General features: G+C 39.8%; 3 protein-coding genes, 1 long non-coding RNA gene and 1 pseudogene across 9 annotated transcripts; 3 read left to right on the top strand and 2 right to left on the bottom strand.

The window, feature by feature from the left end:
• Positions 1–13,281: 13,281 nt before the first annotated feature.
• On the bottom strand, positions 13,282–150,294 carry JMJD1C (jumonji domain containing 1C). 4 transcript variants are annotated; one of them, XM_063307581.1, is made up of 26 exons: positions 150,279–150,294; positions 103,594–103,758; positions 71,871–71,984; positions 53,610–53,715; positions 48,220–48,344; positions 46,979–47,122; positions 46,684–46,870; positions 44,939–46,608; positions 43,335–43,507; positions 40,913–43,071; positions 38,881–39,082; positions 36,983–37,197; positions 35,481–35,633; positions 35,201–35,290; positions 31,462–31,589; positions 31,039–31,252; positions 28,377–28,591; positions 26,019–26,297; positions 23,696–23,864; positions 22,701–22,791; positions 22,474–22,604; positions 19,447–19,569; positions 18,879–19,018; positions 17,059–17,235; positions 14,535–14,666; positions 13,282–14,192 (listed from the first exon to the last, which is right to left on the bottom strand). In XM_063307581.1, exons 4-26 carry the CDS (start codon positions 53,614–53,616, stop codon positions 14,103–14,105), a joined length of 7,014 nt encoding a protein of 2,337 aa, XP_063163651.1. In that variant the 5' UTR covers positions 53,617–53,715; positions 71,871–71,984; positions 103,594–103,758; positions 150,279–150,294; the 3' UTR covers positions 13,282–14,102. The 4 variants fall into 4 exon arrangements, with proteins under 4 accessions (XP_063163651.1, XP_063163650.1, XP_063163649.1 ...); XM_063307580.1 differs by lacking the exon at positions 150,279–150,294 and adding an exon at positions 149,006–149,074; XM_063307579.1 differs by lacking the exon at positions 150,279–150,294 and adding an exon at positions 134,805–135,169.
• Positions 65,060–68,781, top strand: LOC134500337 (uncharacterized). Its single transcript, XR_010068238.1, has 3 exons — positions 65,060–65,227; positions 65,569–65,653; positions 67,608–68,781. It is a non-coding gene; the product is annotated as an uncharacterized LOC134500337 (long non-coding RNA).
• A 154-nt stretch (positions 150,295–150,448) lies between the features above and the next one.
• Positions 150,449–215,875, top strand: REEP3 (receptor accessory protein 3). Its single transcript, XM_063307578.1, has 8 exons — positions 150,449–150,621; positions 168,861–168,933; positions 199,894–199,970; positions 200,250–200,370; positions 200,555–200,668; positions 209,695–209,845; positions 210,644–210,792; positions 212,411–215,875. The coding sequence occupies exons 1-8, from the start codon at positions 150,590–150,592 to the stop codon at positions 212,465–212,467; spliced, it is 774 nt and encodes a 257-aa protein (XP_063163648.1). The 5' UTR covers positions 150,449–150,589; the 3' UTR covers positions 212,468–215,875.
• On the bottom strand, positions 160,641–164,822 carry LOC134499762 (G2/mitotic-specific cyclin-B1-like; annotated as a pseudogene).
• A 9,606-nt stretch (positions 215,876–225,481) lies between the features above and the next one.
• Positions 225,482–247,213, top strand: LOC134500333 (solute carrier family 22 member 15-like). 3 transcript variants are annotated; one of them, XM_063307575.1, is made up of 12 exons: positions 225,484–225,682; positions 228,831–228,977; positions 231,087–231,219; positions 233,032–233,196; positions 234,587–234,716; positions 235,780–236,001; positions 238,058–238,198; positions 239,110–239,198; positions 241,161–241,269; positions 243,537–243,609; positions 244,544–244,707; positions 245,553–247,213. In XM_063307575.1, exons 1-12 carry the CDS (start codon positions 225,599–225,601, stop codon positions 245,554–245,556), a joined length of 1,461 nt encoding a protein of 486 aa, XP_063163645.1. In that variant the 5' UTR covers positions 225,484–225,598; the 3' UTR covers positions 245,557–247,213. The 3 variants fall into 3 exon arrangements, with proteins under 3 accessions (XP_063163646.1, XP_063163645.1, XP_063163647.1); XM_063307576.1 differs by lacking the exon at positions 245,553–247,213 and having other exon boundaries at positions 225,482–225,682; positions 235,780–235,992; positions 244,544–245,070; XM_063307577.1 differs by lacking the exon at positions 244,544–244,707.
• The last annotated feature ends 7,113 nt before the right edge of the window (positions 247,214–254,326 follow it).

The following is a 254,326-nucleotide window of genomic DNA, read 5'->3' as shown; positions in this document are numbered from 1 at the left end:
CATAATGCAGCTTTTGAACCCCAAAGCCCATTGTTTTACTGTTCAATCATTTGCTCTAAGTTAACTTGCCTTAATTAGTCTAATTTTTCTAGAATTAATTAATGTCTTTATAGGTCTAATATTTCTGTTGAAATAGGAGGATTGGGTTCTTCTCTTCACGTTGGAGGCTTTGGTTAGTTTTTGCAGACTAGATACATTTGCATCTGCTGGTTGCAGAACTAGCTGAGCTTCTGCTAAAAATAATTGAGCTTTGCCATTAGCAGACTCAGGCCAGTTTCTAGATTAGTAAATCCTTTTGTTCTTTCAGGCTGCTTGCTTAGGACTGAGTTTGCAAGATGCCCAAGTTGGAGCTTGCTGTCTGCTTAATTAGGTCTAACTTGGTAGACCCTTTAAGTGGGTCAGAGTGTGCAGAAACCTTAATTAGCTCTGAGTTTGGAAGCTGCTGAGCCAGCACTGAGTTGGCTGTCCCCTAAGGTCTGAGTTTATAGGGTGCTCAGGTGGGTCTGAGCTTGCTGTCTCCTTACTCCAATCTGAGATTGCAAAAAATTTAATTAGGTCTGAGTTTGCAGAGAAGTCTTTCTGTTCAGTTTGAAATAAAATTACATTCTTTCCACGGTTTAATTTTAACTGTGGATTCCATTCCAGATCCCTGGAATCCTTTTCCTCCTCTCACTCCATCTACATAACAGCTCTTGCTTCAGAGACAGTTTCTTTTAAACCTTAGTTTTGGGAGCCCATGAGGCTCCTCAATCATCCGTGGGCGTCCCCTTCTGTCTCCTTCTCCCTCTGCCTGGCCTTTCCCAGTGTTACTGTACCTGCATCTACATTTGGCAGGGGTGGTGATGATGGTATAGAAATCATTTCTGGCACCTAAGCAGGGAGCTTTAGCTTTATTAAATAAAGATATTAAAAATAATCCTAAAAATTCAGTAACAAGCATAAATAAAAGTACATATAGAAGCAGAAATGCAAATCTGTAATATCAGGGCACAAAACACTACGTGCAAATCAGGGATAGAAAAGCTGGAGTCTCTGAACAAATGGGTTACCCCCATTTCATCAGAACCTTCTCCTACAGGAAGGCATGTTTAATGTTATTGAAGACTTTCACCTGATCCAACTGGGTTGGCTGGTTTCGCCATTCACTCTTGCTAATATTCTAGACCTCCCACTGGAGAACACAAATTGCTAATGTGGCTGGTGACACCACCAATGTGTGTCTCCGTGACAATAAGTTCAACCATCTTGTCCAGGCAAGCATTCAGTGTGGATGCCTGGAGCTGGTAATCACAGCTGGTCAAATAGTGGATTGCCTGGTATAACTGGCACATAAGTTTCCCCTTTGGGAAGATCAAATAACTAGACATTTACATGCTACATGCTTTGCTGGTTTGTCCCCATCCCCATGATGTCTCCCATATGCATTCCCTTCTGCCTCTGACCATGGTCTGAGAGCCACTTTGAGTTCTCCAGCCCTTTTGCTGCTTCCACACCAGAGATGACTGCCTCTCACAAATGCTCTGCTATTTCAGCCCAGAAGGGCTGTCCACTCTCACTATCAATATAAAGCCCAACCTGGGACACCTGGAGAACCAAAGCCTTGTCCCCTACAGATTCAGCACCAGATGGAAACAATATTACTGGAACTCTCACAAAGCATAAGGGATTTGCATGTCCTTAAAGTATGTCCTTCAGCCTACCATAGTTTAAGGGCTGATAAGCCATCACCCATACTGAATGAAAGGTAGTCATGCCCCAAATTAAAAATCTCCCCTGTGACCGTCTGGAAGATGGCATTACTTGGGATAGATTGATGGAGCAGATAGGCTTTCAGGAAGGTAACAAGCTGGTGCAATGACAGCATGATCTCTAGAAGTTTAAATGGTCTTCACAGAAGGTTGCTCATGCCTGCCACCCCTCCTTCAAGTGACCCCCCCCCCCATATCATGAAGCTGACCACCCAGACTCAACTCCAGAACACTATTATTTCTTATGGGAAACAGCTCAGCAAATATGAGACTGGTGTTTTGGTACCTGAAAAACAAACAGCTATGGTTGGGCAACAGGATCAAAGCATGGAAGAGGACTGCAAGTCTCACCTAGAATTTTTGCAGGGAAACAAAATGAAAACAAATCACAGGAAAAAAACAAATCCACAGTCCTCTTTGAAGAAAGCCATCAAGAATGTATTCAACTCTCCCAAATGGAGAAAACTATGCCCAGGAAAAGCAAGTACCATTAGTATCAAGTACCATTATTAAGACAGTTAATATGAGGTTGCTTCCTTCCGCCTTTCTCCCCAAGCACATCTGCAAAATGTGGGTGGTGACACCACCAATGTGTGTCTCTGTGACAACAAGGAGATGTCCTCTTCTCCTAGTACAATGTACCTAATTGCCTGACCTTCTAACGCATTTTCTATAAATGAATCTCATTTTTGTTAAAAACCTGCTCTGCTATTCCTTGCCCAAGTTAGATTCCCATGCTCAGGAATGCTGACGTACACACACAGAACGTTTCAGCCTCCAACAGTTCCCTCCATTAAGTTTCTGATAGTTCTCAGGAGTACAATATTCCCACAGCCCCAAATGTTGAGGAGGTGATTGCTAGTTTTCTGAAACAGACTTTGGATATAGACTCTGAATCTCGTGAAGCAGGTGTGAGCTATAACTAAAGTATCTGATTTGTCTGCTGTTCCTAAGGATTCCAGAGAAATCTGGTTAATCAGGCACAAACTAATTTTCTCTGTATAGATTTAATAGAAATAAGAAACATAATTTAAACTCAAAACATGGAGATACGTTAAAATTATGGGGGTAGGTAACTATATACGGTACTTGGCCTATAGAGATGCACCATCTAGATGTTTCTGGAAGTATAGTCAAGATAAAATATGAGATTTGAGGTGGGGGGAAGAAAAGTAAGGTTACAACCACTCGTATAGCAACCATTCAAACTTACGATGGTGCTGACTGAGGGGGACTTATTACCATTCCTTGGAGTTCCAGCCCTCGCAATGTCTCCATGGTCACGTGATTGTGATCTGGGCATTTGGCACCTCGCTCATGATTATTATAGTAAGCCACAGTCACGTGATTCTGATTTCTGACATTTCCTGCTGGCTTCCCACAAGCAAAGTTAATGGGGAAGCCAGCAGGAAGTCAGAAGTCGCAGTCATGTGAGGGCCTCACTTAATGATGCCAACCAGGCCTGCCCGAACTGCCATTGCTAAGTGACGTGGTCAGGTGAGGTCATGCTTTAAAACCACATTGGTTAATGATGGCAATTCCAGTCCCAGTTGCCGTTGTAAACCAAGGACTACCTGTGATGGGTTTTCCAGGCTGGGTGAAATAAGATGTTCCAAGGTAGCCTGCCTGCCAGCCTCTCATGCCAGACAAAGAATGCAAAAGGTGAAAGGTCCCCTGTGCAAGCACCGAGTCATGTCTGACCCTTTGGGGGGATGCCGCTTTCGCAACGTTTTCTTGGCAGACTATAGAGCGGGGTGGTTTGCCATTGCCTTCCCCAGTCGTCACCTTCCCCAGAAAGCTGGGTGCTCATTTTACCGAACTTGGAAGGATGGAAGGCTGAGTTGACCTGAGAATCCAAACAAAAAGACAAAGAATACACATTTCTAATTTCATCCTCATTTCAGAAACTTTATCTTTCACAGGGAGAAATACATTTTCATGTAGGCACAGAGAGATAACTCTAATGGACTGTGAGAATAACCTTGGGACCCTCCCTGACCCACGTGGTGCCTCTTGAGCACTACCTCCCCCACCCAGCAGCAGCCACCTGGGACTTGCTTCCCCACTGACTTTGGTTGTGGGAAGCCAACAGGAAGTTGCCTCACCTAACAACCATGGGATTCAGTTAACAATGGCAACCGGAACTGCAGGCTTTGCATTGCTAAGTGATGTTGTTGCGCTTTACAACCGCATTGCTTAGCGACAAAAATTCCAGTCCCAATTGTTGTCGTAAATCAAGGACTACCTGTAGTCTTTAAGATTAAAGAGGCTCCTTACTGCAAGATATCAGATTAAAGAGCTTCTTCACATTGACTCAATTACTGATGTTTTGTTATCTACAGTTTGGGACTCCAGTAAATAATTTATGAGAGGACTGTTTATCTCTCTGGCATCAAACAGAAAGACGCACAAAAACAAAACAAATAGTGAGCAAATTGAAGCAATTAAGATGCAAGCATAATCCAGTCTTGGATCTAGAATGAAAGACTGATTTGTAACCAACTGGATTTAATGGAGGTAAGTGAAAATTACAAGTTGAAGTTTGCTAAACAAATATTTTTAAAAAGGCAGTAAGCCAGACAAATTGTTGTTTTACCAACTGCAAAAAGAGCAAGATAAAAGAATTATTACTTCTGTTTGGAACAGAAGCAGACACATCTCAACAACAGAGGAGGTAGTGGAACAATGTGTTAATTGCCAGTCTATATAGTAAACAAACATCTAATGTGGAAAAAACTGAATATTTAAATACAAAATTGTTCACAAAATTAACAGACCAATAAAATTAATAATTTGGTAACAAAAGATGAAACCAAAGAAGCAATACAGAAACTAAAACAGAATACATCTCTAGGGCTGAGAGTATTTTGCAGTGTATTATAAGACTTTTCAAGAAATGTTGGTTAAACCATTAACCCAGGAAATGAATGAGATCCAACAATGTTAAGTACTTCCTTTGTCATGGAAATAAGCTTTTATTTCTTTCATTTGCAAAGAGGGAAATGATCCAACTCATCCAGAGTCATATAGACCTATTTCTTTATTAAATGTAGACTACAAGCTTTGCAGTGGAGGTGAAGAATCGATTTAAGGGACTGGACTTAGTAGATAGGGTCCCGGAAGAACTCTGGACAGAAGTTGGCAGCATTGTTCAGGAGGCGGCAACAAAATACATCCCAAAGAAAGAGAAAACCAAGAAGGCAAAATGGCTGTCTGCTGAGACACTAGAAGTAGCCCAAGAAAGAAGGAAAGCAAAAGGCAACAGTGATAGGGGGAGATATGCCCAATTAAATGCAAAATTCCAGAGGTTAGCCAGAAGAGATAAGGAATTATTTTTAAACAAGCAATGCGCGGAAGTGGAAGAAGACAATAGAATAGGAAGGACAAGAGACCTCTTCCAGAAAATTAGAAACATTGGAGGTAAATTCCAGGCAAAAATGGGTATGATCAAAAACAAAGATGGCAAGGACCTAACAGAAGAAGAAGAGATCAAGAAAAGGTGGCAGGAATATACAGAAAACCTGTATAGGAAGGATAACAATATCGGGGATAGCTTTGACGGTGTGGTCGGTGAGCTAGAGCCAGACATCCTGAAGAGTGAGGTTGAGTGGGCCTTAAGAAGCATTGCTAATAACAAGGCAACAGGAGACGATGGCATTGCAGCTGAACTGTTCAAAATCTTGCAAGATGATGCTGTCAAGGTAATGCATGCTAGGAAAGGTTTCCCTTGACGTAAAGTCCAGTCGTGTCCGACTCTAGGGGGCGGTGCTCATCTCCGTTTCAAAGCCTTGGAGCCGGCGTTGTCATAGACACTTCCGGGTCATGTGGCCAGTATGACTCACGGAACGCCGTTACCTTCCCGCAGAAGCGGTACCAATTAATCTACTCACATTTGCATGTTTTCGAACTGCTTGGTGTGCAGAAGCTGGGACGAGCAACGGGAGCTCACCCCGCCGCGTGGTTTCGAACCGCCGACCTTCCGATCGACAGCTCAGCGGTTTAACCCGCAGCGCCACCGCGTCCCAATGCATGCTACATGCCAGCAAATTTGGAAAACACAAGAATGGCCATCAGACTGGAAAAAATCAACTTATATCCCCATACCAAAAAAGGGAAACACGAAAGAATGTTCAAACTATCGAACAGTGGCACTCATTTCACATGCCAGTAAGGTAATGCTCAAGATCCTGCAAGGTAGACTTCAGCAGTTCATGGAGCGAGAATTGCCAGATGTACAAGCTGGGTTTAGAAAAGGCAGAGGAACTAGAGACCAAATTGCCAATATCCGCTGGATAATGGAAAAAGCCAGGGAGTTTCAGAAAAACATCTATTTCTGTTTTATTGACTATTCTAAAGCCTTTGACTGTGTGGACCATAACAAATTGTGGCAAGTTCTTAGTGGTATGGGGATACCAAATCATCTTGTATGCCTCCTGAAGAATCTGTATAACGACCAAGTAGCAACAGTAAGAACAGACCACGGAACAACGGACTGGTTTAAGATTGGGAAAGGAGTACGGCAGGGCTGTATACTCTCACCCTACCTATTCAACTTGTATGCAGAACACATCATGCGACAAGCTGGGCTTGAGGAATCCAAGGCTGGGCTTAAAATCTCTGGAAGAAACATTAACAATCTCAGATATGCAGATGATACCACTTTGATGGCTGAAAGTGAAGAGGAACTGAGGAGCCTTATGATGAAGGTGAAAGAAGAAAGTGCAAAAGCTGGTTTGCAGCTAAACCTCAAAAAAACCAAGATTATGGCAACCAGCTTGATTGATAACTGGCAAATAGAGGGAGAAAATGTAGAAGCAGTGAAAGACTTTGTATTCCTAGGTGCGAAGATTACTGCAGATGCTGACTGCAGTCAGGAAATCAGAAGACGCTTAATCCTTGGGAGAAGAGCAATGACAAATCTCGATAAAATAGTTAAGAGCAGAGACATCACACTGACAACAAAGGCCCGCATAGTTAAAGCAATGGTGTTCCCTGTAGTAACATATGGCTGCGAGAGCTGGACCATAAGGAAGGCTGAGCGAAGGAAGATCGATGCTTTTGAACTGTGGTGTTGGAGGAAAATTCTGAGAGTGCCTTGGACTGCAAGAAGATCCAACCAGTCCATCCTCCAGGAAATAAAGCCAGACTGCTCACTTGAGGGAATGATATTAAAGGCAAAACTGAAATACTTTGGCCACATAATGAGAAGACAGGACACCCTGGAGAAGATGCTGATGCTAGGTAGAGTGGAGGGCAAAAGGAAGAGGGGCCGACCAAGGGCAAGATGGATGGATGATATTCTAGAGGTGACGGACTCGTCCCTGGGGGAGCTGGGGGTGTTGACGACCGACAGGAAGCTCTGGCGTGGGCTGGTCCATGAAGTCACGAAGAGTCGGAAGCGACTAAACGAATAAACAACAACAAGCTTTTTACAGCAATACAAAGAGGGAAAAAAAGCCTTTTAACCAAGCTAATACATCCCAATCAGACTGGATTTGTCTGAAAGAGATACATGACAGATAGCATCAGGGTTATTTGAACACTACTGGCAATATAATTCAGAAATAGAAGTGACTATGACTTTTCTTGATGTGGAGAAAGCTTTTGATAACTTGGATGGCCTTTCTCACTTATGAATCTGAAAAAGGTGAACAGTGGGCCAAACATCTTTACACGGATACAGCATATTAATAAAGAATCAGAAGCCAAGGCTCTACATAACACTCAAGTGTACTATAATGAAGGGAACAAGAAAAGGGTAAGATAGTAAAATTTCAGGAATTAAATTGGCAAATGATGAACACAATCCTATATGCTGGTGATGTTGCACCTAAAGTTACTCATCCAAAGAACTGATAATGGAATATGCACAGCATTACGGTTCAGTACAAGACTCAAATGCAGACATGGAACTTACCTGAAGATAACCAGCACTTGCAACAAACAGCAGGGGTATAACTGCTAAAAGGTTAAATACCTTGGAATTTACTTAACAAAAACAAAACAATTAACATTATTTGAAAACAACAGATTTTGAAAAATACAAAGTGTCATGACCTCGTTGCAAGGTACAAAGAGCCTCACAACGTAGATCATGATCATCAAGGAATAGAGGAAGAAGATAATTAAACCAGGGGTTAAACCAAGCACCCAAAGCACCCACACCCATGGACCCATATACAGCTGAAAAGAAGGACATCGGATGAACAGAGATAAGCCGCACCTGGTGCCCTGGAGGACACACCAGAATCGAGAGGACAAGAGAAGACACCGGGAAAACGCCCATGCAGCAATCAAGGATCCCATCAAGAGGGATTGGAACAATAGAGGGTGGAGGAGCCCGGGGTCATACAAGAGGGTATAAAATGGGCACCTCCACACTACACCCCCCGTTCCCGTTTTTCGTTCTGTCAGCTACCATTCCAATAAACCGGAAATCCTTAATACCCATTAAGTGAGTTCGTGTCTTATTGCGAAGCGAGCCTGACCCTGACACAAAGGCAGATACCTTAAAATGGAGAATGCTAAAGCGCTGTCTTGGCTAGAAAGCATTGCAGCTGTAAAAAGGAACATTCTGCCAAGACTCAACAGTTTCAAGTGATTCCAGTAAAAATAAAAGATGGTATTAAAGAACCAGTAATTAACTTGATATGGTCTGATAAAAGATCAAGGATCAATTTTCAGATATTACAAGATTTAAAAGAATAAGACTGTCTGGCAGTACCAAACTTTAAACTGCACTACGAAGCTAGTTATCGAACTTGGATTGCAGATTGGGTTACATCATTTTATGGCTGAATTACCTCTGTTGGCCGAGTAGGATTCCCAGGTAATTTACACACATTAAAGGTAATGTTTTGGAATGGCCAGGTCAAAGTCCTGGTCTTAATTCTATAGAAATGTTACGGAAGGACTGATGCAGGCAGGCCATGCAAGGAAGCCTAGCAACATCCGAGTTGATCAACAGTTATCAGAACTGTGGAGTCCTTGGTGCTCTCTGACCTTGAGTGTTTGCTTGCAGACATTTCATTACCTGACTAGGTAATGTCATCAGTGCTAGCACTGACTAGCACATGACTAGCACTGACGATGTTCTGCAAGCGAGCAACCAAGCTCAGAGAGCACCAAGGACTCCACAGTTCAACCCTGAGCTAAAGAGATGCTCTTCTATGGAGAGTTACTGGAAATCTTTAATTGCACTTATTGCTGCCCAAGGGGGACACACCAGTTACTGAAAGCAAAGGTTCACCTACTTTTGCCACACACAAATACGTAGCTCTTGATCATTTTCCTCAATAAATACATGGACAAGTATATTGTTTTTTACTTATTTGCTTAATTTGGTTCTCTTGATCTAGTTTTAGGACTTGTGTGGAGAACAGATCACGTGTTAAGTCATGTTTATGCAAAAATATTGAAAATTCAAAAGGGTTCCCAAACTTTTAGGCATCCTGTATGCCTGGCTTGGCACAGAAATAGAGATTTATAAGAGATAATTTAATTAATATGCAGTGTATTAAAAATATGGGGATAAACGTAGAAAATGAATTAGCCCAGATCTGTCACCTCTTAGTTAATAAACATCTATTTTCATGGAGACAAAAATATACAGAAATTTGATCTGTGGAGAAATAATAAATTGCACAGATGGCAAGATTTAATTATTAACAGGACAAAGATGACACCTGAGACTCTTTCTTTGCCCAACTCACCAAAGGGTTGTTGTTGTGGCAAAAACAGGTGGCAGAAGTATTAGGTACGTTTGCTGCCTTGAGTTAGATATAAAAAAAGGTGGGATTAAAAAAAAATCTAAACATCATGAGTTCTAAAGGAATTACACAAACAAGGTGGAACATGCAAGAGATTTCACTGAATTTGCAAACTTTCCTACACAAAACTTGGAGCACTTGCTGGACCATATATATACTAGTTATTGGTGAGAGATGACTCAGAAACTGAACAAGGTAAAGATTATATGACTGAATGGATGCAGAACTTAGAAAAACTGGTATCTAACAATAGGAAAACCGGTACTAATGTTTCACTGATGGCATATTACTTCGGTGTTGCTAAATTTTTCCAATTGCTAAAAATGGCAAGGTACTTTATTCAAGGTATTGGAAATATAATAATCATGGATCATTTTTCCATATTTAGTAGCAATGTTGTGAAGTCAAATAACTTTGGAAAATGATTTACAATTGAATGAAACAAATTCTAAAAAATTCCCTGCCCAACCTGCCATCATTCTATTAAACAATACTAAAACACAAAGTACACCAAACTGGTTTTGTACATACGGACAGCTGCTGGGATACTGTAAGTTACTCACCGGAACGTACACGTAACTCCGGTAGAAGAATGAAAAACTAAGTTGGGGGAGGATGCCTTGATGTGTGTTTTCTAACTTTAAAAAATTAGCTAACTATAAAAAAGGAAAGAAATAAAGAGACACCTATGCTTATATATGCTTAAAAGATTTTGAGGAAAAAATTTGAAAAGCAAAATAAATAAAATAGCATCCTAGTAGCTCTCCACTTTACCCCCCCCCCACCCCTCCTTTCCCCTCAGTGACTAATTGCTGCTCGGATATTTTTATAGTTTACTTTGGAGATTGTTACTAATTTCTGTTTGGATTGTTTTAATTATTATTTTTAATCAGTTTTTCTTCAAAACCATGAAGAAGCAGTGTCTGAGCTTGCCTTGCTGTGCGATATGTTGGATATAAGGGAACCATTCCTGCTTGAGTTTGGTTAGACTTCTGCTGTGAATGCATGCTGTGATGTTTAAACCAGGTATCTGAAAAACAAAACTAATCTAGACTTCAATATAGAAATAATTTTTGGACTGTAATTCTATCCATGTGCTAGTACCACATCCAAACTTTGGGTTTCTCTTAGCATAGTTCTAACATTTAAGCTGAACAACTGTACCAAACACATGATCCTTAATGGGTTGCTGTCCACATGGAGGGAGGTATGCAGTGGGGGACCTTGGGGCTCTGTCTTGGGCCCAGTGCTCTTCAACATCTTTATAAATGACTTAGATGAGGGCATAGAAGGCATGCTCATCAAATTTGCAGATGACAGAAAGCTGGGGGGAAGAGCTAACACCCCTGAAGACAGGTTCAAGATTCAAAAGGATCTGTCCTAACAGTGAGACACACACTGAGACAAGTAGTAGTTCTCTAGTGTTTATTACTGCTACACAAACAGAATCCTAACAAACTGAATAAGCGTGGGGAAAACCCAGACATATAAACCCCAAAAGCTAAGGCAGGCCTGATCTGTGTCTCTTTGAATGGCTGCTTAATTCCTCAGTACTACGCATGCGTTTTCCCCCCTGGATAGAGGCCCCCTCCTGCTCACCGTCATTACTCATGACAGGATCTTGATAAACTTGAACGCTGGGTCCTATCCAACAAAGTATTAATGTTGATAAATGTAAGGTTCTGCACTTAGGCAGGAAAAACCAGATGCACAGCTACAAGATAGGTAGCACCTACCTTAGCAATAGTACTTGCAAGGAAGATCTGGGGGCCTTGGTAGACCACAGATTAAAGGCTGAGCCAGCAATGTGCTGCAGCTGCCAAAAAAGTCAATACAGTTCTGCTGCATTAATAGTGGTATAATGTCAAGGTGAAATTGTCCACGATGGCAAATCCACACCTGAAATCAAACACAGGATAACTTTAGGCCGCACTGCAATGGTCAGCTTGAATAAGATCTGGAAGAGCAAAGATATCACCCTAAATACAAAAGGCAGACTAGTCAGAGCAATAGTCTTTCCCATAATGATGTACGGGTGCGTGACTTGGACTAAGAATGGACTGAAGAATTGATGCATTTGAATTGTGGTGCTGGTGTAGATTGTTACGGTTACCATGGACAGCTAGAATAACCCACAGAGAAGTGCTGGACCATATAAAACCAGATGCATCATTAGAAGCCAAAACTGTAAGACTACGGCTGACTTACTTTGGCCATGTCATACGTGCAAGCTCACTAAAGAAGTTGGTGATGCCAGGAATTATTAGTGGAACAAGAAGGGGCAGGCCAAGAATACGCTGGCTCAACACCATCAAAACAGATGCCAAGATGAACATCCAGCAATTAAAAGAAGCCGTGCTTGATGGGGCTGCATGGATAGCTCACGTCAAGTCGCCAAGAGCCAGACACGACTGAATGCTTAAAATGAACATCAGGATCATGGGAAATGATAGTACTGCTCTGTGCTGCACTGGCCAGACCACACCTGGAAGACTGTGTCCAGTTCTAGTTGCCACAATACAAAAAGGATGCTGAGAACTGGAAAGAGAGTAAAGAAGAATGACAAGGATGGTAAGGAGCTTGGAGGCTAAATCCCAGAAAGAGTGGTTAAAAGAGCTTAGTATGTTTATCTTTATCTTAAAGAGGAAAAGGCTAAGGGGAGACATGATAGCAGTCTTCTGATGCATGAAGGGATGTCACAGGGAAGAGGGTGAGAGATCCAAAATAGAACTAAGGAGGGATTTCCTGACTGTGACAGCTATTAAGCAATGGAACAGCCTGCTTCTGGAAGCTGGGGGTGCTCCATCACTGGAGGTTTTCAAGAAAAACTGGACAGCCACTTGTTCAGAACAGTATGAGGATTCCTGTACTGGGCAGGGGGTTGGACTAGAAGACCTTCAAGGTCCATCCAACCCTATGATTCTATCAGCCTTGGATGGTCTGTTAAATAAGGATAAATTTCTTATTGACTAGATAGAAATTACTATAATTTTTCAATTTGATTTATAATTCATACTATGCAGATTACTAGCATTGATTATGTGGATTTTTATTAACATGATTTTATAAAGGATTTGTAATTTAAAAATTAGATAAAGTATTTATGTAGACCTAAATTAATATTACAATGAAAATTTGTACTCAATTTACAACTGAGAGCTAGGGTAGAACATATTTAAGTGTTTAGATAACTAGTTTAGATTTATATTCCAATTATATTACATACATTTTGTTTATTCAGAATATTGTAACCATCCAAACACAATCTCTAGTTTACATACATTTAATTCAGCCAGAATGGAAATATTTGACCTCTGTTGCTAACAAAACAGAAGTATACAAAGAATAAGATTTAACTCCTATTTCCTAGTCCAAGGGTTTGAATGTGTCTTTTAGATGTCTGGTTTTAAGCTAGTATTTTTCCTATAGCCAGAGCTGCGATGAAAGAGAATTTATTTTATTTATTTATCATATTTTTACCACTGCCCATCTCCCCCACACAGTACATAACAAGAAATACTTTAATTATGTTTATTCTTCATTAGATAAACTTGCTTTGGTTTAGCCAGTTGAACGGTGCTCTACCACCTTCACAGGAACTCTACAGAGGGCAAAAAGATTGACGTTAACTAAACAACGAACTTGGGTTTACAAGAGTCATCATTACACATATCAACCTGCAGCCGCTGTGCATGAATGATCCAGACATGCACATCTTTAACAAATGTGCCACAGAACATGAAAAACACACAGTGAGACAATGCTTGATAAAGTCCTTTTAATGGAAAATGTAAAACCCCTTTCAACTTTTGATGTACAAAGCATGTTTAACACTTGCACTTTTAACAAATTAAAGCAAGCCAATGTTTTAAAAAAATACATTATTGAATGTATATATGTATATATTTACATAGCATATTAAGTTTTATATTTAGCTTTAAAAGTTCACATAAATTTTACCAAAATGAGACGAATTTTAAATAAATTACACATTTTTGAAAATGTTTAATTGTACACTGAATAGCTTCAATAAAATACTGAAGTGTCTGTAGTATCTAGTTCATATATTTTTTATGATACAAAGTTTACAGTTATTTGGCAGTAATTTTCAGATCATGACATGACTGCTGTGCGGATTCAGCAATATCTCAAATGCAGGCAATAGCTGGTGTTTGTATCCTCCTCTCACAGTAACTGTCTCAATGCAGTGAAAAATATCCAAGTTATTTTAACCAAACTGTACAAATCACATTTACATTTCATCAACAATAGAGCATAGAATTCTGTAGTTTTTTCCAAAAATAAATACATCTTAAACTTTTGACAGCTTGAAAAATTCCTTTACACTATAATACATAACAGCACAGTGCTGCTTAGAGTTTTCCATTTCTAAAAAGCTCAAGTTAAATCAAAAGAACTGTAAGGAGAGCCTGTTTTGTTGCAGTGTCAGTAGCAAGTAAATATAACAAACATATTTTCTTGGCACTGATGGTTCGTGCAGCTTATATTGGTGAAAAGACTCTTTATCGTAAAGAAAAATATGATAGGTTATGTTCTTCTGAGCCCAAAGGGGGGAGGCATACATTTAATTTTCTTCCGTATCTTCAATTTCATGTTCATGAATTTTCAAAGCTCTCACCATTTCCTTAACTGCATGACATAATATATTTTTTATCTGTAAGAAAATCAAGGAAGAAATGAATATTTGAAGAAAGACAGTGAAGGAAGCACACCAGGCCGGTTCATACAAAATCCTGAACCCCTTCTGCGCGTAACAGTGACCTTCTCAAGCACAGAATAATATTTACAACCCTGGCTTCAGCTCTCTCTTTACGGGCCAATAGGGCTGCCTCCCTAGAAACAGAAGGGGAAGGATATGCATGTTCTAGGTATGCACCCTTAATTTAAATACAAGCAATATGTAGGCAAGACCGCTGTCATCACAGATTCAAAGTCAGCATTAGAGAAGAATGACGTTTCACCAGAAACTGAATTATGGCAAGCATTCATCTGTTACCTGCAGCTTATCATCATAGTTGATTTCTTCCTTTGAGAGCCTAAGTTCTTGTGTTAAATGAAATGATTGTGCAATATGTTCTGGAGATACGAAGTCTTCCGTTACTTGAATACAGCTATGAAAATTTTGCACCTGAGCAAAAACAAAAACAACCAATTATTACTGGACAGCTTAAAGAAGTTGACTGAAAAGGAAATGAAACAGAACTTTCTGGCACAAAATGTATAGATAAATTTATGCCTCAGTAAATCTGTTACATGCTGCAATTTATGCCCATTTTTCTTCAGCAAACAGCCTAACAGAGAGATTTCTTTGTTCAACAAACTGCAATAAAATTTAACTGACAGAGCCAAACAAAGCATCTTGCAATATAATAAAAAATAGATTTTAAAGCAGTATAATGATTAAATGCAAGCCACACAGGAAATACACAGCAGTAAAGACAGCAGCTTTAAAAACAGCCCAATTGAGACTGGCAGTGATGGATCATAGTTTCTATCTTTAAAGATACGTTTATTAAAAAAAGAAAAGAAATCCAGACTTTATATTTCTGTAATATAAGAGGACTCAGAAAGAAAAGGGTTCAGTGCTATACCAGGTGAAAGCACAGTGTCAGAGAAAACTTCCACATTTCTGTGCAGGCTACAGTGCTGCCAGAGAGGCTAAATCCTGTGGAAAAAAGCTCCACAAAGATGGAGCCTTTTCCGAAGAGACCATATCTACTGTGTGACACTGATGATGCCATCTGGTATTCACAAGATTGACACATACTCCCCAGAATAATGATTATAAGTTATTTACGATGATTTTAGCTGGGAGAATGAAGATGGTTTTACAGGACTTTATTCATTAAGATCAGTGTGGGTTTCTACCCATAAGAGAGCTGAGGGATGATATTAGAAATGTACTGGATATTTTGGAATACTTGGAACAACATAATGAAAAACAAGCAGCATTGATTTTTCTTGATGTAAAAAACGCCTTTGACAATTTGAATCGAACTTTCTTGTCTAACATTTCGGAGGATATGACTTTAGTGAGAATTTTATCAAATGGGTAAAATCAATTTATACTTCAAAAAAGGCACAGATAATTGTAAATGGTGAATTAACAAAACCTTGTGGGATACAGAAGGGGGCTAGACAATGATGTCCCTTGTCACCACTGCTATTTATTTTAGCTTTGGTAGTATTGAATTGAGATATATGGTGAGATGAGAGAATTGCTGGAGTGAAGATTAAAAGAGAAACTTCTAAATTGTGGGCATTTGCGGATGACCTGGTGATAATCTTGGAAGATCCTCTGGAAGGAACAGAAATATTAATGGAAAAACTTTGGGGTATTAGCTGGCTTTAAAATTAACAAACAAAAGATGAAGATGTTAACAAAGACTATGAACACTGAAAAACAAAAGGAATTGATGGAAAAAACTGGTTTTAAGATTGAGAAAAAAATGATCTACTTGGGTATCACTATAATATAAATTGTAGGTTATATGAGAATAATTATATTAAGATATGGTATGAAATCAAGAAGGGCATGTTAAAATGGGAGAAAATTACAATTGTCATTGTTGGGGAGAATTTCTGTGATAAAAATGAAAGTTTTGCCAAGAATGATGTTTCTGTTTCAAACAACACCTATTTTGACAACTGATGTACCATTTAAACAATGGCAGAGTGATATATCTAAGTTTGTATGGCAAGGGAAAAAAACCAAAGGTTAAATATAAAATACTTCAAAATGTAAGAAAGCTAGAAATTTCTGGGTTCAAATACATATAATGATATAAAACATTTTAAAGATCAACATTCAACTGAAGCAAGCACTTTTCTTCCTGAGATTAATGGACAGTCAATTAGAAAAGCGCCATGGAAGATTATTTTTATATATGATTACAGCTGCGAGACTATTATATGCACAAAAATGGAAAGATTCTGAAATATCGACAATGGAGGAATGGCTGGTGAAGAAAGAACTAGCAGAGATGGCAAAATTAACTTGACTAATTAGAGGAAGATCAACAACTACATTTATCTGTGACTAGAAACCTCTCATGGACTTTTTGCTGAAAAAAGAGAAAAATGAACTTGTGGTTTACAAGTTTGAAGATTAAGAAGTATAGTTTATGGAAAGAAGGAAATTATGATGTAACCTTAGAGAGAGAGGGTAAAATATAAATGCATTTATAACCTTTTTCCCTTCAGACAAGAGGCTTAACAGAACCACCATTTAATTTGCTCCCTAGTTGAGGGTTACATCTAAGAAGGCAAACAAGAAAATACTTTATTTGTTTGCAGATATGTTTTTTAAACGTCTTAGCCTAAAGCCCCAACATTTTAAATAACCTTTGGGAAAATGCCTAATGCATTGACATATTCTTCCAGAACTATTTTACTTGTCAACTACAAAACAACCAAAACAAAACCTCCTTGATTTTTGGCTAAGATCAAGTGTAGTACCTCTTGTCAGTTATGTCTTAGAACAGGTACAAATTAAAGTAACATATTACACGTAACATTACCTGGTGCAGGGCTCCTGCTGGTAAAATAACAGCATCACCAAGGAACTGAACGAGAGTACATGTTTTTACTCCATATTCTTCAAACAGTCTTTGGCGGAGTTTTTTGTTTACATACCAACTCTGATCGCGTATTGGATCATGCTCTGGTAATACATCTAAACCTTGTTCCTTTGCGACCTGTAATAAATACATTTGTAATACATGATTTGAAAAAAGGAACCACCTGTGATGATTAAGGAATGAGTGTAAATAAATAGAAATCAGTGACAACTCTGATTTCAAGATACTGTAGATATACCTTCTTTTTTGCTATCCATGTTTGTGGTACCAATTTGAATGTTGTTGCACAAAGGGAGTGCCAGGCATGTTTTAATTCTGCCTCAGTTCTCCTCAAACCCCATCTCTGGTGTTCTTATCACAGTGTAGTGTTAATTAGTTAATCAACAGAAGAATTAATGTTCTAATACACTGGCAACCAGCACAAGCACCATGAATCAGGTCGCACCCCTGATCAATTTCAGAACTCACAAGAGTACTTCTGTGTTGCAGGGCAATCTTCTCCCCGCCTGTAAAATTTGGACTGGAATGCACAGGAAAAAGCCTGCTTCCCAACCCATTACTTTTCTTGTGTGGGGTAAACTTCACTAATAAATAGAATAGAGTGAAATGTTTAAATAAGAATTCTCTTCTTTTACCATTAACTAGCATCCTTTTCTGTAAACGTGAGTTTCAATGGTCCAAATGCTCTTTTTCCCTATGTCTGTGATAAGATTGTCATAGATTTTCTTTTCTGATGTTCAATTAAAACCTGCTTCTTCATGATTTGTTTCTTGTTCCGAAACAACACTGCAAGTATGCCTCATCCTCTACATGGCAACCCTTCAGGTACTTCATGACAGCCATCATGTCTTCCTCTAGTCTTTTCTTCTTCTAGGCTTAACAGATCCAAAGCTTCCAACTATCCCTCCTATATTTTCCTTCCTGGTTACTCTATCATCTCAGTTGCTCTCTTCTGGGTAAGTACCATTTCCAAGTCCCCTTCTTAAAGTGTGATATCTAGAACTAGATATAATTTTCCTAATTTATGTGATCCACATAAAGAGGAAGGACAGTGGGTACCGGTTTGCTTCCGGGTCCAATTCAAGGTGTTGGTTACCACCTTTAAAGCCCTACATGGCATGGGACTGGGTTACCTGAGGGACCGCCTCACCCCCATTACATTGACCCGTCCCACCTGGTCAGGCAGAAAGGGCATGTTGCAGACCCTGTCCACAAAGGAGTGTTGATTGGCAGGGTCCAGGAGGAGGGCCTTCTCTGCCATAGTTCCCGCCCTTTGGAATAAGCTACCCCCAGAGGTGAGGCAAGCCCCTACCTTCCCGGCCTTTCGGAAGGAGCTTAAGATGTGGCTGTGACACCTTGCTCGGGATGGAAGAGGGGACGGTTTGTCACGGGGGTGGCTGGTGCCATAATACGGCCCTGGAGAATTTTAACATCTTATCATCTTGAGTTTTAGCTGTTTACTTTATCTATTTTATAATATTTATATATTTTCAGAGTTTTGTTATATTGTATATTTATATTTTATAATGTTCTTAATTGATATGAACTGCTGTTGTTTTAATGTATTGTAAGCTGCCCAAAGTTGTGTTTGAGATGGGCGGTGGAAAAGTGTGCTACATACATACATACATACATACAGTCTGTTTCATCTAAGAATGTCTAGAAATTGGGCTTTAGCATAAAGCACACACATTGTACTTAGGTCTGAAACTACGACTATTTAGTTCTAGTAATACAACAGATAACTGAGTAAAACTAACCTTTTGTAGAAACTCCTTTATCTTGTCAGCATCCGTGCTGGCATAAACATGCCACAAAGCACCTGGCAATTCACTCGAGTCCTTCAGTCGTTTTCTTAGCAGGTCATCCAAATCTTCTTCTTCAAACTTCCTTAATACCCCTGTGAGTTGACAAATGGAGTTACTTTCTAGAGATGGACAAGTCGTGCTCTATAGCTAACGCTGTATTACAAACACCATCCTTCTGCTGAACTTTAACCAAGAGAGGATGGAGAGCATCAAACTCTTCCCGGATTAAAAATTATTAACCAACACATAAAGCATAGACTTAAATATTTGAAGAGGGTGAAAAGTATATAAATTACCTTTCAATGCCTTTTAGCTTCAGATTTTGCTAACTTTTCCCTATGAGCTTTTCTTAGGATTCAAACCATTATTATAAAAAAATATACTGACAAGTGGAAGAATCTCATGAAAACTAGGGGCTTTTGAAGTATTATGCTGGGCTGATTTATGCTAAATTTACAGATTCTATTGCACACATTCATAGCAGTAATATTATGTACACATTCAGAGATTTTATTTTTACCTGATTTTGAAGGGACCCCATTCCCTTTTGCTATGCCAACACTGACAAGGATGTTCACAACATCAGATACTTCAATATGAAGATTTGTCGTTCCTATATCATGGTCTTTTGCAGCAGCTACACCTTTTACAAAAATAAGGTATAACTCTATCAAAGCACATTCTTAATCTTTATTATACATCTATGATAGATTTGCAATGGCAAACCACTTCCGAAGAACCTTGCCAAGAAAACTGCAGGGACTTGTCCAGGCAGTCTCTGAGAATCAGACACAATTGAATGGATTAAGAAAAAAAATTAAAGCCAGAAAATGCTAAATATGTCAAATATTTGTATCACATACAATCTAGATATAAATAAAAAGCTTAAAATAACTTCAAAAGCAATCAAATAATAGTGGCAATCACCAAGATCAGTACAATACTTCAGTCGTAAGTGGGACAAAAGTACCTTCAAGGCCTTCATCTTTTTTCAGACACATAAAATGCTTTTTTATGAAATTTATCTTTTTTTAATAAAACCAACTTTTATATAAAGTACTTTTAGGACCCAAAAGATGCAGGAAGGAAGTAAAATGGAAATAGGTGGCCAAAAAAAATTATAGTGAAAGGAGCAGTGAACTTGAAAGGACATGGAATACAGAATATTTCTTAGATAACTCAGAGAATCAATCATGTGACACCCTCAATGAAAGACCAATCATATAATCCATCTCCAGTTAACTGAACATTTGTACTTGCCTGATGACGATTGGTTTATTGTCAAAATGTGCATTTTTGTGCATAATTTACAGTTGTGCTGTACAATAAAAACATATTTTTGTGACTGAAAAAATGACATGTGAAGCAGGATCGAATAAGAGTAATCAGTAACAAACATTCAATTCATTATTAGGCAGAGAAAGTACAGAATAATTTTGATGGAAATTATTTGATGGAAATTAAAAAAGGTTTTGAATGGGATGAAAGTTGCTCAACAAAAGTTGCTCAACAAAGAGCTTCCCAAAAAAAACGGAATAAAAAATAAAGGTGCTGTAGAGTTTGGGACTGAATTGAACTCCAGGATTAAAAGCAACATAACAATAATCAAAATAGCTTATATACTGATCATCAGGAGTAGATATCAAAGTCTAACATCCTCAAATCCTGTCTCTCACAACTAAGTTTTTACTTCTTTGGGGAGGAGGTAGTCTTATATACAAGGGCAAGTAAAGTAGTTCTGTAAGAGAGATGCCAGCATTCAGAAGGCCCTGCTTAGGGGTCCCTGAAGATGGAAGAGTTTCTGAGAGAGAACCATCTTCAAAGATGATAACCAACATCTTGAATTGCATCTGGAAGTTGACCAGCAGCCAGTGCAGTAGAATGTAGAGGTATTACATGGACAATGCTAGAAGCTCCCATTACCACCTTGGCCACTACATACTGAACCAGTTTAAGCTTCCGGATAGTCTTCAGCCGAAGCCCTGTACAGAGTAAATTGCAATAGTCCAACTGTCAGGTGACAAAGGCTTGAGTGTGTGAAAAGCTTCCTTTTCCAAGCTGCACCAGTTACAGTTTTATGAAGGGTGTCCTGGCTATGGCCTCCAACTACTGCTTAAACAAAAGCTGAGTTGAACCCCCAAATTGTTAGCTACCTTTGTCCATGAGAATACAGTCCCATCCAGAACCAAAGATGGTATCTCTCTGGCATCAGAAGAATTTTGTACCCGGAGCCATTTCAATATGCTAGGATAAGTCTAAGTCTGTTCCTCCAATCCAAACCCTAATAGCCTCCACTGCATCAGCTTAGCAGCCTGAGGTGGCAAAATACACCTGGGTATTGCCTGCATGTTGATATCTCACTCCATGCCACCATATGACCTGCTCCAGGGACCTCATGTAGATGTTAGATAAAAGGGAGGAAAGTGCCAAGTCCTCTGCTCTCTTGTAATGGTTTTATTGACCCCTCTCCACCCACCAACTGGAATTGGCCACTTGGGAAGGAGAACTACTACAACACGGTGATCCCCAGTTCTAACGCCTACAGCCAGTTCAATAGGGTTCACTGCACAGAAAACTCTGTCTGCTTCCTTAGGACTCATTGACTCAAACTGACCCCAGATAACTACACAAGATGTTGTCTCCGTCAGCAAAACTGGACCTGCCAAGCTAGTGTCCAACTCCATACAGATGCGAACATTATCCTCCAGGTGCTTAGAAAATTCCTCACAGTGATCCAGCAGCAGTTCTCTCAGACCCGATTTCCCTAAAAGGGAATGGGTCACTTTAAATAAAGCTGTTGGGTATCTGTGGGTGCAATAAGAATGGAAAAATAAGCCCACTTTGCCACTTTAATTACTGTTGGGTAGGCTTGATTATGAATTCTTACCCACATTCAGTTGCATTCATTTTTTGTTTTATGCCAACATTTATCCAGGCATCTCATCTCCCAGAGCTCTTTGGTAAACTAGTGAAATCCTGTGAACTGTGCATAGGAAGAAGCCACTCAGGTGAATCCTGTCAAGGCCTGCCAACAATCTTAGATTTCACTGGTTGCCTAAGACCCTCACAGAACTGCCCATGAGAGCTTCAGGAAACTCCAAGCACCTTTTGACACCCTTCTAGGTTCATCAGATGCCTAATGTGAGCCAACCAAATGAGTCACTGTGGCCAAAGAGAGGACCAAGGAGACCAATATTGTGAATGGTATTGGAGTAAACTACTTCTAGCTAGATTTCATTTTTCTTTTTTCTTATACCTCTTCTGTGGTTTGCATAACACTGTTTCCTCTGAAAAGGAATTGCATAATGGGTATTGTGTATGCATCTGTATATGTATGTATGCATGATGTATGTATATGCCTTTCTTATTCTTTCAATCTGCTAGTGCTTCCTTTTGTTGGAGTTTTGATCCCTTCTTCATATCTATCACAATTTATCTTAACTTTGGCAGTGGCCCTCTCAACCACTCAGGTTTTGTCAAGACTCCAATATATTTATTAGGAAAATTCAATCCATCTTAACACAAATGTTATTGGCAGTTTACTTACCATATGCACTGCATAATCTAGGCCCTAGATCTGGGTGTACAAAAAATCCTGGCAAGTATGAAGCCAAATTAAGTTTTCCATCTGGGTTGCAATATTCAGGCAGTGGTAAACTTTTTAATACATCTTCATATCTGATGAAACAACGATGGAAACAAGAAAAATATTTGAGAGGAGTATTTCAGAGAAAGAAAGAGACAGACACAGACACACTTCAAATAAATAAATACCTTGCAGGCATCATAGTCTTGAAATCGTCCCCTGAAGGCAAATCTTTCAGCTTCAGTACAATGGTTTCTCCATTTTTAATTTTTTGCCGCTCTGAAAATACATAGGTAAGTGAATGGGGTGAGCTGCAAAAATACTTGGAATATTGGATGGTATTTAACTGTATTCCTCTTCTGGAACCATTCAAACTCCTCCATGCCCTCACACTACCCTCCTTCAAAGGGTTCTATTCCACCCTCTGAAACGAACTGAACGCTGCAGACAAGAAAACGGCCTTTCACCCCTGAAAGCCTCTGCTGAATCCAAGAGCCTTCCATGAGTGGAGGAGCCAATCTGACTATACCCCATGAACCTTAACAACATACACAAGATGAAACATTTAAAAATTCTTCTAAGACAAAAGGCGGCTAATATTAATAACAGTTCAAAGTTTTGTTAATATTTATAATTCGTATTTCCTAATTGTGCAAATGCCAATGTGGCTTTGTTTCATATTTACATTATGACGCATCATACATTTACAGTTGTGCAAATCATGCAGAATGAGAGCAATTTTCATATATTTATTTTGTCAATGACTGCCTCATTGCTAAAATTTGTGTATTAGTTTATATGTGGCATAAGGGACTTCAACTCAAACAATAAGAATTTCCGTTTCTTTACTGGCAGCTCATTTATTTATTTTCCAAATTTAATTACTGCCCATCCCCCCCAATCTTGATTCTTTGCAAAGACTGCAGCATACAAGTTCGCTGTTTTTTTTCCAAATTATATACAAGAATATATCACAGCCAAACTATTAGTAAGGCATTTTCTGTATTTGTATGATTAATGACTCCAGCAAGATATTATTTACATAATCAAATCTTATGTCTAAAATTCTTTAATTAAGTAAAAGAATGAATTGTGATGTTTCCAATTATATTACATATACACACACATATTTGCATACATTTATTTGAAGGTATGAAATGAAACAAAACAAAACAGAACATACTTGAAACTTCTTCAAAACCATCCCAGAATTCCTTGACACTGCCACTTGCAGTAATGCTATCTTTGCAATTCAGAAGATCAGCTTTGAGATCACCAAAATCTGAACTAATAAAATCTGCCTTCCACAAGCTGGCATTCAGCTTTTTGTGTATTCCAGAGACTAATACAAACTGCAAAGCAAAATATAAAAACAGCAATAAGCAGGAGTATTTCGATAAAAATTGGGATATATAAAATTAGTTTTGAAAGAATTCATAACTTGAAAGAACTACCTTGGTTGAGGCAGGATACAAGTAAGCAAGCAAATAAATAAGAACCCTAAGCAGTGCGCTGCTGGACCGGACCCCTGTCCCATTTAGGCCAGCAGTCTGTTCTCACAGTGGCCAGCCAGCTGCATAAGGAAGCTCACTAGTTCTCCAGCAGATGGCCTTCACATCAAGATTAACAGATATTGATCCCCACGACTTCCTCAAATTGGTCCAACCTTCTGAAGCCAGCCAAGCTGGTAACCAGCACATCTCCTGGTAGTGAATTCCAAAATTTAATAATTTTGCGTTGTGTAAAGAAATATTTCCTTTTGTCAGTTCTGATTCTTCCAGGATTCAGTTTCATTGGGTAACTTCTGGTTCTAGTATTTTGGGAAGGACAAAATAGCTTCTTCTTGTCCACTTTATCTACTCCATTCATAATTTTGTAGACCTCAATTCTGTCACCTCCTTTCTAGACTAAAAAGCTCCAAATGCCACCTAACCTTTCCTCAAAGGAACCTGCTTCTCTAGCTCCACTATATCCTTTTTAAGGTGTGGCAACCAGAACGGCACACAATATTCTAGATCAGTGTTTTTCTGATGGGGAATGCTGACTGGGGAATTCTGGGAGTTTAAGTCCACACATCTTAAAGTTGCCAAGTTTGAAAAACACTGTTCTACGTGTAGTTGCATCATTGATTTATCTAAGGCATTATGATATTGGCACCTCTATTTTCAATACTGTTTATTATTATCCCTAACATGCTGCTGGCCTTTTTTTACAGTGGATGCACACTGTGTTAATACTGAACTGTTTTCCATTAGTCCAGTATCTTTTTCCTCTTTAATCACTGCTAGCTCTGATCCTGCTAGTTTGTATGAGTAGTTAATAAATGTAATTATTAGTAGCATTAAATTTAACAAATAAATAAATTTTATTAATTTTATCTGGTATGAACCAATTCATATGAATTTTTACATACGAACCAATATGTACATATATTTTGTTATAGAGGTAAATCTGAATAATAAAAGTAACTGTGGTCATTTTAAGTAATCCATGATTATTCACGTTTGACAAGGCTATTATGCTCTGAACTTAAGTTCAGGATTTGAATTTTTGTTCTGAATGTTACCTTTTGCATTACTAGAATGTTGTTACCTATAGTAGCTTGTGACTATTTTCAAACAACCTCTCTATCTCCTGCCTATTGAGTTATTATACTCATTATGTTAAGCTGAAACACTGATCTGGAAGCTACATCTTGATCACAAAATTTAGTTAGTTATATTTATATGGCTGCTCATCTCACAAATGGGCGGCGATATAAGTATGACAAAATAAATAGTGATTCTGGGTGGCGTACATAGTTAAAAACAATATATACAAACTATTATTATTATTATTATTATTATTATTAAAAAAACTTAAGATTACAAAAGGCATAAGCTAAAAATTTTATGTATATGTGTATGTGTATCTATGGTAAAGACAAGGTGTTAATTACACTGGAGCCATCTCAATATTTCACCAGTCCTCTGAGGTCCCCAGGTCTTGAGGAACTTCTGAAAAGTTAGAGGGGATGAAGCCAGCCTCACTTCGGGAGGAAGAATATTTCTTAAAGGGGGGGCCACAGGAGAAAAGGCCTGCTGCCTAGGACCCACCAAGTGTAGCTCCCTAATCAAAGGGACCTGCAGCCGTCCTTTCTGCTGGATCTGGTAGGACAGGCAGATGTAATCAGAGAGAAGCAGTCCTTCAAATAACCCGGTCCCATGCCATGTAGGGCTTTAAAGGTCAAAACCAGCACCTTGACACTGTACAGTTCTGCAATTCTTTCCTTTCTCCATTTGGTCTAGAATATTTCCTAAATTATGCCATGAGGCAAACCTAACATGGATTTGGAACTAACATCAGGTAATGGAACTTTTTGGCCATATTTGGCTGTAGGGTTGCTCCCACTGACAAATTTATTAATAACCCTTTAAAGCATAAAAAATAAATAAATAAATAGTTTAAAAGAAAGAAAAACGTTGCCCTTGTCAGCTGCTTTTTAGAAACAACATTTTAATATGTACCTTTCCTTGTTTCCAACACTCTTTGAAGAGTTTCCAGTTGTTGCTGTTTTCATGATCACTGAGCCACAAAACATGCTTATCACAAATCCATGAATGTGGAACATCATTGAACAATGTGTTGTAATCATCTGAAATGTTTTTTCTGTTGTTCTTTGGCTCATCCTTCATTTCAGATTTTACATTTATCTTTGATGTTCTATTTGGTGGTATCTTGTTTTCTACAACTGAAGCAATTATGTCATCAAGAATGTTTGGCATACTCCTTCCACTTTTGCTACTCTATTGGAAAAATAAAATGAGGACTTAAGCAGTCTTTATTTTTTCTTTACCCGACCTACAAAAACGTATTATGCTAGTTACACTAAACAAGTTTAACTGTAATATTGCATTATTTTCTTTATTAAGTTGCTGATTACTTAATGTGCCCAAATCCTTCTGGCTGCTATACACTGTGTGCACAATTATTAGGCAAGTGAGTATTTTGACCATATCATAATTTTTATGCATATTTTCCACCTCCAAGCTGTGTAAACCTGAATGCTCATTGGACATAGGCATATCAGGTGATGTGTATTTGCATAATTATTAGGCAGCTTCTTTTCCTCAGGCAAAATGGGCCAAAAAAGAGATTTAACTGACTCTGAAAAGTCAAAAATTGTAAAAAGTCTTTCAGAGGGATGCAGCACTCTTGAAATTGCTAAGATATTGGGGCGTGACCACAGAACCATCAAATGTTTTGTTGCAAATAGTCAACAGGGTCGCAAGAAACGTGTTGAGAAAAAAAGATGCAAATTAACTGCCAAAGATTTGAGAAGAATCAAACGTGAAGCTACCAGGAACCCATTATCCGCCAGTGCTGTCATATTCCAGAACTGCAACCTACCTGGAGTGCCCAGAAGTACAAGGTGTTCAGTGCTCAGAGACATGGTCAAGGTATGGAAGGCTGAAACTCGACCACCACTGAACAAGACACATAAGTTGAAACGGCAAGACCGGGCCAAGAAATATCTGAAGACAGATTTTTCAAAGGTTTTATGGACTGATGAGATGAGAGTGACTCTTGACTGACCAGATGGATGGGCCCGTGGCTGGATCAGTAATGGGCACAGAGCTCCACTTTAACTCAGACGCCAGCAAGGTGGAGGTGGGGCACTGGTATGGGCTGGTATGATTAAAGATGAGCTACTTGGACCTTTTTGGGTTGAAGATGGACTCAAAATCAACTCCCAAACCTACTGCCAGTTTTTAGAAGACACTTTCTTCAGGCAGTGGTACAGGAAAAAGTCTGCATCTTTCAAGAAGACCATGATGTTTATGCAGGACAATGCTCCATCGCATGCATTGAAGTACTCCACTGCGTGGCTAGCCAGTAAAGGCCTCAAAGATGAAAGAATAATGACATGGCCCCCTTCCTCACCTGACCTAACCCTATTGAGACCTTGTGGGCCCTTCTCAAACGGGAGATTCACAGTGAAGGAAAACAGTACACCTCTCTGAACAGTGTCTGGGAGGCTGTGGTTGCTGCTGCACAAAAAGTTGATCGTCAACAGATCAAGAAACTGACAGACTCCACGAATGGAAGGCTTATGACTGTTATTGCAGAGAAGGGTGGCTATATTGGTCACTGATTTTTTGTTTGAAATGTCAGAAATGTTTATTTGTAAATTTTGAGTTGTTTGTTTATTATTCTCACTTTAACAGATGAAAATGAACGAGTGAGATGGGGGAATTTTCGTTTTTCATTTAGTTGCATAATAATTCTGCACACTAATAGTTGCCCAATAATTGTGCACACATAGATATGCTCCTAAGAAAGCCAAAACCTCACTTTTACTTCCTTCAATATTCAGGTTTGAGGTTAATTAACATTTTGGATTGACGGAGAGCACTGTAGTTGTTCAATAATGAAATTCATCCTCAAAAATACAACTTGCCTAATAATTGTGCATGCAGTATATATCTATTAAAAGCCACTGAATCCATTTCAGTTTGGTAAATTAACCACATAATCATAATGCAAGCACGAATCTTTAGAATTCTGTTTGTAAGTCTGAACAATATCTAAATTAGTACATTCCTGCTGTTTTCCCAAGGAAATCTGGGATGAGAGAATAACACAACTAACTCAATAAATTTAAATAATTTCTTGAATGTGTATTTTTTGAACTGTAGACCTCTGTTGTTGCATGACCAAATGCTTTTAATTTAGATAAGCATTTCAAAAATAGGTTTTTCGAAAAGCAATACTCTTGAACTTATTTCTCTACTACTCACGTTAATTTACTGACATCTAAGCTATGAAATAGGCCCTCTCTATATTAGTACATCTAGAGCACAGCATTTGGACAACACACTCACTGCTGTTCCTGTTGAATAAACTGGAGCAAAAGCAATGCCAGCATCTGTGGAGCCTAGGCGCAATTTGCCAGCTGTAGTCGTCAACAAGTCTCGTAATGTTGAGCCCTGCTCATTATTTTGAGACAAAGGAGTTGACACCTTGAAGTTAAGAGATTCTGAATTGTCTTGCTCTTGTTCTTCCTTTGTATGCTTTCCAAGAGGATAATCTTTGTTTTCTAAAACCAATAGAGAGAGTGAGCAAGTTACATAATTATGTAATGGTAAAGAACAGGAATACTAGCAGATTGTATTTCATGATGAAGTGCATGACACTTTTAATTGTATTGCTTTAGTCATATAACATCAGAGATTGAACTAGAAGCTTCAAAATGCAATCAGTACTATTTAAGTTACATCATAAGAGAAGCACTAATGCATTGCACAAGCATGTACCTTTTCTATCTCATACAAGAAATTGCTTGTTTCAGTTTTAGGTCCATAGAAGAAGACATCAACACAAAATACTAAAAAAAAAAAAAAAGCCCATAATTTTGTATGTTATGGCATAATGGAAGCCACTATCAATGAGCCACAGGCCTTATTCAGACATAAAAGGCAACAATAGCTTTCTCCTAAATAGCACCAGGTGCATTTGCTGGATTTTTCAACAGATATTACTACCACTGATCACGGTATCCTTCTGGAGCACCTGGAAGGATTGGGCTTTTTTTTTTTTAACAGTGGTTCAGGTTCTTTGCATTGGACCATATCCAGAAGGGTTGGTGAATTACAGTTGCATCTTGTCCCTCATGCTGTTCAACATATATATAAAACTACTTGGGGGGGAATTACTCAGAGTTTTGCTTCTTATCATTCAACCCCAACATTGCTTAAATTTGGTAGGCTGGAGGAGGGGAAAAAACCTGAAATTAAGTTAGGAAAGACAGAAATGCTAGGGATTGAGGTTTAGCCTATGTTGAAAGGGGTTGTACTGCCATGAAAAAGCAGTTTGGGAGTGCCTCTTGATCATCATCTGCCATTGGATTTGCAAATGGTATCTGTGGCTAAGAGTGTTTTTGTAGAATTATGTCTGGTGTCACAATTGGCTCAATGATCTAGAACAAGCTATGTCTTGGCTTGACCCTATCTTAACAACTACCCTAAGCTCTAAAGGGGGATACTCTTCAAAAGCATCCAGAAGTTGCAATTGGTACAAATTGTAACAACTACATTGCTAATTGATGTAAGGCACATAACCTATAATTTCTGTATTACACGGTATCAACACTGCTTGCCAATTGCTTACCAGGCACAGAGAATGCCTCTCCCTTGTAATGAACCTGTTTAGCTGCCAAAACCTTCAGAAGAGGTCCTTCAGGAAAAAGCCCAGCTTTCAAGAGCTTTCTCTTCTGTTGCTCCTATGCTATGCTATGCTATGCGCTATAGTATACAGGTAGTACTTGAGTGACAGTGGCAATTGGGACCAGGATTGCTGTGGCTAAGCAATGTGGTCATAAACTGTGATGTAACATGGTTGTATCCCTTAGCGATGACAATCCTGGCAGTCCTTGTTACTGTCACAACCCCAAGAGGCATGGGTTGTTAAGCGGGAAGTGGTAGGAGTCCCAGGTAAGGAGTGTGGGGTGCCTTGGGGGTGCCACAAGGGGGTAGGGGGTTGCTGTGGCAGGAAGGCAGGGGGATGGACTGTGCGGCAGGGCAGGAGTACAGGAAGGCTGGGGGGACTTACCAGAGTGACTTGCAAACTTCCCTGCTGGTTTTCCCAGTGATTTTACTTGTGGGAAGCCAGCAGGGAAGGTTGCAAATGGCGATCACGTGACAACCGCGGGATGCTGGAACTGTCGTATGTGTGAGCCGGTTGCCAAGTGCCCGAATTGCAATCACATAACCACGGAGGTGCTGGGATGGCTGGAACTTTGAGGACTAGTCACAAGTATCACTTGTTCAGTGCCTTTGCAACTTTGAACAGTTGCTGAATGAATGGTTGGTAAGTGAGGATTACCTGTATACTATATATACTACATACTATACTATAAACCAGGGTTTCTCAACCAGAGTTCCATGGAACCCTAGGGTTCCATGAGAGATCACTAGAGGTTCCCTGGGAGATCATGATTTATTTTAAAAATTATTTCAAATTTCACATTAAAGAGGTAAGTTTCATTCTTTATTTTTAGTTTAAGAACACCGTTAATGAATATATACAGGTCTACACATGGAATGAATATAGTAATTTTGTAATGTAATGTCTGGTCTATATTTGAACCTGAATGTGCAGGGGTTCCCCGAGGCCTGAAAAATATTTCAAGGGTTCCTTCAGGGTCAAAAGGTTGAGAAACTGCTATAACCTATACTATATTATGTACTATGCTATACTATACTACTATACTATACAATATACTATACTATACTTCCTAGTATATAGTTTCAACCTCTAAGTCTTTAGTAAATCTGTAGAGATAAATCTCTTTTGCCAGGCTTTAAGTAACTTTAGTGTTAACTGTTAATTTATATTTTTTAACTTTTACATTCTGCTTTCGTTTTATAAATTTTGTTAGCTATCTTGAACATTCAACAGAGTAGCAAGGTAGAGCGTCAATCAATCAGCTGAGTTTGGCATTGTCAAAGAAAGATGTTGCTTTCTAATCAACGTGCCATTATTTACCTTTTTTTTCTTCTCTAGCCTTTTGCTCTGCTAGATCTGCCAACCAATGCAATGGGGATTGTGATTCAGGAGGGTTTAAGTTGCTCTCCGAACTTACGTCACTTCCTGGACTTGTATTGCCATTTGCTTCGGATTTTTGAGATGGCTTCTGCTGTTGTAACTCAGGTATGCACAGAGAAATTTTATTACCATGATTAAGGACATTCTGTAAAATCTGTAGAGCACAATAATTTAATCAAATTGTTTGCACTTTTTAAAAAGGATTATTTTAAGATACTAACAGAGCTGAAGAGATGATAAAACAAGTTTCAAATGTATTACACTGGATTACTATTTAACAACAATGTATGCTTGTGCCTCTATATGCCATATAATATTATGAAAATATAAATATTACACTTGACCAGTAAATTATGACCTTACCTGAGATACTCCATTCACTGGGAGAAACTTGCCAATTTGTATGTTCTGTTTGCTGCCACATTGACAATGGGATTTAATCTCATGTTTCTCTCTAAGAGTATGCATTGCTTCAACAAGTTCTGTTAAAACTATAAGATATGGAGAAAATAATGAATTGTTACGACATGCTTGTGACATATACATATGTATGCATATGTATGTGTACAGTCTTGAGCTATAAAAGCTGGTATTTTATGTACCTTCATTTTCTTACACTAAGGAAAATGAAGTTGAAAGTTTCCAAAACAGTTTTACCTTTGGTCATATACTTGTTTAAAGATAGTGCACAATCTTGAGGTAAGCTATGCTCAATGCAACCATGTCACAGATTAACAAGTCATGGACCTCAATGTTTTCTAGTATGTGGTCAGATATCACATTTGAATAACCTAAGCAACAGTTCATGTGCATGTGCCTTCATGGGGAATGATGGAAAAGGGTAAAGTATATGAAGTGACCAAAAACAATTGTACTGCTATTCCATGCTTTTGTTCTATATATTTTCCTAGATCTAGTTTTTGGCAACATAGAAAGTAGTTGCATATTTTATATAGCAAAGACAACTGCTACTTGTATAAAAGGTTAATGTAAATAAATAAGCACATTAAAAATACAGTAAATGAAGTTCAAATGCCATTAAAATGGCATTAAACTAAATACCAACAAATAAAAGCCAGACATCTTTTATAAGTTAAAAGTTATGTTAAATAGTTAAAATAAAATTACCTTAAATATTTGATTTACACTAAAAAATTCAGAATAAAAAAAAACTATCTCTACATATATACAAAGAATGTTGGGTACTTGGGGCTCTCTGAGCTTGGTTGTTTTCTTGCATCATCAGTGGGAGGAAGAGTAGGGTTTGCTGGCATAGCTAACTTCTATATATAGACAGCCAGCAAACTCCATTTTCCCGCCCACTGATGAAGTTACTTAGCCTGGTTATGAAATGTCTGCAAGAAAACACCAGGCTCAGAGAGCATCAAGAACCCAACAGTCTGACACTGAGCTGTGCAAGGTGAAAGGTCCCCTGTGCAAGAACCGAGTCATGTCTGACCCTTTGGGTCATAACCAGAGGACTACATGTACAGCAGTTAGGGTGGGGGGCAACTCCAAGGAGGAAGAAAGGGAGGAAGGCCTGCTGGGGGGGGGGGTAGGTGGCAGCAGGTAGCTTTTGCGACGTTTTCTTGACAGACTATAGAGCGGGGTGGTTTGCCATTGCCTTCCCCAGTCATCACCTTAGCAAAGAAGTTAATTCTAATCTTTATCTGCACCCCTTTCAGTTTAACCTCAACTTAAACTTCATTGTGCTTGTGGATGACCTCTGATGGGAGCACGACGGGAGTGGGATGGGGGAAGTGAGTCCACCCTTGTTCTTGTTAACCTCTGAGTGGGTTTTGCTATCACTGATCATGGTATCCTTCTGGAGGGGCTTCAGGAGTTGGGAATGGGGGCATGGTGTAATGTTGGTTCTCCTCCTTCCTCCAGGGTCAGTTCCAGTCAGGGTGAACAAGGGAGAGATCTAGCCCAGAGCCTCTGCTTTGTGGGGTGCCTCAGAGCTTGGTGCTCTACCCATCCCTGTTTAATATCTACGTGAAATTGCTGGGTGAGGTCATCTGCTGGCATGAGTATGCTGATGATACCCAGTTTACAAGGAAAACTGTGGGGATCTGCATGAGTTAGGCAGGCTTTGGCTTAACCCTAGCAAAACTGAGTGGCTCTGGTTTTAAGACCCCCTGCATCCAAGGATTTGTCATCTCTTCTTCTGGATGGGATTGCACTGCCCCAAACAGAATAGGTGCACAAACTGAGGGTCCTCCTATTCGAAGAATAGGTGGCAGCCATGGCTAGGAGGGCTTTTGCACAACTTCACCTTGTGTGCCAACTGTGCCCTTTTCTGGACCGGGAGGCTTTTGTCATGGCCATTCACATCTTAGTCACCTCCCATGCATATTACTACAATGTGTCCTACATAGGGCTGCCCTTGAAGAGCAACTGGAAGCGGCAGCTGGTGCAGAACAGAGCAGTACAGCTAGTCCTTGGGTTACAATCATTCAAACTTACAACAGCATTGAAAAAATGGACTTACAACGATTGCAGCATCCCCAGGGTCACATGATCAAAATTCAGGTGCTTGGAGACGGCCCTCATTTACGACAGTCGCAGCACCCCGTGGTCATTCTCCTGGCCTGCATGAACTGCCTCCGCTTCAACTCCACGCACTCGCCTACCTCTCCCCATCTCTGCCCTTTTGTCTGCCCTGCACAGGCCGAAATGAAGATGCGCTGTATTCCACCGCCAGCTACCCGCTGCTGCCAACCCCCGCCCCAGCAGACCTTCCTCCCTTTCTTCCTCCTTGGAGTTGCCTCCCCTCCCCTCTGCTGGGCTTGCTGAAGCCAGCTGGCCTCAAACCCACGGTGCAGGGGCTGCCAGCGCTGGGCTCAGAGGCGGCGGCGAGGGGCAGATAGGCAACAGTGAGGGAATACAGTGGCATCTTCATCTCAGCCGTGCTGTGGATCTAATGGAATCTGTAGAAACAACTGGGCTGAGGTGGTCCTGCTGTGCCATGAAGGGCTTTATAGGTGACAACCAGCACCTTGAATTGCACTCAGAAGCACAGTGACAACTAGTGCAGCAGAGCAGAGGTATAACATACACACACCGAGATGCATTCATAACTGCTGTACAGGTAGTCCTCTGGTTATGACACTAAGTTGGACTGGAATTTCCACTGCTAAACAAAGCAGTCCTTAAGCTTAAGCGAAACATCACATGTCAAATGTAATATTGTAGCACCCAGGAAGCAGATGGTTTTGATTGCTGCCCCCGAGATAAGTTTGTCCTTAGCCTGCCAGTCCTTTGGAAGGTGCTTAAGGCACAGTTATGTTCCCAAATATGGGAGTAAGAGTGTTAGCGAGAGCCTGTGATGTACTATGCTGTTTTCCTTGGTTTGGTCTCTCAGCTGCTGCACGTATTGTGTTTTATGCTATATTTTTGCATTGTTTTTATCTGCTGTAAGCCTCTCAGAAGTGCTATGTGAGAGGGATGGATACATAAATTGAAAAAATAAAATAAAAATAAACAAAATAAATACTTCAAACCTTATTACTATTTAAAGTATGAACGAATGACAATATATTCATTTATTAAGGCTGTGCAATGCGTTTGAAAGAGGCTCTTCAGAAGCCATGGCAGCATGAACACAGCAACTCTTCCAGGCTGCCTGAGTGTGCATATAGGCATGGATAGTCACTTTGATTTGCTTAGTGAAGATGTGGCTACTTTAATATTTCAAGGATGAGTGCTTCTAATTCATTTTTATAGTAATAGTGTCAGAGGTTTGGTCCCAGAAGCCATAAAAACCCCTTCTGGTCCTCCTCCTCTGTCATGGGTTGTAAAGGAGGGAGGGGGAGGATTGCTATGTGAGAAATGGAGACATCACGGACTGACGCAGTCAATAAATAATATTCTTCTGTAAATCTAATAAAAGCATATCAGGGACTGGTAAAAGGCATTTACTTGTGTAAAACCATACTGTGAATTGGCTTCCAGCTTAAGAGAAAGCTTACTAGGGTTAATAACTCTCATGTTATTAGTGAGTTTACTATATAAATTCTAAGAGACATATAAACTAAAAAATAATTCAGCAAGCCTGTATAAGGAAACAAAAGGAACAAAGTGTATACCCTTGTGATCTTACCAGATCCAGGAATAATTTGGGTTGGCATTAAATGTTTATGATCGTGAGGTTGTCCTTTCACACATTTCATCCATGCATATAGTTCTTTATCTGTGAACATTTTAAAAGAAACATCCTGAGGTCAATGAAATTTGCTTATCAGGAGAAAAGTGGAATCACACAAATAGCAATTCTAATATGCATACAATTCTTGTCTTGTGAATAGAAAGAATTGAAAAGGTGAAACAAGTAATTCTTGAATGTTTAACTTTATCTTGGCTTTTTACAAAAGTGGACTGACCTCTAGAACTCTTCCTTTCCTTAGCCTTATAGCAATCTAGACAGACCACAAATCCACACTTTTGGCAGACCCAGTGGATGTTAAACAGGGTGGCCTCGCATGCATCACACATTTCACGGACTCCTCTGACTGCTCTCTTCCAAGCAATTTTGGCTGAAACACAGAGTAAACAGCATACCAAGTACTGAAATTTGAAGACAAACATCTGTAAACTAAAAGAAGAAATGAAAATGCAGCCAAGACCAGCCATTATTTCCTTTTAAGCGATTTTTAAAAAGCCTCTGGCAACTGTAATCAATTTTTTAATTGTCATCACATATAACTATTATCTAAGCCATTCTTTGTTTCAAATTCTGTGACTACACCGTTGCTGTGCATCAAAGAAGGTAATTTCTAGGATTTAGAATCTTTTTCTTTTTCTAGATAAAAGTGCTTATAAAAACAAAGTGAATTATTATTAGAAAAGGGGAAACAGACCCTGTTAGGAGAAGTTGTGGGCTTAAGATCACTTGGTTTCACAAAATCATGACAAATGAGTATTCCTTCTTACAGAATGTGTGGGTTTTAAATGTAACCAGATGCAAAATTGTCTTTACTTTGGAGAAATATTTTATTTCACCCATGTAAACTCAGTAGGTGAAACAGTTCGGTCCACACAAGAGATTTTCCACATAGTTTATGGTAATTGCTATGATAATTATTCTGAACAAAATAAAACTGATTCTCTTGCAAAATGGCTTTTAATCAAAAAGTGAATACTTAAACGAAGACACTGGCCTACTAGCTACAATGCCAAAAAAATGCAACAAAGGTATTAAAATGTTTTTATGTATGTTTTATGTCTCATTACTTTCTTGACCACCACGTAACTTACTTATTTTAAAAATTTAAGGTTACTGTACCAAACACAGGATTGCTGCAGTACTGCCCCTACTTAGAGTTAATACTGCTTTTGTCTCCTTGCTCTAAGTTTTTAAGCTTGACTTAAAATATACATATAAACCAATCTTTGTTGTTTTCTTTTTTAGAATGCAGACATCCATCCATCTGAATATTCATGCTTATTTAAATTCATTTTGTTTTATGCTTTCATTCTCTTCAGATATGCTTAAGGGGAAAGCTTCACCCTCCATAACAGATTTTGGGACAATCAGGAGGAAGAGAGAGAAGTTGTTCTATCATTTTGAAACACAACTGTACATTGCCTCAAATGCATCACTTAATATTACAGATAACAAATTTAACAGATTTTTTTTAAAAGACCAAACAGAACTTTTAAAAATGAGAGTATGTATTAATTAAATTGCACAAGCATGTATTGTGATGTTTGCCTCAGTATCTCCTTACATCTACACATTGCACTCACCAGTACAGTGAAATAACATCTCAATGCTACATAAAGATTTCTGAGGAAGGATATAAAATCTGAGATAGCTAAAAACAAGTGTATTAAGATATGAAAAGTGCTATGCCATCAAGTAATAAAAACTGAATAACCTTACCATCCTTTTTGACCCAGGACATAGCTGTTTTCTCAGATGTCACTAACTGACAAAATTTGTCACCTATATGTTCTAAGATGTATTTGCAAGTTTCTAAGTCCATTTCATCATCATCATAACTCTCATGTGTCCATAAATTCATAGCTTCATCATCATACTGATCAGGAGAAGAAAAGCCATCAATCCTAACTACTCCATTTTTGCTAAAAGAAAGCCTAAGGAACAAAATAAAGTATTTAGAAACCAACAAACACTTTAATTTTATTAAGATATTAATGGGTGTCAATTATAATCATCCAATATTCTAGGTAATGCAAAAGACAATGCAAGAATACGTGGGTACACTATCCCTATGAACTGCTTTATGAAGACAAAAAAAAGAGGAGGTGCTGTTAGAAACTAAGGGGAAGAAGTCAGAATAATCTGCAATGTTTCAAAATTTTAAATTTAACAACTCTTTGCAGCCAGGTTTTTAGTAATTTTTTCTATTTTTGAAACAGTTAGCTTTCCAAACCCTTGGGGCAGGAAACCATTGTTTTGGTTTATGTTCTGTTACAAATAATGGGAAGTACTAAAGAGACAGGTTACAGAAGCAATATGGTGTAGTGGTCAAGGGACTGGACTGGGGGAAGGGAAACCCAGGTTTTAGTTCTCCTTTACACAAGGAAGGCAGCAAGGTTATCTTAGGTCAGTCACTCCTCAGCCCAAATCAGTGTCCAGCTTTGAGACAAGCTGGCTGGAAAAGAGAACCCCTTGTCACAACCTGCACTCACAGCTTTGCTATGCAATCTGATGTGAGTGCAGTGCAAAATGAGCCTGCATCTGTGGGACAAACCCTAGAACAACATTTGTGCAGAGAACAGCAACAAAGACAGTGAGGTGCTTGGAAGCTTAAAAGAACCAGCTGTGTTTAGCTTAAAGAAGAGAAGGCTAAGCAGTCTTCCAATACTTGAAGGGCTGTCAGAGAGAGGAGGGTATGGATTTAGTCTCCAAAGCACCCAACGGAAAGACAAGAACCAGTGGGTAGAAGTTTTACAGACAGAGATCCAAACTCAAAATAAGGAGGACTTTCCTGGCCATGGCTATTAGGAGCAATGGAACAGTTTTAACATGAAAGTAAGCATATTTTTAAAACTTTAAAAGGGCTCCCCCCCCCAAAATAGGTCAAAAGTAACATCCTGTTCACCTCCATGAAAAAATAGGGAGGAAAAAAAGGATAGCCCCATAAACAAATGCTCTCATTCCTGTATTACCGTTAAGAAGATGGGAGAATGTTAGACTTGACTTATCCTAATTATGCTGCAAGCAAAAATCAATGTAGAAAAATCATTAATAAAGATAACATAGGCTTATTACCCAGTGACACTGAACACTGAGCAATTTCTCCCTTGGACGTTGGGCTTTTTTGGATCCTTAGGAAGTTATAAACCAGCAAATGCCACATGATTTCTAACTACTGTCACTTGTTTCCCCCCCCCCCCAGTACTTTTCTATATAGCCAAGCATCTTTCTACAGTCACTATCCATAACTTTGTCTGTTAAGTGTATTGGCTAGAAGGGTCTGTTTGTTCCAGGGAAGGCTGAGGACCAGTTCCCAGAAAGTTGTGGGGTGGTGGTGAAAGACTGCATTTGGCTTGTTCTCCCTTTTTTCCCTCCATTCTTTTTTTTTTGTTGATATCTTGCCCTTTAAACTGTATGAGCAAAGACAGTTTTGCTTATATAAGCTATTTTGGGAGCCTTCAGCTGAAGAACAGGATAACCATGATTAAAACAAGCAAAAATCCAAAAGAGGATGATTCCTAATTTAAAACAGCTTTCTAGATCGTGAACATTATTATAAGGATGTACCCCAAACTGCAGCTCCTAGGAAAATGTGGGCATTCTGACATACAACTTACCGGCGAAAGTAGTAGAATCGACAAAATACTGGTGAATGAGCTGACTCTTCCCCTTTCTTACTTCTAATCAGCCTACATTCTCTGCATTTTTGCAAATTGGGCCCTATTTCATAGCAAGAATCATCCTGCAAAAAGGATTCTCCAGTTTGCTTCAGCTTCTTTACTTTACGCCAGTCCTTTAATACTGAACGAGGTATGCCAGCTGCAAGAAGAAGTATTTTTAAAGTTATGGTAAAGACACTATAACCAATATACGAATTATAATCAATATACAAACAGAACCACAAATGGCAGACCAAGTAAACCTGATTATTCCATCAAAATAAATTTAGTGAAACAACTTTTACTTGTTAATTTTCTATTTTTGTTGATTTGCCCCATAATCTATGAGAGAAGTTAAAAATAATTCAGCTCATTATGTTGAATGTAAAAAGCTAAATATCTCCAAACATATATTTCCCATAATTCTGTCTCAGTATGGTATGCAGCAAAAAGCTACTGTATGCAAAAGAATAAATCTCAACTTCATATACACAAAGAAGAAAAGTGGAAGGAAGGAAGGGGGAGAGAGAAAAAGATTACACATACTTTTGCTTAGCCTTCTTTAGACAATAATATTTATGGCTTGCATACATATATTTTACTCTTTAAAACCATTATTTCTTAGAAATAGTGTACAGCCGAACACACAATTCTATGACAGTTTACATTTTTCAAGTCTGTAACTGTCACTACTACAGGAGGAGGTATACATTCTTTAAAACACACTTCTTCAAGAATTTAATGCAGCAATCCAGTTAATGCAGCAATCTGTCTCTCTCTCCACACAATCATCCTCTGGCACACCTGTATTTGTATTTTGTATGAATAATTCATGATTGCACTATTATTCAGTGCTGTCTATGATTGTGTCAGTATCTTATTATGGATATATATCCAACCTTTCTACCAATGGGTGCTATTCACTTTAGAGAGCTGCTGTGTTCTAGGAATTAGCATAAAAGTTAAGTGCTAGTTTATGCATAGTTTTCCCATGCAATTATATATCTCACAGAAAGTATATGGAAAAAAATTAGTTAAGTTTCATTAATCTCTTTACAGTCATTAAAGACTCTTTAACTGTATTAGCAGCATGGTTTGAAATTCTTACAGACTGTGCAACATTAACCATCTTGTCAAAGGAAGTGGAAGTGTGTCATTCATATATTAGATCCTATTAGTGCTGCTGGAAGGAAAATATATAAAGAAAGACATATCTATGGCTGCAAAACAGTACAAGACCTAGACTTTAGATTGGTAAGGCAGTAAAAAGGAAGGTAAGGACATGAGCTGCTACAGGTAGATGCAAGATTTGGTTGCAATTTTAAAAATCCTTCAGTGTCAACAGTACCACTGACCTCGATGTTATTACTTCTGAACCAAAGTTTCAAGTGACTATATACTGACTTCATGTGAATATATGGAAGTTAAATAGTTCAGCTCAGTTACAATGCGAAGCCACAATACAGCTCTGTGTAAAGGAACTCCTTGTGTACCCCTCCTCAGTCGTGTATAGTGCATATAGAACCAAAGTTATAGCTAAACCTCATTAATCACTGTCTGCTAAGTTCAGTGTTACACCTGATCAGGAAGGGACTTAGAGCATGCAGTAAGAAGAAAGCACGCCTTTGGTTTGGTGATAGGTCTCAGCCAACCCAATGCCTTACAAAGGACATTAATACAGGTTCTAAATATATTTGTGTCTCTACTATGTTGTCTATTTTAATTCTTTTAGATAGTATAAATCTTGACACTACTCTACCATTTGAGAGAAATCTGGGCTGAAAGCACATGGAGAGAAAATGGCAAATGTTGAGCGTCCAAACACAACAGAGTTCCATGTTTATTCCTGTGACAAAAAGAAACACCACCTACTTATGAAGGGCCCCAGAACTCATCTTCTCTTGGTACAGAATTTTGGATGTATTTATTTTAAATGATGGAGGACGTAGCCTGGACCAGTTTTCCAACTTTTATGCAAGTAGGTACTTACTGTTATTGTTGCCACTCTGCAACTTCAGTTTGTTTTTTTCTTTGGCACCCCTGCTGAGAAGCCCGTTGGGTTTTACTTCTTCCTCCGGGTCTTTTTTCTTTTGCAAATCATTCTGTTTCTTTTTGTAGGTGGGCTTAGGCTGCCGCTTTGTCCTCTGCTCTGACTTGCTCTCACTCCCATCGGAATCTTCACTTTCAGAGCCGGATTCATACATTCTTTTTGTTTTTCTCCTTGCATGTTTCTCTTCTTTCACAAGCTTTTCCCCTGCCAATTTATTATCTACATTGTTTTGCAAATCATTTGATGTAGAAGCAATTAAGTTAACTGTACATGGTTTAATCATTTCTGATACACAGTTTTCTGAACTCTCCTTTTTATTAGTGATTTTGTCTTCTTCTGAATGTCTTGTGAGCCAAGCTTTTTTCAATTTTGTGTGATAGTTTGCTTGATTTGTCTGGGAAATTTGCCCACCACCCAGAGTATATGCTTTATTGACTGTACTCGAGTTGACAGCACTATCCACGGAAACAGAGGCTGGATATATTAGATTTTTCACAGTATGAGATTCAGTATCATTGGTACTGTTAATTTTAAACTGAGCTGCAGCCAATGCTGCCTTGTGCTTTTTCAAGTGAACAAAATCTGATGGTCCAGAGAATCCAGTGCTCACCTGAAGACTACTTTCTGTTTTGCTGCAAGCCAGTGTAACAGAAGCTGTTGTGCTGACACCACATTCCTCCATGTGTGCCACATCCTTATTTATGGGCCTAGAGGCAGTACTCTCTATGAATGTACAGGGTAACCCTGCTTTTGGCAAACAATCAGTCACTTGTGAACTGCCCGTACCTGGAACATCAGAAGCAGTCACAGATGCAATCACATCCGTTATGGCACTGCATAACACAGTTGTAGTTGGCATGATGGAACTGGGAACACTGCCTTGGGAAGAAGCTGGAAAATTCTTTTCATAGCAGGTATGACTCACGTCTGAATTCATTTTTGACACAACTATTCTTCCAGTCTCTTTGGCTTCCACTGATTTAAGGCAATCTGTTTGATTTATTCCTTTTAATCTTTCAGTAACTTGTTCTTTGGGAGCTGACTGAACTACTGATGCTGTATCATACTTTGAACTTGAAGGTGGACGTACAATGACAGAAGCTGTGGCAGAAGGTGATTTCCCACGAGTTCTTTCAATATGCCACTCTATTTTTTCGTTATTTGGAGAACTATTATTTTTCCACATAGCTGAAAGTTTCTGATTGGTAACACTCTTATAAACATTTTGTGTTTCCTTTGGCTCAGGTACTAAAGTTGGTGGCTTCTGTAATTCATGGATTTTGTTACCTGTATTGACTGGCTGCACTGGAGTTAAAGTGGGAGGAGAAAGACTACTGTAACTTCCTTCTTTTCTCTCCAAGGTGGGATGGACAGGAGGGTGAAACACAGGAGCTCTGTGTAAAGCAGGCATTGTCCGGAGTGAACCGGAGGATGAAACTGTTAACTGAGTGGGGCTTCCGCTGTCACTTCTAAAGGAACTTACTGAATGGGACATCATTTGCTGTGAAAGCTGATCTGTTATCTTGCCCACTGAGCTTTCAGTTTCTGGCTGGTGCTTAATCAAAGGTGGAGGTTTTGAAAGAGATGATGTGAAAGAAGCGAGTGACTGAGCAGCAGCTGTTGTTGATGGACAAGTACTCTGCTTATCAGCACATGTACCTGAAATTTCCTTTGACAAGTATGTTCGTGGAGGTTCATTCACCACACTATTAGATAAGGTGGTAAAGTAATTACTTTGTGGCAAGCTCTGTGGTACTGAATGCTTCATTTTATAGAGTTCTGAATCTTTGTCAGGTTTTACTCCATGGCTTTTTGGGCTAGAAGATGATAAAGGCATTATTCTGGAATAAGTCTCCCTTTCATTTTCAAGGGCCTTCATTTTAGCTGTAAAAGGGGCAACCTCAATACTTTCCTGCAGTATTCGCCTGTGTTCTTCTTTATACTTGCTTAGTCTCTCCCCTGTCTCTTGAAATGATCTTTGCAGAGGATCCACAAAGTGTCTTTGCAAGTGGCCTTCTTTTGCAGCCTGTGATCTACTGTGTTCTAGATCTGATTTTGCTGAATGCACAGATTCAAAAATTCCCTTTCTCTCTGGTTCACTGTACAGAAATATAAAAAATGCACTGCATTATTTTTGTTTCAGATTAACAAAATACAGCAAATAATTTGTCCTTCAAATTTTAACATAAAATATACAGCACCAATAATTTCCTCAATGTTTACTTAGATGTTTTATTGGTCAGACATGATGCACAGGCACAACTGGTTTTGAAGCAAAACCCTGTTACTTATATAGCCTCATTTTTTTTTTTTCAGAATCACCTTACCTCTCCATTTATAGATTTTAAAAATGTAAGCTTACTCTTTATGACGATCCACTATGCCTTTTGACAAGGGAGGACTAGAGTGAGATGTCAATTTGAGTGGCCGATGTGGCTCTGCACTAGACGGTCTTACAGGTATGTGACTTAGTAATCCAAGACCATCAGAAGAGGTCACAGGGGTGGGCTGATGTAACCAAGGACTAGGAGTATTCTGGAAAAAAAATCATAGTTACCAGTGGGATATAATTACAACTTTCTCTAAGCAAAGCTCCAGGATAACCAAGTGTTGTTTTTATAATGGCTGAGACAAAAAAGATATAATTACATTCCAGAACTGCATATTAATAATTAAAATATATATACTAAAACAAGTGGTCTATTTAAAATGAAGGGTAACATCTTAAACACCCAAACATAGCCAGGAGAAAAATAAGTCCAATTGCCTTTAAATATACTGTTGTTCCAACACTTACCTTCCCTTTTTAGAATGCCATTCTTTCAAATTTTCTTATGTGACATAAAAAGACATAAAATACAATATAAAGCAGTTTAAGCAGCAACAGAATCTTCAACTGATGGTGACTTGGGGCCAGTCACTCGCTCTCAGCCCAACCTACCTCACAGGGTAGTGTTATTGAGGGGAAAAATAGGAGGAACGGGTCCTATAAATGTCACCTTGAACTCTCATTCAAAAGACAGAATAGACATTTGATAAACAAATAAAAACAAGTATGAAAGCAGAAAGCTACTTCAGAATGAGTGGGAGTGTAAATATGCCTACAACTCGTTAAATCAAAACTGTCTTTTCCTGGGTTGTACAACAGCTGCAGAGGGCAGCCCTATGATCCTAGGAAAAGGCATGGCTGCTTTGAGCAGCTGCAGACATCTGCTACATTCATGCCTCCATGCACCACGATGCACCTTTTCTGTCTTCAGATGCGACGGGCTGCACAACCCTAATTTCTACTACATGGTGAAAGGAATGTTTCTTATCCCCACTGGCAATATTTCTATGTTTTTCTTGAGAAAGCACATTGATCACCGTATCGTGTGAGCATTAACAGGAACTGACACAAACAATTTACCATGATTTCAAATTCCACGTCACTAGATGGAAGCGATGGCTTTGGTCAAGGTTAAAAAGGTGGTATAGTAGTTTACATTAACCAGCCAAAGCAATTTAACATGCCTAATATAGCATATCTAATCTATCACTGTAAAAACCCTTTTATATTATTTTCTTTAAAAAATCCAGTATTATTTTTTAAAATGGAATTGTTTAAAGGTAATGACAAACAGAACTGATATTTTTTAAACATCACAAATACTTTCTAATTTACAGCTTTTTCCTTTTAAAAAATGAATTTAAAATGTAATTCAAAAACTACTGGTCCTCTTTACATCAACACCACACCACTCTATTAACATACATGAGCACTAAGGTAGTATAATGATATGTAATTGTCTATATCCAGAAGCAAAACCCAGTTACTTAACAGCAATTATTTAAATTTATTAGTTAGGCAAGTTACTCGCATGCCCTTCCATTTAAAAAAGGTTTGGCCACATAAAATACTATATCCAGAATAACCACCCATTATCTCCCCAATATATTGCTATTTTGGGATTGAGCAAGACTTACTCTTCTCAAAGAAGTCTCAGTATTAACAGAAGGTTCCGAATGGACCCATTTAGACGACGGTATCCCAAGTCCCGAATAAGCATGTGCTCCATTTGGATACTGCCAAATAATTGGATAAAGTCCTAAATGATTATACGAAGTAGATGGGTGAGTTTGCCCAAGAAGATGTGGTGACTGGTGCTGTAGCAGTTGTTGCTGTTGCTGATGTGCTAATGCTAAATGACTTAAACTGCTCGCATGAGCAGTCTCTAGTTGTGGATGGCCTCCCAACAAAGAGGCTGTAGGCACTCCTGGTAAAACCACAGGGAGTAGATGTTGGTGAACAGAATGATGAGACGCATTACTAAGAGGATGAGTGTTAATAGCAGACAATGGAGTTTGGTTTGAGGATTCAGCTAACAGATGGGATGTACCTGTTAATGCAGAATGATGAGTGCTTGGATTTAAACAAGTTCTATGGGAAGTGGAATGAGGTGGGTAATTATGCTGATGTAAATATGGTGGCATATGGTTAGTTCCTGTTTCTTGACCAAGAAGAACGGGATCTCTGTAAATTGTGAAATGTTCCTTTTTGTCAATGATAAGAGGGCTTTTAGTAGCTTCTAATGAGCTAATTCTAGCTGGAATTGGATGGAAGCTAGACCTGGGCAAATCATGCTCTGTTTTAACTGCTGCCTTTGTTATTCCAGAAACATGGCTGTTAAGGTAATTAACCTTAGATTTCACAGTATCAGGTGACTGGGCAGGCTTATACTTAATTTCTTGTGAGGAGTTTGGCTTGATTTTAGAGTTTTCAACCGGCAGACTAGTTTTTGACTTCATAGCATCGGAAGCTGGAGTTTGTTTACGAACTCTGCCTTGTTCTGCTAGAGATATTACAGTTAAAGATGACACAGAACCACAGTGAACGTTTTCAGAATTGAAATGTTCATTTGCTGATATGTTTTTCACAACATTTGATTGCATCAATTCCATCTTACTGGCATTATTAATCCAGTTCTCAACAGTTCCTGATTTTTTTACTTCCAGAAAGTTGGCATTTGTAAACAGATGTTTAGAATCACTGCTAGGAGATTCTAATTCCTGACCACTTTGTAAACTAAACGTACTTGATAAGTTTTCCTGAGTCTGATTAACTGAACTGTTTCCAGCATTTGTGTCAATGTAACTTTTTGGTGTGGGACAACTGGTTACGAATTTTTCATTAGGTAAGAGCTCTCTGGGATGCTTATTTTCTATTCTGTACTCTTGAATGCAGCCATCATTATCACTATCACCATAAACTGCTGGCAGTTCAGCTTGACGGAGTGAAATTTCTTGCAATTCCAAATCAGCTGATTCTGGTCTTTCTATTTGTTGATGTTTTGTATCTTCCTGTACTTCATGCCAGGGAGACTGGTTGCCTATTAGGATCTGCTCTTCTACCATTTCACTCTGGGATTTTCCTTCTTTCCCATTTATATTTACAATATTTTTGTTTTTCAATTCACTGTCTGAATTTTGCTCTGAGGAAGAATCTGTCAATCTTTTGTTTGAATTTTCAGAGTCACTGCTCTCTGAACAGTCTGAAGTGTTGTCTGTACGCTGCCTCTTCACACTCAATTTTTTTTCATCTTCTTCTGGTTTTCTTCTTTTAGAAATAAAGAGTTTGTTTTTGCTTTTGGAATTTTCTGCAAAGAAAAAAAACACCTTCAATATTGTTTGTGGAAGAAGAATTCTTACTATCCTTATAAAAATGTTTTTACCTCCTTGACCTATACAGTCATATTTTTCCTCTTTAGGCTTCTCTTCCTCTGGCATGCTACTATCAGAACCTTTTCTTTTATTTGGACGAGTATTTCGTTGTTGTTGCTGTGAATTTTGTTTTGGTGCTGCATTTTGGGAATTCATTGCTGGCCTGGGGCTATTTGCTTGAGCTCGGGTATAGTGGCCCTAAAATATACACATACATATATATGTTTACACATTTACAAATCATCAGTGCAACACAAATAGACATAAAGAAAACGACAATATAATTCAAAAATCAAATATATCTACGTGAGCTGTGTTGCTGTTCTGACTGGAACGAGACCTGCGTCGTGACGTAATGCCTATATTTTCACCTTTCAGCAAAGAATGAACGACATCATCTAGAAAGGTCATCTGAACCATAGACGGATCAACATTTTGTGGCTCTAATACCTGGTTTATTATAGGAAAAAATGTAATCAATTTCTATTTATATCTTCTATATGAAGGTCAATTGGAAACACAGAAATTCAATTTAAAAGGGCAGCTTGAATAAAATGTATTAAAAAATCTGAAAGTGGCATCCTTTCTTTTAAATCTATCAGGGCTCTGCCATGATTTCATCCCCTTATCCCAAATGGGAAATCCTTGTACTGTAGTCAAATAAACGTAAGGTATAAAGACAGAAAGAGAAATGCGTTTGGTTTATGGCAGAAAGGAGACTCATTAATGACACCTTACCAACCAGCATTAAAAAGAAATTAGATGAAAGGTTATATTGGTCTTTATACTTGTCTACTGTCATTAAATTTGATGACTTTATAATACTGAGCAAGCTGCCCAAATTCTTTGTTTCTTAAATTTGCTTTAAGAAATGCAAATAAATAAAGACACAAAAAAGAAAAAGAAAAGGAAAAGGAAAAAGAAAAAGAAAAAGAAAGGATAATGACATTATCATAGGGAACGTCTCTCATTTTCAAACACAGCCTTAAACCTTGACTCCAAGGAGTAATACTGAACAACCTTTCCATTACACTGATGGAAAGCCAGTTCAAAAGCAAAAAACAAATATTGTAGCTATTAAATCGGTATCATATGGGTAAGTGTTCCCTCGGTTATTTTGAATTCAGCATAATTAGACTGTCAATCCTTTTAAATATTCTCTGAGGTCTCTAAGAAACATGGTGAAACAACTTTTGACAAAATCTTATTTGGATTCTACTTCTCCATTTATGCTCTGAGAATACCAAGGATTACAATAATAATTCTTCAAACTGCTTTTGTTCCAAGAACTGTTTATATTTGATCAGGGCACATTTAATTCATTTCCAGGTTATGACCAAATAAAAGATCTGTAATACAATTATTTACATTTTTAAAATTAAAATAGCCTTGCAGTCATTTTCAACTTAAGCTATTAAGCACTATTTTAAAAACAATAGAGTATGTATATGTATAAAATCAATTTAAAACCAATATGTCACAGTTATATCAAGCTTCAGCACTGATGCATTTTTAAAGAATAGTTTCAGTGTAGAAAAAATAATTACCTGATCATTCATAACAATCATAGTGCGAGTGAACAGATCATGATGAGTAATTATACCAGTGAACCATTGGGTGGCAGAGTCCTGTCTATATACTCTCACCCTATAGCCGTTTAAAGAATAAGGACCTTCAAAAAATGAAAATAACATTTGAGGATTATTGGAATAATATTCCAATGCAGTTTAATTTTAGAAGTGCATGCAGCAAAGATGTTAAATTATATTATAAAAACACAACCCCAAGGAACAAAAATCTAACGCCCTCATGCTTTTTAAAGGCTACCATTTATTTTTGGATTCAGTGCTGAACTTCTACAAGTTACTGATATTGATAAAATATGGCAGATGTATACTAAGTTTCCTAGGGGGGTTAAAATTCTTTGTAAGCCACGATTCCAGTGGGTGCGGGAAATGCACTCATATGTTAACTACAAGATGCTAATGGAAAAGCAAGCCTAATTTCATGAACAGAAGCTGCCCAACATCTGTTACTATAAACATGTGCTTTTGACAAAGAAAGAATTTAGTCCCTGAAGTTTGGACTTACACAGCTGCCAAGATTTCCCCAAAAGTGACTACAGAATTTTTTTACCCTCACCAGTCTTTTTTTAATTTCCATTGTAACTGTGCTATTAACAATATTACATTCATAAATTGAAATATGTAACTTATAAGTTATGTATTAACTGCACACATGTCATTTTGAAGCAACAGCTTATTTTAGAAGCCAGTTTAAAATTCATGCATTAATTAAACCACACTTTTTAAAAACTACGTTCTATATCCTTGTTTATCTACTATCCTTCTACAGTATTATCCTCATTTACCCCAAATTGGTTCAACAGACTATTTGCTTGTGCCACACCATTTCTAATTAAATAAAACATTTTCCATCTTCAGATTATTTCGGTATTTTTACATCTATCCAGGGTACCACTAACTCTAGCAATGGCTACAGTAACAAAGGAGTGGAATATAGGCCTGAAACCTATTGCCTTGTATTTTGTCAGTACAGAATCACTTACCTCAAAGTTTCTATCCAAGGAATAAAAAGAGCTGCTTGTTTCTTAACACATCTCACTTTTTAACATTTTAAGTTATTGTAACAACTATATTTAAGTTTGTTTGAATTAATCTATCCAGGTTCAGAGAAATAACAAATGCTTTAGAAACAGTTACAATCAAACACAAGTTATGTGACCGCCCAGAGTCCCCTCTTCGGGAGAGATGGGAGGTGATAGAAATTTGAAAATAAATGTTACAGATGTTTTATTTATATCCAACACAACTGCATTAGGGTTTGTTCAATGTATAGAATGTTACTATATTGTTCTTCATGAAATTGATTGCAATATTATCTTACGCAGGCAGATAAATCGATTAGTCTAGAGTATACTCTAGGGTTTTTTTCCTGGATTCTTTTCCCCATTAGCTAGTACTTCTGCAGGCAACCAAACGGATGACCTGCAGACAATGCTGATATTCTATATACCTAGGGATTATGTGGTACAATGTATTATGTTTAAAAGTATTAGCAGTTTCGGCACAGGGAATATATGTAAGAGTTGAAAAACAAGCAATCTCAAAATCAACAAGTCCAAACCATTATTATGTTAAGTCACCTTTCTTGTTGTATAAAATGGTAAAGTCTCCCTCAAGTCAAGCTTGACTTCTGGGCATTTCATGGACACTTCCCTTTAGTTTTCTTGGAAGTTTGGAAGGAGTTTGCCATTGTCTTCTGGAATTTTTTCAACTTCCCAGTTTAGGTGACGGCCCTGGTAGTCTATGGTACTCTAACTTCTAAGTGGGCCTGACCCTGCTTAACATCTGAGCCCAAAAAAGATCAGCCAGGTGCTGCCAAGGCTCTTGATACATCCATATTTCATTTCCAGCCAAAGTTACTAAGGAAAATGATATCTGGAGGATCCCAGAAAACAAACCAAAATAGAAAAGGGATAGCTTATCAGCAAATAGAAAACAACATATGCTAAAGGCACAATGCAAAAAAGTCAAGATTCCACATTACCTTAAATTACCAGACCAAGTGGGGAGAGGGGGTGTCCATTACTCCTGAATGTCTGTTAAATTACAAATTATGTCATTTGTGGTAATGTATATTATCTGGGTTAATGATGTCATTACACAAATGACCTGACATTGTGAATGACATAAAATTAACTGCCAGGTCAGGAGTGTTTGAATGCAATAGACTTATCTGTTATCTTGAGGAAATGGGACAGAAACCTGGTTTGTTGCATCTGAAGTTCATTAAACTGGGATCTTAAATCAAGGACTCACTGTATTATTATAACAGTGTTTGAGCAATGCTTTCCTGAAATTAGTTGGCTGAGGAATTAAAACAAAGGTTTCATACAAAACAGAGATTACACACATTAAATAGCAGTGCCCCTTTCCTCAGGACTAAATGCCTCCTTGAGTTTTTGAATTCTGTCAAGATCTGTAGATTTGAAATTCAAATAAACATTTGTTGCATGCAGACTCAGCCTGAATACTTTCTCCTTATTGATCTTCCCTGCATGATTTGTAAATAATGTTTCTTTTAACAGTCTCTCTGTGAACTGCCCTGTCAGTTTCTGCTCCTGTGTTTCTTCTCAATTTTTAAAGATCTCATTATTAAAAAAAAATGAAAGGAAATCAGTAAGGAAGGATTCACTTCTCCCAGAGGAACAGCAACTAACCGTGGGAAATGTACTGAGGGAAAATTTAAGGAGAAATTAATCTCCAAACTTGGATCAAAAGAATAAGAATAAAATGGACAAGGTGAATCTGCAGAAGGGAGGTATTTCATTTCAAGAGAAAGGAATCCTAAAAAGCTTTAACACTGCATTGTAATTGCATTTTCTTTCCAAAAATCTTCCACAAACAAATCTTTCAGATAGAAAAGGTGGAGCAGAAAATTCTGGAACTCAGTGACTCTGAAACTTTGTTATTTGAATGTTACTTTAAAAATGATGGTTTAAATGTTCATTCTGAATATCAAAACCATAAAGAATGATTTCTAAAAATATGTACGATCACTGTTGTAATGCATATCAGTGTTCATAAGCTATATTACAGAAAGCCAAGTATATAATGTAATCGTTTATGGACTAAACTATTATAATAAATATGGAAATCAATGCACCATGCTGCCTACTCAACCAAATGTAATTCCCAGAATTCCACAGTGTTGAGACTGCAATTCTCCAAATGCTACAGTCATTATGGCTGTGCTGCCAATATTATACAATTACAGTTTTCAGTTCCAACTTCAACAGAATAATGTCCAGAGTATTTTTGTCATCATTTTTTGGGTTTTGATGTGCCCTCCTTCTGTTTATCTCTGTTATTGCCTTCTTGGGGAAATCTGTTGTTAGAGCTGTTCCCCATCTGACATCCACTGGCAGAGAAGTTTGGATTTAAACAGTAATTAACGAAGTCTTATCTTCCGTGGTGGGTTAAATAACAGGAGGCAAGTATTAAAATCCAAAGGAATTGCTGGAGCTCTTTATGGTGTACAGTATACTGCCTCTTCGCCATCTTGCCTCCTCCCCCCGACAGAATAGCGTATGAGATTAAAAAAAACACCAAGCATATATTGTTGACCAAAATGGGAAATTGTTTTGGCTACTAGGGAAAGGAAGAAGTATATAAATTATTAGGCACCCCATCTCTCAATGGTTCTAATTTCAATGGTTCTACCTTACGTGGACAGTGATGATTGAATACAGATACTGTAATGGCAAAGTGAAATTAGAATTTTTACCACAAATACTAAATACTGATATTGATTAATCAGGCTGAGCAATACTTCAAATTCAGAAGTGCTTTGGAACATGTAGGACAGCAAACATAGCATCTGTCTACCACACATTAAAGCTACCACATCTGTTTCTAGGTTAGTGTGGTTGCTGTAGGGAGGTTTTTAGTGTAGCTGTGCAATCATGAAACAGCTGTGCAATCCAGAACCTACTTTAATGAGTTGCAGACAGGTGCTGCATTCCCATTAAAAGTAACTCTTCTGAATTAAATTTGAAACACTGCATAGCCCTACTGATTATGGCTTTAACTGGCTGGAAAACAGCCAGTTAAATTTAAGACTGGCTGTTTATTTAAGATTATGCACATTTTAGGATGAGAGTTCTTGAGCTCAGCTGTCATGCATGGATCAACAATGTGGGAGACATCCCATGAAAAAGAATTGATACTGATATTGCTTCTCAGACATTAGTGGCAGCCATTGGACACAAGCACAAAATATAGATTATTTTTATGAAATACTGTGAATTTCCAGAAATATTTGACTAACCAATATGGAATACATGGTAGTCCAGACAGAAACTGCATCTGATCCAGGAGGGTTCATATTCTTTGGGAAGGGAAATTAAAAACACTAAAAAAGCATTTCCAGTTCTTGAAGTATAGGTTTTGCGATAACATTTGGTAGCTGAAGATTGTCTGATAGGGACACATAAAGCGTTTTGATTCAAACTGTTGTGACCTTAAAACACCCCATTTTGAGCTCAATGCAATCTGACTCATTCCTACCGCCAGCATTTTAGAAGCATTAGACTTTAGAACAGACCTACTTCTGGCAGCAAGCACTTCTGAAATGCACATGGAACATCTGTTTCAAACTGAAAACAGGGTGTTTTGAGCCTAAAATAGTTGAAATAATTTTTTTCCCTTAGTGTATGTCCCATATTTGAAGGATTGGTTTTGTGCTGCATTCCCCTATGTCACACAGCAAACCACAAATGCATGGGGCAATAAAAGGTTTTGTTTTTGAACCAGCTTATCACAGGCCTGACACTGTTTAGGGCTGAGAAAGAGAGTAATTGGCCCAAGATCACCCAGCTGGCTTTGTCACTTTTGGGGGGACTAGAACTAGGATCTCACTACCCCAAGTCCACCACCTTAACCATTATACCTTGCTAGTTCTTGAAATCAAAAATGTTTTACCCCTATTATTTAATGTGTGTATCTCTCTCTCTTTTATTTAATATATTTAATACATAATCTTGGTGGGTAATTCAAAAAAACAAACTACTGCTAATGCATACTCAATTTTCCTTCTTAACCACATCAGCTTTCAGCACTGAAATATATTTTTTTTAAATTATACTATTTAGTAAAAATGATCTCATTGTTCAAATAGCCATGGGATCATTCAAGACCCATCTAACCATTTGAAAATACTCTAAGCATCTGGAAGGGAAGCACAACCAACAGAAATTACAAACCACTAATCTGGTCACCGCATACCAAATCACAGGTTTAGAAATATTAACTAACATCTATTTCACAATTTAAAAAATTAAAGCAATCATGTTTCACTATGAATGTTTATGAGATCTAATTAAATGAAAAACAGGTATATTTCTCAAAATTACCTTGCATAAAAATCTCTTGCACCTTTTGTTCCTTCACCCAGATTTTTACTTCCTCTTGAAGCTGTGGATTATCCCTGAGAACTGGGTTTAAACTGTCTACATCATCCTAAAGAAGAAAATAGAGAAACACTATGATATACTTAGTCAACATTTATTATTCAACTATTTGATGCAAATACTAAAATCTGAAAAAAAAAATCAGATAACAGAAAATGTTTTTCTTGTATTACTTCTGCAGAAAACTTTAAAACATAGGTACAATAAAAATATGAAGTCAATACAAAGATGCTTTCAGATTTTATTTACAATACCATGTTTAATTATTAAAAGTTAAACAACATATGAAAAAGACCAATATGGATGTATATTCTATCAGATACCATTAATTTAATATTATCTATTAATCTCCCTTCCCTGTAATAGCCCATTTGGCAGCCCCCATAATATCTCCTTTGATTGTCACAACCATGAACTTACTACATCCACCACAAAATCAAGGTCAGAGCAATCCAATTCAGATCTCAAATTACTGTTGTTAAATAAGTGTGAATTAAGGATGCTTGTTTACCCGGACATGTACAGTACATGTACATATACCTAAGTACATCCCTCTTGAGGAAGGACTGATGTATGTCTGCCAGTTTTATATACACTTGTGTTTTTAAATTTGATTTGTATTATTAACAACAGTAATTTGAGATCTGAACTAGATTGCCAGGATTCTTTATCTACAGTTGGATTTGGATTTTACACTGTGTTTACAAATCTGCTCACATTGTTGCTCATGGCCAATTGTGTTTTCCCTGAGCTACTGCCTCCAGTTGGTGGATCTGGGGTTCTAACAACAAATACAATACACTCACAAGGCTGAATTTTGTTCTCTTCTGGCATAAAGAATGGAGACTTGCACATATGAACAAAGCAGAAATGGGAATGGCTAACTCATCACACTTCATCAGTCTTCAGTGAATAAAAAAGCCTACTTTCAGTCTTTTTAAAGATTAACCTTTTCTAGTTTGTTTTCTTTTTTCAGTTTCAAATGGAAAATATCTGCTAGGCAACCTACTTGTTCTCTATTATTCTTCATCCAGCTTTGAAATTTGACATAGTGGTAAATTTGTCTGAATCCTCATAAAAAAATGTGGGATTACCTTGTGCTTTTTAACGATATAGGCTGTGGAAGCATTTTCTACGTTAAATACTAATACTGAATAAAAAAGTGAAAACAGTTTTAAAACTATCTATGGAGAGTCAAATAAACCAACTCTGTTTATACTATCTGTCTCAAAAGTACCCAAGATTAATTGCTAGCTAACATTAGCAAAATTTGTGGATGGAAGGAGTGTCAATGATTTCTGATGTTTATACTGCCTTTATCCACATTTTTTCACCTTCACTGAAGGTTAGAAGAAACAAATGGCCTTCTCCATTAAACTGACAACTGAATTTGCATTATTTTTAAGATGCTGTATATCCTTTGGACATAAGACATGAGCATTTACTGATCATAATCATCCCCCCTCCCCCAAGAGTCCATGATATAAAAAGGCAAAAAAAGAACTGGAATTTCTGATAAAGCCACAGCAATGGCTTCAGGTCTTTAAAAATGTTTAAATGGTATCTACAGATTTAAGATTAAGGTTGATTCACCAAAAATTTATATTTAGAGTGTATTGCAATCCCCAAATAATGTACTTGAAAGGATGGACATCAGATTTTTTATGCTGGAGGTGTAAGAAATTTGAAGGCTCAGTGACATACATGATATGGTCATGTAATCATTTAGTGTCTTTTGGGGATTGTGTATTAATGTATATTAGCAGATTTATGGGAAAATCTTTAAATGTTAAAGATGTTAATGTAATGTTGAGAGCCAGTTTGGTCTAGTGGTTAAGGTGCTGGGCTAGAAACCAGGAGGCTGTGTTCTAGTCCTGCCTTAGGCATGAAAGCTGGCTGGGTGACCTTGGGTCAGTCACTCTCTCAGCCCAACACACCTCACAGGGTTGTTGTTGTGGGGAAAAAAGGAGGAAGGAGTATTAATTACTTATAAAAATAATAAAGGTATATGCATGTATGTATGTATTAAATACATACATACATACACCAAAGCTTTGGAATTTGACTTTTATCAGGAATTGTGGTTGTATTGACCATGGGGGTGGTAAAAAGAATTACATTAAGAAATTGGAAAAGTGATATTATTCCAGATGTCAAGGAATGGTTGTTGGAAATGTGTGATCTGTTTTGGAAAAGGCAATATTTTCTATCAATCAAAGGATGCAGCAATATGTGTTATTATGGCAAAGATTTTGTGATATCTTACAATAATATTTTGTATTGTTTATAGTATAGTGAGAGCCAGTTTACAGTAGTGGTTAAGGCACCAGGCTAGAAACTGGGAGGCTGTGAGTTCTAGTCCCGCCTTAGGCACAAAGCCAGCTGGGTGACGTTTGGCCAGTCGTGCTCTCTCAGCCCTAGGAAGCAGGCAATGGCAAACTATTTCCAAAAATCTTGCCAAGAAAACTGCAGGGACTTGTCCAGGCACTCTCTGAGAATCAGACACAATTGAAAGGATTAAAAAAAAAATTATAGTAGTGAATCCATTGGTAAGCCAGTGACTATTGATAAGTATAAAATGTAAGATAGATTTTTTTCCTTCTTAGTTTGTATCTTTAGTTTGTATTTTTAAAATAAATATTAAATATATTTATTAATACATTAAATATTAAATAAAATATATTTAAATTAAATAGAAATTTAGTTTCTATTATTAAATTAAATATTGTATTGTCACAAAAATAAATATATTAAATTTTAAAAAAGAGGAATAGACATAATAACAAAAACATTCCCGTGGACAGAAGTACATTCAAATCTGTTTCCAGCAGGAAAGAAAATTATTACTGCAGTATCAACAGCTAAATGGAGCATTAAGGGAAAACTGAAGGGAAAATTAAAACTGCACTAACAAACACATCAAATAACAGGGAATCATTTAGGGACATTTATTTCTGGGTGTTTGTTGTGACGGCCAAACTAGCAAAGTGAGGAAAAGCTACAAGTGATAAAATAGGTCGGAATGATTCCTTTGTTTCCAAAGGAACTTTAGGAAGAGAATTAATTCTTTCCCATGTATTTTCATCTTGTCTGAGGTGCTGAGGAAACCACCTCAGCACAGTTCCCACCTTCTCTAAACAATTCCTCCAGAGGAGCAATGCGAAGTTTGGGGAAGCAATTTGGATCAAGGATATGGCAAGACGGTGCGGGTTAAAAATTACATCTCCCAAGCCAGTTAGGGAGCAGTAGCTCAGCTTCCGCTTTTAAGTATCTCTAGAGGAAGAACTGTTTGATACCGGACGGTGGCATATTCAGTTTGGTCCTAACAACTACTGCTTTGTGCTTAAATTATTTTATCAGTAGTCCCTTTTTTGCAAGAAAATCAAGGTAGCTAAACTCATTAGAATAAATGTATTCCAACTAATAAGACAAAGAAAAATGCCAATAAGCAGCATTTGAAAATAAGCAACAAAAAGGACACAAATCCTCATAGCAGTAAGAAATCAGGAAAATTATACAGGTAGTCCTTGAGTTATGACCATTCGTGCAGCGACTGTTCAAAGTCATGATGGCACTGAATGAAGGGACTTATGACTGGTTCTTGAAGTTCTGGCTGTTGTGCTGATCCTGTGGTCATGTGAACAAAATTTGGGTGCTTGGCAACCAGCTCCCACTTACAGTGGGTTGCAGCATCCTGCAGTCTTGTGATCAGTTTGTGACCTCCTCTGCTGACTTCCCACAAGCAAAGTTAGTTGGGAAGCTGGCAGGGAAGGTCACAAGTTGCTTGGGTAAGCCTCCGCCCCCACTCGCATGCACTGCGCCCTCCTTCCCCATTCCCTTGCTCGCACACACGCACCCTCCTTCCCCGGTCTCCCTGCACTCGCACACACGCATGTACTCACCATGCCACCCTCCTTCCCTGGGCCTTCCTGTGCTCGCACACAGGCACACACTCACCAGCGCCCTCTTTCCCTGGCCTCCCAACACTCACTCACACGCACACACACACACACACCCATCAGCGCCCCCCTTCCTGCACTCACACACCCCCATTCCCTCTTTCCCCAGCCTTCCTGAGCTTGTGCTGCACCAACTTGTGCACAGCCCACATCGGGCCTCCCCCCAACCTTACCTGGGACTCCTTCCGCTTCCACTTAACAATCAGTCTCTTGAGGTTACAATGACAACCAGGATTGCCGGGATTGCTGTTGCTAAGCGATGCGGTCATGTGACATCGTTACTTAGGAACAGCAATCCTGGTCCCAACTGCCATCGTAACTCGAGGACTACCACTTTTAGCCACTAAAAGCAAGTACATTTTTACTAACTGATTGAAAATAATCAACAACCCTCACCAACACATTCAAAATGCTAAATGCCATCATTGGTAACTCTCATTTCCTAGTGGAACACAAAGTAGGATTCTCAGCTGGTGTGCAGTGAATATGAGGACAGAATAAAACATTTGGTAATCCTTAAAACTCAAGTCCCAAGATCAAAGGGCTTTTAAAACTAAAAAGCAGTGCATCAAAATGAGACCAAAAAAAGGTAACCAATTATTTACCACATTTATAGATTGCTGCACACACTTTTCTAAAACCAATAAAAGTAAATAAAATAAAAGGGGGAATCACTACCAGTTTCTCCCAGGTAGGTCAAACTGGCTGGGCTGGTTCCAAGGGGAGAATGTAGTCCTGCACATAATAGGTGACAATAGTGTAAATCTCCTAAGAAAAACATTGGTAAGCGGTGGTTTATTTATTTATTTATTTTTCGAATTTCTATCGCCGCCCATCTCTCCCGAAAAGGGGACTCTGGGCGGTTGGTTGGTAGGTAAATGTTCAAACCAATCCAAAAAGTTCAACAAGAGCTATTGCCGGTCTGTAATTCCAGCACATAATGATGGAATCTGATTTGTGGCACCCAATTCAACACCTTAAAATTCCAACTGTTTTAAAGGCAATGGGAGAGATGGTGAGGTCTATTAGCCTGTAATTGTGCTGTTTCTTTCCATCTTTGTTTATTCGTTTAGTCGCTTCCGACTCTTCGTGACTTCATGGACCAGCCCACGCCAGAGATTCCTGTCGGTCGTCAACACCCCCAGCTCCCCCAGGGACGAGTCCGTCACCTCTAGAATATCATCCATCCATCTTGCCCTTGGTCGGCCCCTCTTCCTTTTGCCTTCCACTCTCCCTAGCATCAGCATCTTCTCCAGGCTGTCTTGTCTTCTCATTATGTGGCCAAAGTATTTCAGTTTTGCCTTTAATATCATTCCCTCAAGTGAGCAGTCTGGCTTTATTTCCTGGAGGATGGACTGGTTGGATCTTCTTGCAGTCCAAGGCACTCTCAGAATTTTCCTCCAACACCACAGTTCAAACGCATCGATCTTCCTTCGCTCAGCCTTCCTTATGGTCCAGCTCTCGCAGCCGTATGTTACTACAGGGAACACCATTGTTTTAACTATGCGGGCCTTTGTTGTCAGTGTGATGTCTCTGCTCTTAACTATTTTATCGAGATTTGTCATTGCTCTTCTCCCAAGGATTAAGCGTCTTCTGATTTCCTGACTGCAGTCAGCATCTGCAGTAATCTTTGCACCTAGGAATACAAAGTCTTTCACTGCTTCTACATTTTCTCCCTCTATTTGCCAGTTATCAATCAAGCTGGTTGCCATAATCTTGGTTTTTTTGAGGTTTAGCTGCAAACCAGCTTTTGCACTTTCTTCTTTCACCTTCATCATAAGGCTCCTCAGTTCCTCTTCACTTTCAGCCATCAAAGTGGTATCATCTGCATATCTGAGATTGTTAATGTTAATTAAAAAAAAGAAAAAACTAAACCTCAGTAGCAGATTTATACACAACAAACAAATGAAAACTCAATTTGCATTGTAAAGGAAACTGATTTCTTATATACTGTAAACTTACTGATATAAAATTATTTGGAATCCAAATAAGATGTTAAAAAATTCAGAGATACAGATAAGCCACCAATATATTTTATATACTTTATAAACTGAAAGCTTATTCCATATGTGTTTTGTTATAATCATGTCTGTCTTGAATGTATATAGTTTTAAGCATTATTTTCAAAAATAAAGATAAGACTTTGCTGTTGTCATAGATGTTAGCAACACACATACTTGCCATCTGTAATCTAATTTCAGCTTAAAAATTTAAGAAACATTTAAGTCAAGAAATAAAATGAGAATTACATTCCTCACTTTCATTCAGATGACTAAATGTACAACAGCTGCTGTACACAACTGAAATATAAACTTTTTTTGTCCACAAGGAGCAATAACCAAAATTCAATCAAATTTTAATACCAGTATATTAATCCTTTTAAAATCAGAGAACCTTTACTTTCAAGGGTAGTTCTCTACATAGTGAAAACCCACAGAAATCTGGTATCACAGTTTCACAGCATTCTTTTATAAATAGCACTTTACCCCCCTAAGAGAGCCAGTTTGGTGTAATGGTTAAGGCACCAGGCTAGAAACCAGAGACTGTGAGTTCTAGTCCTGCCTTAGGCACAAAGCCCATTGGGAGACCTTGGGCCAGTCACTTTCTCTCAGCCCTAGAAAGGAGGCAAGAGCAAACCTCTTCTGAAAATCTTGCCAATAAACTGCAGGCAGTATCCAGGAATTGGACACGATTGAACGAAAAAAAACAACAACCCTATATATTATCATATTACCATACAGGTAGTCCTCCCTTAACTATGGTAATTGGGACTGGAATTTCTGTTGCTAAGCAATGTGGTCCTAAAGTGAGATGTCACTTGACTGCATTGCTTAGCGATGGCAATCCCAGCAATTCCCCTTGCCGTCGTTAAGTGAATTTTACTGGCTGTTAGCTGAGCACCCACCCCAATCCAAGTGATTCCAGGCCTGGTTCTTCCCAGCCTCTAACTCCCCTCACCCATCTCCCCCCCACTTCTGCCCTTTTGGCCGCCCTGCACCCTGCCTTGAGGGGCGGCAAGCAGCCCCAGAACTGTGCGGCTCTGAGGCTGCTTGCCACATCCTGGGAAGCCGCAGTCGCCCTTGCCACCCTGCACTCCGAGACCCCTGCCCCCTGTGCTCTGCTGCCCCAGCTGACCTTCGCTGGCTTCTTGCTCCCACTGCTGACGATGTGCCTGGCCTGGCTGGGCTGAGCTTCAGCTGAGATAAAAAAAAGTCCAAAGCAGCCCCTTTGCAACAAGCTGCTGGGGGGCTGAGCTAGCTTCTCGTTCCAAAAAAGAAAAAAAAAAAAGGGCTCAAAGCAATCCCTCTGCAAAGAGCTGCTGTCTTTACCATTTTTGTTTTCCTTTTTCCACAGCTGAAGCTGGCCCGGCCTGGCCCAGCAGCCAGGCTGGGCATGCCTTGTCAGCAGTGGGAGCAAAACAACGGCAGGGTCAGCTGGGGCAGCGGAGTGCAGGGCGTCAGGGGGCCAAAAGGGCATGGGGGGGAGATAGGCGGGGGGGGGGAGATAGGTAGTGGGGGGAGTTGCAGCGCCCCTGTGGTTGTGTGGGTGGGCTACCAAGCACCCAAATTTTGAACACATGATCACAGGGGTGCTGCAACAGCCATATCTTCAGGCACCAGTCATAAATCTATTTTTTCAGCATCATCGTAATTTTGAAATGAATGGTCGTTAAGCGAGGACCACCTGTACTACATTTGCGCTTGTGAGTTAAGACCAAACTGCTTCTAATTATCCCTCATTTTACCTCAAGCTGCAAAGTAAGAGAAATTATCATAAAGCAGTAATTCTTGGATATTTTATTTCTAGAAGCAGCTTGTTTCTTGTAGGAAAGCTTAAACAAAGAATCACTGTTCTGGATTTAAAACAAAACAACAGGTAAGCCAAGAACACAAAAAATAAATAGAAACCGCATTTCTTTTGGCAATTAGATCCAATCATGAATGCTGTCTATCACCCAACTTACAGAAAAATCAGCCAGTGGGTCCCCCCCATTACATGGCAGATAAGAGAAGGAATAGTTAGCAAAAAAAAAAAAAAAGTGTATCTTTTGCAGCGTGCCTGCACAATATGTCTTTAAGTCAGTAGGAATTACAGAGGAACAAGGGTTTGTTTCAATTTTCTATTGTTGCTTGTGATGAACAGCTGAAATATTTCAAATTGTTCCATCAGATCACATTTCCAAAGGAACATTTTAGGTGGGCTATTTGTTCCAAGTGTGGAACAGATTTTTCTAATTTTAAGCACACACAAAAGGCAATCCAGAGGACTTATGACAATGATTTTGCACACAAAAAAGCTAATATCTTCATTTTGAGAATCCACCCTTTTTCTCCAAGTATACATTTTGCAGAAGGGTTGATTGATTACATGATTAACATATAACTTATAACTTCCTCCATACAACTTCAAACAAAAAGAAAAATGTAATGATAACTAAATGCAAATCAATATCAAGGCCAAAAATTAATTACAAAGAAAACAAATATGCAACTCAACATAAAATCCAAGACAGGCACCAATGGTCAGTCAGCTGGGGACTGAAAGCGTGTTGGAATAAAACAGTGTTAACTTCTTTCTGGATTTGTAGCAGGGTGGGTGGGGTGAGGGGAAGGTTGCATATATCTTGGGGGACAGAGTATTCCACAAAATAGGGACTATTACAGCAAAGGTCTGCTGTCTCACTCATGCCCTGTGAACTTTCAGCAGGCTCCTTCTTGATGACTGGACCAGATGGGCAGATTCAATTCCAACAAGGCAGTGCCTGTTGTATCTTGGTGCTGTGCCATTTGAGCTTTAAGGGGAATGATAAGCACTCTGAATTCAGCCCAAAGCCTACTGAATGTCAATGCAGTGACTTTAATATAGGCATAATTCTACAATGGTGGGGCTATCCTGTTGATAATCTTGCCACCACTTTTTTTTACCAGCTGCAGCTTCCAGGTCATTTCCAAAGGCAGCCCCATACAGTCGCAGTAGTTCAAGTGTGACCAAGGTCAGGGCATCCTGGTGTAGGTAGAGCCATAAATGGTACACCAGACAAAGCTGTCCATGGCCCCCCTTGCCACCTGCTGTTTAAGCAGGAGTCATGGCTCCAGGAAGACTCACAAGTCGCAAACCATCTCCTTCACCTCCCCATCCAGAGGAACTAGAGGACCACTTTTTAAAGAGAGCCCACGTGTCTATTGACCACTAAAATTCCACCTTGGCAAGAATTAATCTAAGCTTGTTTTGCCCCATCCATTCATACATGAAGTGTAACCTGCAATATTCATTTTCAAAATACTGGTTCCTTTCCCCATTTACCATTAACTAAAAGAATACAATTCTAACAGCCTACCACTGTCCTGAAATAGTCCAAGAAATATAGCTTTGTCCTTTCTGTGTGTGTTTAAAAATCTGTTATTTTAAAGAAATTTATAGTTCTTTCCCATTCTTAACAGACCACTGTTTTTAAGGCTTGGAAAAAAAATCTTTTTATTAGCATTTATTACATCATTTGTGCCCCCACTTTAATATATTAAACAGGATAGTTACATGTATACATCTTGAAGAACTGCTATGGAATTTTTATTTCCTATTATTTTAAACACAAATTTAAATTCTTCCAGAAAAAAAAAAAGCTACCAAAATTGCGATGTCTTTAATGAAAGACCAACAACCCTATTTCAAAATGACTAACTTAATCTGACATATTCTCTCCCAGAAATGATAGAGAAGAAGAAAGAATAAGATTAAGGATGAATTGATCAGATGCAGATAGAATTCTTCAAATTATATTTCTAAATCCAAACTTAGTATTAACAGGAAATAAATAATTTTGCCCAGAAGCATTGAAATATGGACCTGAAGATACTTTAAATTGCTTGCCATGGAAAAAGAAACTTTACTGAAATTTAAATTCTATATTATAACAGTGCATTATTTTCATTACAGTAATGGTTAAGTTTCTAAATTCACAAACTGCAGCCAGAAGATCAATTCCCAGTAATGCAGACTTCATGGTTTGTATCCAGGAAAACCATGAGAAGAACCATTTGTCTTTCCATGGCAGTTCCTCCCCTCATATACCAGAAGTGGAAAGACTCCCAGCCTCTGTGAAAGCTGCCAGGAAAGAAAGCTGAAAGTTCACATGTGCAAGTAGAAGCACCTTCACATTTCCAAGGATCGTGGCCAGGGGAAAATGGTCACTGACTCAAGACTGGATGCTGCCCGCAAATTGCACAGCAATGTTCTCCCTAGAACTGCTGAATCAACACAATTCCCTATTGAGAAATATTCTGAGCCTACTCCAGTTTTTATTTATGTTATTTAAGTCCAATGTTTCAAATTACCTTCAACATCCAAAAAGAAAAAAACTTAAAAACTCAAAACTTCGTATTTTCACAGGCTTCATACCAGAGCTCAAACGGAAATCACAGTTCTCCACATAGTTCTCCACCTTTTGTTCAGCGTTTGATTTGACATGATAAAAAGCTCTCAGGTTATTTCCACAGTAGTGATTCAGAGTGTCCTCCAGAGGACTGTTCCTCAACCTCAGTGTCATGCGCTGCCTGCCTCTGAATAATGCTCAGACACTGGTTCGATGGATCAGGCTCTGGTTTATTCACAGCGCAGTTACAGCATCGGAAGAAAAAAGCTGAGAGTGACAGGAGCGCGCCGGTGCGGGGTTTAAATACCCCGCGCCGGTCAGCGCCCCCTCACTCGCGGTCACGTCACCCCCCTTTGTCCAATACGTTGCCCTGCCGGTGGGTGAGGGGGTGTGAGGCCCCGCTGGCGTTCCGGGATCGCCCATCATCGGGTTTTCTGTTCATCCGGTGATTGCTGTCAGCTGGGCGATCTCCGTTGTATTGGCGCTGATGGCTTGGGTGTGCTCCGTGATCCGTTTAGTTATTGTTTGTTGGCCGTTAGTCGTTGTGAGTTGATGGCTACTTATCTTGAGCCCCTTCTCCTATTTCCTTGCTATTGTCATGTGTGCCATTGCACTGACGACTTCAGCTCAACGGCACTCATGACACTCAGCAACTTTAAGACGTGTGGACTTCAACTCCCAGAATTCCCCTGCCAGCATGGGAGTTGGTCAACACATCTGAAAGTTGCTGAGGTTGAGAAATGCTGTTCTAGAGTTTTCCAAGCACTGCTGGACCAAAATAACAGTAACGGAGCCAGGTTTTATGTCACTTCAACAATGACTGTGAAGACACAAGTCACTAGTACAGAAATTATCTTAGACTCAATTTGGCTAAGTTAGAATCTTTATTGCAGACAGAATGAAACCTTGAACACAACAGATTATTGCATACTGCAGTGTGTAAACACACATATATATACATAGCAGAATTTAAATTCCAGGCTTTTTTTTTCTTTCATCCTTCCGAGTTAATCAGATACTTGGCCAGTTGTTTTATGGCCTTGGATTAACAGTTCTCTCTAGCCTAAGGAGACCCTGGTTCTACTTCATTTGTCTCAGCTCTTACAATTTTCTGATGCATTTATGAGGGCAATTTGTAGCACTGAAAATAATTTTGAGTTAAAATCTTTTTGGTTTTGGACAATAGTGAAGATGCTTATATATTCACTCACTTCACATACCCCAGGGAAATTGTAAGTTACAGAGACTGGATCAAGCATAATACAGAATAAACTATATTCCATACTTATATTCCATATAAACTATACTATAAATATATAGCATTGTTTTATGAAGGCTATTGGATCATTCTCTTTTCCAAGATTTTAAAAAGTGATTTATTTTGTAAAGTGTACTCAGAAACTCTATTTTGAAAGCAATTCCCTAATTTGTTAGACTTGAAGAAAGGGAATTAACCATTACTTTCTTTTCTTTTCACTCTGCCATATGCTAGTGTAAGAAACTTTATAATGCAATGTAATATATATTTATATATGGGTTGGCTAAATTGATTTTCAACTAATTGTTTTCTCAGGAGTCACTTCTTCCTAAAAAGGTATAAAATACTCATAAATTTCAACAGAAGATATGGCTGCATTTTGAGACCCCAGAAATTTAAGGTAGACATTTTTGCACAGTTTTTTTTTTTTTTTTTTTTACCAAGAATTCCTGTGAGAGAACAGTTTTTTTCCTTTTTCCATATCATATTGCACATTCAAGCAAATCAAATCAAACTATTTTGGAGCCTTCATCTGGACTTTATTGTCTTTATTTTGATATTCTTGCAGATTAACTGAATATCCAATTTTAATTCTTTATCTTAGGCACATTACAGGACTGTCAGTCATTTATCATATTTATAATAAGAACAAGTTTTAAAATTGCCACATTTCTCATTTAGCAACAAACACATATCCAGTAAATTTCAAGTGTACCTGATAAAAGAGAATAGGACCAAAACAAAGAAATACATTCCATATGGATCATAATTGTTTTAATGTCTGCAACTATTCAAATGTTATACAACCGACTATAAATATGTTAGGTGCAGAATGCAACATCCTTACAAGTTGGCACAGAAATAAAAACATTTTCTTCAAACATAATATGGACAAGAATGATTAAGGAGGAAGAAGCCTCTTTAAAAAGGTAGTAAGAGAACCAGTTGGTGTAGCAGTTAAGACATCAGGCTACAAGCTGGAAACTGTGAGTTCTAGTCCCACTTTAAGCATGAAACCAGCTGGGTGATCTTGGACCAGTCACTTTCAGTCCTTGGAAGAATGCAATGACAAACAACTTCCAAAAATTTTACTAAGAAGACAACACCAGGACTAGTCCAGGCAGTTGCCAGCAGTCAACACTGACTTGATGACATACCCACCAAAACAAACAAATGATCAACCTGCCCCCCCCCCCGTCTATAATCTCTTGCAAAGTGCTGAGAAAAAGTGTTCTGTGATCTGCACTGGTTGCCACTTTCCTTCCAGGTCTAATTCCAGCTGCTGGTAATGACCTATAAAGCCCTACATGGCATGGGACCAGGTTCTTTGAGGGACCATCTCTCCCCAATCACATCTACCCATCCCAGTAGATCCAGCGGGAGGCGCATGCTGCAGGTCCCATTAGCTAGGGAGCATCATCTGGTGGGGCCTAGGAAAGACTTTTCTCCTATGGCACCCATCCTTTAGAACATCATCCCCTTGGAGATTAGATTGGCCCCAACCTTGCTGGCCTTTTGAAAGACCCTGAAAACATGGTTCTGCCAATGGGCATGGGGACCAGGGAACATGACAGAGCCAGCACAGTGATTGTATTGAGTGTTACTGTTAGATGTGATTACCTTGGCTATGAATTTTATGATTTTTAATGGTTTTTATATGCTTTTGTATTATTTGTACTGCTTTTTGTTGTATTGTCTGGTTGTTTTACATTGTTTTATCTGTTTGCAAGCCACCCAGAGTCACACATATGAGATGGGTGGCTATATAAATTGGAATAAATAAAATACAGCAAATGGAAATTTAATTAATGGAAGCCTATGCTCCCGTTGCTCGTCCCAGCTTCTGCACACCAAGCAGTTCGAAAACATGCAAATGTGAGTAGATTAATTGGTACCGCTTCGGCGGGAAGGTAACGGCGTTCCGAGTCGTCATGCTGGCCACATGACCCGGAAGTGTCCTATGGACAACGCCGGCTCCAAGGCTTTGAAACGGAGATGAGCACCGCCCCCTAGAGTCGGACACGACTGGACTTTACGTCAAGGGAAACCTTTACCTTTACCTATACTTCTGGTGACTGGGAATGGTAAAAATACCACAAGAGGAAAAATTAAGTATTTCATAACCTTCTCCAGACTCATTCATCCCCACCAGAAATGGGTGTTCTGCTAGTATTAGTACAGGGTCTTAATCACTCTCAACAGATGGTTGCCAATGTGCTATCCATTACGTCTACTCAGATCAGCTGTCCATTTTGCAGTTATACCTCTACATGAAGCAGCAGCAGCAAGCAGTAAACAGAACAATCTTACACATCAATGAATTTTGTTCTCCTTATTCCTTGCCTCCCTTTCAGGTCATGATCACCACACTGCAGCACATTGGAAGTGATGAGTCACTTACCAGATGCAAACACAGAACTCCCACTAATCACATCATTGTGACAAGAAGAGAAGGCAAAATAGAAATAAAAATGAAAAATGAACGGCATGGGTATTGCTATGCATATAAATTTAATAAATACATGTGATATGATATGTGATATGATATACTATGATATGCCTGGACTAATGAGCCCCAAATTTGTCACTGAGCCTCCAATGTCCCTTCTTTTCCCTTTATACCATTGCTACCCAAGACCCAGTTAAATATCTCTCTGGATTATATCTTTCTGGCTTTAATAAAAAGATGAGGTTAGAGTGGCTGTTATTTAGCCAGGTACTTTTAAGAAGATGAGAGTGGTTTTAAAATTGGAGGAAGAAACCTCAATAACTGATGCTGATGATACTACCCTGCTAGCTGAAAATGTAAAGGATCTGCAAGCCCTAGTACTGTACTAAAAGTCAAAGAGCAAGTGAAAAAATGGGACTAAAATTAAACATAAAAACCACCAAACTAATGGCAGTAGGTAGAACAACCTGCCTTAGAATTGACAATGAAGATATCAAAGTGGTGGAGAGCTTCTGCCTTTTAGGATCAACCATCAACAGTAAAGGAACAAGAAGTCAAGAAATATGCTGCAGACTAGCACTTGGTAGAGCAGCCACAAAGGCCTTGGGAAATATATTCAAATGCCATGATGTGTCTATACCTACAGAGAGAAGAATTGTGCAAGCCATGGTATTCCCTATGACGCTCTATGGAACGCTGGACTTTAAAGAAGCAGGTTAGGAAAAGTATTGATGCCTTTGAACTTTGGTGTTTGAGAAGACTCCTGAGAATACTGTGGACAGCCAAGAAAACAAACTGATGAATCACTGAACAAATCAACCCAGAGTTCTCACCCAAGCATAATGACCAGGCTCAAATTATCCTACTTTGGACATAATATGCGAAGACACAGCTCTCTGGAAAAGACTCTAATGTTGGGAAAGGTGGAAGAAAAGAGAAGAGGATGACCAGCAGCAAGGTGGATGGACTCAAGTTACAGCAGCAATGAATGCACTGTTGGGAGACTTGAAAGAATATGGAGAAGGAAGTGGAGAATCTATGTGGTCGCTAGGAGTCAAAAACAACTAGACGGCACATAATCAATCAGTTAATCACTCCTATTTCCCTTACTGGAAGGGCAACAGTTACCCGTCCAACTGAACCAAGAGCAGAGGGCTTTCCATGTGAAAGACATGTTATAAAATCTCACATGACTTTATCACATTTGCAAACATTTGCTTCCCCTCTTCAAATGTCTGTAGAATTTCAGGCCAAGAAAAAGTTCTCATTATCACCAGTGGGAACTTTTTTTCTACACATAAATGTAACTGGGGAGGTAGGATTTTTGGAAGAAGGATGCAATTGGAGAAGTTACGTTTAGGGAGAATGTCAGGAAGGAAAAAAAAAGGGTTGTGAAAAAGTTTTAGTTCATATTTTCATACTCGTTAATTTTAAGAAATTATTAATTTGGGATGAGAATTAATCAACTAGCATGAATACTTACTTCCCTCCACTGAGAATATTGTTCATTTATTGCCACTCTTCGCTCTCTGTTTTTAACTACTTAGCAAGTCATAAAACCAAGGTTCTCTATTCCCATAATCACCAAATTTACTCAAGTGATTTTGATGAAAAACATTGTCAAAGGCTTTGAAAATTCAAATATGCAGTATTGACATGGTCACCATCCCACCCATGTACCTGTTGACACTCTAAAAACAATAACAAAAAGCAAAAGCAAACAAAAACCCCTAATAAGATGGTGAGTGGGATTTAACTCTGTAGAATTCATCCTGGTTTTTCTTCAGCAAGGCTTCTTTACTATGTAGCCAATTATTTTTTCTTTGATTACCGTTTCTATCAATTTGCCTGGAACAGACATTAAACCGTCAGGCATATAATTTCTCAGATCTCTTCTGAGTTCGTTTTTAAAAAATCAGTATCATACTGGTTACATTCCAGGCCTCTAGCATAGCCTGATTTGATTGACAACTTATAAGTCAGCAATTCTGTATTTCAACTCTTTAAAAAACTCTTGGATGAATGCCATTAGGACCAGACGATTTGTTGCAGCATAGTCCCTCAAAAGAGCATCTTCTCTTTCTCTTTCCACCTCAGTTTGCTTTATTTGTTCTGATTCGTTCCCCAGGAAACTCAATGCAGGCCTAGGTATCTGCCCCGTATATTGTGCAGTAAAGACAAAAGTGACCTCAAGTACCTTTAGCACATGTGAGTCAATTAAAGCTGGAACTATGTCTGTGTTAGCCGATAAAAGCTAGTTCTTTATGCTCTGGAACAAGATAATAGAATGCTATCCGCATGCATCTCTGATTAATGCCATTTTATTTGGAGAGGACGACCGGTGCCCCTTCCTTTTTTTCTCTTCCAGGTTTGTTTTGTTTGCCATTGTTGTTATTTTGTCTTGTGCTGTTTTTGCATTTTTTTGTATAGTTCTTTGTTTTTAAATGCTTTAACAATTGTAAATCGCCCAGAGTTGCTGGGAGCTGGGCAGCATATAAATTTAATAAATAATAATAATTATTTCTGCTCCAAGAAAAACAGATGAGAATTTTCCAGACAAATGTGGCTATACTTTTGATCATGAATTCTTGGACAAAATAATCAAACAGGCTATCCTTTTGCAGTTTCATACGTATCTGGAAACCTCCTGTTGTTTGCTTTTGACCTGGCACTATATCAAGATTGTACTTGGTTCCTTGGCTGATAAATACCTATTATATGTTACCTATAAATGGAGAGCAACACATTAGTATCAGCTATGTTAAATTTACTACAGCTTTCTTCACCAGGAGATATGGATGATAATTTCAGGTTTTAGGAGGCAAGGAAATAGCTTTTCAAAAGGGAAAACATATTAGATCTTGATTAATACACTGAGTATTCAGCAACTCTAAGGCCCTTTCAGCAGCTTTTCTTCAATTTTATTTCTTTATTTAGTAAATTCATATAGACCCCGCCTCACATACATGACTCTGATATACAAAGTAAAAAAAAACAAAAACAATACAATACATGACTATAGGGGATTATAAATTAGAAGGACAGTAACTTCTCACTTGTTCTGAAGTGTTTTTGCTTTATCACAAAAGAAAGTGTACCTGTTTTCTGTTCATTCCAGGTTGAATTCATAGTTTGCTTTACTAGAAATCATAAATTTGAACCAAGCCACCCACCCTATGCCACGGTTTAACATAATACATTAACCAGAAGAATTATTAGTCTCCAAGCTGCAGGTATGATGCTATGATGTCACTGGATACTATTTTTCCCCCTAGCCTCCACCAATAAGAAAAATCAGCTAATTCTGGGGGAGAGTCAATGAAATTCACTTTAAAGAGTCAATGTCTTAACTTTACATAGTGCCTTCACATCCTACCCTTAAGAACACTCCCCCCCACACACAAGAGAGGCAAAAATGTTGAACCCACTCTCTCAAAATGGTGGTCTGGTAATCAAAATATAGTGCTGGTTGACAGCCGTGTCCATGAATTGTGCACCATAACTCAAGAGATGACCTTGACGAGATTTGGAAGGCCAATTAGATCAATCTACCCTATCCAGGAATGTGTTTGAATACTCAAGATCTATTTTTTAGACTGCCAATATAAATATATTAAATAATTAAATTAAATAACCATTCTCTAATTCCAAAGAGTACTAATATTAGAAGTCTTAATGCCCTCCCAACAGCTGTTCTTGATGGCAAATATAAAAAAGCGCCTTGTGAGCTAAGATTGTGCCCTTGTGGAAAAGGACCCATTGAATCTGTAGCCCATGTTCTGTTATACTGCACCTTCTATAAGGAGGCAAGGGTCCATTTTATAATACAGGTAGTCCTTGGGTTAAGACCACTCATTCAGCAAACATTCAAAGTTATGACAGCGCTGAACGAGGGGGACTTACGATCGGTCCTTTTATAAAATTATACCTCTGAGATCAAAGCAGATTTAAAACAATGAACAAAATATTTCAAATATGGGTATCTGTATTATAAATAAAGTTCCTCTAGCGTATTACCTGAGTATTTCCCAAAAGTACCATCAACTTCTAAAAGGAAATACTTCTAGTCTCTAATTATCACAAATAGTTCCTCAGTACTAATACCGAAGATGCATTACATGTTTTTAAATTAAGGTATATTAGATTTAATAATTTTTGTAACTCTTACCTGATAGGGCTGAAAGGCACCATCTTCAGTTACAAAATCCAGCTGTTTGTCCACAAGAAATTCAACTGCAGTAATAGAGCTGTATACACTTTTCCCAACCAAAGGTTTAAAAGTCTATGGAAAAAATAAAATACAAGAATGTAAACATCTTGCTTGTTAAAGTTCTAAATATGCTATGCTCTATTTTGCTTGATAAATACAAAATAATTATCTATTAGAACAGAACATATCACTGGGAGATCAAGCTACTTTCATTCTGATTATCCTATTTAGATCAATTGTTACTTGTCAAGTCCCACCTAGCTGGGCAAAAACCAAGAAAGCAACAACTACAGATTTCAGGAAAGTATTTTTAATGCTAGCAAGTACTTGAAAACTGTAATAAGAATTTCTTAACTTCACTTTTAGTGAGATAATTAAGACAGTGTCTCTCTGAATACTTTGAAACACTTCTTCCCATACTTCTCCCCAGGTGGGCTGAGTTGCTATTCGTGAGATGTGCTGTCAACTGACCCACCCACTGCTCTCTCTTTATTGTTAGTGTTTTCTTCCATTCCTTTCCCAGCCTCCCCAAAATCTTTCACATTATTCAACTTATAGAAAAAAAAAGCAGCAATGTATTTAACGTAACACTTATTTTCAAACTTTGAGCCCAAATATTTTCTGCAAGCTTGAGAAACTACCATCATGTAACTGAAGCTACTGAAGACAATTTTCTGTTCTGCCTTTCTGTGCAGTGTGCATCATTATAAAGGATAGGCTCCAGCCTTAATAATTCTCAGGATCAAATTAAGCGAAATCTTCTTCAAATCAATTTCAACTCCTAATGACTTTATGGACACTTCCATGTAGTTTTCTTGGCAACAGTAAAGAAGTAGCTTGTTACTGCCTTCTTCTAAAATGCCCTTTTCAACTTCTCAGTTTATTCTGCAACCCTGGAATTCCCTAGCAATGCCCCCATTCAAATAATAACCAAACCTGATCTTACCTAGCTCCTAAACCCAGACAAAATCTGCCAAGTGCTACTAGCTGGCAGTGCTGAGGACAGACCATGTGAAATAATTGGGACAACATATTCATAGCTGAGTTCCACCCTTTTCTCCTAACAGTCCTCTATTGTTTCTCTAATTTTTCTTTAATGTTCACTGCCATTATGGATTCAAGTGTTCCAACTAATAGCTATATTTTATAGTTCTTGAGTTTTTAGCAATGTAAGTAGCAGAAAGCAGTTTTTTTTTAAAGGAACAAATGTATCTACAACTAAAGAGGGAGCAAAAATAGTCTTGCCTGTTATAAGTTAATTCATCTGCCCACAAAAGATGGGGCATACTGAATAACAAAAATGGGGTAGCATGAGGGGCAAATTGTTAATTTTTAAACAACAGAACAGAAAATATTGTGGGATTTCCTGGACAAAGTTTGTCAAACATGAAATAATCAGTAAGCGAGGATAAGAAATTGAGCCCTGAGCCACACATCAGTCCTTCCCTTGCTCATTTTGATTGTGCTGATTGGGTTAGTTCCTTTTTTTTCTTGTTATGGAATCATATTTCCTTCAAGGAAATTTCCTCTACAAGGATGATAGTGACAATGAAAGGTGGGGAATAGGAATGCTTGGCTGTAAAAGCAGAGCCAGATTTACCGCTTGGAATCTACAGCTGCCGATACTGACTGGAGCCTGCCTGGAACTCAATTCTACAAATGGAAAGAATTCTCCTATGCACAACCCGTAAGTCTTCAGTTGAAAAAACTAGACTTCAATCTAAGAGATAAATATAATTCAAAATTCAGAAAATCCTGCAACAAGATCAGAGACTGTTATGTGCGTAATAACAATATGCCCATTATATTAATTGCATCCAACTACAAGTAGTCCTCGTGTTACGACAGCAATTGGGACTGGAATTTCCCTTGCTAAGCAGCGTGGTCATAAAGCACGACAACATGTGGCCATGTTGCTTAGCAACAGCAATCGCTGCAGACCCCGTTGCTGGCGTTAGGCAAGGGTTGTGGGTCGTTAAGTGAGCACTTCCTCGCAACTTCCTGCCGGCTTTCAACAACCAGAGTCTGTGGGGAAGCTAGCAGGAAGTTGCAAGTCCCAGGCAGCTCACAAGCAGACTGGTAGACAGGTAAGTGGCTGCTGCCGGGTGGAGAGGGTGTGTGAGTGGTGGGGAGGCACAGTGTGAGCACAGTGGGGCTTGGGGTGGCTGCTGCTGGGTGGGAGAGGCTCATAAGTGGCTAGGAAGGATGTGCAAGTGCAGCAAGGCTCAGGAAGGGTGTGCAAGGGTGTGTGGTGTGAGCATGGTGAGGCTCAGGGAGGGTGTGCTAGTGGCTAGGAAGGTGCGATGTGAATGCAGCGAGGCTTGGGGAGGCTGCATGAGGGCGTGCAGGGAGCTGGAAGGTGCAGCGTGAGTGCCAAGGGGTTGGGGGAGGGTGCGTGGGAGGGGGAGACTTACCCAAGCAACTGGCGACCTTCCCTGATGGCTTCCCTGTTGACTTTGCTTGTGGGAAGCCGGCAGGGAAGGTTGCAAATCGCAACCACATGACTGTTGTGAGCCAGTTGCCAAGCTCCCAGATTGCGGGGTGACCGTGGGGATGCTGGAACTTTGAGGACCAGTCATAACCACCACTCATTCAGTGCCATCATAAATGGTCAATGAATGAGTGGTTGTTAACTGAGGACTACCTGTGGAATATAAAAAATGTTTTGTGATACATTTATACTTTTAAGGCTGCCATTATCATTTATTTGATAACGTTAGATGATCTCTATTCTTGAAAACGTTAGCAAAATAACAAGGAATAAAAGAAAGGTGAGAGGCATAAGATTAAAAGCATCATTAAGACACACTCTAAGCTACATTTGTAGTTTTTTCTTCGTTATTATGCTTCACTCCATTAAGGTACAATGATTAGGCATATACTTAATCACTTCTGACTTGGCATAACTAAAACTGCTTTAATAAACTCTGTCAAGCTAAAGCACTATTGCCACCCATTCTGCATGATGCCATATAAAGTACACATACTGCATCACACTAAAGAGTCCTAAGTGTGACTGATGAGACAAGGAATTTCTTGCAGAATAGCTTTCAAGTACTGCATTAATCAGATTAATTCAATTTTTTGTGTAATACTACACAGAAGATATAGGAAATTGATAAAATAGTATTACTGTATATACTCACAGATAAGCCAAGAATTTTAGGTTCCAAAACACACCCAAAAAATTGGGTTCAGCTTATTGCGAGTATATGCAGTAATACTTTAAAAAAGTACCTGTATATACTTGTGGATACGCCCATCCATGGATAAGCCGACCATCAAATTTTTAACTAAAATACCACGAAAAATGTGCCACCTGCGGATAAGCCAATGGCAAAAATTAAAACATACCAAACTTTTGAGGGTTGGCTTATCTGCAGGTGATGCATTTTTCCTGGTATTTTGATTAAAAATTCAGCTTATCCACGAGTATATATGGTATACTGTACATCCATTTGATTAGTTCTGTATTCTCTGTATCTTTTTTTTTATGATTGCCTGCAGAGAGTTGCAGTATTGTTATGATAATGTATCTATCGTGGTTCTAATAGGCTAGATATTTCAGGGTTCTGTAAGCAGCTATTCCTTTGTCCACATATACATAATACAAACCTATAAGCAATATTATATTACAGTAAGGAAGGAGAGCAATACTCCAATTTAATAACTGGACAGAAATAACACCACAGCTAATTGCACCAATGAGTCTGGTAGGTAAAAAAGGCCATTTTTTTTTCTTATCTCACCTTTCATAATTCAAGGAGCAAAGCATGTTTTGACCTTGGAGCAGCCATTTCAAGTAATCTGAGCCAGAAACAATTTTGTTTTGATCTCTAAAAAAAATGTGGCCAACAGTAGAGAATATATGGAGCTCAGGGTTGAACTGTTGAGTTCTTGGTGTTTTCTAACCCTGGTTGTTTTCCTACAGGTGTTTTCTTAGTAGGGTAGGTAACATTATCAGTACATGGGCCAGTCACTGATGCATCGATGTGACCTAGCCTGGTAACAACCCCCCTGCAGGCAAACAACCAAAAAACCAACTATTCCTACCTCAAATGGTCCTCTGGGTATTCTGAGGTGATTTTCTTTCAAGGTTTGAACTAAACTCTTGAGCCAATTTGAGATCTGTTCTCAAACACAGTAACTTGGAATGTTCCAGCCAAACGTTCAAGTACAGTTGCTTTGTTCCAAGTTTGAAACAAAAGTTTCCCATTTGGTGTGCAGTCTAAACAAAATAATCACATTCTGTTTCACCCACAGAAAGAAAAACAACGATTTTGAAATGTTAGCATGGACTGAAAACTCTGTGATCTGCAAGCCAAATAAATTTATCATACTGCTCCTAGGAGAGTGATTGTGTCCTCAGATCCTATAAAAGTTAAAAAAAAAAACAGCCTGAAGCAAAATTCTTTTATATCTATTTATCCTACAATTCTAAAAACTCCATTTCCTATGCTATTTAATAGTAGCTTGCCATCAACTATTCTAAGCATATCTAAAGCTGACTCTTTCCATAATTAAAATGTGATACACACATCTAATTGCTTAAGTGATATCCAATTATACAAGGGGAAGATGTGCCATGAGATGACACATTAATGTTTATGCAAAATACATAATCACCAAAGGCACTTCAGTGATATGTTCTAAGGTTACATACTAAATATTTGGAAGGATTTCAAAACTGGTAATTCTAAAATCTGTCAGACAAAATTAGCTCTGCCTGCAAATAATCTCAGGACACAAATCAATAAATAAGACCATGGTTGTCTGCTGTATGTACTTCACATATAAAAAAGACTACAATGTCACAGCTAGGCACAATGGAATGTAACAGCCCTACTGACTCCATAAAAAAAAAAGCATTATGTGGTCCATTTGCTTTATTCATGTACCTTGTTGCCTGAAATAACTTTGCCTTCATAAAGCATTTTGTAAATGAAAAGCTTATGTGCCAGTTAAAGAATAACTACATTTCTGTAACTGAAGATGTGGATGGTTATTGCAAGGCAGTGCAAGAATCAAGACAGCTGCAGCATCGCCTGCTTATCCCCTTGGCCTCTCCTAGCAACAGCATGGCTTTCCACCCCACAATCTCCAAAGTTCCTTCAGCTGCTCATTCATTTTCCAACATCAGCAATTATCCCTGTCTGGAGGACTTCTGTAAGGTTTAAACTAACCTTTCAAGACCCTCACAAAGCTGCAGTGTTTTTCAATATTTTAGTTTACCTTCACCACCCTCGTGCACTCATGACATCAACTATCCTTAGCCAGTTGTGGGAGAAGGTACTCCTTTCAAGTAATGGGAAGGTAAAAGATGGTCATTTATATTTAAATATCAGAGTTTGGAAATTAAAGTTTCACTGACAGAAAAGCTGTACCATATTGAAATAGCTTTACATTCTTTTCACTGCTCTTTTAAAAATATGTAAGAAAAACTTTATCAAATGTAATACAAAGTGTATTTATTTATCAAATTTGTCACTGCCCATATCCCCCCTCTAAAAAAACAACTTTTTATCACTAAATTTATATATTTCTACTGTACATGTGAGTTTTACAAAAAATAAGTTTCAAATAAAAACACTGAATTCAGCCTTAGTTATGCAAGAATGCCACTGAAATCAAGGGGACTCAACACAGTTGTGATAGTTTGTCCGCTATATGAATGGGTCTTCCCTAAACATGCTTTATGTTTGGCTTCATTTATTATTAAAAAATTGAGATGATTACACAAGTCAATCAGATGGTTTGGTTTTCTCTTGAGAATTATTTTCTAATGTGAAAAACATATTTTAAAAAAGAAAACATGACCTCCTTCACCTTCCTTCTCATGAAAAAGATCAAAAGGTTCTGCAAATAGTTAAACAATTGGTGGTGCCAGTTAAAGATAAAATTAAAGATGATGAAATGTTAAGATATAATTAGCTAAATAATTATGGAAAAATCTTGCTCCTCATTATTTTTTTTTAGATTCTTTAATTGTCCTTGAATAAAAAGCATGGCGTACCAGTATATTGGACATTTAAAAATGACAACTGGAAAAAAACATGGGCAACTGTATCTATGCTATGATTAATATCAAAATGGAAATAAATTAAATACATTAAGTCTTATAAATACATTTTAATGTGTTGCTATTCACAAATACATTCCAATTTAAGAACAGCACTATTGGTTATATTAGAACTGCTTTAAGCGCCATGCTTTAACTGTGATGCATGGTATACTACCAATGCAAAGCAGATTGTGGCCTGCCATGTTTCTGTTTATATTCTGGTATATTTTGCTCCTGGAAACATTTACATTAATTAAATACTTAAGAAGTTAATTAAGAATGCACACCTATAATTCTTAAAGCTACTTCAATGGCCTGAGGAAACTATTGTGAACCATAATTTGCTACAAGAAAATTTGTAATCCTCCCAAAAAACTGCTAGAAAGGTATAATTTAGCATCGGTTTTACACCAGAAAGGGAGCAGCTACGTATGCAAGTCCTAGAGGCTTGTCTACACTACTGTAATAGCCTCCTGTTTATACTTAGACTGTCTCAGAACAACTGTGTCTTGTTTGGGCCTCTATGCAGCACTGAATTCCATTCTCAGGAGAAAAAAACAGGACCAGATGATTATTCCTTGAAAGGAATGTTTAAAAAAAAATCAGCAGGAGTTCTTAACATACAGTTCAGCTGCTCAATCTCACCCCCATCTACAGACATGCACCAAACAAACTGCACTTCAGCAATATACCATTTTCATTTCCTGTTGGTTACAGGAAACACACTTACTTATTGCAGAATGAATTGTATTGTTCTGAATTGTTTACTCAAATCTGCTCAGAAATATCCTTAGAAACGTTCAGGACTTAATTCTGATGTATTTTCGAACTCTTTGGCTTTTATATTACTACAGTTTCGAAAATTATTTTACTGACTTAAATGGACTAGAATCCAATGTAATAAAAATGTAACAACTTGAGAAAATGGGATTTGAAAGTTTTATCTAGAGAAACAAACTAGAACTTTAGCAACGTATTATGAAAGAGTTAAATTAAGCGATAGAGAAGCTTGAAACAGATACCAAATATATTTTGACAGAATTAAGTACAGACTGATGCACTGATTACACAATCCTTTGAATAGTTTTGTGCTAATATACAACATTTGGAAATAGAGATACAACACAGAGCTTATTTGACTGAAAGTGCCCTCCAAAATTTAACATTTTCAGATGGTTCATCAGAATGTTTTACAGTTGTTTCCCTAATGTTGGATTTTTCAAAAGGCATTTGATAGTTTCCATCAACAAAAATGAGATTAAACAATACGTACAGTTTAAAAAAAAAGAAGAAGAGAGTCTTTATCCTTACAAATGAGAGCCTCTCCCCACAATCCTAGATTGGCTGAACAGACTGTGACTTTGCCATCGACAGTGTGGGTTAATAAGTAAGAGCAGCTTCAATAGCAACACTTACCCCTTCTCAGATCTAGGTCATGATCATTTCTGCTAAGGTCACTTTCATAACCGAACCGTCTCTAAACATACAAGGAAACCATCCACTAGAAATCCATAGGGGAGAAAATATCTGGAGCACTGCTTTTCCATCTGCAGACATACTGGTTTAGAGCAAAACGACTTCAAAATGAGAAGCTATCTCTCTGCTTACAACATGCTGAAAGAAGTGAAGAGGCGGTGCTCTGAACTGTAACTAATCCCCCATCACAGGTGGTGATGGAGTCACTTCCAGCATAGTCACATTACTGATGACTCATATGGCTGGGCTGGCCAAAGAGCATGGGTCATAATCGTAACTACATTTCTAAGCCAGACTGACAGCTCAAGTTTATTATCTCTAAACAAAAAATCCAGATATCAGGTTTCCACTTTCCTGAATTACTCCGAAGATATTAGAAGTGAGACCATCCTGGAAGAATATTATTTTCAAAATTGATGGAGCAATTTCAAATCTCATTCTGAGTAACAATAATATTTGGGAACAGACACATTTGATTTTAAAGTTCATTCCAGCCAATTGACACTATTGCACAGGAAAACAAGATATAGTTGTAAACACTGGTCTGAAAATCTACTTGCAGATTCAGCTGACTTACAGCTTATGTTACCAGGGACACCCAGGTGTTGAAGAACAAAGGATGAGAAAATGAAACAATGTCTTAAATTATCGATTTTAAAAATGGAATTACTTACCATTGTTAAGAGGGGGAAATGAGGAACAAAACCAATATGCCATATAATACTCCTAAGTTTTTAAACAAATTAGCAGCATTCTTTGTTCCATGGAACATAAAGAAATATCCTCCCCATGATAGGTAACACTATTGTGTTGAGAGACCCCTTTTTGTTTAGTAAGTTCTTTTTATCTCCAGTGAGCCTTTCTGACCATTTTAGCCAGCCTCTGATTTTCCTCCACCTTGGTCACTAATGCAGACTCTTGTCTCACACAGTGTGCTGGTGCTGTCCCTATCACACATTGCTTTCAACTCTGATTGGTTGATAGGCAGTGTTGACTCCTATTGGGACTACACTACTCAAGGCAAACAATCTGAGAATGGATGGTCAGATTGGTAGCTGTGGTTGTCTGATCCCTGACCAGTTCATTCAGTGGTATTCCCATGCCAGGTTGACTGGGACTAATCAACAGTGCAAGAATGTGATCTCTGTGGCTGACTGGCATGGGTGGGATTTGGTGGCAATCTGATTCTGGACTGGAACCACTACTGTTGACTGGGATCAGAAAAAGGCATTGTGTCCAGGGTCACAAATATAATCTCTTGACTTTCTGTCAGCCTTATAAGAAAAACTGCATGCTGGATGTTAGAATCTCCTTGGCTGCATTCTGAAGCTTGAATGTGTGCTCCTATGATAGGAAGAGCTTTTTGCATGAACAAACACTCTAGTAAGCAAGGAGGAGGAGCAAAATCAATGTTGAAACAACCTCCTACATCAAAAGGAAAAGTTGGTCTTTCATTCCACAACAACTTATGAGATTGCTAATCAAGGCATGTTAAAGGCCCATGATACATTTCTGCACTGATGCTTTACACACCAGTATTCTATTACTTTTCCCACCTTTCCTTTAGCATCTCAGGGTGGTGTTCCTTCCTCCTATTTCTCCCCATAACAACTCAGCGAGGTAAGTTGGAGAGACAGAGGGAGCATAAGTGAGACTGGCTCAAGGCCATCTATTGAGCTTTCATGGCTGAGGGTATACTTGAATCTTAGTTTCCAGTGTCAATCCAATACCCCAGACTAGCAGTATGCATAGAGTGGAAATGTGTTTTGTTTCAAGCTGAGAACAAAAACATCAGGTTCCAGATGTTCTGCCAAACTGTTCCAAATCAGATGAATTTTGGCAGCAACAAAAGCCAGAACATTTTGTTGTTCAACATTTCAGCCGGAACAAACCTTTAGGGCTCCCAGAGTGATTAGAGGGTGAGCAGGGCAGAGCTGGTGAGCATCATTTCCTCTTTCTCTTTCTTTAAAAGCATGGATATTTGGTGCTACTGGTGCTGCTGTCATGTCCTCTGCATGACCTGCACACCTGTTCCTCTATGGTCTCAGCAGGTCCAGTGTGGCCTATTCCACTCACTGCCCTGCATGCTCCTGATCTTCTCAGGGTCTTTCCTTCCCTCCTCAGCTGCAGTCAGCATCTCAAGGTAGCATACCCTGCCATTCTGTCTGTCCACAATTTCCCCAGCATCTTCCCTTCCCTCAGCCATCTTAGCCACTGCCATCTCCAAAGAAAGCCCTCATACCTGACTTCTTCTCCTGTATTTCAACTACCCTGATATATCTTTGCTTGAAACCACAACATTTTGGTCCATACCTGAAACAAAACAGCTCTGTTCCATCATGTATCCAGATCAAAGATGCATATTTTGGTTTGTGCACAAATGACCCCAAACCATCTGTTCCTTTCATGGAACTGCTAATGCAACAACTATTTTGAACTTCCTTACTGTACGTTCTGTAATTGGAATAATAATTGTGACCCTATGATTTTTTTCATTCTCATTATTAGGAAGCCAAGGAACAGAATACACTCATATTGCACTTATAATGTTCAGAATTGACATTAAATTTTGCTATATTAAATTATATACAACTATGATGGTAGAGTTCTGAGTTTCCTAAACAGTTTGTACCATTTTAGACTTGAAATAGGGAATACCATTTATTAATGCTTTATTATATGCAGAGTTTGCTAAAAGATCTTAACTAGCACACTAAGCAGAGATCAGGCGAAACCTTTATCCCTGATCTGCTGGTTTTCATGTGCCGAACATTTGTTTTTATACGGGGAAGCATTTCTAAAGATAGCACCACCTACCTACAGTTTGATGTTATACAATAAACTACCAATTAAGCACAGAGTTCAGAACTGTACCGCAAAGACCTAGTCCAGTTGTATAGCATACAATTTGCATGGAAAAAGTTCAATCCTCAGGATGAAAATGGATCCTATTTTGGTTCTGGAAAGATCTTGTTTAAGTAAGATGGACCAGTGTTATGGCAGCTTCCAATAATTTCAAGCAACTGCTTGACAGTCAAAATCGGTAAGAAAAAAAGAGAGTGTTGATATAAAATAATATTATCTACATAATATACACCACAGAGTGATTTCTAATATTACTAATCATTAAGATATATAGCCTTCACACATGACAAGCTTAATTTATAGTTACAGAATTTCAGTAAATTATTTCACTCTCACCATGTGCTTCAACTCACATTCAGCCAGCAATTATCAACCAATCTATAACCAAAAAACAGAGCTATTTTCTTTTTGCTTCTTTGCATTGCCAGTCCTGCTTAAAGAATGAAACAGTACACAGAACTGCAATCAGCAAACAATTCCATGACCTTCAGTTACTACCTTGGCTTAAAGCCACAAAACCAGTGTATTTCTGCTAACAGTGTGTCCTGTCTTACAGTAAAATTACTCAGTGTGTTTAAAACACAAGGACAGGTTTTACTTGTTAAAGCAAACTGATACTAATGGTTTGTTGTTGTTATTATTATATATGAAAACACATTTAAATTAACAGTGATTGTAAGAATATGTTCAGGTCACACAGTTAAATATGGATTACCAGAGGGGGGATAAAAGTTTTCATGTAAGTTCAAGCACCAGGCAAAAAAATAACAAGAACATGGAGTTGGTAGGCATTGTTCTTAAGACTGAGGTAAAGTTGAGTAAGATTGAAGCTGAGTAAAACCAGAACCTTTATCAATGCACACCACCTGGATGTGCTATTATTTGTTCCTTAACCTCTAGAGAAACTGAAAAATATTTATATATAACTCTGCTGGGGAACCGCTTTGTACTGCCAACAGCAAAGCTTTCATTGCAGCTCCTTTGCTGGTATAGAACAAGATGAATAGCCAGCTGGAACTCTTTTATCTGCAGGCTGGCTGACAGCCAGCACTGAAACGTGAATCACTTCTGGAAGACTAATAGCATAAATAAATCAGAGAACACTAATAAATTGAGGAAATTAAAAATGCACACTTCTTTCCAAAATGTTTTCTCTTTTAGCATAACTTCTAACCTTTAAAAATCAGGTAATCAACAACTAAAAACTTCTAATTCATATCTATACTGGAGAAGGTCAAAAGTCACCTTCTGTTTCTATTTTCTGTTTTGCACTTTTATAGTTTTTCTTTTTTCTTTAGTTCTGTACTCTAGCTTTTCTATATTCTATATTTTAACTATACTCTGAAAAATAATAAAATTCTTTATAAAAAACAACTAAAACTTCTAGACTATATACATATCTTAGTAAAGCAGATAGACCAGCCTTCTCTAACAGAACATCAACATCCTTATGCCCAGCCGGCACTGATATTTGGTCATACTGCCAGTATATTATAAAAGCTGAAGTTCAGCCCATCTGGAAATACCAGTTGGGGACAGCTGAGATAAACTAAGAAGTTTCATTTTAGGTTAATTTGGAATAGCTTGAAACACATGGGGAAAATAACCAAATTTATCCTAGCAGCTCATTCTGTTTTTTATTTTTAGAGCAAACATTTCTATCATTTTGAATTAATTTCATACAGAATTCCTGTGTAAACAATTATCAAATCTAGCCACATTACAGCTAATTATGAGCACATTGGAAAGCTAAAGATTACTGTATTTGTCAATTATATATTAAGAAGCAGTACACTGATAAGTTCATGATGTTCTGGTCAAGTTCTAAAGTTTATTTATCTGAGAACTCTGTGTACAAATGTTCTATTAACAGTATCTTTTTCAAGAAGATTGCCTTCTACAACAGTTGATGTACCATTTCAGTTTAAGAGATTAGAACAGCTCTTACCAGTTTATTTGTTTATAAACATTTGTATACAGGCTGTATCAGAAAGATTCTGGGCTGTTTAAAGTATAAGAAGGCATAAGCCATAAACTCAGTTACCATGCATGTCCCCTTTTAAAAAATTGTGTATAGTATTTAAAACAGGACTTTAAAGAACTAATAAGCCCTTATAAATTAAACTCTCTTGATGGCCTTGCAAAAAAATTAGTTAGGTGTGTGCCTAACGTACCCCTGGAGGCAGGTTATTCCTAAGATTCAGGCTCACCAAAGAGTAAGTGTGTTCTTGGGCTTAACCCTGCCCTCTCCTCTTCTCTGGATCAGCTCCTCGGATAAGCAAAATCCTTTTGAAGGAGATGGTCCCTAAGATAACCTGGTGCCATGCTGTGAAAGTCCGTAGAGATAAGAATCAGCACTATGAACTGGGCCTGGAAGCATACTGTAACTAGTGCAACCTTGCCACTGCATCCCATACAACAGAAGCTTCCAAGTTGTCTTCAAATACAGTCCACATAAAACACACTGCAAAGCAGTTCGTGCTGGTCTAGAAAGGGTTGTCTATTGCACTAGCCTAAGCTGAGCAAAGTGTTTCCTTGCCATGGCCACTCCTGCAGGAGCCCACAACCATACTACTTGCCCTTTCCTTTTCACTCCATGTAAGTTGCCAAGTCACTAATCCCAAACTTCACCAATTGTCAGCCCTACCAGGTAGACCAGACCAGGAATCAATTCCACAGGAAAGCTAAATCTACTTTTATTGAGCAAGGCTATAACAACAATCTTACAAGTCTGATTGTGGTGTATCTCCTCCATGTCTTATACTCATGTGAATTAGAGAAATGTCTGTCTGAGCCTTTTCCACATATTTTCTTACTTGTTGTGGACCTAAGATATGTTTTTCCCCTCATCCCTGGGAACAGATCTCACCTATCTCCATCACAATCATCTTCCTTACTCTCTACACCAACCAACCAAAGCAGTCCTGATGATCCCTTTTCTACTTACTCCTATCCACACTACATTCACAATCTATCTCCCTCCCTAAGAGTACTACTCTGATGTCCTAATTGAGGTAAAAGGACTGCTCCTTCCTGTTCTCTCACTCCATGGGTGCCCTCTCTCCATTCAGGTCTTTCACACTGGAAGAACAGTCCATCCAGGCTGCCACCACTTGCTAGATCTTGAATCAAAGTTAACTCAGCTTTACTTCTTGTTGGTGTTATAGTACACCAATCTTACATCCTGGAATCCTCATTTCAGAATTCAAATGTGAAGGATCAAACTATAATTATTTGAAAGCATTAATTGTTCTGCTTCCTGATTCACTGCAAGTAATGGGATTTGCCCCCTCTCCCCACTTTAAGCCTTTGCATCTAGATCCAGAAAGCAAACTATTCAAATGAGCTACTACTGCACAAGTCTCAGAATGCATATCACATAGACTCTTCTACGAGCAGAAAAGATCAGTTAACATTGCAAAATGTTCTGGGCATGAATCATTTTCTGCATGGAACAACTGGTTTTGGATAGTCCATGCCCAAACTAAAATATACACTTCAGATGTTTTGTTCCAGACTGGGACTGAAATGCTGCTCTTCCATGTAGAAGTGTTTTAGCTATTCTGTTTTAGCTGCTGTAAAAGTGTTATCTTTTGAATCATCCTTTCTGGGCTAGTTCAACAGGAGGGACCAGTCATATTCCTGTAACTACTGGCTTAGGTTGGGAGGAGTTTTAGAGCAAAGCAACAAGCATTTAAGAAGCAAATAGCACAGAGAAAACTATTCTGAACCTGCCTTTAGAAAAAGCCTGATTAGACAGCAAGCTATAGAGCAAAAAATTGCTGTGGGAGACCACTGGACCCAGTGCTGCTTTGACCAAAAACAAAACAAAACAAAACACCACACCATTATTTATTTGTGACTATCAACTTAATCTCATTAATATTTTAACTTTCACATGAACAAGCAACATTACCCTATCAATCAACCCTTACTCCTAGGAACATTACCTTTAATAAATGAAGTATTATCAAGTTGAGTACCCCCAGGTAAGCACTTGGATGACAGTGAGGCATACAAATCCTGTTGTTTCACAGCTGTTCCTCTAGGCAGATTCAAATTCAATATTTCCTTCAGTTACTAATTAAAAATGCTTTTTAAAAGTAATTACAATTGGATTATAGAATTTGATTTTACTAATGTTTACCAACCTCCACTGTTAATTTTGACTCATTAAACTTGTTTGCTGCTTTTAGGTTCACATGGTAGCATTCATAATTATATCTGAGTTTTGCATGCCTGGTTTTCATATTGAGTTTTCATATTGAGTACATTCTACCTTTTACTATTGCATAGACTCAATGCTGTATTAGTTTGTCTGCTAGACTGACCCATGATAATATCTCCTTGCCTACTTCACTCTGAGGCAATCTCCACAGCCCAAATCCCATGTTATAGTATTTATGTATAGTTTCAACTCAGTGTAGTGGGTGGGCTGTGGATTAGAAAGAGAAAGGATTTCCCCACTTTTCCAATTCCCTTGCTTTTCAAATCAGCCCTCTTTTGTTAAAAGAACATTTCCCCTCTACTCAAATAAGGCTTATTTGCTTGGGAGAATTATTTCAATTAGTTTTGTGTGTCTATACTGACATTGTCAGAATTGCTTTTACTAGATAAGCACACACATACACACCCCAAAAAGAACCTTGTGTAGGTTAGGGCTAAAGAGTGACATTGTCCAAACAATACAGGTTCACAACTTCTTGGTCTCCCTGACAACTATGGGCTTATTCCAGGTGATCATGAGCCTTACTCGCCAAGGGGATCATACTCTTTGGCCTGGTATTTACTAAAGCAGTTGAGGGGAAATCTGGAGGCAGGGGACAGCAACTCTTTCTTTTACCTGTACTGATGTTTGTTCTACCAGGTTGAAACTGTATTTTTTGGCAGGCAGCCAGGAAAAATGTAGATTTGCAGCTGAACTTCTGCAAGCTAGAAAGGGGAAGTCTAGGTTTGGTCCAGAAGTAGGTAACAGATCAGAAAAAGAGGTTATTTGAAAACGTATTTTTAAAATAATGCTTTGAGAGACTGACAGGAAGCAATTTAATATTTTGTGCTAGGAAATCCTCCTTTGCTGGAGGATGTAAATAATTCAAGGGTTGTTGCATCTTTTGTGAAAGATAAAAAACATGGAACCAGCCTCTCTCTCCTCACGTTTAGTTAGAGTCCCTATGCCCCCAAGGCAAATGCATGTTTTAAGTTCAACGAGGGCTAGGACTAGGGCACCCAGATATAAGCTGCAAAACCACTGGATAATAATAGTTACTTTGTATTCCCCTGCTGCCATTAGTGATTGTAGTCCAAAAGGCTTGTTCTGATTTTTTCCCCAATTTTTAATTTCTGTTGAAACACACAACAAGCTACTTTGTATCTCCTGCTTTGGTCATATCAAACTCTGTAACTATTTTTTCTTTGAGCCTTAATCTCACCACAGTTCTGCCACCTACTACTTCCCACTGATCCTACTCTAACTACTTAATTTTGGCTGTTTGACTATGGACCTATTTTGTTTTCCAGTTAGGCAATTTGTCTTGTCTTGCAATACTTGGGAAGATGCTCCCCAAACCCCAAACCAGTTTCCAAAGCAAACCAGTGAGAGAAAGACCTTTCTGCTCATATAGAAGTAGCAGAAAAGCAGGATAGAGAATGACAGCAGCAGTAGGATGCATATGCTAGACACCAAGCCCAACTAAGTTAAAACTGGCTATATTCTAACATTTCTTTTACCCACGTAGCCCAGAATCTTTTGGACATCAAACTGGCTTCTAGCTTTCGACTTTTTTGTTTGTTCCTTTAATTTATACTTTGCCCAAAAAGCCTTTTAATTAACTTTTATAGTGAGGCATTTTGCAGCACATCAACTAGAGGTGACAACTTACACATTTTTCTTCTCTCTTGGGCTGGCTGTAATTCCAGATGCTGACACTTCTGTTACTGTTTTGCAGTTACTCAACATAAGGGGGTGGGGGAAGAGAATGAGAAAGTCAGCTTTGAGGTAACTGTTCTAAATGGTGCTGTGTGGGCACTAGCCAACAAGGCCATGCTGCTCACAAAGCCATAATCCATGCTGCACTTACTTTTTTTTATAGAAATGCTATCTGGGTTAGAGAAGTGGTGAAATCTCATTTTCCTGAACTAGAAACAAAACATTTGAAAGTGATATTTAGATTTCCTGAAAACACTGTATTCTCAAAGGGGAAAAAATCTGTAGACCAAGACTAACAAGTTATCACAGACATCATAATTTGGAGGACACTACTTTGTATCTCACCAAAATTACCACCACATTCCTACTTATATTTGAATTCCATTTTGTAAACCAAAGTGAGGGAGGCATTAAAAACATGACTGGGGTTCCTGTGTTATCTGATAAAGGCATTCTTGAACTGTCACTACTAGAAATCCAGAGAGAATTCCAGAAGAACTCCTAAGTACATTCAAATTATTACCAGTATGAAACCAATATTAAACAAGATATCCACAATCTTACTGGGATTTGGAGAAAAAAAGTCAGATCTGAGTTCAGCGTTCTAAAAAATAATCAGCCTTATCAACCAAATTTCCATATAGACCACATAAACAGCAAAAGAGCTGAGCAAAATGCTGAGACATCACAGAAAAGACAGAAACTACCCACAAAAAAATAACATCTCAACAAGATAGTATGGATAATGGTAATTAAACCTGCAGAAAGATTCAAGAAAACCAATATAGTTATATAACTAGTTTCTTATGCATGTCATACAATGGAGTGACTAACGAAATGTCAGTATACAGAACAAGGTGGAACGGATTCAGATGGATTCAGAAAATCCACAGTATACAGAATGCACAAACTTTTACTGTAATTCTCCAAAAATGAGACTGATATTTGTTTAAATATTTGCTTAAATTAGCATGATCTACACTCCCATACTTCCACAATTTGACTCACAAACACAAGGTAACAGGTACCAACCTCTTTCAAAGTGACATTTATTCCATCCAACAGCAATCAGCAAAAAAACTGAAACATGCAGTATAGATGGAATTCTAATACAAAAAACATGTTACTTATAAATTGTGAGAAAGTCTATTTCATTTGTTCGCAGCACTGGTATTCCCACCATTTCAAAACCCATTTGAAAAGGGAAACAAATCAAGAGGAAGAAAATGCCTCCAAAGGTGGGGAGGAGAGGGAAAGTTACAGCATTACTAGTAATATTTAGAAAGGATGAGGAAGTTGAGTAACTGCTTATCTTTTTCAAAACAACTTGCCCTGCACCCATTTGTAACAAAGGAAAAAACATTGATATATGGAGAAAATAAAATACAGGTGCATACTACGTTGTACCATGTCTGGAAGAGCTCAGTATTACCGTACTATTTTACTAGTATCAGAAACAATGAGACTGTAATTGATATAAACGTATTTGTGCAGAAAATCTGTGAGTTATAACTACTACAACCTACAAATGTTTATATTCCACTTACACACTAAGAAGTGATGAGGAAGTGACTCAGTGAGTCATAGCCATCTCAGATGGACGTTATTATTTTCTGACTCTATAGGCTTACTGCAGAACACATGCACATGCAATTTCCAATTCTAACAGCCAGTGTTCCTTCTAAATCATTTCCTCTAGGACAACTTAAAAAAAAAACTGCAGGAGATTATATGCCTTAGTTTTTTAATGTCAGGGTCAAACAATTCTATATAAGCAATCAAATTCAATACCACTGAAAATGTTTTTAATTTCATGTACCTTAGCAAATTTTGTGCTTGCTATAACATTTGTAATACAAGAACAATTTTGACAGTTCGGTTCCAAAAAACTTTCAGATACTGTAACAAAATGTAATAAAATACTTCATATGGAAGTGAACATTTGGACTTCATTGTGGTAATACATTTAGCAGAGAAATGTTATTTTTTTGAAATGCATTCTGTCATAACAGGTAAATAGGTCAACCTTGTTTCACATTGATTAATATTTTATAATCCTTCTAACAGTAAAGCAATAACAATCACAAAGTTAATAATTTAAAATAGCAGAATTAGCACTAGCAAACTGAGTGAAACATCATAATCTGATCATGGTTTAAATTAAGACAACACATATATTTATGGACATAACGTAATAAATGTGTACCATTAAGAATCACAAGATGAACAACATTCTGAAAATGTCATGCACAGTATATGATATCCTTCAACAAGAATACTCTCTTTCATAAAAGAACCCCACATGTATCTGTCAGGATTAGCTATCATGGTCAATAGGTGGCTCTCTTTCCTGTAGTTTAAATGAAGAACATGTATCTCTTGACTATTTCCAGACAGACTTCGAATGCCCAGACACTTGGTTCATTACAGTAGTTTTATAAAGCATACAGATTAGTTTCAATTCATTTTGCCTTCAACCTATGTTTTACTTCTCTTCTGTCTATTTTTCCACTGAATGATCTAGTTCAATAAAAAGACCCAATAATCCAGAACTGCAACTCTAGGAAGGCACAGATATTTCAAAATGCTTCACTCTTTTTAAGTTTGGAGAAGGTGAAGTCTGTGATGACAATAAGTCCTGGACCAGCACTTAGACTACTTGCAGTATGTTTTTCCCTGTGCATATCAGTTATTGTGAGGATATATACATGGAATCACATATCTATTTCTTTATCATGTTTCAAAATATTTTAAAATTAATTTCAAAATTCTGTCTATCTTTACATCATTTGCTCTGAGAGCAGAAAGAACATTTTCATGTATATTCAGAGAAATGAATGTAGTTGCAAACAAATATTCTTTTAAAAATATACAGAACATAGATTCAGGAGGGGAACTGGGTATGTCAATTAATTATTGACTTTTTAACAAATGTCTAAACCAACAGTTTTTATGTATATACACATTTAAAATTATTTACAGTCAATGACCTGATTGTAATTAAAACAGAGTACAGAAAAAATACAAAACAAAACACTGTAATGGTATTTCATAACCTAGGGAGTGGCAAATGACACATATATATGCAAAAATTTAGCGACTCTAAGGTAATATTGTGATAAAGATCAGCCAACAGGTAAGAAAGATAGTAGCCAAGCTCCCTGCCTTAAATCCTCTGAAGGATAGGATAAAGCAGCAGAGCCTGCTGATCCCTGTAAAATGAACAATGGAACATTATATGACTCAAAGTTTCTACAGAGCCTATCTCACAAGGACACAGGTACTGCGAAACAGAGATGTTATGACATATTCCAAATAACACTACAGAGGACGAAACATCAAATCTTTTAAAAAGAAGGCTCAACGATGAAAAAAAGAAAGAAGGCTGCCATTGTTCTGCTTTTCGTAATCCAGCAGACTGGAAACTGAACTGCGATCAACTCAGCAATCAACTCCCCAATGAATGTCTTAGTATACCAAAGCCTAGCAGGAAAATGCTGTTCAGTGAGAAGACCCAAAACCAGAGTTTTCCCATTTTGCTTCTTAACCATCTGGATTTAAAATGTTCTAAAAGAATGAGTCAAGATCTACTGGGGAAAAAGTTAATTTCAGCCAGAAACTGAGAACGTGCGACAGAGACATTAGCCGCCCCTCACTGAAGGGGCAAGGCAGGTCTGAGAAACGTTATTTATTTATAAAACAAATGTATAGGTTGTCTAAGTCAAACAACTCTGGGCAGCATATGTATTTCAAAACAATATTGAATACATTTTTTTAAAAGAAGGGACTAAAGCACCTTATCATAATGATAAAATTCCCACAAAGGCTAACACAGTGCTCCCTAAAACAGCGCCTAGGGAAAGAGTCAGGCCTTCAAGGCCCATTTAAAGGACAGCAGGGTGCAACCAACTCAAATCTATGGGGGGAAGGGGGGATGCAGTTTCAGAGGATATGCATCACAAAAGAGAAGGCATGCCACCTAAGTGCCCTAGGATGACACTGTTTTAAATACAGGAGCATGCTCATTCTGTGAAACTTACAGCATGGGCAGAAACAATAGGAGAAAGGTGGTCCCTCAGACAGCCAGGCCCTATGACTTTTAATAAGAAGAGAATATATGTAGCTCAGGGGTGAACTGTGGAGTCCTTGGTGCTCTCTGAGCTTGGTTGTTTCGTTGCAGACGTTTCATTATCCAACTAGGTAACGTCATCAGTGCCACTACACTGATGATGTTACCTAATTGGGTAATGAAATGTCTGCAAGTTGGGAAATAAAACATCTGCAACCAAACAACCAAGTTCAGAGAGCACCAAGGACTCCACACCTATGACATTTGACTGTAACCTCCAGCACAACCAGTTTTCTGAAAATGCTGATCTAAACACAACAGAGAATGTGCATGGAAAACTTTAAAGACTGCAATCATTCCCTTACGAGCACCATCAAAATACTTGAGGTGCTCACTCTCTGGCAGTGCTTCACTGGTAAGCACCCCAAGTTATCTGCAGACAAATGCTTGTTCCAGTAACGTGCCAGAAATGACTGTGTGTGTGTTTTTGCAAAGACTTACCGCACAGCATTGTTGCTGTGGGTAGAAATTGGACTAGTTACACTGCCTTAATAGGACAAACTAAACATTGGTCACTATCTGTCATTCATAAATCCTGCCTGTTCCTTAAGAGTTCTCTCAACTTAATCAAGGAGATTAAAATAGAGAAATTTTGCTTATGATTTACTAAGTATAGTTATCAAGCTAATATGTCTGTAATTAGACTAGGCTAGCCTACTTTGTTTTTATAAATTGGAATGACTACTGTGTGTGCCCTCCAGTCAGCCAAAATATGAAATATCTTATTAATATCCTTGAAAAGGAACGACCAACTTGAGCTAACTAGCTAACATTTTTCTTTAACATGGGTTTTTCCCCCCCATTTACATATTAATCTGCCTTAGATAAAAGCACTAATGTTATTATTGAAAGTTTCTTTGAAAATATCAAGATTTTCATTGTTATAAAATACAGGAAGTCCTTGCTTAACTAATGACCATTCGTTTAGTGACCGTTTGAAGTTATGATAGCACTGAAAAAAACTGACTTACAGCTGGACCTCACACTTATGACCATCACAGTGTCCCTGTGGTCACTTGATTGCAATTTGGGCACTTGGCAACCATCACGCATTTACGACAGTCACAGAGTCCCGCAGTCATGCGATCACCATTTGTGACCTTCCCAACCAGCTTCTGATAAGCAAAGTCAATGGGAAAGCTGGCAGGGGTCGCAAGTTGTGGTCATATGTTTTGCTTAATGACAGCTTCACTTAACGACAGAGTTGCCAATCCCAATTAGGGTCATTAAGGGAGGACTGCCTGTATCACTATTAGCTTATCTTCTTTATTAGTAGTTCTGAAAATTCCATTACATAAATAAGTTTATCTGAGCTGGTATACAAAACACCAGCATGAAAATTCACAACTATTAAGGGGAGTAAAGGAAGAACAGAAAGGACAAGTTTATAAAAATCTGAAATCTGAATTAGTTATGATTTGAGTGTGCATCTGAGCTCCAAGTATTCCTGGATGAAACAAATCATTTAGATTATTTTTAATCTGTTTTAACAGTTCTGTTACTCTGTTAAGATTATCTATACCAGGAGCTAAAAAAATGGAGTACATCCCTGTTATTAATGCTAAATCTCTTGGCAAAATCCAAAATCATTGACAATTACTTTTCTGAACTACCTGGTGAGAATGGTTTGGAAAGGAACTTTTGTTTTACCATGATTCCAGCAGATGATGATGGCAAATTTCTGGTCAGTGACATATAGGATTACATAGGATTCAACTTAGTTGATGGGATGTAGATCAAATTAACTAACTAACCAACTGACCGACCAGGTTGGTGAAGATTTGCTTCTTCAGGAAGGCATTTGATTATAAGAAATGAACATTTTATTTGATGCTTTATTTGAATTATGTATTTATCTATTATGTACTATATAACCACTTCTTACTTGTAATGATTATGTATGACATTGCTTTGAGAATTCTAACTCTCAATTCTCATACCCACTGCTGAGGCCACTCTTCCCCATCTACTGGATGCAGAAGAGAAGAGAAGATGGATGCTCTGAGCACATAAGAAACAGGAAGGACAGATGGGGTATGTAAATCCCCAGGAATAATAATAATAATAAATAACAACAACAACAAACCTCCAGTGAAGCACTACCTGGATGTGGTTGTGGGGCTTGCATACTTTGAGGAAGAAGAGAGCTATGCCAGAGGTTCAACCATACTAGACATCTCCTCAGAGGAGCCAGATGAAGAATGTCTCTCCCATATGGTGAGACGTAACTTACGGAAACTTATACCGGATCAGCTATTGCCCAGGTCAACAAGGACTGCGCTAGGTGTTGGATTTCCTGGTCATCTGATGACAAGTGGGCTACAGGACTCAGGACTGTTGGCCGAGCAACCACGGCCAGCAGCTGTATGACCACTGGAAGAAAAGTTGCTTACTTGTTGCAAATATACAAAGACTGAAAACAAAGAAATAATGTTTTGCTATTACAAATCAAGTCCAACAAGAAGCTATCTGAAAAGAATGCAGTAGTTCTGGAAAGAACAACATGCATAATCAGAAATAACAGAACAGAGGCTAGCAGATTAACACCGGTTTATAATACGAAATAAAGTATTCAAAGAAGTAGAATTGGAAGAACTGCAAAGGTCTACCCAGGGCAAAGAAATCAAAGCCTTGCCAGAAGCAGCTCAGACAGTAGACATAAACCATGAGGAGTTGGTAGCAGAGGAAGCCAGCATTGCTATTGAACCGTTTTCATTCCCAAACCAGGCACCCTCTCCTCTACCTTCTCCTCAGAAAAAACAAACTCCTCTAAGTGAAAAACAAGAGGAATTGAACCAAAAAAGACAACTTAGTATCTAAGCACAAAAACAACAGAATAAGGTTGCCCACATTGAAGATTGTTACAAAAAAACAGCTAGCACAAGTATTAAAAGATGCCAATACCATGATATCAAATATAAGCACCAGCTCACTGCAAGAAACAAACGAACTGATGTACAGCACAGCTGCAGTTATGACTGAAGATCTTGGATGCAAAATCAACAAACAAGAAAAAAACCAAACAGTGCATCACCAAAATGGAAGATGAGGTTGGAAAATAAGATCAGCGTGCTGAGATCAGAGGCAAGCAAGCTAGAACAGATGAAAGAAAAGAAGCTGAAGAACAGTAAGAACAAAGAATACCTAATCTAGAAATATCACCTAGAGGCAAGGAAGATCTAGGAAGCACTTGAAATAATAAAGCAGCAAATAACAGCCATAGCCAAGGAAAGCGGCAGATACAAAGTTTGAATTGCACACTGCAGGCAGAATCTCCAATTTCAGTCAAATCAGAAATGTTTCTGCTGATCCATCAATGGAGAGACTGCAATGAACCAGCGAACACCTGACAAAGAAGAAACAGTGCAATTCTGGGTGCAGCTACGGGACAACCCAAAAAAATACAACAAGAATGCAGCTTGGATAAAGGAGGTGGAGAAGGAAAAAAAAAGAAGCTGAGTGAAAGAACTTGTAATAACAGCAGAAATGGTGGAGAAAAGGGCAAGGAAGATCAAGGATTGGTCAGCACCAGGTTAAGATGCATGATTTTTGGTTGAAACATCTGACTGGTCTGCACCCACTCACTGCCAAGCAGTTTAACAACATACTGAAAGGAGGTGAAATTGAAGATTGGTTAAAATATGGCAAAGGTAAAGGTTTCCCTTGACATTAAGTCCAGTTATGTCCGACTCTAGGGGGCGGTGCTCATCTCCGTTTCAAAGCCGAAGAGCCGGCGTTTGTCCGTAGACACTTCCATGGTCATGTGGCTGGCATGACTAAATGGAACGCCATTACCTGCCCGCCGAAGCGGAACCTATTAGTCTACTCACATTTGCATGTTTTCGAACTGCTAGGTTGGCAGGAGCAAAATACGGCAAAACCCACCTGATAATGAAAGATCCAACAAAAGGGGCAGCGCCAGGCAACTACAGGCCACTTACCTGCTTACCAACAACTTTAAAATTGCTAACTGGTGTTGTAGTTGATGCAGTCCAAGAGCATCTAGTTGAAAACAAGCTCTTTCCATCTGAGCAGAAAAGAAACCTCCCAAACAGCAGAGGGACATAAGATCAGTTCCTAACTAACAAGATGATTTTGGAAAACTGTAAGAGAAGGAAGACCAAGCTGAACAAAGTTTCAATTGATGAAGGAGGCATTTGACTCCCTGTCACATAACTGGATAATCAAGTGCCCAGAAATAACAGGAGTCAATAGAAACATCAGAAACTTTGTGCAAAGATCAATGGCACAATGAAAGACAGTCACTGGTCAATGGTGATAGACTGGGAGAGTTAACATCAAGAGAGGAATCTTTCAAGGATACTCACTATCACCACTACTGTTTGTCATTACACTGATTCTTCTGTCAACCATACTGAACAAATCAGGCCATGGCTATCAAACATCAAAAACATCTGCCAGGCTATCCTACTTCCTTTACATGGACGATCTGAAGCTGTATGGAAAAACACTATCTGAAATGGAATCACTGCTCATCATTGTCCAAATATACAGCCAAGATATTGCAATGGAGTTGCAAAACTGGACAAATATGCCACCCTTGACATTAATAAGGGAAAAATAGTGAAAACTAAAGGAATCAAGATGTCCTGTGGAAATAACATCAAGAATCTGGATGAAGAAGATCATTACAAATACTTGGGCATCCTTCAGGCTGACAACATCAAGCACACTGAAGTCAAGAAGAAGATTAGTAGCAAATACATCAGAAGAGTAAAGAAGATCTTAAAGTCCAAACTCAGTGGCGGACATACCATCAAGGCTATTTTGGCAATTCCAGTCATTAGATATACAGTTGGAATAATGGACTGGACTCAAGCTGAACTAGAAGCCCTGGATAGGAAAACCAGAAAAATAAGGACAATGAATCATGCCCTTCATACATGCAGTGATATTAACAGATTCTATTTACCAAGGAGCACAGGTGGGTGGGGAATGTTACAAGTACACCAGACAGTTGAAGAAAAAAGGGCATTGGAAGAATGACAGTGAAGAAGATGTACTAAAGCTAGTACACCATGAAGGCTTACTGAATGCCAAAGAGACCAAACTGGCCTATAAGAAAGACCAAACGAAGAATAGAAAAGAGACATGGCAAGGCAAAGTATTACATGGCCACTACATTAAAAACTAGTAGGCAAAACAGATAACAATAAGACCTGGCAATGACTAAGAGCAGGAAAGTTGAAGAAAGAGACATAGGGGCTAATTCTGGCTTCACAAGACCAAGCCTTAAGAACAAATGCATATAAAGCGGAATTGAAAAGACAGCAACAGACAGCAAATGCCGTCTCTGCAAAGAAGCTGAAGAAACAGTGGATTACCTAGTTAGCTGCTGCAAGAAGATCATATAGACTGATTACAAACAATGGCATGACAATGTAGCAACAATGGTGCAGTGGAATATCTGCAAGAAATACCACCTGCCTGCAAGCAAGAACTGGAAGGACCGCAAAATAGACTAAGTAATAGAAAACGAAGAAGCTAAAGTCCTCTGGGACTTTAGAATTCAAACAGACGACATGCATCTGCCACACAACACCCCAGACTTAACAATTATTGATAAGAAAGATAAAAAAGTCTGCATAGTGGACACTGCAATACCTGGAGACAGCAGAATAGAAGAGAAAGAACTGGAGAAAATCACAAAATAAAAAGACCTGCAAAGAGAAGTAGGACAACTATGGCAAAAGAAAGCAAAGATAGTAGCAATAGTAATAGGCGCCTTGGGTGCAATTCCAAAACATTTGGAGCACCACTTGAACACCACTGGCACTGATAAAATCACCACCAGTCAATTGCAAAAGACTTACATCCTGCAATGATACCTGAAATATTATTAAACAACATCTGCCTATCCCAGGTCTTTGGGAAGGACTCAACAGGTGGACAAAAATGCCAAATCCAGTCTGGACATCTGACTGACTGTGTGACCAACCATAATATTAATGTATATTTATATGTTGCCTGACTCCCAGTGATTCTGGGAGGAATACAGGGACTAGTGAGGTCTAAAAGAGAAGATTCTTTCTTATCCTTTGAAGCTTAATTCCTAGCTGTACATGTCTTGGACCTCCTCTTTTGCACACTGTCCAGTGTGCAAAAGGGGATCAGTTCACCTTCATGAAGTCTCTGCTTATAGAAGGGATGGTGCTGAACTCTGTCTTCCCTTTCTTTAGTTATGGAATTGCTAACTCTTTCCGCCCCTCTTCCCTGGCTTTATAAGGGATATGGCTGGCATGCCTGCAGGAACTCACATTAATTATTAATGTATCTATTTTCCTTTGATATACAAACTTAAAAAAAAAAAGGAAGGATGGAAGGAAGGAAGGAAGGATAAGATACATAAAGAGCTCAATTTTTAAACACAGCATTAAACCTTAACCATGCAGAATAATACTGGTCAATCTTTCCATTATGTCAATAGAGAGTCAAAACCAACACACAGCATCAATCCAAGACTGTTAAGTCTGAGGTGGCGCTGTCTTTTCACCTTATCAGAATAATCTTCGCTACATCTATGTATGATAAATTCAAAACTCTTCATTTATTGATAAATTCCAAATGTTTAGTATATAACTCAAGAGCACACTAACATCTTTAAATCTCATTCCTCCTCCCAAAACCACATTAATAAAATATTAAATCAAAACTGGACAATAGTGGGAGAACTTTTTATCATATATGCAAGTATATCCATCATTTTACACTTTACATTTTACACTTTCAGCATAATGAAATTAGCAACTTTTTCTAAACATTCTGAGGAAATTAATAAACATGAAAAAATATTTTGTTGAATTAACCTCATTTTAAGATTTTATTATGAATTAAAAAATTAATAAAATCTCAAGAGCCTAAAATGTTAAAAACCGTAAGAAATTTTTAAGATCCTTAACCATTTATTTGTTAGTATGAGGTACTCCAAATTTTTATTCCTAAATCCATGCAAATAACCAACCTTAGCAACCTTAAAAACTCCTATTAAAAATATGGAAGATCTGGAATTGTCCAAAGTACCTTTCAATGATAATTAGAAGTTTTAAATGCTGCTAATGTATACAGATCAAATCCAAATTCCTTCTGCAATAGCTCAAACAGTTTAAAATCTTGGTAAGCATTAATACCTCCATTAGCCTATGAATAATTAAAAAAATTACCTGCAATTTTTAAACTGAAATTGTCATGAGAATAAGGGTCAAAATTAAATTTCAGCCACAGTGAATTCCAAATATGTCCTGCTAATGCTAGAAATACAGTTATGACATAGTAAGATTCTAATTTGCCCATTTTTTTTACTTGATTATTCTATACAGAGATTGAAGTCAAAATATGTCTAATTTTTATATCAATATTATTCTGATATACTTGATTTGATGTATTTACATCTACAAAGTTTACTTGGAGTGATTATTCCCAGATATTTTAGAGAATTAAAATATCAAGTAAAACCCCAATGTTGACAAATTTCCATAAATATAGTGAAACTTATATGAGAATTGAATTGCCCAATGCTTTACCATTATTACAGTATATCATTTCTGTAAATTTTGGTATAGAAATGCTTAATTATGGATAAAAGACAAAATACAGAATCATCATATAAGAGTTGGTGTTCAATTCTAGCTGCTTTTCATAGAATCACACAGGTGGATGGAACAAATTAACTATTCTTTGATACAACATCTGCTAAAATATTTCAGATTGCTATCCAGCCTGTTTGAAGACTACTCCAGCAAAAGGGAGCAGACTACTTCATGAAGCAACCTATGGCACTGGTTAACAGCTATTGAAAAATTCCTCCTAATACGTAACCTTATCTGCTCTGAGGCAAGAGAGAACAAATCCATTCCCTCTTCTGTATCACAACCCTTTTGGCATCTGGAGACTGCTATCATATATCACCTTAGTCTTCTTTTTCCCAGGCTAAACATATTTAGTTCTTTCAACCGTTCCTCATAGGACTTGTGTTTCCAGTCCTGGTAGTTTTCCTCTAAATTCACTTCAATTTGTCAATAACGTTTTTGGACTGCAATGCTCAGAACTGGATTGAGCATTCCAAGTGGGCCTGACCAAAGCAGAAAGACTGGGACAATTAGTTCTGGTGATCTGGACTTTTAAGTTACTGTTAATATGCCCCAAGGTAGCTCTGGCCATATTGCCAACTGTGTCACACTGTTGGCTCATGTTTAATTTGTGATAAATAAAAATGTTGCAGTACAAGTCTTATAGCATTCCACTTGACAGTGCTCTTCAAGCTGATGTGGAGCCATTTATGAGTACAGTCATTTGGCCAGAATATTCTCTGATTACCTGATAGACCAGGCCAATGGTTTAAATATAAAACTAATGTAAGAGAAAATAAAGGGCATCCTTGAAAAGTTCCATGAGACAGATGAATAGGTGAAGAAATTATTTTACTTGTAATAACCTTGGCAAAAGGATTAGAATAATACATTTTAATCCAATTAATGAAAGAAGGAAAACCCTATTAAACCAAAGGTAAAAGGTAAAGGTTTCCCTTGACATTAAGTCCAGTCGTGTCCGACTCTAGGGGGCGGTGCTCATCTCCGTTTCAAAGCCGAAGAGCCGGCGTTTGTCCGTAGACACTTCCGTGGTCATGTGGCTGGCATGACTACACGGAACGCCGTTACCTGCCCGCCAAAGCGGTACCTATTAATCTACTCACATTTGCATGTTTCGAACTGTTAGGTTGGCAGGAGCTGGGACTAGCAACGGGAGCTCACCCCGTCATGCGGATTCGAACCGCCGACCTTCCGATCGGCAAGCTCAGCGGTTTAACCCGCAGCACCACCGCGTCCCCTCAAAAACCAAAACTTGCCCGAAAATTTCAAATGCACTCGATTATCAAAGGCCTTTTATTTTATTATTCTCTGAACAATCAAATCCTCATCTTTTCCCAATCATTATAATAGATTTAATCAATGTATCTTAGAAGAAAAAGTGCATAAACCAAACACTTGGCAGTCCTTTGAGATTACATATTTTGTTTATCTAAGTAACCAAGACATTGATTATGCCATATGACTAAAATAATTATTTTAAATAAATACAAAAGAACTCCATGTAAGAGTGAACTTAAATGGCTAAAGTTAAGAAAAATGTTATGTCTATGTTCTGTTTTTGTTTAAATCCAATCCTCCCAGCAATGGCTGGGGAATCCTTGAAGTTGAAATGCACATACCTGGAGGATATTCAAGTTGCAAAAAGACTATCATATCTAGTCCTTCATAAAAATTCATTCCTACAAGCTACAGCATGAAGAAACTCAAAATAACAAACAAAAACATGCAAAAATATAGATCAGCTTGTTCAAATGCACCGATCAGGAGCACATTATTAAAAAAAATTGCAACATGAGATGTAAACTGGGTCCTGAAAAACACCATGATCGCTACCATGAAGTGATAGTGGTAGACTTTGTGGAAAACCCATGGAACTAATAAGAACAAGAATGGTAAGTAAAAAACACCCTGTAACAAGGATTAAAAAAGTAAGTTCCTAGAGGGCATCTGCTCTGCCCTAGATGGCAATAAAACTGAAGGGAATTTGTATTCCTTACCATGCCAAACAAATCCACTGATGAGAACCCCTAATATTTGAAGATAGGGAAGCAATCATTTCAGTGAAGCTTGTATCTGTAATCACACTGGGAGTCTTACTCAGGGATTGGCTAAGTTAATGCAAGATGGATTGCCATTGGATGGATTTTCCGGGAATTCATGAATTACAGATGGAAACAGCTAGGAGAAAGAAACTGTGCAACCCAAGTCTCCTTGTTTGTTCACACAATATTCAGTACAGCTATCATCTATAGTAAGCTGCTTGCAGAGGTCCTCACAAGAGTAAGAAATGAGGGTAACATGTATGTGAAAGCCAGTAACTTTGCACAGTGATCATGAAGATGAACAAGCGAAGTCCTGAGAGCATCACAAATTTCTGCAGAAACAAAAAATGGCTAGCAGATTCTTATACCTGATCCTTATTAAGGACAGAAACAAGAACAGCTGTTGTTCTAGACTAAAGACCTGAATTGTCAAGGTTTGTAGCAGCATGTAATAATAGAGAAAATATTTATACTTTTCTCTATTATTAAAATCTTCAGAGTTTTCTCCATTTGACTCCCCAACATTTTTTTGCAATTTATTTGTCAAATCTGTCACCATCCATCTCCTCCCACCAGAGGGACTGGTTTCAAGATAAGATATTTCAAGATAAATATGAAAAGACTTGTTTAACATGAGAAATAATCTTTTTTTTAACTTCCTAATGCTAGTCTCCAGATATGCAACTAAGTAGAAATAGTAGTAAAGCACATTTGATCTTAGCCAAAAGTCTCCTCTTTTATACCCCTTTCATGCTCCCTATCTTTACAAAATTACTTCTGCTATAAGCAGAAGAGCACTCAGGTTACTTCATGCCCCTTTTATCGTGCCTGGCGTGGATATCCCCAATTCTTAATTATTTTGAGGGCTTCGACAAAACTAAAGTAATTTCTTTTCATATGCTGACTTTTCATCTGAAATCTCTAGGAATGTAATGAAGTTTACTTGATTACAATCACTATTATAAGGCTCTGGACCTGACTTTGGTGATGGTGTGTTGATTTTTTGTCAAGGTTTTAGAATCCTTTTATTAACTTCTTTCTGTAATTCTCTCCCTATGTACTGAAGTTTTTTTGTTTTCTGACCATAAATCAATGAAATAAGTAGTATCAGTTTTAGTGAAACTGATGTCCAAAGAGGCCTACAGGTTCTTTGATACAGAAATCATAAGGAGCACAGATGATAAACTTAATTACCTATAATGGATTCAGCAGCCTTTTTACTAGGGTCAAGCCACAGGAATAGTACCAATAGCAAATGGGTAGAATATTTTCAATATGGAGTTCACGAAGGGCCAAAACAGAGTCAAGCAACACTGCATCCCAAACAGGAGATTTGCACTGTCTACGATCAAGACCCAAGCTGATTTTAGAACTTAACGAAAGAAAAATAGGCTGCATAGCTTTTCTAATCATTGAAGTAAGAATACTACAATTATATACCCTCAAATTAGATGTATTGCATTACCAGAAGTTTTTACAAACACACTGATTTACAAATTACAAACTACAAAATAACACTACTGTATTTTCTAAAAAAATATCAATGGAAGTTAAAACATAAGTTACACATCTTACCAGTGCAGGCCACTGAATATGCTTGATCTTTGATCCCTGAGACTGGCTAGGATCCTTTCTCTTTGCCCAGATCAGCTGGTATTCCACGAGGAAAGCTGCAAAATCTTCATAAACTTTAACCCATTCTCGTTTTTCCCATTCAAGATCATCAAATTCCACATATACCTAGAAACATAAATTTATCAAACGATTATTACTGCACAGCTGTACTCAAAGAAAACTAGAAGAATATTTTATTTGATTTTTTTTTAATCTGTTTGATCATGTCTGAATCTCAGAGACTGCCTGGACAAGTCCCTGAAGTTTTCCTGGCAAGGTTTTTCTGAAGTGGTTTGCCATTGCCTCCTTCCTAGGGCTGAGAGAAAGTGACTGGCCCAAGGTCACCCAGCTGGCTTTGTGCCTAAGGTGGGACTAGAACTCACGGTCTCCTGGTTTCTAGCCTGATGCCTTAACCACTACACCAAACTGGCTCTCATTTGATATTTAGAACATTTCTAAATTATTTCATTCCTAGTCTTTTAAATCTTGATGAAATTAAAAAAAACCCCACCCTACGTACAATAAAATGTGATACGTTTGAGAACAAAGAATGCAAGTAATAGATATAAAAAAGCTGACAAACATATTCCTTCTCCTTCACAGGAGGAGGTTAGAAAAGAGATGGCCTAACAGAAATATACAGCAAAGTATATATGTTAATTTAATCTTGCTTTGCAAGAAAATGACCAACTTTTAAAAAGTTTTCTGTTCATAAAAAGTATGTATGAGAATACATGTTCAACCAGAAATAATCACTATCGAAGTTCTACATTATACAAGGGATTCCAGCACTCACAACATGTTATGGTAATAGTTCAGTTTTTTAGGGACTGTTATTCTGAATACATGACCCTAAATTCAGTAACGTATTTCTGAAGTACTTCGGTACTAACAAAAGCATGTCAATAGCGGGAAATGAAAATGATAATGTACATTATTCCCACAGTTACTATTAATTCCTATAAGGATAAACTACTCCTCAGATATTATCATGAAATACAATATTATATAGAAGTGTTACTGCATGTTAGAGGATGTCCACCGGAAGGACCCAAACACATCCTTCTCCTACACAGCATCCAAGAGTGCCACTGCACCCCAAAAATCTCCTCAAAAGCACATTTGGTTTTAATGCCCTCTAAAGAAAGGGAGAGAAGCATTATTACAAATGAGAATGTCAAGAGAAATAAGAGACAGCACAGAATGGTGACTTATTTCTACTTTCCCTGCCTGGCAGATTAAACACTAAAAAGCCGAGAGCAACTGCTGCAGTTGTAACACTTGGCTGATTCCTCCCTATCCCCGATTCTGTATTGGACTTAAGGTGTCCCTTCCTTTCGCCCTATGGTTGAGCTTTCCTGTCTTCCAAGTGGATGCTTTGCTTTGTTGAATCTTATTTTGTATTCGTGAATTTGTCTTCTACTTTCATATCTCTACCACTAACACCTTGATTTTCTTTGGGTTTTTTCTTCTTTTCTCCCTTCTCTTTTGTTTTTGTTTATTTATAAATCAATCCTTTCTTTCAGGTGGGGTATTTGCTTATGGGTGGGTTTATCACTCTTTATGTCCCCATCCCCATTTCACCTTTTTTTGAATTTCTTCTTTTTCTTTTGGTGCATTCTGAAATCTTATTCTTATCATGCTGAACAAAAAAAATAGAAAGTGTACACACTATTGGTGAAATGATATAAAAGGGGAGAAAAGAGGGAGAAAGGGGAAAAAAAAGGCTGTAAACAAAACTTCAAAATCTTTGGCCATTGTTCGAAAGTCTTTTCCTTTTGTTACACAAAAATAGTAATTTCAATGCTGACAATACACAACAACCCATTTCTACAGATCAGATATAGGATTCTCCTTTCAATGTTGTATGGTAATTCTTTTAGCAAATCCCCAGTAATAGAATCTAGGGTTCAAAGTGACTCTCATGCTCCCCAATCAAATGTACCCAGAACATCTGAATGGACTCGCATGCATGAATGGAACTAACATGTGTTGGGACTTACTTGCGGGTCAGTGGAGTCAGGAGGGGGAACATGCCAGGAGTGTGAAAACATCTTGTTTGGACTATCTCTGGTATCCAAGGTCAAGCTGCCGAACGGTTGGAGACAACTGTGTGAAGTGGAACTGACTGGCATGAAGAGGGGGGCTGCATGCCTGAGAGAGGGAAGGGGGAATTGTACTCATTGGGTTGTTTAACTTAGGGAAAAAGTGGGAACTTTCATTCGCAACTTTTTCACTGTTCTGTATGCTACTCTCTATTAGACTTCTACCATAATCCCGTATGAATTGACCTTAATGGCAGACCGAGTAATACAGTCATTACAGTGACTTTAGAGATAATCTAGTCCATGCCCCCGCTCAACCTAGGATCCCCTAAAGCAGGAGTTGGCAAACTACAGTCTGTGGGCCAATTTCAGCCCGCTACCTATTTTTGTATAGCCTGTAAGATAAGAAAGGTTATTACATTTTAAAATGGTTAAACAAAATCAAAGAATATTTGGTGACTTGTGAAAATTATTTATGGACACTGAAATTTGAATTTTATATAAAGTTTTATTGGAACATGGTCACACTAATTTCTTTATGTACTGCCTCTGGCTGCTTTTGGAGTACAACAGCAGACCTGAGTAGCTATGACAGGGACCTTATGTACTGCTGACACTGCTTTGCACTGCTGTTCAGTGCAATACAAATCACAGTAACACAATATTTTGAGTGCCATACGTATTGCGGTATCTCAACATTTTATCACCAAATAAATAAATAAAGCATTATGTTTATTATGCAATGACACTACAGGTAGTTCTCGACTTATGATGACAATTGGGACCAGAAGTTGCATCATTAAGGGATGTGGTCGTAAAGTGTGACTGCATTGCTTAGCGACGGCAGTCCCTGCAGTTCCAGTTGCTGTTGTTAATTGAATCCCATGGTTGTTAGGCAAGACAACTTCCTGCCAGCTTCCCACAACCAAAGTCAGTGGGGAAGCAGGCAGAAAGTTGCAAGTCCCAGGCTGTAGGCAAGTAAGGGGTTGCTGCTGGGTGGGGGAGGGAGTGAGGGGATGTGCAGAGGTGTGGGGGAAGGTGCATGGTGGTGCACAAGAGGTGCGACACAGGTTGGGGAGGGTGTGCGAGTGGCCAGTGTGGTGTGAGTGCAGAAGGGCTGGGGAGGGTGCATGGGTGGAAGAGACTTACCTCAACGACTTTCTGGGGAAGCTGGCAGGGAGGGTCGCAAATGGCAATCATGTGATCATGCGGTGCTTGGCAACTGGTCATAAGTGCGAATTGGTTGCCAAGCACCCAGATCATGATCACGTGACCACGGGGATGTTGGGATGGCTGTAACTCCAAGGACCAGTCACAACCACGTTAGCTCAGCACTGTCATAATTTTGAACAGTCGCTGAACAAATGGTTGTAAGTCAAGGACCACCTGTATTACTGTGCTGAAAGAATATAGTATACATTGACATTATGAGACTAAGCACTTATCACAATATTCCCAACTCAAAGGAAGGCAACGGTCAGAAAAATGATAATATTTAAAATGGAATACTCATTACGCAGAATTTCTTTACAAAAATAAAAAAAATAAGTCTGCAACCAAAGTAAGTTTCTGTGTGGTTCATTTGTTAGCCAACAAGGAAAGCTATTTACTGATTGTGAGTTAATTAAATTGTGTTTGATTGTAGCAGCTGAAGAAATGTGTCCAGAGAAAATAAACGTAAGATTGCCAGAACAGCTGCTCCAAGTGTTGAAGACATTGGGAGCAACATCAACAATCAATTAAAAAGGCAAATGATTTTGAGTAGTTTTCTTGGCTCCAGGAGAGTTGACAGATGTTACCAATACTGTTCAGTTGTTGTTGTTGATTCAAGGAAATGAAGAATTAGCCTCTATGAATAGTCTGTGTGGAACAACTACGAGTGAAAATAGTTTCAAAGAAGTTGAGAAAACACGAATTCAGTACAACCCGAAGTGGAGTCTGCTAAGATATATTATAACTGATGGTGGTAAAAATATGTGGAGAACAAAAAGGGTTAATAGGACGAATTTACATAGCTTGTGAAAATGTAAGTTTTTTAAAGCTTATGTTTATTCACTATTATTCATCAGCAGGTACTTTGTGGAAAATATTTGAATCTATCGTGTTATTATTGAACCAACACTATCAATGGTGAACTTCATTCACTTTTGTGGACCGTCAGTTCCATGAGTTTTTGTCAGAAACGGAAGCTGAATATCCCAACTTGCCCTGCCACACAGCAGTTTGATGACTTAGCAGTGGAAAAGTTTTATAGGTAGTCATCGAATTACAACTGCAATTGGGACCAGGACTGCTAAGCGATGTGGTCGTAAAGTTCAATGCCACATGACTGCAGCAATCCAGGCAGTCCCAGTTATCGTTGTATCCCAAGGTGCACGGGTCGTTAAGCAGGAAGCAGAGGAAGTCACAGATAAGGTGTGGGGGTGCTGCAGGGGGGTGGGAGAGGCCCTGGGAGGCCCAGCACAGGCCATGCATGAGTTGGGGAAGGAGGGCGCTGGTGGATGCATGTGTGTGATTGTAGGGAGGCTGTGGAAAGAGGGCGCATGGTGCGTGTGTAATCACAGGAAGGCTGGGGAAAGAGGGTGTGGGGTGTGTGCGAGCGAAGGGGGGAAGGAGGGCACAGTGCGTGCAAGCAAAGAAAGGCGGGGGGGGGGGGACTTATGGCGATCACGTGACTGCAACCGGTCATAAGTGTGAGCTGGTTGCCAAGCACCTGGATTTTGTTCATGTGACCATGGGGGTACTGCAACAGCTGGAACTTTGAGTACTGGTCAGTGCTGTTGTAACTTTGAACAGTCACCTGAGGACTACCTGTGTTGTGATTTTTTGAGCTCAGGGCCATGATTGAAATTTTTCTGAATGAGAAGAATTGCCTTCTATTACTAGCATTGAACACTGAATGGCTTTGGAAATTACCTTTTGCTGCAGACTTGATAATATTTCTTAATGAATTCAACCTAAAATGACAAGGCAGAACAGCACTTATACTACGGTAAAGTAATTTTGACAACTAACATTGTTTGAATCACAAATAATTTTAAGCGGCTTTATACACTTCCTGTGCTGCCGAAAGTTAAAACAAGAAGCGAGATCTCCATCCCCACACAAATTTCCAGCAGATATATTTTCCGAGCCCTAACTATAGTTCTAGCAGCACTTTTTGGACCTTGATGTAAGTGTAAAAGAAATGTCCATATTTCAAAATCCATTTAACTGTGCAACTGAGGAGCTTCCATCTAACCTTCAATTGGAAGTGATTAATTTGCAATGTAATGACATTGTAAAAAGCAAGCATCAAGAGAAGAATCTAACAGAATTAAGTTATATTAATTTATTATATTTTTAATTCCATCAATTAAAACATTGTGGAAATTCGTTTTCTCATTTGTTATACAAGTACCTACATAATATCCTCAATTCTGCTTCTTGGCCCGTAAAGCCTAAAATATTTACTATCTGTCCCTTTACAGAAAATGACCCCTGCCTTAGAGCATCTCTTACAGCCTCTCTTCGAAAACCTCTAAGTGAAGAACAACTCACCAACTGGTGTGGCAGCTTGTTCCTGTTCATACAGTCAGACATTTTCCCCTGATGTCTAGCCTGAACTTGCTTCCTGATAGTTTGGTTCTGGTACTGCCCTCTGGGACCACACCGAGCAAGTCCACTCTCTCTTCTGTGTGATTACCTAAAGACTGTTATCGCATCTCTCCTTAGTTGTTATTTCTACACTAGACATACCCAGACCCTTTAACCATTCTTCGTAGGTTGTAATTTCCAGATTCTTCACCATGTTGATAGCTATCGCTCAGTTTGATCCAATTTGTTACTATACTTTTTGAACTGTGGTGCCCAGAACTGGAGAAAGGACTCCAAACAGAGTCTGACCAGAGCAGGGTAGAATAATTAATTTCTGTCATACATACATACATACAAAATACATATATATGACAGAAATTCTGTGTGTGTGTTTCTCATATATATATATATATATACATGAGAAACACACACACAGAATTTCTGTCATATCCATCCACCCACCCACCCACCCACCTACCTAAACAGTTTTTCCCTTTAAGTACACAGTGTTTTTAAATCCATTAACATTGCTATACTAAGTTATTAATGCAGGTTAAGGTTTCTGCCAAAAATGGGGGGGGGGGCTGTTTAGTCTACTGATCACAGAGAACACTGGCAGTTTCTCAAACATCTGTTGAAGGTCAGATTTCACCAGTATGGAAGCAATCAATGGAGCTATACAACTCTTAGCACTATAAGCAGCTCCAAAGAAATACTTCTAACAGGCTGATAATAGCAGATAAACTTTTTGAAGAAATACTTATAAACATTATTACTTTTCCTTAAAGAAGCTTAAATTTTTGAAATAATATATAAAAGCCATTTGGCAACTTGGTATGGCAGTAATTTTATTTTGGACCTTAGTTCAAGAATGTTCAGTTAATTTCAAATTAACTGAAATTTTACTTAAGATTTTTCTGCATTGACAGATAAAAATGAAACCAATACCATCAATGAAAAATGATAAGCTAACTTACAAATGTAATTTTGATCCTTTCTTGTTTGATTTCATAGACATGAAAATATCTGTGAAAACCTATACCATGTCACTGAAGTTAATTCTGTTTCTGTTGTAGGCTTTATGATGTCACATTTTGCAGTATTGTCGTAAGACTTAAGTCTTGATTTTGGGGGAACTGTTTTAACCATGTTTTTAAACCATTATATAATCTCCCATAATATAGGAAAGAGGAAGAGATACTTTCTGATCATCAGTGATTGAATGCCTTCACTCCTTTGGGTTGAATGCAGGCAAAATATAGAACACCAACTGGAGAAGACCACCATTTTTATCTGTTTTTCCTATATTTGCAACTACAATTTACTGTCAGTTTGTGCAAACTGTCATTCGGCAGACAGAGAATGATTAGCTGCACTGAGTCAACAAAGAGGGAGAGCAAACAGGAGTTTAGTTTAGTTTATTATTCAAATTTAATTACCCCCAAAAGAGCTGAGGAAGGGGATGCACTTTTTTGTTTGTTGTTCATCAGAGAAACATGAAGATGGAAGGAATTGCTCTCACAACCTACAGAGAATGTGCCATGTTAGTTTTCCTCTCTGAAGACTACATACATATGCTATAAGAGTAGGCTGAACACCCTCTGGTAAAGAAAGGGAAGGGGTTAGAGCTGGACCTGTCCAATATCCAGCCTTTCAAGGAGAAGATGAAGAATTCTTAAATTGGAGACAGGAAGCACTTGTGAAGGGACAACAGTACCAAGAAGCCTCACAGAAGACAGAGGCCCAAGAGAAGAGAAGGTAGCTGCCACATACCTCAGTGACTGGGAAAAACGACTAGAGGCTCTGTAACAGGAAGGACTCTTGCCCCTGCCCTGAAAGGAGGAAGCTGCAGGTGGTGATCTGAGACTCCACAATGAGAATAATTAAAACAGCAATCTGAAGGAGAGAAAGGTGTGCTGCTTTCTTAGGACATGCATTTGGGATATGACAAAAAGACTTTCAGGACACTTTAAGTCCACTAATATCCTTTTCCACATTCACACAGAGAAAAAAGGCAAAACCAGACCTAGCCTGGAAGACACTGCAAAGGACTATGGAGTGCTAGGCAGGAAAGTGAAGAGGCTGAAGCCCAGGTGACATTTTATTCTGTCCTTCTTTTAGAAGGACATGACCAAGGAAGAGGGAGAATACTGAAAATGAACAGTGGGTTATGCAGATGGCTTCTCTGGTAAGGGATATTTTCGTAGTGAGGGCCTCCTGGCAAGAATGAGCTGCATCTTACATGAACTGGAAAGAGTATTTTTGGAAGGTGTTTTGTAAACCTGATTTGTTAGCCTTCATATTGAATCCCATGAGAGAGAGAAAGGAATGTCTAGACAGTAGTGGAATACCAATTGCTGACAACAGGACTCTGAGACATCGACACGATATGGAGGGATGCAATAATAGATGATTAGATAATGTTATGTAATCCCAAGATGGCACTGTCTTCATACAAGACATCTACGCACAGAGTATGAAAAACAAACAGGAAGAATTAGAAGCCCTAATGCAGGAAAGCAAATATAATTCAGTAGGTATTACTGAAACAAGGTTAGACAAAACTTAGGAAGAGAATGCAAGGCTTGAAGGATCTCACTTATTTAAAAGGAATAGGGCAGATGAAGGAGGAGCAAGAAAGACATTATATGAAGGAAGTGCACACATGTATTGAAATCCAGAAAGAGCTTTTTTAACTGTTTAAGAACTAAAAGGAAGAATTGGTTTCTCCTGCTTGAAGATGGTTAACATAGTAACAGGAACAAGGAGCAGGCAGTGTTCCTCAGCTCCTACCTTGCTTCCATCTTCTTTGCAAAAGGGAATAGTATTCAAATGGGCCTAAGAAGAACAACTGACAAAAGGAAGAAGTGGCAACCTAAGAAGAACAGAGAGACTAAGCATCTGGTGACCTTGAATGAGTTTAAAGTTTAACTCTCCACAACCAGGCACATACATCCAGGAGTCTTGAAGGAGTTTCTGGGTGTAACCTCAGAACCCCTTTCTGTGGTCTTTGAGAAATGATGGAGGACAGGTTTGATGCCAGAGGACTGGAGAAAGGCAAATGCTGTTCCTAACTTCAAAAAGGAAGAGGGGAGAAGAACCAGATAACTATAGACTTCCCTACTTGCTGGCTGATACCAGGCAAAATCACAGGAATGTGATAGACATTGTATTTTGATTTCATAAACACCTGACAAAATCTCCAGTTCAATTCTAGTGAAGTAGACAGCTAAATGTGGGTTGGACTATGCTACTATTAGAACACTTAGAGAGCAGAATCAAGATTCAGGAGGATCCTGACAAGATGGAGCAATGAGCAGAAACCAACAAGATCAATTTCAACAGGACAAGTGCAGATTTCTACATTTGGGTAGGACAAATGTCAAATATGAATATAGGAAGGATGAATCATGCTGGGCAATAGTTTATGTGAAAAGAATCTGAGTGTCTTGGTGAATCACAAGTTGAAAATGAGTTAACAGTGTGATGCAGCCACACACAAACATATGAAAAAGCAAATGATTAATAAAGGTTGTGTAAGTTCATCCTCAAAACATTTATAATAAGAACGCAATAATCGAGCTGGTCCAGGCACCTTTCCTAGTTTAATTTTTTTAATACCCTCAGAAACTTCCCTTATTGTTATAGGTCCATTCATAATCTGTCTCTGTTCCTCTGTAATCCTCGGTAAATTTTGTTTCTTTAGTTTCATCTATTTCTCTAAAGAGATGTTGCTTCCTTTATACAAATTGGAATTAATATTGATGAAATGCTTTTTGTATGGCCGCATTGTCCATTAATACGGTATCTCCCTCCTGTAATTTCAATATCTTTTTCTTTTCTTTTTGTAATTTATATGCTATTTGAAAAAAATAAAACAAGATATAATTTTCCTACAAGAGAGACATATTAGAAAACAGGCCATAAAATATTAGATTTATAAAAAATTGGGTGAAGAATTTATTTCAGCAGGAACAAAAAAAAAAGTAAAGAAATAGGAGTTTTGTGGGTGACCTTGGGCCAGTCCCTCTCTCTCAGCCCAACTCACTGCACAGGGCTGTTGTTGTGGGGAAAACAGGAGGAGGAAGGTGTACTAGGTATGTTCACCGCCTTGAGTTATTCATAAAAATAATAATAACAAACAAACAAACCCAGAACTTGTACTGACTGATGAGCATGGTAGATTTGTTGGGGTGGAAGTTAATTTGTATGGGACTAAGACTTAGATACCGGAACTTTACGCCCCAAATGAGGACAAAGTATTGTCTTATAAACATCTTATGGAGAGATTAATAGGTTTCTCTTATGAAAATTGGTGTTTGATGGGGGACTGCAATGAAGTGATCTCCCTACAACTTCTGAGAAAAATATTAAAATCACTCAAGGCAAATTACCAAAAGTTGTCTTTGATTTTATAGATAATTTAGGGCTGGTTGACATACAGATACAGAAAAATGGCAATTCAAGAAGGTATACCTACTTTTCTGAAAGACATAGATACTTTTCAAGAATAGATATGATTTAAATTTCAAAGAACTTGGCTACTAAAGTTTCTAAAGTAGAGATATTACCAAATACTTTTTCGGATCATAGTCCTGTGAGTTTGGTTTATAGAAGAAAATCTAATTCTTTTAGATGGAGACTAAATGAATTGCTGCTACAGAAAGAAGCAGTAGTGGAGTATTGTAAAAAGAAATTAAAATAATTTTTTAAAAATAATTTTGGTAAAGGCACTGATTTAAGAATGGTTTGGGATGCAAGTAAAGCTTTTATTAGAGGTTATTTTATACAATGTAATAGTGAATTTAAAAAGAAGAGTCAAGAGAAAACACAAGCTATTTTGGATGAAATAATAAGGTTAAAGAAATCTCCAGAGAACATAAGTATTTCTCAACAAATCAAGCTTTTGTAATGTCAATTATCTATGTTAACAGTAAAAGAAATGGAAATAAAAATGAATTATGTAAAGCAAAAAAAAAAAATTGGGGTTTGCAAATAAAACAAAAAAGCAAATGCAATTGTAGACTGAATCTACAGAAGTATACTGTCAAGTTCAAGTTAAGTCATCTTTCCTTTCTAGTCAGTATTAGACAGACTGCATCTAGAATGCTGGGTCCAGTGCTGGCCATAAATTGGAGCATGTCCAGAGAAAAGCAACAAAGATGGTAAGGGGCTTGGAAAGAAAAAATGATGAAGAAAGGTTAAAGACAATTTGTATATTTAGTGTGAAGAAGAGAAGACTGCAGAGAGACATTATAGTTGCCTTCAAGGATCTTAAAGGATGTCAGGTAGAAGGCAGGGCAGAAATGTGCAGAGGTGTTCCAGAAGACAGACAAAGCAGTAGGTTTCAGCTGGATATCATGAAAAATTTCCTAATGGTAAGAGCCATTCATTGGATTTCCTAATGGTAAGAGCCATTCATTGGATTTCCTAATGGTAAGAGCCATTCATTGGACCACACTGTCTCAGGAAGTGGTGGATTCTCCTTTGCCAGAAGTGTTTTAACAGATGCCCTAATTGTGGATTCCTGCACGGGGCTGGCAATGGACTACACTAGATGATCCCCAAGATCCCTTCTAACCTTAGTATTTTATGGTTCTGTGTCATTCTGTGCACACATCCTGAGAAATGGACTGTTATCTCTATGCTATGACCTTCTATATTTCCACCAGTACTGTATCATGCTTATTTATCAAATTTATATGCCGCTGAATATGATCACAATGGCTTGCAACAAAATAGAACAAATAATGCCATCACAGTATCAGATCAGATTATTCAAACAATAAAAAACTACACCGATTAATTACAAAACACATTAACAAAATCTGGTTTCATATGGCAGTCAGTTGCCAAATGCCCTCCAGAAGAGTATAATCTTTACTATCTTCCAAAAGGCCAATCACTAAGGGGGGGGGGGTAGCCTATCTTCCAAAGGGAGGCAGCTTCAGAGTATGGGAACCACGGGGAGGGGGGGGGAAACAAACCAGCAATTCCTAGCCCTCCCCCTCTCATGAAAATGGGAGACCAAAAGTAACTTTTCTTGAGAGAATTTTATTGTGACATATTGTCTGATTTGGAGCAGATGGTCCTGAAGATACCTAGGTGACAAGCCATGCAGTCAAAACTAGCACTTTGAATTGCACTTGGAAACCAAATGGTAACCAATACAGGGCCCACAAAATTGTTGCAGGTTTGTCCAAAACAACTATCACCAGTCAATCTGTAGCCATTGCACTCTGAATGAATTATAGTTTTTGAGTAATCTTCAAATCTGTTCCTTTTACAGGCAGTGCTATCCCACCAAGAATCATAATGAACAAGCAGCAACTCCATCTTCCCAGGGTTCAGTTTCAGTTTGTTTTGTCTCATCCAGACCCTGAAAGCCTCTTGTCAGCCCTTCAAGGTAGATCCGACTAGGAATCCAACTTTCATAGGTCAGTACTACTTTTATTGTAAAGCTATAGTAACAGAAGTCTGAATATGCTTCTCCCCTCCTTCCCTTTATCTTCATGAGAACTAGGAAGGGTTTTGTCTGAAACATTTACTCAAGTTACATTCCTGCCCCGGACTCAGTCCTCTTTTATCTGACAGTTGTCTTGGTAATAGCTCTTCCTGCTCTCCCTCAAGGCCATTCCTATGCTCTCTATACCTCCAGACTCCGGGAAAGACTTCAATGGTATCTCAAATTGAGTATCATTAGTATATTGCTGGTAACACATCCCAAATGCCTAGGAATTCACCCCCATGTTTGGTCAAATTCACTTCTGGACTTTCTCCAACAGTGTCAGGCATAATTTCTGGTGCTTTATCTCCCAGAGCTCTTTAAAAAACCAAAACAAGACTAAGGAAAACAGGTCACTCATATGAAATTTTGTCAAGAGCCTGGACTGTTTCCTGTTCTCAGAAACTAACCAAGCAATCAGTGGAGCTGCCTGTCAGATTGTTGGGAAATTCCCCTAGTATCCTCTAGAAACCCTCAAATGACTACAACTGCCCAACACTAAAAGGTGAGGGGACCTCTATACCAGCCTGGTGACCAGATCAATGAGCCTAGAGAGGGAACCAATTGAGCAGCAGCATAACTGGTGTACCAGAAGAATACCTAGCTTGTTCATGCAGCCCAACTTAACATGCAGGCACTCATACCTCAGGGATAAAATGTCAGGTCACAAGCAAGTAGTCCCTTGAGACCCACATCACCTGCTGTCCCTGGCATTGACCTTGTAGCTGCTGACAATCCAAAAACCTAACTGAAGAGATCTCCAAGAGAGCAGTATCACTATTGTCACCTAGCCAGGTCTTGGTAAACCAGGTCCACTTACTCATCTACTATCAAATTGTGAATGATTGGGTCTTACTGCCAACAGGTTTGGCATTTACCCAGCAGCAACCTGAGCCCAAAGTCACCAAAAATATGACCACTAGGACCCAGGAGTGCAGCTCCCAGGCTGTAAGTGAAGATAAACAGCTAATTATTGATCACCCTTCCCCTGAAATAGCTTACCTGATGCCCATCCACCATCCCTCCTTCTGCCTGTAACAACTAGGATTCATGCTGCTTCCACCCCTAATCATGAGGACACATGCTGGCTCCCTCACCCAACCACCTGTCATCACACTCATACCCTACTACAGTATCACCAATAAACACATAAACACTATCTATCAGGTCTCCCCTGCATTCACAATCATGTCACACACAATATACACACCCATCCCACACTATTAATCTTACTTTTGGTAAAGCCACCTAGCTAGACTGGCAGCCTGCCCTCACACACATATCAAAGCCACACAACTACCAGCCTTATTCCTGGCAAGGCCTCCCAGCTAGGCTAATAGTCAGTCTCATATAATACCCCAATATCTCAATTTACAAACTCATCAAATAATCTGTTGCCCACTCCACCATCTCTGAGACTTTCTCTCACCAGGCTCCTGACTGAGGATAGAATTCCCCTGCCCACTCTCTCACTGCGTGAAGGACCTTCAATCTAGTCATTATTCCCCCCCCCCCCGATAAATGTGTATCAATGTTGGAGCGAGGCAAACTGATCTCTTAGCAACAATAAGATTCCAAATATGTTCCATTCCTCTCACCCATGCCCTCTACTGTATGTCCATTTTCACTGCTTTATTTGGCAATATGGAACCCATGCAATCATGATACTGCATGATCACTTAAGGAAAGTATCATGCAGTGAGAATGAGCATCTAAAACAGTGGTTCTTAAACTGTTTGATCCAAGAATCACCTTTCCTGATCTTGAGTAATGTCATTACGCCTCCCCGACACAAAAAACCTCCCCAAACTTCGTTGTTTTATACAAGTGTCAAACTGGATCCTTGACTCCCACGCAAGGAATTACAAATTGCTCCATTACACCCAGGATATGCCCAAATTACCCCCAGGAGGGTAATTACCCTCATCTTAAGAACCACTAATCTAGAAGGTTGTTTCCTTTTCAAAAAAACTGAGGATAGGATTATGCATTATCTTTCATCTCAGAGCCTGGTAGCTCCAGCTCCCTTTCTTTCCTTTTCCTGATCCTACAATTGCAGCTTGAGCCAATACTATGTTCTGTGATCTAACTGCTGGCCTGAAAACAAAAGATTACTGAAGACCATTTACATTTGCTTACTATTCATTTTCGCTTTACTAAGCCACTTTATATACAAAGTGCCACTGTAAACAGGTTGCAGATACAAACATGCCCCAAAATAACAAATGCTTGTCAGCCAGCCTACAGTCTCTCTAGTTTTCACTTTGATAAAGTATTGCTGTGTTAGCAATAAATTAATACAGCATTTCCCAAGTGTGATTTGTGGCCAAAGACCTGTCCTTGTAAAAAATGCAAATAATGCACAAATATCTGCTTTTTCCTATTTGAGCTGCAATCTCACCAGCACTTTAGTCAGAGGAGAAAGAGGAAAGTTCTCCTCTGAATTCTCCACACAGAGTGCTGGAGATAGGGTCACCAAAAGTCACATCCATTTTATACCTTTGTAGAAATAGGCTGAAAAAATACCCACTCCCGGCCATGTAACATTTGGGAAAATAGCAAATACTCTGTAGAGGTTTGACTTTCAATTCCTCACTTTTTCAAGGTTGGGCTTTTTGTTTGTTTATGGATACTACACTTCTTTCCAGCAAACCCCTGAGCCCAAAATCACTGCAATATCAAATGGAGCAGCCAAACCATTGGTCCTCTGGTATTTTAAATTACATGCCTGCCATAAAGAGATCATATTTTTATAGATCTACTGAATTTCTTAAATCACTGACACTACAATTTCTGGGAAAAAAATGGAACACTTTACACCATTTGAAATGCAGAATCCAAAACATCAATTGTAATTATCTTTTCTACCTATACACACCCATGCTACACAACCCTTCATGATATGCAAATGAAATTTCATCTGTGCGGCATATTTATTTGTTTTAACAATATGGAAGACAGTCATGTCACTCTTGATTGCATGTTCATACTATGGAAAACAGTGACCATCTATGGATCTCCCAAGAAGCAACACAGCATTTACATCTTCTTAAAAACAAGAATAATTCCCTAATGTATTAGGGAAGTATAGGGAGTACATGCAATATGTAAATGTGGAACTATTAAAATCTGTAAGTGAAGACCTCAAAATTATGTTAAACCTGTTCTACATTTCTCATCCTGCTGTTGTCCAGATGTGCTGGACTACTATTCCTACAATTTCCATCCTGCATGTATATCCAACATATGGAATAAAGAAGTTTAGAGAAAGCTATGTGGTATAATTTAAACCAGTTTAAAATTGATCTCTAACCAGTTTAGAGAAGGCTATGCTACATTCAATAAACTTAAATGGAAGCAATGAAAAAGTTGCTCTTCAGGACAAGACCTTCCCCCATCCACACCATTTGTCAGATTTCAAAAGAAAGGGAAAGTAATGCTTGCTATTATGCCAAAATTAGCTTTGGATAAAGTCTCTGAATCAAGGCTCACCACAGGCCCATTTAGAAACTTAACTAGTATTTCAGCCTCAAATATTGGCATCCACTACAAACCACAATGATGAAAATGACAAAACATGTGTTGCAATACAACAACCCCTGGCCTTTTCTACTTGGATTTCAATGTCAAACACAAGTACGTAAGTCACAAGGGTTGCGTTGTGACATTATGCTACATGTTTTGACTCATGCTCGTCCAACTCCTCTGGATGCCTATTGCCTCAAACCCCACCTCCCCATCTGCAAGACAATATTTCTGACACACTTTAAAAATGTATTTTAAATTCTAGTAAGTTTTAAAATATTTTTAAAATAGAAAACAACACATTTGTGAAGTGTGCAGTACATCAATTTTTGTAAACTCATAAAATACATTAAAATCTCAGCCAGATTACACTAAATATTTATAGATAACTACCTGGGATACTGAATCCTGCCATTTTTTCTATCTGAAGTTTCCTCAAGGATACATCTTCTTAGACACCATATATACATATGTATGTGTGCATGTGTATTTGTAGAAATACAGCAGTAAAACAGGTAACAATTATTGGTATAACATTTAAATTTCATAATACAGAAATTGTGTTCTGGACAAATGTGCCTAAAAATTAGCATGTCTTGCAAGCCTATTTTAAGATTACTGAGAATGTGGATAAGATGCCACATTACTGTGCAAATACTGATTATGATTCAATAATTAAATATATATACTCAACATAATGACACCTTTAAGTAATCAAATTATGTCATCACACATGTATATATGAAAATTGTATGCTAAATTTAATCCATAAGTAAATTAATGAAGTTAACATGTTACTCTGAGAAAATTAAATCCTTTACTTTCTGTTCTTATTGTATAGTGTAGCCTATAAGCTACAACAGTAGATCCCATGAATTTTTCAACTCAATGAATGGTGAGCTAATTACATTGCTGAAGTTCAGTGAACTCTGGAATCACCACACATCAGTTAATAATATTAGGATAAAAAAAATCATATCATAGTACAATCAACAGGATTGTGGATATCAACAATCTGGCTGGAACTTCTATCATAGTCAAGGAGGTTAACAATTAAGAAGTCTATCAAAATATGATTGGAGAACTGCAGTGTTTCCCAATCTTGGCAACTTCCTCATATGTGGACTTCAACTAAAGTTAGCAACAGGCACTTAGCAATATTACAGCAATTCTTTCACGTATGCAGGTGGGCCTCAGGAGGAAGTCTTAGTGAGTCTTAACAGAACTCTGCAAGTCTTAGCAGAATTGTGTAAGGAAGAAGGGCTTAAAATCAATCATCCTAAGACCAAAATTATGATTTTCTCAGGAAGACCTAATTGCCAGAAACATTAGTTAAAATAAAATAAAATAAGTTCCAGCTTTGAAATACCTTGGTGCAATTTTTAAAGCCTCTGGAGCTTGAGGGAGGCAAATTAGAGCCTTTTCTTTTTTGTAGAACCAGAATTTTATTAGATTTAAGACAAAGACAAAAACTACAAAAAATAAAAAACTAAAGGAGTGAAAACACAAGATATTTTTTTTTAAATTACAAGAGGTGACTTCCAACTTTTAACAGCAAGGATATACAACAAATTTTCCATAATCAATCACTTATTCTATATTAAACCAAAATCACATTATTTCTATAAATCATTCAATTGGCACATTATAAAAATCACTAAATACAGTTACTCCATCTCCTTATATTAAAAAAAGAAGAAAAAATATATTTATATAAACCTCCTAATCAACTTCCTCCCCAAAAACATTTAATTATTTCCTTCCTACTACTATTCTATATATTCCTGTCTACTATAATAAAGATCAAACTAAAAAGCATATAAATTGCCTGCCATTATAAATAATACAATTATAATAATCTTAATCATATTAAGCCTAAAACCAAGCATTTATTATTATACCTTATTAATCTTAATCCAACTTGTTAAAGATGAACGAAGTCAAACCAGCCCTAGAAACAATCCAGATAAATATTCTTAAGCCCTGACCCCACTTCAAAATAAACCAGGGCGTTTACATATCCCCTGTCATGAGTAAGGATGGCGAGCAGGGGGCTCCCATCCAGACTGTTAAGCGCATGCGTAGCACTGAGGAATTAGATAGCCATTCAAAGAGACACAGATCGGAACCGCCTTAACCTTTGGGGTTTATATGGCTGGGGTTTTCCCATGCTTCTTCAGTTTGTTAGGATTCCTGTTATGTACAAGCAATAAAACATTAGAGACCAATTCCTTGTCTCAGCATGTTCCCTGGCAGTTAGGACATCCCCACAATACACAGAGAGCCTTTTTCATAAAGAAATCAGACAGCCCAACTGCCCCCCTCAAGAACTCTGACTTCTCAACAAAAAGCCTCCCATGCATAATAACCCCTTCTTTTCCATAACATTCCATCAACAATTCCATTTCCCTCATGGCTTGCAATTCGATCTGTCCCTTTAATTTCTTCAACTCAGCTATCCAATCTTCATCCAGCATTTCAACAGAAGCTCGGATCTCACTATTAGAAGAAACATTTCTATCATTATTGAGCTCTTCAATTTCTTCCATGACATCCCCAACCAGATGACACGTTTTAGACCTCATATTTTCCACAATCCCTTGAATGCCTTGCATAAAAACTTGACAGGAATCAAAAAGGATCTGTTTAAAGTTTTAATGAAAATCTGGGAAAGTCTGCTTGAAATCCTCCACGTCTCACACAGTAGATTATGGCACCCCTAGATACTTCATCAGTGAAAGTGGGACATAATAGAAAAATTCCAAAAAGTGTTTACAGAAGTGAAAGTATGATAACAGGCAGTTCCCCAGGGAAAGTAGCAACAGAAAGCTGAAAATTCAGAACAGCAGATTTAACGTGTAGGAAAATGCTAAGATCTTCAAACTTAGCACAAAAATAATAGCAGGGAGACGATCACGTACCCTCAACCTTCCTTATTATTTGGATGGGAAGCAAAATCCAAAACTTAAAAAGATATTTTAAAAACGAAATTAATCACAAAAAGTAATGATAAGCACCAAGAGAACGCATTTCTCCTTGCTGTAGAAAGCCTCTCTTAGGGTACACATACTTAAAAGAAAAATAAATCGGGTGATTTAGAAATGGGGTGGCCGGTCTTAATGTCCCTTTAAGGCTACAGCGCGGTTTGGAAATGACAATGCCCCAGCCTCCCACCTGCTCTTACCAGTCGATCGCGAACGCTGTTTGCAATTTTCTGGCTGCAGTAGCCTTCCTGAGGATAGATGGGGTAATTCCGAGTGTTCTCCTCTTTCTGGAAAAATGCTCCTGGGCTTCAGGAAAAGCCTGCCTGAGCCCAAAAACTGCTGTGTTGTCAGTTCTGCTCGCGGAGCCCACAAGCACAGCTGTTCAGACCATGTTCCCACCGAAAGCCCAAATTAGAGCTATTTCTATCAAAGCTAACAATAGCATCAAGACCATCCACCACCACCACCACGATATATTACTTTATTAAAGTTGATGCATATGAGCTGCCATCAAGTTTTTAACCCTAAAACTGTATCCCAAAGCTGTATGGTGCACAGGTATGCACCTATAATGATTCAAGCCCTTCAATATTGTTCAGTCTACATTTTTATGAGCACTATTCTATGTCCCACGCTGTTTCAAATGCTTTGATCTGCATGGAAACTAACTATGATTCTACTGGAGGCAAGAGCCCATGTTTGTGATTCTTACTGGCTGAAGTTCCTGTTGCCCAATGGCTCATTGGCCCTGTTAACTCTCAGTGAAGGGTTTTCATCAAGGAAGAACGGCTTGAATCTTAGCCAAACTCTATTACTGCGGCCTTTCTTTTGACTCTCAGCTGCCCCTGGGTTTAGAGATAGCTAGAGCAGAAATTTGTGAAAGGGCCTGTGACATTGCATGCAGACATATTTGGGTGCTATAGCCAACAACCTGGACACTATTAACTCTGCAAACTACTTATTCATCTCACTCGTTCATTTTCATCTGTTAAAGTGAGAATAATAAACAAACAACTCAAAATTTACAAATAAACATTTCTGACATTTCAAACAAAAAATCAGTGACCAATATAGCCACCCTTCTCTGCAATAACAGTCATAAGCCTTCCATTCGTGGAGTCTGTCAGTTTCTTGATCTGTTGACGATCAACTTTTTGTGCAGCAGCAACCACAGCCTCCCAGACACTGTTCAGAGAGGTGTACTGTTTTCCTTCACTGTGAATCTCCCGTTTGAGAAGGGCCCACAAGGTCTCAATAGGGTTAGGTCAGGTGAGGAAGGGGGCCATGTCATTATTCTTTCATCTTTGAGGCCTTTACTGGCTAGCCACGCAGTGGAGTACTTCAATGCATGCGATGGAGCATTGTCCTGCATAAACATCATGGTCTTCTTGAAAGATGCAGGCTTTTTCCTGTACCACTGCTTAAAGAAAGTGTCGTCTAAAAACTGGCAGTAGGTTTGGGAGTTGATTTTGAGTCCATCTTCAACCCAAAAAGGTCCAACTAGCTCATCTTTAATCATACCAGCCCATACCAGCACCCCACCTCCACCTTGCTGGCATCTGAGTCGAAGTGGAGCTCTGTGCCCGTTACTGATCCAGCCACAGGCCCATCCATCTGGTCAGTCAAGAGTCACTCTCATCTCATCAGTCCATAAAACCTTTGAAAAATCTGTCTTCAGATATTTCTTGGCCCGGTCTTGCCGTTTCAACTTATGTGTCTTGTTCAGTGGTGGTCGAGTTTCAGCCTTCCATCCTTGACCATGTCTCTGAGCACTGAACACCTTGTACTTCTGGGCATTCCAGGTAGGTTGCAGTTCTGGAATATGACAGCACTGGAGGATAATGGGTTCCTGGTAGCTTCTTCTCAAATCTTTGGCAGTTAATTTGCATCTTTTTTTCTCAACACGTTTCTTGCGACCCTGTTGACTATTTGCAACAAAACATTTGATGGTTCTGTGGTCACGCCCCAATATCTTAGCAATTTCAAGAGTGCTGCATCCCTCTGAAAGACTTTTTACAATTTTTGACTTTTCAGAGTCAGTTAAATCTCTTTTTTGGCCCATTTTGCCTGAGGAGGAGAAGCTGCCTAATAATTATGCACACCTTGATATAGGGTGTTGATCTCCTTAGGCCACAACCTCCTTCATTACAAAAATACACATCACCTGATACGCTTATATCCAATATATCAATATCTTGTATCAGGTTTATACAGCTTGGAGGTGGAAAATACGCATAAAAACGATATGGTCAAAATACTCACTTGCCTAATAATTTGCACACAGTGTATGCGTTCTGTCAACACAAACACTATTCTTTGTAATTTTACTACCGATTTTCCTTAAACCACCTGTTGCTCTATTCCCTGCAGGTCTCTCTTCATTAAGCTTTTACACAAACAGAAAATACAACTGTCACAATCCCTATAGGTCCACAGCAGCCCCTGTAATTTGTGTTGCCCAGAGTCACTTCCATACTGGGATGGGCGGTGTATGTATGTATGTATGTATGTATAAATAAATAGTATGTTAGTACATGCTCTAATACACATCACAGTAGGAACAGGAATTATTCAACAAAGAAAGTAGTAGCAGAATGCTTGATTTTTAGATTCAGGCAATCAGCCAGTCTTTTAAAACATGTATTTATTTTGAAATCTTTCTCTAGTTACATTGCCTGTAGTCACTTAAACGAACATTATAAAAAATGAATTCTTAGTAATGTTTGCTGGAGAAATACTCTACTGGGAACAGATATTTTATTTTGAGTAAGAAATTAATATATGAGAATTGATTAATATTAAAAATTACTGACATTAGGATTTAGAGCTGGAAATGGGAATATACAGAACATCAATGCATGAAGTATACAATAAAAATATTTGTTCTAGGTATCAAACTTTCTCCAGAAGTGTTTTTTTTCTTTTCCTGATTTGAGATGTGGAATCATAAAATTTTTTTTTTATAAGCCATTCCTCAAGGCCCAAAAAATTCCTTTTGAAAAGAGAAGATAAGCAGAACAACAGAAAACTGTAAAAAATCCCACTATATTATTCCACACTGACACAATCTCACTTGAAAGAAAAAGGCACATGTAAAGAATTATACTGATGCTAAAGAGGACATAGCCTAACAAATGGTATCTAATCCTGCCCAGTGAACTCAATAGCACCCAAGAATAGAATTACCATTTCCCCATGCAACCGTCCCCCATCTCTCTCAAATAAATTTGGGAGACCTGTGAGAACTGTTAACAGGCAGAAGGGGAAAGAAAACTGTTATTCAAATGGGTATCAAGTCACAAAATGCTGGATGCAAGCTGGTTTTTGTAAAAAAAATCATTTGGTGCTCCCTTTTTTTTCCTATGCCGTATGTATTCCACTAAAAGTACCTTGCACAACAGCATTATGCTTGAGCAAATCTTTACAAGCACTCTCTCAATGATGAAATTTGTATCTTGGGTCAAAGTAAACTAGTAAAATGTTTAATAGGAATTTTAAATAGTTGACACTGCAAACCACAGGAGCAGCAAAGGTAGCAGCTTCCTTAAAATAATATACCCAAGCATGATGGCTACAACCAGACTGAGAATTCTGGGAATTGTACCCCAACATAATCAGAAAGTGCCTGGTAAAGGAAGGCTGATATAACAGCCAATAACAGCTTTAAAGATAACATCACTTGATCTGCAATATACATCACAAAGCAGGTAACAATGAAAGTTTTAACCAAAATTAGGAATGCCATATGAATCTCCCAAATTGAATTTCCAATAAAAATACTGATACTCTACTAATATTGATAATTATTTTATTATATTTATATTATTAAAAATATTCTGAACCCTTACATTCAATCCTATTGCACAGAGAAAAATAAATGAATACATGTGTATAATCTTGTACACATTTTTAAAAAGGAACAAATACAATCAGAACACTATTTCTCTTAGTGTGATATACATTTTCTTCTAGAATTAGAGATGCAGAATTTCCAGAAATGTTGAAACTGCTTTCTGAAGAAAGGAAATGCTTTACAGACATGTCGTCATTCCTTGAGGGGCATTTAAAATACTATGCAAACTTTTTTTAAAAATTAAGATACTGAAGTGTAAGATTTATATTGCTTATGGAAATATACAGATGCAGCAAAATTAGATTTTAATATATAGGACTTTTACCACTCCCATGATAGCACATTGTTCTTTCTTTAACCTCCCATCTGTTAATCCTAATGATGGACACTTGTTTTCTTCCACTTCTAAAATCTTTAGACTTGCTTTGTTCTCCTAAGCAAGCAGGGCAACCTGTTCTCTGTTTCTAATCCAATCTGCACAAGAATAAGTGGACTGCTGCCTGTTCCACCATATTCCCAATTCTTTGAGGCTCACCTATGCTGGCAGGAAGACAGGAACAAATCCACCAGTCTCTACAGATGTGAACACTACAGCCCACATGCAGAGACAATGACTATTTCTTTTCTTGTATGAATGAAAGTTCCTCTTAAAGGGAAAAGTGTGCCTTTCTCTTGATGTCTTGTTTGTCTTCAGTTCAATAAATTCTGTGTAGAGAACTCTTCTCATTGCATACTGTATACAGGTAGTCCTCACTTAACAACAATTGAAACTGGAATTTCGGTTGCTAAGCAAAGTGGTCATTAAGTGAATCTGACCTGATTTTACCACCTTTTTGTGGTGGTTCTTAAGTGAATCACCATGGTCATTAAGTGAATCACATGGTTCCCCATTGCTTTTGCTTGCCAGAAGCCAACCGGGAAGGTAAAAAATGGGGATCATGTGACTATGGGACGCTGCGACAGTCACAAATGCAAACCAGTTGCCAAGCGCCCAAATCATGATCTTGTGACTGTGGGGATGCTGCAAAGGTCCTAAGTGTGAGAACCAGTTGTAGGTCAGTTTTTTCAGCACTGTTGTAAGTCTGAACCATCACTAAACAAATGGTTGTTAAGTGAGGACTACCTGTAGAGATCATTTTGAGAAGTAAAGCTTTTAAAACAGGAACATCTTATCTTAGACATTTTGTTCATCATTCTGAAGTAAAATGCTTCAAATATGAAATAGGACGCAGGGGGAATCTCTCCACCTCCATTCTTTTACAACTTTTTTTTTTTTATCCATTCAGTTGTGTCTGATTCTTGGAGACTACCTGAACAAGTCCCTGCAATTTTCTTGGCAAGATTTTTCCGAAGTGGTTTGCCATTGCTTCCTTCCTAGGGCTGAGCACGTGCAACTGGCCCAAGGTCGCCCAGCCGGCTTTGTGCCTAAGGTGGGACTAGAACTCACGGTCTCCCAGTTTCTAGCCTGATGCCTTAACCGCTATACCAAAGTGGCTCTCTTTACAACTTCAGCCACAGCTAGTTTAACTTGTCAATTATAGTTAAAAGCAATATGAGCTGGACTGATGCATACTTGAGTAATATGCAATATAAGTAGTTATAAAAAGCAGCAGTTGATATCAAAGAAGCTAAGCAGAATAGGACTTGTTATATAGATGGGAGACCACCAGGAAATCAACTGCTGTACAGATAGTCCTCCCTTAATGACCATTCATTTAGCGATGGTTTAGACTTACTGGAAAAAAACCCTGATTGTGACCAGTCCTTGCACTTACGGCTGTTGCAGTTTCCCCAGGGCCACATGATCACGATTCAGGCTTGGCAACTGGTTTGCATTTACAACCATCACAGTGTCCTGTGGTCACATGATCACCATTTTTGACCTTCCCAGCCGTCATCCGGCAAGCAAAATCAATGGGGAACCACATGATTCACTTAACAACCAAATGGTTCGCTTAACCATGTGATTCGCTTAATGACCACCACAAAAAAGATCGTAAGATCAGGTTGGATTCACTTAATGACCACATCGCTTAGCGACCAAAATTCCAGTCCCAATTGTGTTCATTGAGCAAGGACTACTTGTAGGCTATACTGGGAAGTTCAGAAATATCCCTAAAGTCAAAAACACCTAATTACTTCCATACTGATGCCAAGGAAAGAACACAGATGTAGTCATGCACACCAAAAATTGAGCCTGACTCAAGGGAATCTTTAACTTAAGTAACTGAAAAAACTGTTTTCATTAATAGATTGTATAATCCAGGCTAACTGTATGCACACTGATTTCCAGACCAGGCACCACCTTTATTGTCAATTGTTTATGATACTAAATTCCAGATAAACATAGAACACTGCTCAGGTACAATTGTTGCTGGTATGCAATGGTATGCTAATAACCAGCTCAGGTTAATAGGTTTTATAAGTTTTTTATTTTTATTTTTTGATATAAGGGAGGGGCAGATGGTATTTCCACAGTGGTGTAGTACCTTCCAAGCTCAAAACATGACCACTGAAGTAAAGGGCATGGGGAAATCAGTTCAAGACATTCTGCTGTCAGGCTGGTAAATTTATCGCTCTTCTTATATTCTTTGTTACAGAAGAGGTCAACTTCATAAACTGAAATGTAATCATCTGTCCTTGTGTGTTGTGTGCATGTTGTGTTTTCTTCTTCAGGCAGGTTTTCAAATGGAAAATGTGCACATTACAGATAATGTTGCTATGCTGTTGAACATTCAGCTTTGCCTGCTCACCCTTGCAGAGTAAAAAAAAAAGTTTATTTCTACTATCCTGTTTGCTATAGGCTGTGTTAAAGTGAATCTCTTACAGTTGTTTCTTTGCTGATCTCAGTTCTGGCTGTCTGTATAGGCAAACCAAGCTGCAGGGGGAAAAAAACTTACTTAACTGTTTCTTCCATTCTTTACTACAGGAAATTTTAAAAACTACAGGACAATTGTTCATAAATGGGAAGACAGAATTCAGCAAGGGCTTCCAACCTACCTACTTTTCTGGCCTTAGAATGGAAAATGAGGAACAAGCTTGTTTTGAGTTTTTGTTGTTTCTTCTCTCAGAATATTTGAAATGTTCTCAGTTTTGTTCTAGGGGAGCACAAGACACACAAAATATTCTGGAAGCAAGTTTCAAATGGGGCTGCTTTATTCCAAGGTTAGAACAAAACTTTTGTGTTTGTGTCTTGCTGTAACAAAGGATTATTTCTGAGACATTTTATAACACTCTTAGGTGAAAACTGCACATTTCTCTATTTAACTCCACATACACACATTTATAAGAAGATACAAGTGGAAGCTGTTTGTGAATTATCTGTACACAGGAAAATGTACAGAGTTTTCACATAGGATATTTGGACAAAACCTATTTCTAACTTTTCTAGGTTTAATTTCAAAGTGCAAACAGCTCTCATACCTTATCTGGAAACTGGCTCAAACTTCGGTTTATAAGTAACAGAGAAATTACATAGCAATCACTCATTTGTTGACACTCATGAAGTTTGAGTTTCAGCTGTTAATAGTTTAGCAGGTTAAGCAATACCTTTTGCCAAATGAAAACTAAAATGCAATTCTGACTTTAGGATTTTCAATAAGGTTCTAAAACCTTTCCTAATATTCTTGGTGTTTTTTTTAATATGCATAAGAATAGATCTGTAGATTTCTCTCCAAACTCAGTTCTATGGAAATACATCTGCTATGCTCAAATGTATGCCATAGTATGCCAGGCCTGTAAAAGCTACCACCACTTATGCAAAAAAGTAGCAGTGGGAAAAGAAGAAAATTTTTTAGCTTTAAACTGAACAGAGAGAATGGTTTATATGATACTTCAAGATCAGTCATTGTTATTTGGATCATTTTCCTCAATAAATAAATGAAGTATGATGTTTCTGACTCATTTGTTAAGTGGGTTGTTTTTGTTTATTAAATTTCTCTACCTCCCATCTCATGTATAGTTCATATTTTAGGTCATATTTATGCAGAAATATTGAAAATTCAAAAGGGATCACAAGCTTTTAAGCACCACTGTAACAGAGTAACTTTATTAGATCCATTTTTTTTTAAAATATATATAACCTGACAAGCTTAAGAACTGATCAGTTGGAAGGGAAGGACAAAGGGAGCTGATGTCCCTTTCTCATTTTTTACTTTGTTTACATTTTACTGTAAACAGTAGTTTTTGATTTGCTCAATCTGAGTCGTTCTAATGAAGGCCCTAGTTTAATGTGGATTTTACATGGCCAAGAGGACCACCTTTGCTTTCTGCCTTGTAATTACATGCAGGGTATGTCCTAGACCTTGAGACAGATAATATAAGTCCTCCAACCTGCATGCTACTGGTTCCTGGTGGCTTGTTTCCATTGCCCTATTTTCCAAATTCCAGGAGTGATAAGGAGGGGATCAGAGAAACATCAAAATTTATCTGACAGGCTCTCTGAATTGAATTACTGGCAAAATTGTAATATCCATTCTTGAGGTTTATATAGCATGCCTGCATTTAGGTAGTTACTAGACAACTTGTGATCTGCTGGGTCATCATTTCAGAGGTATTTCCTTACCAGATTCCTCAATGTTTTCGGAGCAGAGCTTCTAATGTACTGGAAAAGTTCTTAAAAATTCAGGGAGACATTCAGAGATGTATCTGCCTTGAAAGTAGCTCATGTTGAACTGTATAGCCCAGTCAAACATTAGGAGTTGACCACAGGAAATGTTTTATGACATGTGTACTATGTCATAAAATGTTTATAATTTTTATGTCATAAAATATTTTATAAAATTTGCCAGATTTCTATTCCACAGGAGTCGGGGGTCCCAGATTTTGGATGCATTCTGTAATTTAGCCCATTTGAGGTACCTTGGTTCAAAACTGTTGCCTATGATGCACTGTTTCACCCAGTTAAAGATTACAGTCATGAGTGTTTTAGTAGTACATAGATGTATTGTACATGCCTACTATGCCCGTATCACATTTCTATAACTATCTATAATGCAAGCTGAAGATGACTAAGAATTCCAAATTCTGGATCAGGGAAAGTATGTGCAGTACAAAGAGAACATGCTTATTTTCCAGAAAGTGAATGCCAGCAGTAGAATGATCACTGCCAGCTGGTTTGGCCATCCTCCTTATTACATCACTTTAGTGTCCCACTGACAATTACCAGACAACACGGGAAGTGAAAATATATTTTAAAAATGAAAAGGGAATAGTAATATATACTTCTTTCTCTGAATTACAGTATTCCACAGTATGTTTCTAATGGCTTCTTGAATGGAACATAAAAAATGATATGTCCTGCAAAGCAAAAAAAAAAAAAAAAAAGTCCAGAAAAAGTTTAAGGAAGTCAGTCACAGCTGGTTTTAATGCTTTTGATTTTCTAATAGCTTACATCCAAAACTGACAAAAGCAGGCCATACTTTAATTGCTACGGAAATGGTATTTAAGTAAATTAAGCTACTTCTCGCCCACCCTCATGTTAATGCACCTAAAAAAAAGATTTAAGTTCTCTTTACAGCGTATCAGATTTTGGAACTATTCATAGAGACAGCCTAAGAATGAAACCTAGAAGGATTAGCAAAGATGCTCCACCCACAACAGTATTCAAATAGTACAGAAGTCAGCAATGATCAAGGAACTCCTTTTCACATTCCAGCAACAGGGACAGAGCTCCCTCACTAGTCTACTACATCAGTAATTAATCTGTACTCCAAAGTCTTTGTAAAGCAACATTCAATAATTTCTACAACTCTGTTCTTTTAAAAAGCTTCAGGAGTGGAATTGTAGAATTTTATTCTCTCTGTATCCTGTAACTTTTTGATATGTCAGAAGTATCTATCTGGGCAATCTGATCTTAATGCATCTTTTCTTGAAAGTTAACTTTAAAAAAACCGATTGGATGTTTACCTGGCAATCATATGTAAGATTCTAGCCATAAGAAATATACAGAGGAGAGTTTTCCAAGAAATACAGACAATTGCTACAAAGCTATTTTGTCTCAAGGTAATTTGTTGGTTGTGAGAAAAGCACATTCTTCAACCTCCATGTTTAAGCACTGAGTATAGTACTACTATAAAAGTATTGTTCCTTCATTAGCTAACACAACTGCAGTAGTCATAACTACTGACTGTGCCCATTTTTATATATATTTCAGATTTCTATCACCGCTCATCTCTCAAAAAGGGGACTCTTGGCGGTTTTTGTGGGTTCCCAGTCAACAGAGGGTAGAGTACCTATATGACTCCCTCACCGCCCAACCAGCAATGCTTTGTATCTTAAGTGTAATTTTTACATACTTCTAGGAAGATGAGCACTTCTATCTCAGGATTATATATGGGGTAATGCTCAAATTACTTTAACAAAATTTACAATCCTACTTCCATTTAACAAAAAGATGCCCTTCCAATTGTCTACTTTTGAGTAGAAATATATATTGTAAATTCAGTGTTAAGTACACAAATAAGGCTATCCTATCTCCATTCATATAACTATAGCCTAGAATATTAACATTTTTCCTCCTTTTTCTCCATTATTCTGAAGACCCAGAATTCCCAGGATAGACACATCAAATCTAGGCACCACCCATCTACTTCACAGGGACTGCAAGTTGTGTTACTGATGAAGCAATGAGCTTGGATTAATATATTCATATACCTCTACTGGGAAGCGACCTTTCTGAAATTTTGTGGTAAGATCTATTTCCCTGACCAAAGATTTAATTCAAATGTTTCTGTATTTGTTCCTAGTTTAGATTCCAGCCAAGCAGGAAACTATTTAAAAAAAATTAATATTCAATCATCCCTAACTCAGATTACTCTATATACATGTATTAGCTACATCTATATACTACTAAAACTCTGGTTTTTGTTTGATACTTGTAACCTTTAACTGGGCAAAACGGTGCATCATAGGGCAACAATTTTTGAACCAAGGTACCTCAAGTGGGCTGAATTACAGAATGCATCCAAAATTCGGGACCTATGACTCCTGTGGAATAGAAATTTGGTAAACTTTACAAAACATTTTATGACATAAAAATTACCATAAACATTTTATGACATAATACAAAATGTCATAAAACATTTCCTGTGGTCAACTCCTGAAGTATGACTGCTATACAGTTCAACATGGGCTACTTTCAAGGCAGATACATCTCTGAATGTCTCCCTGAATTTTTAAGAACTTTTCCAGTACAGTAGAAACTCTGCCATTGTTGAAGGCATGAAGGAATCTGGTAAGGAAGTATTTCTGAAACGATGACTCAATGGGTCACAGAATGTCTAGTTTGCGCTAAAATGTAAATAGTTCAGAATCTGAAAATAGTACCAAACCCCTCACTGTAATATAGGACAAAGCCACCTGCTCCCTTTATTATTATTTTAAAAAAAAGTATCATATACTTGCAGCAATGAATCAAAGGTTAATATCCAAATTTAACAATAAATTCATTTTATTTTGGTAAATTGACTAATATAATACAAAAAGTAAGCCACTGAAAAAACCATGAAATCAAGTTTTATAGTACTGTAGTATACAAAATATGTGAATTGAACAACTATGGTACTGACAGCTAAAATGTAACAAAATTCTTAAGGCACTATTAAAAATGAAGGTGAAAACTTGAAAAATATTCAAATTTCATAAACATATTACACACACAAACTTAACACTGGGAAGGAAATTATTGCTTTTTCTGCCCTGCCCCCACACAAATATATCCTGGCTCTTTTTCTCTCTCTCTCTCCATGCACATTCCTACACCCATTAGGAAAACACTGGAGACAGGACACAGTAGTTAAAAAGAGCAATGACTTCTTCAATCGAGAATTCCACACACAAAGCCCCAATTTTTTTGTGTTGTGTTTTTCAAAGCAGCACTAGATTTACCAGTTGACAGTGCCTGGTTGATATAGAGGTATAAAGAAATAGGAGTCAAATACAATCCTTCTTCCCTGAGAAAATAAATCAAAACACTTCTCTATCACAAATGATCTGCACATACACAACTGAATCACGTTAACATTAAGGACAAGCAGCAGCAACGTGTGTCTAAAACCAAACCGTCTTTCTTAAATATTCCCATTTGCAAATCACTTGGAAAGGGCTGCCACACTGACTTTAATTTTTACGCCCCTTGATCCACGTCGATCTAGTTCTAAACCAAATACCCCAATCGCACAAATACACACACAGAGCGCTACGTGCTCAAAAACCGGGGAAGACACGGGCAATAAGCCGTTCTCTTCCACGCAGATTAACTCAGGTGGGGAGAGAAGCGAAAACGAGATTTCCTATCGCTGCTCACCACCGTAACCCCCTTCTCCCTGTTCGGGGCCTAGAAAAGGGGAAATTAGAGCGGATGTGTCATGTTTAAGCTCCCTTGTCGCCCTTTTATCCGCCCTCCTCCATCCAGGAGCGAAGGGGGGAGTGTCTTGTTACTACCTCCACTTCGCTCTTGCCTCCCAAATGCACGCACGCCCCGGGCAGGCCCCATATATTGGCGGGGGAAGGTTTCATTTCTCCCCCTTCTTCTCGGCCCGCGGGAGGCTCCCCAGGAAGGCAACGGCCCGACTCGCTCCCAGGGCGAGGAGGGGGACCCGGCGGCCGCCTGACCAACAAGGGGGACGCGCAGCCCCGCTCCTTGCGGGGAGAGACCCCTCCGGGACGGACGACCCCTCGCTTACCGACAACTCCGGGCTGTGCGAGTCCCGGTGGGAGACGGTGCGGATGACGCCGGCTCTCCAACGCCCGTTCTCCGGAGGCTCCTCTCCGCCGGCGCCGACGCACAGGAACCGCTTCCCCACGAGCTCCGGCCGCGACTCCACCACGACCGCCATGACGGCCGCCGCCGCAAGGCCGCCCCCCGCCTAGCCAACCGCCCAGCCGCCCAGCCCGCGTCGCTCTACGGCTCGCCCATGCCTGGAGCAGCCCGGCGGCACGAAGCCGAAGCGGAGCGCGAGAAGAGCGACCGTGGCTGCGCGCGCGGCCGACCCGCGTCTCCCTCGCTCCGAGCCGCGCGTCCCAGGCAGCCGCTCAGCCTCCGCCGCCGCGACCAGGCTGACACAAACACACGGAAGGGAGGGGACAGCAGAGGGGGCGGGGGAGCCGCGCTCTGAGAGCCGCGCTGCGGCCCCGACCACTCCGCCCACATAAACCCACTGCCATGGAGACCGGCACAACGCGCCGTCTCCCTCCGCCAGACACACACGCGCGGGGCGGGCGGGAGAGAGGGGGAGAGCCGCGGACTCGCGCGCGGCCCTCCAGTCCCCGCGAGGAGGGGGGACCAGCCCCACAGGCTCTGCAGCTGCGGCGATCCTCGAGCGGCGGCGGCTTCTCCCGTCCTTCCTGGGGGGAGGGAAAGCGAGGAGGGCGTCCTGCCTCCCAGGAGAAGCTGCCCGTTCCAAAAATAAGGAGCTCTTCATTCCGGGGAGGGGGAGGGGGAGGGGGAGGGGGAGGGGGGCCTCTGCCCTGGCGGTCTGAACAACGCCAACGGGAACGCAGCGCTTCCACCGGCCTCCCCCTTCCCATTCCTCGCGCGCCTTGAGCCCCTCCGGCGCCACTGGAAGCGAGCAGCTGGAGGACGGGGGGGGGGGGCGATTCTTGCTTGAAAGGCCCAGAGCAACTAGCTGCGATTCTTACTCCGGAATTACGGGGTTTGTGTGTGTGGCCCGTGGCCGCCCACAGCTGTGGCTGCCTTGTATTGACAATAGGGCAGCAGCAAAGCTCCACGGGGATAGGGGTGCTGGGGTGGGGGAGTCATTTTGTTGAGCTGGTGGACTCTTTTCATGTTGCTGCTGCCTCTTGCCTTAATATCCGTCAGCATAATATATATTACAAGCTGCTCCTTTTGCTCCTAACTAGTAAGTGGTGCTTTATTATTATTATTAATTATTATTATAGGCTTGATCTGGAGTTTGTTTTATTTTTCTACGGTGCTTTCTCTCATCTCTGCAGGATGACTCACGGTGGCTGAGATCACTCTCCCTCTCTCTCCCTCTTGCTGAATGAAACACCCACCCAGGGAAAATTCTACCTATCCAGAGTAATGTTTTCACACTGAACAGAGCCTTGCCATGGTTACTGCACCCTGGTGATGCTGCTGCAATTGGAAAGACTGCATCAGCCTGGGGAAAGCAAACAAAATAATCAAGCTGATTAATGTGGTTGCTTTGGAAAGAACTGAGGCAAAATAACTTCAACCTGTCCAGACAGGTTGTATTTTTGGTTCCAGGTAATCTGGAGACCCAGGTCTGCCTTGGCTAAATGACTTTTGGGGACACAGCCACAATAAAAATAATGTGTAGCTAAAGGAATTCTTAATTAGCACAAAGTAGGACTTCACTATTACAATGGATGCCTCTAAAGACACAGTTCGGTCAAAAAGAAAAATACAGCTGTCACTAAACAAGCTCTTGTGGGCTAATCTAGAGAATGCTGGACTGAGCCTTTCCACGCAATCAAACACGTGCAATGTTTTATCCTTTGTGTGTCAGCACAACATTCTAGAAAGCCCCAATTTAGCGCCAGTATTGTATAAAAGAAGAATATAAAGGCTTACAGACAGGGAGCTAGGGTTGCCAAATGTCATCCCAGAGATCCCTTTCGAAGCTAGCGATTAAGGAGGAAATGCAGTAGGTCCAGCTCCCATCCGTTTGCTTTCCTGTGGTGAACAGGACTCTAGGTATGCTGCACAACAGGTAAGAGAATAGGTCAGACAAAAGACAGGAGACAAAGCAGGAAAACAAAGCCATAACTCCTGGGTTTACTGCTGATCATGGGAACAGAAAAAAAATCTCTGAGCAATCTGGCTAAACCTGTGAACCCACATGTAAAGGGTTTCTCAGCTGCATATTAGGGGAGTACATGAAACAATGTGTTTTGTTATATGCATGAAACAAACCCATCGTTGCTGGGATGTTCAGCTAAACTAGGTGGGTTGTGGTCTGACTGATCTGAAACCCAGAACATTTTGGTTCTTCCAGGTTTTGCTGGAGACAAAATCTCAAGGGCAGTGTTTCTCAACCTCAGCAACTTCAAGCGGTGTGGACTTCAACTCCCAGAACTCCCCTGGCTAGGGAATTCTGGGAGTTGAAGTCCACACTGCTTGAAGTTGCTGAGGTTGAGAAACACTGCTCTAGGGGACTTACAGGGTGAGTCAGGCAAGCCTGGTATTCTCTGCCTCTTCCTGCACCACCCACATGCCAGCCTACCTTATACCATCCTTCCCCTCCCCTCCCCATAGCTGCTCTGCTTGAATTCATGAGCAGCATATCTGGCCAGCCCACCCACTCCTTTCCCTGATCTTCACGGTGACTTCCTTCCCCTTAGCGGCTGCACTTGAATTCAAACATAGCGCATCTTTCTACCTAGTCTTTCAGGTGCCTTAATTTCCATTAGTTTTTTCTATCTCCCCTTTTTGTCTATGACCCAGAGCGCACTGTCGCAGGTACATGCCTGGACCAAACATATATGCACCAGCCTTGGGCACAGGCAAAACACACAAGGTTTGGTCCAGGCACAGATCACCCCAAACAAGCAAACCTACACACGGAACATTTTGTGCATCGCTACTGCACATGAAAGCAGAGACTTTTTGACTTTTATCTTCAAAAAACAGAGAAATTGAAATTCAAAAAGCTTCAGATACCTGAAGGGGTATCTCATCATTAAGATTACAAACAGATATGCAATAGGCAGACAACTGAATCCCAGACAGCAATCATGCTACCAAATAAGAGGCTACATTTTGCCAGGGTCAAAGTAGATCAATTTGAGTATTCGGATAAGTGTGAAAGCTCCATAATGGAGATGTAGTCATAAGATAAGATATGCAGACTGTACATTATGAATAACATAATATTTTATGTCCTGTCCTGCCCCCCAGAAAGGCAGAAAGAATATTAAATGGTAGCCATAGATTCAAATTACAGTTCAACCATGGACTTAATTGGGTGGCCTTGGACAGATCAATAAGCTTTTGTGGCATATAATAATGAGGAGGAAAAATAATGATGACCTGTTTCAGATTATTACAAAGCTAAAGGAGCTCTTGCAGTTTGGAAATTAATTGTGTTTGTAATATATCCTAGATTCTATTTGGGAAGAAAAAACAATCTGAATTAACAAAAAAATACCAACATTGATGTCTTATTAAAATGATATACAGATATGTTTATTATTAACTGCCTTTGAAAGTATGATGCTGCATTGTATAAAACATAGATTAAGAACTATTCAAGCCTCCTGCAGGCTTACATTCTAAATTTATGTGTATAATTTAAGTATGCCATTAGAGGCTGCCTTTTTCCTTATCCCAATCCCTCAGTCATGATGTTTTAGCATAACCTGTTGTGTGTGGTTAGTATACACTTCATAGTCAGAGACTAATACTGCAGGTCTATACTTGTCTACACAAGTAGCAAGTCCCATGGATTGTAAAATATACCCAAAGAATCGGGCATAGGACTGAAGCCTGAGTATCTGCAGAGTATTGAACTGCTCCTTGAGAAAGGAGTTAATTTAACTACATTGAAGTTGCCCAATATTAAGTGCAGGTCTCTAGTAGTTAAGGCAATGGGCTAGAAACCAGAGGCTGTGAGTTCTAGTCCTACTTTAGGCCTGAAAGCCGGCTGGGTGACCTGGGCCAGTCACTCTCTCTCAGCCCGACTCACCTCACAGGGTTGATGTTGTGGGGAAAATAGGAGGAGGAAGGAGTAACAGGTTTGTTCACCGCTTTGAGTTATTTCTAAGAATAATAAGGGTGGGATAGAAAATAAAATAAATATGCAACCCTACCTCACTCATAGGGTCTACCTCTCACTTTCCATGGCTTTAGTTGTTAGACCAGAAGCTTAAGGCAGCACACCTAATGCTCCCTAGACCAATATTTTCTATACTGTACAATAACCCTGTGAGGTTATTGTACAGGTTGGGATGAAGGAAAGTCACTGGCTTAATGAGTCTCATGTTTGAGGAGTTCTTGAGCCTGAGACTCCCTAGACCAGCACCCTAACCGCTACACTATGCTGGCTATAGAATGGCTACAATCAGGAAACACACACCAACTCATCTTACAGATGACAAGAGAGGAGAATAAAAGTACACAACATCTCTGAAAAAGCAGCACAATCCATTATAAAAAGGATTCTAGGTGCCTGTCTCTGAGCACCACTGCACAAAATACATATGCTCAGGGAGAAGCATACTGTCATTTATTTATTTTGTTGATTTATATCACATCTTTTCCCCAAGAAGTCAATGTGGCACTTCCTCTTCAGTTTTCCCAGGACAACTCTGGGTGGTAGGGATGACTGAATGTTTGGCTCAAAGTCACCGAGTTTCCACAGCTGAGGGTGGACTCAAACTAGGTTTTCCTGTTCTAGTCCAACACCTTAACCTCTACACCACAATGGTTCTTATGACTCACAATCATCTTTCTCTGAACTTTTGCCCAGTTCCTGTCAGTCAGCAGGACCGCCAAATTTCTAAAAGTTACCAAGAGCAAGAATAAATTAGGAATTGTGAACATCTATGTGGCAGCTTGCTTAACATTTTTTTAAAAAAAGAGATCCTTTATCCTCAGAATATTTGCTGTGCTTTGTAAAGCAACTGACTTTTTTATTAGCTAGTAAGGAAATCACGGCTTATGAATATTGCTTGGATGGGAGAAGATGGGTGGGGACAAATTGGATAAATAAAATAAAAATAAATAATTTTTTTGTGCCAATGGTCTTGTCATTCATGAACTACAATTGATTAATTGATCAAATCACTATGTGGTCAGTGCTGTCACATAACTCAATAGTTTTCAACAGCATGACTCTTGAAGGCTCAAAAATAGAAACACAATCATTAAACCATACTAATCACTCAGTCACAGGACCTGGAAAGGATTGATACAATTATGCTACCTTATGGCCAATTTCTCTCTTCCTTCAATAATATACCAGCTGTATATTAATCATACATTCATATATCACACAAGATTATTCCTTATCCTCTGTTTTTAACTAATTCACAATTCTTGTCCACTGCAGGATTTCCTAGTTTCACTGAAGTCATTTCAGCAAAAATATAGAATGGGCAAGGGAGAATTTTATGCAGTCTCTACCATGATAGACAGTAAACATAATAGTTGAGGTGGATCAACAAATACTGAGCACACCCACACAGGAATATTCTACCCCATGCTGCGAAATAATACAAAGATAATTACTGAGAAGGAAAGCAGGACAAAGTAACAGGACTCAAGGGTTAAATACTCTACAAAGCTGGGGGAGATGTAGCAAGGAATTGTAGACAAAACACATTCCTTTTGGCTTTAAATGCCTCAGATACACACACAAATCAGATGAAATAAACAATTGTACAACCTACAAGTGTACAACTGTGTTTTAGGCAAATGTTGTGCAAACCTAGTCTTTGAGGTTGTTTATCGTTCCATCTGGTACAACCCTATTGTATTAGTTAATTAATTAACCATATTAACTATTGGATTAATTCAGTTAACCACAGCATATTTTTTAATAGCTATGATATTTCTCAGTGCCAAGTTATTAACATATTCACGTGAGTCAGCTTGCTATTGTCTAATGCAAGATAGACTAAATTCAAGCAAGGTAAGAGGGGCTTAAAAACCCATCTTTTTACCTAGACTTTATTACATATAATGTAAGGATTTTATGCTGTTGGTCTTTAAATGTTTATATATGTTTATGTGTCTGTGTGTTTGTGTGTGTGAGCATAATATAATATAATAACCAATTAGATATTTAAAATGTAAATTGCTTAGGAAAGCCAGTTTGGTTTAGTGGTTAAGGTGTTAGACTAGAAATGGGGAAAACACAGGCACAAAGCCAGCTGGGTGACAGTGGGTCAGTCCCTCTCAGCCATAGGAAGAAGGCAGCAACAGCAAACCACTTCCGAAAACCTTATCAAGAAAACTGCAGGGACTTGTCCAGGTAGTTGCCAGGAGTCAAGATTGACTCAAAGCTTATTTAAGACATTATAATTAAACTATGGCTTAGCATAATGTCCTCAGCATGAAGCTCTCAGGAAGTTGTGGGAACCACAAGGATGATTTCTGTATCAGTACATTTGGACTAATGCCAGAGCGAGCAGACAATCTGTGGCAAAGAAGTCACAATACTTCTCTCAGGGTTCAACTGCAGCCTCAAGCCATGGGAACTCATAGGGTGGCTTAGGCCAGTCATGCTCTCCCAGCCCAGCCTACCTTGCAGGGTTGTTGTGGTGGAACTGGGGGTACGGAGTGCTACGTATGTTGAATGAAAAGCTAGATATAAACCCAATAAAAAAATAGAATACATTTTCAAATGTTTTTTTTCACCCTTACTTACATAATTATATATAGTGTTGGTGTTTTATGGTTCACTATTTTATAAACAGATCCAATCAGTGCAATGTAGACTAGCTTCCTTGTGGTGCACCCCGGGCAACGTGACTTGTCACGGCTAAATAGTCTACCCATCTGGCTGCTGGACCTCACAAGGATTTCCCAGCAAGAAAAAGCAGCATGAATACCAAACCGCTATGCCATATGATTTTTAAAAAAATCCAATTAGTTTATTCAACAAACCATGGGCTAATAAGTTGTATAAGCCCAGCTAATAGCTTTCCCAAGGCCACTTACATACCTCACATGGATTTAACCCTACTGTTTTGTCACTGAAAATCAACGTTCTTGTTGCTGCTGCAGCATTGGTTCTTCACAGCTAATCATCTTGCAAAACCATCATAACCTGGTAAAGGTCTTTTCATTTAAAATAATTAGGTGCTGTAGAGTGTGTGTGAGTGTGCACATCTTTCTCTCTGTACATACACTGCACTACAGAATTCTGCTTGGGTTACAGACTACTATGAGACAATTTAATCCATTTCCTTTCTTTTGTCACCAAATGTGATCAATCCACAAATGACCTTGGATCTTTTCCTTCAACCCTTGGGTCCAGCTGTATTGAGGAGATCTGGCAGCTCAAGCTGATGGGGGATGAGATGGAGAAAAACGGAGAACCTAACACAAAGTTTCTCAATCTTGGCAACTTTTAATGAGTGGATTTCATTTCCCAGAATCTCCAGCCAGATGGCTGGCTGGAGAATTCTGGGAGTTAAAATCTACATGTCTTAAAGTTGCCAAGGTTGAGAAACACTGACTTAACACATCCATAAAACCTCTTTCTTTAATACAGGAGGAGGCTCTAACAAAGCAGGACCTTAACAGGCTGTCAGAGAAGAAGGAAAGAGAAGCATTCCTGCTTTCTATAGGCCTCATTCACAGGGGCTACTCTTTTGGGGGGTGGGCTCCATAACACCAAATGGAAGTAATATACTAGTATAGCCATAAAGCTCAGCTGCCATGGCTACAGTCCTGAAACTGAGCCATGCTGAATTCTTCCCTTCCTTTCCAGATCATGTTTCCCTTAGAAAAAGCAACTTGGGAAGCTTTTCCACTGCAGCAGGAAGTGCTTAACTCTCTCACTGCCTTTGTATGTACAAGAACCATTAAAAAAGACACAGAAGGTAGTGGTCAGCGATTAAGCCACAAAAACAGTATCCGAGTGAACAGAAGGAATAAGACAGTTTGCTGCTTTCTTTAAAAAAAAAAGCTTAATGATTTTCGCCCAGGGAAAATAATCAATTTGCACCCATAAGATTCTATCACAGTCTTCCCCAGCTGTGCTGCAACTCAGACGGATCACAGTCAGGCGGGCTGTACATGCCGGCTGTACATAACAAAGCTGCACTCAAACTCAAATGGAAGACGCTAGGTTAGTGAAGGCTGCTCTAAACAGATTCCTCAAATGTTACTGTAGTACAATCAAATTAACCTAATCTGGGGTTAATTAAAATGGCTCGGTTTGATACTGCAGTTCCAGAGTCAGACAATGAAGGGAACATTAAGACACAAGATGAAAATTTAAAAGATCTGGATTTCTTTGCTGTTCCAACACATTGATTTTGATGGTCTCTGAGCAAATAATAATAGAACAAACTCACAGACATGAAAAAACTATTTAAAAGGAGTGGCTTTACACCATAAAAGAATTGTAGGAACATAGTATTTTATGATGTCAATGACTGTTCTAGCACACGCAGACTTACAGCTGCTTCAGCCTCTCTTACCCTGTTTTGTCTTTCTTATGACCCCATTCATACAACATGTTGTGTTAGTTCAACATTTATTGTGCTTTGGGGGCCACATTCATCTCCAATTACTCCATTCCCCCCATAGCAGATACCACTTCTGCTGTGCACAAATCTCTTTCTACTGGTTTGTCACCTACCTTGGGAAAAATTAAAATGTGGAAACCCAGAATCGGAGCTGCAACATGTGAAGTAGGTCCCCACCTACCTCATGACCCCTCCACGTGCACACACAGAATTATACGAATGAATGTGAAAGAAGCTGACATCCAAGGGTGTTCACAGGTCAAGATGGCAACCACGACAGTGCAGCAAAGCTCCACCCAGTTTTTATGTGCATCATACAAGCATAAAATATCTGTAAGATTTCTGTCTGGTTGAACAATAGTGGCCTTTGGAAAACAGTAGACCCACAGATCTGGATTCAGGCCTTGTACCACATTCTGCCTGAGGTACGTTAATCCAAAGCAAGATGTTTTAGAATAAGGCAAAGCACATCATGAACAATCTGAATTTGGTTCTGACTCAAGCAACACTAAGTTTAACTATAGCATGGTTTATTATATTACACAACTGTGGCCTTTGACGTGTTAATGATAGAGCACTGTAACTTTGAATGCTGGGGCCAAATTACAGTGGAGATCTCTTGCCTTCATGTTGTCTTCTTGGGGAATTTAGCTGGCTGCTGAAAACAAAATGCTGAACTTAGCTGACTCTGGGTCTGACTGAGCATGACTCCTTTACACTCCTAACCTGAGATACGTAGTGGCGCGCTACGACCAGTTTAATCTAACGGTGGGACCACATATACCTCCCAACTCCCAACTAGTTTGGTCTAGTGGTTAAGACAAGAGGGTAGAAACCAGGAGACTGGGAGTTCTAGTCCCGCCTTAGACATGAAAGCCGGCTGGGTGACCTTGGGCCAGTCCCTCTCTCTCAGCCCAACTCACCTCACAGGGTGGTTGTTGTGGGGAAAAGAGGAGGAGGAAGGAGTAATAGGTATGTTCGCCACCTTGAGTTATTTATAAATAATAATAATAATAATAATAATAATAATAATGGTGGGATAGAAAATAAATAAAAAAAAAAACTCAGCAGGAGTCAGGGCAAAGCATCATAGAAAGCTAGAAGGAAACTTTACTGTGTTACTGCTGTTTACAGCAACTTTCAACTGTGTTGACTCTCACCAATCATTTCCCAGCTCTGATTTTAAAGAAGTGGTTCCAATATTAAGTGAAAATATAAAAATCAAAATGCTCACATCAAAATGTATGGTTAATTTTTGGGCCAGGCGGTGTAAACCTGGTAGGTAAGGAGAAGCATCACAGAGTTCAGGAGCAAACCATCTTAGCCTGTGTTCAGTGCTGATGGCTAAGAACATAATCCTAATAGATGCAGATCATCAGCAAATTTAAGATTAGTTTCATACCGACTTGTAGCATTACCTCATTCCAATCAATGCTGGGAAAGTGTATTAAATATATATTCTAAATATATATTTAATACACAAACTATAAATATAAAATATAAATATATATCTTAAAATATGTTGATTGTTAATATTAAACTGTGCTGAACTTATCAATTAATTAATATTACTTATTCATTTAATTAATAAATCTCACTTGTGATTCACTATTCTATATAATAGGCACCAGAAGTGATATTACAAACCAGACTTTTGCTAGACCTGGTGGATTGCCCCATAGAATACTGAGGGAATTGGCTGATGGTCTTTGGGAAATTTTGGAAGAAATGAAGTGCCAGATGACTGGGAGAAACCAAGTTCTTAGAAAGGGAAATAAGGTTTCAGCAAAATAGACATTGATACCTGGCAAGAAGCTTGAGGAGATGACTGATCAGTAAGCACTTTAAAAACAATATGGTAATTACCAGGATTTGGCAAGGATTAAGAACAAATCTTGCCAGTCTGATCTGATCTTATTTTTTTATTGGGTAATGCTACAGACATAATATCTTGAATTCAGAAAAGCATTTGACAAAGTACCCCAAGATATGCTGATTAACAAGAGAGTTAAATATGGGTTGGGTGGCATGATAATCAAGTGAATATAAGCTGAGCCTCACCAATAGCTCTCTCCAATGTGATGAGGAGACATCAAGTAAAGTGCTGCAACAATCGGCCCCTGGTCCTTTATTCTTCAGTATTTTCAGGAATGGAGGGAATGCTCATAAGAATTGCAGATGATACTAAATTGAATGGGATAGCTCAGACCCTAAACAATAGAAATAAAATCCTAAACTATCATGGTAAGTTAGAGAAATGGGCTAAAAGTAACAGAATGAAATTTAACAGAGGCAAGTGCAAAGTTCTTCACTAAGAAAACAAACATTAAATGCATAGTTATAGGGTGGGGGCTATGCTACCTAGCTTCATGGTGTTCCTTCATCACTGGAAGCATAATTTCCCAATCACAAGAAGTAGTTGCTCCAGTGTATCCTGTTCTGGTTCCATTGCACCTGGAGTACTGTTTCCAGTTCTGGGCACCACACTTTAAGAACAATTGCAGCAGGTTCAGTAGAAAGGAAATGAAGAAACATATAAAGTAAGTTGTATGAAAAAAAATTCAACTAGCTGAGTTGCTTCAAAGCTGACAGGTTGTTGCATAGAAGAAGTCATGACATGGAATAAGGAATTTAAGCTACAGGAAAGCAGATTGTAATGCATTGTAGAAAAAAACTTTCTAATAGTAAAAGCAGTTTGATGGTAGAACCTGTTACCCGAAGACATTTGCCTTGGATGCTTTAATTTGGATTCCTGCACTGAACAGGGGGTAGACACAGTGGCCCTTCACCTCTGTGTTTCCATTGATTGGGTGATGAGGTTTACACATTACATTAAGCTGGTAAACAAATCACAGTACAATGGATCCAAGTAGTGTTTGATAATTTTAGATATGCTGTTATCTGTGGTAACCCTTAATGGACTTCTGCTGATATCAGGGAGGCTTTATGGATTTGTTTATAGGTAAGAGATGGGATATGGGAAGAAGAGATTATTTGCTGTATTTTGAGAGAAAGTCATAAGTTACTAAAATTGTTTATACTTATAATGAAGGGGGAAATCATGGCAGAGAATCATGGCAGAGAAATTTACCATGGTATTAGTAACAAAAATGGCATCTAATTACTATTTGTATTAAGCTTTGCAACTATCTTTTAAAATGTAAATATATTTTTCCATAAAGAATTCAGTTACCACGGCAATAAAGGCAAAAGCTAACTCTAGTGGGCTTTTTCTCCTATAAAGGGCAACCCCTGCATATAAGAATAGTTTCTCTGTTAGAAACTGCTCTGTGAAAGATGTAATATATAACCCATAGGAACTTAAATTGCAAAACAAGTTTAACAACTTAAAAAACTTAAAAAGTAAAGCATAATTTGTTGTTGTTCCTCTCCTGAGCAGTCAGAAATATAATACCACCCCCACCACCCTTTACAGGTTCAGTTTCTATTGGGACACAGAACAAATATTGGATATTAGTGCTGCCTTTATGATAACCTGTAGACCAGTACAACTGGAACACAAAGCAAAAAAATGACAATGAATTCCAAAGAAAGTTCAATATTCACCGGCATCCAGGAATCCACCAGCCACTTCACAAGCCACCATCAAAGTTTATCTATCCTTTACTTCCCTGCTTATCAATCCCAGCAAATTGTGAAGTTCCGGTCTGGTTTCTGGTTCAGAGGACCCTAACACAAATGTCAGTTGTTGGGGAACAACAGCAGTCTATTGCCATTTTGTCTTGCTTATGGGTGATGGATCCCCATGACAAAAGAAATGTTGCCCCAGACCAGTCTTGGTCTGATCCAAGTAGATAAGGTTATTTTCCCAACACATTTGACCTTCTAATCTGCCTTCCAGCTCCTATTGCTTAATTTTTTTTCCATCATAAGCCTTGTGTGAAACTCTCTCTTACCAAATTGGCTTTGCCACATCTCTCAGACCAACCACATTGTCTAGCTATATACATGTGTGCTCTTTTTCCGTCCATATATAGGGAGGAGTAGGAACAAGCCAAGACCTTACTGCCAAAACACACATAGCTTTCATGCCTTGTTAGAGTCTCTCTGGGGTATTTTTAAAAATAAACATTCCTAGAGTAACATGGACTCCAGCTTACTTCATGAATTTGTGTAACTAAAAGGAAAAAGTTGGAGTGTCCACATTGGAGATCAAACACTTTGCACAATCTGTACAGTCAATTCTCTGTCTTCTCATATTATACAACAAATCCTATCATTTATAAACAAATGAAGATGGTTTACTGGAATATAAACAGCAAATATTCTACTGTCCCACCATGACAACAAGTTACTAACACATCGAGCTCTGACTAATTTAAGCACATGTAGGCACACACCTGCCCCACAGCATTCACAATCCAAAGTAGCTGCTGACAGGAAGACAAGAAAGAGATAATTGGGATCTGCTGACTCATCCTGGGGAGGGTTTAAAACCAGTAGCATAGGTGCTAAGATGGGATAACTGAAATAGGGCATACAAGTGCTAGAAAATCTGAAAACAGGCTATCTTTACACCTATAACTCCAAAGTGGGGTGCTAATTGTACTAAGATTATAGTAACATGAGATTAGATGTTATATTAGGTCAATAAGTCGATGTACTAGTTTTGGCTTAACTATGGTTTCATTTTTCCAAAGATGGTGTACCAACAATCCTAACAACTTTCTACTTGTTAGAACATCATAGTAACATATTGTTAAGATACTGGATTATGACTAGGAAAACCCAAATTCAAGGCTTCCCACAGGATTAGAACTTTGAGCCAGTCACTATCTCCCAGGCCAATCTATTTTATGTGGGCTTCAGTGTAAGGGTAAAATAGAAGAGTCTATATATACTGCGTTCAGCTCCCAGAGGAAAGGCTGGATGTAAATTTAATAAATAAAACGATTTTCTACCTTTGCAGATTACAACTTCATTCCATTTAAGAAAGTGACTGATTTTAATGCCAAACACACTTTTCCTCTTCCACTGTTTGTTTTTCTTTAACCAATATGCTTTAAAAATTATTTTGCAACCTTTGCATTCATCTATTAAAGAAATTGCCTTAATATGAATTTTCAGTTCTTATTTCATAAGTGTTACCTAGACAGTTGATATCTCATAATAATTTACCATATAGATAGGAGCATACATTTTCTGAAGTCATCAGATTTCCATCTCTAGAGCCCCTCACCCATAGAACTATTTGAAGTATCATTTGATGTGAGGGTTCTGTAGGACAATTATATGAAATCTACCTTCAGAAACAGCCTAGTGGAATTCATGGCATATCACACATTTGGCAGACTTTGGAATTCGAACCTTTTCTGGAAGCCTCAAGCTGCTTAGAGAATAATAGCGAATGCAGAGAAGCCCAAAGCAATTATCACAGGAGAAAGCACCATTATATTTTATAAAGGAAACCTTAATTTTAACACAGTCATGCACTGAAATCAACCTTCATTCTAAAACACTGTATTCTCAAATATCAACCTTCATACTATTTGTCTTCCACTCCATTATTATCTGAGTAGAGGTAAGTATTACAGCTGACAACGGGATTCCAAGACCCACCCACATAAATACTGAGATCCAGTGGTGATTCCTAGCTCGCATGACACAGTTAACCATAGTTAAACTCAATTACTCAATTTTCTGGCTTTCAAGTCTCACTGGTCTTTAAGCTAATTACCTGGGCTGGGTTCATACAAGTCAGTAGATTCACATGTAAGTGGCTATTGTATACTTCAGTGAGTTGTGCAAACACAGCCTTTGAGAAACAAGAAAGATACCACCTATTAAGTACCTCCCCTGAAGATCACTCCACATACTTTCTGAAGAAGAGGTTCTTATAAGGACCATAGAAAGAGGAGGTCCCTGTAAAACTGTTAGGAACGGGAGAGTCAAAATTATTGGCTCAGCTATGTGGCAACTCCTATCTGACCTTGGCTGATCTTGAAATTCCTAAACCAGATCAGGCCTGTTTAGTACTTTGATAGGTGACATGCGTAAGAAAATACTAGGGCCATAGCCTAGACTGAGATAAAAATCTCAGAGAGCCATGGCCACTGGGCATTACAAACACTGCATGGATGCATCCATAAGGTCACCTGGAGATGACCCTAACTCCAAAGAGACCTTCTCCTTTTACCTATGTTACCCTTCCTCCGTTATCATTAGCATCTTAGAACAGAATGACAGAAAAAGGAGAGAAGAGTTTAGAACAGCTTTTGGAGAAAAAGTACTCCTCAGCAAGACTCACCAGCACTTGGGAACGGAATTCATACTATCAGCCCGAATTTCAGGGAAGAACATAATGGTGTTCCAGGTCTCTGCTTATTCCACTCAGATTTGCCCAGTTCTTAGATTCCTCTCCCCCCTCCTCTTCACGTTTTTTCATCCCACTCCTGGGTATTTTCAGAATTCCTCCAACATTAAAGACTCAGCCCAGCATTCTGCAACGTACAGAAATGCCTTTCTGCCACAGGTCACTCTTACCTATCCGAAGTCATTTATCTGAAAGAAAGCAGCCTCTTCAACGCGTTTCCTGTAATCAGTGGGAAAGCGCTTGCCGGAAGCACGCAGGTCACTGTTACATAAAACCCGTCTTGCCTTGGTTTGATTGCCCATGCCAACTTCTCCGCTCTCTTTTCCCCACTCCCTCCTTCCCCCTCCCCATTTTTTGAGAAAAACCAGCCAATGGATGACGCCGGGCAAAGAACCCCCGAGGGAACCAAGTCTTGCGCGGAAGCGACGGCGATGCTTTGGATCCTTTGCAAACTGCGGTTAAGATATAATTTTAAGTGCAACGGCAAAGACAGCACAAAAGGGCAGTAAGCAAACGTATAATAACCACACCACTAAAGATTCGGATTAAACCCCTATAAAAAGGAATTTACCCTATTCGCGAGGAACCTACAAAGAGAAAAGGCTACGCTTGCGCAGAGCCTCGGCCTCTTACCTACCCGTTCTCTCCTCCCCAGCCAAAGCGAGGCGCGTGCGCACTGCTGCCAGTTGGGCGGACGGCGGAGGAAGGCCGGGGAGGGCAGGGGCCAATCCGTGGCGAGGGGGCGTGGCTCGCTCCCATTGTGAGGACTGAGGTGAGGGAGGGCGGGGCTCTGCTGTCTTCGGTGAAACGGAGGGAGTCATTCGCGGCCCGGCGGCGCGAGGAGTCGGAGGGCGAGCGCGGAGGGCGGGCCCCACTGAGGCCCGTCGCGGCTAGTGCGCACTCTGGGGGCGGTGGCAGGATCCAAGGCCCAGCCCTTCGAGAGACAACATGGTGTCGTGCATCATTTCCCGAGTCGTCGTGTAAGTAGGGGGAGGGGGTGGGCGCCGGAGTGGCAGCGCCCGCTTTGGGCCGATCTCGCGAGGGGAAGGAGGGCGGGCCGGCCGAGCCTCGTTCTTCTGGGCACCTTCATTCCGCCGGAATGGCTCTCGGGGCTTCCCGGGACAGTGAGGGAGCCGGCGGCCACTCCCAAGCATCCCTCCCTGGGCGAGGACCGCCGGTGGCAAGGCTGTCCGGAGCCTCTGCTTGGCTGCTGCTCCCGCCGGCGTCTGGAGGCGGTACCCCTTCCGCCTTGCCCTTGGGGGAAAGACCCCGCGAGGGCCTGTGCGTGGATGGAGGCCGAAAGGGAGGCTTCTTCTCTCGTGGATGGGCTTCCCTGCGTAAAGCCTCCCTCGAGTGAGCCCCCCGCGTATTTTTCTTAGCAACGGTGCACAAGAGGGCCTGCCGTTGCCTTCCTCTGACCTTTGTGTTTTGGCTGACCAGTCTACGCAGTTTGGCATAATGGTTAAGGTGCTAAAACAGGAGGCGGTGAGTTCTATGCCTGCCTTAGGCATACAAGCCAGCTGGGTGAGCTTGGGCCTATCACTCTCCCTCAGCCCAGCCCACCTCACAGGGTGGTTGCTATGGGGAGAAAGAAGAGGTGGGAGCACTATGTACACTGCCTTGAATTGTACAAAATAAAGGCAAGATATAAATCTAGTAATAATATTATTCCATAGCTGTGGGACTTCCTGGTGGCCTCCTATCCAAGGAGTAACCAGATCTAGCCCCATTTAGCTTTTTCTGAGATGAGCCAAGGTCAGCTAGCTGTTGTCATTCTTCCTTTTGCTTTAAACTAAATACTGTGTTTTTATACTTCTTTTCTACAACTAGGTGTTAGGGAACACTCTGGAGTATGGGTAACTTTAAGTCTTGACCAGACTTGCACAACCTGTAGACGGGAAAGGGCCATGTTGATACATGAAAAATCATAATGAGCTGCAAAGGAATGCTTGGCACACTGACTAGCTCATTGTTGGCTAGCATAGCAGTGGCAGTGCCAGATCTGGCAGTGGGTGATGAGGGTTGGAGGTGCTCAGGAGCACATCTTTGGGGGAAGTCGCAAATTTATTACTTTTTTAAAAAAGCTGGTGGGCCACACAAGGCTCCTTGGTGGGCCCCATGCTGTGCAGGACTGGTCTAGACTATACTGTTGAAAGCAGATTTTAGGCTGAACATAAGTGTGCTGTAAATCCAATTAATATGTGCCAGTGAGATGTGAAAGTAGGAGAATAGGCTTGAATTCATAAGGATGCTGCAGTAATTACATAGATCCACAGCTTTATGAAAACTTTATTAGCAGGATAATGATGGGGATGTTAAGAACTTGGCAATAGCAGGTCTTGATTCTCTGAATCTTCTGTGTTTTTTCCTATTATCTTAACTTGTATATATGTTTAAAGTATATAAAAGTGGATGGTAATTAACTGTCATAGGTGAAAAATCATTTTCTAAATATATTGTTGTCCCCTGACGAATCTTGGAATATCTGAAGTAATAATATGACAGCCTCTGGAATTTATTCTGTGATTTAAAAAACTGAAGCACCCAGAAATTGAAACCCTGTGCAAACTAAACAGTGGTTTTAATTCTTGGTATTGAATTCTGATGTTAAAACTATCATCACTTAAATGGTGAATACATGGTCTAGCAACCATGGCACTCTGATTGGCTGTGGCATTTATTCTGCATTTACTGCAGAGAAATCAGGCCTTTTAAAGTGCTTGTGTTCTTATATGCGCAATTTTACACTGAAGCAGCATCAAAAAGAATCTTTAAAAAAAACCTCAGGTATTATTTTGTACTAATTGCAAAGGTTATGTGATTCATGTGAAAGCAACTTCTACTAGAAGTGAAGAAGCTTCCTCTGTTATACGCAGGGCATTTTGAGCATCAGTGTTATATGTAATTAAATGGTAAGTTCCTGTTCCTTGAAAGCATATCCGCAAGTAATAGGCATGTTTCAGACATTTGGAATTCTGTAGTGATGAATGCAAGATGATTAAGAATTAAGAATTAAATTAAGAATATGATGCATACAGAAATTTGTACATTTTTCCAGTTTGGAACTCAGGCCTCAAAAGGTTTTTGATTTAGCCTACTGGTGATAGAAGTTCAACAGGTGAACAAATACTCTGACACCTCTAACTTCTCAGTTTATCATTGTTGTTTTGTCTGCTTTCAACAATCATGGATTATTCTAAGAAGCTTTCTGAGCATGTGAAAATAAAAATTATTTCATTCTTAGAAAACAGGAAGAGGCATGAAAAACATCTCTAAATGTTTCCAGCCAATTTCTGTTGGGAAACTTCCAATTTCTGTTGGGAGAAACTTTGTTAATAAATGGAAGTTATATGGAACTGTTGAAGTCAAGGTGATATCTGGAAGACCAAGAAAAATCTTGGTCAGGTCTGGTCAGATCTGCAAAACAGAACCCACAGATCATAACCCAACCCACAACCTGCTGAAAAGTTCGGCTGACACTGCTGTAGTTTTCCACAGGTCCATAGTACATCATTGTTTACAGAACAGTAGTCTACGTGGGAGCCTTGTCTAAAGGAAACCTTTTCTCCAACTTTCTCACAAAAGTCTAAACTATGTAAAAGAAAATCCTGATAAGCCTGGAACATTTTGAAATAAAGTACTTTGGTCTGATGAAACCAAAATTGAACTATTTGGCCATAATCTTTTCTCCAAATATATATTTGGAGAAAAAAGAGTAAAGTGCAGCCATTAAGCTCAGAGTCCCAAATGTGTATAAAGGAAGAGGTTGGCCCCCTGCCAAGAGATCGTAAAACCGGCCATGAATCTATGGGTAAAGGACAACTAAGATATGGAAATGGTATTCCATTTGGAGCAGCTAATGCACCAGATTAGCAAATAACCATATCTAGGCTGCTGTGAAAAGTTGAGACTGGCCAAAGAATCGATTAGAGAACAAAGCATACATTTTTATGCCAAGATTGGACATCCGAATAGCTGTTTGGAATGCACTGGACACCATGTCAGTTAAAAGGAAACTATTGTAACAATCACATTACAAAATGTCACTACAGTAGCAGCGCCGACTGGACTGGGACTAACTGGATTAGGGACCAAAACCATTCAAGAACCAGACAGCAATGAAGGAATAACACTGCTTTACTCTGGTGATGAAAATGCACAGAGGGCGTCAGCTTAGCCTTAGAGAACAGAGCAACCAAAACTGTGCTGGCATTTGACAGTTGTAGGGAACATTCGAACACACATAACCTCCATTTGTGCCCCTACTGAAATTAGCCCAGGTGGTGTGAAAGATATTCCCAGGTGGTGTGAAAGATATTTATACCCATCAAAATGCTTTCAATTGTATACCCAGACGGGATTTAATCATAATAGCTGGTGACCGGTGCCCATATGGGAGCAGCTAGGATAAGCTGGGAAGGAACCCTTGGGAAATTTGGACTGGATGAAGAAATGAAAATGGTGTCAGATGTTTAATTTGTAGTGGTCAGTGACTTGTTAGTGGGAAGCAGCCTTTTTTACTGCTCCTGAAAGCACCAGCTCATGGGGTGGGGGCAAATAGCAAGGATACATCTGTCCTGGACTACAGTCTAGGCAATACCCACTTCCAGTCTATCAAATATGTATGTGCAATGTGAGGTGCTGATTATGCAAAAATTCAACTTAAATTCCAACACGTAAAACATCAGTTTCATTACTAAAGTGGAACTGGTAAAAACTGGCTGAACTAGTAAATAAACAGAAATTCCTAACAGTATTAGCAAACCTGATACTGCTGATGAAACGGACATGGAAAAAACCCAAGTCTCTGATGATGTCTATGATAGTGCCAAAAGCCTGTGTCCAACCATATAAACACCAAACACAAATATGGATTTCAGATGAGTGCCTAGACTTAGTTGACTAATGCAGATTACTGATTTTTTTCTAACAATGCACAGTTGAGTTGACTTTGCAGTTTGACATTGACTGAAAGCAGAGTGTCAAGGAACACCCTGGTACTGGAAGAGGTTGCACAAAAACACAAGTACCGTACATTCTTCACCATGCTCAGACACATAAGTGGAAGGACTAAATCAACAAATGATGAAACATATAAGGCTGAGGGGACACTTGTATAATGTTCAAACAAGTGGCTTTAGAGATGGGAGAACTTTTCAAGCAAGTATACCACTGTGAAGTGTTCCAGGGACAACTAGCACATCCACCACTAAGAGAAGCTCCAGAAAATCAGGCTTTGGAAGCTGAGCCTACAGTAGATGTAAGAGTGGCAAGAAAACTACTGAAAAATGGTAAAGCAGCTGGAGCGCTTTACTGAAAAATGGGAGCTCCTGAAAAATGAAAATCACAACTGAGATGTTCAAAACTGATGGCGTTCTCAGTCACAACTCATTTGGCACTTAGAGAAGGTCCCCATCAATAGAAACCAAAAATTATAATCTGTGGTTTGGGGGAAAAAAATGCAGCATCTGCAAATGCTAATAGAGCATATGTCTCCCCTCAATCATTGGAAAGGTCCTCATGAAAATCATCTATCTATAAGACCAGAAACAGCAGGATCAGACAACTAGAGCTGATTTCTGCCCAAACTGAGAATGATGTTACCAGATTTTCACCATCACACAACTCACGGAAGAAGAAATTCAGTATGGTAAATATTCATTGACTTTTGAACATCCTTTGAAAGTGTTTACTGGATAGAGTTATGGAAATCAGTGAAAATTGAACACATGCTCACAAAAATCATTTTGCCTACTGCAAGAAAGTTACATCAATTCTAGCAGCTGCATATGCATCCAAAATGAACTTTCAGAGAAATCACCAGTCAAAACTGGAGTTAGGCAAGGCTGTGTGATCTCTTCCCTGCTATTCAGTGTCATAGCTGATGCTATGATAAGGAATGGTTTTGATGGCAGGCAAGGGGTATATATGAATCCCACTACATGTCTGACTTCGTGTTTGCTGCTAACAGTTGCCATATTTGCAGGCAGTGACACAGAAGTCACAGACATCTTGTATGACATCATAAACTTCCCATTTCATATGTCTTGAAAATTCTGACAAAACAATGGTTTTGACAACCAATGGATCATACTCTGCTGTCTGTTTCAGTGGAGTCCAAACAGAGTAGATTAACCAGTTCAGATATTTTGGGTTGTTGGTGGAAGAATAGGAGCCTATTATGAGGACTATTTTAGCCATCTGTCAGACGAAGTTGCTTGGATTTTCTTGGAATTAGATACCAGCTGTGCAGGTCCTATGGAGTTGGTTGAGGCATGGTCTTACTTGGGAAGAGTTTGAGTTTATTAATCCTGATGAATTAAATAGGATCCTCAGGTCTGTGAGTTTGGCTACCTGTGTTCGCATCCCTCCTGATTAGTCAGAGCCTCCTAATAGATGACATGTGGCTGGATCCATGTGGTGAGTGTTTTGAGAGAGGAGGTGGTTCCATCAGCTCTGAAAAAGGTAGTAGTCTGCTCCCTCCTCAAGCTATTGCTAGATCAAACAGATCTGACCAACTTCTCTCCAGTCTCTAATCACTCTTTCTTGGTGAAGGTGGTTGAAAAGATGGTTAGTCAGCAGCTCCAAAGGGCCCTGAAAAGAGAAATTATCTTGACGCTTTTCAGTCAGATTTCAGGCCTGGTTGTAGTACTGAAATGGGATTGATTACGCGTGTGAATGATTTCTTTTGGGACTGGATGGGGATGGTGTATCTCTCCTGGTGTTCTCTTGATTTCTCAGTGGCCTTTAATATCATCATGTGATAGTAGTGATGGAAGTGATAATACCACTCTCTACTTCACTGGTGAGGCCACAGTTGGAATGCTGCATCCAATTCTGGTCACCACAATACAAAAAAAGTGCTGAGGCCCTAGAAGGGGTACAGAGAAGAGCAACAAAATTGATAAGGGGTCTGGAGGCTAAATCCTATGAAGAACAGCTAAAGGAACTAGGTATGTTTAGCTTAACAAACAGAAGACTGAGGGGAGACATGATAGCAGTCTTCCAAAACTTGAAGGGCTGCTACAGGGAAGAGGGCATTGATTTATTCTCCATAGCACCTGAGGGTAGGACAAGAAGCAATGGGTGGAATCTCATCAGAGGGAGATCCAACCTGGAAACAAGGAGGAATTTTCTGACAGTGAGAACTATTAAGCAGTGGAACAGCTTGCCTCCTAGAATTGTGGGTGCTCCATCACTGGAGCTTTTCAAAAAAAGATTGTACAACCATTTATCCAAGATGGTATGAGGATTCCTGCCTTGGGGGGGTTGGACTAGAAGACCTCTGAGGTCCCTTCCAACCCTATGATTTTATGATCATGGTATCCTTCTGGACCAGCTTGTAGGGCTGGAAATGTGGGGCACTGTTTTGTGGTGCTCCACCTCTTTACTTCAAGGTTGGTTCCAATCATTGTTGGGGAGAAAAGTTGAGCCCTATGCCCCTGCTTTGCAGAGTACCACAGGGCCCTACTGTCTCCCACTCCTTTTTAACATCCACATGAAACTGATGCAGAATCCAGTGTGTAAACATCTTAGGTAGAGATCTCAGTTTCTTCAAAGAGATCATACCAAATTGTCCTAGAAGTCAAAAACAACAGCAATAGTGGGAGGGATAGGAAAGATTTTAGAAAATTTGTTAAGGATAGGCTCAGATGAATGCTAGGAAAATTTTAGTCTGAGAGAAAGCTATTGAGAGACTATTTAGCTGTGGAAGACTGTCTTAAATATTAGTAGTTTTAACTTTGGATAATTAAGAATTGTACGCTTAGATAATTCCATCCTACCATCTAAAAAACCAATATTTTATTTCTTTATAAAGTTAGGGAAGAAGCAGAAATTATTGTTCAGTTGCTGGAAAAACCAGTATTCCTCATTGTAGTTCCTATATTAAGAAGAAAGTTAGCTAGAGACAATGACAAATTAACCAAGTACAATGGATCTTTGAAATCTGGCTGAGGGTAGGTGACTGGCAAAGGAATTGTGCCATTTCTCATTTTTCACCCCCAGCCCCTCCCCAGTACATCTGTAGCTAGGGAATATATCCAGATATGACCATCTATTGGTACCACCATTTCATTGCTACATTTGTGAGTCTGAATCTTCACTCACCTGTCCCAGCCCCAGTAGAGCAAACTTGTTTATAGAATAATATTCCTTGTTCTCAGTTGTTCAGCTGGAGTCAGTATGCTTTTCTACCCTGTAGGGCAGAGTTTCTCAACCAGGGTTCCGTGGCAGGTCACTAGGGGTTCCCTGGGAGATCATGATGTATTTAAATTATTTCAAATTTGGGCAACTTCACATTAAAAGAGGTAAGTTTCATTCTTTATTTTTAGTTGAAGAACACTGTTGATGCGTATGTACAGGCCTACCCATGAAACAAATATAATAATTTTGTAACTTCTGGCCTATATTTGAGCCTGAATGTTCAGGGGTTCCCCAAGGCCTGAAAAATATTTCAAGGGTTCCTCCAGGGTCAAAAAGTTGAGAAAGGCTGGTGTAGGCTGTCATATCATGTCTTGGCCTTTTGTTTAAGATCAAGTGTAGTATATTCACCCCTTTCCTTATATGCATGCTGTTTTGATATGTGACTCTTAGAATATAGATCCCCGATAAATTCTTAGCTAGTATCTATCTATCTATCTATCTATCTATCTATCTATCTATCTATCTATCTATCTATCTATCTATCTATCTATCTATCTTATCCCTGCCCATCTCCCCCCATTGGAGGCCTCTGGGCGGTATTGATGCTATTTAACAATTATGTTAAAATCAGTTGATACTCACTGAATGGTGGTCTGTTTTTTAAATAAGTAAATATATTCAATATTTTAATATACTTTTGAATAATTTTGAATAAATATATTCAATATTCAAAAAATAAATATATTCAATTGAAGCCTGGAGTAGGTTTCTTTTTTATGCTTTGAGGGAGATAGGTTTTACTAATACCTAGAACACTTTGTGCATTCTACCATTTTTTTATGGAAATCAAAGGAAGCAGCAGAAGACAGGCCTATTCCACCATACAGGACAATATGCTTTTATCTCATTCAGACACAAAGAGCTAGTGAGGCACTCTGTTGTGTGCCACCCAGACAGAATGTCATAGCAAAGAAGAGACAAACCTGTTGATCAGGAAAGAAGCAGCTGCAGGGAACTTCCTTTATCTTCCAGCTAAACAGAACATTTAATTTCTGTCAATAAACATTCAGAAGTGCTGAGACACTTATATACAATTGCTTAAGATTTTTCCCTCAACAGATTCTGAATGAAGAAAGAATGATAGGAATCACTCAGAAAAGTGTGTGGTAACATTGTTTTGCCTGTTTATTGGGAAACATAAAATTCTGATAACTGTCATTGAATAAATAGTTAAATACTGATATCTGTTAGGATTAGTTAGTAGTTTGTATGTTAACCTGGTTCTCAACAATGGCATGCTTCAGACAAAAGATATTATGAAAATGGTTAGGAAGAAGTTTCAAATATTTATTTTAATTGGTCACTTGTTTAAAAAAATGTGCATATTGCTTCCAAGAAAAGTGGGAACGTAGCATGGAGTAGGGCGCTAAATTTAATCACTCAGAGAGAGATACATTACTTGACCCATTTTTCATTAAGAATTGACTGAGAAACATTATTTTGCAGCTACATCTAGGTTGGCCTGAAGAAATGCTTAGGTGCTTCCACTAATTTGCCCTGGTGCTAGAGAATTGAAAGGCAGCCTCCAAAGGGGTTGGGGAATCAAAGGCAATCGGTTACTGTTCAAAGAACAACTGTTCCATGGCAGGGTTTTGTTTTCACTAGTTAATCAGATTGTTTTAGCCTCAGACTGATTTTCTTCCATTTCCTTTTCATTGTATTTTTTAAAAAATGTGTAAGCTTGAGGTTAGAGTTTGCTTTCCCTAGCTGATATAAACTTTTTGGAGAAAAGTGATGAAAAATAGAGCGAAAAATACAATTAAAAATTTTTGGTTCTCTGGTGCTCAGGCTAAGAATTTTTTATATTTTATAAATAAATACAGGCTCTACTTCTAAAGTATAACACAGAAGTGTTCTACTGTTAGTCCTACTTCATAGGATTTGTAGTGCAGATTAGAGCTATGCAATAGTTTGGATCTGGTTTGGAGGAGGTGGTTTAAAACGTACAGGATTGTAAATGCAGCAGCTTTCTGTGACCCATTAAATTAGCCAGTTTTGGATAAAAGATGTGTTTAATGAGTTATAGGCAGCTGTTGTGCTTGTGCTCGTTTGTGTTCCAGAGCATCACTTCCAAACTGAACTGGAACCATTACACAGCTCTAGCATAGGTGCCTGTTTTCACTGGGATGGAAAGGAGAAATAGATGGAATTAGTATTAAGGAATTATGATTAAGTCAACAAAGTTTAGCATGGAGAACTATAGGCAAAATGGATTAAAGACACATTTATGAGTTTCAAATTCTATAATTCTTTAAAAAAATGTTCCTTGGGAACATAAGGTACTGATATACAGTCAGCTTTCTAATATGTTTTAAACTGGACTGTACCATGATAAAAATAGTTTGCACCTCTGTTTATTATGGAAAGAATTGCCAACTTGCATGTTCGGTAAGTATTTTGCAATATCAAGGATAAGGGAAAAAGAATATTCAATAGTATATATATATATTTAACCAGTTTTTAAATTGCAGATAAGTATTTCCATAGTGTGAGCTACTCTGGTATAATGGTTAATTGTACTAGGCTAGAAATCAGGAGATGGTGAGTTCTAGTCCTGTCTTAAGCATGAAGACAGCTTGGGATTTTGGGCCAGCCACCACTGTTTCTCAGCCCTAGGAAGAAGGCGACAACAGCAAATCTCTCCCTCTCTCTCTCTCTCCCTCTCCCTCTCCCTCTATCAAATTTATATAGCCGTCCATCTCACAACAAGTGACTCTGGGTGGCATACAACAAAGCCAAAAAACAGTTAATTATTAAATACTAAACAATTATTATTATTATTATTATTATAACATTAAAAAACTATAAAAACAAAACTAGTATAAGCGTGATCCGTCACATAGGCAGAATCACCAATTTCTTCATATTTGCTAGCAATGAACATGGCTGTTACACCAACCAGGTGTAGCATGCTCTTAGCTACGTTTGTTATTCTGCAGAAAACGATCAGTTATGGCAACAGTCATGTACATGGTCTCTTGCAAGAGTTTGAATTTCATCTGAACTTGCACAAGCTAGTCAATTAGGATGGCCCACATATATCCAGTAATCTCCTGCCCTGCCAAGTAGTTTGCTCTCACTTATTGCTGACCATCAAGAACTTACAAGTAATTGTAGATGTCCTTCACATATTCACTGAAGAGGCTTGGATCAGAAACGTCTTTACATCTTTCACTTCAAGCAGTTCATCTGAGAAAGCCTGGCATAATATGTCCTGTGCTGGAGCACAACCAGATGTTTCCATGGGGCTTGGGGATGGAAGCTCCAACTTAATAGGTTCTGGAATTGGCTTTTCTTCTTTCACAGGTTCATTTAGTTTTTCAGTAGGTCTTGCCATTTTCCAAGTAGTCACTTTGTCCACAGCTGTAGGTTTCAACATTTCCTTTGGCTCACAAGTTTTGTTACCAGTGTCTCCTAAGGCAGTCCTAGGCCTCAAAGCAGGCCTGGCAGTGGCAAACCCCCCCCCCCTTACTGAGGGTCACTGCAGGTTTAGTTTTGTTCTCAGCATTGACCTTTGTGTTCCGGGTGACCTGCAAAGCCGTGGCCTAGGCTGGATTCCTAGATCCTCGTGACTGGCCTGCTCCAAATTGCTCCCTTTCTTGCCCAAGACCAAGAGACAGCTGATTTCTGCTACACATGAAAGTGATTGTCTGAAAAAAATGTTGCCAAAAAACCTGCATGGACTTGTGCAGTCAGTCACCAGGAGTCAAGGCTGAATCAAAGGCAGAAAAAAAAAGGTTCCTTGGAAGAGGAGTGAACTTCTTTAAAGTGAGCTGTTAAAATAGTTTCAAGATTTTAAAATATTTAAAAGCAGGCCCAAACAATTTGCCAGGGGAAATTATTCTATTGAACCATGAAAATGTTCTGTTTATTTTGGTAAATGCTGATTATATTGATTGGCAGTACCAATACCTGATCAGTTCTTGGAAGATCAAAGGATGCTGTTAATAATTTAGGCAGCAAGTTATAATAAGATACTGCTGAAGAATATAAGTATCCCATTGCTATGATTATTCAGAAGACATTATTCAGAAGCTTTTAATTCATGAGATATTTCCAAAATGTTTACATAATTCTGTATCCCAGTAGAGTAGCAGTAAAGTAAATACAAAGTGCAGATATGAGCATCTTTCCTATGCTTATATATAGAATGCTCATTTGCAGATTCTGTGTGTTCTGCTTCACTTTTAGCAGGATCCTTTTTGTCAGATGTTCAGAATTGGATGATGTAACTCAAGGATTTGCTTTGTTAAAGTTCATGTTGAATTCTGGCTTGTATCAATCACACTTGGAAGACATTTTCCCCTGAAGTTATGAAGGATAGTAAGCGTTTGTATGTAAACCACACAACGTCTACTTTCATCAGTTTACAAATGGAAAAAGATCTATTCATGGCTGTCCTGTGTACAACTCACATTGGCCTTGTTTAATTAAGCCACAGATACATCTAATGATATAATTATGGCTTCCTGTTAATAGTAAATAAGTTTAAGAGATTTATAAAAAAAGTGAGGCATTGTTTTGAATTCAGTCTTTTAAACTATTAAAAGTAGAAGTGCAAGCGGAAAATATAGTAAAATGTAGAATTGTGTTACATGCTAAAGTTGAGGCTGGTTGTGTATTAGAATTTTGCTTGTTTATAGTACCGTTCGTGTCACCTCTTTATTATGTAATGTTTGTAGTTCATTTGCTTTTACTGTGCAATTGCAGTATTCAGTGGTAAAAATATTTACAACTTCTTTCTCACAGTGAATTCTAACACAACTCAGTAAACAAATTAGAAATTGATAAATTATTCAAGTATTGAAGGTTGGACTGTGGTCCTCCAGAATCAAGATGCTGAAAGTTATATCTTGTAACCAAAATATTTTCTATTATCTCAGTTACTCTCTAGAAATAAATATGCAGTCATACTGTCTTTTCAGTGATTGATATTCAATAGCCACTGAAATATTTGCATTTGACCTGTGGTCATAATTTATGGAAGATCCTGAAAACAGTTTACTGCTATTTTCCTCTTAACGTTTTAAAAAAAGCAAATGTAGACATTACAGTGTAACTATGTTGCCCTCCAGTACAGAAATAGTTGTATCTTTATCAGCACTGGCCTTTCTCAGAAAAATCTCATGTGAAAATTCTGTAAATAAATTCCTTCTCAACCTGTACTAAATTAAAACAAAAATAAAGCAGCAAACAGTAAGCAGGTAATTTTTAGCTCAGAGTAACAGAGGAGTAAACTATTTCTAAATGTAGGCACAAGTACATGCTTGTTTAGAATTTGGTAAGCAACCTAGGCTGGGATCTTAATCTATATAAAAATAGTCAGAACAGTATTAACTACTTGGCCTTAGTCCTTAAAACAATTCACAGTTAATGCATTTGTGAAATAAAATGGATGCTTACTGCATGTTTTCTCCTCACACCTTACTGTTTCAAACACTAGCATACTGGAAACATGCTTCTTCATTAAGTCTTACATTCTTCTTAGTTTGAAGAATAGAATCTGATTTCATTGATGGGCAATATGAATTGGCACCAAAGGTTGCATTAAAACTGAAGAAAAATAGTATTTGGGAAAGACCTTAAATTCTACTGTTCACAAAATGCCTAACCAGTCTTAGCTTACTGAACTCTCATACTCTGATTCAGTTTTTACTTGGATAAACTTTGCTTCTTGAAATTTTCTGACTTAATTAGAAGCTTAGGGGCTATTCACCGTCTCCCTGGAGACTTCTGGGCCCTGATCTGGAGCTCTTTCCCTCATCTTTCTTCTGCAGAGAAACCAGCTTTGCTCTGTTTACCAATTTAGCCTCTCATAGACCTGGAGAAATGCCATCCATTTTTTGGAACTAGCCTTCCTCTGTTGACTTCCAGGAGTCTTCTGAGATACTGACCCAGGGCTCTCTCCCTCACCTCCATTCTTGGTTCACCTTTTTGGCAATATGTTCTAGCAATCTTATCTCAATAAAAGGGTTTTTAAAACAGGAAGGGTTGAGGTTGGTAAAAACTCCCTTTGGGCTTGTCCAGGCAAGCTTCCCTACCACCACACCCATTCTTCAGTGTGGGATAACAAAAATAACTAAATTTTTGTTCTTTCTAACCTGAAGGGGGGGGGCTTTGGGGTTATCTGTTTGTTATTTATTTGATTGATTTGTATAACCACCCAACTTGTAAATTGTTCTATTTACATAGGATTTAGAACAGTGCAATTCACAAAGTAGTGGAGTTACATGGACATGCCATGGTGAGTGCATGACTATCTGCATCACTGCATCTGGGCAATTGTGGCTTCTGGTTGGCTTCAAGGGCAGCCCCACATGGAGTATTATGCATTAGTCCAAATGGGTGGTGGCCAGGGCATAGGTGATTGTGAGCAGGTTTTCTTAATCCAGGAATGGGCATAATTGATGCGCAAGATGAAGCTCTGCAAAGGTTCTGCTAGCAACAGTTGGCACCTGCTTCTCATGCAGGAGCTGTTAGCCAAGAAGAACCCCCAAATTGTGAATCTGTTCTGTCTGAGTGGAACCCTATCCAGAACTAAAGGTGGAAGGTCCAGAGGATCATAAAACCCACAGCCACTTGGTCTGGCTTGGGTTAACATGAAGCATATTCTTTTCCATCTGGATGCTGGCAGCATCAAGACAATGGAAGAACCTTTTCAGCATTGCTTGGTCAGTCTGGGGTACAGATGTATAGCATACTAATGGTATTTAATCCTGTGCTGAAGGATGATCTCATCCAGTAGCTTCATGGCAATGTTAAATAGGAACAGAAAGCCCTGATGGACCTCATATAATGGAGGTCTAGACATCTCTCCCCCACCAAAACTGACTGAAACTGGCTGCAGAAGGAGAACCACAGCAACACCATAGCCCCATTCCTAACCTTCAGAGCCGGTCCAAAAGGGTACCATGATAAATAATATTGAAAGCCATTGAGAGATTAAGGAAGACCAGGATGGGTGCATTACCTCCATCTCGGTGCTGCTCAAGGTCATTTATAAGTACAGTCAATGCCATCTCAGTGTTATATCTCAGCCTGAAACCTGACTGAAAGAGATCTAGATAGTCTGTTTCCTCCAGGGTCATCTGGAGCTTTAGACCAACTATCTGCTCAAAACCTTCCCTAAAAAAGGAAGGTTGGAGACTGAAGAAAAATTGTCCAGCTGGATCCAGGGATGATTTTCTGAGGGGAGCCAGTGGAATCATACCCTCCCTCAACACTGCCTAGATTCACCCCCACATAATTTCCTGGGGGCCTTGACAGACTAAGAAGGACATGGATTTTATTTATAGACCCAAGGATACTGTTTACTTTCTCAGGAGCAATAGGCTTGAATGCTTCCTACATAACCATGTCAGGCAGTGCCTCTGTGAACCCTACAGGACTACACAGCTGGTGTCCAACTCAGAGTGGATCTAAACAACTATCTGACAGATGCCTCAAATAGTCTCCACAGCAGCCCTGCAGATGTTCCTCTGGTCCCTTGTTACCCATGAGGGACTAGGTCAGTTTGAACAAATCAGCTACCTGCAGTTGTGATAAGAACGTAAAAATAATTATGTTTTGTTGCTCTTATTGGCATGAGTAAGCTTTAATGAAGGTTTTTCTTTATGCTTGATTGGATTTGTTCTTTGTTTTCCTCCAGTGGTGCTCTAGGTGTGTCTTCTGCCACTTTGTCTCTTGGAGTTTTTCTGGGATTTCTGAGGGAGAGGGAGAGTCCATATAGGTGTGATTCTTTCTAAGGCTGTCACTCCCACCTTGTTCCAAGCAGTGAACCATACATCAGAGCCTCAGGAACAACCTCTAATTCAACAACCTCAAATTCCCTCTGAAGCCCAACACGCTCCATAAGGCACCTGAGCAAACCAAATGAACAGGTCCTTTTTCCCTGTGGCAGGGAGCAGCTGCAAAGAATTCTAAGGCTACTTGGGAGTAATTTGACCATGACAAAGAACTACTGGTAACATTCTCCAACTCTAGATCATGTTACCACTGCTCCAAGACAAATAGCAGATCTGACTTGTGACCTCCACTGTGAGGTGGGCTCTCAATAATCTGATCAGGCTCCAGTTGTCATGGTGACTGTTAACTCCCAGGCCACCTTCAACCCTGCATCCAGTGAAGGCAGATTAAAGTCCCCTAGTACTCAGGCATTCATGCTGAAAGTGCATAAAGTTCAAACTTTCACGAGACAGAAAATTGATCAACAAATTAGTTGATAGCACACTAAATTACCACCATCAACCCCCTCCACTCCAACACCTCCAATTAAGATGTGGGAGAAAGAACAGTTTATACTGTATTGGTTGTCTTGTAGAGAAAGTCACAAAATTGATCTTGTTATTGTATAAACCAAGAATTTGGCACGTTCTTATGGAGGAGCAGAGAAACCGCTTAAAACTGCTATTTGGCCTGATTGAAAAAAGATGTTGCTTCTTGTGTTACAGTTTTTATTTTTTCTCTTAGAAAGGTTATATTGCTGTATGGTATTGTTACAGGCAATGTAAAATTTAGTTGTGCTTCTAGATGGCTAATGTGGGTAGGGCAAGGTGTCAGAACAAGTTGGAGATTAATGTAAATAGGTTATGACTTTATTATTTTACACTCAGTCTACCTTTAATAACTTATTGTATACGTTTGCTCTAAACCTGTTTTTCTACAGTCATAGAAGCCTTAGGAAATACTTGAAAGAGCTGGACTGCTGCCAACTTCTGTTTTGAATTGAGAACAACCATCTGGTGATTTAAAGCATAGTTCACCAGGCTACCATGGAAACCAAGTGTTAAATAGAAGCTAGCTATTTAAGTTTAGAAAAACAAAATCCTCGTGGAAAGACTATAACGTTTCATAATCCTGAAGTGCTGGTAAAATGCACAGACTAAAATAGCAAGTTCCATTGTTTTAGAGTCACATAGCATGAATTATAATAGATTGTCAGCTGGGTATGTTTTCCTGTTAAGAGAGAATAATGATGTACATTTTCTTATGGATATATTTTTCATCTTCACTGCATGATGTTGGGTACTGTAATGGTAGAATCAAGCCAAAGGAGCTTTTTGTCCAACACAGAAGGAGAAATATAAGTTCTAGTTTAGGGCAGGAATGGGAGGTTGGTTGAAAAACAGCCCAATATAACAATGGAAGGGAAGCATTTTAGCACCCAGAGCAAGCCATTAGGAGTCGAGAGGTTCGTGAATCTGGTTTAATCTTATCAGACAACCATAGCTTGTCAATGTTGACTGTGCCTTAATTCTGAGTGTTCCTAAATCTAACCTAGGAAGAAGAGGAGGAAGTTTTACCTATACAGTTTCACTGCGGCATAAGACTCCTCTCATATACATACACTCACCAGGTTGTAGTCATGATCCAACATTTCTCCCAGCTCACTGTTTGTAAAAGGTTCTGAAACCCTGTTCAGTGTCTACAGCTAGTTTCTGCCACTTACTTTAAACAGAGGCAGGTGGTCATTGGAATAAAAGGTTTGTTGGCTGTTGATATGAATATGTGTGGTTATCTCTCCCTTGTTATTAGATCTGGCCTGCAAGTTAACAGGACATGGATGTGGTGCTTTATACTACTGATCCTTTCTGATTCCTAGTCAGATTTTCTTCATTTCAGAGAAAACAATTTTGTATGGAGAAGGACTGAAACAACTATACAAAGTTAAATAAATTTGTAAGAAGAATGTTAGTTAAAAAGTAGCGTATGATATAATGAATGGGAACTGGCCAACTTCAGTTTTTAGCAACCACTAAAAATGCATAGTCAGGTTAGTGGCCTGGATTGCACATTGTATGAGGCCATAATGTAGTACATTGTATTTTTCATTTTCAATAAAGCATGTTTGAAAAAAAAACAGGGCATAGCATAATATATGTGCTAATATATGGACCCAGCCAGTATGCTACTACTAATTCAACACACACAAACATTTTGTCCTTGGATCTCAATGCAGAAGTTATTCCAGTAGGTTACATTGAAAAATAAGTGTTTTCTCCTTGCATTTTTCAGCTTAGTTTTTTACAGTACTGTTAACATTTCAGAAATACCTCAGTTTTTTAATTCAGTGCATCCAGTAGTTTCAAATAAGTACAGTGTGGTGTGTGTTTATGTGTATGTATTCAGAACTACTTTACATAACTGACATCTTTTACTAACATAAAAGGGCTACATTTGGAGTATAATTAATCAGGGGCATAATTGTGTGGAAAATGGGCATGTGCCAAAAGAGGAAAGACATTGCTCTGAATCATACCCTTGTTCTGCCAGACATGGAAAATGATAAATGAACCAACTTGTCTGCCTTTGTGCTTTACTGTAATTTGTAATCATAGTACACTCAAGAAGTTATACATGACACAATACCTGCTTGAAACATTAAACAGTTTTGTCAGAAAAGCTGTGTTATGACTAGTTCAGAAGTATATAGTTTTTGTTTCTACTTGGTTTCTTCTTTGTAATATGTAAGCCTTTCATAGTCTTATAGCACCTATTCTTCTTTAAACCCTTTTGCAGATGTTATATAAGGATTTTCAGTTGTTTAGCTAGTAGCAATAATTAAAATTTAATTCCCAATGTCAAAATCTCTGGAAAAAGTCATATTAGGGTGTTTCTGTAGAAACCATAAACAAAATGTAGACTTCCAGAGGGGGCACTTCACTTCACTTCACTTCACTTTACAAGCCAATATTTTTGGCTTGCTATTGGCAAGCCAGCTAGTAGTTCTTATCTTTTTCCTTGTAGAATAATAGGTGTGAAAAAGTCTGAATCTTTAGTGTAAACTTTCAGGATTTTTTTTTAAAGAAAGACATGTTTTGATGTATGAGCATGTGAGAGATGCCCAGGAGAATGCAGTGTTCAATAGCTGTGACTAGAATAGACAGAGTTTGAAGTTACAGTTGTCTGGATATGAACTTCTTCTTTTCTTTTTCTTTCTTATGTAATATGTAATCTTTGCTTCCATAATTACTGTGCATTTTTGTCAGATTAAAATATCTTTCTTTATATATAGGTTGGTCTTTGGGATGCTGTATCCTGCTTATTATTCCTACAAAGCTGTAAAAACAAAAAATGTCAAGGAATATGTGAGTATTTAATTTCAATTTTTTTCAGTATTTTTTTCAAGTTTTGAGTATGTTTTATATGCTAGCTTCAACAATAGTTAAATGGATTTTAGCTTGTGAAGTTGATTGTGCTAATTTATCATACATTGAAATCATATTTCATGTTTAAATGAAGTGTTGATGTTACACTAGTGGCTTTTTAAAAATAGAGGAGTATAGAGAGGGACAGGTCCTTTATAAATACAGCTCCTCTTTGCTACCTTCGTGCTCTTTCTGATGCATATTTTCTCCTTGCCACCTTTGCAATGATTAAATAATATAACGGCAAATTATTAGCTAAATTTGAGAGCCTAGATGTGCTGGCAACTCTTGCAGGGAGGTCAGGAAAGGAAAGAAAGCCTGTGCTGCACATGACGTTCTGCATTAACATGGAAGGTTAAAGTTCTACCACCTGCTTCTTCATGGACCTGTTTGTAGAGATGAGTATACAAAAAGTATATAAAGTGCTTTTTCCAAAGTTTTGGAAAGTGCTTCCAAAACACAAAAAAGCATGTGATCAAGAAATGTATTATTAAAAAGGCATATGAAAAAGTCATAATGGAAATAATCTATGCATAAAAAATGTGAATATTACAGAAAGCAAAATGCATGACATTGATTTATTGATCACATTTATATGGCCCCTCCATTTTGCAAAAAGCGACTCTGGGCTGTGTACAACAATCAATAAAAACAAATATAGGCAAATACAAATACATTTTACATTTACATTTATTTGCAACCATAGGTTTTAGCAAAATTCATATAAAAAGTTTTTACAACAATTCTTATCAGTTAAATACTGTATGTGTTAAAATGTATGTGCCACCTAGACAACAGGTAAATTGGGATAACCTGGAACAGTCATTAGTTGATCTGTTACGCCATCCCACAAGTGTAGATTTAATTATTTGTGGGGATTTTAATGCTAGGATCGGCCCAGGTTTAGAAATATGGAACTTAAGGGATAAAGACTCTTTTGAAATAGAGGCCATTTCCCCCCTGGGCCATTTGTCACACGATAAGATCCAGAACAAATGTGGATCAGAACTACTTAAACTAACATATAAATTACAAATGGTTAGTTTACATGGATCACAATGGGATCAACCTGGGGGTTCTTACACATCAATCAGCCACAGAGGGGGAGCTGTTGTTGATTATATATTCATATTGCCATCATTGATCCCCGTAGTACAGTGCTTTGATAGTATGGATAGACCAGAGAGTGATCATTTACCACTTGGCTTGGACTTAATGTGGATATGTGGAAATAACAGCACAAGAGAGTCACAATATAGAAGGCACTATAAAGAATCAGAAATGATTGAAGTGGACAGCTCCCTTGGCCGAGGATGTAAGATCAGCACTATACAGCTCAACAATGCTACAGCAGAGGGTTTTTGTTGTTGTTTATTTGTTCAGTTGCTTCCAACTCTTCGTGACTTCATGGACCAGCCCACGCTAGAGCTTCCTGTTGGTCATTGCCACCCCCAGCTCCCCCAGGGACGAGTCCATCACCTCTAGAATATCATCCATCCGTCTTGCCCTTGGTCGGCCCCTCTTCCTTTTGCCCTCCACTCTCCCTAGCATCAGCATCTTCTCCAGGGTGTCCTGTCTTCTCATTATGTGGCCAAAGTATTTCAGTTTTGCCTTTAACATCATTCCCTCAAGTGAGCAGTCTGGCTTGATTTCCTGGAGGATGGACTGGTTTGATCTTCTTGCAGTCCAAGGCACTCTCAGAATTTTCCTCCAACACCACAGTTCAAAAGCATCAATCTTCCTTCTCTCAGCCTTCCTTATGGTCCAGCTCTCGCAGCCATATGTTACTACGGGGAACACCATTGCTTTAACTATGCGGACCTTTGTTGTCAGTGTGATGTCTCTGCTCTTAACTATTTTATCAAGATTTGTCATTGCTCTCCTCCCAAGGATTAAGCATCTTCTGATTTCCTGGCTGCAGTCAGCATCTGCAGTAATCAGCAGAGCACTTATTCAAAAATTGGAAAATGCAAATATTATCTATGAGGATGTGGTTGGCAGTCTTAAACCTCTGGTGTGTAAACCATGGCAAGGGAAAAGGATTGAAACCAGAATTTCATGGTTTAACCATGAATGTAGACATGAAAGAAAGGAACTGGCTAGATTACACAAATCAAGAAGGAGAAATCATTTGACAGGGTAGAGGCAGTGAGGGATAAATGGCGAAACTGATAAGGAGGAGTAAACAAGATTACTATAAAAAACAGTGGCAAGAATTAAGACTGGCAAGTTTACAAAATAATGATTTAAAATTCTGGGAACTGGTCTCTTTAGGCCAGAGAGAAATAAAAGTAATAATAGAAGCACAGATTTCACCTGAAGTTTGGATAGCTTACTTTAAAGATAAATCTGAGGATATTAGAACATCAAAGCAACAGTTAATGGGTATAGTAAAGGTTTCCCTTGACGTAAAGTCCAGTCGTGTCCGACTCTAGGGGGCGGTGCTCATCTCCGTTTCTAAGCCGTAGAGCCGGCATTGTCCGTAGACACTTCCGGGTCATGTGGCCAGCATGACGACATGGAACGCCGTTACCTTCCCGCCGAAGCGGTACCTATTGATCTACTCACATTTGCATGTTTTCGAACTGCTAGGTGAGCAGGAGCTGGGACTAGCAACGGGAGCTCACCCCGCCGCGCGGTTTCGAACCGCTGACCGTCCGATCGGCAGCTCAGCGGTTTAACCCATAGCGCCACCGTGTCAGTTAATGGGTATAGATATATTAAAAACTTCATTAAAATGGCCCCCAGTAACTTCTGCAGAAGTTAAAAGAATAATTTCACAACAGACAGGCAAAGCCCCGGGAGAGGACATGTTACCACCAAATACAAATACATAAAAAACAGTCATTATAAAAATATAAAAAGCCATTTTTGAGAATAAAAATATTATCAAAAATTTAAAAAATACAAACCACACAGAGAGAGTAAAAAGATGAACCACAATGGAGCCATCAAAGGAAGTCTCCTATTCCCTTGGACCCCCAGACCTTCAGTCATTACAAAAAGGTATAGAATGCATTCATACATTGTGCTAAGCAATGGTTTGCTCAACCAAGTAATCAAATCTATCCTACTATATTAGTTGAACATAATAAATTGGCAATGATGTAATTATTTTTAATCTTTTCCATATCTTAATTAAAAAGTGCCTAGCATGTTTCTGTTTATGTTGACTCTGATAATCTAATGATAAATTAGTTTTTCTTTGTGTGGGTGTGATGAAAGTGTCTTTGCTTATCATTAGAAACTGTAAAAGTACTTTACTTAGGATGTTGCATAGAATTCAGCAGGTATACCAGAGCTGGTGATATTTCTGATTTGTTACTCCTTGACATGTTAGTCAATTACGTTTGCTCCAGAATGCAGATTGTCCCACTCTACCCACAAATCCCTCAAGCAACCCTAATTTTTTCCACTTTTCAGCATTGTGGGGGAATGAAGCTGGGGTTGCTGTCTGCATTTGGAAAAAGCAGCTGCAGCCAGGCAAAATGCTTCCCACCCCCACCTCCCAAAGGAGAGGCTCAGTTCATCCCTTCTCCCAAAGCTCAGTATGAGTTTACAGTCTCAGAAACTTGAGAGGAGATGGGTTCATTCATTCACGACTCACAGTTTACTCACAAGCATCCACACCAGCGTTCAGGTGTCTGGCTAACTGAGCCACACCCTGGCATTTTTAGGAATATGCAGATGTCCATAGGCAACCTCACCAAGCCCTTAGCTTACAAAGGGTGTGTAGGAGAAAAAGAAGAGAACAAGCAAACTAGGAAGTGGGAAGCGACCTCTGAAATGTACAACTATTATAAGTAAGCAAGAGAGCTATCAGTCAACTGCCAGGACCACAAGCAGCCCGTTGTGGTGTGACTCCTGCCTGGAGCTTGGCCTGGAGCTTGGTGGCAACCAGAAGAGGAGCAACCACACTGAGCCAGCACCTAATCCTAACAAGCGCAAGAACGTTTGGAGAGAGGCAAAGGTTGTATGCCACTTTACAGACTATAAGACTTTTATTTGTTATAAAGACTAACCTTCAAAGGCTTATTTACATGGCTACATCAACTTGCAAAGCCTAGGAGGGTGGAGTTAACCTCGGGCAACAGGAAAGGTGTCTGCTACAGTAAAGTATTTTGTAGTTATCTTCTCCACTGTAGTTTGTCCAGTCCTTGGAAAACAAAGAACCCTCACAAGCATCCAGACTCTCCTTCATTCACCAAATAGATAAATATGGATTGGATTGGATTTATTTGACTGCCCAAATTGCAGAGTGACTGTAATGATTGCCTATTCAAAGTCACTATCAGACTCACACAAGGCTTTCATGGATATCTGATTTAATAATGAATAGTATGCAGGATCACAAGCAAAGCTGAGAATAGTAAAGTGTAGGATTTCTCCCAGTAAAAACCCAGGCAGTGTCCAGTCCCTCCCCCCAGAGTCAGTACAATTCCATTCCCTGCAGGTGCCCCTAACGGTTTCTGCCAGTCTTAGGGAAATGTCCTTGACCAGTCAAGATAACCCAAACAGGCATTCTTTACTCCTCACATCGCAGCCTGGTACAAGGGAACAGGAGCAGCTCTCTCTGGTACAGCAACCCGTGTCAGCACCAACATGGCATGGGAACATATTATGATGTTTTCCAGGAACATTGGAACAGGGACCATGACATTCTGCCCCTTGAAAAAAAAACACTATGAAAAGAAAAGAAGGTTAATGGCAGGAATACAAATTAAGCATGCGGTTTATCAGGATAGGCAAGATGAAAGTGATTGATTTAATCAGGAGTGTTAACGTGACAGGCAGGCGCCCATTTAGGATGAGGGAAATGCTTCCAGCGAACGAGATACTGCAGGGAGCCCCAAAGTTTTCTAGAATCCACAATGTCCTTCAACTCAAAATGCTGGTGACCATCAATCATGCTGGAGGTGGTAGGGGTGCAGACGGGTGCCGGCGCTGCGAGGTATGGAAAGGTTTCAGCAAGCTGCAATGAAAAACAGGATGGAGGCGTTTTAAGTTATGGGGAAGTTGAAGCTTTACAGTCACTGGATTAATTATGTCCACGATAGGAAAGGGGCCAATAAATTTGGGTGTCAACCCAAATTGGGTTGGGAGGATCTGATGTATTTAGTGGATATATAAACCTTATCTCCAATTTTAAAGTCTTCAGCTGGAGAGTGGTGCAGGTCAGCCTGCTTTTTATAGGCAGCCTGGGCGTCCACCAATGCTTGCTGGATAACAGGCCATGAGTTCAAAATTCGGGTTGCCCAGTCAGCAGTCGAGCTGAGTTGGGATGGAGGCTGTGGTAATTTGGGAATAGGAACAAAGTCTTGCCCATTCACAACCTGGAAAGGGGTTTTGCCAGTACTTTGATGAACAGCATTATTGTATGCCACCTCTGCAAAGGGGAGTAAGTCTACCCAATCATCCTGATGGTAGTTAATGTAAGCTCAGAGGAATTGTTCCAAGGTGGCATTCAAAATCTCAGTATATCCGTCTGTCTGTGGATGTGATGCAGTTGACAAGCCCTGTTTGGTGCCAGCATTTTAAAAATGATTTCCAAAATCGAGAAGTAAACTGGACCCTGGGGTTGGAAATTATGCAGGAGGGGCTACCGTGTAAATGGTAGATGTGATGTAGAAAGAGTTTAGCCAATTGCGGGGCCGTTGGCAAAGAAGCACAGGGAATGAAATGGGCTTTCTTTGAGAAAAAGTCCTTAACCACCCAAATGACTATTTTCTTTTGGCTGGGAGGCAAATCCATGATCAAGTCCATAGAAATCTGCTCCTGGGGTCTGGAGGGGTCAGCCACCTTTTGTAACAGTCCCTGTGGCTTGCCTTCCTTGAGTTTAGACATGGCACAAACAGGCAAGTGGCCACATGTTCTTTTACATCACTGCGAAGTGTGGGGCACCGGAACTGCTGCCGAAGAAGATGCAAGGTTTTTACAAATCCAAAATGCCCAGCAGTTTTGTCATCATGAGATCGTTGTAAAAATTTCAAATGTAAAACCTCAGGCACATAAAGTCTATTTTCCACCCAGCATAGGCCGTCAGTAAAAGATACTTTGTCTCTATGGGCTTTCAACCAAGTATCAGATTTTAAAGCGTGAGTGAACTCAGCATGTAATTGACTAGGAACTTTCGCTTTCTGCCTCAGAGGCATTGCCTGTTGTAAGTAAGCGAGACTGGCTTCAGGTTACAGCAGCCAAGCCTAGCTGGGGTTTTGTTAAAACTCTGTCAATAATGTCAGATTGCTGGCTGTCATTTTGGGGCAAACGAGAAAGAGCATCAGCCAGAAAGTGTTTCTTCCCCAGGAAGTACTTTAACTGGAAATTGAAACAGCTGAAAAATTGAGCCCAGCAGATTTGCTTAGGGCTGAGTCTCCAGGGCGTGTGGAGAGCCTCCAAATTTCTATGGTCTGTCCACACTTCAAAAGGAAATTTTGACCCTTTAACAAGTGGCGCCAAGTCTCTAGATGTCATGAGTGCCATTGAGCTGAAGTCATCAGCGCAATGGCACACATGACAATAGCAAGGAAACAGGGGAAGGGGCTCAAGATAAGTAGCCATCAACTCACAACGACTGAAGGTCAAGAAACAATAGCTAAACGGATCGCGGAGCACACCCAAGCCATTAGCGCTAATACAACGGAGATCGCCCAGCTGACAGCAATCACCGGAGGAATAGAGAAACCGATGATGGGCGATCCCGGAACGCCAGCGGGGCCTCGCAACCTCTCACCCACCGGCAAGTCAACGTATTGGACAAAGGGGGGTGACGTGACCGCGAGTGAGGGGGCGCTGACCGGCGCGGGGTATTTAAACCCCGCACCGGCGCGCTCCTGTCACTCTCAGCTTTTTTCCGATGCTGTATCTGCGCTGTGAATAAACCAGAGCCTGTTCCACCGAACCAGTGTCTGAGCATTATTCAGAGGTAGGCAGCGCATGACATAAAGCTGAGAGTCATAAACTCAGCCTCGCCGAGCCCCACCGGACGACAACAAGCCGCGGGAGGAATAGACGGCGAGAAGACCAGAAAAATGAAGCCGGAGCGACGCGGACAAGGAGGGCGAGCCGCACGGCGAGAAACAGAGGAGGACCGACCGAGGCCAGAGGCACCGCGGACTCCCGGAGCCATGGACGCCCACCCGACCCGACCCGAGCCTCAGCTCCAACCCCAAGGGGAGAGGGCGACGGAGGCAACCCGACCGCGGGAGGGAGCAACATACCTTCCGAAACCAGCGGAGGACCCCGCGCCCCACATCGCACCCCAGCAACGGGCGTGAAGCGACAGCCCAACGGCGGTCAGCACGGAGGAGGACGATGGAGACACCCAGCAGACGGCGGAGGAAGCGGACCAACGGCAGAGGGAGATTGAACCCCGCCGGCAACCCACCCCCGCCGACACACCGACGGAACCGGCCCCAGCGGAGGCGCGGACCGTGGACGAGGAAGCACGAGCTGAACTCGCGGCCATGCGGACCCAACTGGAGGAACTCCGGACCATGCTTCAGTCGCTCATGCCCCCCGCGCCGCCCAACGACGTCCCCGCACAGGCCCGCACACCCCGAGCGAAGCACCGAACCCCCACGGGCCAAATGAAGGTCAGCAGACGGACCAGGCGGACGACACCACAGGCCGGGAAGCGAGAGGAAGGGCCGCGCAAAACGCCCGGGCCCCAAAGGACTTCCCCATCTTCTTTGATGGGAACCCCACGAAACTGTCGTTCTTTATAACGAACGCCAGGGAGTTCATGGGGAGGCACGGACACTCCTACGACTCCGAAGCGGACAAAATCGCCGCCATGGCGATCAAATTACAAGACAGGGCGGCGGACTGGTACGTCCAACTGTACGAGTCCAGCTCCCCCGCCCTCGCCAACTTCCCCGCCTTCATCAATGAGATGAAAAACTACTTCGAAGACCCACTAGCCAAAGTGAGGGCGAAAAGCGCACTCCAAAGACTTAAACAGGGCACACGCACTGTCCCAGACTATGCCCTTGAGTTCAAAGCCCTCGCGGGGAAGGTCAGCGACTGGTCCGAGACCACCCTGCTGGAAATGTTCAAAAGGGGGCTCAACCGCGACGTACTCCAATGGGCCCTCTACCGCGACGACCCAGAAACGCTACACGGGTGGATCCACCTCGCGGGGAAAGCTGAACACACGCACCGCACCTTCCTCATGACAACCACGGAAGACACGAACTATACCTGCAAAAAGGTACCCGCACCACACGTGGGGACGGCCGGCCCCACATACCCAAAGAAGAAATTCAGTCGGGAGCCCTGCGGGAGGTGTGGCAAACTAGGGCACAAGACTGCGGATTGCTTCGCCAACCGACTGCCGACCAGTGCGCCTAAACCCACCCCGAAAATTAGCCCCAAACCACCTCACCCGGTGCCGCCCCCTCACCGCCGAATGACCGTAGCCACAGCGACACCAGAGGAAGGCTGGGACGCCTACTGGGGGGAAGAGGACAACGTAGACCCAGACCAGCCGGCGGGAAAAGCTCCCCGCCTGCCCTGAAACGCGTTGCGAGGCAGGCGGTGGGACAGCAGCGCGGACCACCTCGACGGAACGGCGAAAGCTCCGTAATAATGGCGGCAATTAAACTCTCTGCCGGCAACGGAGCCACCACGGCCGCAGCACTAGTGGACTCGGGGTGCTCAAAAAACCTCATCCACCCCGACTTAGTCGCCAAACTCGACCTCCGCTGCTTCCCCCTCCCCACGCCGTTGGCATTCCACCAGCTGGACGGCTCTACAGCGGGAGGGAAACCAGCTACGATGCAAACCGAGCCAGTCACCCTGCAAATGGGCACTCACACCGAACGCACATCGTTCGTCGTCACTCACATCGGACGGCCCATTGCAGTCCTGGGAATGCCATGGCTCGCGACAAACAACCCGCGCATCAACTGGGAGACCCGCACCTTCACATTTGGCGACGGCGAGTATCGGGCACCAGTTCCAGCGGGCAGAACCAACCCCACTGTGGGACGGGCGGAGGCGACTACACAGGACAACGCCGCTACCATAGCAGACCTACCGGAACAATACGCCGACTTCTCCGAGGTCTTCGGAGAGGCGGAAGCTGACCAACTACCCCCCCACCGCAAGACGGATTGCCGGATCGACCTGCTGCCCGACGTCCCCTTACCTAGACCGAAGATCTACTCGATGACCCCGAAGGAGATGGCAACCCTCCGGGAGTTCATCGATAAAAACCTAGACAGGGGATTCATAGAGCCAGCATGCTCACCGGTCGGAGCCCCCGTCTTATTCCGGGAGAAGAAAGACGGCACCCTACGGCTCTGCACCGACTACCGGGGCCTAAACGCGGCTTCCCTGTCCAACAAATACCCCTTACCCCTGGTGAAGGACATGCTCGCCCACCTGTCCACGGGCAAAGTCTTTTCCAAATTGGACCTTCGCGAGGCGTACTATCGCATCCGAATCAGGGAGGGGGACGAATGGAAGACTGCGTTCAACTGCCCCCTAGGCGCCTTCCAGTACAAAGTGCTGCCGTTCGGACTCGCGGGGGCCCCTGGGGTGTTTATGCAGCTCATCAATGAGGTACTGCATGAACACCTGTTCAAAGGGGTCCTTGTCTACATAGACGACGTCCTTATCTACACTAAAACGCACGAGGAACATGTGACCCTAGTCAGGCAAGTCCTCGACAAACTCAGAAGGGCGCAGCTCTATGCCAAACCTACAAAGTGCGAATTTCATAAAGCGCGCCTAGACTACCTGGGGTACCGAATCTCCGGGGACGGCATAGAAATGGACCCCGCAAAAGTCGAGGCGGTGCTAAACTGGGAGCGCCCCCGCAACAGACGCCAACTCCAGAGCTTCCTCGGCTTCGCGAATTTTTACAGGTCATTCGCCCGGGGGTTCGCAGAGATAGCCCTCCCCCTAACGGACCTCCTCAAAACCAAAGGGGTGGGGGACACCCGACGCGCCAAGAACCCGGGCACAGTGTTGAATTGGACTCCCGCGTGCCAGACCGCATTCAACAAGCTGAAAGCGCTGTTCACCACGGAGCCAATCCTCGCGCACCCGGACCCAGAACGGCCGTTCGTGGTCCAAGCCGACGCCTCAGACTTATCCCTGGGGGCCATCCTACTCCAAAAGGACCCCACGGGACTCCTGAAACCATGCGCCTACCTGTCAAGGAAGTTCTCCGAGACAGAAAGGCGATGGCACGTCTGGGAGAAAGAAGCCTTCGCGGTAAAATCGGCGCTAGAAACATGGCGACACCTACTCGAGGGAGCCACCCAACCATTCGAGGTCTGGACCGACCACCGGAACCTCGAGGCCCTCCGAACGCCCAGACGCCTCAGCCCAAAACAGGTCCGATGGGCCCAATTCTTCAGCCGCTTTAATTTCCAGCTGAAGTTCATGCCGGGCAAAAAGAACTTCCTGGCCGACGCCCTCTCCCGACTGCCCTAAGACGAAGAGCCCGCCCCAGACACCATTGGGACGATCCTATCCGCCTCGCAACTGGGGATGGCCGTGACCACCCGAAGCGGCGCTCGGAGACAGCTCGACTCTACGGCGCAACCGACGGCGGGACAACCTGCGACCAGATGAAGCCAACCGCAACTACCAGGGGGAATACGCACGGACATCGCCGCCACCCTCAAAACCGACCCCTGGTTCCTGGAAAACCCCGACAAGGTAACGATGGCACAGGACCTGGCATGGGGGGAAGGCAGAATCTATGTCCCGGACTCGCAACGCCAAGCGATCTTGCATAGGTCACACGACGCCAAGCAAGCGGGACACTTTGGGTTCCTCAAGACCCTACACCTAACACGGCGTCAATTCTGGTGGCCCGCATTCAGGCGAGACGTGAAAGCATACGTAGCGTCCTGCCCAACGTGCGCTAGGGCCAAACGGGCACCAGGCAAACCCGCGGGGCTATTACAACGGGTGGCAGAACCCTCCCGCCCATGGGAGGAAATCTCTATGGATTTTATAGTGGACCTCCCACCCAGCCAGAAGAAAACGGCCATCTGGGTGGTGAAGGATTACTTCTCAAAACAGGCCCACTTCATCCCCTGCACGTCGGTCCCGTCCGCACAACAACTAGCCAAACTCTTCCTCATCCACGTGTACAGGCTACACGGATGTCCCGCACGTGTGGTGACCGACAGGGGCACACAGTTCACCTCTAAATTCTGGCGGGCCTTCCTAAAGCTGATGGGGACCCAACAGGCCCTATCCACTGCCTGGCACCCCCAGACGGACGGAGCCACAGAGGTCCTCAATGCCACCCTAGAGCAATTCATACGCTCATATACCAACTATCACCAAGACGACTGGGCTGAACTGCTCCCGTTCGCCGAAGTCGCATACAACAACGCCGTCCACACGAGCACGGGGAAAACTCCGTTCGAGGTAGTCTCGGGGCGCGACTTCGTCCCCATACCGGAGCTACCTCAACCCCCGGAACCCCAGGTGGACGCTAGCGACTGGGGACGGAAGATCGCGGAATCGTGGCCAATAATCACGGCGGCGCTGAAGGATGCACAGGCAGCCTACAAAGAGCAGGCCGACAAGCACCGGCGCCAACAACCGACGTTCCAGGCGGGGGATATGGTCTACCTATCCACCAAATTCCTAAAGTCACCCCAACCCTCGAAAAAACTGGGGCCTAAGTACATCGGGCCGTTCCGTGTCACGCAAATAGTGAACCCGGTGGCCATACGCTTGGACCTGCCACACAACCTACGGAGACTCCACCCGGTGTTTCACACCAGCCTCCTGAAACCGGCAACCACCTCTCGATGGCACCCAAGCACGCCACAGCCCTCACCGGTGATGATTGACGGGCAACATCACTTTGACGTAAGGGACATACTCGACTCCCGCAAGCAACGAGGAAGTCTACACTATTTGGTCAGGTGGAAACACTTCCCCCACCCGGAATGGGTGGCGGCGCACAACGTTAACGCGCCTGACCTGACCCGGGCTTTTCACCGGGCATACCCCGACAAGCCAAAACCAAGCTTAGCAAGCCGTCCCCTGCAAAACCCCTCCCCCGCGGGCCCCCCCGCCTACCGTGCCCCAAGGGAAAGGGCCCCCCCAAGCCCGCGACTTGGGTGGACCTCCCCCCCCGGGACTCACTCCCCCCGCCCCGGGCCCACGAGGCAGTAACAAGCGTTCGCCAGCACCCTCCCCCCGCCCCGGGCCCACGGGGGAGTGGCAAGCAAGTCAACAGGGCAACCTGGGGGCAACGCCCAGGAGCACAAATAACAAAGGCGACGCACTTTGAATAAAAAAGAAGGGCCCTACCTGGAGCTGATAAGCACCCGACCAGCCACGCCTCTCTCCTCGCCGAACTGAGCCAAACAAACAGGGTGTGGCCGGAGCATGCGCACGCCAGGGCGTGACCTGGGCATGCGTACTAAGGACACACCCTGGGAAGACACGTGGTAGAGGGAGGAGCAAAGGGAGGGGCGAGAACTACTCCGGCGGGAAATTTTTAAAAAAGTTCCGGTTGACAGCTCCACGAGAAAAAAAAAAAAAAAAACCAGAAAACCGGGGGGGAGCACTATTCGGACAGGGGGCAGTATGTCATGAGTGCCGTTGAGCTGAAGTCATCAGCGCAATGGCACACATGACAATAGCAAGGAAACAGGGGAAGGGGCTCAAGATAAGTAGCCATCAACTCACAACGACTGAAGGTCAAGAAACAATAGCTAAACGGATCGCGGAGCACACCCAAGCCATTAGCGCTAATACAACGGAGATCGCCCAGCTGACAGCAATCACCGGAGGAATAGAGAAACCGATGATGGGCGATCCCGGAACGCCAGCGGGGCCTCGCAACCTCTCACCCACCGGCAAGTCAACGTATTGGACAAGGGGGGTGACGTGACCGCGAGTGAGGGGGCGCTGACCGGCGCGGGGTATTTAAACCCCGCACCGGCGCGCTCCTGTCACTCTCAGCTTTTTTCCGATGCTGTACCTGCGCTGTGAATAAACCAGAGCCTGTTTCACTGAACCAGTGTCTGAGCATTATTCAGAGGTAGGCAGCGCATGACACTAGAGCTGCCTTGACAGCGAACGCTTCCTTTTCCCAAACATGCCAGTTGCCTTTCTGCATTGGAAAATTTCTTAGACAAATAAGCACAGGGCCGCAATCTGTTTTGTGGGTCCTTTTGTAACAGGATAGCACCAATAGAAGTGTTGGAAGCATCCACTTGCACTACAAAGGGGCGATCAGGGTCTGCGTTCTGTAATACGGGCTCAGCAGTAATTAATGATTTGAGTCTTATCAAATGCTGCTTGGCAGCTGTCAGTCCAGTGCAGCACAGCCCCCAGATTTTTAACTTTCCGGGATTCGCCTAGGCCTTTTGTTTTTAATAAATCAGAGGCAGCACAATCTCCGTGAACCCCAGAATGAATTGTCGATAGAAATTGGTGAACCCCAAGAAACTTTGTAATTGTCTCCTGGTACGAGGTTGTTTCCAAGCCAGAATTGCCTGTATCTTGGCCGGATCCATCTCGATTCCCCGTACCGAGACTCTATAGCCAAGGTAATCAAGCTGTGTTTTATGGAATTCACATTTAGACAGTTTTGCATAGAGCTTTGCCTCCCAAAGCTTACTGAGCACTTGCCTCAATAGGCATTCATGCTCTTCCTCCATTTCAGTGTAAATGAGGACATCATCCAAATAAACTAACACCCTTTTGAACAGATGGTCATGTAGCACCTCATTGATTAATTGCATGAACACTCCAGGTGCCCCCGAGAGTCCAAAGGGGAGAACCTTATATTGAAATGACACCAATGGGCAATTGAAAGCAGTTTTCCACATCCTCTGCCTTTATGCGAATTCGAAAGTATGCTTCTCACAGATCAAACTTTGAAAATATCTTCCCCTTGGTGTCATGAGTAAGGATGGCAAGCAGGGGGTTCCCATCCAGGCTGTAAAGCGCATGCGTAGCACTGAGGAATTAGGTAGCCATTCCAAGAGACACAGATCGGGCCCGCCTTAACCTTTGGGGTTTATATGTCTGGGTTTTTCCCACGCTTCTTCAGTTTGTTAGGATTTTCCTGTTACGTAGCAGCAATAAAACACTAGAGACCTGTTCCTTGTCTCAGCGTGGTTCCTGGCTGTTAGGACACTTGGACAGGTGATCCAGCATGTCCTTCATCAAGGGGAGGGGGTATTTGTTTATGATGGAAATGGCGTTTAAACCCCGGTAGTCCATGCAAAGTCTCAATGTGCCATCTTTTTTCTCAAGAAACAATACCAGTGTCCCCATCAGGGAATTGGGCTCAATGAAGCCGCACACCAGTTCTTGTCGATAAATTTCCTTAGAGCGTCCAACTCCTTTAGGGTCATGGGATAAATTTTTAACTTGGGTAATTTTGCATTCAGGTCTAATTCAATGGCACAATCAGTTTTCTGATGAGGGGGTAACTGATCTGTTTCCACCTCCCCATATACATCTGCAAACTCATGATATTGGGGTAGCAACCCCTCAAGTCCTGATGGTAAGAGAAGTGCCTGGCCAACCCCCACCTTACAGACTCTGGTGAGTATGGACACTACTTTGGTGGGGCCATCGTAAAATCTGTCTTTAAAAGTCACAGTCCTGTGCTCCCGATTGATGTATGGATTTTGATGTTTCAGCCAAGGCATCCCCAATATCATTGAGGGGCCTCCAGCTGGGACTACTACGAACTTTAAAGTCTCTAGGTAGCTGCCCACTTGCATTGTTACAGTCCCAGTGAAATGAGTGGCTGGACCCACCCAACCCCAGCTTCCGAGCCATCCAGCTGGGTGAATATTAAAGGGTGCTTTAGGGGAAAACTCTGAAGGTCCAGAGCCTTGACTAAATCGGGATGAATCAAACATCTTGAGTCAACCAGAGCCCAAACTTCGGTATTTTTTGTTTGGGGCAATCAAGGTGGGGCAATCATCACTCACCATGGAATCCTTGCACCCATCACCCTCTGCCTGCTCACTGGCACCCTTCACAGCAGGCGGCTGGCTTTTCCCGCCAGCTCTTTCATTTCGCTCTCCGATTCTCCAGAGAAATCCACCAAATCCTCAGTCTCTGTCTCTCCCTTCAGTGCTGTCGCTTTGCGTGTGCTTGGTGGTGACTTCACCGGCTTTTTCCCTTGCTTGAAATCAGCTCTGGCCCTTGGGCATTTGAATGCACGGTGTCCTCCCTTCCCACATTGAAGACACTGTCCCTTGGCATAGCGATGTTCTTTCTCCTCATCCCAGGGTTGGGGCCCCATCTAATAGCTGCAGTCTCACTCCTGGTACCTTTGGTGCTTGAGTAGGCTCTCTTAGGTTTATGGGTTTGTAGAAAAGCATACCTGGCATTTTCAGCCTTCCTGGCCAAGCAAATCCAATCATACAGTGAGGTGGGATCGTCTCTACCCAACGCCCACCTCAAAATGTCTCTGTGAAGGCCCTCTTTAAAATATTCGATCAGAGTCAATTCTGACCAATCAGTGATTTTGCCAACTAGAGCCTTAAATTCTAAAGCATAATCAGCCACCGACATCTGGCCCTGGGAAAGCTCCTTCAAAGCCTTCTTGGCACGTTCCTTGGCCAGCGGGTCCTCGAAGTGCAACTTTAGCGCCCACATGAAATCATCAAAGTTATCTAGTGCAGGGGAGTCAGAGTCACGTAATTGGATGTACCAGTCCACTGCTCTGCCCTTGAGCTTGGTGGCGATCGCATTAATTTTAGATTCTTCAGTGGGAAAGCACGCACCAAACTCTTTCATATAGCTCTTCACATTGGTCAAAAAGAATGACAGTTTTGTTGGGTCTCCATTGAATTTCACTGAAAACTCTCTTATGTCTCCCCTGGCTGGACCCGGTCCTGCAGTGGCTTGTGGGCTGTCACTCCAAGTGACGGAGGGTTGGGCTCTGTGAGGCGGGGACCCATCCCTGGTAGGTTTCCATCCCCAATCAGCTGCGGCCTTGCTAAAGGTATGGGAGAAGGCTGCTGATAGGTATCCTCCCCTCGTCTCCCCAGGCTCTCCATCGACATGGACAGGTTCTTTAACAAACTCTATAGGGTTTCCATTTTTGCTTCTAGCACCCGCAGCCTTTGGAGGGTTGGGGAATCCGCTCTCACCTGTCCTCCTGGCATCCCATCTGTCAACATAGTGATGGATTCCTTCTCCGGTGTCAGCGGGACTCAATATTTCCAGGATGTCCCAGACGTCCCTGGCTGCGGGTCATCCATCTCATCCAGGATAATTAGTTCACTAGTTGGCTCCAAGGATGCCAGTCCTCTTGACACTCCACTGGCTTCTGACTCTCCTGAGTCTGATTCTGTATCTGACGACTCGTGTGGAGGATTTGGGGCACCGGACGTCTCCGAGGAAGTGTCTTGCCTTTCGCTCCCGTTTCTAGGTTCAGGAGCTGAGCTGGTAGGCTCCTCGGGTCCTTTGGTGCTCTTTTGCAATTCAGTCATTGTTAACTATAATCCCTCACAAGAAGTGATTCTTGGTAGGAGCTAATGGTTTTATTTTATGATTCTCAGCTTTCTGTAATGATTGCCTATTCAAAATCACTATCAGACTCACACAAGGCTTTCATGGATATCTGATTTGATAATGAATAGTATGCAGGATCACAAGCAAAGCTGAGAATAGTAAAAGTGTGGGATTTCTCCCAGTAAAAACCCAGGCAGCATTCAGTCCCTCCCCCCAGGATCAGTACAATTCTATTCTGAAGGTGCCCCTAATGGTTTCTGCTGGTCTTTAGAAAATGTCCTTGACCAGTCAAGATAACCCAAACATGCATTCTTCACTCCTCGCATCACAGCCTGGTACAAGGGAACAGGAGCAGCCCCCTCTGGTACAGCAGCCCGTGTCAGCACCAACATGGCATGGGAACATGTTACAATGTTTTCCAGGAACATTGGAACAGGGACCATGACAGTGACTCGGGGCAACTAGTAATTGTAGAAGCATAAAGAAACAACTAATAAAATGAAACGCAATAAAATACGATAAATATCCAAAACAGGAACAACACAAAACCCAGAATTTAAAAAAAAAATGCAATAGCTGAGGCCAACCAACACACATTCTACTCAAGACCTTTCATTCTCATTGGGCTCATCCCATGTTTTGGTCCAATCCGTGGAGAAGAACCAGGTTTCATAGACTCACAGAAGGCAAATAGAGTCAGGGTCGTTTGAATCTCAGAGGGGAATGTTCTTCCATAGGGCAGGGGCTGCAACAGAGAAGGCTTTTCTCTCTCCTACCTGCCAGGTGACATTCTTTTGCAGAAGGACCCTGAAAGATGCAAACCCCTTTCAGATCTCATGGGAAGAGCCAGCACAGCCAGGGTCTAACTCAAAGGAAATCCAAGCAATTTTTTTCTGGCAGATGCCTTGAGTAGGCTTCACAGCATCCTTGTATATGTTATTGCCACAAGCTTTAATCTTTAAGATAGGCTCTTACCCATGTTCAGATTCATTCCTCATCTTTCACCAGTGCCATGTGTGTCTTCTGTCATTTTATCTTCTGAAGTTCCTCAGACAAACGAGATATATGAACAGAGAGGGGACACAGTCTGAGGTATGATCCAAACTGAGGCCATGGCTACACAATGGAGAGGCTGGTATATTAGCAGCAATTTATATAACAATTGAGAGCAAGTTTGGTGTAGTGGTTAAGGCATCAGGCTAGAAACCGGGAGACCCTGAGTTCTAGTCCCACCTTAGGCACAAAGTCAGCTGTGTGACCTTCAGCCAGTCACATTCTCTCAGTCCTAGGAAGGAGGCAATGGCAAATCACTTCTGAAAAATGTTGCCAACTGTAGGAACTCAGTTCTCAGTCTCCGAGAATCAGACACAATTGAATGGATTTTTAAAAAAAAACACCAATTACTCTAAACTGTACTTTTCAACCCTTAATTATTTTCTTTAAGACAGTAAACCTATGGTCACCTTTATCCAAGGTAACTGAGAAGTCTTCTGTCTAAGAGATTGAAGGTTGATGGTTCTAAAGCCTTAACCTTTTTAGAATTTATCTTGGAAAATTTTTAAACATGCTAATCTTGCATTTTAGTTCTTCTCTATAACCTGAGTGACTTAAGATCCCAAGTGCCAAACATCAAATTCCAGACTCTTTAAGAAAAAGATATATTTACAATTCATTAATTCCTGGTAGAACATCAACCAATATAATATTTGTACAGATTAGACGGGAATCCAGGACATGAGGCAAACAGACTCCTTTGTGTTCTTATACTCCAGTCAGGATTAAGGGTTGATGATAAGATACTGGATGCATATCTAGTTGAGTAGATGGAACATTATTCTTTTTGGCTGTACAATTCTTTCTACTAAATTTTGTGTAGTATCCATAATTATGTGGATAATTATAATCACATAACCACTCTCTGCTTTACTGCAGCTACCCATTCTCCAAAAGCTGCTTTTGATAGTATTGGTTGTAGTGTGGGAGAATTCCAATTTCTATCTATTCTTTTCCACTGCAGTCCCATCTTGTAGGTCTGCATTTTAAAAATGCTTTGGTTTTATACAAGCTCTACAAATATATACATACTACTATACCTGAACATGAAAACACAACAACACTGCACAAGAGCAAAAGAAAGAATGGAAATAGCAGTCAACATTGCAGTAAAGAAGCATTAATAACATGGGCCTAGAAACCCATTTTTAATAAATTCTCTGGAACAATCTGGAAAATTGGGTGAGGGAGGGCAAAGACAAAATAATATTTCACCTCTGCCTACCCCACCCTTTCAGTGGAAGCTTTTACAAGATTTTAGACTTCAGACTAGGAAGGAGAGGCCGGGGTGGTGGGTTGTAGAATAAATGCTCCATTGCTCTATCCAGATAGGAGACTCAATAGAACCAGTAGTCAACAATTAAAATGAGAGCAATAAAAGAACATTTAATAAAAAATGCAGGATAGAAAATTAGCAATCTTTCAGGCTGTTTTAAAATATAAAAAAAAGACATCATCACTGCATAATACTATAGAAGCTAATAGTTAGGATTTCTTAAAATTTTTTAATGTCCTTTAAAGAATAAAATATCTTCTAGTACAACTGCTTACTTGGTTCTGTAATTCAAAACCAGTTTCTAAAAGAAACATAGCTTCTGGTTAAAAACTTTGATTTTTTTATCTAGAAGGATGAGAGGACTGTTTATCTGGTATGGATTGAAAGAGGCTTTTCTACTCTTAAACTAATAACTTCTTCATTTATGTTTCCAGTGATTCATATGTTTCCAATGATTCCTCATTCATGAAAGATAAAAATTTAAAGGACAAGGTAAAATTATCCAGCTTGGATTCTATAGTCTTTTTCATATACTGGACCACTTAAATAGGGATATGCAGCATTTTGGATCTGAATCTGAAAATGAGGTTTGGATGTGTACTCTGAAACTATTAGTACCCTCTTAACAGCTGCGTCTCTCCTCGGCCCTCATGTTACCCACACTGACAGCTTACTATAACAACTGAGAAGGAAATATATCTGAGTACTACACTGTCTTATTTTAAATGGGAACTGAAGATGTGCTACTTCATTCTGACATTTGCAAAGAAACAACTGCTTAGATTTAAGGAGCCTTTTTATGAGGTTGTTTTAATTGCTTTTTTCATCATTTTTATGAAAGCTCTAAAATAAACTAGATTTATCAGATTATTTTAATTAAAGATTGTTTTTTATATGTAGTGATGCCTAGTCATTGGCAGCACATGGCTGGGTTGTCTGAACTAGGCAACTAAGCAGGATGAGACTTGGTTAGTAATTAGATGAGAGAGTACCAGGGAATATAAGGAACATATGCTAGTCAAACCTATCCTGGTATAAGGCAATGGCCAACTACTTCCATACTGTTGCCAAGAAAACCACATGGTTGTATCCATGTTGCCACCAGGAGTTGAGTTTCATGTTAGGGCATCCATCTGCTATAACATACTGGGTCCCGATGAGAAGAAGTGTATGTGTGTGCCTTCTAGTCAGTTTTTGTGAGGATCTTGATTTTAAGGCCTAATTTTAGAAGCTCACAGCACAAGCCACGATGGATATGCAAAGTTCTTTATTAGGTCTTTTACCTGTCTGTCAAAGCCACGACTGGCTCCACTTCCTCCCGCCTCCCTTCTTAAGCCTCCCACCTTTTCTTTGTCCAACCCTTTCCTCTGCATTTACAGCTTGCCTGATGGTGGCTTCACAGTCTCTCAGTTGTGATTGGTGTTGCTAGCTGCTCTCTTCTCATCCCTTGCCCCTCCATTGTTTCTCCTCTATCCTTCATTCTCCTTGATGTGTAAGGTTGGAGCACCAGTCGCAATTAGCTATTGCTTCTGGGTTCTCCATCCTTACATGCTGCCTCGCTTTGGAAAGATGGCCTCCCTCCCCGTTTCATCCTTTTGACACAGAGGTACGTAGAAGAAAAAACCCAATTAGGTAATTATGGGAAGCCAGCCAGTTTATCCTACATTAGGTTTAGTGGGATATTGCTTATGGAATGCCCTGACTAGACGGGGCGCGTGGACATGGTGGTTTGCCACCTACTCATTGTCAGCTGCTGGTAGGTGTTTCCAACGCACTAAGTATTGTAATCTCCCCCGTCTTAGTCTGGAGTCTAAAATTTCCTGGATTTCAAAGTGTTCGCCCTCGATTAGAATGGGGATGGGTGGGGGTGGTTTAGGGTGCCATCGTGCTGACGTTTGTGCTGGTTTAAGTAGACAGCAATGGAAGACCGGGTGAATATTGCATAATGGTTTTGGAAGCTGAAGTTGTACTCTGACATCATTGATAAGTCGTGCGATCAGAAAGGGGCCGACATACTTAGAGCCAAGTTTCTTTGATGGGTGATTGGATTTCAAATATTTAGTAGAGAGATACACCATGTCTCCCACTTTTAGGGGCCTCTCAGTGGATCTCTTCTGATCAACATACTTTTTATAATTGGCCTTGCCGTTGTCCAGGGCCTTAACAATCGCTGGCCAGCTGTCTCACAGTTGTGCGATCCAGTCGTCCAAGGAGGGTATTTTGGTGTGAATTTGTGGAAGTTCTGGGATGGCCACGAATTCTTGCCCGTTAGTGACCTGAAAGGGAGTAAATCCTTTGCTCGCTTGTACTGCATTGTTGTATGCTACCTCAGCGAACGGGAGTAAATCAACCCAATTGTCTTGTTGATGGCTGATGTAACACCGCAAGTATTGTTCAAGGACCTGATTCCTCTGTTTGCTCTCTCCGTCAGTTTCCGGGTGGTGGGAGGAGCTTAGACCATGGTTGACACCGATCAATTTGAGAAATTGCTTCCAGAATCTGGAGCTGAATTGAGGTCCTCAATCGCTTATTATACATTTGGGAGTGCTGTGAAGGTGATAGATGTGGTGAATGAACATTTTGGCCAGTTGACTGGCTGTGGGAAGGCTGGCACATGGGATGAAATGAGTCTGTTTTGAGAAAAGGTCAGTGACTACCCATATGACCGTCTTCCACTTGCTCTCTGGGAGTTCAACAATAAAATCCATGGCAATTTGTTTCCATGGACAGTTCGGACTCACTCCGTTTTGTAAAAGGCCCCTAGGTTTGCCTCTGATATGTTTCGCTGTGGCACAGATGGGGCAAGTTGCCGTGTACTCCACGTCTTTCCTCAAGGTTGGCCACCAAAATTTTCTTTGTACTAGATGGAGGGTTTTCACAAACCTGAAATATCCCGCTACTTTGGCGTCATGGCAACACTCCAGAATGTTCTTTCGCAGGGTCTCTGGGATGTACAATTTCTCACCCTTCCACTAAAGTCCAATTCTTTCTACGAGGAAAGTTTTGTTGGACCTCAACCAGGCATCTTGTTGAGAGGTTCAAGTTCTTGTCCACTTTTGCTGCTGCTGTTTGACTCCGCATCGTAGCCGCCAGCCCAAATTGGGTAGGTGGGATGATTGAGTCTATGACCTCTTCCTGTACGCTGTTTTGCTGGGGTAGGCAAGATAGGGCATCCGCCAAGAAATTCCTGCCTCCAGGTAAGTATTTCAGCGTGAAGTTAAGACATCAGAAAAATTGTGCCCAACATACCTGCTTGGGGTTAAGTTTCCATGAGGATTTCAGAGCCTCTATGTGTCATGTTCACTGTTTCAATGTATAGTATACATCGTAACGTTTCACATGCCATGGCGCTGACGCACGTTTCTGTTTGGGAGGGAGCTGCTGTGAAACCTTGTACCAAGCTGTGTATTCATTACAATGGAATGTGTTTGGGTTATGTTCTCTGTTCAAGGACGTTTCCCGCAGACCATCAGAAACCGTTAGGAGCACCTGGGATTGTGAATTTGGGAAGATTCTATGGGGGGAGGGATTTCATTTGCACCGAGGGCTTTTAGTTTGAATTTGGCGCGCGTTCATCATTCTCAGCTTTCTCTGTGATCCTGCATACTATTCTTTAATAAATCAGATATCTCTGAATTCCTACTCATGGGTCTGATAGTGTTTTAGAATAGGCAACCATTACATAAAGCTATTTTGAACCAACATTAATTTTTCATGTAAGTATTTTCCTTTTATAGCTACAGTTTATATATGATAGCAATGGTTTGAATTTTCCTGATTTTAAAGTATATCATTGGGCATATTTGTTAACTCCAGTAAAGCACTGGAATGAAAACAGAATTGATTGATTATGTAGTAGGCTGGATAGAGAGAGAGAGAGAATACAGCTTCCCATCTTACAACAGTGAATGTGGGTGGCGTACGAAGATTAAAGCCTCTAAGACTCTGACAAGTGGTTGGGGTACTTGGAGTAGGAATTCTGTGATTTCATACTTATTATTTAGAACTAGACAATATTATTGTAAGAAACCTTTAAATAATTGAGTTTTAAACAAGCTATGAGCAGGGGGTCAGGCTAGAAAACCTCTGGGGTCTCTTGTGACCCAACAATTCTGTCATATTTTTTATCAGTGGGATAAACCTATTCAAGTACATAAAGGTAATTATAGAGCTAGAAAGTATTTCAGATAGCATAAGATTATAAAAAAAGATTATATAAATGAATGAATTGTAACGTAGTATTTGTAAGATTGAAGTAGGAAAGAACAGGACATCTAAGAGAATAACATACTTTAAAAACTTCCAGCCAGAAAATAAAAAACTAAAAATTCTTGGCTGGATCTGTTGGTACATCAGGTAGCAACAAGTTTTGAACAGAAACTATTGTAGTTCAGATAAGTACACAGAACAGAGGAAGAATGGACAAGAGAAAATAGTAAAACTATTCCAGATGCCTTCTTGGGACAGATTAAAATATTTTTGGAAATCAGTCAGGTTTCAGGGTGGGATTCAGTACGGGGACCGCATTGGTTAGGTTTTTTTGATGACCTCTGGTGGAGATGGGATGGGCTGGTGCCACCCATCCTTGTGCTCCTTGGTCTCTCAGTGGCTTTTGATACCTTCAATCACAGTATCCTTCTGGACCTGCTGCAGGGGTTGGAAATTGGGGGGCATTGTTTTAGGGCGGTTCTCTTCCTTCATGGCTGGTTCCAGTCAGTGTTGATGGATGGAGGGGAGAGGTCATTCCCTCGACTCCTCCTTTGTGGGGTCCCACAGGGTTCATCACATTCTCCCCTCCTGTTTAACATCTACATAAAACTGCTGGGTGAGGTCGTCTGCCCATTTGGGGAGATGATGAATGTGAGGCACACATACCATTCGAAGCTTTGGTTTCTTTGGTAGATATAAACCAAGTTTATATCTACTGTAAACCATAGTTTACAGGCTACAGTGGTTGAGTTCACATTTTCTTCCTTCCTTACTTGCACCATAATATAGTTTGTTTCATTTTGGCTTAGCAGTGTGTATAAACCCTGCTCTCTGCTTGAGAAATATGTAGTCAGCTGAAGTTGCATGGTATTTTAATATAATTTGTCTCATACCTATTTAAATTCTCATTTTGAGCTGGAAAGCAGAAGTGCATGACTGAACTTTGATTTACTTGGCTTAATGCTGCAAAATCTGCCATGTAGAGATAATGTGTTTGGACTTCAACATTCTGTTTGTGTCATTCATTGTATGTACTTTGTGACTAGATTGTGTCCTTTCAGACTGCTGTCTTAGGCAACGATCTTCTTTGAACATGGCTACTTAATGGTGATAACCATTCTGCATAATTGCACTACAGTATATATATTTTACTGAATAAAGAGTTTATTTCCATTATAGGAAATAATTTTCAGTATTGAATTGTTTTAGCAGTAATGTAGCAAGTAAATGGTTGTAATTTTTGAATATACTTTTCATTTTAATTAACTTATTTATTTAGATGGTTTATATGGCTACTCATCTCACAACAAATGAGTGAGCCATGAATATTTGGGCCACCCAGGTCAGGAGTTGTTCTATCTGTAACTGTGGATCTGTAACATTCAAAAGTTGTGTGCAATCTGGGGTATTTTTAGCTGTTTATAATGGCCTTTCAGTAAACCACATATATTTAAGTTTCATTTAATTTTACAGCAATTCTTTCCTGCTCTTCACCCAAAATTCACAGGACAAAGAGGTTAAAAATGAAGAAACAATAACCTGCATTGCCCCAAATTGCAAGACACACTGACCCTTTCATTTTAAAGCAAAGCAGGCTTCACTTTTGGGGGGAAAAAACCCACCCACCCATAACCAAAAACATTATTTCTAACTATGTTCTAGATGTTTTAATTCAATAAATACAGCTCAATGGGGCCATATGCGAAGTGCCAGAAACCGCATAGTTCAACTTTAAACTTGACCTGCCTTTTCTCTCTCTCCTTCTCCCTCCCCCTCTTCCTTGGCATTATTTGTGCTCATTCTGTGAAGGTTCATATAAAGGTCAGTTTTTTAAGATAAGACAATCCATCAGAGTAGTTGTTTTAGCTGGCACATACACTAATTTAACTATTCATTGAGGCTTAAAATACAATACAACTCTCTGAGATTAATGTTTCATCACGTTTGACTTTCTGTTCAATATGAAATGCTAAGAATTCTTTCTAAATCTGAGAAATTTTAAGAGCACAGTGAATGAATTCATTTCCAGACAATACACAGATTTCTTAATTAATATGTTACCATTGAATTTGTTTGCCAACAGATTTAAATACTTTTTACAGAGTAATTCCGGGTCTACAAATAAATAGATTTTTCAGTCTACATATTGCTAAATAAAACATAATACTAATTGCTTAAAATTGACCCTGTACAATTAAGTGCTTGAAACTTTCATTAATTAATATATTAAATAAGTAATACTGTGCAGCTTTTAAGATTTTGGGTCACACATGGCAGGGTTTTAAATTCAGATTCCATATCTGATATTTTCTTCTTCATTTTTAATTTATTTTTTATCTAGTAATGTATTGTGTATACTGTGAGGGCAGACTGACATAGACTGTCTTGCAAAAATAAGGGAAACTGAGGTTAAGAGTACTTCTGACTAGGAAAACGGTGGAACGTGATTTGAATTGCTATTATATATCTGGAAGCAGGATCATTGGGTTACCTGTATTCAGGGGTTTGTTGTTATCAATTTTATAATTTCGAATCCCCTTTGTGAAAGAAAGAAAAACAGTAGTGATATGGAACATTTGTCAGTCAGAGAATTCTCTCTCCAAACCATGCTTTTGAAAGGGTGATTGACTGTCTCTGGAAGTAAATCTGCTGAATCAGAAGCAATTTGGGATGTTCCTGGCATGGCATTCCAGGTAAAGCAAGCCTAGTCAAACCAACCTCAGAACACCTTAAACCACCTTTGGAGGATTTGCTTCTGGGAACCATTCCTGGAACAGTATGATCTAGAGAAGATTCAATGTATTCCAGAGGGAAAACAGAGTGAGTTCTTCATGAATCATTAAGTTGTGCATTTAACTAGTTCAGTTAATTGTGGTTATCTCTTTGAATAAGACTGTGGATTTCAGCATGTTTATTGCAGAAAGGATGATTTGAAATAGATCGTCTGGGCTTTCTGCTTCAGTGTTCTTAAGCAGGCTGTTCTTTTTCCTCCCATCCTATGCTGCTGCTTCTCTTCCCTTCTTTTTCTGAACATCTATAAATTTTATAGTATATGGAGGATAAGTGAAAGCCAGTCTCCCTGAGAAAACCAACACTTGGTTTGTCCAGTCAGAAATTATCTATAAACCTAACTTCCAGATAACTCTTGATAAAATTGTAAGGGTACATACAGTCTTTATTTACCAGTTGTGCCTTTATATTAATAGGAATTTGGGAAAGGCTGTATGTATGTATGTATGTATGTATTTAATTTCTGTGGCTGCCCATCTCACAAGAAGCAACTCTGGGCAGCATAAAACAATAAAACATAAAATATATCAAAAACAATCATAAAAATAAAAAGTCATTAAAAATTTAAAAAACTATAAAATTTAAAATATATCTAGAAAATAAAAGCCCCATTCCATCTATTGAAGCTCCTTAGCATGGGGTCACCTTAACAGCTCAGATTCCCTCTTTGGGGGGGATGGGTGGTGGCACAAATTTAAGAAATAAAGAAATAAATGGTATGTAATGAAAGGTTGGAGGTTTCAATCTCCTAGAAGCTCTCTGGGTCTGTAGAGCTCTTCCTCTTAGCATGCAGGTTGGTAATCCTTGCTGCCATCACCTGTCTTCTAGGAGGTGCCTTTACCTGGCGTCCTCCCTCTTAATCCTAACACATGAATCTCCACAATCCATGGCCTTATTGGAAAGTAAGGAAAAAAAATGAAATAAATTCTACAGCTGCATTTGCTAGGGCTGTACAATGAAGTGTACACTAGGGAATTCATTTCCTCTCTCCTTTGGAGTTAGAGTCATCTCGCAAGCCATAAAGGGTATTACTTTATTTTTTAATATTTTAAAGCAATCTTTTGTTGTTTTAAGTAGGTAAAGGTAAAGGTTTCCCTTGACATTAAGTCCAGTTGTGTCCAACTCTAGAGGGCAGTGCTCATCTCCGTTTCAAAGTCGAAGAGCCGGCGTTTGTCTGTAGACACTTCCGTGGTCATGTGGCCGGCATGACTAAACGGAACGCTGTTACCTGCCCGCTGAAGCGGTACCTATTAATCTACTCACATTCACATGTTTTCGAACTGCTAGGTTGGCAGGAGCTGAGACTAGCAATGGGAGCTCACCCCGTCACGTGGATTTGAACTGCCAACCTTCTGATCGGCAATCTCAGCAGCTCAGCGGTTTAACCTGCAGCGCCACCACGTCTGCTTTAAGTAGTCACATGTAAAACAATCAGTGTTGGAAATAAACCTAAGTTGCTACAAAAATTACGAAAGTATCTTAAAGGACTCTCCCATAGAAAAGTACATAGGATAGAAGCTTGGGGTGGATACGCTTCTAATTTAAAGAATTAAAAGAGGTTTAAAGAGGTTCCAAGTTACATAAAAACATTCAGTTTACTGAGCATGTGCAGAGAACATAAATTCAAAAGACAAGCATAAAGCACAATGCAAAACAGACAAATCAAAGATCACACTCTTAACACAGTACTTAGTTGACTTCTATCCTATTTCACTAGAGAATAAATGAACCTTGGAACAGATGTTACCTTTGTGTCAATATATACGGTCTGGAAAATACTTCTCCAGGCAAATTTCAGCTTAAATCTGAGGGTGGAGCCGAATCTTGGCTTTCTGTTTGCCCTCCTGCTTGAGACACCTACTTGTTCTTTTTCTCCTGGAGTTTTTCTACAAGAACAAAAGCTCTTATTCCTGAATAGGACAGGGATGGGAGGAATCTCTTCCTGCCTACATGAGGAGTATACCACATTCAGGAAGCTCTCGTGCTAGAGACGTTTATATGCAGGTGCTGCTGCCAAACTCCAGATAGACTCAAAAGAGATTGGTCATCTGGTACAGGGAGCAAAGCAGGTTCTAGCTCACATATAAAAAATTCCAAATCATGGCTTTTGGGAAAAGAGCAAAACAGAAAACATGAATTACAGAGGAAAATAAGACTGAGCGGGTTCATACAGTCTTTGACACCAAAAGATTATAGAAAGTGCATCATGATTATGACTCAAAGGCAGATTTAGGGTTGTCTGTCGCCATTAGGAACTTCAATTTTTGCCAAGGGTAAAATTAGTTCCTGCCACTCTTTAAAGCCAAAACAGCTCAGATCTTCCCTGCACCACATGTGGGATTCTGTGCCATTAAGAAGACCATGGAAGTGGTGCATGTGAATTTGTTGAGAGCTATTCTTGCTACCTGAAGACATGTAGCCAATGCCACTCCCAAACCTCAGGCAGGAATGCTAAAATAGGGGCTATAGCCTAGAGGATGATGATCAGTTATTGACTAAATACCCAGTTCTTCCCACTGGATCCTTGTATTGGTGGAGGACCATTCTCATAGCTGGGAGGATTCTATGGAGTCCAGGCTTCCCAGATGTGTTCTTTTTTCCCCTTTGTTATGAAAAGAGCATCCTTTCTCAAAGGGTGGGTGATAATGGAGTGGCATCTGGAAGTCAGTAGGACACCACATAACAGCAGAACCTGAATTTCAAGGAGACCTTGGATGCCAGCCCAAAATCTTAACTTTCACCTTCCCCAGGTTGAGTAATGACTTCTTTCAGGTATGTCTTAATGTGTCACCATCAGCAGTTCTACTAGATAAATATTCCAAAAACTCCTACCTGAGAAATTTTCCCCTTGTGGTTCGAAGCAGATTGGAACTATTGCCCATATAGTACTGTACAGAATTTCACCTCTTTGGCAGCATCCAGGATGAATATACCTTTACTATATAAAGTTCCTACTCTCTGATCCAACACTGGCATTAGTAGGACTGTGGCTGAGTTCTGTGTTGCTCCTGTTAAAACACATCATCAGATACTACCAGTATCCCTGATTATTTCATTTTTATATGGCTTTATGTTGTTATCTGGATTGATTGTAATTATAAGTGTAGTAACAATAAAGTGTGTGATACTATTACATCGTAATGTCTGTAATATGTATGTGTATGCATATATGTCTGGTAAATAATTGTCAATCTTGTAAATGCCAAGAGAAAATAGAAAACTCGGGCAGACCACAGGATGATGCTAGTCTACTTCTATTTAGAGACAATGCTATGATAAGGAAATTCTAAATAGCAAAAATACATGATTGAGCTCATACATAGAAGGTTATATTAAAGACAAAATGTTGGATTTTAAACATACAAAATAATATAAAAATTAATCTTATGCAGTAATTCTAGTTATATATTATTTTTCCTATCTTGTCGAAGATAGCCATTACCCTCTCTCTCAGTCCTGGACTCCCTACCAGACCTCTGGAGATTTCACTCCATTCTGAGGCTGCTGGGCAGATGGGATGAGTCCCATTTTCTCTTCTTAGCTTCTCTTCTGCTTTTCAAAAGTCAACCTGTTTTTCTCTTCAAGGGAAGTGCTGGGGGGAGGCTTGCCTGCCTCTCCACTACACAGTGAAGTGGTGGCATTGGCAAATCAGGTTGTGTCATAAGCAGCAGTAACAGAAGTGGCTTGCCACTGCCGCCTTCCAGGATTTTTTTTTTCTTCAAAATTTCCCAATCTAACCCACAGTCATGATATTCCCTGGAGCTTCCTATTGAAGTAGTAACCAAGCTGACCCTGTTTAGCTTACGAACCCAGAAAAGGTCAGCAAGATGCTGCCATCTGCAGAGAACCTAACTGGGAACGTAAATAAAGCTTATCTAGCATTTTATGTAGTTGTGTGTTCCCATACCATCCTAGGTGTGGTGTTCTCACTGCCTGTATTCAGAAAATTAAGGTTGATCAATCGTGTCTTGGCCTATACTTTTTTCAGTATGCAGCTTTTCTTAGCTTATTTACTTACTTGATTTATATACATATTGTTTTCAATCAAGGCAACTAACAGCAATCAAAGTAGAGAATATATTTTTAAATTGAAATATAAATGAGAATTAATATAAGATTAACCTTTAAAAGATATGAATCCTGGCTATTCTATAGGCAGACCAAGTAGGAGCATCTTCAGGTGGGCTTCTCCTGCAGGTCTTAGTCTGGACAGTAGAAGCAGTTGTCAGGGCAGATTTTACAACATGCACATTATATGATTGTTGTATCTTGCACCAATTCACAATCTTGTTGTGCAGTTATTCATTTGCTTGCTTGCTTGCTTAAAGTGGACAACTCCAATTGTATAACTTCTGGCAGAAGAATCAGTCATACCTCGGTCTGGTTTACTGTGAATGAGTTGCCCACAGTATTTATTTAGCTAATTTGAGACACAGTGCTAAGTAGCAATTCAAACAATACTGTGTACTGAAATGCCTGGTTTGTTGTACCTCTTACAAGTCAGGATTAGAAGCTACTATTTGTCTTTTAGCTTACAAATCCTGGCCTTGTTTTGGACAATATGGCAAGCTTTTAGTTCCAAGTTGGATTTTCATATTTTCAGCAGGGGACAAGTAAGCATACTTTAGATATAGCTCACATTAGGTATTTCAGGGCTGATAGTAAGAATTGCCAGCCAGTGGAATGGGTGGCCTCATGAAGTGGCGTATTTCCCTTCACTGGTAGAGGCTAGAATGCCTGAAGTATTTCAGCAGATCCTGCATTAAGCAAGGGTTGGACTAGATGGTTTCTGAAGTCTAAGAAACTCTTAAGCTTCTCTGATTCTGTTAAATGATTTAACTGATAGAGGTGCAACAGCTGCCCCTTGTTGAAACAGGTCAGCAGAATTTGTTCAGACTACTAGAACTACTTTGATAGAAAGACTGATGGTTGAAAGATCTTATTCTGCCTGCCATTGTATGTGACTTACAGTTTGCATTTTTATAAAGTGCCTGAAAACAAACAGCACCTACATATTGTAATTTGTTAAAATATATAGATTCATTTTTCTTATCTGTAGATTGAAACTAAAATGGTTGTCTTGCATTTTTCATCCTTAGGTGCGGTGGATGATGTATTGGATTGTGTTTGCTCTTTATACAATTACTGAAACAGTAGCTGACCTCCTGATCTCTTGGTAAGATCTATATATTGGCAAAACGGAATGATTTATTCATGTTTTCATATATCACAGTATTCATTGTAGGTAGTTGATACTGTTAAAAGACCTTTAGCCCGATGCAAGGGAAGGTGGAGTTACAAGAATACTATTCATACGTGATAAAATATATATCTAAAATATGTGAAGAGTTAATTTCCTAAAAAACGTCCCCTGAAATCTAGATTAATTAGAAGGAATGTGCCTATTTCTTTGAATCACAAAACCACATTATGAATTCTAACTTGTATTTTATAGGTTTCCACTCTACTATGAACTGAAGATTGCTTTTGTTATTTGGTTGCTGTCTCCGTATACAAGAGGGGCAAGTTTAATATATAGGAAGTTTCTTCATCCTCTTCTTTCTTCAAAAGAAAGGGTAAGCCTCCCTCCTGTTGTGGAGCAAAGATTATTTTAATATTTTAAAAATGAATTTGCATTAAGTGGTAGTGGGGATGAAGGATTACATTACTACCTTGTGCTTAATGCAACATATGACAATGTTATAGATTGCCAATATCAGATTAAATTGATGTCTGTACTGCACATATTTTTCCTCCTAGGAGATCGATGAGTGTATTGTGCAAGCCAAAGAACATGCTTATGAAACTATGGTGAACTTTGGTAAACAAGGCTTAAACTTAGCTGCTACTGCTGCAGTGACTGCAGCTGTAAAGGTAAACAGTATTGCATGTTACGTATTTACTACTTGGCATAAAATGGGTGAGTGGGGATGTGTGTACAGAAAGGTATAAAATGGAAAGCTGGATGACCTTTTCTAACAGCATGTTCTAAAAAGTATGTTCTCTCAAAGAGAAGTTGACTTTTTAAACAGTGAAGATGACTCTCTTTCTCTCTTGTTGCTTTTTCTTGTTGGTAATCACATTCCACAGGATTTGTGACTTCTTTCTGCTGTTTTCCTTCAATCAAGTTGAGGTAAATGCTCATGGAAGATTAAAGCATGAAACAGGGCTACAGTATGGTTGAATGGGATATTAATATGATTCCCTGCTGAATTCATACTTGTGAGAAAAAAGTCAAAACAGTGAACTTGAATATAACTGCTGCTGCTGCTGATGGCTGTCTGATATTAGAAAGCCAAATTAGGCTTTTCACATGGATTCAGATATGCTCCAAACTATCTGTAATTTGCCTAAAACACTAAGTGCCTCCATTTTTACATTCAGAATAGCTGTTGAGTATAATGAAATCACAGTGACAAAACATTATAGGAAAGGAAGCTGCATGAGCATATGCTTGATAGAATAATTTTGAATGGAAAATACAATTTGTTTCACAACTAGAATTTGTACCCGATAGCAGACTATACATCATCATCAGGCCACCTTTCATTATTGATGCACTTAGAACAAGACTAGGAAGTGGGCTAATTGAGCCAGAAGTCAGTAGTAGCTGCCAAGCAATACCTGTAAAGAAGTAGTGATGGCAATTTAGTCAGTGTAAAATGTCACATTTGTAGAAGTATAGGTGGTGTGTGACTATTGAGAGCACAGATGGTTTAATAGGCTATTCCCTGGCCATTCAAACCCCCAAGATAACACAGTTTATTCAGCTACAAGCTTCTTATTCCTAAGAAGTCTCTTCTGAAAAATACTCTGCAGAATTTGTCCATTAAGGTGGAGAAGGCAGTGGGAAAAATGGAGCTGGGAATGTAAGTTGTGCAATTAAACTTCCAGGTTTTCTGAAATAACAGTTCAGATGTCTATTTCTCTTCATATTAAATTATTCTAAATACTAAATACTAAATATTCAATCAATAAAGCCATGCTTTTTCCTATAACATACTAATGTTATTCTCAGTTCTTCAGAAATTCTGTTTATTATGAACAGACAAGCTTATACATGTTGTCTGATGGCTTTTTCTGCTAGTGGAGACTAGTAACAAACAAGCTGCCGAGCAAGTGACCATCTGTTAAACAAGAACCATGAACCAGGATTGTGTATGGCTTTAAACAGGGTTGTTGATAAAACGCTGATCAGATCAAAAACAGCTTTCCAGTTGTTTAGCTACTTGTAATGGTAAAGGCTTCAGCAAAGGATCGTTACCTTGTCGTGGTGCTGGAGCTTGAGCACCTCAGTGATGCCATGAGCTAAACCGTGAAGGGCCACCCAAGATGGGAAGGTCATGACAGAGAGGTCAGACTAAATGCGATCCCTGGGGAAGGTAATGGCAACCCACCCCAGTATTCTTGCCGTGAAAACTAAATGGATCAGTACAACCAGAGATATGTCGGTATACCATCGGAAGATGAGACCCCCAGGTCGGAAGATGGTCAAAATGCTACTGGGGAGGAACAGAGGATGAGCTCAACTAGCCCCAGACGTGATGACGCAGCTAGCTCAAAGCCGAAAGGATGGCTAGCGGCTGACGGTGCTGGTGGTGAACGGCGAATCCGATGTTCTAAGGATCAACACACCATTGGAACCTGGAATGTAAGATCTATGAGCCAGGGCAAATTGGATGTGGTTATTGGTGAGATGTCAAGATTAAAGATAGACATCCTGGGCGTCAGTGAACTGAAATGGACTGGAATGGGCCACTTCACATCAAATGACCACCAGATCTACTACTGTGGACAAGAGGACCACAGAAGAAATGGAGTAGCCTTCATAATTAATAGTCAAGTGGCTAAAGCAGTGCTTGGATACAACCCAAAAAACGACAGAATGATCTCAATTCGAATTCAGGGCAAGCCATCTAACATCACAGTGATCCAAATATACGCCCCAACCACAAATGCTGAAGAAGCTGAAGTAGAGCAGTTCTATGAGGATCTGCAGCACCTACTGGACAACACGCCTAAAAGAGATGTTATTTTCATCACGGGAGACTGGAATGCTAAGGTGGGCAGTCAAATGACACCTCGAATTACAGGTAAGTATGGCCTGGGAGAACAAAATGAAGCAGGACATAGGCTGATAGAATTTTGCCAAGACAATTCGCTCTGCATAACAAACACTCTCTTCCAACAACCTAAGAGACGGCTTTATACATGGACTTCACCAGATGGACAACACCGAAATCAGATTGATTACATCCTTTGCAGCCAAAGGTGGCGGACATCTGTACAGTCGGTAAAAACAAGGCCTGGAGCTGACTGTAGTTCAGATCATGAACTTCTTCTTGCACAATTTAAGATCAGACTAAAGAGATTAGGGAAGACCCACAGATCAGCTAGATATGAGCTCACTAATATTCCTAAGGAATATGCAGTGGAGGTGAAGAATAGATTTAAGGGACTGGACTTAGTACATAGGGTCCCGGAAGAATTATGGACAGAAGTTGGCAGCATTGTTCAGGAGGCGGCAACAAAATACATCCCAAAGAAAGAGAAAACCAAGAAGGCAAAATGACTGTCTGCTGAGACACTAGAAGTAGCCCAAGAAAGAAGGAAAGCAAAAGGCAACAGTGATAGGGGGAGATATGCCCAATTAAATGCAAAATTCCAGAGGTTAGCCAGAAGAGATAAGGAATTATTTTTAAACAAGCAATGCGCGGAAGTGGAAGATGACAATAGAATAGGAAGGACAAGAGACCTCTTCCAGAAAATTAGAAACATTGGAGGTAAATTCCAGGCCAAAATGGGTATGATCAAAAACAAAGATGGCAAGGACCTAACAGAAGAAGAAGAGATCAAGAAAAGGTGGCAAGAATATACAGAAGACCTGTATAGGAAGGATAACAATATCGGGGATAGCTTTGACGGTGTGGTCAGTGAGCTAGAGCCAGACATCCTGAAGAGTGAGGTTGAGTGGGCCTTAAGAAGCATTGCTAATAACAAGGCAGCAGGAGACGACGGCATCCCAGCTGAACTGTTCAAAATCTTGCAAGATGATGCTGTCAAGGTAATGCATGCTATATGCCAGCAAATTTGGAAAACACAAGAATGGCCATCAGATTGGAAAAAATCAACTTATATCCCCATACCAAAAAAGGGAAACACTAAAGAATGTTCAAACTATCGAACAGTGGCACTCATTTCACATGCCAGTAAGGTAATGCTCAAGATCCTGCAAGGTAGACTTCAGCAATTCATGGAGCGAGAATTGCCAGATGTACAAGCTGGGTTTAGAAAAGGCAGAGGAACTAGAGACCAAATTGCCAATATCCGCTGGATAATGGAAAAAGCCAGGGAGTTTCAGAAAAACATCTATTTCTGTTTTATCGACTATTCTAAAGCCTTTGACTGTGTGGACCATAACAAATTGTGGCAAGTTCTTAGCGGTATGGGGATACCAAGTCATCTTGTCTGCCTCCTGAAGAATCTGTATAACGACCAAGTAGCAACAGTAAGAACAGACCACGGAACAACGGACTGGTTTAAGATTGGGAAAGGAGTACGGCAGGGCTGTATACTCTCACCCTACCTATTCAACTTGTATGCAGAACACATCATGCGACAAGCTGGGCTTGAGGAATCCAAGGCTGGAGTTAAAATCTCTGGAAGAAACATTAACAATCTCAGATATGCAGATGATACCACTTTGATGGCTGAAAGCGAAGAGGAACTGAGGAGCCTTATGATGAAGGTGAAAGAAGAAAGTGCAAAAGCTGGCTTGCAGCTAAACCTCAAAAAAACCAAGATTATGGCAACCAGCTTGATTGATAACTGGCAAATAGAGGGAGAAAATGTAGAAGCAGTGAAAGACTTTGTATTCCTAGGTGCAAAGATTACTGCAGATGCTGACTGCAGTCAGGAAATCAGAAGACGCTTAATCCTTGGGAGAAGAGCAATGACAAATCTCGATAAAATAGTTAAGAGCAGAGACATCACACTGACAACAAAGGCCCGCATAGTTAAAGCAATGGTGTTCCCTGTAGTAACATGGCTGTGAGAGCTGGACCATAAGGAAGGCTGAGCGAAGGAAGATCGATGCTTTTGAACTGTGGTGTTGGAGGAAAATTCTGAGAGTGCCTTGGACTGCAAGAAGATCCAACCAGTCCATCCTCCAGGAAATAAAGCCAGACTGCTCACTTGAGGGAATGATATTAAAGGCAAAACTGAAATACTTTGGCCACATAATGAGAAGACAGGACACCCTGGAGAAGATGCTGATGCTAGGGAGAGTGGAAGGCAAAAGGAAGAGGGGCCGACCAAGGGCAAGATGGATGGATGATATTCTAGAGGTGATGGACTCGTCCCTGGGGGAGCTGGGGGTGTTGACGACCGACAGGAAGCTCTGGCGTGGGCTGGTCCATGAAGTCACGAAGAGTCGGAAGCGACTAAACGAATAAACAACAACAATGGTAGAAGGAATTATTCCATCTTGCTTGTTCATTATGTCAGATTTTCAGCAATTCAGTTTATTGGGAGCATTTCCATGATGAGAAATTCCAATCTTGTAATGCCAGAATGTTCCATGCTGACCAAGCCCATATTTATTCATTTTTACCCTATTTTTCTCAAGGTGAAAGCATGAAACTAATTTTCAGTAAGTAGTATCTCAGTGAAGATGCGAACATTTGAATAGGTTGTTACAATTACACCCTTAAATTTAGCAGCAACTAAATTAAAAGTTGGGACGCGGTGGCGCTGCGGGTTAAACCGCTGAGCTGTCGATCGGAAGGTCGGCGGTTCGAAACCGCGCGGCGGGGTGAGCTCCCGTTGCTTGTCCCAGCTTCTGCACACCAAGCAGTTCGAAAACATGCAAATGTGAGTAGATTAATTGGTACCGCTTCGGCGGGAAGGTAACGGCGTTCCGTGAGTCATGCTGGCCACAAGACCCGGAAGTGTCCTATGGACAACGCCGGCTCCAAGGCTTTGAAACGGAGATGAGCACCGCCCCCTAGAGTCGGACACGACTGGACTTTACGTCAAGGGAAACCTTTACCTTTACCTAAATTAAAAGAACCAGAGGACTTAGGCTAGATTCATTAATTCAGAAGCTGTCTGGCTTTCTTTCCTGTGGCTTAGTGTGTTTGTGTAAATTTAGCCAATTTGATATATCAGATTCCATGATTAAGCAAACCATGGCTTAGTATAATGTGTGAAACAGGTCACAGAAGCACGTGATTGTACAGACCCAAAAGGCCCCCTAAGAGGATAAACTTGGGGAGGCCATGACTTATTCCCACTGCCTCTTTTGCAGTCATCGGAGTACTCAGTATAGTAACAGCAGAAGTCTTATGCTATTCATCCGCTGCTATTAATGTCACCCTCTGAATCTGTTAACTTCTTACAAATTAGAGCTGATAAAATGACATGACCCCAGCACTCCTGCAATTATAAGTAAACTGAAAGTTTCCTAAGGCAAGAATTCTAACCTTGGTAACCTGTGATCACACCAGCCCTTTCCTGAATGTCTTGAAACTTAACTTACTGAAATTAAGGCAGGATCTTCTGGATGCTCAACTTCTAAACTATGTGGCTTGTTTATGGCTTCCAGTGGTGCTCTGCCTGCTGTGGAAACATTTCATTTCCTCTGCTTGATACAATGTGACCTCCAGAGATTAGGGTTGTCAAAACAACTTCTCATCTTGCTTTCTTGCAAAATATGTATGTTTACCTAATTTATTTATGTTTTTATGTATGTTTACTTAATAATTACAAATGCTAATATGTAGCTTTTTACTCAAGACCAAAGGATGTGTGAGAGTCAGCATTTGTACCATGGTTTGGAGCTATATTTAGATAGCCATATACATGAAAAGGGTTCTCTTAAAATGTCTAACCTCTACAGAAGAAAGAGATTTAAGGGCTGTGTAGGATAAGAAGGAAACAAATTATGGTATAGATGCTGTTCTGGGTTATTGCCCTACAATTATAAATCTAGAAATACTTTCATTTGTAATGCAAGACTGAGATTGATTCTTACCGAAATATTATGTTAAAAATTACATAGAATTTCAGATAAATTGTAACCTGAAAAGAAGCCTAGCTTAATATTGATGGGAATGGACATTTGCAAACAAGGTTTATTTCAAGCTGCTTAAGAAGATAGATTGCCCAAGTGCTTCTATAAACTGCATAGGCCTAATGCAGATTTTACATTAGATACACGATAAATTTCCCAATGCAAGTTGAATTAAGCAATCGGTTATGCTAAACATAGTTCTTAATCTAACATTTTAAAAAATGGTCAATTGTATGCTAATGTAAGTAACTTTTATCTTTTTGTGTGGTGTAGTTTGAATTGCTGTCACAAACTGATTGTTTTGTTAGAAGCCAAGACAAGCAGCACATACTATGTTTTATAAAAGTCCAATACAGCGGGTCCCCAGTTTAAGAATGTCCAAGAATGGACTGCCATAACGACTATTATATTAAAAAATCGAGTTAAGTACAATGTTTCAGGTTAAATACACAATACTACATTGTGTATTATTATGTTTAAAATGTTTTAGTGAATTTGGAAGTGTTTCTTAAGTGTTTTATATTCATGGAAAGGTAAAAGACAAACATTTGACTAACTGATGCTAAACATCTGTTCCGACTTACATACAAATTTGACTTAAGGACAGACTTAGGAATGGAACTCGTTCTTAAACTGGGGACCTGCTGTACAGTCATGTGAAAAGTAAGTAGCATATATACTCATGTATAAGCCAACCCTTGAATTTTTAACCAAAATACCATGAAAAATGTGGCACCCACAGATAAGCTGACCTGCAATTCATCCACAGATGGGCTTATATGCAAATACATATGGGATACAAGTAGTCCTTGCTCAACGTCCATTTGTTCAGTGACCGTTATTTATGATGGTGCTGAAAAAATTGACTTGCGACCAGTCCTTGAATTTACGAACCCTGCGGTCATGTGATAAAAATTTGGCCTGCTCACATTTATGGCCACCCCCTGCCGCCGCTGCCACCCCACTGCCCGCAGCACTTCCTGCACTCCCCAGCGCATGCCCAAAGTGCAGGAAACCATGCCGCTACTACTCAGAAAACAGCCAACATAGATTCTCCACACAGGCAATGGCAGCCCTTCACTCCACAGAGGACCATTGAAAGATCACTGCCACACTAGACTAGAAAAGATGCTCTGCCTTACAGAGGGTGTGGCTTGTTTGGTTTCCGAGGTAATGATATAGGCATCTGGGATGTGGGGGGGAAAGGGGGTTGTTGCTCATTCAAGGCCTGATGGGCAGCTGCTGTTAGCTGTGTTTTCTTTTGCAGTGCTGTTTCCTGCTCTTTAAAAAAAGGGGGGTGCATGTCCAGGTGATGGGTTGGGTGCTTCTCTTGTTCTAATTTAAAGTTATATAGCCTTCCTTCGCAAAGCTCAGGTTTCTGGTTTCTACACCCTCCCCCCCCCCTTATTCTGACCAATCCTGCGAGGAGGATTGAATTACAGGATTAAAGAGAGTGGTTGGCTCATGCTTAGCCAGCCAGCTTCATAGACAAGGAAGAATTTTAATCCAGGTTTCTCCCCAATGAACTACAGTGTGTCATTGTTAAAGCAGCTACCCAGATGTGTAGAATTTTAAGCCCTATCGTTTAAGGCCAGGCTGGAAAGGAATTCTCGGCTGGGCAGACGATCCTTACACCACAACTTGCCACATGCCATGCCTCGCCGTGTGCCCCTGCTGGTCGGGACAATCCTTTGCACTGCAGATCGTCCTGCAGTGATCCTTCTTTGACGATCCTTTGAGCTAAGGATTGTTCCGGCCAGCAGTGGTGCATGGCAAGGCACAACGCAAAGGATTGCTTTGGCTGGCAGGGCTGTAGTCCCTTCCTGGCAGGGTGGTGGCACACACCTCCTGCCCACAGTACCTGCCCATAGCTCTCACTCACCTGTGTGTGACCAGGAGGGCGAGCCCAGTGGAGAGGAGGCAGGCAAAGACAACAATGAAGGTCTGCTGGGGGAATGTGGGGGGTGCCGGTGGCAGGGAGCACTGATGGGCAAGTGAGTGCTGCAGATAGGTGCAAGGAATGCAGGCAGGACAATCCTTCATGCTGTGCCTTGCTGCATGCCACTGTCGCCGGGATGATCCTTCATGCAGCAGATTTTCTCACAGCGATCCTTCCTCATTGATCCTTCGTGCTAAGGATCATCCCAGCCAGCAGGGGCATACAGTGAGGTGCAGCTCAAAGGATTGTCCTGGCCAGTAGTGGGAGGCAGGGTGGTGGGAACAGCAGTAGGTAGGCAGGCGGCCAGAAGGGCAGAGATGGGGGGAGATGAGTGGTGAGAGTTAAGGCAGTCCCTGACCTTGGAAAAGCTGAGGCTTAGGGCTGGGAGGGACCAAGCCAGGAATGGCTTGGATTGGGGTGAGTCTTTGCCAAACAACTGCGCTGGATTCACTTCACAGTAATAGGGACTGCCCAAACTACTGTCAATAAGTAGGGCAGTGATGTGGCATTTCGCTTAACTACCGCTTTGTTTAGCAACAGAGTTGCCGGTCCCAATTAGGATTGTTAAGCGAGGACTACCTCTATTTGGGTACTTGAAAAAGTATTACTTGCATACAAGCCCATCTGCGCATAAGCCGAACCCAATTTTGGGGTTTATTTTGGCACCTAAAATTCTTGGCGGTAAATGATGCATGATAATTGTTACATTATAGCCCCTTTATCTATCAGTATTGTGGAAATGAAGATCAAATACCTGTATGTTAAACTATGTTGAAAACATCAAAACTTACTTTTTCACATGATTCTATATCAACTTTGACAAAAAAGATCCAGAGGATTCCTTCATTCCATGTAACGACATATCACTTTTCCCCTTCAATGTTACAGGGTCAAGGGGCAATATCAGAAAAGCTGCGGAGTTTCAGTATGCACGACCTCACAGCAATCCCAGATGATGAACCAATGGGACAAAGGCACTACCAAACTTTGCCTGCTACCAAAAAGAAAAGCAAAACCTCCACTCCCAGCGAACCCTTAGGTTGGTATATTATTAAGTGGGCTAGTTCTGATTGTCTAGGTCACATTTTGTGTAGCAGTGGTGGATGACCCTCCATTGAAGTCAGATCAAAATGGGCACTGTTCCCTCTCTTTAAAACTTGGAAATGTGATTCTGTGGGACTTGCTGCTGGAGTTTCAAAGAAAATTCCCTCAAAGACTTCTGTAAGTCCTGCTTTAGTGCCTGCCTCCAAAACCATCAGCTTGGGTATAGGCATGGAATTGATACCATCACTGAGTCTTTCTAAATGGGTAACATAACCCTAACCCCAGCTCGAAGGGAATTGGATAGAAAATTGTATCATGCATTAATTTAAAAAAATGGCAGGAATAGTCATCTTTTGAGATCAAGCCACTTTTAATGAACTCAGAATAACCAGTTCTGAGCAGGGTCAGAATTTATTTATCATCAAAAGTTTTCCAGATTTTGCAGGAATAATTTTATTCTCTCTCATCTTCACCCACCCACCCAGCCCTTGGTTCCTACCTCCATTCCTTCATGTATCTTTCCCACCCACTAAATTTACACAAACCAGTTTCCCTTGATTTCCACCTTAGCCAGACCACATACTATCAAAACAGGTGTGATGAAAACAGGTGTTTTCTGTCCTTAGTGCTGCTTTTACTTTCAGGCTTTTAGATTAGTTACAAATCTTTGTATAGCTATCCTTTTGAGGGGAAAAAAACCTCATAGCCTTGAACTTTGAATGTTCCTTTTTAAAAGTAAGTAATAATAACTCACTGGTATAACAGTATTTTGAATTTGGATTTTATACCTCAGGTTATGGTATTCCAATAAAAGATTCTGAAGATGATAAAACAGATGAAGAGAGGGAAGGGACATATTCAGAGGATGAGATGTTTGCTCAGAGAGGTCTCCGTCGAACACAAAGTATGAAATCTGTAAAAACGATAAAAGGACGCAAAGAGGCAAGTAAATTTGTTCTTGACAGTATAAAATGCTATAAAAAGGTGCAAATCAACATTTTTCATAGAGAACATTCTAAAGTGGAAGCTTAATTTTTCTGAATCATGATGCAGGAAAACTACAAATCAGAATCTGATCCTGGTCTGTTCAGATTAAACAGCAAAGTCTGGTTTGGTTTAGGAAAAAAACCTCCTCTTGTGGAGCTAGAAGGGAGAACTGAGATTGCACAGCAATTTCTTCCTGTAAAAGTAAATAAGGGTTTGTGGCTATATCTGAATGTACTCTTAAACAGTGAAGTTCACTTAAAAACTGTAGTATTTATATGAAGATTATTGGTGCCTATGTCATCCTGAAGAATGTCCTTCATTAGTAATATTGCTCACTTCTTTGCTCATATACTGTATTTTATTTGAAACGTTAGCAAAAAAGCTGTTAGAACAGATTTGAAAGGGGAAGTTTTACAGTTAGCACTTCACCAACTCTTGCAGCATTTTTGTTAGCAATAATTTCAATATTTTCTATCATATTACATAATTCAGTATCAATCATTTGTGATTTTGATTCACGAGTTAGTCATCCTCATGTGTGACTGTGCTAGAGACAAATGACATACGATCCTGATGATTTTCCTGTATCTCCCAAACACATTCTTATTATATCCTTCTAGGCAAGCTGTTGTGGAAATTGAGAGTATTGCGTTGTGGTGGTTCCATTTTCGCATCTGTATCTGATCCCAGGAAATTATGGTTCCCTGGCAGTTTATGTTGCAGGGGCTTGGAGGTTTTTTATTTTTATTCCCATACTGTATGATTTTCTTTATGAAGACATTGTTAACTTCACCTGTCCAAAAAAGTTTTCTTCTAAAAAAAAAAAAAAAAAAAAGTACAGTTCATTTTTTTAAAAAAGTAACACTAAAAACCAGTATAACAAAACAAAACTCTGAAGACAAGAAGATGTAATTAAAAGATCTGGAAGAATAAAAACTATTTTACCTGGGGATAGAAAAAGGGTAGGAGGAGGAACTGTACCAGCCATTGGCTCCTGATCCAATTGTGTGAAGGTGAAAGGTCCCCTGTGCAAGCACTGAGTCTTGTCTGACCTTTTGGGGGGATGTCGCTTTTGCAACGCTTGCTTGGCAGACTATACTGGGGTGGTTTGCCATTGCCTTCCCCAGTCATCACCTTCTCCAGCAAGCTGGGTACTCATTTTACTGACCTCGGAAGGATGGAAGGCTGATCTAATTGTAGCTCAGTGGAAATCAAGGCACAGCTCCAATTTTCATTCTTATTTTTTTGTAATGCCAGTCTTGGAGAGCAAAATAAAGAGAATGGAACATGGGGGGCCTTGTGGGTTGTTATTTGTATCCCCTTACAATATCTGTGCCTATTGTAAGTCATTTGGGTGAATTGCATACAGATGTGAAATGGATGGATTGTATTCTGTCACAGGTTGCTATTTGTCTTTCATTCATGTCCTTATGCTGGATACCATTCCCTCCCCTCCCCTCCCCTCCCCTCCCCTCCCCATCAGGAAATAAGTAACCAACTTCAGGGGTTTTTGCATTAGAAATTTTCTTGCAGATATCTTAAAATCTTTCACAACATTCTTTATTTGTTCCAGGTGCGATATGGCTCACTAAAATACAAAACGAAGAGAAGGCCGCAAGTGTGCTTCTAAATCTTTCAACTAAAAGCAAACATCTGCACTAAGTTTTCTGCAGGGCTCCTGTGTTCTGGTCCTGTGCGCAGGGCTTTTCCCATTCTCTGAAGAGAAACCGTTGGTATTTACTGTATGTGGATTCCTATTCTCAACATAGAGCTTTATTTCAGTCATGCAAGAGAAAGGAAAAGTCCCCCTCGATGCATGTTGTGCTTCAGTTTCATAGATACCAAAAATGCAGTTACATTTTTTTCTTTTAAGAGAGGAACATAGTCACATTTTATTAAAAAAAGAAACTTCTTGTGAATATGGATAACACATTAGATTTCTGTGCTTCATAAATTAAATTATTTCACGGCAGATTCTTAATTGTGGCTTCCATAAATGAGTGCTTTCAATGTTGGCTGATGTCCAACGCTTAAAAAAAATGGCACATCTGTAGAATTTCTGTACTATGTTGGAAAGCTGCTTGTTGAATGCATTGTATTTTTAAATTCCTGCAGTTGTCAAAGTCCAGTGCATGAAAAATGAGTGAAGGACATGGGGCATATTTTGGAACTAATCCTCTGAATGGCTTGGATCCAAAGAGCTGTTTAAGGTCATGGAAGAGGGTTGCATCACCCTGTGGAATCGGCCATTTTCATTCCATTTTGAAATTCCTCTCAATGTCGTGACATGAAGATACTGTTGTTCAGTGTGAAGACTGTCTTGGGTTTCACTTGTTCCTATGAGGCTTCTGTATTGTTTACCTTAATGGTTTGAGTTAGCTTGTGCATTTGGCATAGCTGATGATGAAAATCATAGTTATCTGTTTCTGTACAGATTTTCATACAGGAAATCTTACAGCATTCCTTGCAGATGCTGAGAATTGAAGCTAGGAATTTCTGTATGCAAAATGTGTGCTCGCTAATTAATACCTTTGTATCAACTACTAATTATGAATGTACCAAAACAGGTTAAAGGATGCTGCTAGGTTTCCTTTGAGTTAGTTTCTGTCTATTATATGTAAAAAGGAATAGGAATATATTGAATAGAAAAAAATCAGATTCTGCAGTCAGGTATGTTTTATCATGTATTAGACACAAATTTAATATGAAAACCCACATCTAAACAGTACTTCTTTTTAAAAAAGTCAGACTTTGAATTCTTAGGCTGTTTTTTAAATCCTGCATGTTTGTATGGTTGGTTGGTTGGTTTTTTTACTTTGTTTGGGTAACCATTTTTCATGTACAACAAAGCTGAAGGGCTGTGCTTAGATGTGTAAGCGACAGGAGAAAACTGGAGTACTCCAGCTGTTCGACTAGTAGGCAGGCTGGAAAGCCCTACTCTGTATAGCTGACGTTGACTGCCTACTTAGTCCTTTTCTCAGAGCAACATGTGGAATTCTTTTAAATTCATGCATGCATTTAAGGTATGGTTCTGAAATGGTAGTTTGGAAAACATTGCTCTTTGCTAGTTTCTTGAAAGATAACTTGCCTTTGCTGGTCAAGTAAGTCTTCTTGTCTCTTAGGATAACACGCTTTAGTATTGCATCTGGGTGTAAGAATCATGGCAAGTGCTTATTAAATAGTATTTAACAACTAATGAAATGAGATTGACATTTTAAGGTTTATCATAGCTGTAAATCCTAGCAACTTTTTAAAAGGAACACTTGAAAAAAATGGTTGTTTTATCACTTGAGACTAGGCTTTAAGCAAAGGTAAATAGATCCCAAAGGAAGATAAGTTGCTTGTGGCTTACTAAGAAACTTGCAGAAAACTCAGGCAAAATATATAATGTTCTCTGGGGAAGAGCTAACAAGTCAGTATGGCATCCTGGAGGTCTCTCCAGTATACGAAAGTAAATTACTGTTTCTATATTATTGTGGACATCAGAAATAGATTTTATCACAGAAAGACAGCCTGCTTTTACATTTCATTGTATTTATTAGTGTGGTTATGTTGGGTATAGGAAGAATGGAATGTGATTAAAAAGCATACAATAAACCCAAGATGTCCTAGCATTATCTTTCACAAGTTTTCCCATGTTCTAGATCTTTGATTGGTAAACTTTACATCAGTTAAAAAATATGTTCAGCATACTGACAACCTTCAGTTGTGGGGAAAAAAATTCTGCTTTTGTTTCAACATTCATCTTAGTTTCGTGTTTCATTTTAGGACATTTGCCACTTACTATGTAGAAAAGCTCATTGTACTAAGTCAGACAAATAATCATCCAAACTTGTATCTTCCTCCAGATCAAACCAGGTAATTTCAACAACTATTGAGTAAGATGGCATTTCAGACTTAAAAAAAAATTATCTAGGTCTTGTCAAATAGATTTGATCTGGCAGTGAAAAAGGTAGACTTATTGGCTATTTTTAAGTTCTTCCTATCTATATTATTGTATAAGAAAATACATTAGGTAGTAGATTTTTTCAGCTACAGGGGGTAAACAGTGCTTCCTCTCTAAAAGCCACAGAGGCATGACTGTAGATATTGCCAGGGTTGACAGGGCTGTATTTTTTGGCATTTTGCATTTCCTTGTGAAGTGTTAAAGGCTGAAATTTTGCTGCTTAACCCCAGTGGGTGTGAGAGAGTTTTTAAATAGTACAGTAGTTTCTTCAAATTTCAGTCAGGTTTAAGATACTTATTTACTCCTTAAAACCCTCCCCTGGGTATTGCAAATGGAATCGAGAGTGCGCCACATCTGGCCCGCAGATTGTCCACCTATCATACATCTGGTGTTGTCAGAGAAGTGCTTGTGTTTTGGACTGTAGCTCTGAGAGGCTCTCGCCTGTATGGCCAATATTCAGGGATTCTGAGAGTTGCCCCCCAAACAAGAAATGTGTAAAGTTTAAACATTTTTAATATGGGTGCACTTTAAGGAAAACTCTTACTAGGCAAATTCCCACAGCATAGACACTGAGGCATCAAAAGACTCAGGACTCTTCCCATGAAACTACAAGTGGTACAATGCTCAAAGGAGGTATCGTTCATTGAGCTAAATGTCACTGTGTCACCACCAGCCCTATCTTCTTTTTTAGCTTCTTGGATTATATAATAGCAAGATAGTTGCTAAAAAAATAATGTAATGGTTATACCATACTGATTTACATGCTTTACCCAAGATACAGGGCTTCCACTAAGTCAATATATTAACAAGTATTATGCAAAAGAAATATGCAAAGGGAACAATGGACTGCTTCAATTTAACAATTTTTAACAAATGCAATTTCAACATTTGGACTCACAATTTTAAAGTCTGTAAAGCTTTAACTTTTCTATCTGTAATAACTACAAACTTGTTTATGTATTTGTAGTACTGAGAGGTCTTTTTCTAGAATTTTGTACTGATAACTACTATATCTTCATAATTGCTATTTGTGAAGATGCAATGGCTTATATTTTAAAAATGTTACTTAATAAAATGAATATTTTCATTGGGTTTGTCTTGTCTCATTGAAATGAAATGCAAACTAATTATGGTAAATAAAAACCATTGCAGGAAGCACATGAATCTGTTTAAATCAGATTAATTGTGCTAACTCTGGTATCTTTTGTGTCTGAGTAGTACAACTTTCCCCTAATTTGGTGTTTACCAGATAGCTTAGACCACAGATTAAGTAATTCTCAGTTTGGAAAACCATTTTTGTCAATATTCTGAGTATGATTTACTTTTTTCTGTCAGTTTTTGAGAAGCACTAATAAATCCAACTAGGTCCCTTTGAAAATCTTCAACTGTTTGTGGAATGCAAACATCTCAATAAAATTTATGTATGTAGAGCTACTGAAGTTGGTGGCACCTTTCCAAATACCACTTGTTTAATCACAATAAGAACAATAACAAATTGGCATCTTCAAAGGCTGAAGTGTGAATCCTGCATGGTTACCTAGGAGCAACTCACTGAATGCAAAGGAACATCTAAAGAAAAGTACATACAATTGTGTTGCAATTGCAGTATTTGCTTTTGTCAATCACTTTTTAAGGTACCACAAACCTTGCTATTTCAGCCCTTTTTGCAATGGGCTTCTTTGTACCATTTCCTTTTGTAACATTACTATTGGTTTTACCCCTTTTAGTACCCCTTTCCTCTACTGTTTATAGTAGAACTTTGCATATAAACTGGTTTCTACCAAGCCACTTGTATTCAGGTTTTATGTATAATCTGGATTATCTGGACCCCTTCCAGTTGGGTTTCAGGCCCAAATATGGAACAGAAACGGTGTTGGTCATGCTTTTAGATGGTATCTGGCAAGAGCGGGATGGGGCAGTGCATCCATCCTGGCTCTTCTTGACCTCTTGGTGGCCTTCAATACCATTGCTCATGGTATCCTTTTGTGTTGGCTCTCGGGGGGGGGCACAGTTTTGTGTTTGTTCACCTCCTTCCTCCGAGCCGTTCCCAATTGGTGTTGACGGAGCAAGAGATCCAGCCTGCGGCCCCTGCTTTATGGGGTGCTGCAGAGCTTGGTGCTCTCTCTGTTCCTTTTTAACATCTACATGAAGCCACTGAGTTGAGATCATCCGTCATCAAGGGATGAGATATCACCAGTATGCTGATGATATTCAATTGTACATCTCCCCTGGGTGAACTAAGTGATGCTGTGGGTATTCTTTCGCTGTGCTTGGAGGCTGTGGGGGTCTGAATGGGGAACAACTTGCTTTAACTGAACCCTGGTAAGACAGAGTGGCTGTGGAGTTCTTCTGGATCTGGGGGCTTACCACCTTTGGTCCTAGATGTGGTTGCACTGCCCCAGACAGACCTGGTGTGTAACTTGGGGGGCCTTCTAGACTCACAACTCCTGCTCAAGGAGCAGGTGGCAGTTGTGGCTAGGAGGGCCTTTGCCCAACTTCATGATGTGCGCCAATTATGCCCTTTTCTGGATTGGGAAGCCTTCCAGTCACTCACTCATGCCCTAGTCATCTATATGGATTATTGCAACACACACTATATGGGGCTACCCTTGAAAGGTATCCAGAAGCTGCAACTGGTGCAGAATGAGGTGGCACGTGCAGTTATGGGTGCGTCTAAGGCTGTGCACGTAACACTTCTGCATGAGCTGCACTGGGTGCCAGTTTGCTTCTGGGTCCAATTCAGGGTGTTGGTTATGACCTTTAAAGCCCTTCAAGGCATGGGCCCTGATTACCTGAGGAACTGTCTCGTCCCAATCACATCGACCTGTTCCACCTGGTCTGGCAGGAAAAGCATGCTATGAAACCTGTCGGCTAAAGAATTCCAACTGGCAGGGTCCAGCAGGAGAGCTTTTTCTGCCATTTCCCCTGCCCTGTGGAGCATCTTGCCATCTGAATATTAACACTTGGCTCTGCTACCTAGCCTGGGGATCTGATAGTTGTATGCAGCCCTGGGGGTGGTTGGTGGGTGGAGTACGCTATCTCCTTTTAACTTTGTATGTTTTTTGTAAGATTTTTTATTTTTTTACTTGTAAATCGCCTAGACTCACGTACACTGAGATGGGCTACAGTATATTCTATATACTGTATCTGTATCTCATCCTTACTCCAAGGAACTCAAGCTGGCATCAATGGGGATTATGAATTTTGGATCTAACAATTTGGAAGTAAATTGGGTTGAAAGCAACCAACTGTACTAGCATAACTCTTTAGAATGAGAAGGAATAATAATCTCCTTAATTTTTGTTTATTGCCTCTTGGTTTAAGTTAGCTTAAATCATTTAAATTCTCAGCTTTGCTCTCTGTAGCAAGTTGCTTATTAAAATTACAAATGTAATTCTACAGAAAAGCACATTTTAAATGTAGCATATAGCCTTAGTGATCTGCTAGCAAATAATTTATTGCATTTTACCTTACAGATATGTCCAACCTTTTGAGAAGGCTTGGTCGCAGATAATAGCTGAGATAAAAAAAACTGGGCTAATCTCCACAGTCAACTTTCTGTGTTCATTAGCTGCCATCCATGCTCTAGAGTACTGCATAACGCTGAAGCTCCTTTGACTGGAATGGAGGCTTCTTGTCAAGAAAGAAGAAATCCAAAGTTTTGTCTTGCTAAATTAGTTGAAACACTCTTGGGCAATACAGAACCTCAAGATGTCAGATTGCAATCCCTGTAATTCCTCAGTCCTTTACATACTGTGCTGGCTAGGAATGATGGGAAGTAGAGTTCAACTTCTGGAATGTCACATACGCCTCTCCAGTCATAATTCAGAACACTCTTCAGTACATTTATAGTGGAACTGGATCACTAATAGACACACATGACAGTAATCATTACACTTTCCTGTCTAAGGAGGTCTGATTTCCAAGGTAACATATGTATAAATCACGTCTTCCAATGTGCTGTTTTAATTTTAGAGATTATGTCTTTTCAATGGTTATAAAGCAATACCAAGCTGATAGAGGAAGCTAAAAGGATATGACTTCATTCTTATAAAAATAATATTTTGGCTAATTTTCTACTGATGCTCAAATACAGTATCTTTCGAAGTTCTTCCCTAAACATCAGCATGGCTGATAGTTTTGGGTAGACATTCTTGATTAGAAACATTTGTGTGAATGAGCTACTTATGACCTTTCAGCTCCCCACCCCCCTTTGGAATGTGAAACGTGTAACTCTGACAAAGAATAAATGTTCGTCCCACCCCTGCAACTCTCCATGCACAGCATTTTTAATTTTAAGATTCTCCACCTATCTGCCAATGATGATTATAACTTTAAGTTCTATTGACATTTGTCTTACCTTACTGTGAATAGAAAAAGTTGTAAAGGTGTTTATAATAAGCCAAAATTCATTAATGCTAGTTCACATATCAATGAATGGCACATTTAGTCAAGGGGGGGTATGTACTGCTCTTTTTAAAATGACACTCTGGTTATTTAAGATGTCTAAAACCAATTATTTTGTTCAAAGTACCTGAAAGAAGTTATTTGAATTCTTCATGCTAATAGTCCAGAAGTTGACTATTAAGGAATGGTGACATGTGTGCATCTGGAAAGATGGCAAAACGCTCCCCTCCCCACAAGCATTTCTGAACAATTTGTACATGCTGCTGTGCTGGCTTGCTGGATGTAGCTTTCTTTAGGGGAAAAGTTACACCACAATGAGAAACGGACTTGTGTTTTAGCAAGCATTGATTGTCAAGGTTTATGGTTCACTGCAGCTTTCCTGAATACTTGTAAGCAGTGTTGTACTGGTAACAACTGGCTCTCAGAAAAATAATCCAAGGCCTCAACGGCCTCACTGATGCTACTGGCCACCAAAGAGCTGATCGGCGCTCCAGCCTTGGTGGCTCGGTTCTGCTCTCAACTAGCAGACAATTTAACAATCTGCTCTCATGAGCTAGCATGAGCTGGCTCCAGCAGAAAACTACTGGCGAGGATAAAAGACAGTGTACATTCAGTTGATGGCTGGTTGCTCTCCTGCTTGCAATGGGGAACAGAAAATTATGGGAGTTTGATTTTATTCCTGATCTGAATTACTATTTTACATGCAAGTATCTTTATACTACTGATTTGTGAAGAGAGGCAGAAGCAAGTAACATCTATTTTTCTGGTTTCTTTTCTGTTCAAGCTCTCCAAAGTAAAATACACTGTGTGAGAATCTGGTGTCTAACAACCAACCAATTTGAAGGAAACTGGTTAAAATATAAGTACTCCAAGAAGTTATATTTAGTACAAAACGCTTATCTCTAGACCACCAGGTTGTTTCCTCAGCCTGCCACATTTTCTTTCAGGTTTTGAAGCAACATGTTTCTGGTAAGTCTATGACTTTTCATCCTATACAGAAGATACAGCCCTGGGATCCGTCTGGAATTTGTTTCCAGTAGTACAGGATGAGTGGGTATATACTGACAGTGTAAGCCAGGGTAGTAACTGCAGCCCCTAACATACCATTTCCCAAACTCTCATCTCTTCCTAGCAAATGGAGGAAAAACTTCTATCAGATTCTTAGTAATTGAAAGGCTACTCCATTCTTTTCAATACCTCCCCTCCTTGTCTCCCAGATGGAAGTTAGCAGTTCTGAGTATTCCAAATATATTCTAGTCATTGCACTGAGAATGGGTTGAGATATTGACCTCAGAAAATGGCCCATTAAAGACCTCTGAATCATTGTCACTGGGAAAATATCCTACTTGCAAAGTTGAAGAGAAACCACAGAGCTAGAGCAATAAAGGCTGTAATTATACTGCTTGCTAAGATTTCAGAAGTAGTTTGTTCTTGCCTGCTTCTTCCTAGGGCTGAGAGGGTGTGACTGGCCCAAGTCACCCAGTTGGCTTTGTGCCTAAGGCGGGACTACAACACACGGCCTCATGGTTTCTAGACTGATGCCTTAACCACTACACCAAACTGGCTCTCTTGTGTTATAATTACAACTTAACCATATGTATGTGGAAAAACAGGCTGGGTTTAGACCTGGCCTTTCACAACAGATCTGCTTCATTCTACACCATCTTATTACTAAATATACAATAGATGGTAAACACCTGTTCACATTTTTCATAGATCTTAGTGCAGCATTTGACTCCATAAACAGAGACGCCTTATGGAAGAAGCTGGCCAAGCTAAATATAGAACCCGACTTCTATACCTGGTAAAGGCCCTCTATACAAATACATGCCAGAAAGTCCATACCAGAGTCAATGGCTCTCTCACACAGAGCATATCCACTTACAAAGGTGTTAGACAAAGATGTGTCTTGGCTCTAATGTTTAACCTTTATGTCAATGATATCCCAGGATTCCTCCAGGCTACAGATGTTCACATGCCAAAGATCCTTAACAAACATACCAACATCCTTTTGTATGCAGATGACAGTTCTGATGGCACACTCCCGAGTAGGCCTGAGAATACTGATGGGGCAATTTGGTGCCTATTGTGCCTCTAATTCTTTGAATATTAATAAGACTAAATCCATAGTAGTGCTTTTTGGAAAAAGATGGGCCAAATACAACTGGCACTTGGACAGGGAGCCTATAGAACAAATAGACTCTCATATTTAGGGGTGGTTTTTACGGATACAGGGCCTTGGGTTAACCACTTTAAACAAAATTCAGTAAAGGCCACAGCGATCTCTAGAATGTCAGAAAAATACTTGACAGTGGGTTTGTCTCAATAACATAGGATAGCCCTTACCAGAGCAAGATTTGAGCAGCTATATTCTATGGTTAAATATGGACAATTCCACCAAGTGCCATATTCTGAGAGAACATGTATTCATGGAGCACCAGAAAGATGTTGTGCATGTCTTGTTCAACTGCCAATTATATGTCCCAGCAAGGGCTCAATAGTCACAGACACTACTTGACAGAGCCATATTTTGGGACTGTAACAAAGCATTTCTTCTTCCCTCACTATATTTTATTTATTTTATCTTACCTTAGTCTATTTTATCTTATTTTATCTTTATTTCATTTTATTGTATCTTATTGTGGCTGATGCCCATTGTTTTGATATGGTCAATTTACTAATCAATAAAGTTATACTACACACATGTATGTGAAGATGTAACCGATCCCTGTTGGTTACATAGCTGAAGTATGTCATGGTCACCCATAAAAAATTCGATGGGAATACTTTAAAATGTACTGGATACAAAAGCTGTTAATGCATCAAGCTTTGGCCTCAAAGAACTATAGATTTTATCTTCTTTTCATCATAATACTCACTGTTCATCTAATTCTCTTGCAGCAGTTTTTGGGCCAAGCTGAATAAGGAACGAGTCCTCTGTCCTGCTTATCTGATACAATGGGAAGTACACAAATATGTAAATAAAACTAGTAGTTCTGTTGCCACCACTCACTACAATCCCATGTATTCTTGTCTCATCAGGCTAGAAATATGATTGAGTATGGCTGGAAGGCATCCTATCTCTGCTTCCTTGCCTTACTTATGGTAAAACAGAATAGCATGGTAAGAACCATCCTACAAACAACACTTCTCATGTTTTTAATGGTGTGTTGTAGTTGCAATGTGCTGTAGTGCTAAATTGTATTTTTAAATGACTGTAATTTAAAATACTACCGTACCTGAAGATGTCTGGGAGCCTGAGAGAACAAGGACTACCAGATCTGGGCTGCTAAAGCCTGGAAGACTTCTTGTTGCCATCCAGCACTTGTCTAGATTTTTGTAGCCCAGATTTGGTAGTGTCAACGATAGAGTCACCACTACTGCTTTGTTCAGTATGCATACAGCATTAACCATTGAAAATAAGTACTGGTTCATCTGGCTGGGTCAAAGAACTGACTGGCAGCAATGGTGCATTCAGCACTTCCTCAACAGCAGCTGGGGATTCCCCCAGTGAAATGGCTTGTACCAATGTTTAATGGGGAATGGGGAAAAAAATCCCTACAAATGGAGAAAAGATTATGTGGGTGCTTGGCTTCCCCAGGCTTGATTTGATAGGTCAAATCTATTCTTTCACATACATCTCATTTCATTATATTTTTTTAAAGGTTGAGGACTATATTGAGAATTCTTCAATCTCTTATTTCAGATTTGACAACATTCCTTAAAGAAATCTGTGATTTGTGTTGCTTTATGTCCAAGGAACCATCACAATCTACAAGATGCTGCATTCATAGTAATTAACGTATAGTATTCATCCTAAATTCATAGTTAGGGCTCTCTTTAGTACAGGATGAGCAGACATGTAAGGTGCCTAGAAAAGAGTTACTCTTGATCAATGTGTATCTTGAGGGAATTGTTTGAAGAATAAGAAAACTTGTTAAACTGGGGTTAGTTTAAGAGCTTACATGTTTCATCTGTGAAGTGCTCCAAATTTTCATATGTTTACAGTATAGATATTTGATAAAATATTTTAAAAATAGGAAGAATTTGCTGAACTACTTTTTTTTAATGCCTAAGTACAACCAGCTGCTTTACTGCTAGCTTAGTCTGTTGTCAAGCCTGCCAGATGATACTGAAAGATACTGTTTTCTGCCATATGTGCCTTAAGACAGGCTCCTGGTCTGAATTAAAAACTGATTCAGGGTTTCTGGGCATTCCTGACTTTTGTTAGCATAAGCCTGATATTTGTCAGTTAGTGATTTGCTTGTCTAGATAAGCCACTATACCCCCTACCTCACTCATTTCTGCTATGTTAGGTTGCCTATAAGTCTGCATGAAGGATGACAAAAAATAATACATGGATTACCATCTATGAACTAACCAAGCTATGGACTGACATCCATATTTTTGAACATAGAAAACTATGCATTACGCTAATTTTAATTATATACTACTGCTGATCACCAGATTGCATGTGGCCTTTCCTTTTTTAGCAGTCTTCTAAACATAACATGATCAGCACTCATGTAAAATAAAAACACAATCTGTAATAGTGCTCCAAAGGGAATTACTGGGATTGGATCAAACAATAACCTTTAAAGCACGAATAATAAAGACAGTGTTCAAACTATTTAATTTCAATGGACATCATAATATTTATTTATTTATTTTCTACCCCACCCTTATTATTTTTATAAATAACTCAAGGTGACGAACATACCTAACACCCCTTCCTCAAATTCAGAGAGCAATAACTTCACTTATACATAAGCTGAAAGTGCAAAAATGAAATTCTTTTCATGAATAAAATAAAAGTAACCATAAATCAATTTAAGAAAGTACTATTCTGGATATTTTTCTTATTAACCTTTAAGGTAATGAACAAAAGAACCACTTATTTTCCCTACACTGTACAAACACACATATATAAAATGAAAGTTTCATTAGATCTTACATATCTCCAGTTCAAATACATATAGCTTATTCTTACTAGTGAGTGTTAGGAATGCTAGTACATACAACAGAGACCTGGGTGAGTAAAATAGGAGTTAGCCTCCCGCAATTGTGCCCACCCATGTACTTTGTCCATCACCAGCATGGACATGAAGGTTGGGGAGGGGAGTTGCTGCAGTCCATCGGGATTCCATCTTCCTCTCGAAGTTTCTTGTCTGGTTGAAACATCTGTATCTTGTGTTGTCATAAACATCTGTATCTTGTGTTGGGCAATTGGAATAGACTGGGGATTCTGTTGGTGTACCTAGCTGCCCATCAGTCTCCCTGTCTAGGCTGACAGACTTCATCTCAGACCTGGCACTGAGGACTCCCAGACCGATTGTCCTGGGGGATCTAACATACATACCCAAGATACTTGTTCTGCAGTGGCCGAGGACATCATGGTTGCCATGATATCCATGGGGCTGTCACAACACATCATTGGCCCCAAACATATTGCAGGACATATTCTGGACATTGTTTTCTTGGCCAGTCAGGAAGGTGATCTGAATGTCAGAAGCCTAACAGTCACCCAGGTGTCATAGTCCTGGCAAAGTTTAGACTGTCTGCAGATTTTCTCCTCTGCAAGGGTGGGGGATCTATTAAAATGATCCACCCCCAGAGACTAATGGATTATTTTAGATTCCACAGGAAGTTAGTTAAATTTCTTTTGATCTCCTGCTTTTACATTTTTTTTCACCCTGCCTCTGCTTTCCATAATGTCGTTTTTGCCAGAAGTTAATAGCACAATGAAAATGGGCCAGTGGAAAACACTGTAAAGCAGTGTTTCTCAAACTTGGCAACTTTTAAGATGTGTGGACTTCAACTCCCAGAATTTCCCAGCCAGCAAGGGAATTGGTCCACACATCTTAAAACTGCCAAGTTTGAGAAACCCTGCTATAAAACAGCCACATCTTTGGAGGCGTTGGATTAGGTTTAACCAGAGTACGTCTAGACTAGATTGCACATTCCACTAACACAGCTGCTTTGTGTGTATTGTATTAATAAATTACCATAATCAGTTATAATACCTGATTTTTCATTCGAAATAAAGGTGCTTTCAAACCAACCTACTTCCAATCACGAGGCCACGTAACCCTGAAACCAGCCAAGTCCCCGCCAGCCGCGCCTCCTGCGCAAGCGCGGGACAGATCCTCCCAGAGTCCTCCGCGCGCCTGAGAAGGGGCGGGGCGCCGAGTTCAAGGCCGGCGCCCTAGCCCCGCCCCCACGATGACTGGCCGTTGCTCTGCCCATGGGCCGCCGGCAGAGGCCGCCCCGAGCGCTCCTTTCACCTGCCACCTCATCACCTCCGGAAGGCAGCGACAGAGGAGAGGAGAAGCGAGCTCAGCGCTCCAGAGCCCGCCGTTCGTTTTCGGGAACCGTGACGGGGATGCAGCGGGGTGACCCGGCGGAGCCATGGACCTGAATGAGGCTTTTGGGCTGGTGGGGGAGTTCGGCCCCAGGCAGAAGAGACTCGCCGCCTTCCTGGTGCTGCTACAGGTGGGCGCCAGGGCTGGGGGGCCTCCCCTCCCCTCTGCCGTCCTCGTCGGTTAGCTGCCCCCTCGTCGGTCCCGTCTCCTCCTTTCCCATTCGTCGAGCGCAGATAGTGGGGGCGTCGGGGGGAGCGTAGCTGGCGTCGTCGGGGCAACGGGCAGGGCTTGGGCGGAGCCCGCCCTACTATGGTGGCTGGCGTGGCAGGGAGTTCCCGCGCCTCCTTCGTGGGCGGGGCCGCGAAGACGGCTCGAGGGGCTGGGCTCGCCTCTCGTGGTTGCTCGGAGCGACGAACGTCTCCTTGAACTTGGCGGTGGTCATAAAAAAGCGGGTTTGCAGCTTTCTTGGGTGGCCGTTTTTCCTAGCATAATTCAGACGGGGAGGGAGAGGCAGATGTGGAGGGAGAGTGGAAAGCGTGGGGGAAAGAAGTGGTTATCCCCAGTTCACGTGGCCGTATATACAGTATAGCCTCAGCACCTTTAAGATGTGTGGACTTCAATTCCTAGAAGTCCCCAGCCAACATGATGCCTGAGGAATTCTGGGAGTTGAAATCCATACATCTTGAAGTTGCTGTAGTTGAGAAACTGTTCTAAAAGATCTCATGGTACTGTTTATAGCATTCCACTGTTGAGTTGTCAGGCAGATTGAAGTGATAAGAGTGATTGCCCCAAAGGTACTCTTTGGGCAGATTAGAATCTGGGTTCCCTGATCCTATCCCCCACCCCCACAACTCCTTACTAACTCCACAGTGTGCACCTTTGTTAGTGCCTGGTGCTTGCTTGGTTTTTGTAAATGGTTTCTTACATGTTTTTATTGCTGCTGTGAGCTGCCCACAATTATAGTATATTAGATAGGTGGCCATATAAATTTAATTAATTAATTAATTAGCATTGCAGTGGAAGAGAGAATTTCCCAGTGGAATGTCTATACTCAGGCTTGGTCATTCTACCATTCTCCTGCCATAGAGAATAGATGAAGCAGGCGTTTTTACTCTTACCCTTTAAAAAATTGTGAAACATTTCGTAATGCTCAAATAGTGTCATACTAAACATGAACAATGTTCAGTTCTTGGAACTGCAGCTTTGCCCAGCAGAGTTGGATAGTCAATAGTTTTCTTGGGGGGGTGGGGTTTGCTGGTTTTTGATAAGCTTGCCTGTTAAATATTTGAAATACCTATCATTATGGTGAGCAAAGTGTCAAGAAAAGGTTTACTTATTCTGTCTCCAAGGATTGTGGTCCCTCTTTTTGTGCTTTCTGGATAGTGACACAATGCAACTGCTTGCAGAATTTATGTCAGTGAGAGTAGGCCCAGTAAAACAGCTTCACCAAGGGTTGTACTCTACTTTGCCTCATACAGGAGACTAGAAACTACCATATATTTATTTAAAAGATTTGTATGGCCACTCATTTGAAAGCACAATTCTGAGTGGCTCACAATAAAAAAAAACCCAAAACAGTAAAAAAAACCCCAACAACCCTAAACCATAAAACAAAAACAAAGGAAACTCAGTGCCTCAGTCATCCTCCTGGGATGCCCCCAACAAATCATCCCCAGGCTCCCTTCTCACTCTTCCCCAGTGGCTGGGGAAGAGCCAGCTTTTTATGGCCTTCAGAGCGCTAAAGGGGTGGGGGCCTGCCGGATCGCTGGGGGAAGGGTGGTCCACAGGGTAGGGGCTGCTATGGAAAAGGCATGCTTCCTAGGTCCCACTAGAAGGCAATATTTAAGGGAAGGGACCTGCATATCATGTCAGAGAAATATAGGATACTGTATAGGAGAAAGTAATAGGGATACACCTGGACAAGACTGGATGAACTATTTCTTTAAGCCTTGTAATGTCAGTAGAACCTCTTGAGATTACAACATTGCAGCAAGCCATGGTCACAGGATCGCCATTTGCAACCTTCCTGCCAGCTTTCCGCAAGCAAAGTCAATGGGGAAGCTGGCAGGGAAGGTCGCAAGTTGCTCCCACCACTTTTTCTCCCAAGGAGCCCTGCTACAGAATACAAGATCCCAGGGATCTCGTACTCTGTAGCACCCCCCGCCCGCCTGCTCTCCGTAGCAGCCCCTGCTGGCCCACCCACACTCCGTAACCCACCTGTGCTCAGAAGCACCTGCTGGCGGCACTCACCCACCCACCTGCAGCTCTTGCCTGCCAGCCTGCTTGCCTAGGACTCCAGTCACATGAGGTCTTCCTCTCTTAATGACCCCTGCGGACCTGGAGTTACAACAGCAACTGGGACTGCTGGGATTGCCATTGCTAAGCAATGCAGTCATGTGATGTTGTGCTTTATGACTGCATCTCTTAGTAATGGAAATTCTGGTCCCGATTGCCGTTGTAACTCAAGGACTACCTGTGTGAGTTATGGAAATGTTTCTTAACTAAAGTAGGTATTTAAGAACTGATAGTCTGAGTGTATGCCAAGGTCTGTACATTTCATCTTCAGAAGGATAGTGGCATGAAAATAAAACTCCTGTAGCTCTCTATAGCTCAGTTGAAGGCTGCAGCTTATTTGGGAGGGTACTGGGAAAATGGACCCAGTGATTTCTAGAACATTTTTAGCGGAGTATGGATTTAGCCTTGATGATATGAACACCCATTACAAAAACATCAGCGTAGCCTGGAAAAACAGGAATGTTGGGAAGAAACTTGATTATCCCTCCTGATTCTCTTTTGGTATAAGAGGGAAAGAAAGAGAAATTTGATCAGGCTTTTAAGATTCTGATATTATACTTTATAACAGTAATGTAGAGGTCCAGTAGTTCTTGTGGCTTCTGTTTCCTGACCTGGCCTATTTCAAAAGGCTGACATCACTGAGTTCTGTAACATCCCTAGATGTCTCCCACTATACTCCCACTGGATTCTCAGCAGTTAATATATTTTGGATAACAATGAAATATAATGCCTTTCAGATTATTCCTAGGAAGAATATATGTGTCACTGATGAGAATATTTTCAGTGCAGTGTTAATATTGTGTGCTATGAACTCTGTGTACATTAGACCAATTTGTATATGAAATATTTTCAGTATTTTTCCCAGAAAAAAATTCCTATGGTCCATATATAAATCTGTGTGTGTGTGTGTGTGTGTGTGAGAGAGAGAGAGAGAGAGATTTAATAGTTTACTATAAATTACCTCTTTTTGTTTTCCTTTTAAGGTGTTTGTTGCCTTTCAGTCTATGCTTATTGTGCTCGTGGGAGCTGTGCCAGAATATCATCTTGACCAAGAAGGGATTCTGACTAATACAGAAGCTCTGGCAAAACATGTCAGGTTTACCAGTAACTTCACTTCTATAGCAACAGAGGCAAGTATGTTTTGTTGCCATGAGTTAATATTTTTCTGTAGTTTAGATATATTCTTCTCCTACCTCCCCAGCCCAAATTACATACTGTCTGAATGTTTTAAAAGAGCCAGTTAAGTGGGCTGTAGTAAAGAAGAGCATAGTGTGGAAGTCCTTTTGGAGAACAAAATAGTGGCCTATTCAGGTACAAGACATTGAAATGTAAATGCTCTAAGGGACAGTGCTACTACATTGTAGCATACAGGGGTTTGTCATATGCGTAGAATTGTAGAATTTCCTGTAGTATAGTTGTAAACTGAGCTTTGGAGCCTTTTATGTAAGAATCAAACTTATAAAAAACATATACATGCTTGACCAGATACACTCCTCATCTTGTTCTGGTAGCATTCTAGGCATCTCTTCTGTCATTTCATCTCCCAGAGTTTCACAGAAGAACAGGGAGCTCTCTGGGATCTACAGAGAGAGAGGGACTACATAGGTGTGATGTGATCCAAGGCCATGGCCATGCAGGCAGTGACAAGGGCCTCAGTTGAAGCATGCATCAGAACCTCAGGAACAAACCCAAGTTCCCTCTGAAACCCAGCAGGGTCCATCAGATGCCTGGGGTGGACCAATCAAATGGGTCTTTCTTCCCTGTGATGAGGGGTGGCTGCAGAAAACTCAAGGGCAAAAAGAGAATGATTCAACCATGGCAGGGCATTGATTAATGGTGATATCCCAGCTCCAGAACATGCTGCCACTTTCCTGAAATAAAAACCAAGTCTAATTTGTGACTATTACTGTGAGTTGGCCCCATAACCACCTGGATCAGATCCATGGTGTCATGGTGGCTGTGAACTCATGAGTTACCTCTGAACCTGTGCCCAGAGAGATCAGATTAAAATCCCCCAGTACCATTAGTCTGGGGAACTCCATTCCAGCTATGGCCTCAAGTAGGTCAGGCAGGGAGGCTGGTGTATTAGCAGCAATCCTATCTGATCTCTAGAGCCTAGTCTCACAAGCAGAGTCTTACAATAGATTATCTATGGAGCAGCTCCTCTGAAGGTCATCAGGGTCTCTTACATAATGATAGCCATTCCATTGCCCTTGCCCTGTGGTCACATTTCCAGGAAGGGCACTTCCCCACACCCAAAACAAAGGGCCCCAATTCACACCCCAATTCAGGTAGTACTTGCTTACTGACTGCCTTGTTCATTGACTTCAAAGTGCTGAAAAAATAATTTTACAACCAATGCCTGCATTTATGACCTTCGCAGCATCCCTCAGTCACGTGATCGCCATTACAATTGGCACACATTGTCCAGTGTCTGACCTGTTGTTTTTCTTTTGTTTCCCCCTTGCAGAGAGATTGGAGAGGAAGGGATTAGAAGAGAGTAAGCAGGCACACAATGGGGAATACACCTAGAAAGCAATGTGCTAGCGCTGGCAGCCGCAGGCGCAGTATACAAACAGCCTGGTGTGTTCTCCATTGTGTGCCTGCTTGCTCTTTTCTAATCCTTTCCCCTCCAATCTCTCTGCTCTGCAAGGGGGAGGAAAAAAACAAACTCTCCTGTGCTTGACCCATTCCCTCTCCTCATGCCTGCTTACTCGCTTCTAATCTCTTCCATTCCAATGAATGTAAGTACAAACATTAATTTCCTTCCTGCTAATTATCCCAGCACCAGGGTGAGCATTCCAAAAGGTGGGGGAGTGGGAAAAAGGAAAGCACAGTCGTGATCATGTGGTTTCCCACTTAGCAACTGCTTTGCTTAGTGACAGAGTTGCTGGTCCCAACTGTGGACGGTAAATGAGGATTACCTCTACTTGTTACAGTAACCTATATCATATGATAACTTATGGTTGAGTCTGTTAGGGAAAAAATCATTTATATTCTTCATTCTTTGTTATTTATTATTATGTGTTTATTGTTTCTTTACAATTCATTTTTTATACTGTATGTCAGCGTAATTCATAAACATTCTGATCTACTTTGAGAATTTGACCCCTGACCCATTCACTGGGGGTTTTACCTCTAAAAACTAAATTCCTGCCTCCCACAGTTGATTATTTCCTGGCAAGCATTATTTCAGTATTCTAAGTGAAAATAGTCTCTTTTTTATTCATTTTCCACAGTGGTATTTAATCAAGCATGAAGCATACAAAGTGAACCTGGCCTCATCCTTGTATTTTGCTGGATTGCTTATTGGAAATATACTGTTTGGCCCATTGTCAGATAAACTGGGCAGAAAACCTGTATATCTAGCAGGTAAGTTGTTAAATAGTGGTTGTATATTATGGATGTACTTGATTTGTCTCCAGCCTTCGCTCCAAGCCAGGAAAGCAGATACCTTCTGAACAGCAGTTATGATGGCCTAGGCAACCCTGGACTGGGTTGGGGGGCAACGGAGAGGGAACCTTGCTTGGGGTACCTTTACCCTGATTATTTCTTCCCAGATCTTAAACTTCTGGAGTCACAGGCAAAGGAAGATGACTGGATTCTTTCTCTAGGCCAGGTCTGTTGAACTGGGGGTTAGTCCCACACAAATCAAAGAGAGTAATTTCAAAGGCTCCAGTTTGCAAAGAGTGGTCTGTTTTCAGAACCCATTTCCAGCAGGAAGCAGAGATGTGCCTGGTGCCTGTGACTGCTGCTAACTTTTGACAGCCCAGAGATAATTGGCCTCTCAATAAATGCAAGCCTAGCTAGCTGAATGGATCCTCCATGTTCAGAAGCAGTGCATTTCTAGATAGCAGCTGCTGAGCAAAGCTGTTCATGTCTCAAGCTCCAGAGGAGATTCTTGCAAGCTTTAGCAGCTGACTATTTCTAGGGTCAGCAGAAGGCTGGTCTAGCCTAGCTCTGTCCCAGTCACATCCCGGTTGCAAGTCAGGAGGTCGTAGTATCTGTTCCTTGCAAGCACAGGCCGGGAGCTGGTGCTTCTGGGCCAGGTTGCAGCTGGGAGGCCTCTTTGGATGGTTGCCTTGCTGGCATTGGACATGGACGGAGTGCTGCAGAAATACCCCGCCAGGCTCAGCCAGGGCCCCCCAGTGGCTCTTTGCAGAGGTGGTGGCTTTTTGCAGTTGGCAAGCATGGATGTTTCTCGTTCATAGGTACTTGAAGGAGGCAAGGGAAGGGTACTGAGGGCAGTGCAGGTCTGCAGAGGGGATTGTGTGTGTGTGCATGTGCGGGTGTGCACACTCATCTGAGTGAGCGGATGTTGGATGGGGAAGCGAGGACCTTCCCTTCCAATAGAGAGTCCCCCAGCTTGGCTCTCAGTGCTTGGAGCTTGATCAGCAGCAGCAGCAGCACTGATCTCACCCCTGTGCTCCCCACCCGCTCCCCAGGCCTCTAGTCTTCTCTGCAGAAACACAGCTCTTGAAGAGCATCTGCTTGCAATACCTGGAAGAGAAGCCAGGCAGCTGCTGGGGTTGGGGGAGAAGCAAGCAAAGGCTAGGTGTGACGACAGCTGCTTGGTTGCGTATCGGCATAGTTTAGAAGGAACATTGGTTTTAGGCCAATATTCAGCACACAATTTGCGGAGGACAACCTCTTATATAATGAGACTCAATTCTTATTAGGCATCAGTAGCATAGGATTTCCACTTGAAAGCAATGAAATGTATCATAAACAACTAATGTTTTTGTATTTTTTAACAGGACCTAGCATAGCCATCTTGTGACATTCTCTCTTATAAATGTAACATTTAATGATTTCTTGCCACAATATTTAAAATTCTGGATTAGTATCACCATATCTGAATTATATTTCATCCGGGTTGCATCTCCAATATTTTGCCTTATCCACCTTGCATATTTTATCCCTTTATAAATGGAAATTAGAAAGGTTACTTTTTTTTCCAGAGTACCTTTAGAGGATCTGGAGTATATATTTGTCTGCTTAGAAGATACTGAGATATTAGTTTACTTCTGTGAAAGTAAAAGTTCAACCAATATGAAAAGAATTAGTGCTAATTTCCTTTCCATGTTTTTTCATTTGTAAGTTTGCCATCCTTTATAGTAGAGTTGCTAGATGTGATTGGATTGCACTATAATAATTTTTCTTTATTATATATGTTTTGTGCAGGGCTTTTCTTTGATGTCATTTTTGGATATGTCTCAGCATTTGCTCTAAACTATGAAATATTTGCAATATCACGCTTTTTTGTTGGAATTACAAATGGTGGCATGTCTCTAGTGTCTTTTGTTTTAACACAAGAATATGTAGGAAAATCTTTCTGGGCAATGACAGGTAAGATATGAAGACTTGACTCATAATAAAGGAAACACAATTGTTAACATTCTGCATATTCATTTTTTTATTTAAAAGCTTTTTATGGTTGGAATATCAGTATTTTTAGTCTGAATGCTACTGACTTAAAAATATCCTTTCTGAAGGTGTACAGTCTAACTCTTGTTCCTCCCCTTCCCTACTGACTGGGTGAAGAAACACTGTTGAGGAAACATTATTAAAGGGTCAGTTCCTCATGCATACCTCCAATTAGGTAACTGTGGAATAAATATCATCTGTGAAGAATAAGCCATCATGGCACTACAGAGTTCCCTGTTGCACTGTACATTTTAGCAGAGTTCATAATTGTATCCAAATGTACAGTATCTATCAGTGAAAGAATTGCAGCTGCCAGAAGAAAGGATGATGAACCACCACAAGATTCTCTGTATAGCAGAGGGCTTTACACATCACCATATGGATAAATTGGTTTTTTACTTTCCTTTGCCCTCTGTATCCACCAAATCATCTTTGGCAGTTTAAAATTTCTCTGTCACATTTTTAAAGTTTTTTTATTACGAATTTTATTAAGTTTGAAAAGAAAGATAAAAGCTACAAAAAAAGAAGAAACTACAAAAAAGAGAAGAAAAACTAAAAAGGTGTGAAAACACACAAATTTTTTTTTCAACGTTACAGAAAGATGTCACATCTTTAACAGCAAGGATATACAAAAATTTTCCATAACCAATCTCTTACTCTATATTAAACCAAAATCACATTATTTCTATAAATCATTCCCCTTTAGCACATTATAAAATTCACTAAGTACAGTTACTCCCTCCCCTCATATTAGAAAATGTAACTAATGTCCTGTATTCATATTCTCTTGTTGATTTGTTTTTCTTTTTCCCAATGCTAATCTTGTGACATTACTTTTTCTTTGCTTTTTAAGCTTGTCGTGAATTGTTACTTTATCTGCCTAAAGTATTTTTAAACGAGAATCTAATTTCTTAAACAAAGGTTGAAACTAAGAGTTTACACAGCATGTGATTAACTTAAAATAATCAAACTGTTCTGCAATAAATTAATCTAAATTTGTTGCCACTTGACAGGTCCACAAAGATATTAATATGGACTTCAATGAGTAACTTTATAATGATAATTAGTATATTTGTATGAAAATGAATAATGATTCTTTACATGAATCATTACTTTGGTTTAATTATTGATTTAATTATTGATATTTATGAATTTATAATTAATATGATTGTAAGTATATAAATTATACATCTCTATATTATCATTTATTATGAGTAACAAAATTATGTTCTTAATATAGGTGTACTGCTGAGATGTCTGAGATATTTTATCAGTATTTTATAAAATACCCTGTTTTTGCTTGTATTTTCAGGCTCGTTGACAAATTTGACATTTGCAGTTGGCATAGCTGTTTATGCCTTACTGGGGTATTACATAAGAGACTGGCGTCTTCTTGCCTTTGTATCAAATTCTCCAGGACTTTTCTTTTTCCTTCTTTCTTTGTAAGTAATAATTGTGTACATAGTAGATAAGTTTCAAACATTAATCCAAAGTTAGAAGAATAATATTAAAGAGATAAAACATTGACATTCTTGTAATGTCAATGTTTTTTCTAAAAAAATCAGAATGGAGGAATGTTTAAGCAGATTATTTTAGTTTGTACCAAAGGTTAGCTTTAAGTGCAAATCAGTCCGTTATGGCTTTTCAGTAAACTATGGTGAGAAAATTGTGGCTGGCCATATAGTCTGAGAAGCAATGCACAACTTTGTGTAAATGCCAGTCATGTAAAATGCTTGATTTGTAACAAAGTAACTGCTGGGAACAGTGATGGACAAAGAAAATTGAAAAAAAAGCCGCTGGGCAAAATTAGGCTTAAAATGAATGAGATATTTTCTCTCTTTCTCTTCACATATATATTGTTATCTCTTATTAATTAGTACGACTCCATTATTTACTGTCAGCCCCACGATGTAGACCAGGCCTGAAACTCAAGTCTGTAGGATCCTTAGAACTGTACTTTATTAGTAGGCTCTAGTAACAGAATGCAAGCCAGATGTTGCTTTTCCTCCCCTCCCTTTTATATCCCAGTGAGTCTGGCAGGGACCATCCGGAGTCTCTTGTTAATAATCTCTCCCTTCCCAGGACTTAAGGAATGCTTTTGTCTTTTTTTTTGCTTACCTAACAGTTTCTGAATATTTTCTTCAAGGCCACTTCCCTGGGTCTCTGCAGTTACATTAGAATTAGAATCAGTTTAACAAACAATTAAGTTATGTGAGTTGCAGTTCTCTTGTCAAATTAAATGCAGTCCATGCTTGCTTTCATGTCACCTAATTTTGAATAACTCAAGCTATTATTCCCATACTGGTTTATAGAAAGTTTTAATAAATGTAAAAGATGGCAAATTGCTTCATATTTTACTAATTGTCTGTATTATATACCTTTCATCAAACTTTGTAAAACATTTACTGAATAAACTTTTCTGTTAGTACAATATATAGATTTAAAAAGAATAAGTCCAACCGTTGTAAGTGTATATATTTCTATTTCATGATTTCTTTTTTCCAGCATGCTTCCAGAATCACCAAGATGGTTATATTCCCAAGGCAGAACTGCAGAGGCAGAAAGTGTGCTGCAATACATGGCTCTTCATAATGGAAAAGACAGGCTGATTGTGAAACTGAAGCAGTGCAAAGGAGCAGTAAAGAAGGACGATTCCACACCTGGTGTCCTAAACCTGGTTACACATCCAGTCCTTCGATGGCGCACTGTCATTTTGATGTATATCTGGTGATTAATAATAAAAGATTCTGACATTACCTAAATTAATCCTATTGAAAAATAGTAGCTTTGGCTGATAATTACATAGATAAATAAATTTCAAAGTAATCAGAATAATATTAAGTGGAAAGAGGTAAAAGTTGTTTTCTAGCTATGGGGAATAACTTCAGAAAACAGGGAATTTGGATTTTTGTTCCCTTTTTCAAATTTCAGTAACAGTTGTGATACAAATCTTAAAGAGATAATCACCGTGAGCAAGAACAGTAAGCAAATTTTGTGTTGGCTTTCATTTGGATTTGTGTTGTTTATACATTCCTAAATCCTATATGCTAAGAGTTATATGAATAAGAGCTAAAATTAAAGATTCCCTTTTTAAAAACAAAAATATTTTAATTGGATAAAACTGTCAAATGATATTGTTTGACAAAGAGTTTATCTTTAGAATGATATCTACCGTCCACCTTCCTTTTTGTATACTCTCAGACCACACAGGGAAGTTACGTATGTCATGCCCTCATTTAAAAGGCTTTATATGGCTCCCAGCCCCCTATTAAAGGGGGGTGTCTCTGTTTTTATCCAGTGTATATCCTGCATGACATATTACTTATATTGACCACTGTGTAACCAGTTGCATCATTACTTGGGACTCATCAGGCATATGTAGCCACAGATCTTTCTATGGAAAGATAGTACCTAGAAAAATATGTGGCTACATATGCCTGATGAGTCCCAAGTAATGATGCAACTGGTCACATACTGCCTCTAGATGCTTCCCAAAGAAGATTACAACTGAGGATTTTGCTGTGCAGGGTTTAATATTTCTTGACAATCTTCTTGATGTGGTTTCCTTTTGTCACAATGTATCCTGAAATCTATCTCCACTGTCCTTAAGTGTCATCTGTCTTCTTTCCAAAGTTCTCTCAACAAATACTTAAAATTCTCCCAATAGCTGGAGCCCGTGATTGGTTTTCTACTGGTCCGAGCTTTTCTCTTGATGGTGAACCAGGAGGAAATGCCATTTCCCCTCCTTGGTGCTTTCTCCTTGGAAGAAAGGTGGTAGAAAGGGGACTGTGCACTGATGATGATGCAGACTCTATAGCAGGAGTGGGCAGGTTTTTAGGACTTAGTTTGACTTTTTATTAGAATTCAAGGATCACCAGACAAAACAAGGTGCAGTCTAATGACTCAGAAACGCAGTCATCGCTGAGGAATTAATAGGCAATTACCCTTTCTGAGCTGCTCTGAATTTTGAAAACTGAACCTATCTGCTCTGTCTTTTTTCTTTTTGGTGGGTAAGTGGTGATACAAGGCTTTTCCTTAATCTCCATTAGGAATGGGAGAAATGAAAAAAGTTGAAGGAATGAGCTAAACCTTTTGTATCTAGCTGAAATGAAAACTGGTATACTTAGCATTTTGATATTTCTTCAGAATGTCTATTGGATGTCCAAAGCTGCTATTTATGGCACTTACTGGTGTGTTTGAAGAATGCTTAAAGAGGTTATTTCACAGTTGAGAAGCAGAGATGGAATGGTTGGAATAGTTGTTACTTGATGGCTATCAAGATCTTTTTTGGTCTTGCCAAGTTATTTTAAGCCAACCTAGACAGAATTTCAGAACTATATTTCTCAGTGGATTCCAAATTTTAAAAATGCCTAAAGAAATCAGTGGGAAAACATTTTCCTATTTGATCATTGTGAGTGAACAAACATTTGGATAACCGTTTTCCAGGTGTTTTTAAACTGTAATCTAAACCATTTATATCATAGGATCCTTTGTCTTGAAATAAAACCAGAATAGTCTATGAAACTGAACACATACATTAATATATAGTAAATATGTGTTTGTCCTTTGATTTTTATCCACTGGTTTCCTAGTTCAAGATCTACTGGAAAAAATATTTTCCAGGTTTATGAAGGTATGTCAACACTTAGAACATGATTTATAACTTTGCTGCATGAATTTTTCTATTACATAATTTTTCTTCATTTAGTATGCAGTAAAGCTTACATGATCTTCTGGTGTATATAATTAAAATAACCAATCAATCTTTTATTAATACATTTAGGTATGTGTGCAGCTTTGTATATTATGGTTTAACACTGAATGCTGGTGAATTAGGAGGAAATCTTTATTTAAATGTGGCTCTTTCTGGCCTTGTAGAAGTTCCAGCATTTCCACTCTGCATGTTCTTCATTGAGAAATCTTGGTAAGATTAATAACTTTCCCTTTCTATATGTAGACGGTATGTTATAGAGTAACATAGCTGTTGAATTTATTTCTGATATATTACTTTGTTTACATACGTTTTCAGCATAGATAAAATGTATCAAATCTGCTTAGAAAGGCTGGCATGAATGATGAATTTTTTGATGACTTAATAGATCAAACTTATTTTTATTTTACAATACTTTTTGTTTGCTCCAATACCAGTAGACTGTAGATGGGGTCTAACAGACTCAAAACAAGAACATTAAATATTGGTAATTAATAGAAATTGTAAATAGAAATATAATATCTCATAGGCACTGTTCAGGTAAACTAGTGAGCCAAATGGCCACTGGGACTACACTGCTTTGGTTAGTGTTCAAAACGCCTGCAGTGATTTTCCTTCAGGCAGAGAGGGTTCCACTGAAATGGCCGGTCACCTGGTCTGTGTCCCATGCTGGGGGTGGGATCTGCCACAGGCTTTCTCTGGGTGACTGTACTGGACAAGCAAGGGGTTTATTTTGGCAAGGTGTTGGCAAGGGATGAATTGCAGGCCTGCACCAAAAAGGTCTTTAAAGGTGAGAGCCAGCATATTGGATTGGGCCTAGAAGCCTATTGGCTTCAGAAGTACAGGAAATGCACTTTGTGCAATCAGCAGTGTAACTCAGAGTAAGATTAAGACATCAAAGGTTATTGTTTTATTTACCCACGAATGACTCATCTCTTGAAATATGGAAAAAATGTACTATTTATTATTTGCCTGCATTGTTTTGTTTGTGAATGCTTGCCCTCCTGCACCTTAGGTTTTTTTTTTTTAAACTTGCTCACTCTTGTATGGGATCATAAAAATATTTTAAATAATGCATCTTTGTAGAAATCCCAGTATGAGTTTTTGCTATTTTTCTACATTAGGTCAGGAAGACGTAAAAGTACAGCTGCTTTTTTGATATTTGCAGGCCTTGCCTGCGTCTTTACCATGTGCTTACCAGAAAATAACAGGGGTAAGTATGTTCTTTCTGAAGCAAACACCAAATTTTCCATTGTATAGATAACCTTACTGAAAGATCACAAGTTCTAGTGTGTTAATGTCAAACCAAATTTACATAAATTTTTAAAATAAACTTGAATTAAAAACCAAATCTAGGATAGTTTTTTCAGATGAATAAAATTATTGCTAAATGAATATTTTATTGCATGCACAGTATTAATGGGGTAGGGGTGTAGAGCTACTAAGGGTGCTTTGAGAGGCTGCCACAGAATCAATGTGAAATAGTGCTACTATTCTATAAATATTGCATACTACTAACTCATGGATAGGTTTGTTCTCAGATCATTGGCAATCTTTAAAATATCCCCCAGCTCATTTGGTTTCTTCTTTTCCAAGATGCCAGATAATAAGTAAGAATCTCAGGGAAGGTCATTATATTTACCTTGAGGTCCTTTCTACACCATTACTTGAAATAATCAAGCCATTACAATATGCTGACCGTTTTAGCTTGCTGTGTATGGAGGCTGTTGCTGCATGCTTAGAGTAACTCATAGTGCAGGAAAGCTCTTTATGCATTAGACCTTAAGTTACACTGGTAAGCAGAGACGTATACATAGGGCCTTCCTGTTATGCACCTGATATATAGATCTTCAACAGACCTTCCTGATTTGAGCAAAAAGTTTAAAAGCCTGCTGATATAGTCTAGCATTCTATTTCTAACAGTGGCTGAGATGGTGCCTCCGAGGTGATTACAAGTGGGAAGTGGAGACATTCCCCTCCCCTCGTTCCCTGTTCCTGGAAGCATCATTCCCACTCTTGAGATCCCAAGACTAATAGTGCTTGATAGACCTGTTCTCCATGAATTTTTTTCATCCCCTTTTAAATCCATCTGTGTTAGTGGGCATCACTACATCTTGAAATGAATCCCACAAATTAATTTTGGGCTATGTGAAGAACTGCATATTTATTTTGAATCTCTTTCCAGTGTTGTTCATTGGATGACCTTTGGTTGCATTGTTTTGAAAGAGAGAACAAAGCATCTCCATGCCATGCATGAATTAATATGTTTTAGCTATGTTCCCTCTTCAGTTGTCTTTTTTTCCAAACTAAAGAGTCTCAAACTTTCAAGCCTTTTCTCATAAGAAAGGTACTGTACGTGAGTGACTTGGCTGTTTTGGTAGCCTTCTTCTGCCTGATCTACCTGTACACAGTTAGAAGTCTCTGTGCAGTTGCACATGCTTGAACACAAGTAAAAATCCTTACAGATTTACTGCTCAAGACATCTTAAAAAGAATCAGTGTGCTCAGGACATAGGAGTGGGCTCCCCTCTCCCCATTTTCATTACTCATATGCTGGGAAGTACCTCCATAGGGCTACAGTACCGTAAGATGGTCCTTCCTCTCTGGCAAGTAACTCCAAACATTTCTCAATGCGTGATGTATATTTGTGAACAACTGCTTTCTGTGGAAAATGCATATAAGAGAAATGCAGATATAGATAAATATTATCTTGTTTTTAATGGTGATGACTGGACAAAGTTTGAACTTTTCAAGCAGTGGGTTCAGATGACTAATTCATAAAATGGCTTTTCACAACCTTCTGTTGTAGTGATCTTACAGTACAGTACAGTATTTTCTTCACAAATGAATGGTAGTCCCATTTATTGGTAATAGCTTAGAGCTGCCAGAATTGCAGTTCTCTGAAGCAGGAATCTATAGCCTTGGAGACGTTATCCAAATCACATGCAGGTCTCTCGCTTGTCCCCCGCCAACCTCACCTATGCCCACTAACAATGGGAGGTTTTTTTTTAATTACAGTTGTTTCCCCATTTGTGCCAATTGCAGGTTGCTATCCACATTAGGTGTACATCTGTCTGAACCTCTGGGTTTATTTCTGAATAGACATGCCCATTATTCTACTGTTCTTTATTTTGGAGATGGAAGTGATTGTTTAATTATCTTGTGTTCTATTTAAGGATTTTTCTTCAGTCCCAGAATTTTGGCTTTATATGGGAAATTGACTGTAAGTGCTGCCTTCAACATTGTATATATTTATACTTCAGAGCTCTATCCAACAGTAGTAAGGTAAGCAGACATTGAAATTGTTATTTTTGTATTTATTTCCAATCCCGCAAATTCTCACATTAATAACAATAATACATAATGTATGTAAGCCACATGAAACCACATCACATATTGCATACAAACTTCCATACTTCTGAATTACATGTTAGAGCTGTCTGTAAGAATCTCTTGCCTCAAGAGATGGATGGAGCAATGCTCTTGAACAGATACGGCTTGTCTTTTCTCAGAATGATCAAGCTGTCTCTTCTCTGTGAATGGTGGCAAATTAAGGAATGTAGTTATTTCCCTGTTAATACTAAAATGTTGCCGGGGTGGGGGTGGGAGGGAGAAGCAAGGCACTCCAATATTTAAAGGAAGGATAAAATATATGGTTGGAAGGATATTCCATCCTACATACACTATCTAAAATTAACTTCAGATTTCTTACTATAAAGTTTTACTGGACAGCTTTAATTTCGCTGCTTGCCACAAGAAACCTATCTCTGTTTTGTGATCATGAGTTGGCCTTTTAATTTTTTTTTTCTTCCTAGTGTTGTTCTTGCATGTGCAGGGTATGCTTTTTTGAGATCAACCAAATGTTGATCTGTTGATTGTGACAGGAATTAACGGACCAGCTTGTCACTTGAGCCTGACATCATGGGCTGAGAGAGTGACAGGCCCAAAGTCACCCAGCCGGCTTTCATGCCTAAGGCGGGACTAGTCTCCTGGTTTCTAGCCTGGAGCCTTAACCGCTAGACTGAACTAATTAAATTAAAATTAAATTAAAAGTTAGCCTTTTAATGGCATCTCTTAATATGGATTCTACTATTTACTCTATTTAATAAAATTTTGTTTGAGATAACATTGCACGCTGCAGGTCATTTTGAAATTAGTGTCCTGTTTAGAAAATATTTTTTGATTGCAGAGGACTTTGAAGAATGTAAATATGGTACTTTATTGCCACCTAGTGGACATGTGTAATTCTGTGCAGCTCACAGAACAGATATCACCCAAGTGTAGTGTAAAGCAACTGAAACTGCCCATGCTGCTGCATTTTGGAGCAGTTGCACCTTTTAAATGCTTTTTGAGGGCAGCCCCATATAAAGCATGTTACATTAATCCAAGGGAGATGAGGAGTCATCATGGGTAGGGCCTTCTGATCCAGAAATGGGCATAGTTGGTGCATAAGATGAACATGTGCCAAGTCCCTCCTAGCCATGATTGCCACCTGCTCTTTAAGCAGGAGCTGCAATTCCAGGAGGAACCCCAAATTGTGCACCAGCTCTGTCTGAGGGAGAGCAACCCCTTTCAGAACCAGAGATGGAAAATGATAATAATTATCTTCCTCAGTAGCTTCATGTAGATGTTAAACATGTAGGGAGAGAGTAGAGCCCTGAGTGACCCCACAGAGCAGAGCCTTCAGGCTCAATCTCTCTCCCCACTGCCTGCAACTCCCAACCCTCTGAGTCAGTCCGAAATGTACCCTGATTGATAGTATTGAAGACACTGACTATCAAGGAGAGCCAGGATGGATGCACTATCCCCAACCCAAGCTTGCCAGAGGTCATCAACCAATCAATGCCATCACAGTGCTATAACCAGGTCTGAATCCCAATTGAAAAGGGTCCAGATAGTCAGCTTTGTCCAAGGCCCTTTGGAGCTGCAGGGTGACAGCCTTCTCAGAAAGAGAAGACATTGGATGAAAATTGTCCAGTTCCGTTGGGTTCAGTGATAGCTTCTTGAGGAAGTGGCAGATAACCACCTCTTTCAAGACAGGTGGTACCACCCCCTCCTTCAAAGAAGCATTTACCACATGGACATGACCACATGTCACTTCCTGGTGGCCTTGACAGCCAGAAGGGACATGGATCTAAAACACAGGGGCTGAGCTCACCACTCTGAGGCCCCTGTTCACTTTATCAGGACTAACAGGTTCAAATTCTTCCCAGATAGTCAGGCAAGACAGTCTCAGACATCTCCATATAATCTGTAGAGTTCAACTCTCATGATTTGTATTTAAAGAAATACGCACAGACAATATTTTCCAGATGGTAATTTTGCATCATACTCGGTGATGGTGGAAATAATAGGAGGATGACTTCAGATCAGGAAATGAGATTGTCTGATAGATTCAGTTTAAAAACTAAATTCAGTTGAGAACTATAAACAACAGCAGCTCACTTGCTTAACAAAACATTGCATTATTTAGCACAAATCAGTATATCAATATGCTTCTCCTTAGAAAAATATTTTTAAATACTGACAATGGTATGTCTTTTTTAAAACAGAAATGCTGGTTTGGGTGTATGCTCAATGATTTGTAGGTTTGGAGGAATTTTGGCTCCATTTGTTCCTTCCTTGGTAAGTAATACTCTTCTCCCTTTCTTGTGGTCTACTCTGTTTAAGCAAACATTCAAATCAATTAACCAGTGATGATCATTCATATGCAATAATAGTAACATGGGATGGTTAATACAGATCTTGCAGGATTGTATTTTTTACCAATATTTGTCATAGCGGTATCTTATGTGACTAATACATTTTTTGCCCAGCATTTCTTTGGTAAATATACCAAAGTACATTTGAATAAATCTAATTAAGATTTAGATACACATATGAAAGGTATGGTATTCTTATGTTTATGGGAAGTTGAAAGCCGGCATGGATGTATTATGAACCAGAGGGTTAGCCAGGGAGGCCTGAAAGTCAAGTGGAGCTGCCATGAGAGGTGAAAATATGGCAGAGAGGAAAGGATTAAATGTCCCTTTTTTTGCCCTGTTGCTTTCATCCAATTTTGACATCCGCTATGCTATGGCTGCTTTTTATATAAAAACGAACCCTTCAAGAAAATCCAACTGTAGATCCTTGGTCTAGTTTGGATTTGAGCAAGGAATTGGAGACTGGGAAGCTAGTGGGAGAGGCTTTCTATATAGCAAGTAGATTTTCTGCCCTGAATTTACCTGCAGAAAATCTTCCTGAAATCTTCTCTCTTGATAGGAGATTGATATGTTCAAACCTTTGAATTCTGGCATTGCATTGTGATGTTTGTTTTTTCACTGTCCCTTTGTCTCTCTTTTGGAACTATTTTCTGTACTCCCCAAAACATTTTATTTTATTTTTTTCAAATAACACCGCTAAACATATGAATTAGGAAATAAGGTGATATTCATTCATTCATTCATTCATTCATTCATCCCATTTATATATCACTGCAATTCATTCAAGGCTTTTTAAAAAAACTGTTATCTATTTATCTATATTATTTCATAACAGATATTTAACTGATTCCTTCTAGAAATCTCTTGGTCCGTCTGTACCATTTGTAGTCTTTGGAATCAGTGGATTATCAGCTGGTTTCTTGACACTTCTACTTCCAGAAACTCTGAACAAACCAATTGCAGAGACTATTGAAGATTTGCAGATGCCTGTCTATCAAATACTTAAAAGCAAAAAGGCAGAGTAAACACAATTATTTTTCTGTGTCTTCTGTGCTACTGAAAATCTGTCTCATTTATTTGGAATGCCTTTGTAATGCATTTCTTTTTAGGTGTCAGATCCATACATTTAATAATTTTCATACTGAAAATTAATTGTCAAAATGAACACATCTTTAAAAAAAAATCAGTGCATGGGAAGGGAGATGCCAGTCAGAAGGGTTGCCTCACTGCATTTGCACCTTGCTTGCTTTTTTTTAACTACAACAGATTATTCAGTATCTGACAGCATGCAGAGCTCAGGGTTTGCCAATTCCCATTCACTCTTCTAGTTATCTGGAAGATATTCTTATAATAGAAATGCAGCTAGTAAAACCTTTTGCAACTGAAGTGTCTTAATTTTGTCTGTTGTACTGAATATCATAGATTTCAGCAAGTTCATTATGATTAGTTTTAAAAGAATAGTATTAATTTATGGCCCTGGAGAGCTACAAATATTTAATGTAAACTGTTTGTTACTTATGGATAGTGTCTTGATGCTAATAGCTAATCATTTTAGAACTGAATGGAGTTGCACTGTGCCATCTGTCATCTGTGAAACTATAAGAATTTTTGGATTCTAGATAATAGGACTGCCCAATTGTGAAGTTCAGATAATAATGTTGAAATTACCAGACGTAACTTGAAGAATTATGCTTTTCCTCTTGCCTCCCCTCCCCATTTTTTTTCTTTTGTGTAATTTGTGTTTGAGTGTTAACTTGCAGGCAGGAACTAGTTTGCTTTTTAATTCTGTAGCCTATTAAATTGGTATTTTGTTAATTATTATTATTATAACAACTATTCTAATAGATTTTTCCATCTATTTAACAGGTAAATCGGTTAGAAGAAAACTTTTAGTATTGCAAAAAATATCTTGGTTGAAAATTTCAACAGCGCTTCAATTGTTGAAGTATGCTGCCATCAAGATTACCACATTGCAACATTCAAACCTGTTTTGATATTTCCGGCATGATCAATGTCTCATGTAAACATAAGCTATGAAGATGTGGAGAGGGAGAGGTAAACATTAATGAGGAAATTTAAGGGTCTAAAGAGATTTTTCAAATGCTGTCCACTGAATGTTTTAAGACATTCATAATTACTTGGTGATTTCATTTAGTAAACAAAGAGGATAATTATTCTTTGAATGCACAAATTATTGGGTATTTGATTATAATTCTAAATAAGCAGTCAGAAAAATGACCAGGTTAATTGCAGTATTCTGGGCTCAGCATATTAGAATTAATAATAAATACAGTGAGGCTTACAGTATCTTCGAAGATTATTCAGGCCTGAAATATTCAATTTTGTTTTGGTTCTTAATTTTTACAGTGTCTCATTGCCAATATTTTTATATTAATGATTTAGGATGGTCTACAGTATTTATAAAAACCAAAGAAGTGACTTAGTACTGTTCCAACAGTTGCTATAATATATCTTAGTTGAACTATAAATTAAAGAGACTGTATTGCCTATTTGCTCTAAGAAACAGGTGAGTAGTCAGATTGTAGGATTTATGTTTAGCAGGTATCATTTTCATGTACCCAAGTAAAAACAAAAAGTGAGTCTAAAAATCTACCACATACGAAAAGCTGTGTTCTGAAGTCCTCTAGCACTAAAGGAAATCATCCCCGCTCCAAAACATTATTTGTCCGTGAACCTTCAGAAACTCCTGCATAAACAGAAGTGTGAGAAGTGGATGTCATGGAACTGATCCACTGTAATGTGGTAGCACAAGCTCCTGCGCACCAGAAGCGCTTGAGGCCTTACATGCACCCATTTTTCTTTGATTCATAGTCCCTCGAATGTAATACATGGCAACGCCATTTCTTGTCATTGTGTTTGTTTTTATTTATGAGGAGAAATGTAGAGGTTAAAATGGTTTTTCGACAGTTTGCTTTTCCCAGGGCCAGCAGTCAGCTGTTTTGAGGACTCAGGCCAACTTGTCAGTCTTTCCTTCAGATCATATTTACCTCTAGCCAAGACTCACGTTGCAGAGTCTACATTTACAGGTTGTGATTTAAAATTTACAGGTAGATTTAAAAGGAAACAATAAGCGTAGTAAAGAAAAAAACCTAGACTCCTGAAATACAGACTTACTGTGGCTTAAATAACTATGTACCTTTTTTCAGTGCTCCCTAGTAACGTGGTGAGACTGCTCAGATATTTTTAGACTCTCTGCATTCCATTTTTATAAGTTGGAAGTAAAATATACTTGATAGAGCTATTCTAGATGTCAATGTGTGCCCTTTTAAACCCAAATGACTAGTTTTTATATCTAATATTGCTCATGATGGAAAACTTAATAAATTATATTTTTGTAATAAAATGCAATATAAAACCTTAAGAAAAATATTGTTCCCATGGAAGCAGAAGTGAATTGTGAAGGCAGTTTTCATATTATTGCAAAAAGTCATGTTATGTTCTGCCCTTTTATTTCAGTTTTGTAGAAAATGGCTAATAAATGCAGTGGTTTCATACTGTCATGCTAAGATTTTGTATTTTTGCGTAAAAGCCATCTGTAATGCTAGCATCTTGCTGTTTGTGTTTGCACAGCAAAATCATTTAAGTCTGTTAGTAACAAGGACAGGAAGGGCAAACAAACCTTGTGTGATATAGCCAGCAGAAACAGAAACTGCCAGACATGAGAAATTGGGGAGCTGATTTACCCTGCAAACTGAAAAATGTGGTTCATTAATTTGAAAACAAAACAAAACCCCTGCTAAAAGAATCAGCCTTCTTATTCTAATCCTATTTGTCCCGCTGCCTTATGTGAAATAGGACTGCATTTGGTTTCAGTTGTGCTGCTTTATTTACTCACTGATATGACAGTCCTCAGCTGAAACACACGTGCTTTCAGTTAATGTTCAAGGGTTCAGGAATTTCTGCCTTGCCTCAGACTTACTGTAGTTTTCCAGGCAGACTGTAATCACAGTCTAACGGGGGGCCCGTAACCACAGGAGGCAGGCTACTTAAGAGTTTCCCGGCAGCTGAACCAAGACATTGTTCAGTGACTGAAGCGTTGAGTGTGCAGCAGCCAAGAGAGTAGCAGCAAGGCTGAACAGGCCAGGAGGGTTGCCAGTCACAGCTACGTGGGGATCGGCCCAGTCTCTCTTTTACACCCCGGATGAAGGTCCTTGGCCTCCATTCCAACCAAACCATCATCAAGGCACAAACCTACACAAGAGGAGTAGCTCCCTCCCAAGTAAACCATTATACTTAAAAGTTGCCTCTAAATCAGAGCCTAAGAAGTCAGAGGAGTCGGCCTTGTGAGCCGAGGCCTGGCTCCTGGGGCAAGAACTTCAGTAAGTTCTTTGGGCTCTTCCAAGTTACACTTTATGCTCTTAAAGAGCATACCAAATCTTTGTTGTGGCATTAGTCTTCATTTAAAACTGTTTAAGCCATTGGCTGAAGCAAAGAAACATTTATCTAAATGTTAAAATGGGATTGCCTTTATTGGGTGAGCAAGGTGGCCTGGTATTGCAGGTCACCTTTGAACTGGCAGACCACTGGCACAGAGGAAATGATCGGATAAAATTTTCTTTGATTTTTAAAAATTGTGAATGTTTATCTTTTTAACCATGTTTAGCCTATGTAAGGGTTACACTGCATTTGTGTGCTTCTCGTTTTAAAATGTGCCATCCGTTTTCTCATTCATGTACCATTTAGCAATTCAGAATGAATGTACTGCAAAAAAAGTTTTAGGCTGCTGTTTATATATCTTTGTTCTACAAAGTTACAAAAATATTGCAGAATTCAATAACTTGGTTAGACTAACTGAAGGTTTAACAGGTAGTCTGCAAGTTGTTGCCATCTAACATTTTATTTTCTGAGAATTTCTGTAGTTTATTTGGGATCCAGACCCATTCAGATGGCAGGGGTGGTTGCTTTGTGGCAGGCCACCTTCATTTTCCTGTTCAGGTTTTAAAAATTGAGATGGGAAGTTTGGCAAATGCTCATAGGTGTCCACCAGCACCATATTGCCTCCCTTTGAAAGAACAAACTGTGCTCCATGGCGGCATTGGCCATGGCACCGCAATAGTCTTGATTTACAATCAGCAGCACGATGAGCAGCATAGGCTTCCTTGAGGGCTCCAGCAATTGAAGGCATGGTTAGCTGAAAGCCCACATCATACATTGCCGTCCCAAGACCACAAGCAACTAGTAACTAATGCAAGTACTGCACTACCCAAACAATTTACAACCTAGCACATCGTTTTTACTGGGGGACGTGGAATGTGTTCTGTAGTGGGTTGTATGAATCGTTCTGGTGAACAAGCTGAAGAATCAAGAAAACTTGGCATTGGTTTCCATCAGGGTCTGCATACAGATAATTGTCTTTCCCAAGACTGGATGGCTGAAGATTTTTGAGTTCTTTTATCCTAAGGAGGGAGGCAGGGGGATACAAAAATAAATGTAGCTTTCTGATGATTGTTACCCTGAAACAGGGTATGGTCGAGATTAATGGTGCTAATTTCTATTGATCAGGTAGAAATTACAGAGCAAAATGATTATATATATATATATATATATATATATATTGAATGTAGTCATTGCCCATCTCACTCACAGAGCGACTCTGGGCGGTTAAACAGTAATCTACCACTTCTATAACTTTTGCACTATAATTATCTCATTTATGAAATCTGTATAGCAGCAGCAAAAGTAATAACCATGCTGATTAAAAAAATGTTGACTTGTATTTGATATACTGGTTTTGCAGTGACTGGGCCTGATAATCAATTCACTCATGTTTGTTTTATTCATAGAACTAATTTCAGACATATTTAAAAATGAAAATTCTCTTCCCATAACATTCTGGTCCTTACCTTGCCTATTATACTGTCTGGGAATTATGGAAGGTGTGGACAGAAAGGGCACCATCTTGTGAAGAGCTGGGCAACACAGAATGCATTGGAACATAATTCATATATTTATAAATAAATTATAAAACTTACTAGCAGTCATCAAGAAAGAAAATACATTTTGGGTGTTTGTAGGTTGTTTTGTTTTAGTTTACCAAATAAAGTTTGGTATTGGAAGAACCAATTACACATTGCAGGTGTTCTTAATCAGCTTAATAGGATAACATTTAACTATCATTTCAGTTACAAAGAATCTAATTAAATGTAATTAAATAATGCTGAGTTTACAAATGGGTGGCTAAGCAATTACCTTCCAGCAGCTTATAGATTGTACATCATGAAGTATTTATCATGTTGAAATGGCTTTTTAAGTGACTGAACTACCTTTATTTACAATCATGGGCCTACATCAGGTCAGGTGCTTTATACTTAATCAAATTTATAGAACTTGCAAATAGGAATATTGAAATAGATGATTCTGGAAAGCATGAAAATTGATGTGATGCTAATTATCGATGTGATTGATCAAGTTAATGCTTTTGTGAAAGCTTCAAATGGATTTCAAGTTACTTAGGAGAATGGGGCCCCTTCTAAATCTTAAAGTAGGCTGATTGCAGTGACCTGGCCTGTTTATAATTTGTTCAAACCCTATATTTAATTTGCTTGCCATTCTGAAAGGTAAAGAAAAAAAAAAGTATAGGCTTCCTGCAGGTGCAAATGACTTTAGAGCAATGTTTCTCAACCTTGGTAACTTGAAGATGTGTGGACTTCAACTCCCAGAATTCCCTAGCCAGCATGCTCTTGAGAAGCAAATTAAAAGAGCAAAAAAGTGCAGCTTGCCTGAGAAGGAGATTTTTTTTTTACAGTTCTCTTATACACCTGATTGGCAATGTTGATTTCCAAGCACATGGGTGCTACAATTACTGCTCAAATTGGAATTAAGGGAAAATGGTGTAACTTGACTAAATGTTGGTGGTAAAAGACAATCCTTATGCTCCCAAGGATGTTTACAGTCAAGGATGATCCTAATTTATCTCACTAAAATGTTAAACTTGCCATGAAAGGCAATAGTTTTCTAGTTCCCTTGCTTAAAGTAAAATTAGTGGGTTCAGTGCCAGCTATAATCTATAATTTGGCATTTATGTGAGACTTCTGGATTTGAACAGAAGCACAAAGAATTTTTTTGTTTTCTGGTTCTCAGGTCCCTGGATTCCAGAAAGGCTCCAAAATCTGCTTCTCTTCAGCAAATCTGTTGTGCAGAAGGGAGTCTTGGACTGCATAGCAATATCTAAGTTCTAACTGCCCTAGAATTCCTGACATTAACTGTGTGAGCTGATCTGTAAGAGTTCCAGCCAGAATACAGGCTCGAATCTGAAGTTCGAAATTAGTCAGCATAGCAACAGCACGTGCTGGATAGCAGATAGCTTTATACAGCAGTAAGAAGGCATGCAGAGAGGAGCTCTGTATAGTTAATATAATTTTTATAAGAAAGTATTCTTGAAGCTGGGGAGCTAAGAAAAAATTCATTTGCTATTCAATAATATTGATACCCCTTAATATAAATAAGACTTGCACGAAATGATTTGCATTCACTCGTGATTGTACTCAATTGTGCTCAGTTACTTACTTACTTACTTACTTACTTACTTATTTTTCAAAACTCTGTCACTACCCATCTCTCCCAAAAAGGGGACTCTTCAGTTCATGGGCCATTTCTGCAGTTATCTTTTGGTGGATGAATTAAGTTTTCACTTCTTTTAAATCCCCAGAGGACTGATGAAGGCCTTGGAAAAACATTTCTTCGTTAATTCTTCAAAAGCTTTTATCAAAGATAGTGCAAATTTCAGAATTTGTGTGTGTTTTATAGGAAGAGATTGTATATTGATTTGATAGGTTAAATCCCCTGATGCTGTGAAAGCAAAGGATGTTTGATGTGCCATGCTTTAAGAGAGGTCCTTTCAAGACCTCCATCTATCTCATTTTGGCTTGCAAAAGGCAAGCCCATATTATGCCAGAGGGAGCAATCACAGCTTTTGCTTTTTTTCCAATTTCTGAGGCAATTATTTTGATTTCCTCCAGTGATAGCTGATGATTTGAAATGTGTTGTAGGAATCCTGCGGCAGTACCTTCATTTTGTGATGTTAGAGCTTACTGTGGATAGTTATTTTTCCTTTTTCTGGCTGGGTTGTCTTCTCTGATATGTCTAATGTTGATCAGTGTGGACTGAAATTGTACCAGTGCAGCCAAATTTAAAAGAAGGCTGTAAAAGAATTAGAGCCATCATCACTGGAGGGAGCTCAAGCGAGAGGCATCTCCACATCTTAGCCATGAGTTGACATATCAAATTCCTGGGACAGGAAAACAAGCTTAGGGAAACAAGTCCTGGAAAAGTGGGGATACTGGCTGGGGAAATAAAGATTTAAAGTGACAGGGTGTAAATCACTGTTGGGTAAAGCAGTTTAGCCCAGCAACTGGCAAGAATATAAAAGATCTAAAGCAAAAGATTCCAGTGGAGCTTCTCTACCTGGTAGAGGACCCCTACACTCTGGAGCCAAATGCTTGGCCAACTTTGGTTACAGGAGCAAGGTGGGAAATGAGTGTGAGTGAAAGTGAGGGCAAAGAACATCCAATACCATTAAAGCTTTGGAACCTATGGAACTCTGCATGTTCATAACTAGCTGCCTCAGAACTCTGATGAGGTGTTATCCAATGAAGTGTGTTTGTTGGAAAAGGTGCTATAAGACCAGATTTTTTGTCAGTATAGACTAACATGGCTGTCCTCCTATTATTTATTTATTTATTACTCAAATTTAGCCACCGCCCATCTCCCCCAGAAGAGGAACTCTGGGCTGTTTACAATAAAATCCCGCACAAAACATAAACATTAAAATCACATAAAACAATTATGATAAAATACAATAAATAAAATCCAAGGAAGATGTAAAATCCAGGCTGGTGGGAGGGACTCTAGGGTGTGAGCCACCCCCAAGAATGGTTATTCACTTTCCCGCCCCAGGTGAGACGGCAGAACCAGGTCTTCAGGGCCTTCCAGAAGGTCAGGAGTGAAGGGGCCTGCCTCACCTCCGGGGGCAAGATATTCCAAAGAGCAGGGGCCACCACAGAGAAGGCCTGCTTCCTGGACCCCGCCAGATGAAATTCTCTTATGGACGGGGTCCGTAACATGCCCTCTCTGGATGATCGGGTGGGGCGGGCTGATGTAATGGGGATGAGACGGTCCCTCAGATATCCTGGTCCCATGCCATGTAGGGCTTTAAAGGTAATAACCAACACCTTGAATTGGACCCGGAAGCAAACTGGCACCAAGTGCAGCTTGCGCAGCAACAGTGTTATATGTGCCAACCTAGGGGCACCAAAAATAGCCTGCGCGGCTGTATTTTGGTCCAGCAGAAGCTTCCGGATACTCTTTAAGGGTAGCCCCATGTAGAGCGCATTGCAGTAGTCTATATGGGAGATAACCCATATAGGTTATCTGTTCGGAGGGCTTCGCGATCCAGGAACGGGCGTAACTGGCACACAACCCGAAGTTGCGCAAAGGCAACTTGTATTACGCTATACAAAGTACACAAAACTTCATATTTCCTTTTCTCCCTCCTGTAGTTATCTCACTATCTGCCCTAACCCTCTTGGTTGTTCTCTTAGCCCGAACTTTCCAGCTGACTAAACTATGGTTCTGCCTCTTCTAAACTCTAGGCAGCTTCTAAGCAGCTTTTGGAAGCCTTTCTTTGTATGGTACAGGAAGGAGAGAGACACTTCAAAGATTTTTGCTGTTACCTTCATTTCTGGGTAGTACCTCGAGGTCCACAGGCAATCCAGAGGCATTCTTTCTTTGATGCCTGGAAGGCTGGCTGCTTATTCTGTGGGGTGTCTGGCTGCCACCTTTTAAAAAAATAGACACTGAATAAGGACAAGACAAATCTGTAAGGTCCTATCCAATTCTATGATTCTACAATTGTACAAGGAGGGAGATGGGTCTGTGCAAGCATTCAAAAAAGGCCATCAACAGCACATTGGATACCCAGCTTTAGTCCTGCCTTGATCAGTTGCCACACCTCTTCTCAGAGAGGCTGTTTTGTCTTAGAAGGCCCACTGATGTGAATCTGGCTTGGTAGTTTTCCTAGAAAATGATCTGTGCACATTCAGATCTTGTCAGCATTGCAGCTATGTTTCCCATGCAACATAGAACAATAAAAATTCATCTTGTAAGCCAGTTTGATTTGTACTCTTTATTGTAGCCATTGCAGTCCACAACCTCCCTTTGCTTTCTTTCCATCAGGGAAACCACTTTATCTTAGAAATAAATACCTTTCATTCCTCCTGAGGCACAAACACAGCCCCCTCTATCCTGTAGTGTTGGTATGAATTTGAATTAGTGGTAGCACAAGATCTAAGAAAGCCTTGCTGTGTGAGCATCTGCCAATAGATTTGGAATGATTACAGGCACTGCAGGTGGGAAATTGGTTAAATTATTTGAAATGCGTGCTGAGCAAATGTCCATCTGTACAGTTCATAACCAGCCTGGTACTCATTTTTTTTTTCAAGAAATGTTTGGCTTCTGGCTTACAATATCGCCCATGGGTGCTGATGGTACTGTATCGAGTTACATTCTGTGTTCTATAAGCAGAGAATGTGGAAGGATGTGGAAGGAGGGACAAAATGTCAGTAAAAGCTGGGCTTACGGTGATTGAATTTTGGATGCACCCTTTTTCTTGATGTTTTAAA

The sequence above is a fragment of the Candoia aspera genome, chromosome 6 (assembly GCF_035149785.1).
Source record: "Candoia aspera isolate rCanAsp1 chromosome 6, rCanAsp1.hap2, whole genome shotgun sequence".
NCBI lineage: Eukaryota > Metazoa > Chordata > Lepidosauria > Squamata > Boidae > Candoia > Candoia aspera.
Note: the sequence above shows the minus strand (reverse complement) of the source record. Positions and strands in the feature narration are given on the sequence as shown.

Excerpts from the sequence above, each read along its gene's own strand:
- JMJD1C (XM_063307579.1), bottom strand. The coding sequence starts at position 134,957 with ATGGCGGTCGTGGTGGAGTCGCGGCCGGAGCTCGTGGGGAAGCGGTTC. Across the intron at positions 22,605-22,700 it reads AAGACTATGATGCCTGCAAG|ATATGAAGATGTATTAAAAA; the intron begins GTATTTATTTAT and ends TTGTTTCATCAG. Across the intron at positions 17,236-18,878 it reads TAAAGGAGTTTCTACAAAAG|GTCGCAAAGGAACAAGGTTT; the intron begins GTTAGTTTTACT and ends TATTTATTACAG.
- REEP3 (XM_063307578.1), top strand. The coding sequence starts at position 150,590 with ATGGTGTCGTGCATCATTTCCCGAGTCGTCGT. Across the intron at positions 200,669-209,694 it reads CAGTGACTGCAGCTGTAAAG|GGTCAAGGGGCAATATCAGA; the intron begins GTAAACAGTATT and ends TCAATGTTACAG. Across the intron at positions 210,793-212,410 it reads CGATAAAAGGACGCAAAGAG|GTGCGATATGGCTCACTAAA; the intron begins GCAAGTAAATTT and ends TATTTGTTCCAG.
- LOC134500333 (XM_063307575.1), top strand. The coding sequence starts at position 225,599 with ATGGACCTGAATGAGGCTTTTGGGCTGGTGGGGGAGTTCGGCCCCAGG. Across the intron at positions 238,199-239,109 it reads TTCTTCATTGAGAAATCTTG|GTCAGGAAGACGTAAAAGTA; the intron begins GTAAGATTAATA and ends TTTCTACATTAG. Across the intron at positions 243,610-244,543 it reads CTCCATTTGTTCCTTCCTTG|AAATCTCTTGGTCCGTCTGT; the intron begins GTAAGTAATACT and ends GATTCCTTCTAG.